Source organism: Capricornis sumatraensis, chromosome 5, assembly GCF_032405125.1.
Source record: "Capricornis sumatraensis isolate serow.1 chromosome 5, serow.2, whole genome shotgun sequence".
NCBI classification, from domain to species: domain Eukaryota; kingdom Metazoa; phylum Chordata; class Mammalia; order Artiodactyla; family Bovidae; genus Capricornis; species Capricornis sumatraensis.
Window position 1 is genome coordinate 15,267,781 of NC_091073.1, and position 249,407 is coordinate 15,517,187.

General features: G+C 39.0%; 2 protein-coding genes and 1 pseudogene across 2 annotated transcripts; 2 read left to right on the forward strand and 1 right to left on the reverse strand.

Moving 5' to 3' along the window:
* Window positions 1-4,638: 4,638 nt before the first annotated feature.
* Window positions 4,639-55,676, reverse strand: HEPACAM2 (HEPACAM family member 2). The gene is made up of 9 exons (XM_068973237.1): window positions 55,598-55,676; window positions 48,499-48,849; window positions 43,706-43,990; window positions 22,851-23,147; window positions 10,273-10,398; window positions 10,160-10,184; window positions 10,030-10,067; window positions 8,415-8,488; window positions 4,639-4,752 (listed from the first exon to the last, which is right to left on the reverse strand). Exons 1-9 carry the CDS (start codon window positions 55,674-55,676, stop codon window positions 4,639-4,641), a joined length of 1,389 nt encoding a protein of 462 aa, XP_068829338.1.
* Window positions 28,716-29,098, forward strand: LOC138079893 (ubiquitin-conjugating enzyme E2 variant 1 pseudogene; annotated as a pseudogene).
* Window positions 55,677-61,896: 6,220 nt separating the features above from the next.
* On the forward strand, window positions 61,897-198,261 carry VPS50 (VPS50 subunit of EARP/GARPII complex). The gene is made up of 28 exons (XM_068972721.1): window positions 61,897-61,998; window positions 71,836-71,904; window positions 84,756-84,878; window positions 86,212-86,283; window positions 88,480-88,533; window positions 89,316-89,386; window positions 90,358-90,475; window positions 90,560-90,595; window positions 92,373-92,455; window positions 106,152-106,194; window positions 107,666-107,764; window positions 109,435-109,575; window positions 124,148-124,280; window positions 127,982-128,073; window positions 136,095-136,189; window positions 136,525-136,623; window positions 153,047-153,137; window positions 154,950-155,126; window positions 158,579-158,697; window positions 161,642-161,748; window positions 174,997-175,118; window positions 178,041-178,121; window positions 184,078-184,226; window positions 185,467-185,563; window positions 186,992-187,150; window positions 191,903-192,024; window positions 193,780-193,969; window positions 197,659-198,261. Exons 1-28 carry the CDS (start codon window positions 61,966-61,968, stop codon window positions 197,776-197,778), a joined length of 2,895 nt encoding a protein of 964 aa, XP_068828822.1. The 5' UTR covers window positions 61,897-61,965; the 3' UTR covers window positions 197,779-198,261.
* Window positions 198,262-249,407: the final 51,146 nt, after the last annotated feature.

The following is a 249,407-nucleotide window of genomic DNA, read 5'->3' on the forward strand; positions in this document are numbered from 1 at the left end:
AGACTTTAATAAGTCAGTTCCCTTCAGTGTTTTACAAGTCTTTGAAAAAACTCCATTGGTGACTGACAACCTAAGAGAAGGCACACTCTTGCTTTTGTGACAATCATCTTTATTATTCCACGGTACAAACAGCAAGAAGGAAATTTGGGAATGAAAAGTTAAAAGTGCAGTAATTTAAAATTTAATAAAACAAAGGCTGCTGAAGATTTTACAAATAAAAGTTTCCACACTTGTACATTAGATAGGACAGTGTTGGTGCTGAGGAAAGGGAAAGTATAGATTAGAACTAATTGAGCTTTGTAGGAAACATGATACAAAAAAGGTAATTGGAAAGTCCCGTCCTTTTCTCTCTTCTGTCGGCACGATAAAGACTGCCACTGGGAACTCTTGCCCCATCACGCTCCTCTGCAGCACAGTGCATTGTGGGTATGCTGGAAAATCTGCAGTCAGACTCTTATAAATGCCTTTATTCTGTGTTAAAAGGACCAGTGAGTAAGAGGCATCTGGCTTGATTTCTTCACTGATTCCAGATGAATATACATTTCCACTGCTTTCCTCAAAACGTGCTTTCCTTATTTCACTTAAATGCACTGCGTTGCCTGTGAATGCTTACCTAGTGAAGAGATATGCAAAATGTTCTACAGATTTCCAGGTCTACAGGTTGAAGAACCTTAAATTCATTCATTCCCTTGTACAGCTGCAAATAATGAGAGTTTTGAACTAGTTCAAGAAAACTACATTTATAAGTCAATAAGTATAAAGAGTAAGCCATCACTCAATTCTGTAGATAATTTCTTTTTGAAACTAAAAGGTTGACTTACGTGAATGTCCTATGAGCAAGTTGGGTTTAACACAAACTGTGCCAAGAGTGTTTAATGAGGTAGACAGACAGCATTTAAATAAATGCAGCCATGAATTCAATAAACAAATGACCGAGTACTAGGATATGGACACAGGCCAACTCACCAATTTGTTAAACACCAGTTCAGTTAGGTAAGAGACGCATGTAGTAATGAAAACAACACTGCTAGAATAATAGTCCAAGAGCCAAAGAAAAAATATTTTGGCTATGTTTCTATCTCAGAACCAACTGTCAAATAGCGGTAAAGAAAGCAGTAAGTTACAGTTCTTTACCCCAAGCTGGGAATGCTGGAGATTCACTAACTACCTGTAATACTGCATTATTCATGAAATTGATCTTTGAATTTAATTGGACCTAGAGAATAAAATCATAGATAATAAGGAAAGAAAAATGATTTATTCATTTCCTTTCCTTAAACATAGGGAATGTTTATTCTATTGAGGAATACTTGTTCTACTAAGGATTACTGATCTTCAGTTAAAATAAGCAAAGAGGAGCCCACTAAACTATGAAACCTTTAAAAGACTATGTCTTATATTTAATCTCTATCCCTAGTACATAGTTAATGACCTGGAGATGTTTGTGGTTTGACTATTAAAAAAATAAAGTGCAAAACAGTTTCTGATGAAATAAAAAGAAAATATTCTACCGGCTTATTTTTAAAATTTAGAATAGGTAGCCACATCTGTATTCAAGGAAAACAACAGTTTAAAAAACTGTTGGCTCCCCTTTAGGATGAGCTGGAAGAGAGAAAGAGGAGAAAAAATGTAAAAGCGGTACTAGAGAGGAGGGAGACAGCCTTACAGAGAAGGAGAAGGAAAGAGAAGGCAGATTCAGAGAGGGAAGACATCTCAGGATGGAGGTAAAGTCAAGACAAAGACACACAAAGGGAACTTCCTCAGAAGATGGGGAGGAATGAGGTGAGAAGAGAAAGGCCGAGGAGATGAGGAGTGGGTGAAGAGGAAAAGTTAAAACTTACATAACCTCCTTCTCCTTCTGCCTCTGTAACTCAGCTTGCCCCTTGCAAAGTCTAGATCAGTAGGTCACGTAGTCTCAGAAAGCGGGGCCTTGAAATACTAGGAACTGGAGTTTATCTCACTCACCCTTGTCCTGCTCTTTGCAACAGCCCAGCTCCTGCAAACCTGTTTCATCATGCCTATCCAGGCAGGCACCCCCCCTCCCCATCTTGGCTGCTGCTCCTGTGCACAAAACCCCTTAGTTTAAACCAGCCTGTTAAGAGCTAGTGTTGCCCACTACAGTCTGTCTATACAAACTCTAATCCCTTTGTTCGGGGCTCAGAGCTTGGAGTGTTAAGCCCTCTGGGCCCACCGGTGTAATAAACCCGAGTTCTCCAACTCTCTGAGTGTGGTGCTTGGTTTCTCAAGTACTGGTTTCTGCAACGTGGGAAGCACTGGGGCTGGGAGTGTGTGTGTGTGTGGGAGTCTTGAGTGCACTGCCCCTGGAAGGAGCATGTCCTCAACAGCAGTTAAATAGTCCTTAATGAGCTTGAAAAAGAGCTAGAATATGAACACAGGCCAACTTACCAATTTGTTAAAAACCAGTTCAGTTAGGTAATATTTTCAACCTTCAAAGTTTATTTCTGAAATGAAATTTTATACTCTCAATAAATTCTAGCGATATTGTTCATGTCTGAAAGCAGTCTAATTTCAGAGGATGATTTTTTTTTTTAATTTGAGGAATCTTTTTTTTTTTTCAGCAAATCGTTTTATTTGGGGTTCTGAAATTACAGCTGCCATACTCCACAGTTGAAAATCAATATTTATTTCATTATTTGGAGACTTAAACGATAAATCTCAAGTCTTCCTTTGGTTTGTTTGCAGGCTAACTGGAAAAATATAGAATAAAGGACATATAGAAAAACAAATGAATTTAAATAGGGCAAAATTTTTGCTTGGAAACCATCTTAAAATTAGGAAGCAGGAAAATCTTAAAATTAGGAAGCAGACCATACTCTCAAAATTCTATTTATTTTTAACAAGGAAAAATACCCCTTCATTTTCTATTCCAGACAGTAAAGAGGGTTAGGTATCATTTTAGAGCGGTTTTGTTTAACTGTCCTGGAATAACATTCCACTATCGTGTCCTATTAGATTAATAACATAATGCTACAAAGCAATTTTCTTTTCTTTTCAAACCCGAAGCTCCCAGCTCTGTCAGAGTCTGCTCCTAGTTACCTAACTCCCTTTTCTCCAGGCTCATTGAGACAAGAAGGAATGCACTGCTGGGGTCCTCTGAGGTGCACCTGTCACTTCTTCAGCCCTTAAATGAATGCACAGGTCCCCCAGGGCTGGGTCTTCCCCCTGGAAGACCGTTTCCCATGCATTCATCCACTGCTGCTGCTGCTAAGTCGCTTCAGTCGTGTTGGACTCTGTGCGACCCCATGGACAGCAGCCCACCAGGCTTCCCCGTCCCTTCGATTCTCCAGGTAAGAACACTGGAGTGGGTTGCCATTTCCTTCTCCAATGCATGAAAGGGAAGAGTGAAAGTGAAGTCGCTCAGTCGTGTCCGACTCTTAGCGACTCCATGGACTGCAGCCCACCAGGCTCCTCCGCCCATGGGATTTTCCAGGCAAGAGTACTGGAGTGGGGTCATCCACTGCTAGCTGTTATTTTTGGTATTTACCCAGAGGTGTGCACGAATTACTTTGCCAGAACTGTTTTCTTTTGCCAAAGGGGAAGTTCCTGTGTGTGGTTATTGATGTTCTTTTCAAAGTCAATAAACGACAAATAAAGAAATGATGGACGATGATTCATGGCAGTTATGCCTGCAGGCAGTTACAGCCCTCAAAAAAAGAAAGTTCATTTCATTATTCCAAAAGGCTCTTGGCACAGTTTTTCCACCTATGGTAAGGGAAAGTGACTGCCTGGTGCCAGCCCCCAGGTTAACTGGATGAGCAGTTTCTGGGCTTTACTTGGAGTGAGCCCAGTCCTTACCATGGTGGTTCTATTCACTTGAGTAGACTCCTTTGAATATGTGAGAGGTGGGCATTTGATGGGGACAGTGTTGGGCACATTTTGCAGGGTTTTTTTTCCTGGTCCTATTTGTAGTGATCCACCTGCCAGTGCAGGAGATGCAAGAGACACTGGTTCGATCCCTGGGTCAGGAAGATCCCCTGGAGGATGAAATGGTACCCGACTCCAGTATTCTTGCTTGGAAAATTCCATGGACAGAGGAGCCTGGTGGGCTACAGTGCACGGAGTTGCAGAGTCGGACACGGGTGAGTGACTGAACATGAACACACCCATTTGCAGTGATAGATCACTGACTCTAAAGCCACTGCATGTGTGCTTAGTTGCTGAAGTCGTGTCAGACTCTTTGCGGCCCCATGGACTGTACGTAGCCTGCTATTCTCTGTCCATGGGATTATCCAGGCAAGAATACTGGAGGGGGTTGCCATTTCCTTTTCCAAAAACCCTACAGCCACTGGAAAGTCAGCAAGATAACCAAGATGGCTTGAGAACTGGCCTAACGACCCCTTTCTTCTCCAGAAGTGGATTCATTTGGGGAAATGTTAATTCTAGAGCTCTGCGTCTGGTCCACTGGCCCAAGTACTTGGCCCCAGAAGATACTTGTATGTTTGCCTGTTTTATTTCTTAGAGATATTTTCAGGTGGGAAAGTGTGTCCACATGTACAGGAGCTATACTTTTCTGTTTTTAATGTATTTTTTCTTCTGAACCTTTCAATAAACTCTGGGGACAGCGGGGGCTGAATGCTGAGCCCTCTCAATGTAGCATCATCAAAAGCAAGTTCATACCTACTCTGGATGATCTTGCTGTTGGGCAGGGATGTGCTGAATAACTTCATAAATTGTACTGTGCAAATCTTGCCGTGGTACACCATCAGAAGCTGGAACAGATCTCGTGGTCATCTAGAAAAATAGGGCACATTAAAAAACATTGGCAGACTAGCAAATAGAATTTCCACTATGCTACAGAAGTGAAAACAACTGGAAGAGGTGATGACGAGAGAATTAGAACTGTTTACCTTCCCTTCATGGCCTTCCCTGGTGGCTCAGTGCTAAAGAATCCACCTGGCCATGCAGAAGGTATGAGTTTGATCCCTGGGTGGGGAAGATCCCCTGGAGGAGGGCATGGCAACCCACTCCAGTATTCTTCCCTGGGAAAACCCCTAAACAGAGAAGCCTGATGGGCTACAGTCCATGGGGTGGCAACAGAGTCAGATATGGCTTAGTGACTAAACAATAACAACTTCCCTTCAATGTCCATTTCTTCCTTGCTACAATTCCTTGCACTTACCCTATAGTGGTCTGTGCAGTGGCACAGCTATGAGATCAGAAGAAGAATAGCTGGGCAAACTATCACTTTTTTCCCTCCATTTAAGCAAAAAGCTGGCAGTACTGTAAAGGAAGTGTAATAGAGAGAGAAAAAAACAGCAGAAGAGAAGATATCAGGGTAGCTTAGAATCAAAGAGCATATATTACTATCCTTTATATTACATCTCAATCTTAGCTTTTTGATACTAATTGCCAATCATGTGTGCAAAGGTGGTTTAGGAAAAACAATAATGAATAGCCGGAAGCCCTTATCACGTGACAAGTTAGAAAGACAGTACCAAGAAATACAGAACATACAAAGGAAAATGGTTTGGTTTGAATGCAGTAATGGGCTTTAAAAGTGAAGACATAGAATGGAATACTGGATGCTTTTATTTAACAAAATAAAACATACTATAAAGCTTGTTAATTTAAAAAAAATAAAGTCTTGGATGAATGTAGTAAGTATAGTAGCATATGCTTGGTTAAGATCAATACGGATTTTATTATTGCAAGTGGCATTTTTGTTTCATTATCTCCTATTTCTTATATTTGATGCTGTTATTCTTATAAATACTGCTTTCTAAGTCCTTAGCTAAAGTCTGGCTCCCCTCCTCATCCCAACTCATCCTATGTTCATTGCACTTGTGGCCACTTCAGTCCTTTGTATTTATATAGTCCTACCTGTAGAGGACTCTTTGCACTGTATAGATCATCTGAAGAGTTCTTTATTTTATCCCCATTTGACTTGCCAGATCACTTTGGAACATCTTAGCTTCACGTTTTTCTGGAAACTTCCTATTTCCATTCTACTTGTTAAAGCTTTCACAACAGTCCTAGGCTATGTGATCCGATTTATCCCATCAATTTTGTGTCAAGGGAACTTTGGTTCAGAGTCTGGAGTGAAGATCAACTCTTAATTTTCTTTGGTATAGGGGTTTTCAGGGACTATGATAAAAGCAACCTATAGGCTTCTCTGCTGTCTGGTGGTTAAGACTTTGCCTACCAATACCCTGAGTGCAGGTCCTATTCCTGGTCAGGGGCTAAGATCCCACATGCCTCCTGGCCAAAAATTCAAAATGTAAAACAGAAGCAATATTGTAACAAATTCAATAAACACTTTAAAAATGGTCCACATCAAAAAAAGTCTTTAAAAAATTTAAAAAAGCAATCTATATAGAAAATGTCTAACTTGCTTACCTAACCTAATACTAGAGCTGTTAGAAAGTAACAAATTTGTTCATTCCATGCCATTGCTTTCTGTACAATTCCCAAAAAGAAGTGCTGAATGGACAATGAAAGGTATAGCAAGTAGACAGAGAAGTATTCCTCCATTCATGTATCATGAGAAACTAAAAGACGGATTCTGATTTTTGAAAACTCATAAAGTTAGTAATTCATTCCCCTTCTTAACTTCAATTTTGAGATCTTGCTAATGTTATTATTATTCCTTTGTCAAAGCCATTGCACTCAGCTGCTAATCTTCACACAATTCTGGCTGCTTCTAACATGGATCCTTTTCCTCCTCTTTCTCGGGTTGTTCGTGTTGGTTTCTCACTTCGTCCCAAAGCACCTGGAACTGCCAATGAAAGACCTCAGCTGATACCTCAGGAGTTTTCATCTTTGAAGATGGGTACGGTTCCAAATCGAGTTATTCCACCTACAACAGATTCCCCGGGGGTTCAGATGGTAAAAAATCTGCTTGCAATCCAGGAGACCTGGGTTTGATCCCTGGGTTGGGAAGATCCCCTGGAGAAGGGAATGGCTACCCACTCCAGTATTCCTGCCTAGAGAATCCCATGGACAGAGGAGCCTGACAGGCTACAGTCCATGGGGTCACAAAGAGTTGGACATGACTAGGTGGCTAACACTTTCACTTTTCTGGTATGTAATCAAGCATTCATTTCTCGGCCTTAGTTTCTTTAGCGCTGTAGCATTTTGAGCAAACAGAGTTCCTCTGAATACAATCTTAAAACTGAGTACTGATTAATTGCAAGAATAAATTTAAAGTTTCTTACATAGAACTCACCCCTTTCCAACGCATCCCTAGGAATAAAATATGACTTCAAAATTCATTTCCAGGTCTTATCAGGCTTCAGTTTTCCTGCTTCCCCATTTAAATGCCATGACTGAGAGGGGTACTTGCTGAGGAGCTATCATGAAGAGGAGCTGTCTCTGAAATAACTGATCCACCAAATTATTCATTTTTGTCTTTTTGATTGTAGAAGTGAACGGTGAGCATATCCTGCCTGAGACTGAACAGGACATGCCAAGATTTTGCAATGCTGTTTTGCCCTTTACCAGTGATGACGTGGACACTGGTGTTATGACTCACCCACAAGAAGATGAAATTCCATCATTCCCCCTCCATTACTCACGGGCATTTGAGAAATAAAGCCTGTGGCCAGGTAACTTGCTGGATGAACCTCAGAACCTTAGAATTCTCTGAACAAGTGCGACAACCAATCCCAAATGGCAAATAGTTTTTAAAAAATGGAAATAAAAATGCCCAAAAGGCAAGTAGTTCATTTCAGGGGCCCCTTTCTTAGGTGAACTATCACAGGGAAATAAGGAAACAGGAAAGATCGGTTGTATATAAATCTATAAAAATGTTAACGAGCTGATTAGCTCAGAGAAGCATTCTATTTGCCTCTTAAACAAAATTGATTGCTTCAAAGACCTTGTCTGTGCAGACTGAAAAAAAAAAAAGCTTCAACTGTATAAAACTTCTCTTACACCTTCAGAAAAAAATAAATACATGTACCTGCATATTTTGGGTTTATACACTACCTTTCTTCTGAAGAACACAAAGTACCTGTATAATCAATTGTCTCTGCAATGTCTGCAGGAGATATGAGGGGGAATTAAACGGGAAACTAAATGACAGAGAGTCAGTGAAGAGAGTCCACAGTTATCAAAGTGATGCAGAATGACTTAAACCAGGGTCTCTCCGTCCCTCTTTTACTCAATTCTTTTGACCTTCAATGAAGTTAATTCTCTCTCCACTGAGCTTACCAGGTAAAGAATGCTCATGAATTCGTGTAATTTCCTTATTTGTGTTAGTGTTTTTGATAGAGGCTTAGAAAGACACTTTAGCTCCCCACATCCGGCACTGTCATTCATTACAGAGTGAGTCAATACGGCTAAGCGTAGCGCAGCCATTGGATTGCAGTGCCCCCAGGTTCAAAGGAAAGCTGCTTACACCTCTGCTGAAGCAGAATGCTACTTCTAGGATAAGCAGCCACTAGAAAACCAACCCTGGCAACACCAGAAGCATCTGGAAAAGCAACAAATTCGTATATTCCAAAGTCATCCAGCGCATCTTCGTGGCCTGAAATGGAAAACAAATACTCCTTACAAACCAAATGCCTTGAACTGCAACTTTTTTTTTTAAAGAAATCTTTATAAAGCAGTCTTTATGGTTTGCTTCAAGTGGTGTGTATAAAACCAATTTAACATTTCCCATTGGCTCAATGGACATGAAGCTGAGCAAACTCTGGGAGATAGTGAAGGACAGGGAAGCCTGGCTTGCTGCATGCAGTCCATGAGGTGGCAAAGAGTTGCACATGACTGGGTGACTGAACAGCGACAACAATCCTCTACAGTCACGCTGCCACTAAGTAGTACTGGAAATCACTCCTTTTGAAGCTCAGAATTGAAACTGAATTGGGACAATTATTCTTAAAGTCTGGTGTAGGAACAATGGTGTATTATATATATTCAAATAAACACATGTGGGCAGCCTTGCCCTTTGTAACTTTCAGTTACCAGAGACTTATGGCCACCAAGGCCTCAACCTGTCAACTGCAGCAGCTCTTAATCCACCCATAATATTGCTGTATCCTGGTAGATCTAACAGGGTCCACCAGGACTAATAATAAAAAAATAAGCGACTAAGAGCTTCCTTGTGGCTCAGCTGGTAAAGAATCCACCTGCAATGTGAGAGGCCTGGGTTCGATTCCTGGGTTGGGAAGATCCCCTGGAGAAGGGAAAGGCTACCCACTCCAGTATTCTGGCCTGGAGAACTCCATGGACTGTATAGACCATAGGGTCGCAAAGAGTTGAACATGACTGAGCAACTTTCACTTCACTTCATGGTTGCCTATGCATACCAAATAGAATATGCAAGTCCAATATCACCTAAGCTCTCATCGGTAAAATGGAGGGTGGCTCTTCCAGATAGTCTCTGGGAGCTTTCAGAACTCCGACACTTTATTATTCGTGAGAAGGACTAGACAAGGGGAAGAAGACTCATGTTTACTAAGAATCCAGGCATTGTATTAGGCACCTATTACACTGGATTTAATTCTCAGAGCAACCCTGAGGGGATGCTATGAGCTCAATAGAGGCACATATGGGACAGAAATCCAGCTCCTTTGACTCTAAGGCCTGAGCAAAAGCCCCACTGTTAACATAACAACTCAGGTGGGAGTCAGAAGTGATGGCAGTGAGGGGCACCCCTAGGGTCGGAGAAGCAGCAACCCGGGGCCCCCCCTTTCCTCCTCTCCCCGGACAGGAGCTGCCAGCACTGTTTGCTTTACAAACTGACACAGCGAGAGAACACTTGGGCAGTTCCCGAACTGTAAGAGGATCAGTGGAATATGGGTCAGTGATGGTGGGCGAACGATAGTCTCTCTGAGCCTTAGTTCTCTTGCCTGTAAAACGCTGTTGAAAGTGTCTTTTGGGGCTTATCTTACAGATCTATGTGACCTACAGAAAACTAATACAAGGGATAGCACTTCGTGAAGTGAGGGCAGTCACCCTGGGAGGGGATGAATTCTGTTACCTCAATAGTACATTGTAGAGAATGATTAATATTAACAATATATATTAATAATGATAATACACAGCCCCTCTCAGCCTGGCCATTACCTGAAAATGTTCGTGCTTTCCTGTACTCTGTTTCTGGCCTGAAAAGACAAATTGGTGTTTCTGTCAGTCTTAATCATTGAGGAGAAAGCATTCAAGAGAAAAATTATTTTCATAGAAGCATATGCATTACCTGCCTTCTAGCTTTTGTTTTATAACTAAAAACCAAGAAAGAAAAAAACACAGTAAGATACTTTTTAGTATACATATAAACCATTCATATATATTTTTTAAATTTTAACCTACCTTTGTAGGGTTGAAATTTTTTCCATAAGAGAAGAAGACACATGGATATAATCAAAAAGAGTGATATTCCAGTTATACTTGCTAAAGGGGACAATGATTTCCCTTTCTGTGCAAGCTTCTCTATTCCTAAATAAAAAGACAAGTATATTTTCATATTTTTATTAAAGATCAATAATAAATTATTATATAGCTTGACTTTATGCTTTATTCTAAATGGCACAGTATTGCAAATGTATATATATTATACTATACACACACACACACACACACACACACACATATATACACATATACAGAGTCCGAGCAAGACCTAACAGAAGGAATACACTTATTTGAGAATACACACTAAACTTTCTAAGGATATTTATGACTGGAAATGTGGTGAGCTGTTCAGGATAATACCATTATGTTATACTGGATGTAGCAAATAGCTCATGTCATATTTTTCAATAGTGTTTGCTAGGATTTAACTTGGATCTGTTTGATCTCATTGTATGAACATCCCCAGATGCTAGGCTACTCTCTCTCTTCCCACCTCACTTTTTTAACACTGTTCATGTATGTGGATTTTCTAGAGTGGTGGTGTGTGATGAAATGTGCAAGAGGAGAGGTGTTAAGTTTAAATCATTACTAATTTTTGAACAATAAAGAGATTTTAATCTCTAAAATAAAATGTGGGTGATTGTCAACAGAATATTTTAAGTCCCACTTTCGACTACAATTCACTTTGGTTTGCAAGTCATTCCTTTTGTTAATATTCCTATATAAAATATAGTGTTAATAGCTAACACCTGTTGAGTGCTTACAATACATCAGTCTCCATTCTAAGAGTTCATGGTACGTATTAACCCCTGGATGTCACAACAATGTTATTAGGGAGGGCTCAGACTGAACTGAACTGAACTGAACAGAACAGAGGGTAAAGAATTTGCCTGCAATGCAGGAGACCTGGGTTCCATCCCCGGTTGGGAAGATCCCCTGGGGGAGGGCATGGCAACCCATTCCAGTATTCTTGCCTGGAGAATCCCCATGGACAGAGGAGCCTGGCGGGCTACAGACCATGGGGTCTCAAAGAATTGGACACGACTGAGCAACTAAGCCCAGCACAGCACATTATTAGTATTATGCCCTCTTAGAGATGGGGAATCTGAGGCTTCCCTGGGGTCACTCAGGAAGTAAGTGGCAGAGTCCAGATGAGACCCCAGACTCTTGACACTCTGTGCTTGCTCATTTTGATGCTGTTTTGACAAAATTTACTAAGTATGGCAAAGTTGACACTATTTTCAGACTACAACAGGCTTAGTCAGAGAGTTAATCTATGAAGTGGAAATTTTTGTGACCTTCAACAAAAGCAAGCAACAGAAGTCTTCTATATAACATGTGAATCAGTTATTGATCAGGACATGAATGGTGGTAGCTGCCCACCTCAGTCCAGTTGAACGTGGGGGTGACAATCATGGGATGTCACTTCCCTTCTGCCATGGTGGAGAACAGCTTGGAGCATCTGGGTGCGGTGAAGAACACAGTGGAGACTCAACTCTGCAATAAATATCCAGCCTGCATCCTGTTGACTTTTACCACAAAGACTTGGCTGAGGCCTCCAGCAGCCAAGATAAGGATGAAAATTTAATCTTTCCCTTCTTTCACTGTGGACCTATATATAGTCTGTCAGCTTTTCTACCTACAACACTTGCACTTTTTAATCTTCCCTGAATCTTGTTATAATGTAGTGTATATCATATATGTTAAACTCCAGTTAAAAAGTCAGGGGAATCATGATACCTCCTTGCCTTTCTCTTGAATTGCTCTTGTTGGAGAAGACTCTTGAGAGTCCCTTTTTTTCTTTATATGTTTTTTTAAATCTGTTTATTTATTTAGGCCGTGTTGGGTCTTTGCTGCTGTGTGAGGGCTTTCTCTAGTTGCAGTGAGAGGAGGCTGCGCTCTAGTTGCGGTGTGCGGGCTTCTCCTCGCAGTGGCTTCTCTTGTTGTGGAGCACGGGCTCGAGGGTGCAGGGCTACTGTAGTTGTGGCACATGGGCTCAGGAGTGCACAGGCTGCAGTTGTTGTGGTCCGTGGGCTTAGCTGCACTGCGGCATGTGGATTATTCCCACACCAGGGATCAAACCTGTGTCCCCTTCATCGGCAGGTGGATTCCTAACCATGGGACCACCAGAGAAGTCCTCAAAATGTTCTTTTTATGGCATTACAATAGCTATGTAATATTTATTGCTTTTAAACAGGTTGTAAATTAAACTTTTTTCAGCTTTGGGTAGAAGAAATAAAAGCAAGGTAGTATAAAATGAGCCAGAATTGCAACTTATTGGTTCTGATCTACAACAGACAGACAAACATCACAAAACTTATTAGAAATTTTTCTTCCTTTTCTCTCGGTTAATAATTTGTAGAAAAAGTTACACTCTCCCACTGTTAGAATGCTGGCCTTTTAGTTGGTAACCATTGTAGCCTTTGGGTGATCACTGTGTGAGGTCTAGGCCTTTCTTCAGATACCGTGCTCCTACTTCACAGATTTATTTTCTCTAAAGAGCTGGGCAGTGCTGAATGAGCTACTTACCTCTAAGGGCCTGGATTTTCACAGCAGTAAAATGAAGAGGCTGGAGTGACTGGCCTTTAAGTTCTCTTGTTGCTTGGATATTATATGATTTGAGGCAGCCAAGAGAGTTTTACATGAAGTTTATGCAAATAGGACACTATATGCAATGGTATGGAGAAGACTCTTGAGAGTTTCTTAGACTGCAAGGAGATCAAATCAGTCCATCCTAAAGGAAATCAATCCTGAATATTCACTGGAAGGACTGATGCTGAAGCTGAAGCTCCAATAGTTTGGCCACCTGATGCGAAGAACTGATTCATTAAAAGACCTGATGCTGGGAAAGATTGAAGACAGGAGGAGAAGGGGGTGCCAGAGGATGAGATGGTTGAACAGCATCACGGACTCAATGGATGCAAGTTTGAGCAAACTCTGGGAGATGGTGAAGGACAGGGAAGCCTGGAGTGCTGCAGTCCATGGGGTTGCAAAGAACTGGACATGACTGAGCAATCGAACAACAAGAACAACAACAATGCAGTGGTATGCTAGTAACTGAGGATCAAAAAAGTTGTATGTGCATATCTACACACAAAAGTTATAAATTTTACTGATGTGATAGATGTGTAGAATTAATAATAAAGTATGCAATACTCTTCATTGCTAATTCCAGATATCTAACTGATTCTCATGGCTTGTTTTTGTTGATTTTTGCTGAACTCATGTATTTTCAACCATATTTTGAAATAATTATTAGATTTCAAATAAATGCTTGATTATTATCCAATTCAGCAAAGAAATAGTTTACATCAGTGATAAACAAGTGTAACTTCACCATGAATGTTGGTTGACATTTATTAAGGTGAAACTGAAACAATGGTGACATTTGTTGGAACTTCATTTAACGGTAATTTGAATAACTGCTTTGCTAAACTGGATAATAGTTTTTGAATACTGGAAGAACTCAAATATTTTTTGGCCGTATAGAATGTAATGGCTATGGAAACAATACATTTTCAAATTTTCTCTGTATTATCATCTTCATCACTTAAGTGTAAGAATTAACAATTTTCCCATCACTCTCATACATGGCAACAATCTTATTAATTGAATAATATCCCCTGAATTCTGTAGTTGTTGTGTGCAATATTCATATTATTTCATTTAGGTTAAATTGTTTTTCTTTATTATTGTTAGGTTTTTGACTGTTTGTTCTATCAGTCACTAAGGAATATGCTAAAATCTCCCACTCTGTGGATTTTTCTATTTCTCTTGTCAATTTTTGCTGTTTATTAGATGTACTTGGATGCTATTCTAGTAGATGCATACAAATTCATAATTTTTATATCTTCCTGCTGAACAGACCACTTCATTTTTATGAAATGTCCATTTTTAACCTAAAGTAATATTTCTTGTCTTAAGAAATATATCTAATTCTTATCTAATTTCTTCGGTATTAGTGTGACCACACCAGCTTCTTTGGACCATTTGCATGGCTTTTTTTGTTCACTCATTTACTTTCAGAATCCTTTATATAATGTATATCTCTTATAAGTGTTAAATAGTATTTTAATGCCTAGCTTTACAATACTTGTCTTTTAGTTGGAATATATGGTCCATTAATATATAATGTAATTATTAATATATTTTGGTTTCTAACTATAATCTGATTTTTTCCACATACCCTACATTTTTGCTGTCTCCTTTTTTGTCTTAATTTGGTTTTATTAGGAGTTTATTTTATTCCTCTTTTTCTCTCTGTTTGTTTGTTATACACTTTTTGCCTCTTAGATTTTAGAGATGAAAATAATCTAATCAGAATTAATACTTTTAGGCAAAATATTCTGTGATACAAATCACAGCAATATTTTCCTAGATTAGTCTGGCATGGCAAAAGAAATAAAAGCAAAAAAAAAAAAACACAGTTGAGACCCAATAAAAGTTGTAAGTTTTTGCACACGCAGCAAAGGAAACCATAAACGAAACAAAGAAGCAACTTAAGAACTGGGGAAAAATATTTGCAGATGATACAACCAACAGAGACTTAATTCCAAAATATATAGACAACTCATACAGCTCATTATCAAAAACCCAAAAAGCTCAACCAAAATATGGAACAAAGACATAGATATTTCTTCAAAGAAGACATACAAATGGCCAACAGTCACATGAAAAGATGCTCAACATCACTAATTATTAGAGAAATGCAAATCAAAACAATGCAGTAATAACAAGTTTCATATTAAAGATGTTCAAGCTAAAATTCCAGTATAGGACTCAAATTTAATTTAGTAGTGCTGACTACAATTCTCTGCTCTTTCTGCCACTTTTGCCTGACCATTATATGAGAAATAGAAATCCTTTAAATCATTACACCCAAATCTACTTGGTTCTACCAAATGGAACTACAACAAATAAATCAGACCCTGCATGATGCCACATCGATTGTTTGATGAAGCTCTTACTTCTCCCTTGAGAAGTCTCTTCTTCAGATCCAGTATCTCCAGATGATATTCTTTATATGACTGATTTCACATTCTCTACCATTTCAGAGGTACAATTTTAGAAGCTCAACAAAGCTATTCAATTTTACTTCTGAAGTGTAAATTCAGAAGGACCCATACTCTGGTGTGGCTATCAATAAGATAGAGGCAAACAGAATGGTCTGAGACACCAGCAGTGATACAAAAGCAGAGAAACAGCAGAAAAAATTGATTAAAAATGTTAAGTAATAAAGTGGCATGATTTAAGATACAGCATATTACTTGGGCACCACTTTTAGCAAGTGAATTCTCTTATTTGTTCATTTTAGGTCCAATTACTGAAATAAAAATTAGCCAATTTTCAGATATACACAATCAAATTTAGGTGCATTATATACGTATAAAACCAAATGTACATTTGTTTCCCATTTATTTGGTATAGGTATGTCATATCAGTAATAATGAAAATAATAAAGAAATTAAAAGTGTCATTTATAGGTACAGATGAAGAAATAGTTTCAGAGAAATGAAAACACACGCCATAGACGGTAAGTCCTAGAATGGAGACTGGAGAAATACATTTTTTCCCTGATTGCCAAAAATGTAATGGTTTTAACAATTGGCAGGTAGGCTCAATATATTCACTTTTTCCTCTAACCTTTTCTAACACCAGGTTTGAGGTACTCCAACTCTCTCACTTCTTGATAGCCAGACTGCCTTCACTAAAATTCAATATCCCCTAGTCCCTAGAAATAAATTCAATGCTAATTTATTCAGGTCAACTGTCTACAATACACTTTACAATGAAAAATATTTTAATGTAGTCTCAGCTGTTTTTCCCCTTAAGCTTGAAAATATGCTAATAATTATTATTTCAGAGTGTTTCTCGTAATGCTGAAGTTACACTCTGGCATACACTGGCTCTGCCAGGTGCTCCTATGATTCTGATGCCTTGTAGTAGGTTCAGAAAACAAGGACTGGATGTTTAAACGAGATAAGACACATCTCCTCCCCTCTCCTTCATTTTTAAATTTTTGTCCCTTTTACTTTGTGTTTCCTGGAATGACTAAATTTGTACATTCTGTCCTAGAGGGGATCCAACTCATTCTCTTTGGCATTACTTCCTTATTTCTTCAGGCTCCTTCCTTATTGCCCTCTAGCCTCTCTCCCCTGTGGCCTCTGTTAGCCCTCCATCAGAAAGTATCCTGAGGTGACTAGCACCTGTCAGCTCAAAACCTTGGCCATGGCTAAGGGCAAGTATCCTCTCCCTGGAGACTGAAGAAGAGAGGCAATCCTTTTCTCAGAACTAATGATCTTCCCTGTTTAGTCCCCCTTCTCTTCTAGAGCGTCCTGATTCTCTCAACACTGCTTCTCAAATGTGGAGTCTAGAAAAATGGTACTGACGGACCTATTTGCAGGGCAGGAATAGAGATACAGACATAGAGCATGGCCTTGTGGGCATGGTGGGGGAAGGAGAGGGTGGGACGAACTGAGAGAGTAGCACTGTGATCAATCTGTCTATCTACACACTACCATGTGTAAAATGCACAGCTAGCGGGAAGCTGCTGCATAAAACAGGGAGCCCAGCCCAGCGCTCTGTGCTGACCTAAAGGGCTGGGATGGGGGTAGGGTGGTTGGGAGGCTCAAGAGGGAGGAGTATATGTATATATATATATGAGTATGTATATATGCTTGTGAGTGATTTGTGTTGTTGTATGGCAGAAACCATACAATCCTTAAGGAAATCCAGTCCATCCTAAAGGAAATCCATCCTGAATATTCATTGGAAGGACTGATGCTGAAGCTGAAGCTCCAATACTTTGGCCATCTGATGCGAAGAACTGACTCATTGGAAAAGACCCTGATGCTGGGAAAGGTTGATGGCAGGAAGAGAAGGGGATGACGGAAGATGAGATGGTTGGATGGCATCACCAACTCGATGGACATGAGTGTGAGCAAGCTCCGGGAGTTGATGATGGACAGGGAAGCCTGGTGTGCTGCAGTCTATGGGATCACAAAGAGTCAGACACAACTGAGTGACTGAACTGAACTGATGGCAGAAACTATACCACACTGTAAAGCAATTATCCTCCAATTAAAAACAAAACAAAACACTGCTTCTCTCTACCAGGATACACAAAACTTACCAGGTTCAGTATTTGAAATTTACAAAATAAAATGTCAGATTTGTCCAGGGTGAAATCAAGTGGCACAGTTGCTGTGGCATCAGCTCCCAGGCAAGTGTGCTGTAGAGAGATGGATTTCTAGAACCCAGATTGAAACTGAGACGACAGGGGAATTCTGATCTTACTGCCACAGAGAACGTACAGGAATCCCAAATGTGGTTCTGGACACTTGCAGCAGCTCCCCTCTTCTTTCTTTCAGAGAATTTTGTACTCTTTAGCACATAGCATGCTATTCTCCCCCTTATTTAAACACGATTGACTCATTTACCAAAGCCCTAGTGCAAATGCTATTTGCCCCCTCCTTAGGCAAACAAATAAAATGAAATAACATATTAAGTGCAAATATAGGCAAGAGGTGTGGTATCCATGGTATCGCAGCCCTGCTGTTTGAGAGACTGCACCTAAAACAAGACAGCCATATGCCACCAGTCAGCGTATCTATTTCTAGATCAGAATGGAGTCCTGAGATCGCTCCCATCCATTCTGTAAGCTGATTATGGCCAGTGATTCATGTTCCGATGGCAATGAAGATGGCCTACTGGGGGTATGCTATTTCCACACCCTACCACAGCCCCACCTGACAGACACAGTTGTTCTGTGATAGATGCTCATGGGATGTCACCTAAGCCTTCGGGGTCTGGATGTAAGGGTTTTAACTCATCTCAGTTGTTATCCTCCATGATCTAAAGTGAAATACATCTCCTGGAAATCTTAACCAGAGAAATTTCTAGGTAGTTAACAGAAATCAGTAAATTCATTTTCCTGCCTAGGAGTAGGGTCATTTTCCCATTCTCTTTTTTATGAAAAGTTGTGCAATTAGAAATAGATACTAAAAAATTAGAAATTTTGCTGGATCACATACAAAAATATTTATACTATGGCTAAATCTCAAATTGTGTCCATATGGCTCTTGAGAACTCTAATAACTTGTACATTGGAATGTTGTCATGAAATATGAACATTTGAATTCTGATTATAAATATTTTTATTTTATGTATATTGCATGTCACAATAGTCATTTAGACCCAGTTAAATTTTAAAGTAGGGATACTTGCATTCGAGAAAGTCTTTAATTACAGTAATAAAATCATTGTTCTTCCAAAATATGAATGCTAAGTTATTACTTTAATTGCTATTCTTTTCTTGAGAGTTACATACTAGGTATTACTTTTAGTTACAAATATTTCATTATTTCTCACTAATATGAAAGTATACATGTCTGGATAAGCCAGAGTATCTATTTGTTTATAGCATAAAGTTAGTTAAGGTGATAAGAAAACACACACTATCTTGTACAAATATGTGACATATCATATATATGTGACATATTTTTTAGACATTGATACTCTCAGTCAGTGTCAAGAGAGACAGTTTACTCAGTGGTTAAAAAAGGGGGTTTTGAATTCAGATATTACTTTATCACTGACTAGCTGTGTGACTTTGCCTATTTCCCCTGTCTTCTTTTTAGGATATCTCTACTAAGATACAAAGAGGTCCACTGATAACTTAGATGTGAATCATAGTCCAAAGAGGGGGGAGGCACCATCTGGTTTAGTCTTAAACAGGCAGGAAAACATAGAGCTAATAGCCACATTCTCTAGTCTTCCTCTCCTGAACTGAAAGTCCCTATCAAATAATCAAAACCTTTGATTATTTCTGGTGCTTGTTGTTTTCTTTCCAAATTTATGACTACATAGTCATCTTTGACTCCTTCTTCCTTTGCCTCTCATGTCTTACTGCTGAGATTTTTTTTGATTGGCCACATTCTTTACCTCATTACAAACAAAGATGTTCTGTTTCTTACAACTAGACTCTGGTTATGTCAAACGTAACTTGGTTTTAAAAATATCTCAAAGGCAGACATCTCACCACCCTAAATTATTTTGCATTTTCCACAGATATTAATATAGGTAGCTCATCAGAGCGGGTGGTCAGTAAGTGTCCAACTGACAGTTACAAATGATGTCCAATTTTTTCATTGTAGGTTGTTGTTGTTTATTTCCTAAGTCATGGCTGACTCTTTTGTGGCCCCATGGACTGTAGCCTGCCAGGCTCCTTTGTCCATGGGATTTCCCAGGCAAGAATACTAGAGTGGGTGGCCATTTCCTTTTCCAGGGGATCTTCCTGACCTGGAGATGAAAACTGCAACTCCTGTTTAGCAGGTGGATTTGGACTCTTTACCACTGACCCACCTGGTTGGCTTGTACCTTTAATTTGCATTGTAGAGATTCATTGATTTAGAAAAGTTTCTAAAAATCAGATACTTAAAACACGTTAATACTACTGATTTTCTTTGCCATTTGCTACTGTTTAAGTTCTGTGGACATTTGGGGATTGGAAAACAGCTCTACAAACCACAAAGAGGTCATGAATGTTGACAACACTGAATCACTCCGAAAAATAAGCACCTGCTCTTCTTAGTTACAATAATAACAAATGTCTGGTCTTTGTACAGGTCAAGCAGGTTTTTTAGATTTTGCAAAAGGTAATTATTTGATATTAAGACTGTAGCTGTCATTGGACTTTGGTAAAAAGATCTGAATCAAATATTGGGGGATTCTGATATTATGATGATAGCTTGGCTGAATATTAATGGAAAAAGTTTAGATAGTAAGAAAGGTTTCAGTGCAGTACACACCTACATATCATAGACATGTTTTCACTTGCAATGAGTATGAGGAACAAGTCTAAGACAACATCCAGATTGCCACAAAATTACATAATTAATTATGCTGTTTTTAAAAATTATGTTTCAGTTAACCACTGAGGTAAAAAGCTGGTTAAATATATTAAAAACTTGGTAAAATAGAAAGTAAAGTATGCTAGCTGTTTACTTACATGCCTGCCACCCACCCATATCAGGCTATGAGCATCTTGTTAGCAGGAATTATTTTTTTTCAGATGGCATTTACCCTAGTATTTGGCCCTTAACAGGTGTCAAATAATGAAAGATTGATTGCCTGATTTATATAACCCTAAACACCCTGGTGGCTCAGACGGTAAAGAATCTGTCTGCAGTGCAAGAGATCTGGGTTTGATCCCTGGGTCAAGGAGATCCCCTGGAGAAGGGAATGGCAACCCACTCCAGTATTCTTGCCTGGAGAATGCCATGGATAGAGGAGACTGGCGGACTACAGTTCATGGGGTTGCAAAGAGTCAGACGTGACAGAGAGACTAACATAAACACATATATGTTATTGAGACCTATAAGGAAAATATGTTATTAACTACTGCCCAAGTGAAGCATAATTCAGGTAAAAATTCTAGCACTGCATTGTCCAATACAGTAGTCACTAGATATATGTTAGCCACTAGAAATACTTAAATTAAAATTAATAGGGACAAAACAAAAGCTTCAGTTCCTCAGTGGCATGACCATATTTTAAGTGCTCAAAAGCCAAATGAGCTATGGAAACTTGAATAGGATTTGCATACTACTGTTGTGTAAAAATTGTATAAATGTTAATTATGTTGAATTGACTCATGGTGCTTTTCAGGTCTACTATATCCTTCTACTTTTCTGTCTATTCATTCCATTAATTTTTGAGAGTTTGATATTTAAACTCCAACTAAAACTCTTAATTTATCCACTTTAAAATAACTGCAATATATAGAGAAACTATATGTAACTTTGTTCTGTGTTTTCTAAGTCTCTTATAAATTGCTTTCATAATTTAAAAAAGAAAGAGGAAAAAAAGAAGAAAATCGAAATGAGGCTAGGAAGTACTATATTAGATAGAGCAGATATCAAACATTTCCTTCAAAGCAAAAGTTCCACTGAATAGCACTCTTCTAGATAGTGTGGCATTTTCTTCATAAGAGTAAAAACAAAACCTTACCATGTTTGTATGTAAGTTTCAGTGTACGCAGATGATTTTTGCAAATATGAATACCCTCAATTTTAAGGAGTCTTGGGAAGATCCCACCTACCATATATTTATCAATCTGTATATTTATAATAGTCTTATAATGCTTGATGGCTCATTATGAGTTTTAAAATAAATTTAATAGGCTATGGAGAAAAAAGTCACCATAAACAAGTCTTGCTTGTGCTTGCTGAATATTCAGATCCCATTTATGAGCTGCCAGGTCCTGATCCAAAAGGTCTGAGGTATCTTAATGAAAATATATTATTAGATAACCCCATGTGATTCTGATGCACATGGCCTACAGGTCAAGTACTGAAAATTCTAAGGATTATATTCTTGTTTTACTTATTAAAAAAATATGCATTGACTTTCTATGTAATGGGTCCTATCCTAGGCACCAGGACTATAAAGACAAAGAAACAGAAGGCACAAATGGAGATATTTAGGAGGAAGAGGAGGAGAAGGGGAAGGAAAAGGAGAAGAAAAAAAGAAAGAAGGAGGAAAGAGGAGAGAGGAGAATGGACTTGAGAGATAGGAAGAAAGGAAAATGGACAAACTTGATTGGATGTTGGGCCGGGCAATAAGCAAGAGAAAAGAGTCTGGGATGGCATTTAGCTTTCTGGCTAAGGGTGGTAGCTACTAGCACCATTCATTTAAACAGGGAAACAGAAAGAAGCGCAATTTGAGGGTAAAGAAGATGTGTCACTTTTGGTATGTTGGACCTGTATGCTGCTCCTGGCACGTCAAAGTGGAGACACTTAGAAGGTAATTGTGCATACAGGTTTAGAGCCTTACACATTTGGGATGTACCAGTGTCACAGGAAACTATGGGAGTCAATAACGTCATACTGTAGAGAGAAGAGAAGGCTCAGAAAGCTGCGAATTTGGTGGACATAAGTATTTTAGGCAATGATTCTTAACTCTTGGGATTTATGACCTTTCTAAAAATTAGATGACTTCTAGAAAACGCCAAATTTCACAAGTTTACAAAATTCTGTAGTTTCCAAGGTGTTGAGACCCCTGTTGCTAAATCCCACAGATTTCAGGTTTCATATGGTGAGAGAAGAAGGGAAGCCCATGAAGGACGGTGAGAAGGAAGCCAGATGGTAGGGAAATCGTATTTCTAATTCACGGAGGTGTGTTCGTCTGACTTAATGCAACAGTATATATAAACTTTTATAAATGAGTAATCTCCTTCTCTTTTATTCCTGTTTGTAAAATCAGGAAAACAAGAATGCACATTTAGAAGGATTGTACTGAATTCTCTTTTTCTTTATAGCCCCTCAGAGCTAGCAACTGATTTCTCTCTCCACTATTCTTTGGGTTTTTTTTCTTTGACTGTTAGAAACCATGGCTTAGTTAACTCAAAAAAGAGTTTCCTAGAATATATGATACACACAATGATATTTTCTTCCACGCAAGTATAAAATAGGAGCAGAGCAAGGCTAACATGCATTTGGGTTTCATCGCATCCCTGCCTTTTACGTTCCACTTACCTACAGAAGTGATGATGATGGTGAAGTGAGTTTCATCTCGCCTTCCAGTTATGTTGTTGTAAGCACAGCACATATAGTCAGTTGTCTTCTGGGCTATTTTCTCGGATGCAACTTCCAAGCGAGGCCCATGCTTAATGACATATGTGGCATTGTTTGTCCTCTGGATCCAGGAGTAGGTGTTGGGAGGATAAGAGTCAGCAGAACAATCAAACAAGACGGCTTCTCCAATATCCACAGTGAACACTTCCCCTACTTTTAGTCCTCTATCAGAATTAACTCGAAGTCCATAAGGTCCATCTACATTAATTGAAAAGAGAAATATAGGGGTGACATAAATAGGCACAATATAGTTATTGAGTTTGGGAGAGTTTAGCACCATTTTATTTTCATGAAAGTCTTCGTGTAAACTTGGGCAATTAGGTCCTCATTTAGACTCCCAGTAAACAATAAGGACATAAAGTGTTTTATTCTGATATCCATGGAAAAGGAAGTCATTTGAGATGTGATTGAACTTGTCAGAAACAGTGAAAGCCTTGAAACTTAGGATATAATTTTACAGACACTGTTATCATAATTGTGGTGCTAAGCTTTTGAGTCATGTATAGATAAATCTATTAGCTTGTTAGACAAGTTCCATTTTTCTGAAACTGCAGCTGTACTTAAAAGTAATTTTAAAATAGATTATGGCTATTACTTTCTCTTTGACAACTTTTCTTTGAGTATTATCTGTTTTTCTTCTAAGTGTTGGGACAGTTGATACAAATATTTAAAAGTTACTTTGTTTTACATGGAGCACAAATTCATGCAAAAAAGTACAGGAGTATTCCGTATTTTCATGACATTTTAAGAGTTTAAAAAAATTTAAAAATTCCTCCCTACAAGCTAAGCTTAGATTCCATTTGGAAAAAAATACATCTTCATTCTCACCAATAAACTACTTAATCATGGCTATCCCATGGTGATTTTTCCTTACACAGCAATATTCCTGGAGCAGGTTGCTATTTCTATGGCACCAAATTGTCTGCAGATTAAGACACATTTTCCATTGATTTCTTCAGAGAACAAATAAGAGAGATTAAAAAAAAATATTCCCCAGCTAGACAGGTTTTTCTCATTCAGTTATATCCTGACTTATATTCTAGAAACTTTAAGGTTTAGGTATTAAGGTGCTCATAATTTAGCTGATCATAACCAGTATTTGTTGGCTATTCGCCATCTAAAGGCACTTTAAGTACTTATGCAGACAACCACATTTAATCTTTAAAGCAACCATATGAGGTAATTGTTATTCCCATTATAAGGTGAAGGAAGAGATATTTAAAATTTAATTTTCCCATGGTCACAAAGCTATTAAATAGCAGACCTAGGATTCTAAAATATATGTATTTAATTATCCATATTACCTCTCCAAAAAAAACCCCTGCCAAATTGTGTAACTTTCTTTTTCAAAACAGTGTCTGTGTTCCTAACTGTATTATTTGTTGTACAATAAATTATTGTCTAATTACATATTAATTCTGTACTCAGTTAATCAAGTAGTCAATCAAAAAATACTTGTTTTAGAGATACTAAGTGCTCCATAATATATTTAATACGTGAGTGATAAAAAAATGTATAAGACACAGTTCCTACTCTCAAGGAATTTATAAACTGGATAAGGTTATTGATGGTTTGCTTAGAAATAACCTAATCTCAAACGTCCTAATTTTTGAAAAAGCAACACCTGCTCATCTCTCATTGTGTGGGATAACACAATGTGGTGATTAGAGAGTAGGATGTCTAGGTTAAATTCTGACTTTTTCAATGATTAGCAAAATGTTCTTCAAAAGCCACTTATGCTTTCGGGGTCTCACTTTCCTCACCTTTGCTATAAAAAGATTGACTAGGTGACTGGCTGCCAATCTTGCTCTCTTTGAAATGCCATGATTCATGCCAGGCTTGTTACTTTGGATACTGGCAAGTCAACCTCAAAATCTGCCGATTCCCAGAGTGGTTCTCCATTATGCTAGCATTTTCTGACCAACCTACCACTGGGGAGACAAATTTCCTAAGATACAACAGACGCTGAAGGTATATAGCAATAAATTATATTTAGCCAGAGGACATACACTTTACACATATCCGCTTCCTAAAGACACAGAGGCATCTGAAGGAAAACTATAGATTTATATTAATATATATACATGAGATGATCGTGCTTTTAGAAAGCAAACACAGAAGTACCTTCAAATTCAAAGTAATCAGGAACTGGAGATGGAGGATTCAAGTGCAGAGAAATGAATGTCCCGTTCCTGGGACTGTACTAGAACTCACTGTTTTCTCATTTCATGCTGTGATACAGTCTCAGGGGAAAATCTCTGTTTTAGAATTGTGTGTTGCAAAACCATTGAATAGTTAGTTGTGTAATGGGGATGTTATTTTCATTCATTCAATCAAAATCAGTACTGAGATGCTCCTGCATGCATGATACTGTTCTAGGCACTGTGAGGAGAACTGACGTGTTAGGTGCTGTATACACGGTTCCTGCTGCTATTATCTCAGCTCCAGTGCAGCAGCAGGGTCCCCTCAAGTTGACAGCACTGACAGAATATTAGGGAACCAAAGGTCACTGTCTGGTGGACACTGTTTATGGTTCACATCATAGGAAACCAATGGGAGGAATCAACAGAGGTTTGGAGTAGCAGAAGACCCCAGTCTGTCACTAAGACAGACGCCTGAGAGCATTTCTGAGAGCAGAGCAAGGCAGGCTTGAAAAAGAGAAGTGTGGTCACTCACTGCAAGTTTGTCTTTCTACTTGTTTTCAGAGTTTATAGGATATGAGTATAAAAACAAGTCGTTTGAGAACACACATGATGATGATAAATACTGCTTTCAAAGTTTGCTGACGTTACTCAAAACTTCTTTGGGAACTTTCCATTTGGAATCACTTTAGGACTGCTTCCCTGGTGGTTCACGTAGCAAAGAGTTCACCTGCAATGCAGGAGACCTGAGTTTGATCCTGGGATCGGGAAGATCCCCTGGAGAAGGGAATGGCAACCCACTCCAGTATTCTTGCCTGGAGAATTCCATGGACAGAGGAGCCTGGCGGGCTACAGTTCATGGGGTTGCAAAGAGTCAGACATGACTGAATGACTAATACTTTCACTTTCTCACAACATAATGGCGTATTCTTAAAAGCAGTAATTCTTCCATTTTGGAGAATGGGTTTGATTTGCAGAGGAAGCTCACAGTAATTTAAAGTGAAGGCTGGTGAATAAGGTTGATTATCTAATTTAATAATCACTCTAGTTTCAAGTAAAACATGTTTCTAAAGAAAGGAATCTGATTGTCCTTATTCATCTTCCCTATACTCATTTTTATTTTGATTTTTCTACTTCCTCATTTATTGGATTTCATGATTAGCATAATCTTTTCTGTCTGTCTTAATTATCTGCTATATCTGGCTCCTCAGAGTTAGTATCAACCATCTCAAACTTCCTCAGTCCCCACACAAGCACCTCTTTCAGTTCTCGGAACCTAACACTTTGATGAATTTAAGTTCCTTGCTTCTGATATGATTCATTAAAATTCAGCATATTTTATCTGATTTTATAAGAAATACATTCCACTGCAGAAAATCCTAAAATTCCAGAGAGGCATGAAGATGAAAACTCATTTGTTTTCATCTCAGAGAATGAACATCCATATTTCAGGGTATGATCTTTAAGTCTTTTTCCTTTCATTTTTTAAAAATTATGTATGTATTCTTTTTGGCCCAGTGGGTCTTTGCTGCTGCACATGGGCTTTCTTCAGTTGCGATGAGTGGGAGCTATTCTCTAGTTGCAGTGCCCAGGCTTCTCATTTCAGTGGCTTCTCTTGTTGCAGAGCTCAGGCTCAAGGGAGTGGGCTTCAGTAGTTGTGGCAAACGGGCTTAGTTGCTGCATGGCATGTGGTATCTTCCTGGACCAGGGATCAAACCTGTGTCCCCTGCATCAGCAGACAGATTCTTAAGCAGGAAAGTCCTAAGTCTTCTTTCTTTACCCACTGTCTCTCTCTCTCTCATGCACACACATAGACTGATCTATCTATCTATCACATTCTACATACTGCTTACAATCTACTTTCTTCTGATTATACGATGATGCTGTTTCCTTCTTCATTACCACGGCAAGCTGACCATTGTTTACTCTGAAATGCAGCCTAACATATTATTCATAGCAGGAGCAATCCAGCTGAGGATATTTGAGTTATTCAACCAGTGTGGCCTCTGACATTGAAGATTAAAACAGATGGATAATTCTATTTTGACTGTGGTTCAGTTTCTTGCCCTTGGCAGAGAACTCTCACTAGAAATGAAACCTTTGCCTCAGGAATGGGTGTTTACTAAGTGACTTGTAAAATCATATATCATCTGTTCTGTTTAACAATTTATGGCTGGGTGGGAACAGAACCTAAATTTCCATCATGATGCTGCTTGCCATCCTGTTTGGGAGCAGATGGTAAGTATTTACTATGAATGACCCTTTTTTCTTTCATATTTATCACTTAGAGCACTTTCCCATGAGCAGTGCCATATGTTGTACACAAAATGCAGTGGTTACTGGGTTATAATTTACAACACAGATGGACATACACATTTCATGAACTGCAAGTAGATACCCGCCTGTATTACTGGCTTGACACTGTATTCTACCAAGGCCAACACTGGGTTGTGACATCATAACCTCAACGATACACTGTCACTCTTGACTTTCATTTTTCTGCCAAAATGAAAAGCAGTTACTGTTTTTGTGAAGGAAATTGTCATAGAAACAGCACCTCAAGAAAACAGAAGAGGTGATTCATGCTGAAATTCTAAATTATGATGTGGGCCTCTTTGGGGGAATATTGAAATATCACATTTACTACATTATTGAGGAACTTTGCTAAAGGTCAGAAAAAACAAACAAAAGCAAATGGAAGGCAGCGTGAGGGCCCTGTTGAGAGGAAGGGCCCAGCCGTGCAGTGCTGCAAAATGGCTGGAGCAGGCAATGGGTGAGGCCAGAGCCACTCCAGAGGAGTCAGGGGCTGGTGGTTCTTTAGACGACATTGAGGGCTCCCCTAGAGGACGAGGAGGCATCCCCAAATCGAGGGAAGTCCTTTCTTGGATGCTGGGTGTCTGAGCGGGGGGAGGAGACTTGGGGATGTCCTTTTGGTCCTGACTTCAGAGAAGCCCCCGAGGAAGAATGAGAGAAAGAAACAGGATCCTGAGGGGTGACTGAGAGGATGCCCCACTGGCTAAGGGGTCCGTTGTGTGATTTCTGCATAGATCTTAGAGGGTGGAACTGTGAAAAACCCACCAGAATTCTCAGGATGCTCATGTTATGACAGGTTACTTCCTTCTGCCTTGGCCAGGATTGCAGGCTCTCAAAGGGTAGCCTTTGGCAGCCAGGTCTTTCCTCTTATCCAGCATCCCACAGGCTACCCTGACAGTTAACCAAAAATGGAGTGCCAGAAGAGTAAGCCCGTTACATTTTAAATCCGCATATGTTGGAGCAGCCTCATACACACAGTCCTCTTATGAACATTTCACAATGGGTGGTGGAGGTTATGGTCTTCCATTGCATTCAAGAGTGTTCCCCAGAAAGAGCTGGAGCTGGCAGATTAGAACCTGGAGTCTCTTAGCTGGTCTCATTCCCGTGTGTCTCACTGTGTGAGCATCTTGTGCTGGTTGTAGGTTCCGTCACCTAGCCCTGGTTTAGTTGTCACTTCACAGATAATGAACCACGTGCCTCTTCCTTCTGGTTGTGCTCATCAATATAGATAGTTTTGTAAGCAGCAAGCTTGAGGTACGACAACTTACAGCAATTTTTTGCATGAGTAAAAGTCCCTCGCAATTTCTGACTGTTGGAAGAACTCGAAGAAGGCCAGAAAGGAGATGGCACAGTTAGCTGGGGTCTATAAGATGATGAAGACATGACTCAAGATGGACAAGGATGATAATTGGGCCTCCAAGAACAATTTATGAAAAATGAATATACAAACTTAAAGTAGAATGTGTACCTAAATACCCAGAAGCACCCCCCTTTGTAAGATTTGTAACAAAAATTAATAAGAATGGAGTTAATAGTTCTAATGGAGCGGCTGACCCAAGAACCATATCAGTGTTAGCAAAATGGCAGAATTCATATAGCATCAAAGTTGTCCTGCAAGAACTTCAGCATCTAATGATGTCTAAAGAGAATATGAAATTCCCTCAGCTGCCTGAAGGACAGTGTTACAGCAATTAATCAAAAAGAAAACCACAGGCCCTCCCCTGCCCTCCATTCGATTTAACCAGTCTTCATTTTCCACAGTAGTAAATTTTCTAGATATGTCTTGTAGACTTCAAAGAACTGGAAAGAAAGCTCCCATTCAAAGGCAGTTTATCTTAAGATACTATTCAGTTCAGTCACTCAGTCATGTCTAACTCTTTGTGATCCCATTGACTGCAGCATGCCAGGCCTCCCCGTCCATCACCGACTCCCAGAGTTTACTGAAACTCATGTCCATTGAATCGGTGATGCCATCCAACCATCTCATCCTCTGTCGTTCCCTTCTCCTCCCACCTTCAATCTTTCCCAGCATCAGGGTCTTTTCCAACAAGTGAGTTCTTTGAATCAGATGGCCAAAGTATTGGAGTTTCAGCTTCAGCATCAGTCCTTCCAAAGAATATTCAGGACTGATCACCTTTAGAATGGACTGCTTGGATCTCCTTGCTGTCCAAGGGATGCTCAAGAGTCTTCTCCAACACCACAGTTCAAAAGCATCAATTCTTTGGTGCTCAGCTTTCTTTATGGTCCAACTCTCACATCCATACATGACAACTGGAAAAACTGTAGCTTTGATTAGACAGATCTTTGCTGGCAAAGCAATGTCTCTGCTTTTTAATGTGCTGTCTAGGTTGGACATAACTTTTCTTCCAAGGAGCAAGAACCTTTTAATTTTATGGCTGAAATCACCATCTGCAGTGATTTTGGAGCCCCCCAAAACAAAGTCTGTCACTGCTTCCATTGTTTCCCCTTCTATTTGCCATGAAGTGATGGGACCAGATGCCATGATCTTCATTTTCTGAATGTTGAGTTTTAAGCCAACTTTTTCACTCTCTTCTTTCACTGTCGGCAAGAGGCTCTTTAGTTCTTCTTCACTTTCTGCCATAAGGGTGATGTCATCTGCATATCTGTTATTGATATTTCTCCTAGCAATCTTGATTCCAGCTTGTGCTTCATCCAGTCCAGCATTTTGCATGATGTACTCTGCATATAAGTTAAATAAGCAGGGTGACAATATACAGCCTTGACATACTCCTTTCCTGATTTGGAACCAGTCTGTGGTTCCATGTCCAGTTCTAAATGTTGCTTCTTGACCTGCATACAGATTTCTCAGGGGCAGGTCAGGTGGTCTGGTATTCCCATCTCTTGAAGAATCCTCCACAGTCTGCTGTGACACACACAGTCAAAAGCTTTGGCATAGTCAATAAAGCAGAAGTAGATGTTTTTCTGGAACTCTCTCACTTTTTTGATGATCCAGTGGAGGTTGGCAATTTGATCTCTGGTTCCTCTGCCTTTTCTAAATCCAGCTTGAACATCTGGAAGTTCACGGTTCACATACTGTTGAAGCCTAGCCTGAAGGATTTTAAGCATAATCTGGCTAGCCTGTGAAATAAGTAGGCTACAACCTACCAGATGTATGGTAGTTTGAACAATCTCTGGCCTCTGTTGAGTTCTTAATCTGTGTCAAGTATTGCCTTAGGGATACAAAGGTGAATAACACAGAGCTCCCACTTTTTCCTGAGATGCTTATGAGTGGAAGAGGCTCATGGAAAGTGAATGCTGTGGAGAGATAGGAGTGGGGTGCTGAAGGTGCACAGGAAACCTCTTAGGGATGCTGAGGGGGTGAGACAAGATGAGGGGCAGGTGAGCCTTTCTGAAGAAGATGAGATTGTGATGGGTGTAAATAGGCGAAGGAAGGAAAGTAAGAACGGTTTCCATTAAATGATAAAGATTATAAGCATGTTGATGCTGTATCAGTAAGATAAATGACAGATCTTCAGCTTACATATTTTATTTAATTCTTAAAGACCCAAACCAAAATATGGCTAACGTAGTGATTTTATGGAAAAAATAATGAACATGTGTTGTGTTTCTGTATGTTATATGATAGGTTGTTGTTTTTCAGTCACTAAGTCTGACTGCAGCATGCCAGTCTCCTCTGTCCTTCACTGTCTCCCAGCTGCTGCTGCTGCTGCTGCTGCTGCTAAGTCGCTTCAGTCAGGTCTGACTCTGTGTGACCCCATAGATGGCAGCCTACCAGGCTCCTCCATCCCTGGGATTCTCCAGGCAAGAAAACTGGCATTTCCTTCTCCAATGCATGAAAGTGAAAAGTGAAAGTGAAGTCGCTCAGTCACGTTCGACTCTTCACGACCCCATGGACTGCAGCCTACCAGGCTCCTCCGTCCATGGGATTTTCCAGGCAATAGTACTGGAGTGGGTTGCCATTGCCTTCTCCACTATCTCCCAGAGTTTGCTCAAATTCATATCCACTGAATCAGTGATGCTATCCAACCATCTCATCCTCTGCTGCTCCCTTCTCCTTTTGCCTTCAATCTTTCCAAGCAACAAGGTCTTTTCCGATGAGTTGGATCTTCGAGTCAGGTGGCCACAGTACTGGAGCTTCACCTCCAGCATCAATCCTTTCAAGGAATATTCAGGGTTAATTTCCTTTAGGATTTACTGGTTGAGACTGAGTCCAAGAGACTCTCCAGAGTCTTCTCCAGGACCACAATTTGAAAGCATCAACTCTTCAGTGCCCAGCCTTCTTTATGGTCCAACTCTTGCATCCATACATGACTACTGGAAAAACCATAGCTTTGACTATATGGGCCTTTGTTGGCAAAGTGATGACTCTGCCTTTTAGTATGTTGTCTAGGTTTGTCATAGTTTTCCTTCCAAGAAGCAAGCATCTTTGGATTTCATGGCTGCAATCACCGTCCGAAGTAATGTTGGAGATCAAGAAAAAAAAATTTGTCACTGCTTCTACTTTTTCCCCTACTATTTGCCATGATGTGATGGGACCAGATGTCGCTATCTTAGTTTTTTTAATGTTGATTTTCAGGCCAGTTTTTTCACTTTCTGCTTTCACCCTAATCAAGAGGCTGTTTAGTACCTCTTCATTTTATGCCATTAGAGTGGTATAATCTGCATATCTGAGGGTGTTGATATTTCTCCCAGCAATCTTGATTCCAGCTTGAGATTCATCCAGCCTGGCATTTTGCATGATGTATAATGCATAGAAGTTAAATGAGCAAGGTGATAAAATACAGCCTTGACATATTCCTTTCCCAATTTTGAACCAGTCTGTTGTTACATGTCCAGTTCTAATTGTTGTTTCTTGACCCACATACAGGTTTCACAGGAGACAGGTAAGGTGGTCTGGTACTCCCATCTCTTTAAGAATTTTCCACAGTTTGTTGTGATTCACACACTCAAAGGCTTTATGTAGTCAATGAAGCAAAAGTAGATGCTTTTCAGAAATTCTCTTGCTTTCTCTGATTCAGCGAACATTGGCAATTTGGTCTCTGCTTCCTCTGCCTTTTCTAAACCCAGCTCATACCTCTGGAAGTTCTCAGTTCATGTACTGCTGAAGCCTAGCCTGAAGGATTTTGAGCATAAACTGGCTAGCCTGTGAAATAAACGCAGTTGTATGGTAGTTTGAACAATCTTTGCCACTTCACTTCTTTGGAATTGGAATGAAAACTGACCTTTTCTAGTCTGCTGGCTACTGCTGAATTTTTCAAATTTGCTGACATATTGCATGCAGAACTTTAATATCATCTTTTAGAATTTTAAACAACTCAGCTGTAATTCCATTACCTCAGCTAACTTTGTTTGTAGTATTGCTGCCTAAGGTCCACTTGACTTCACACTGCAGGATGTCTGGATCTAGGTGAGGGACCACATCATCGTGGTTATCCAGGTCATTAAGACCTTTTTCCTACAGTTCTTCTGTGTATTCTTGCCACCTCTTCTTAATCTCTTCTGCTTCTGTTAGGTTCTTAACATTCCTGTCCTTTATTGTGCCCATCTTTGCATGATATGTTCCCTTGGTACCTCTAGTTTTCTTGAAGAGATCTCTAGTCTTTCCTATTTTACTGTTTCTTTGCATTGTTCATTTAAGAAGGCCTTCTTATCTCTCCTTGCTATTCTCTGGAACTCTGCATTCAGTTGGATATATCTTTCCCTTTCTTCCTGGCCTTTTGCTTTTCTTCTTTCCTCAGCTATTTGTAAAGCCTCAGACAATGACTTTGCCTTCTTGCATTTCTTTTCTTTGGGATGGTTTTGGTCACTGCCTCCTGTATAATGTTATGAAACTCCATCCATAGTTCTTCAGCCACTCTGTCTATCAGATCTAACCCCTTGAATCTATCAGTCACCTCCAGTGTATAACAATAAGGGACTTGATTTAGGTCATACTTGAATGACCTAGTGGTTTTCCCTACTTTATTCAATCTAAGCCTCAATTTTGCAATAAAGAGCTCACATCTGAGCCACAGTCAGCTCCTGGTCTTCTTTTTGCTGACTGTATAGAGCTTCTCCATCTTCGGCTGCAAAGAATATAATCAATCTGATTTCAATATTGACCATCTAGTGATGTCCATGCATAGAGTCATGTCTTGTGTTATTGGAAGAGGGTGTTTGCTATGACTAGAGTGTTCTCTTGGCAAAATTCTTCTTAGCCTTTGTTCTGCTTCATTCTGTACTCCAAAGTCAAACTTGTCTGTTACTTGAAGTATCTCTTGACTTCCTACTTTTGCACTGCTATCCCCTATGATGAAAAGGACGTCTTTTTTTGGTACTAGTTCTAGATGTTGTAGGTCTTCATAGAACCATTAAACTCCAGCTTTCTTAGCATCAGTGGTTGGGGCATTGGATTACTTGGATTACATTGGATGACTTGGATTACTGTGATGTTGAATGGTTTGCCTTGGAAACAAACCAAGGTCATTGTGTCATTTTTGAGATTGCACCCAAGTACTGTATTTCAGACTCTTTTGCTGACTATGAAGGCTACTCCATTTCTTCTAAAGGGATTCTTGCCCACAGTAGTAGATATAATGGTCATCTGAATTAAATTCACTCATTCCTGTCCATTTTAGTTCACTGATTCCTAAGAGGTCTGTGTTCAATCCTGCCATCTCCAGCTTGACCACATCCAGTTTACCTTGATTCATGCACCTACCATTCCAGGTTCCTATGCAATATTGTTCTTTATAGCATTGGAGTTTACTTTCACCACCAGACACATCCACAACTGAGTGTTGTTTCTGCTTTGGCCCAGCTGCTTCATATTTTCTGGAGTTATTAGTAATTGCCTTCCACTCTTTCCCTAATAGCATACTGAACAACTTCCAAACTGGGGAGCTCATCCCCAGGGTCATATCTTTTTGCCTTTTCATATTGTTCATAGGGTTCTTCCAACAAGAATAGGTGAATGGTTTCCCATTTCCTCCTCCATTGGACCACAGTTTGTCAAAACTCTTCACTATGATCCATCCATCTTGGGTGGCCCTGCATGGCATGGCTCCTAGGTTCAGTGAGTTATACATGCCCTTTTGCCATGACAAGGCTGTGAATTATGAAGGGGTATATGATAGGTAGTAAATGGCTTAGCACAAAGAAGACCATGGTGTTTGATTTTTTTAATCAAATCAAACCATGAGTGAATGAGTGGATAAATGAATGAATGAGTGAATAAGTGAAGGTCAAGAAGATGAGATGTTGACCCAGTGAAAGTTTTTGCATTCGAATGCAAGAATAATCAAGAAGATGTTAACACTATTCACAATTACTACATAATGAGTAAAAAAAATCTTTTAAAAATCATCTAGGTAATTCATCCTCACAATGTATAAGTGGAACTCATATGGCAAAATTTTCTAAACGTTCTTCTTTCAACTACCTGCCATTAGTCTTTACTCAAGACAGGCATTTCTCTGTGAGGTTTGCATCAGTTCAGTTCAGTCGCTTGGTCGTGTCCGACTCTTTGCAACCCCATGAATCGCAGCACACCAGGCCTCTCTGTCCATCACCAGCTCCCAGAGTTCACTCATATTCATGTCCATCGAGTCAGTGATGCCATCCAGCCATCTCATCCTCGGTCATCCCCTTCTCCTCCTGCCCCCAATCCCTCTCAGCATCAAAGTCTTTTCCAATGAGTCAACTCTTCACATGAGGTGGCTAAAGTATTGGAGTTTCAGCTTTAGCATCATTCCTTCCAAAGAAATCCCAGGGCTGATCTCCTTCAGAATGGACTGGTTGGATCTCCTTGCAGTCCAAGGGACTCTCAAGAGTCTTCTCCAATACCACAGTTCAAAAGCATCAATTCTTTAGTGCTCAGCCTTCTTCACAGTCCAGCTCTCACATCCATACATGACTACTGGAAAAACCATAGCCTTGACTAGAGGTTTGCATAGATTATGTCTAAAAAGAATGCAAGGAAGAAAGTTTGGTCTATAAATAAAAGATATGTTCTATAAAATCCAAAATTATTCAAATGGGGATATTCTAATTCTTTCAAATAACACAGGAAAGGAAAGGAAATTTAGGAGTTTAAAGCCTTTATCGGTGATTATGGTTTTCCCTCTGTTTAAATACTTAACACACTGTGTAACACCATTTTCTGTGATAATTATAAGATTAGGGCATGAACATGCACATGTTGAAAGAAAGATCTTATTCAATATTTTTACTTTGTCAGATTAAAGTAAACTATATAGCAAAACAAAAGTGTATTTCAAGATGATGCAAAAGACATTTTCATGTATCTGTAATTGCTTATGAAATTTTCCCCAGGAATTTTTCATTTAAATTTATGGCTAAAGTTCAGAGACAGGTAAATAGATGGCAAGATACAAAGGATTCATGTAAAGGAAATATTTTCATGTAGAAAAATGAAATGTGTTAAATAATGGTAATTTCTGTGGAAGAAAGTTCTTTCCAAAGTATTCTTTCAGTATTCTCTTAGAAGGTATCTTCTAAATTACACAGGTTTTCCATAATTTCTTGATGTCATGTTGCCAATTATATCAGCGTAGTTTGGGCTCCAGATGAAAAGAAAAAAAGAGGAAAAGAAAACTAGCTAATATTATTGGGTTTTTCCTATGTGCCACTCATTGCCTTCTTTACACATAAAATCTCACATAAGATCATACATGATGACCAAGTGGGCTTTATCCCAGGGATGCAAGGATTCTTCAATATCCACAAATCAATCAATGTAATTCACCACATTAACAAATTGAAAAATAAAAGCCATATGATTATCTCAATAGATGCAGAGAAGGCCTTTGACAAAATTCAACATCCATTTATGATAAAAACTCTCCAGAAAGCAGGAATAGAAGGAACATACCTCAACATAATAAAAGCTATATATGACAAACCCACAGCAAACATTCTCCTCAATGGTGAAAAATTGAAAGCATTTCCCCTAAAGTCAGGAACAAGACAAGAGTGCCCACTTTCACTGCTACTATTCAACATAGTTCTGGAAGTTTTGGCCACAGCAATCAGAGCAGAAAAAGAAATAAAAGGAATCCAAATTGCAAAACAAGAAGTAAAATTCTCACTGTTTGCAGATGACGAGATCCTCTACATAGAAAACCCTAAAGACTCCACCAGAAAATTACTAGAGCTAATCAGTGAATATAGAAAAGTTGCAGGATATAAAATCAGCACACAGAAATCCCTTGCATTCCTATACACTAATAATGAGAAAGTAGAAAAAAGAAATTAAGGAAACAATTTTATTCACCATTGCAATGAAAAGAATAAAATACTTAGGAATATATCTACCTAAAGAAACTAAAGACCTATATACAGAAAAGTACAAAACACTGATGAAAGAAATCAAAGAGGACACTAATAGATGGAGAAATATACCATGTTCATGGATCAGAAGAATCAATATAGTGAAAATGAGTATACTACACAAAGCAATCTACAAATTCAATGCAATCCCTATCAAGCTACCAGCGATATTTTTCACAGAACTAGAACAAATAATTTCAAGATTTGTATGGAAATACAAATAACCTCGAATAGCCAAAGCAATCTTGAGAAAGAAGAATGGAACTGGAGGAATCAACTTGCCTGACTTCAGGCTCTACTACAAAGCCACAGTCATCAAGACAGCATGGTACTGACACAAAGACAGAAATACAGTTCAATGGAATAAAATAGAAAGCCCAGAGATAAATCCACACACATATGGACACTTTATCTTTGACAAAGGAGGCAAGAATATACCATGGATCAAAGACAATCTCTTTAACAAGTGGTGCTGGGAAAACTGGTCAACCACTTGTAAAAGAATGAAACTAGAACACTTTCTAACACCACACACAAAAATAAACTCAAAGGGATTAAAGATCTAAATGTAAGACCAGAAACTATAAAACTCCTAGAGGAGAACACAGGAAAAACACTCTCTGACATAAATCACAGCAGGATCCTCTATGATCCACCTCCCAGAATACTAGAAATAAAAGCAAAAATAAACAAATGGGATCTAATTAAAATTAAAAGCTTCTGCACAACAAAGGAAACTATAAGCAAGGTGAAAAGACAGCCTTCAGAATGGGAGAAAATAATAGCAAATGAAGAAACTGACAAACAACTAATCTCAAAAATACACAAGCAACTTACACAGCTCAAGTTCAGAAAAATAAATGACCCAATCAAAAAGTGGGCCAAAGAACTAAATAGACATTTCTCCAAAGAAGACACATGGATGTCTAACAAACACATGAAAAGATGCTCAACATCACTTATTATTAGAGAAATGCGAATCAAAACCACAATGAGGTACCACTTCACACCAGTCAGAATGTCTGCATTCCAAAAGTCTGCAAGCAATAAATGTTGGAGAGGGTGTAGAGAAAAGAGAACCCTCCTACACTGTTGGTGGGAATGCAAACTAGTACAGCCACTATGGAGAACAGTGTGGAGATTCCTTAAAAAATTGCAAATAGAACTGTCTTATGACCCAGCAATCCCACTGCTGAGCATACACACCGAGGAAACCAGAATTGAAAGAGACACGTGTATCCCAATGTTCATCGCAGCACTGTTTATAATAGCCAGGACATGGAAACAACCTAGATGTCCATCAGCAGATGAATGGATAAGAAAACTGTGGTACATATACACATTGGAGTATTACTCAGCCATTAAAAAGAATACAGTTGAATCAGTTCTAATGAGATGGATGAAACTGGAGTCGATTATACAGAGTGAAGTAAGCCAGAAAGAAAAACACCAATACAGTATACTGACACATATATATGGAATTTATAAAGATGGCAATGATGACCCTGTATGCGAGACAGCAAAAGAGACACAGATGTATAGAACAGACTTTTGGACTCTGAGGGAGAGGGAGAGGGTGGGATGATTTGGAAGAATGGCATTGAAACATGTATACTATCACATAAGAAATGAATTGCCAGTCTATGTCAGATGCAGGATACAGGATGCTTGGGGCTGGTGTACGGGGATGACCCAGAGAGATGTTATGGGAAGGGAGGTGGGGGGGGGGGTTCATGTTTGGGAACGCATGTACACCCGTGGTGGATTCATGTCAATGTATGGCAAAACCAATACAGTATTGTAAAGTCAAATAAAGTAAAAACAAGCAAACAAACAAACAAAACAAAACAAAATCTTACATAATCCTCCCCATTCCACTAGAGATAGGGTTTAGTCTTTCACTGGGACAGTGCAGATAAGGAGATGAGGAAACCAACACATAGAGTAATAATGGCAGAACCAAAGCTTTAACACAGGCAGTTTGAATTGACAGCTTAGACTCATAACACTGTGCTAAAGGCTATACTCTCCAAAGGACACAGCACTTATTGGAGTCTGTGTCCAAACAAAATATGATCAGGTTTTCGTCAGTGGATGAAGAATGCTCCAACACCATTTTCTGGTGTCTCTTATTACACTGAGTGATTGTTTCTTTGAATTAATTTTTAGTTGATGATATCTGGATGGTTTAATATCTTGTTTTTCATTTTGTACCTTTTCTAGGTGAATGTAAATTGTTTAGACCAAATAATAAGGAACATCCTAAATAATGTAAGGATGTCTCTCTATAGCTCTAAATTTGATATCGTCTGCTCCCATTTTCTTTCACAGTGTTCAGGTAACTTGAATGCTTAGGTCTGTGCTCCCTGGAGCTGAATGGAAGTTTACATTTATGTCAGAATAACCTTATTCAGTCAAGAATATGACTACATGTACTAACAGATAATGCCAAATCTAAATTTTTCACTCTAATTCAATGCTAGTCGTGCAGATAGTCACAGTTTATACTTTTAAGTCCATTTCTCTGTGCTTTAAGGCAGACAATAGTTTCACACTGTTATCTGAATATAAGGCTATGTAAAACTACTATAAAATATAGCTAAAAGTTTAGCTATAAAAACAATGTCATTGTTAAACACAATATAACTAGTGATTGTGATAAATCTTATATAATTTGTTTGACGAGTGGTGTTTTGGTATTTTTTTTGGTGAAAAACTATAACTTCCTTCTTCCTTTATGCTCTTTAATACATTGATAATTTCTCCTCTTTCTGCATGAAGGGACTGGTTCATCTTTGAGACACTGAATTCTGCTCTAGGTTGGACTAGCAGATAATCCTCTTTGGGTTCCCCTTCACTAATGCTGAATTATATAATATATGAAGTTTTTTCTATTTCTATGTGAACAATACTTTTTTGGAAAAAATGCTTTTAAGTTGCTCTTAGACGTGTTTAATTACTGAATGTAGCTCAAAATTGGTGACTTTTTTCTCTGTATGATAGGTTAATAAAATACATCCTACCTCCCTTCTTTCCTTTCCTATATATATTCTTTCTATAATTGTATGACATTTGTGATCTATTTTGAAAACATGCTCTCTAAACAAACATTTCTTGATTTACTCTATGTTTGTGTATTTATTTATAAAACATTCTGTAGTCTTCTAAAAAATTTGGAGCTTTGCTTAAAAAATAATTTTCCTCATTGTTTACCAAGTGATGCCTGGTGTTCAAAGCTCCCTGCAATCTGATTCTGCTTTTCAAAGCTCTGCTTATGCCACTTAGCTTTTATCAAAGACCTGCATTAATACCTGTTTTAGCTGACTGAGTGGAGAAGGCAATGACAACCCAGTACTCTTGCCTGGAAAATCCCATGGACGGAGGAGCCTGGTAGGCTGCAGTCTATGGGGACACGACTGGACACGACTGAGCAACTTCACTTTCCCTTTTCACTTTCATGCGTTGGAGAAGGAAATGGCAACCCACTCCTGTGTTCTTGCCTGGAGAATCCCAGGGACAGGGGAGCCTGGTGGGCTGCCGTCTACGGGGTCGCAGAGTCGGACACGACTGAAGCGACTTAGCAGTAGCAGCAGCAGCAGCAGCAGCAGCAGTAGCTGACTGCGAAAAGTCTGGAGAGGACTTTTGCTTTCTCGAGAAAGAGATGAAAAATGAAAAATAGCATTCCGAGTTTGTTTTTCAGAACTGTTTTAGAGGCAGTGGGCTCCCCAGCAGCAAAAGTAGTGCCACCAAGCTCCTTCCCAGGGAACTACACTCAGCATCTCAGCATCAAGCCTCCATAGCTTTGAACTTTGTGGGCATCTGTGTTTTATTTTGACTCACTTTTTGCAGGTCATAAGGTAATGCTTGTTTACTTTGCACCATTTTGATTCATACAAGGTTTCAAAGGAACGTTCTATTTTCTGACAAAGGGGAGTGGGGAAGCTGTATTTATTCCTTGCTGTATGTTATACTCCAGTCAGACTGGACCATTTGCCAAATACTCTGCCCTCTGCCTAGTGTCTGTGTCTACTATCCTGAGTGCCTGAAATGTTTTTCCAGACATTTCCCCTTGCCTCCTTCAAATCCATCATTAGAGGTCCATCTCAAATGTTACTTCCTACAACAAGCCTTTTCTCCAGCTAGAAGTACTGTTTTCCTTCTCTGAATTCCCAAAGACACATAATATTGTACTAATAATAGCAGCCAACAGTTATATTCTATTTACTATGGGCCTGTCACTGTGGGGCTTTCTTAGTGACTCAGATGGTCAAGAATCTGCCTGAAATTCAGGAGACCTGGGTTTGATCCCTGGGTAGGGGAGATCCCCTGGAGAAGGGAATGGCAACCCACTCCAGTATTTTTGCCTGGAGAATTCCATGGACAGAGCCACCTGGCTGGCTACAATCTAAAGGGTAGCAAAGAGTCAGACTGACTGAGCAACCCACACTGAGTCACTGTTCTAAGCGAGTTATGTACAGTAACAGATTTAATCTGAATAATAACAGTACCTATGAAGCAGGTACTATCATTATCACCATTATATAGATGAGGAAACTAAGGCACAAGAGAGCTAAGGCAGTAGAAGCAGGATTTGAACCCAGGCCTTTCGTTCCAGAGTTCTGTGCCTACGCTATGCTCCTTTGTAGGCACTCCTACAGTATCTATGACGTTCTCATACATTTCATTGTCACATTATCTCACTTCTGCTAAAATACTGGATAGCTTCCAGTTTTACGAATCAGGGTCCCACGTTCCTAGCCTGTGCAGTGTTCTCGTTCCCTCCGATCTCTGGGTGAATTTGGCCACTGGGGATTCCTGGCAGAAGATTAGAATGAGGGAGGAGAATGAGGCTGAGATATTGTTCTCCTTGTTCCTTTCCTCATTCTGGCTGTTTCTTTCCACCAGAAGCCTCTGCTTTATGGAATTTTACTTTCCAAGGTTTCCAGTAACCTCTCCTTGCTCCTGTCCTTCTGGATCTAGGTGCAGAAACAGGTATTATTGGTAACAGTCTGGGGTTTTCCTACATCCCATTCACATCTATGTACTTAGTCCCTTTGATTATCCTAATCTGTCATTTGTTCACTGTTGAAATCCAGATACAGCCAATAAACACATTAAAAGATTTTTAAAAAGAATCAATGGTTCCATTTTTCTTATCTTAATCTTGCTTAATGAAGCAGATCTTATTGTATACCTGTATCATACCACTGTATTACACTTCCCCGAAGTTGCTTTTCCGACCACGTTTCTGGAGCTCAGTTTTATTGTTAAGCTTGATCTAGCAGAAAAAAACCCTACATATGCTGGTGCTTTTCCTCAAAGAATCAATAACACACATTCTCAAGAAAGACTATCAATTTTCTATTGAAGAAAACCGAAGACAGATGTATTGATAACACAAAGAGCCTCCACTTACTGGATGCCTGCTTGGTGTTAGTCACTGGCTACTTTTCAGACAGGATTTCATTTATTGTAGGGAAGTAGTTTTAACCATCTCTATTTTATAGATGAGGCCCAGAAAGGTCAAGGGATTTCTTAAGGTCACAATGTAGTGACGGAACCCATTGCCTACTTAGGTCTATCTAACTCCTAATCACTTAAACAATAGTCTTTAAGGCCTTTCTGAGCATTATGGAGATATGTTTGATGAGGGAGCAGTTATATTTACGAGGCTTAATTCTACCTTTGTGGTTCAACCAGCTGAACCCTCCACCCTCACACCACAGGGTAAGAAGTTTTTCTTTGCCATGCCTTGTTTGTTTTATTACACTGCTATTGTGGCCGTGCACTAAGTAAGCTATGATGGTACTAATCAGATGGCTTCCCAACGTGATAAGCCATTGGTTCAACTTGGGGAGCTTTTGCACAAACCACTCCCTCTCTCCTGCACTCAGAGGACATATGGCAATGTCTAGAGACACTTTCAGTTGTCACAGCTGGAGGGAAGGGTGCTGCTGGTATGTAGCAGGTGGAGGGTAAGCAGCTGTTAGACATCCTATAATGCAAAGGACAGGTATCCACAACAAAGAGTTGTCCAGTCAAAATGTCATTAGGGTGGAGGCTAAGAAACTTCACGAGAGGCTGAAAGTAGGATGCAATGCTAGACATATTAGAGGTGGTGCTGCGGAGTAGGGGTGATGGGGGAAAGTAATACGATCAAGAGAGATCTTGCATGGGTTGATGATGATCATACGACATGAACTGAAAAGTTTGGTGAACTTAACTTTCTACACGAGAATAAAGTCACAACGATAACAATAGCAACTACAGCGACAGAAAAAAGAACCAAAGAAAAGTGAAACCTGAAATCATTACAGATTCGCTGGGAAGCTGAATAACTTGCTGCAGAATAATTATGTCTTCTCTGTGGTCCTCTCTGTACCCTGCCTCTAAAAATGGGGCTGAGAAAATGGGCAGAGAGACTAGCCATACCCTGGGCCATATTACCCACATATAACCTGGGAACATTCTTTCTCCCATTGGTCAGCTCCAGAGCACATCCCTGTCCCATTTTATGATGCACAACTCTCCCTCCTTGTGGGTGAATAAATCAGTGCGTTCCGCATGGTTCTGGGTTCTTGAAATTGAGGTTTCTAGTTTTCATTGGCAATAAGGTCACAGAATGCACCGAGTCAAGAGAATATATTCAAAAGACCAGTATCTCAACTGGCTCTTCAAGAAACTGGGTTGTGCAAATGACTATACTTCATGACAAGACAGTGCCTAGGAAGTAATGATTGCAGCTAGCACTGCATTACAATAATGGTGAAAACCAAATGACCCCTGGTATTGATGTTCTTTGTGACTACTCTGGTGAAAACTTTCCAGAAGGAAACTCAGTCAATCAGACATGTCTGACTTTTGTGACCCCAAAGACTGGGGCCCATCAGGCTCCTCGGTCCATAGAGTTTTCCAGGCAAGAATACTGGAGTGGGTTGCCATTTCCTTCTCCAGGGGTATATAAATATATATACATTTTAAAAAACTTACAGTATATGGTAGGCACAATGACATCGCTTTCCATCCTACTGACAGCGTTCTTCACCAGGCAACTATAATTCCCAATGTCTTCTTTGGTCACTGGAGCAATATGAAGGCTGCTGTTTTGAAGAGAGAAGGAGTTGGTGGAGCTGGTGTGGACAGGCCTCCCATTCTTCAGCCACTGGTAAACCCGCCGGCTGCCCCCTTCCACGAGGCATGTCAGGGTCATGTTTCCCACGTACTCCACAGCCCCAGAGGAAGGCTGAATCTGCACCACTGGTTTCGTGACAGGATCTGCAACATCAGAATGAAAGAAATGATCTTTGTCACCCCAGGATTATAATTAAAGTCTAGGAGATCTTTCACATGTTTTAAATCCTAGGAAAATGACTCCAAAATTTTGTACTTTTTAAATGTAGACAGTTCAGTAAGTAATTAAAGAAGAGGATTAAAGAGTCATCCAGTTCAGTTCAGTTCAGTCACTCAGTCGTGTCCGACTCTTTGCGACCCCATGAATTGCAGCACGCCAGGCCTCCCTGTCCATCACCATCTCCCGGAGTTTACTCAGACTCACGTCCATTGAGTCCGTGATGCCATCCAGCCATCTCATCCTCGGTCGTCCCCTTCTCCTCCTGTCCCCAATCTCCCCCAGCATCAGAGTCCCTTCCAATGAGTCAACTCTTCGCATGAGGTGTCCAAAGTACTGGAGCTTCAGCTTCAGCATCATTCCTTCCAAAGAAATCCCAGGGCTGATCTCCTTCAGAATGGACTGGTTGGATCTCTTTGCAGTCCAAGGGACTCTCAAGTCTTCTCCAACACCACAGTTCAAAAGCATCAATTCTTTGGCACTCAGCCTTCTTCACAGTCCAACTCTCACATCCATACATGACCACAGGAAAAAACCATAGCCTTGACTAGACGGACCTTAGTCGGCAAGGTAATGTCTCTGCTTTTGAATATACTATCTAGGTTGATCAAAACTTTTCTTCCAAGGAGTAAGCGTCTTTTAATTTCATGGCTGCAGTCACCATCTGCAGTGATTTTGGAGCCCAAAAAAATAGACTGACACTGTTTCTATTGTTTCCCCATCTATTTCCCATGAAGTGATGGGACCAGATGCCATGATCTTCGTTTTCTGAATGTTGAGCTTTAAGCCAACGTTTTCACTCTCTTTCACTTTGATCAAGAGGCTTTTTAGCTCCTCTTCGCTTTCTGCCATAAGGGTGGTGTCATCTGCATATCTGACGTTATTGATATTTCTCCCGTATTACAAATAGAAAATGATGATACAAAAATATCATTTATAGCAGAGATAACCAATTCTAGAACTTAATCTTCAAGAATTTTGTAACGAAAACCTTTAGTTTATAGATAATGCAGTTAGTGGTGAAGAACACCAGCTTCCTCATTTCCTGTTCATTGTGCTCCCCCCGACACCATAAAGGTTTACTCTCACGGGCAAAGTTTACATGGCTATTCCCCTCTCTGATTTGTCCTGCTATCCCAAGAGCAATTGGTTGGGATAGATATAGTGAACACAAATTCCTATCCACTATCTGCAAAATACAAAGCTTAGACATATTATACTTTGGGGATATCAATTGAAAGTTTTAAAGAATCATATTTTTACCATTTACTTTTCCTCTTATGTAAGTAAGCTAATTATATGTTTTAATTGCTGTGTATTTGTATTGCAGCATTATTTCAGTCACTGTACCATGTTAGTCTCTTTAACAAACCGAAGCCTGTTATTAACTTTCCTTCTATGCAAAATAACAGGTCACACAGAGACAGTAAGATGATAAATAAGTAACAGACAACTGGTTCAAGTGTTTAGCTTTGTTTAGTCCTATCAGACTTTTAATTGGGGTTGATGCATTTTCTCAGGTAAATTTGTTCTGACTCATGTTCACTTTCATTTTACACCGGCAAATGTGCATTAGAGCATATACAGATTCAGTCCTTCCAACCAGAGAAAATGAAAGATAAGGAAAAAGGAGTTTGAAAAGCAAACTGCAGGAAAGCTGGGTAGGCCTGAAGAGCCCTCCAGCCTTTCTCAAGATGGAGGAAATCAAGATGGCCACTAAATTTAACCCTTTATATTTCCTGGCAAGAGGAACTGGTTTGGAGTAGCTTACAGCATTATGATTTAAAAAGATTGTTTGGTATATTTATTATGTGGAAACAGCTTTTGTTTCAAAAATGCCTTTGCACGGAAATATTATATGTGATATGGGAAAAGTCAAATAGGTAACATCTAAAGTCTTGTACGGGGAGAACCAATCATTAGAAAAGACATTGGTACTGTGATCACACACTTGGATTTAACAGTGTCACTCAGACGTGGAAGTTTCCCAAGAAGATTTTTTTACACAGGTCCTGTGCATGTGTGCTAAGTCACTTCAGTCGTGCCCAAATATTTGTGATCCCATGGACTGTAGCCCGCCAGGCTCCTTTGTCCATGGGATTCTCCAGGCAAGAATACTGGAGTGGGTTGCTATTTCCTTCTCCAACACAGGTCCTAAACCTCTACTAAGACCTTTTGGTTGCAGGGGAAAGGGGCAAGATAGGAGTAGGTAAATAAGAGGTATAAACTAGCACCGTAAAATAAGTAAGCTACAAGGATATATTGCACAGCACAGGGAATATAGCCACTATTTTATAGTAACTATAAACAGTATAATCTATAAAAATTTTGAATTATTATATTGTATACCATGAAACTAATATAACATTGTAAATCAACCACTGGTGTGGCTCAGTGGTAAAGAACCTGCCTGCAATGCAGGAGATGTGGGTTCAGTCCCTGGGTTGGGATGATCCCTTGGAGAAGGAAATGGTAACCCACTCCAGTATTCTTGCCTGGAGAATTCTATGGACTGACGAGTCTGGCAGGCTACAGTCCATGAGGTTGCAAAAGAGTAGGACATGACTTAGTGACTACAAAAACAAATAAGAGGTACAAACAAATATGTATAAAACAAGTCAACTACAAGGATATATCATACAGCACAGCGAATATAGTCAATATTTTACAATAACTATAAGCAGAGTATAATCTATAAAAATTCTGAATTATTATATTGTATACCTGAAACTAATATAATATTGTAAATCAACTATACCTAAAAATTTTTTTCTGTAAAGAACTTCTGGCTCCGTTTTCCTCAACAACTCCTACTGTACTATACATTAACAAGGAATGGATGTTCTATTAAAAGCTTGGGGGGAAAAGATAGGATACTACCCAGGAGAATTTTATGAAACTGTAAAAAATGTCCTCCTTTTCTCTCCCAAAGTTCCTCTCTAGGCATCTGCTGCCACATCCTGTGTCTTTGTTCCCCTGCAATGTCTCCAGTTTCCACTCATTTACTGGGCACATATTTACTGAGTGCCTACGAACGGCCAGCATCAGGGTTTAGGCAGTGGGGACAAAACAACAAGCAATATAAAGCCTCCTCCCATGGATCTTGTATTCTAGACCAGGAAGAGCAACAATAAAAGAAACAAGAATATGTACTGTCCAGTGTTATGAAAAGAATAAAGCGAAACTCAAGGTAAACAGTAACTCTCTTTCTCACTCTCTCTCTCAGTTTGGGGGAATGAGGTTATACTTTACATAAGGTGGTCACGGAAGCCTTCACAGGTAAAGTGACACTCTGGCTGAGACCGCAAAGAAACAGGGGAGGGAATCAGGCCAGTATGCAAGAGAAGAGCAATCTGTGTATAGTGAGCAGCCAAGCGTAGAGACACTGAGGTATGAGAGGGTTTGGCTTGTTCCAGGAATAACAAGGAGGCCAGAGTGGTGAGGGAGAGAGAGGTGGGCAGGGTTCAGAGGGGGACTGGGTATGTAGGGGGATCACACGGGCCTGAGGGACGCTGTTGGCACTTTGGCTTTGATTGTGAGTGAGACAGGAAGCCACAGGAGGATTCTGAGCTGCAGGAGGCAGGGCTGGAAGCAGGGAGAGTGGGCACAGGCTGTTTGGAGAGTCCAGGCCAGAGCTGATGGTGGGCTTGAGTAGGGCAGCAGTGGGCGCAGCAAGGATTGACTGACTCACCTCTGTCCATATTCTGAAGGCAAAGCTGAGAGGGCTAATTTGTGGACTGGATGAGGATGTGAGAGAAAGACAGAATCAAGGGTGATGGCAGAGTGCAACTGATGGAATGAAGTCTGCATTTGCCAAAACAGGAATATTATTAAACAGACAGGTTTAGGGGGAAAAACCAAAAGTTGTGCTTTGAGCATAGTATAGTATCTTTAAGGTACACTGCTTACATAACTCACTAAGGAAAATAAATGTCTGAAAGTTAGCTGAACCCCACTCTCCCTTCGAGGACATTCCCAGCACCTTCTACTGTTCCTCAGGTGTGGTTATTGAGCAAGTCTCATCCTCTCTCAGTGTACCAAAATTAAAAAAAAAAACACACACAAATCTTTATGTGACAAAAAAATAGGGCTCTTCCCAGGGTACATTCTGCTAATGAAAAATAAAATTTTCTCCATCTCATCACATCAGCAACTTTATACTTGATAGTTTCCAGGCAAACAAATAATAACTCCTACTTACTGCTTGATTACCTTTAGCTGGGCACAGTGCATATCCTTTCTATGAATGTTCTTATTTCATCCCCAGAAAGCCTCATGAGGTGGATAGTGCCATTCATGCCATGAGACACTGAAGCTTTGAGGGTTAACGTGCCCAAAGTTGCAGACCAGACCTAAAGCCCTGGTAGCCCAGTCTCCTAAGCCACTGCTCACTGCCGTGCTACTCAGCTGCCCACGTCGCTCACAGTGGACTTACCATCTACCGTGACTTGAATCTTCTGACTAGCTGACAGAGTTCCGTTTCCCTGGATGTTGACCTTCACAATGTAGTTGCCTTCGTCGGTGAACTGCAGTGGGTTGATGAGCAGGGAGGCGTTGGGTGGCATCATGGTGAATTTGTGCTGGTATTCCAAGTCGGGAACCACAGACTTGTTCACAGAGCCCAGCAAGTACTTGGGCATCGTATGGGGTCTCTCAAAAAGCCATATGACCTGGATATCTGATGCTGGAGTGTGGAATCCATAGTGCACGGGGAGATAGAGAGCCTGGCCCCTGATGCCATGGACGGTGTGTGATGGCACTGCCACCTTCAGCCCTGAGCAAGTACCTGCTGTAAAGGAAAGGAAAGCTGTAAAGACGCTGAGCCACATTTCATAACCGAAAGGCACAAAACAGAGAGAACCTGATCGGGCGATAGTCCTTTACAAAGAAGAGAGGCTTCTAGGTACTGACTGTTCTGGTACTAGTTACCTGTAGAGGTAAATATTTGTCTCTGAAATGAGCATTTTAAAAACTCCACCCAAAGACTGTGTGGATCGCTTGATCTCTTTAAATGCATGATGAAAAGGAAAAGCAGAAGTTATTATCTCTGACTGTTAAAGAATAATGGGAAAAGGAGAACTGGGATAGATGATTAGTTCTGAAGTCCAATGAAACCTTTAGCAAAATTGAAATTGCGACTGTATTAATGTCTGAGTCATATCATATCCTAATCAAGCTATGTGATTGAGGGGTTACTTCCTCTTGAGAATCTTCCTTCACAGTCTTCTGACGTGACTTGGTAGTCCCCAGTTGGAAGTTTTTTCCTTTGGCCAAAGCCTTGCCAAATGCAAATATTCTAAGGACAGTGATAGCAAACCATTACCAGTTGTGATTGAATATTACTGCTTAGAAGGAGGAATCTGGTTTGTGTGCTTGAGCAACAGTAAGAGAAGGCAATGGCACCCCACTCCAATACTCTTGCCTGGAAAATCTCATGGACGGAGGAGCCTGGTAGGCTGCAGTCCATGGGGTCACTAGGAGTCGGACATGACTGAGCGACTTCACTTTCACTTTTCACTTTCATGCATTGGAGAGGGCAATGGCAACCCACTCCAGTGTTCTTGCCTGGAGAATCCCAGGGATGGGGGAGCCTGGTGGACTGCTGTCTATGGGGTCACACAGAGTTGGACACGACTGAAGCGACTTAGCAACAGCAGCAGCAGCAGCAAAAGACAGGAACAAATGGAGCAGAGTGGAGCCCGAGGAGCCTGGTGAGAGACAGGAGACCAGCAAGATGGCTGGGCCAGAACAGGAAGTACCTTAGGGTCACGGCAAACACTTAGGCAATTTTACTGTGAGTGAGACAGAAACACAACCAGAGTTTTGTGAGCAGGAGGGGTAGGGGTTATCTTCTTATTATTTTTAAGGTATACCCTAGCTGCTGTGAGAACAGACTGAAACAGGGGAAAGAGCAGGAGAAGGGAGCCCACTTAGAAGGTGCCTGCAATAGAGTAGGCAAGAGATGGTTGCGCTCTAGATAAGGGCAGTAGTATAAGATACTATGAGAAAAGACTGGGGGTGCTAACAGTATTTGATGGCACGTTGGGAGTGGGATAAACAGAGACGAGTCAAGAGTGATTCTAAGGTTGATGACTTGATCAACTGGAAGAATAGAGCTGTCATATATTAATGAGCAGCTAATCAATTAATCGTGGGGAGACATTTTTGGAAGACATTTTGTCCTATGGACAGAAGGGCCTGGCGGGCTACAGTCCATAGGGCTGCAGTCACAACTGAAGCGGCTTATCACGCATGGAGAGACATCTCACAATTTCAATTCCGTCTTATACAAAGTTTTTATCTTCTTTCATTGCTTCTCCCTTTTTATCTCTACTGGTAAGGGGATCTTTAAGATTTATCTGATTCCTATTATGAAAAGCCATCAATATAAGGAAGGGAATGGTAGAAAGATGTTTGTACAATGATTTTCTTTGGAGAAACTGAAAGATGCTGGTCTGATCCTGTGAGGAATAAAAATCCACCAACAGGAAATTTTCTTCTTTCCTTCCCAGGGTGAAGGTCAGAGCAAAGATTCCCATGGTTTTAGTTTTTGGGTAGCTGTTAGTGAAGAGTGAGACCCTGGCGCCAGCAGGGAAGTCAGAGCAAAGAACTGAAGAGGAAAAGGAACAAAGAGGAAGAGTGGAGGAGGTTACAGGGAGAAGATACACAGTCGAGACCGACACTATGGACCGAAAATTAGGTGACTGTCTGGGAAAAATAAATATGTGTCTTACAGTCTCCTCTGTGTATATTTGTGATTGACTTGTAATTTTTTTTTTTCCCTGACAATGGGTTGTATCTGCACATTTCATTTTAATGATTTGGCCCATTACAAAGGAGTTACAAAGGTATGAGCATTTACTTCTATTTTCTTTTCTGACAAGTACAAGACTGCTAAATTTGTAGTTGTTCTTAATTCGAATCATTAGAAAAGAAGGAACCGGTTGCTGAGAGCTATAAAGAGGAGATATAGTGGATTGCAGGAAAGGAAATCATAAGAGAGATAAATGAAGTTGAGAGAGTAAATCTAGGACTTAACACTAGTGATGTCTGAGATGTGTGAAGCAGCGATAGTGAGAAGGGAGTGAAGCTCTTGAAGCCATAGATTTAGAAAGACACTGGGCATCTGGGTGGGGGTCCTGCACAGGAAATTATTCCTCTTAGTACCTGTGATATCTACACCAAACAGCATGTATTTTCATGACTTTCATTGTAGTTGGCAATAGGAAGTGCCTGACAAGTTCCTGGCAAGCAATAAATAAAAACTAGTTTACCCATTATTACTAACTTAAGATATGCAAAATGTAATTTTCACTGTATTTATTGTGTTGCTGTTTCCTTATTATTATTATTTTTTTTACTTCAGTGAATACAAAAATATTCCTGTGGGTTTCACAGTTTATTCTTGATCTTGGACTTCCCTGTCCACACAGTCTTAAATTAATTTCTTGTAAATTGCCTAGAAACAACAGCTTTTAGGAACCTATTCTCTAAGCTTTCAGAGAGATTTCTGAATCTACTACTTTAATAAAGTTAAAAGTCCACTGAAATTTGAGGTGTTGAATACATACTTGGGATAGAATGATTAGTTAGATGACTTACCTTAGATAAGTCATTTTAATTCCCTGTGACTCAGTTTTCTTTTGTGTGAAGAGGGTTATATTAGATGAGGTCCAAGGCCTCTCTCTGCCCTTTATGTTCTCAGCATCCTAAGGTGCCTTTCTCATGGTAGCAGCTACCCTACATTTGAAGGGGAAGCGTCCATATTTAAGTAAGAGAGGGTCCAAAGAATTCAGAAGTATTAAATCTCAGATTTAAGTCTACTTAGTAAGTTGTCAATCCCTTTGTTTAGTCACTAAGTCATGTCAGACTCTTTGTGACTCCACGCACTGTTCCTGCCACACTCCTCTGTCCATGTGGTTCCCTAGGCAAGAATACTAGAGTGATTGGCTATTTCCTCCTCCAGGGGACGTTCCTGCCCCAGGGATTGAACCCGCAACTCTTGCATTGGCAGGTGGGTTCTTTAGCATTGAGTCACCAAGGATATCTTTTAATACAGTGGCAGTTCTGTGTTTTTTTGCCAAGAAATCAAGGGGGATGGTGGGAATCCACCTCATTGCCTTGTGAACACATTGGAAAAAGTGGCATGGCTGCTGATAAAAAGCTTGCCTCTGACAGTGAGCAGTTTGGTCACTGATTTATTGGTCTATTTAAAACATTTCACACCGCAACTTAGAAACTGCTGGTAGATTGAGCTGTAGCTAGAGATGGCCTGAGTGCAATCCCGGCCAATCTGTTCTTGGCATTTGGGGAAGTCATTGCAGAAGTCCTTGTTTACTTTTTACTTTTTTTTTTTGAAAAGAGGAAGAACCTTTTTTAATCTACTTTTTTGTGTGGCTTGGGTTGAAAAAAGATTAACTGAGATTGTAATGTTCTGAAAATGACTGGGAAACACTTTATTACCAAGGAGTGAGAGCATGACTGGAACAGAAACGTAGGTGGATCTTGACTCAGGAAGCTGAATCTTAAGCGGACTGGAAAGTCTATGACTAAAGTTACAGAAATAAATTTTATTTATTAAAATACTGAATATGACACAAACATTGCAGCCTAGTAGAAAATGTTAGATGGCACGTACAGTAATCATTAAGGGGAGTGAACTGGTTCTTTGGTCTATTTTGGAAATAACAGACATCATGTAATAGTATCTTAAATAACATATTACCATCAATAATATCTCTGAATATATTCAATGCTTATTGTACCAAATGATGTGAAATCATGCCATTTAACTTTTTTCATGATATGAAATCATGAGTGCTTTTTCAAGTATATGTATGACAGTGAGAGAGAATGTAGTTGTCACAATTGCTGTTTGCTTAGATTGCCTACACCATTTTCATCAGATAAATTATAGGTAGAAAGTTATGAGAATCCCATGGACGGGGGAGCCTGGTGGGCTGCAGTCCATGGGGTCACTGAGAGTCGGACACGACTGAGCGACTTCACTTTCACTTTTCACTTTCATGCATTGGAGAAGGAAATGGCAACCCACGCCAGTGTTCTTGCCTGGAGAGTCCCAGGGATGGGGGAGCCGGGTAGGCTGCCATCTATGGGGTCGCACAGAGTCGGACACGACTGAAGCGACTTAGCAGCAGCAGCAGCAGCAGCAGCAAGTTATGAGTATCAGTGAGGGATGAAATTTTCTTTATACATTTTTTACATCATCCACTAAAATCTTTTTAATTTGCAGGAGATACATGAGCCTACTGATATGATGTAATCCTTACTTGTAGTGAACGTTGCAGAATAAACAGATAATTGTATGCTTCTGCTCCAGTTTAGGAGCACATACTCTTTAGCCATTGCTGAACTTCCCCCTATAGATGTGATGAGCTTATGCTGTCCAAACAGTAGTTTACTGACTTAAAAAAATCAGCTTTATCTTCAGAAGTTTTCAAGGGTTCTTTTCTCATTGTATAAGGAAACATAAATGACTGAACTATAAATTTTAGAAAGTCAACCTCTGTAAGAACAAGTAAACTTTTTGAAAATAAATGATATGAAAATTGATGAAATTTTAATTTGATATTCCAAATATTTGTACTTAAATGAATGTTCAATTTTATTACTAGGTTAATACTTTTGAGTACAAGAAAAGAAAACTCTTAATTTTTTATATTTGAGGCACTATACTGCTTTGAAGAACATTGATAATATCATTAATAACCTGACATACAAAATTATAGCAAAACTCTCCCCTTCAGAGATTCCCTTAAACTATAAAACAAACGTATGATAAACGAACGTCCAGTGTTAGAGAACACGACCTCATATTGTGAAATTATCTATAGTCCGGCAACAAGACTCCCGAGACCAGTTTCACTGTATTGAATATAAACATCAGACTCCACAAAGTGACCTCTACTGTAGCTCAAAATAGTTGGCATTTACTTCCCCATTGCCAAGTCTGATATTAGCAAGCACAACACAGCTATTGTTGACTGTAAATAAACTCTTGTATCTTTAGAGAAAATAGAAATGATGATGATGTACTTTGAATAGACTTTACAAACTACATTTGAGGGTTCAAATGGCTATGATTTTTAAAAAAGAAAATACAAACTGATACTCAGTATTTCAAAATACAAAAAAATGTCCAAATTACCCAAGGTCTTTACAACTCACTACCAATGGAGAAGAGTAAATTTGTGAAAGTCTTAAGGGATAATAACTGATTTAGCTACTTATGGACATGCTATCTATTTCTCAAAATTATGTTTAATTTTAGTTTGGTAGAATCCTTCAAATGAATTGGCTCTCAGTGCTTCCTAAAGCCAGTTGCAAAAAATTACTTAGGAAATGACAGCAGTCCTGTTGTAAAAAATTAAGCATGGCACTGCCACAAAGGATACTTTTGAAGCCCAGAAAAATGCACAAAGATAAAAAGTCAGTTATGGTAATTGCTTAATTTTCCTAAAAATTTCTAAACATCTCTATAGGCTAGAATTTGACAACATAATGGAAAAACAATCACAATTACGGGAAACTCAAACATTTAAAAAATTAACAAACTGTACATTTCAAATATGTGGAATATGAACATTAGGTATAAATGTAAATAATCACACGTACTATGAAAACTAAGCCATAAAATACCAGTAAGGGCAAGCTCTAAATACCGAAGAAGGTTAAAAACTTAAGTGGTTATTTAGCTAATTTGTTCTTAAATTTTAAGGGATAAAAGGTTTTTTGAATTCGTATCTGTTGGATATAAACAAAATAAGAAACTGACCTGTTCTTTTAACTTGACTTTTAAAGCTGATATAGGAAGAATGGAAAAAGAATGTCTGGGGAAATTATGACATAGAAACAGTGGACTCCTCTAAATTCTAAGGATAAAGAGGAGAATGAGGGAGAAACAAAGTAGAGGGGAAAAATTAATTGAATTAACTATTGGGCAAAGAGAAAGACTAAAGCTATTTTGGAGAAATAATACTTTTAAACACATTTCTCCCTATTGAGCATATATTTTTTTTTATCAGTTTGGAATCTTTTTTCCCACATTTCATAAATTAGGTAAGAAACAGGTAGAGCTAACAGTTTGCCACAATATCTTTAAATAAAACAGCCACAAACTATGTTCATAAATTGTTCTAAGTTTCACAGTAAGTGGTAACAAATTCATGACCTGTAAGAATATTTGCCAAAGTAGAATGCATTAAAGAGTGTTGGACCTATATATGAACTCTATAAAAAGAAGAACCACATTAAGTTTTTAGAATGTTTTAATTTTCTTAATGAGTGCTATTGACAATAATTGTTGTCTTCAGAAAACAATAACCATTGATTGATTGAACTTCCTTTCTCCAAAATGATCCTGTTTCTTTGCTGGAACAAACTGTGTTACTGTTAAAAGGTTCTGTGCTGTCCTTCAATTATCTGAGTGAATCTACAGCCAAGAGCAAATATTTACCTTATGCTCACAATTTTTAAAAAAAAGTACTTAAAATGCACTTTATGCAGTGCCTTACCTAAGAGAAGGAGGTATATTTTGCACCGAAGGACCCCAACCCTGCTGCTGAAGGGTTCCATGAATGCATCCTGTTCCATGCACACAGTGCCCTGTTCCTGGTGGCAACTCGGTTCATGGACCGGCAGCTGCTGGTTTATTTGCCAGGGAAATTAGCAGTGAGGTAACAGACCCCAGCCTGCCTCTTGCTTCTGCGATTTGAATACAGAATGAATGTGTATACAAAGGACACAGGTACTGGGAACACCTGTTATAGGCTCTGCAAGAAGACAGGCTTGTGACTTTCAGAGCCACTTCTTAGCAATTATCAGTAATCCTCAGCATGTTTCATGAATTATTCTTAGTCGTTAATTATCACATGAAGGAAAACATCCTTTCGGGTGACTCTAATAAAAAATGATATGCTTTAATAATCAAAAGCATATTGTGAAATTTTCTGAAAAAACAGAAGCTAGTATCCTATCATGGAAAAACGATGCCGCTATTTTGAAATTAAATTTTTTCTATGAAAATCACAGTATTTCATATATCTGCTAAAATAGTTATAAATCACCGTGAAGGAACATGTAAAAGTTATACATATCTTTAAATATGCATTTTTCTTGTATATTTCCTGTTAGAAATGTCCACCATGGGTTTATTGAGTCTATGGATTCATGTTATTTTTAAAAGCAAACCACAGGTGTGTTTCCGAGTAACACTGAATCATGGACTGCACATAATTATAACAGATAATATCTGAGGCCACATTTTCACAGCTGAAGCAGAGTAAGTGAACCAACAGTTCAGAGACAATCTTGCCTCTACAGTGGTGTCTGGGCTATGGATTTTCTGCCTGGCCTTTCACTGCCAGGCAGTGCACTTCCGCTTAATTTACCTAGCTATAAATTAACCCCTATTTCATTTCATGTCATCTACTGCAAGAAGGTTCCAGTCCAAGCCTCTACTATATAAAACAAAAATCTGCATCGAATCATGCAAAATTCCTTGCATAAATAATTACTGAAGAAGTTTGATGATAAAATAGGCGAAGAAAGAATATTCCTCAATTGTAATTAAAGGTAAAAAAAAAAGTGATAGTTATTTTGGAATTTAAGGTTGGAAACATATTTTGAATTAAGGCTAACAGACCTGTTGTGTGTTCATGCTTTAGTCGCGCAGTCGTGTCTAACTCTGCAACACCGTGGTCTATAGCCTGCCAGGCTCCTCTGTTCATGGGATTCTCCAGGCCAGAATACTGGAGTGGGTTGCCGTTTTCTTTTACAGGGGATCTTCTTGACCCAGAATATCAAACTCTAGAGTCTCCCTGCATTGCAGTCAGATTTTTCACAATCTGAGCCACCAGGACCCAGTTCGGACCTGCTCTTACTAGCAAAGTGACAGTTGGAAAACCTGACCCCTATTCAGAGGTCACTTAATGATCTCTCCAAGCTTCAGAAAGAAAAAACAGGGGTAAGAACTTCCCCCCAGGTACTTGTTACACCACAACTTTCTCTGTGCTATTTCTAAATCTTGTTTGTGCCATCTAGAGATTGCAGCACTTATCTCACTAACCTCAACTGATTTTGTTGCATGTTTATTTTCCCTCTGAGTCCTAGAACACAAAGACTGGTCTAATTCATTTATGGATCTAGCATAGTGATTAACTAGTATTTTTCTTAAGTTGTTCCCCCAGAAACAAACCCCAAAGTTCCTTAGTCCGTGTCTTCTGATTCCCACTTGATGCTTGAGAAATGCCTACAAATATTAACATTGGATTTTACAAAACACAATTTGGAAAGTAATATTGAAATTCTACAGATAGCAGATAGACTCCCCCTCACATCTTTTAAATCAATATCCATCTCGAATTGTGTTTTATTAAATAGTGTTTTTCAAACCCAGCGCTGGTTCATGACGAACTTTTTTGGGTCCTAACCAAAGTGAGAGAAATAGAGATGAAGCAGTGAGTTTTTCCTAATGTTAAATTTACTCAATTTAAAGGACTGGTTTTTAGTCTGCAATTTTTGGGTTTCTTTTGTTATATTAAAATATCATTTATTTTATGATACAGTGATGAGATGTTACATAAATAAATAAAATGTCAAAATGAATTAGATGGTCTTTTCATGTCAAGACACATATTAAAGGGCTTCCCAGGTGGCACAAACGGTAAAGAACCTGCCTGCCAGTGCAGGAGACTTAAGAGACATGGGTTCTGTCCCTGGGGTAGGAAGGCCCCACGGAGGAGGGCATGGCAACCCACTCCAGTATTCCTGCCTGAAGAATTCCAAGGACAGAGGAGCCTGGCGGGTTATAGTCCAGAGGGTCACGCAGAAATGACTTAGCATGCAAGCACATATTCAAAAATGACAGTGAGAGGCTCATTTTGGTAAAGTGCTGAGACAAAAATCATGCCAATGCGCCCTCTAGTGGCAGGTAGTACGAATAAAAACTTAACCTGCTAGAGTAACTTCAGAACTCAGGATGTTTACACAGGAAGCCACACAAGATAACGTTAAAATATAACTTCAATTGTTTTCAGTTTTTAAGTGCTATTACAGATGGTTTAAAGTGTTTTATCATTATAAGAAACTTCCTATCATCTACATCTCACATCTCACCTGTAACCCACAGAGGAGCTCTGTTCAGGAGCCTATGGATTTCAAACATCCACACTCATTATTTACTAGTAGCATAGGAATGCTTTGGAATGGTAGGAAGAATTGGGAAGGAGAGGTGGTGACAAGCCAATGCCAAGGCCAACAGAGAACAGTGGCTTACCAGATGGCTTAATGGTAAAGAATCTGCCTGCCAATGCAAAAGAAGCAAGAGACAGAGGTTTGATCCCGGGGTCAGGGAAAATCGCCTGCAGGGAATTGCATCCCACTCTAGTATTCTTGCCTGGAGAATCTCATGGGCAGAGGAGCTTGGCGGGCTATAGTCCATGGGATTGTAAGAGTGGGACATGACTGAGCATGCACGCATGCAAGAACTGAGGAAAGCAAGCCTTGTCTTCTGTTCTAATTCGAAAGATCTCAGGAAAGATCAGAGTTTACAGGGAAGAGGTGGCTGCTAGAGAAGGCTGTCACAGTCACCCATGCCTGTGCTAACTCCTAGAGAGTCAGGTCTATAGTACTGCCTCCCAGAAACCCTGATCAGTTCATAAGGCTACTAAATGATTATCAGCAACGTCTTCCTCCCAGGGCCCCTCTCCAGGTCACTGCTTTACCTTCAGCAAGTGTCCTGTTTTTCTACTACTGCTTGCTCAGGAAATGTCTTTACATTTTGCTGGGGAGGCCACATCTTTCTGCTGCTTTGATATTTATAGGATGACTAGAAATTCATCCTGGCCCTAATCAAACCAGGATCTCCGCTTTTAATTTAAGCTTCAGAGGCTCCTTCTATTTGGGCCATCAGAAATATGCCCTTATGGTGTGTGTGTGTGTGTGTGTCGCTCAGTCATGTCTCTTTGTGAACCTGTGGACTGTAGCCCGCCAGGCTACTCTGTCTATGGAGATTCTCCAGGCAAGAATACTGGAGTCGGTTGCCATTCCTTTCTCTAGGGATCTTCCCAACCCAGGGAACCCAGGTCTCCCACACTGCAGGCAGATTCTTTACTGTCTGAGCCACCAGGGAAGCCCTTATCCTACTTTACAGCTAATGCGACTGCCCTGAATCAGATCAACTTACTTCTTAGCCCGGATATTCCAATCTACAAAAACAGGGCTGGCATTCCTTCACAGAGGGACTACGATTCTAAAAACTTTTGTCAAGATTTGCTGGGAGGCCCTCCACACTTTCCACTAGTTTGTTCTGGCCTACCACTAATGACCCTCAGACAACTGTGTGAGTACTAAATAAGTCTAATGCATTTATTTATTTTTGCATATTAGTTGCAGCAAGCGAATTCTTAGTTGCAGCCTGTGGGATCTTGTTCCCTGGCCAGGGATTGAATCTGCGTCCCCTGCATTGGGAGTGTGGAGTCTTAGCCACCACACCACTAGGGAAGTCCTCTAGTAAGTTTTATATATGTAGTTTTGAAAAATGGAAATGAAATAACATGCTTCACCTTTTTAAAAAAGTGTGCTTTAGGGCTCTAGGTTTTTGTTTTTATTTTTAGCTTTAGGGAGTCAAAAAACCTATCATGTTTAGTTCAACTATTTTCTATAGTGTTAGGGTATGCTGAATTACGCATATATTTTATTTAGACAATAGCACTGATTTACTTTCCATGCGTCTACTATTATAGCTACAGCCTTTGAACTTTTAGAGGCCTGGGTTGTCCATTTCCTTTTAGTTAAAAAGAAACATACTAAAATGTAGAGTATTAAGAGTTAAATAGAGTTTTAATGCTTTCTTGACTTTTCAGGTCAAGCAGACACAGAAACCACTCTTTTCCCCAATTTGGCTGATAGGAAAAAAAACGAATGAAATTAAAAAAAAAAGCTTCTCTTTTTTGTCACCTGCCACCTTGTGTATGAGGGAAAAAATTCTGGGTCTCGATCTGGGTTCATTCTAAACAGTGTATTTTAAATGCTACAGCTGGCTGCCTATAAAAATCACTGAAGGTCCCACAAAGATGGTAAAAACAACTACCCTCCTCAGGTGAATCTGAACAATCAAGTTTGAGGACTACTGGACTTAGATCTCCTCTAATACATACTGTTTAACTAAATTGTAAACTCCTTAAGGATCACGATGGTATTTTATCAATCTGAAGTGCTCAGAATAGGGTTGACTAGTGCCCAGAAGTCAACAAATGTTTAGTGAATTGGGTTTCATTTCATATGCTAATATGGCCAGCAGTTTCTCTTTCAGAGACTTCCAATAAATAAGAACTGTCTGGCAATTAAGATTATAGCAGGTAATCCGCTGTAATGAACTACACTAAAGTTGTCCAAAAGGCACTGGAATTTCTTCACGGGGTTAGAAGTAAGAGTCAGAAAAGCATATAGGTGAGCATATATTTCAAAAGGAACTGTCAGGCACAGTGATAAAACTATGCACAGGGTGGTTCTGCTGGAGTAGAGAACTGCGTAGAATTACGACTATAATCCTTCATAATTATGAAGTGCCTTACAATTTATAAGTTGCATTCACTTACTTGTGTGGATAAGTGAGATACCACGTGTAAAGCTATTAGCAAGGTTTCTGACAGTAAGTTTCTGACAGGTAACAAGCTCTCAATACATGTGTGCTATTATTGTTAGCTCTGGGTCACTTTTCCTTTTATTCTTATAACTGGAAACTTCTTTCTTAAATTGAGCCCCCCAAGACCCCACTATTGCTTTCCTCAATGTAACTAAACTGCTGTAAGTTGAAAAGAGGACATTAAAGTGACATGCCTTCTTATTACTGTTCAGTTCAGTTCAGTTCAGTCGCTCAGTTGTGTCCGACTCTTTGAGACCCCATGAATCGCAGCACTCCAGGCCTCCCTGTCCATCACCAACTCCCGGAGTTCACTCAAACTCACGTCCATCGAGTCCGTGATGCCATCCAGCCATCTCATCCTCGGTCGTCCCCTTCTCCTGCCCCCAGTCCCTCCCAGCATCAGAGTCTTCCAATGAGTCAACTCTTCGCATGAGGTGGCCAAAGTACTGGAGTTTCAGCTTCAGCATCACTGCCTCCAAAGAAATCCCAGGGCTGATCTTCTTCAGAATGGACTGGCCGGATCTCCTTGCGTTGCTATATTAATATTTTCTATCTTGATTTGCCTTAGATTAAACAGGTGGTAAAACTTTAAGTGGGGAGTTAAATCCTTTGGTTTTAGTTTTCTGCTGTGAATACCAACACTGAGGGAGAAGAGTCCTAACCTGGACAGCCAGCACTGGACAACCTGGACTACACTTTTCCTCAGGCCAAGCCCAGCGCCACCTGGGGAATGACAAGTTCTCTTGGAAAGTCCAGCCCCTTCACGTCAGCCTGTCGTCCTTTCACTTCGCCCCGGAGACCAGGTGGGGTTTCCTCCACTACATCCCTAGGGGGCCTCATGTCAGTCAGGTTTATACACTGTCTCCTCAGTATTTGTTTCTGGTCACCTAAGAATTAAGTTTTTGCCGCCTCCCGGAAGCAGAGCTACCCATACCTAGTACCTCTTTAAAGACCGGTGGGTCTCTCAGGGCAACAAGTTTTGTGCACTTATCCGAAGCGTTAGCTGTTTTGCTTGCCGGGAAATGTAGTACCTGGACCGTTCTCTTGCCTCCATTGCAGGGGCTAAGGCAGCCGGAGGACTACAATTCCCAGCATGCTAGGGGAAAGGAAGGGAAACCCCGATCGGCAGTTCCATGTGACCACTCACTATGGCTTCCCTGTGTCGGGGCCAGCAGTTTGGTGGTTGTGAGTGATTTGTTAGTTCTCTGCTGCAGGATACCGCCTCACGAATTCGACATGCAAAAAATCAAATCTCTTATGACCCGGCAGGTAAGTTGCAGAGGCTGAAGCAAAGGTCTCCTTCATCTCTGCTGGGAGAGGAGCCGAGATATTCTGTCCCTGGGCCGCAGGCAAGCAGATACCCAGGTTATAGGTGGTGGCAGGTGTCAGGGGCATTATAAATTCCGGGCACACCCTGGAAAACTCACCTGACACGCGGGGTTCGGAGCCTTGCTCAGGTGGGACCCGGTGACCCAAGAACATTCCTTTAGATAAGGCCAGTGAGGGAGCCGGAGGCTATCTTTGTCTCCCCCTCCCCCACTTTTGCCAGTTTTCCAGTGATCGCCCTAGCTATACTGCCGGGTTCCCTTTATCCTCAAGCTGCCTGATTGTCTGAGGGTGGCCTGGGTGAAAGTGAGGTCTGTGCAATAGAGATGACTAGAAAGAGTGGGGTGGGGGTGGGTGGGGAAAGCAGTAATTTGAAGGCAGAATTGATATTGATAGCTTTATGACTTTGGGCAAGTCCCTAAATCTAGTAGCATAAGTTTTCCTATGTGAAAGTGAGAATAATAATTATTTTTGTTCATTCTGTTCACAGTTCTGTTATGAAAGTCATCAGTAAGTTAGTGTGTGTGAAATGATACTTTAAAAAAGTAATTGTCATGGCAAAATAATGATCTTTTATTTTTTGCCAGAATGTTAAATCGTGAATAAAAACTTTGGCTGTTTTCTGTCATAAATTAGAGGGATATCCTAATAACGTGTCAGCTTCTTTCAAATCAGAAATGGCAGACATCTACTTTTATGTACTTAATTGATTATGGTTTGGTTTTAGAGACCTTTATTTGTTTCAGCTCTAATATTTTACTAGAATTGATCATTCTTTATTTTTATACTAGAGAGGGTAATTTAGATTAGAATTTTAAATCAGTGTCATCTTGAGAACTTTGGAGAATGTTGAGGCAAGGCATTTAGTGAAAGTTTCATTTGTGAATATTTTTGTTGTTTATGGAAAAAAGACTATAAATTCCAAATTAAATTCTTATTTGATAGTTTAGAATTTGAGAGACATCTGAGTAGATTACACATTGTTGGTCTCTGGTGAAGAATACACAAATTCTATGTGATTATTTTCCTCTGTCAAATTATGTTGTTATTGTCATGAAGATAAAGCTTTAAAGTTCTGTGAATTATAAAATATATAATTAAGTGGATAGTAAAATTTGGCAGTTCCTTACATTTGTTGAGTCCTGGTCTTATGCTTCATAACAGTTCTTTCTTGAGGATGGGTTTGAATCCTGGTCCATCCTGTAGCTGTGTGACCTTGAGCAACTTTACTTAAAAAAAAATTTTAGTTTTTAATTGAAGAATAATTGATTTCAGAATTTTGTTGGTGTCTGCCAAACATCAACATGAATCAGCCATAGGTATACATATGTCTCCTCTCTCCCATCTCCCGCCCCGTCCCACCCCTCTAGGTTGATACAGAGCCCCTGTTTGAGTTCCCTAAGTCATACAGCAAATTCCCATTGGCTGTCTATTTTACATACGGTGATGTAAGTGTCCCTGTTACTCTGCACACATCTCGCCCCGCCCCCGCCGTGTCCCCAGGCCTGTTCTCTGTCTGCGTCTCCATTGCTGCCCTGCGGATGATTCCACATATATGTGTTAGTATACGATATTTATCTTTCTCTTTTTGACTTACTTCCCTGTATAATAGGCTCCAGGTTCACCCACCTCATTAGAACTGACTCAAATGCGTTCCTTTTTATGGCTGAGTCATATCCCATTGTATATATGTACCACAGCTGCTTTATCCATTCATCTCTCAGTGGACATCTAGGTTGCTTCCATGTTCTACCTATTGTAAACAGTGCTGCAATGAACATTGGGATACATGTGTCTTTTTCAGTTTTGGTTTTCTCAGCGTAAATGCTTAGTAGTGGAATTGCTGGGTCATATGGTGGTTTTATTCCTAGTTTTTTAAGGAATCTCCATACTCTCTTCTGTAGTGGCTGTATCAATTTACATCCCCACCAGCAGTGTGAGAGGGTTCTCTTTTCTTCACACCCTCTCCAGCATTTATTATTTATAGACTTTTTGATGATGGCCATTCTGACTGGTGTGTGGTGATACCTCATTGTAGTTCTGATTTGCATTTCTCTAATAATGAGCGATGTTGAGCATCTTTTCATGTGTTTGTTAGTCATATGTATGTCTCCTTTGGAGAAATGTCTGTTTAGGTCTTTTCCCTACTTTTTGATTGGGTTTTTGTTTTTTCTGGTATTCCGTTGTATGAGCTGCTTGTATATTTTGGAAATTAATCCTTTATCAGTTGTTTCATTTGCTATTATTTTGTCCCATTCTGAGGGTTGCCTTTTCACCTTGTTTATAGTTTTTTTTGCTGTGCAAAAGCCTTTGAATTTAACTGGGTCCAGCTTGTTTATTTTTGTTTTTATTTTCATTACTTCAGGAGGAGGGTCATAGAGGATCTTGCTTTGATTTATGTCATTGAGTGTTCTGCCTCTGTTTTCCTCTAAGAGTTTTATAGTTTCAGGTCTTACATTTAGGTCTTTAATCCATTTTGTGTTTATCTTTGTGTGTGGTGTTAGGATGTGTTCTAATTTCATTCTTTTACACATAGCTGTCCAGTTTTCCCAGCTCTATTTAATGAAGAGGTTATCCTTGCCCCATTGTTACCTTTTTTTGAACATCTGTTTTCACATCTTTCTAACAGGAATGATAGCATGTATCACATGGGGCTTTCCTAGCAGTGTTTATATGATATGATCAAAGTAAAGAGATCAAGGAGTTAACAGTTCCTGGGGCTAACAAAGAAGTGCATAACCTCAGAGATTATCTCAGTGACTGCATTGATGGTGGAAAAGTGGGAAAACTGGAAGCTGGCTGTTGCAGAAATTCAAGCAATCGTTGATTTCAGGCTGACTTTGGTAGCCATTTGACTTTTAAAACAATATACACTTCTGTACATTATACCACTAATGCCCCTAAACTGCCTCTGGCATGCTGAATTTGGACTTTGGTGCAGCAGCTAAGTTTGATGCCGTCTCCTGTTGCTTGCTGGTGGTTCAGCGTAGTCAACATTGCCATCATTGTACTTTGGTTGGTTTGTTTTCTAACCCTACTTTGTAAGAGTGAGTGAGAGAGAAAAAATACAAAAGTCCAGATAACCAGTGATAATAAGTTAATGTCTCCTGAATGTAGTGAAATTGCTCTGAAAATGGTAACTCTTCAGCCTCAGTCATCTGTTTATCGGATTGAGCAGGTAAAATCTGTGCTTAGTTGGGATAGAAAAAACAAAAGCGAAAGAACACATACAACAAGTTGGAACTGCACTGTATAGAAGGTGAGGTAAAATTAGTTTCACACAGATTTTTAAGGTCATCCTAATTATATTTGTTTGTGGCTTGACTTCCACATATTTGTGTGTGCAGCTGCTCAGTCATGTCCGACTCTTTGCAACTCCATGGACTCTAGCCCGCCAGGCTCCTCTGTCCATGGGATTCTTCAGGCAAGAGTACTGGAGTGGGTTGCCATGCCTTTCAGTAGGGAATCTTCCTGACCCAGGGATTGAACTTGGATCTCCAGCATTGCAGGCAGATTCTTTACTGTCTGAACCACCAGAGAAGCCTCATATTTAATCATGATTCATACACTTTTTATGAATCTACGAGGTATGAAAGTAGGGTGCTGCCTAGCATTGGGAATTTTATTTGTACTGTTTATTGTTAGGTTAAATATAGCAGTATTACAAATAAATACAAATGAAGATGTTTCTTTTGGGAGGGTCTAAAGAATATGCTGATAATATATTGCTGTTAATGTGAAGAGGTAGGAAATTAAGGTCTCTGACACTTTTTGGCATTTCAGCTCTCCAGGGATCTTGGTTTGGAGGAGAGCGTAGAGCAGCCTTTGTTAGCTCTCTCTGTTGACATGAGTTCCTTTGTTCTGCTTTCTCCATGATGCTGGCCTCTGTTCTTTCAGTTTGTTCAACACGTGCTTACCGAACTCTCTGTACCAGGCACCATTCTAAGTCTGGGGAATGCAGCAGTAACAGAACAGACGTGTGTGAAGGCAGTCATGGTGATACACGTTTCAGAGGAATAGAGGATAGAGAGTTCTGGGAGTTGTTGGCGATTTGTAACTTTCAGATGGGGCTTTCCAGGTGGCTCAGTGGTTAAGAATCCTCCTGCCAATGCAGGAGGTGAGGGACGTAGGTTTGATCCCTGAGTCTGGAAGATCCCCTGTGGGAGGAAATGGCACCTTACTCCAATATTCTTGCCTGGGAAATTCCATGGACAGAGGAGCCTGGTGGGCTACAGTCCACGGGGTCGCAAAGAGTCGGGCACGACTGAGCAGCTGAGCGCACACAGCACGTACTGTTTAGATATGGTGGCCAGAGAAGGCCTCTCTGAGAAGGTGACATTTGAGGTAAAACCTGAAGGGGTGAGGGAGTGAGCTCTGAGGATGTCTGGGAAGGAGCCTTCTGGGTGGAAGGAAAAGGAGATGCAGAGGCCTTGAGGCAGGAGCGTCTCTGAAGGGCAGCAAGCGCCCAGTGTGGGAGGAGTGAGGTGAGTGACGAGGGAAATGGTAGGAGATGAGGTCAGAGGGCAAGGGCAGGAAGCCAGATCACGTAGAGTCTCATCTCCATCTCATCTTCTCCACTTCTCTTCTCACTCATGGTGAGGCCAGGGCGACCAGTAAGGATGCTAATACAGGAATCCAAGTGAGACAGGATGTGGGCCTTCCTCAGGATGCTAGCAGTGGAGGTGCTGAGAAAAGGTCAGATCGTGGGTGTATTGTGAAGGTGGAGGTGACGAATTTCTTAATAGATCAGATTTGGGCTGTGAGAGAAAGAGAAACTTCAAGGTTGACTCCAAATGGTTTGGCCCCAGCAACTGGAAGAATTGAATTGACCTGGGTAAGACCGAGGGAGGAACAGATTGAAGGAAGGAAGCAAGTTTTTAGACTTGTTCATTTGAAAGCCTCTTGGCTGTTTGGAGGAAGAAAGTAGGCAGTTGGCTCTTTCAGCTTGAATTTTTGAGGCGAAATCCAGGGTACAGGTAAACATTCAGCAGTCATGAGCATAAGGAGGGTATGGTATGTATGCTGGCTAAGATCACCAATGGCGTAAGTGTAGAAATAAAACAAGAGTCCACAGTTAGAGCTTTTGAGGACTCCGTGTTCTGAGCTCGGGGATTTAGGAAGGCAGATTGAGAAGGAGCAGTGATGTGAGCAGCATCCCCCCAGAAGCGTTCTCCTGCATCCCAGGGAGCATCCTAAAGAGCGCCTCTCCTGTAGCAGATGCTCAGTACATATCTGTTGGATAGAGAGCCCATCCCAAGCAGTTAGGTCCAAGTAAAGAACCGAAAAGAAGGGGGAGTGATCAGCTGTGTTAAATGCTGCTCACGGGCCGTGGAGGGTGAGAATGGGAGTGTGCCTCTGCACTGAGCAGCAGTAAGGTCATCGGTGACTCCACAGCAGCACTGCGGCAGGGTGGTGAGGAGGAGTGCCCGATGCGGGTGGGCTTGAGAGACACCGAGGGCTGAGTGTAAACACTCTGAATTTTGCCGAAACTTTTTCTTGAAAAGAGAAGGAATCACGAACCGCGTTACATGCTCCTTTTGATCATTGGGACCTACGTTGCTGGTCTCATCGATGGAAGTTGAAGATTCACGTAGACGAAACAGAAGTAAATCTGAAGCGTAATCTGATTCGGCAAAGAAAGTTGCAGAGGCAGGTATTATGTATGATGGATTTTGTAAAGGGAAATTATGAAAACAAAAACCAGGTTTTGGGGAGGGAGGTGGGGGGGGGTGTTCATGTTTGGGATCGCATGTACACCCGTGGTGGATTCATGTCAATGTATGGCAAAACCAATACAGTATTGTAAAGTAAAATAAAGTAAAAATAAAAAAAAAAAAAGAAAAAGAAAATCCAACAATGGCTAATGATTAGAGTGACAGTTTCAATTTAATAAAGGCAGAGCACTATAGTTATAGAACCTGAAGCTCCAATACTTTGGCCACCTGATGTGAAGAGCCGACTCATTGGAAAAGACCCTGATGCTGGGAAAGGCAAAAAGGAGAAGAGGGCGGCAGGGGATATGATGGTTAAGATAGCATCACCAACTCAGTGGACATGATCCTGAGTAAACTCCGGGAGATAGTGGAGGACAGAGGAGTCTGGCATGCAGAGGAGTCCACGGGGTCACAAAAAGTCGGATGTGACTTAGCAACTGAACAACAGCAGCAGCGTACTTATAACCGTGACTTCCTGCTTTAAAGAGGTGAAGATAAAATAAAAATGATGACTTCATATTTGTTAATAGAAATTTATAAAATTGCTAATCAGATCTATAATCCTAAAATACGGATGAGTGTCAGATATTGTGCTTTAAGGAATTTATCCAACTCTTGGTTTCTGTCTTGATGAGATGAAAGCATTTCTCTGTGATGTTCAGAATAATCATCAACATTTAAAGGGTGTTTATCATGTACCAGACACTGTTTACGACCTCTCATATATGTTATCTCCTTTATCCCTTATAAGAGCCTCTGAGTTATTGTTACTATCATTAGACTATGATGATAGGCATGTCGTTCAAGCTGGCAGAAGCCATTCTTTGAATCCCTTGCTTGCTAACATGGGTATAGGGTTTCCAGTTTTTATTACTTTTATTTTGTACATTTCGTGGAAAGTTGCCATGTATTAATATAAGTAGCAAATTATTGTGTGATAACTAACTTGGAGGCAAAGTGTTTTTCTAGATACTGGTATATACCACTTGTTTGCTTGTTTTAGACATTGGATTCTTTCCTTGTAACTCTGGGGAAAGAGAAAATGACACCTGATATATCCTTCCAAGAATTTCTGTTAGGTTGGTTAAACAAATGGTTTGTTTAAAAGGCATGAACATTGTATTCTAAAAAGATATTTTAGGGTTGGTGTGGTTTTTAATCAAATTATAAAGTTTTACTCTGATGTATGTGTATGTGAATGCATAGAAATGTGTGTATATAAAATATATTTTGTTGCTGTTCAGTTGCTAAGTCGGGTCTGACTCTTAGAAATCCTATGCACTGTAGCATGCGGGGGTCCTCTTCCCACCACTCCCTCCCTGAGTTTGCTCGAATTCATATCCATTGAGTCAGTGATGCTCTGTAACCATCTCATCCTCCGTCACCCCCTTTTCCTTCTGCATCAGGGTTTTTTCATCTTTTCCAGCATCAGGGTTTTTTCCAGTGAGTCAGATGTTCGCATCACGTGGCCAAAGTATTGGAGCTTCACCTTCAGCATCAGTCCTTCCAATGGATATTCAGGGTTGACTTCCTTTAGGATGGACTGGTTTGATCTGCTTGCAGTCCAAGGGGTAATTCTGTAATCCAGCCTTGCCCTCTCCACCACTTTTGGTGCTATGCCCTTATGATGACTGTTGGTGAGAAACTGGGACAAGGAAGAAAACACACACACATCAGTAGTTTCACACTTTAATTTTCTCACTCATTGTAAGACTTCAAGCCACAATGCGTGCATGCATGCTCAGTCGTGGCTGACTCTTTGTGACCCTGTGGACTGTAGCCCACAGATTCCTCTGTCCATGAAATTTTCCAAGCAAGAATACTGGAGTGGACTGTCATTTCCTACTCCAAGGGAATCTTCCCAACCCAGGGATCGAACCCATGTCTCTTGCGTCTCCTGTATTGGCAGGCAGATTCTTTACTACTGCGCCATCTGGAAAGCCCTTAAGCTTCCATATGCTTTTCTTATTCCTGCAGATTTCCCTAGGAACTTCATTTTAAAGTCAGTTTCATGTTCTCATGGGAACGGGGTTTTAATTAGCTGGAGGTTGGAGCCTAACCAAGGCTCCAAATAAGTTACTAGTCTCTTTGGTATTTACTCTGTTCCTGGAATTGTGCTAGCCCTAGGCTAGAGAGGCAAACAGAACTTGGTCTTTCCCTTCTCTTGGGTCCAGAGAGAGAGAGGTATGTTTACTATTTACAGCTTTGCTACTTTGGCAGAGGTGTTGGGAAATGTTTAGCAGGGTTTCCAAAACATTAGAAATGATAGCAGTCATCTGGGTTGCTTGTTAAAATGCAATTCTTCGTCCTGATCCAGAAATGCCTATTTATTAGATCTGTGGTGAGACTTAGGAAAAAACTTCCTAGGTGATGGAGCTGGTCCGTAGGCAATGCTGAGAAATAGTGTTTCTTTGAAACACAGGATTTAGGAAAATTTCATAGAGGAGCTCTGAAAGTGGGGTGTTGGTTTGGTGGGGTGGAATGAGAGAGCCAGAAGGGTGTGGGGAAAGGAAGACAGGGAGAGTGAGAGAGGACAAGAGAGGGAGAGAGAGTATGGATGGAGAGAGAGAGAGAAGAGGGAGAGAAGGCTGGTGGAGGGGGGCATTTTCTGGGGAAAATGGAAGATTGGGGATGAAGCAGAGCACCTTGTCATAAAAAAATTATAGCTATGATTGGTGGTATTTTATATTAGGGAAGATAAAATATACACCTCTATAATTTAAAGATGAGTAAGTTCCACTCCAAGTGTCAAATAAATGTGCCATATATTTTGGTTACTATGGATACCAGAAGGCCAGTATAGGATAGCTAAAGGACAAAAACTCAACAGCATAAATCTCTCCTTAAGTTCATGTACCGGCTGATTTTGCTTCCAGACTATTATCACAGGGATTTTAGGGGTCTGCTTTGAATAGCCTATGTTAAAAAGAGGCTTTTAAAGAAAATTTAAATTGCGCACTTCTTTCTGTCTTGATAACTTTCCCTGGTGCCCAGATGAGACTTCCAGAATCCCTGAATTCTTGAATCAGAATCCCTGAATACAGAAAGTTGTTGTATAGTCACGCAGTCGTGTGCAGCTCTTTGCTACGTCATCCATGAATCATAGCCCACCAGGCTCCTCTGTCCATGGGATGCTCCAGGTAAGAATCCTGGAGTGGGTTGCCATTTCCTTCTCCAGGGGATCTTCCTGGCCCAGGGATCGAGCCGGGGTCTCCAGCTTGGCAGGCAGATTGTTGACCACTGAGCCCTGAGGAAACCTGAAATAGACAAAACACCAAAGAGCTAAAGCAGCGAGATGTGAGATTTAACTCTCAGTTACGTGGTATGAATTGGGTACATTGATGAGAACGATAAGGTAAATCCTAGGGATTACTTACGTATTAATTAAGCCTTTATCTTTTAAAAATTTATCATTATTTAAAAATCTTCGGTTAGCTCAGTCATAATGCTTGGACCTTTTTGCCAAGGTCCAGTTTGGCAAATGAATTTGGTCCTGATTCATAGATGAGTGCTTTTATGGAATGCTTTTTGTCACCCACGTTTCTTCTCTTTTGGTTGTTTTTGAATAATGGTTGACTTGAACTTCAGCCATTAGGTATTAAGTTGCCAATATAGTGACTTTATCTTGAATTTCCAAAAGTCCATCTTTCCTTGATTTAATAATAGTACTGTATGTATTGTGACAGCTGTTTTTAGAAACATATTCTATGTATTGTACAACAGGAACATGTCTTTTTAAAATGGTGACTTTTATTTCGGTAAGTATAGTCTAACTTAGTGTTGAGAAATATGAATGGAAAGTCTTTTGCTATCAGCTGATGGTCTCAGTGAAAGAAGAGGAAGGCTTTGCAGCTTATTTTTGACTCCTCCTGAAGTCCTCTGAATACAATAAAATGTTAAAAAGCAATTGTTCAAGGAGATAAACAAATCACACATATCTGCACATCAAAATCAATAAACTTGGTGGTAATATAACAAGACAAACAAGCAAGTAAGTATTTTCTCTCACGTTACAGTTCTGCAGCACAGTTGAAATTCTTCTCTTTTTTTATCTTTTTTTTTGAAGGGTCTGAAAAGTCCTCCAGAGAGCCTCAGTGATCTTGGTGCCATTGAGAGTCTCCGGGTCCCTGGAAAGGTATTGATCTACATGAGTGAGCATGACTTTTTGCTTCCTGAAGAAAATATTATTGCCTTCAGATACTAATTGATTCACAGAAGCTTTTCCCTCCCACAGGCATATGGTTGTTGTGATGAGCTGGGTAAAGTTTTATAATGCAGTAGGTTTGGGGCTTGTTTTTGCTCTCATCCTCATTGGGATGCAGTATGATTCATTATTGTGAAGCAGAAAATGCGAAATTGATAAATTTAGAGTTGATTACTGCATCAAATTCTTTGCCCCAAAGCAGTGATATATATATGTATGTATATATATATATATATATATATATATATTTAAATGAAACATATTGATTCGTCTGCTGTAATTCAGATAAATAAAATGAAATTATTTACTTTTTATGCTGTAACACTGAGCTCCAAATCATAGTAAATTATGTTTTCGTGATGAAGCAGAGATATTTGAATAAGTAGCTAAAGCATAGCTTATACTAAATTGTAGATATCTTGGATTTTAATCCCCTGATATTCATGTGAACTTGGCCATCTACAAATTTAGTAGGTGTTATTTGAAAGCTAGCTGGCTCCCCCCTAGGAGAAATATTAGCCATTGTTAAATGAGTCAGTCCCTGCTGTGCCTCACTCTGGGGCCCTGCTGCTTGGAGCTGCCTCCGTCTGTAGTAGCTCCGTCACAGATCAAAGCCAGTTTTGAATGTCTGCTCTTGTGATTTTCAATTTGGGGATCATATCTGAAACTTCTGTTTGTTTTCTGTGCCTGGCAGCTTAGTACAAGGGCTTGTTTCTCTTGATTGGCCGTCACAGGGCCCCTTATCACACCTCCGTGTCAGCTGCTTAGGAGGAGGATTTCCCACCTCTTTGAGGCACCTTACCCCCTAAAGTGAATTTTGTATTTGCTGCTTGGCTGTTTTATATTAGGTCAGATCCAAATATGATGAAATTCTAACCAACCCTTTTGCATGAAATGGCTCAGACAGAAGCCTTATAGAGGCATTTTGAATCATTATACATAGTGTTATAAAAGACTATTGGATGTGATAAAATTGGGAATTGAGAGATAACCATTAATCCTAACTGATAGATCATTTTCTATTTCTTTGACTTAAAAAAAAAGTGTATTAGGCATTATGAACATACCTTGAAATAGATGGCATTAGATATTTCAGAACCACAGTGATACTGATGAGTGAGCCCCTTTAAAAAATAAAATACAGTAATGCGTAGAGCTTTCTGTGTTGCTCATGATGTCTTTCCAGTAGTGGTAGGTAGTGAATTTATAATAATCTTATTATACAGTCTTCTTACTTACTCCCACCTCTCTCCTGATCAGTGATCAGCAGTGTATATTTTTTTATTAAAATTTTATTTTAAGAATTTTTGAAAGTTTTACATTGGAGTATAGTTGATTAATGCACAGGGAACTCTACTCAATATTCTGTAATAACCTAAATGGAAAAAGAATTTGAAACAGAACAGATACATATATATGTTTGGCAGTGTGTACTTTTGAGATGGTGGGCTCTGGGAGAACAGTCTGAAATCACAGGTCAACAGGTGTAAATGGTTCTAGTGATGATTAAGCCTGGCGCAACAGACTGATAGACACATACTAAGAAGACAGTTTAGGTAGACTGTAGTATCTCTGCTTTAATCTAGCCTTTAGCCTAGAGAAACTTTTAAACATTAATTCATTGAATGGCTCTCCCTTACTCAAGTATGGGTAGAACATTAAAAAGAGGAAAGCACCTTTTATCTTCAGGACTGCACCCATTTCTTTTGCCTGTTCTTGTCATTGTGTCTTTCTAAGTTATAACAGGGAACTGAGATTTCACTGGGGTTTTCAAGAAAGAAAGTAAGTTTAGCTTGGGTATGTTATGTATAAAGGGAAAGCAGGAGGGGTTATTAAGATGGAGCATATGAAATGGCTGTGTTTTAGGTTAGAAATGGTTTAATATTGGCTGATTTCATATGGTTCAATGCAGAAAAAGGAGGGTAGTTAAGGAGAACCGAAGAAGGGTGCCAGGTGAGCTTGATAATCTAGAAAGTACTATTGATTTTTTTTTTCTTTTGAGTACTGTATAAATTCTTAGTGGAAGAACCCTTAGAAATCATTTGGTACAGTTTCTGTATTTTATAGACAAGATGACACTGTATCCAATCTTTAGAGGAGATGCAAGATAGTAATAATCGATCTACTGGAAATTTGGGATTTGGGTGGAGAAAATAATATGGAAGATAAAAAAGAAAAAAGGATTCTTTTCAGAACTTGCCATAGGAAAGGAAAACTTTGAGGTAGATTAAAAAAATCATAGCTTAAGTACTTCAGAGCCAAGGGTCAGTGGCGCCCAAATTTTGCGCATTAGAATCGCTAGTGCCCAGGCCATTGTTGTTTAGTTGCTCAGTAGAGGCTTCCCTGGTGGCTCAGAGGTTAAAGCTTCTGCCTGCAATGCAGGAGACCTGGGTTCGATCCCTGGGTTGGGAAGATCCCCTGGAGATGGAAATGGCAACCCACTCCAGTATTCTTGCCTGGAGAACCCCACGGACAGAGGAGCCTGGTGGGCTACAGTCCATGGGGTCGCAAAGAGTCGGACACGACTGCGCGACTTCACTTTTCACTTTGTCATGTCTGACTTTTTGTGACTCCATGGACTGTAGCCTGCCAGTCTCCTCTGTCCATGGGATTCTCCAGGCAAGAATACTGGAAGGGGATGCGATTTCCTTCTCCAGGGGATCTTCCCAACCCAGGAATCGAATCTCTCCTGCGTTGCTGGCAGAGTCTTTACCACTGAGGTACCCCATTCTAATGACTGCGTGGGCGATGGAGCTAGGCGTCCTTAGTGTTTAAAGATCCCCAGCCGATTGCGGTGAGGAGCCATGTTTGGGAACCAGTGGCCGAGCTGCGCGTGCAATGCGGAGAAAGAAAGGGGGACCACAGAAACTGTTGCAGATAAAGATTTGGTAGTTTTCCTGACAATTTTTGTGGGAAAAAAGTAGAATAGAGAGTTAGTGTTGATCTAAAATTTTATTTTTGGGAAATGGATACTGTTTTTTTCAAATTAATGGGATTTTTTTGGTGCAGAGGTAAGGCTGTAAGAAATTAACCTATACTGTATTTATTGACTGAATATTCATTTAAGGAAATGTATACTGTTTGAATCATGTGAAAGATTTTTAGATAATTTAATTGGTTATAAGAATTCTGAAGAATTAAGACCAAAATTTATTATAGTATGTACTAATTGTAATAGCCATGTGTTTAGTAGTTACAGAACTTACTAGGACCATTTGAAAGTATTTGCTGAATCATGGTTTAAAAATACCTGAACTTTATAAATCTACATCTAGGCTTTACGTAAACTTCCCATAGTGTCTCCATAATAGTTACAGGTCATAAACCTGAAAAAGAGAACTAATACTAATATTATTTATGAATTTTTACTGAAATACTGCCGCAGCAATAAGGATTTTTTGGGGGTGGGGTTAGTTTCATTTTTTTTCAGGCCTTGATCTTACTGACTCATTAATACAAATAGGATTCTGCTGCATTTACTCTTGTACGGTTGGTTTAGCTATGCCTTTGATTTTTCTCATTAAAGAAAAATACAGGGTGTGGAGCCAAAAGAAATCTGTTTCTGTCAAAACCTGAAAATATATTTGTCTAAATATAAGAAAATATTTTTGTTTGTATGCCTACTTTATTCCACAAATATTTATTGAGTACCTACCTACTCTGTGGCATTTCTACTTTATAACATTCTGGGATTTGGGGTAGAGTGTATGCTAGCTTTTAGAATACCTCTGTGAAGTAAGAGAAATGGATTGACTGACTTCTTAGTATCCATGAAAAGACTCCTAAAATGACCCTAATTACAGAGCTTTATTTTCAGAACTTTACCAAGACATGAGGAAAGTGCTGGAATAAGAGCCGGGAGAGGTGGTTCAAGTATTGACTTAAACGTTTAGCTTATTATTAAAGGGAAGTCATTTTAATAGCTTTATACCTCAGCTTCCTCATCTGTGAAAATGTGATTCAACTAGAGCCCTTTTAGCACTGTTTTTTAGTATCTCTATTGTAATATTTTTAGGAGAGATATGACATAAAAATACAATCAAAAGAATAAACTGAGCAGTTTTTTTTAAAAGATGAGTATATTGCTGTCTGATATAGACAGAATTAGTATTAACACTTTTGATTAGGAGACTTTTTTAGCTTTAGTGATTGGGATAAAAACTTTCAATTTAGGATTATGTTTCATTTAAGACAGGTGTTGCCAGGGTCCAGCCCAGTGGATCCAGGGAGTTTGAAGTGGGGATGGAGTCGGCGATTAGGAAAGAATTATTTAATTAGAGATATAAAGAGAGATTAGGAAAGAATAGTGTAGAGGAGAAAATAGAGGAGAAAAAGAGCCTATATTCCTTGGTTTACATAGAAAGCCAATAAAGCCCCAAGACAAGGGGCTTGCACCGTCTGTGTAGGCCGCAGGTGCCCTCTTGAATAGCGGAGGGTGCCCCACGTTGGGCTCCCTCTCGGTTGGGTCTTAGAAGCCCAGGCAAATAAGTAGACACGGCGAGCCTCTATGCTCCAGATGGGAATTTAGCCTGGAAAGGGAGAATAAGAAAAGAACGACATTTGGGAGCCAAGCATCAGTGCAACACCCACTTTATTTTCAAAGGCAGCTTATATACCCCAAGTTGTACATAAAGAAATAATGGAATATGCAGAGTTATGCAGGGGCAGCAGTCCTGACCCTTATTGAGACCAGGCTTTCCTTTTGCATACCTTCCCGTATACAAAAGGTTTCAGGTAATTTACATTATCTTCTGGCCAAGAGGCCTGTTAACATTTTTATGGCTGTCTTCCTAGATAAATGTCTATCAACCAGAAAACTCATTTTCCCTTGAAGTGTTTTTTCTTTAATCTGCATCACCCTCAAAGTACTAAATAAAGTTACATTCCTGTAGAACAAAGGTGCAGTGGGTTATAACAAAGAAAGTACTTAACTCAACGATCTAATGTTGCTAATGCCGGGGCTACTACCTGTTTTTCCCTACATACCAACTATATCAACAAATAAAAGATATGAAAACTTGGCAGCAAGTATTGGCTCAACAATGAATCCCTTAATCAGTCCTAGTCTAATGATTTTGGCTCCTCGGAAGCCCCTACATTCCTAGGATGTTTTAAGCTTCCTGTGCCTCTCACGGGGAGGCTGTAAACAATCACATGCGTAGCTGTTAAGAGTCCGGATAAACCTGTCAGGCAGGCTAGAAAGCTATCAGAGGGGTTTTTGGATTGAAACACTCTTACTGTGCCCAGGAGACTTACTATCTAAAAGCTCTAAATTAACTTTTTCCAGAAAAAGGTGGTAGGGGGACAGCCCCCTGTTAATGTCGGAAGAGTAGGTGGAAAGCATAACACAGTAAAGCAGGCAGACTCTGGTTTTGGGGGTAGATGCTTGAGAAAATCCAGGGGAACCCCTGAGGCCTGATCCCATCTTTGCGTTTGTCAGGCCCCCTTCCTCATGACCTTTGCCACGGGCGGGATTCCCCAGGCTGGCTCCCGGCAAGGTGTCTTCTGCAGGTGGTTCCAAGAGGGACTATGACTGTGGATCTGCAAAATTATCTAGGATTTTTGTTAGGCACTCATGGATAACAATGTTTATCTGTGTTCTTTTTAACCATTAATGAAATTCTGCTTCTCTTGGCTTTAGATGCTTTGGGATTCTTAACCACTCTTTCTAGCAGATCATAAAAGATCTGGCAATGATTTATTGTGCTTTTGGCAATGATTCATTGACCCAGGCAGTTACTAAGTTATGAAGATGCAAAGAGGTACAAGACTCTGTTCCTACCTCAACCTGAGTAAAAGAGGCAAGCAAAAATAGACAACGTGGAAGGATATAGTAGAGGTCTATAGTAAGGTATGCATAGTGGTAGCATAGCTAGGAGACGATGGGGGTAGGTAGACATGGGTGCTGGGTCTTCTAGAGTTAGTGATGAATTTGTGTTTGAAGGATAACTAGTGTACAGATAAGAGTTTTGAGTGGCAGTCCTGTGCCAGGATACTGATTAAAAAGATAATATGAGGTTTAGTAAATGAAGAAAAGTTAAAATTTGAGAGACATTTAAGAAACAGGATTAAGGACTGAGGATTGTATTGGCTGTCGAAGGCGAAGGAATTGGAAAGACTGAGGTCATTAGACACTGGGATTGAAGGTGCTATGATATCTTTTCTCAGAATAGATAGAAATCTCAATTTAAAAGAAATTCTTTTAAAGAGAGGGTCTGATCAGGTGTTTGAAAACTAAAACCAGAAGCCCTAACTTAAGGCTTAGACACTGGACTTTTCTCTGTGTGCTTCAGTTTATGTGTCTGGTCGTCAGCTTTAGCTCGGCAGGCATGTGGCAAATAGCTGAGGTTGAGAAATTTTTAAAGATAGCTTTTAAAAATAGATGTATATTTGATGCCTCCCTCCAAAGCAGTTACCTTTAATGTTTTCTTTATCATAGGAATAAATTTGGGATAAAATAATAGCATAGCTATTGAATAAGAGAAGCAAGTAAAAATATTTGGCAGAGTATCAAATATGAAAGTTTTGCTTGATCATTTTGTGATTTTTATTACATGTTAATAACTCAGTGCATTTCTATGAATAAAATCAGTTTTTCTTCAATATATCCTTCTTTAAAGACAAATATGTATATATTTGGGTTATTTTGAGGAAAGAATTAAAATAATGCCACTTTAATAGTAACCTTTTTATAAAAATCTGTAAATCACGTTGCTAAAACCTTTCAAATTGTAGCGCTAATAATATTCCACTAGATGGCACTGACAGCCTGAAGAAAAACAGTTGGCTTGAAAAGCTGTTTGATTGAAAACACACAGAAGATGATAAACTGGCTGTTTTGATAGATTATTGTTGTTATAATAATAATTTTAAGAAAATATGCCATTTCCCCAACGTAATCAGACATCTGTCAATTCATTATAAACTTACATTGGTAGATGTATAGTTTTAGGATCTTTGTGATCTTGAATCCTATTTCATTTGTAAACAAATTTTCAGTGATTTATGATTTTTATAATACTGATTGCATATTGAAAACTCTGTGTTTCTATTCTTCTTTTAAGCTCTGTTTAGTTTTTGATAATCATGTTTTGTCCTCAGTTAGAACTCTAATGTGGTGTTAACTTTAGTAAGATGATTTCTGTTTTTAGTATTTACTGTAACAGAATAGCTTTTTGTTGTTGTTGTTGACTCCTGAAAAGTGCAAGCAGACAAATAAACCTTTTGTCCTGGCAGACCTAAATTCATGCTGTGTAAGAGCAGACTTTCTTTGCTCCCTCCCTTGTGCCCATACAATGCATTCTGTATTTATTCGGGTATATAATGTGAACTATGGTCTGATAAACTATGTACAGAAATGGAAGTAGGTTTGCATTTCTTTTTTTATTCTACTTTACGTTTTTCTGCAGGATTTTGAAAGCTGACCTGTGAAATGAAGATTTTTGCATTCACCTTTTTATTTGAATAAAAACCTACTACCCAAGATGATAAGTTTGCAGGCTGTTCTGTGGGTTTAAAAATTAAATTACTTTTCAAAGAGAATATTGAACCGAATAATGTTAAGGAGAACTGTTAAGCTGTCATAACTAACTTTTTACACTTGTGAAAGTGAATAGGATTGAAAGCTTGAGCCTGGGTTGATATTTTTAATTAGTGTGGTATTTTGGATAATTTGAAAGTAGTGATTCAATATAAAATTTGTAGTTTTTTTTTTCCCTCCTGGACTTGAATACATCCCCTTAAGAGGTGAACTCTTAAGTGGGAAATAGTTTTGTAAAATTATAGCCTGGTTTCTTTGGAAACCATAGATGTATTGGAAATGTTTTATAACACCTTTACACTTGAGGGCTCCAATTGTTTTATAGACTTGAATCCCCAGTTCTCATATAACCTTTTGTTGTAATGTTGAGAGGAAACATGGCTTGGCTAAGATCAAAGATGTTGACTTAAATTTCTATTCTGATTTTCTTTCTTTTTCAAAAAGTTACATTTGCAATATGCATTTTTATATGTATTAATATGTTCATGTAGCTTTATCCCAGAGATGATCAGAATAGAAGAATAGGCTAGGTAGTATATATTATATACAACCTTATGGTGTACTATGACTGCTGGAAAAGACTGCCTCTAAAACACTGAGTGACTTCTTCGTTATCTACCACTTTCCCAAAATATTCCTGCTTGGTGTATTATGTTAAGAAAATGTTGAATGTTTATGCTTGTTTTTGGGTATAGCATCTGGCACCGTGGTAATGTGTTAAGATATTTTTAGTAAAGGAAGAATATGGTCCTAGTTGATAAAACAGCGTGTTGAATTTTAACAGCAGCACAGCTGTTCCATTTTCTTGGCTTTTGGTGTCCACATAGTCTCTCCCCCATGACATTTTTCTGCCCTGCGGGAAGTCATCTGCTCTTACTTAACCTGTTGTATGCTTTTCCACTCCACTGCTTTTACTTCTGCTTCGCTTTATTTTTTTACCCTTATTCCCCCAATCTCTAATATTTGAAATTTTACCTTTTCTCATGTTCTGTAAATGCCACCACTTCCTTGAGATGGTAGCTCGCAATCCTTTAATGCCCTTCATTTTGTTTGTATTTCCTTTTTGTTCTGCCTCGCATCATCATTTATTCATCTATTACTTCAGCAGCTATTTGAGCAAAGAGCTGTATTTTACTCATCTTTGTTTCCTTATGACCTAGCACAGAGGATTTTTACATAGTGGGACTTTAATTTAAAAAGTTCTAAAATTGGAATATGTGACTTGACTGGGAAATAAGAGATATTGGAGCTTTGCTAGTAGGCAGGTTATTTCCTAAGGATAATGTGGGAGAGAGGTTTGATTTGTTCTTTTGACATTTGTATTTTTGTTTCTATGTCCTTTACAATTAAGCTCATCGATTGTAGCTTTTCTCCGGCTTTAATTCTGGGGTGACCTTCGTATACTTATTTGAGGTGTAGATGATTACCCGCCCTTAGTAGGCAAGTTGTGACATGTTTGATGGATGGTTTGTAGTTGCTGATTTTTGGATTTTCAAAGTTTGCAGAGCATTCCTACCACTATTATTAACAATAATATGTGTTTATTAGTTACTGTGTGTCATAAACTTTACTGTAAAAATTCTTTAAAAAACTGTACCCTTAATAGCAGTCCACAAGACTAAGATATTTTATTACCAACCATAGTTAAGGCATCTAATCTTCTTGTAACTTTTAAGAACATTACATATTTTAATTTTGGCTTAAGGAGTTTCGTTTGTTATTCTACTCCCCTGATTATACCTTTAAACTTGTACGGAATCTTTTGTTTATTTTGTTTATGTAAAGTTTTGCCGCATACATAGATATTGGCTAGCAAAACTGGTTCTGTTTTAGGTGAAGAATTAATACTTTTGTACATTTCCAATCCTAGGAAACCAGTTTGCATAATGGTAAAATTATGGAGTGATTGTTTTAAGAATACACTGTCTAGCTGTTTCTTTTATTTTTCTACTTTATATGCATAAAATATTCCTACAATCATTTTACATTTATTGTTACTTCTATTTAGAAGAAAGAAGCCTTTCCTTAGGAGTTTGTGGATAATTTTGACTATCAAAACAAGAAGATACAGTCTCTTCTTTTCCCTTTGTTCTTATATTCCTTTTTTTTTTAAAAAAATATACAATTCACTGTGTAAATTAGTTTTAGTTTGATCCATGATTTTTATCCACAGTGTGCCTTGGCACTTGGGAGCAAATGATGGAGAATAAAGAAAAGCCTCCGTCCTCAAGAAGTGTGTAATCTGATGGGGCCACTGGCACTGATAGCAATGAGACGTTTCGAGAGTGACTGGGTAGTGGCTGAGTCTTACAGACAGTGCAGCGGGATTAAAGGGAACGCGGTGATCGTGATTCCAGGCAGCACGGAGCGTGTTCTGACTGAGTCCAGACATGCGTGTTCAAACAGGAGCCCCTGAAAGGAGAGGGTGTTTTACAGGGACATGGCGCCAGGCATTTGTTTTGGCTGAATTCTGCTATGTGTGCTGTGTTTCTTTTTCTGCCTTTCCTGATTTTTCTCTCTCCCTCCCTTCCAGGTTACTTAGTCCAGTGTTTAAGTGTTACATGTCACTTCTTTGAAATTATTTTGAGTCTGTCTGCTCTCAGTGATATAATTGCTTAGTGTTCTACGAAGGAATGGCATTTGACCTTTTATATACATACATAGACTGTGCTTTTTTTTTTTTTTCTTACAGATACATCACCTTTGTGAAATGAGCATTTGTGAGATACTTATAAATCATGTTTTCCCTCTGACATTCTTAATAACTTTGGATATTTGTTTCACTGTCATTTGGAGTGTGTGTGTATGTCCTTTACAGATGGAAAGAAAATTAGGCATGAGGAGACTAAGTTGATATTAATTAAGGTTAATAGCCGAGTTGCAGCTAAAACCTGTGTCTTTCCCTTTAGATTAGTCAATAGGTGGTACATATAGGGAGAAGCTCAGCATGGAGTTAATGCCATATACACATTTTGAGATGACACTGCTGATTCACTGCAGTCTATTTGAATTTCCAACTTGTTTCACATCTGAGCGTTTTCATTCTTAGAAACTTTTGTAATCTTCAGTTTTTTTTTGCTGTGTGAATAGTCCCAAGTACATTTATTTGCCAGTGGTGCTGTGGAATTCCTAGGGAGGCATACCCTCGCTCGGGCTTTATTCCTTCCCTCAGCTTGCGGTATCTGAAGCTGGTTATTTCAAATGCCTGTGCACCTTTAGGGAGGGAGAGTGCCAGGAGTTTCTGATCTCTTTTTCTATTTCATGTCTCACTGTCAATTCAGATTTCCACTGTATTCAGGGAGGTGGCCTGTGGATATGTTAACTAGTTGGAACCCTTCCGCAAATAGTGTGGGTTTAACACAAGTCTGCTGAAACTCTTCTGTGCTGTTGTCCAAGGTGCTGCACAACTGAGTGTGCTGTAGATAACCCCCTACCAGGATACAGCTCCCGCTGTTACCATGCTGGACTTCTTACTGCACTGATTGTATCTAATCACAGCAAAGTCAGTGATGGCGGTATCTTTAACCTTTTCATTTTTTTGATTAGTGTATTTTTATAAGTTGAGTTTTGGTACTGAAGAAGCATTTTCTTTTTCATGCACTTTTAATTCTGCAGGTTTAGTTTTTATGATTTTACCTTCTCTTTTCAATTTATCAGAATTTTAAATGTGAACAGTTAACTATTATCTTAAGTTTCAGGTTTATTGCTCTAATATCTTCTTTTAGCTCGTGTCTACTGAGAGGAAATAATTTTATAGTAATTGTATAAATTTAAGATATAAATTAAAATCTTAAAGATATATAAGCTAGGCTCTTCCTTTTTTTCTTTTCTACAAATGAAAACTATGCCCTGCAATAAAATAATCTAGAGTGTCTCTACTTGGAAACTTTGGTCCTCAAATTAACCATATAATTTTTGTATGTTTAATTAGTAGTGATTCATTAAAAGTTTTTGTCAAATATTATTTTGATTGTAAAATGATTTTAAATATCGATTTCTTTTTGTGTACTTAAATCTTTTAGATCAATTTGAATAAAGCCAAATGATTAAATTATATGTCTGTAACAATGTTTTGATTAATTAATGTGGCAGAGAGTGGGTATCTTTATTATTGAAATTTCCTAGTTAACTGAAGTTTTATCCAATTATGCAGTGAACTTGCATAGGATAAGGACTTGTCTGTTAAGCTCTTTATGGTTGCATATCCATAGAAGGCCCATAATGTATCTTTAGAAAGCAAGCAGTTTGTCAGAGCTTTAGGTTCATAATCGGTTCATTAATTATAGTATCAGTACACTTTGAAGGAAGCCTCATGGGAGTACAGAAGTAACCTTGTGAACCTTTTTTCTTTTTTCACCTATTTATTTGTTTTTGACTGTATTGGGTCTTAGTTGTGACACTCAGGATCTTGCGTTGCGACCTGCAGGCTCTCTAGTTACAGCTTCTGGGCTCAGTTGCCCCACCCTGGGTATATGGGATCTTAGTTCTCCAACCAGGGGTTGAACCTGAGTCCTCTGCCTTGAAAGGCAGATTGTTAACCTCTGGACCACTAGGGAAGTCCCTTGTGAACCTTTTGTGGAACAAGTTTTTCTTAGCCAAGCAGTGAGATTTTCAGCAGAAAATCTGTTCAGGGTTCCAATACTGATTGTGAAAGCCATTGAAATGTTACCTGGTTATCTGTTGTGAGAGGGCTTCCCTGGAGGCTCAGATAGTAAAGAATCTGCCTGCAGTGCCAGAGACCTGAGTTCAGTCCCTGGGTCGGGAAGATCCCCTGGAAAGGGGAATGGCTACCCACTCCAGTATTCTTGCCTGGAGAATTCCGTGGACAGAGGAGCCAGGTGGGGCTTCATGGGGTCACAAAGAGTCGGACACGGCTGAGCGAGTAACACACTTGAGATGAAGAAACTGTGTGTATATATGATAGATACTAGGTAGTCACCTTTTTTTCTTTTTGTTTAGCATCTGAATTTTCTCAACTACTAGTTGATATACCAGGAATTGAAAATAAAATCCAAATCTTCAAGCTGGCTAGTGTTTTCCTCCAATAGATGGGTGGTTCTTAGTGTTTGACTTTTTCCTAACTTTACACAAACTTTCTTCTTGTTTCCTGTCAGTTTGTCTCCTTGGTCAGTGTTTCCCAGGAGATTTGTCAGGCTCAAGACAGATGATTATTTATTTCTGTGTAGATAGAATTATAGCAACTACAAGTGCTATAATTTTTTTGTTTTGTTTTCCCTTGAAGGAGGAATTCCGAGAACTTCGAGAACAACCTAGTGACCCTCAAGCTGAACAAGAACTAATTAATAGCATTGAACAAGTGTATTTTTCTACAGATTCATTTGATATTGTTAAATATGAACTGGAGGTAAAAAAAATTCATTAAAACCTATCTAAAGCCAATTTTGTTCAGTGATTTAAATTTTTGAGTGAAATATGAATGGTTTTTCGGATCATTGTATTTATTTTTGATACTAGGACCGATCTGTGGTAACCACATTGTGATTAAATGAACTTTCAACATTGTCACAAAAAAGATGAGATTATTTTTTTAAATGTAAGGTTAAGTGCAGCTGTAGGATATTGGCCCAAGAAACATTTTTGTATTTTTCGTTTTTAACTCTCAGCACACAATTATGTTAGTGTACTGCCTCTGTCTTATTTTACGTTGGCTAAATATGTTTAGGAAAGCTCTGAGACTTTTAATCATGAAAGTATATTTACATCATTATTCAGTTGTGATAAATACCCCTGTGCCATAATGTTTATAACTTTGGCATTTTAAATTTATAAGAATTAAAAAAAAGAATAGTAAAATTTGGGTTTTAGGTGAAACCAAATGCTGTATGCATGCATGCTTCATATGTAGTACCTAGAGTTAGCACCCAGCTTATTTGGAAGTTTCATCACCAGTTGCCTGAGGTCTAACCTGGTATTTCCCCATCTTCACCACGGCATGCATTTTTGTTAGTTCCCACACTGTCCTCTGGGCTTCCCTGGTGGCTCAGATGGTCAAGAATCTGCCTGGAATGTGGGAGACCTGGGTTCGATCATTGGGTCAGAAAGATCCCCTGGAGAAGGGAATGGCAACCCACTCCAGTATTCTGGCCTGGAGAATCCCATGGATGGAGGAGCCTGGCGGGCTGCAGTCCATGGAGCTGCAAAGAGTCAGACACAGCTGAGCGACTACACTTTCACTTTCACACTATTCTCCGGAGTATGTATAATCTGTGTCTTCAAATAACCATCACTATCACACTACACATGTAGGGGTTAATTTCCATTCATAGTATTTCAGAGGGGAAGTAGGTTTTGAGGTCTCTCGTGGATGAATAGGGAGATACTAGTGGCTGGTAGAGTGGGGAATTAGGATTAGGAACTTTCTCACATTCTCCTGTTATAGGCATTGGAAGCAGAGTTTCCCAGCTTAGGGGCCAGGAGTCCCCACAGAGGTGGAATTCCCAGGAGGTTGGAGATGGTGGCAGTGGAGATAGCAGAGGGAGGGTGGAGCTTGAACCCCAAAGGGTTAGTGCCACAGATACAGGCTGGTGTCTGGGGTCTAGTGTGGAGGTTAGGAGGATGGGAGGAGTGGGGTGTGACACTGTTTTGTATGTGCAGATTGTAATTCCTGACTTAGGTGTGCAGGGAAGTGAAACTATTGATTTTTTTTCACTCTTTATTTATGGATTTTTTCCTTTTAGAAGCTCCCTCCTGTTCTCAATTTGCAAGAATTAGAGGAGTACAGAGACAAATTGAAACAACAGCAAGCTGCAGTAAGTAAAAAACACATTTCTGACAAAACTGTAAAGGAAACACAACAGAGAGGTGTAATGTTTACAGGTTTTATGGTTTCACTAATACACTAACGTTTTAAACAAATCTTATTATTTGACATGACTTTGACGCAAATGATACATTTATATATATTCAAATGTACTATTCAGTTCCCTTCATATTACTTTGATAGATTTGCTTCTAGAACTTGGTGTTCTTTCTCTGGAATCCTGAACATGATGAAAGAATTTTGAATTTATTTTTTTCAAATTACTAAGTACCCGCTTAGATTGCTCCTTGTCACATGGTGTGTGACTTTCCTATCCATAGTTTTTTTTTTTTTAACCCACAGTTTTATGATAGATAGAATGTTATTATATCAGAGTAGAGGTTCCCACTTCTAGTCGAAAGGTCCAAAGAGAATACAGAGTTAAGATTCAGAAAGTCTGAACTGCTTTCACTATTAATCGTGTGACATTGGGCAAGTCACTTTGCCTTGCTAAATCTCTTGTGTCATTTGTGAATTAGTGGGCTAGGCCTGCATTTTACCTAATGATGTAAAATTCTGTGATTTTCTGTTTTCTTTGTGTTAGGCTGAATTCCTTTTATAAAACCCAGACTGTACTGTAGGAGATTAAATAATGGTAGTAAGTAGTCTTGTTAATTTTTTAATACTGAAAGCAGTAATATGTTCAGCCATTTTAATTTAAGATATGATCTTTAATAATACATGAGACAAATAAAGGAAGATATACTTCCGTATCTTTTGTGTTATATCCAGAGGCCTCAGTGGGTGCTGGGATCTCCTAGAGGCTGGTAGCAGTAGCGTGGGGAAGGGCCCTCAGCAGCAGAGGGTTGTGTAGTAAAAGCATGTTGCTGTTATGGAGACTTTGAGTTCAGTGGATGGTGGCACCTTTTGCCTTTTGGTCTCAGCGTGTTTTAATGTGTACTCCCCCCTCTTTGTAACTCATGTGGTAGTATTCTTTTGGGAATGAATCCCACCACAAGGGCCATGTAGCACAGGGGCCTTTGGAATTTGATCAACCTGGCCTTGAACCGTGACCTTGCAGCTTACTGCAGGTGAATTATTACTGTGTCTAAGATTACACCCCCTGGAAAATAAGGAAACGTGTCACCCATTTCAGTAGACTGTCCTAATTACTAATTGAGGTAATGCAAGAAAAGCACTCAGCACACTGCCTGGTGCCGTGGAAGCTGACAATAGCCACATGGTCTATTTAAAACAAGAAAAATGGAAAAACCTGTAACAGAAAAAGCAATGAACACACACAAATGCATGAACGAATGACTCAGAAAATGCTTTGGTAAGATTAAGTGGGTTTCTGTCTGTGTACATCTCTACAAGTTCCTGTCTAAACAGATGTGCACGAATTCAGAGCAGATTAAGGAAACCTGAAAGAATGAATGTAGCAGTTGAATGCGTGTGTAGTGAGTGGTTTGTCCTCAGCCGCATTGGGGCAGGGGATACGATTGTGTTTCTTGAGCAGATGGTCACTAACTGCCTTCTGTGCCCCTCCGCGTGGTCACGGTCATTGCTGGTCATGGGACCCCTGCAGTGCAGTGCTGCAGAGGCCCCTGCGATTGTGAAATAAGAAACTTGTGTTGCCGATCATTAGAGTTCGACATTGCATACACTCTCGTTATTCATGAAACTGACCAAGAAACCTTCGGTACCTTCATAGCACTCCAAAAAGCACATTTTTGGTTTTTCAGAAGTAGCGGACCAAATTGCTGTTTGTCTTCTTGTGCACTGCAAACAGTTTAAAGGGGACAAGGATATTTTCTGTTTCCCAGATAGTATTTCCATAAATTGAATAGTTTAACCTTTTTTTTTTATCTTAAGAAGTCTGTCCTTTGAAAGCAAATCTGGTACCCTTAAAGACGGATAGACTTTTGCACATATTAGTGAAGTCAAATAATGATACTCATGTTATTAACAGTAATAATGACTGTTTATTGAGTTTCTATTAAGGACCAAGTATTGTGCTACGTGCTGTAACTCTTTTACTAAACTCATGGCCAGAGACGTGTGTGGCCATAGCATGCCAGAATCTGCTGTAGGAGTGATTGAGAAGCCCTGTTGAATGTTCTTGCTAAAACTTTAAATGTCAAATGTAATAGGAAGCATGAGGCTTTGTCTTTTATTTCCTTTGTTTGATTGCATGTTCTTCCAGGTCTCTAAAAAAGTAGCAGATTTAATCCTTGAAAAACAGCCTGCTTATGTCAAGGTAGGATAATATTTGTTATTTTTAAAGTAAAATATTAAAAATGTTTGAGTGACTTATGCTTGGAATTTGAAATATTCTTTTGTCTGTAGTTTATAGCAACATATTAACTGTATTTGGGTTGTATTTGTATATGGTTTTTTTCTCCCATGTGGGGAATTCACCAAACTATGAGAAGTGAAAGAGTTTTTATATCTAACTCTGGTCTGTTTGGTTTTCCTAACTGGAGAACAGCCAAGGAAAATTGCTTCTGTGTGTTTTGTAACTCAGATCATCAACAGTGATGGGTCATTCTGCCTTTAAAATATGATAAAATTGGAACTGTCTCTTTGAATCTGCCTTTTCATCAAAAAAGCAGAGACTTCAGAATGCACTGAGATATCTGTGTTCAAACGAAGCCATTCACTATAAAAGCATCTTAGCAAACAAGTCACGTTTGCCGTATTTGTTATTATCTTTTGAAGTTCTCTTGGATAGAAACATTTAAACGAATATATCATTAGTATTTATTTATGCCCATCTAAAAGAGGGTGGGTCTAGATTTCCTTACAAGCAATCCTGCCTAAATATTTTGTGACATGCCATGATGAAAATCAATTCAAAGTAGTTATCTAAAATGATTTTTATGAAAAATATACCAGCATTGTACAAGTTCAGGTATCTTTGTTGTTACTTTGCTTATCAAGCAGGCTTCTTTTGAAACCCACTAAAGTTTTTGTTAGAGAACCAATAAGAAAGAAAAATAAAATGCCTTGCACAGTAACCTATACCTCGTCTTTCCATAGGAACTTGAAAGAGTTACTTCATTACAAACAGGTCTTCAGTTAGCTGCTGTTATCTGCACCAATGGGAGGAGGTATTGTGTTTGATGATGCTTTGTTCTTTAAGCTAAATAAGATTTAAGAGAAACTGTCTTGGAAAATTGAGTTTTAAAATTATGATTGTGGTTTCTAGAATGCCATTCATTAACTGAACCTACATAATGATCTATAAACTGCCCTAAGAAGGTGTGTGGGAAATGTTTTAAAATCTAGTTAGGGATTAAAAATATTAGGTTTTTTTTTTTTTTAAATGTGGGCCATTTTAAAAGTTTTTATCAAATTTGTTACAATGTTGCTTCTGTTGTTTATGTTCTGGTTTTTTGGCCCTGAGGTATATGGGATTTTAGTTCCTTGACCAGGGATCAAACCTACACCCCCTGCTTTGGAAGGTGAAGTTTTTAACCACTGGACTGCCAGGAAAGTCCCCAAATATTAGTGTTTTTGTATTGCTTAAATCAGTGCTTCTAAAACTGTCTTTGGTGAAGGACCAGCCTTTTTTTTTTCTCTTTAATTTTCAACATGTTACAGATTGTTGTTTTTATAAAATGCAATAAAAACAAATTGCTAGAATAAATTAAAAAAAAAGACAAACACATATAAAATACAGTTTCATTTTTTCTATTATCAGATTCATTAAGCATAAAATTACCATGTCAACTTTTGCTCTGTGTGTTTAAAATTTTTTTGGTTAGAGTCATCAAGCATAAAATTGTTTCGTCAACTTTTGCTCTACATGTTTCTAAATGCTTGCTCTCAATTTCTGTACTTTTCCTGTGATGAACTAGTAACAGTTTGAAGTTTGGTAGCAGTCCACCTACCACTCTGGTAATGCTGGTTTATTTTGAGCTATTGAACAGATCGGTCAATCTGTTCAATCGGTCAGAGGACTCACAATCCCCATTTTTAAGAGCAGTCCAGGATACTGTCTCATTAACTGCCTAATTGTTCTGTGTGTATAGTGTTCTTATTCTAGAAAAACTGAACTATTTATTGCTCACTTTTACAGACACTTGAATATTGCAAAGGAAGGTTTTACTCAAGCTAGTTTAGGCCTCCTTGCAAATCAGAGGAAACGTCAGTTGCTGATTGGACTTCTGAAATCTCTGAGAACGATAAAAACATTGGTATATACCAGTTCCTTTTTAAAAATTAAAACTTAATTTTACGGTTGAAACAGGTTTTACCTTTGCATTTCTGTTATTTTTCAGCAAAGAACAGATGTCCGCCTAAGTGAAATGCTGGAGGTAAGTTTACAAGGCTTGGAAGTTTGGTGCTCCTCATAATATTAGAGAATTATTGTGAAAAAAACTCAGATGTGCATTTTTCTCACATTGGTGTATGGTGTAAAGAGCATTTTTAGACAGTAAAGGTCTTACTGTTTCTACTCTTGTGCATCTTTTTCTATTGACATGATAGACTTTGGGGGGGAATGTTCAGTGTGTAAGCAATGTAGGAATGTTAATTTCAGTATGTTTCCATTATATCTGGGCCCAAATAGCAATGAAATTACCTTTTGCATGTAACATAAAGTAGTAATTTGAGGAAGAAGGCATGTATTAGTTATTTTGGTGTCTCATATATATACATATATATTTTTAATTACTAATTTTAAAGACTTTTGGTTGTGCTGGGTCTTTGTTGCTGCACGAGGGCTTTCCCTAGTTACGGCAGACGGCAGCTACTCTTCGTTGTGGTGACTTCTCTTGTTGCCGGGCACGGTCTCTAGATGCGTGGCCTTTGGTAGTTGTGGCATGCAAGCGCACAGGCTTTGCTGCCCTGCCCGTCCCAGACCAGGGACTGAACCTGTGTCCCCTGCATTGGCAGGCAGATTCCTATCCACTGGACCGCTAGGGAAGCCCTCATATGTATACTGATTTTCTGAGTGAGCCGTCTGTTTTCTCTTCAGTGGCTTTCTTAGCATTTTTATATACTTCTGTTACAAGGTTCACCAAGGCCTAATGTGTTACGTGTGTTTCCCCATAATTCTCAAGCACGTTTAGGTAGGTACTTTGTCATGATCGCAGCATCCCCTATGGTTTGAATTGCCTTTGTTGAATTTAGATATGAACTTAAGGAACATTTTTTTTGTAATGGTTTTCTGTTTAATCACTGTATTACTTTTAAACTATTACCACTAAACTATGGTTTAAGAAATCCATATGAAAAATTAATTTGGCAGTAAATTACTCTGTTCAGGTGTTAAAAATATCCTGAGGCCATTAATGAATATTTCACTTTATTTTCCAAATGTATTTAAGAATATTTATGGATTCATTGATGGTAAAACTGTTGAATGTTGATTGCGAGTAGAATAAAATAGGAACATTTTTTATATAAACACGACTGAAAGAAGATATGTTAACAGTTAAAGAACTCCTTCTCTCTGAAGCAGCTTATACTTCTGTGTAGGCTTTACTCACATGTCATGGTCTCAGAGGGCTATTACTGTGTATTTATGGGCATAACGTATTTTTTTCCATGCTACATTTTAGGTCTGGAGCTAGTTGCTTTGCCATATTTTACTATTTATCTGTTGTTGGTATTATAATCTTTGAGAAGAATTAAAGCTTTCTGGTAGTGTAACTTTTAGATAGAGTGTGAACCGAGGTTTATCCTTTTCAGAGGCTTTTAAAAATGATTGTTGTTTTTGCCTGCACTGGGTCTTCATTGTTGTGCGTGGGCCTTCTCTAGTTGTGACAGGTGGGGCTACTTTCTAGTTGGGGTGCACAGGCTTCTCACGGCCTTGGCTTCTCTCGTTGCGGAGCACAGGTTCTAGGCGCTGGCTTTAGTACTGTGGGCTCAGTAGTTGTGGCTCAGGGCCCCTAGAGAACAGGTTCAGTAGCTGTGGTGCATGGGCTTAGTTGCCCAGCGTATGTGGATCTTCCCGGACCAAGGATATAACCCGGGTCCCCTGCATTGCAAGGCAGAGTCTTAACCACTGGGCCACCAGGGAAGCCCCTTTTCAGAGTCTTTTAAGAAAAATGTTTCCATCCTAATGACTTCTGTTGTTGCTCTCTCCAGGAGGAAGACTATCCAGGAGCTATTCAGCTGTGCCTGGAATGTCAGAAAGCTGCCAGCACTTTTAAACATTACAGTTGCATAAGGTAAGCTAACATCAAATTTTTAAAGCTGACTCTGCCATCAGTTTTAATATAGGAGTTGTGTAATATACAGTGTTAATAAACATTGAAAATTACTAAGTGCTGTATCCTAGTTTAGCTTTCTTGTTTATAAATGGGCCGTACAGTAAAATAGGACTTCCTTGATGGTGCAGATGGTAAAGCATCTGCCTACATTGTGGGAGACCTGGGTTCAATCCCTGGGTCGGGAAGATCTCCTGGAGAAGGAAATGGTAACCCACTCTGGTACTCTTGCCTGGAAAATCCCATGGACAGAGGAGCCTGGTAGGCTACAGTTCATGGGGTCAAAAAGAGTCAGACACGACTGAGCGACTTCCCTTTCACTTTTCACTTGCACAGTAAAATAACAATTCTTAAGGTTTGAAAGATCAGATAGATACTTTTGAATCCTGTTTCCTGTGACATCATTGTAACTATTCTTTTCATATTTTTTCCAGTCTTACTGATTTCATTTTTATGCAGTAGTAGAGAATAAATTCATCTGTTCCTGTCTTCATTGCACCTCTTGGGAATTCTTCCTCCTTAACTTTGCCCAGCTTATAAATATTGAGAGTGTTGTCACAGTTTGTTTTTCAGATCCAGATGGTTCAACTGTTGGCTCATCATGATAAGAATTCTTTTGGAAAATTTAAAAGCGATGTGATTGCTTATGTAATTGTTGTCTTTGGAATGTTTAAGTGATTATGTAATTAACGTTTTATATCTCCTCTTTGTTAATGTATTACATCTTCTGTTTGTTTGTGAAATGTGCTGTCTGAAAATAGCTGCTGTATCTTCTGCTCTGAGTGCTCACTTTTTAAATGGATTTTGATCTGTTTAAAATGAAGCTTTTGCATTAGCTGTGACAGTACCTCACAGGGGTAGGGGTGGGCTCTAATCCTCATGTGTAATTTCTGTCATTCCTCTGAAACCATCGAAAATAAACATACAGTCTAAGGAAAATAGCGAGGTTTCTAGGCAAGCCCAGTTTCAAATTAGCTTCATACTAACCTAATGTTTGACTAACAGAATGTAGCCTGTTAGTCTCTCATGTATGGAGATTCCAGCTGTCAGTGAGCAGGATGCCCTGATGTTCTAGGTGTTGATTCCTTGTAACTGAAAAGATGAAAGGATTGTGATAGAGAGAGTACAGCTTTGGATTTATTTTATTTTTTTTAATATACTCACACGTAGATCTCTACTGGGTATGGAGTAACTGGATATTTCCCCCTAGAGATGATATTTCTCATGGTTTTTGTTTCTCTAGGATTATGCATTTTGAAGCAACATACTTTTTCTTTGATTAGGAAACACATAGTTGAGTAGCACCAGTGATATTTGGATTGTATCCATTTTGACAGTGATTAACTGTTACTATTAAAAACTTGATTATGTCATTTATATTTATTAGGTTGGATGAATAAAGTATTAGCTCTAGTATGTGAATATACTTGAACCATTTCTAGCAGGGCCTTCTGGCTCCCGAAGAAGCATAACAACCATTTGCTTCATTTCGTGATGATATGTCTGTTAGAATTTCATATTCTAAGTTTCTTTCTGGTTGGCTTAAAATAATTCAGGCAGCTATAAATCTATTGAATGCTTATTATATGCCAGGTGCTTTGTTTTGGAATTGGTTGTATAGTGATGAATCCATAATCAGTATAATCCTTGGTCTTCAAGATGGACTTGGATTGAGGTAGGCACAAGTAAGATGGGGCTTTAGAGAAAAGGAAGTTGAGCATATGGTGGAAGCATTGGGATCTAATTCTCCTTAGGAGTCAAGAAGGAGGTGCAGGAGGGTTTAGCTAAATGAGAGGATGCGGGGTTGTGGATATGAGATTATGGGTATTGTGATGAAGTTCTTGGTTGCAGAGATGTCAGGCAAAATGAGGACTGAAATTATCTATTGTATTTATAGCAACAAAGAAATCAGAGTTGACCTTGTTGGGGACAGAAAGTGAAGTCGCTCAGTTGTGTCCGACTCTGTGACCCCATGGACTGTAGCTTACCAGGATCCTCCGTCCGTGGGATATTCCAGGCAATAGAACTGGAGTGGGTTGGCATTTCCTTCTCCAGGGGATCTTCCCAACCCAGGGGTCGAACCCGGGTCTCCCGCATTGTAGGCAGACGCTGTACCGTCTGAGTCAGTACAGGATGAGGAAATGTTATAAAGAGGAAAGATGTGGAATTGAGAGGGAGAAACCTGAGTGTTTGAAAATCAGTGGGAAAGAGTGAGAGATTGAAAAGAAGAGAGACCATCTTAATAAGGCTTTGTAGGGATTACAGAAGAGATTGACTTTGAAAAGGTCCACTGTTCTTTTATAATAGGAAAGAATGAATGTGGACATCTGGTGGCAAGAAACTGAGATGACATGTTGATACTTTATTTTTTCCATCAATTGCAGTGTTTACTTTAGCTTTGTTAAAGGAAGTATCTTACTTGATGAGAGTTAGCTATAAAAAATGTTTTTGAAAGAAACCCTTATTTGGGTTTTTTTTCAGGCATGAGGTAGCCTCTAAGCACTTTTTCACTTTTAGGTATATAGTGATGTGTGGAGGAGGTGTGACTACACTTATCTCACCTGGTGAAAAGTTTTGAAATTGAAACATCTGTAATGATGATATAAGTTGATCATCGTTTTATTTTAGATGTACAGAATGCAAGGGTCATGCTGTGTTTACATGTCTGAGTCATGCAGGCAGTAATAGGAAAAGGTTGGCATATTCTGGAATTAGATAAAAACAGATGCACAGACACACTGAAATGTCCTAAGGAATTCATTGTAGTGGGCTTTTTACCTTAGGTTTCCTGGAAATTTGTTAGAATTGTGTTTTTAACTTGGCAATTTAGTGACAATGAATTGCTTGGTGGTGATGACAGGCCCTCCAGCAACGATTCTTCTCTTCCACACACAGCGGTGTTCCCTTGTCCTGCCTAACCCAGTCCCCTTCTTGAATCTTCACCTCTTAGGTCACCCATTTGCTCCTAATTGGGAGAACCTAAGCTTCTTCATTTCTTGTAGATCATACGATTTAGGGTATAGCTATAGACTTAATTGATATCTGGGAGAGATTGAGTCCCCAAAAATGAAAGGAATTTTATTCTATTAATAATTTCCTTTTAAGTTTGTGTTTATTAATTAGATGGGCCTTTCTTATTCTATGCATTTTCTTCAGTTCAGTTCAGTTCAGTTCACTCAGTCGTGTCCGACTCTTTGCGACCCCATGAATCGCAGCACGCCAGGCCTCCCTGTCCATCACCTACTCCCGGAGTTTACTCAGACTCACATCCATCGAGTCAGTGATGCCATCCAGCCATCTCATCCTCGGTCGTCCCCTTCTCCTCCTGCCCCCAATCCCTCCCAGCATCAGAGTCTTTTCCAATGAATCAACTCTTCGCATGAGGTGGCCAAAGTATTGGAGTTTCAGCTTTAGCATCATTCCTTCTAAAGAAATCTCAGGGCTGATCTCCTTCAGAATGGACTGATTGGATCTCCTTGCAGTCCAAGGGACTCTCAAGAGTCTTCTCCAACACCACAGTTCAAAAGCATCAATTCTTTGGCGCTCAGCCTTCTTCACAGTCCAACTCTCACATCCATACATGACCACTGGAAAAACCATAGCCTTGACTAGACAGACCTTAGTCAGCAAAGTAATGTCTCTGCATTTTCTTCATTTTTCTCTTTTTCCTCTGGCCTTATGAATACAGTCAATATTGAACCTGTTCTTGAGCTCTCTCATTGGTTCAGACGTAATTCACCAGCACTTTAAATGTTCTTTCCATTTACCTGGAGCTGTGAATTTAGCCAAAGGCAAAATTTAATCTTTTGCTTAGATCTGAGTGATTCAAAAGTGAAAAATCATTTGACATTCTGGTAATCATAGAATAGTAATTAATTTCCAACTGAATTCACACTCATTTTCTTTAACATTTAAATTTATTTTGTATTCCTATTAATGATTAGAGAGTCAAGAAATACTTTTCTTAGCAGGGTCCTTTCAGAGAACCATTCCACAATTCCAAGTGTTTTGGAATTATCAGGTAATATTTGGTGTTTTTGTTTTTATGTTGCAGGCAAATTCATCTGTACAGTGGGTCTATTCATACACTTAATTTTTCCTTAGTAGATTATATGTTCCTCTCTTCTTTCCTAATCACATCGCTCCTTTATTGGAAATAAAATATTTGATAGAAGGCAGAGACTCTGTGGCCTTAGGAGTAGATTACATGGAACAAGTGAGGGTGAATTCTTATGATTCTGAAAGTAGAAAAAGCATTTACAACTTTGCTTCTGCATAAAAAGGCACTGACTGTATACCTAATAAATTCAGGTTACATGACTGTGTAGTTTAATACATGAAGTACCAAGTAATTTGGTATCTTGCTTAATGTGCTGTGTTTCAGCATGACAGAGTTATATGGTTAGGATTGATCAGGAATAGGAATCAGTGTGTTTATCGTGAAGTATGTGTGAATAAAGCATTTGATTTCTTTATCACTTGAAATTTATCTAGATTAGTTTCATGAAAAGTTACTAAAAGTCAAAACTTCTTTATTGCTTTTTAAAATTCCCTTTGAAAGAAACTGCCTGAATGAATCTTGGAGCATGCTAGATTATGCACCAAAAAGTTCATGCACCACCTGAACTAGTTTTGAGTACTGCATTTTAACGTAGACAGCTGTATTTAATTTCTGATAATCTTAAAATGTCCTTTTTTTCCCCCTCAGATGATGATCTTGGCAGTTGAAAGAAAATTGTAGGTTGTAGACCCTTAAATCATTGAATAATGAGTATAGCCTTTAGGTACAAGGACAGCAGTACTTTGTCTCCCCAGGTGTCTCAGTGGTAAAGAATCCACCTGCCAAGCAGGAGACTTGGGTTTAATTCTGTGGATCAGGAGGATCCACTGGAGAAGGAAATGTTGGCAACCCACCCCAGTATCGTGCCTGAGAAATCCCATGGGGAGAGGAGCCTGGCGGGCTATAGTCCATGGGGTCGCGTAGAGGCAGACATGACATAGCGACCTAACAACAAACAACAGCAGTATTAGGCACTGTTCTTCTCCTGAGGCCCTTGATTCCATCTTAGCAAGCAGTGTCTGCTCGCTCTTTCTTTACCCTCGGGCGAGGGGAACCCAGGAGCCTCACCTGGAGTGATGAACAGTGAGTGTTTCTGCAGGATCACCCGACCTGTTCAGCTAGACTCACATGTAGGTCTGGAGTCCCTGCTGCTTGGGCTGAGTTATTGGCACCATGCTATTCTGACACCACCTCTTTTCTTATCTTTTATCTTGTTCTCCTCTGCCTTCCTCCTCCAGGCAGTGCCATTTAAAATTAATGTAAAGTGAAATCTACATAAAACATGACACTTGAACAAAATGGTCTTAAAAGGTGAAAGTTTTTCTTTCTGCCCACCCATCCTTCCCTTTCCTACTCCCTAGAGTAAACCATTTTTACAGCTTAATTTTCATCCTACCAGATTTCATTGTAATTTAAAAGATTACATTATAATAATCTTTTCCTGATTTATCGATGTAGATAGTTCTCGATAACTCTGTTTACTCCCCTTAATAAAAAGCAATAAGAGATAGGCATGTGGTGTACTTCCTTTTACTTCTTTTCACTTCTCCATCTTCCAGGTTTTGTTAGTGAAACTGTTATTTCTACTTGGTCAAGTTTATAACATTTATAAATCTCTGTTTTTTTCTAATAGGTTACTTCTAAAAAATTAATAGAAGTCATTTTACTATATTATGGATATTTAAATATTATTATCTGCAGAACTGAGTGGTTGGATGTATGAAAAAGGAAAAATAATCCTTTGTCTCTAAATGAAAATCCAAATCCATAGTGTTTTTCTGTTTCTGTTGAACATTTTTCACTTTTGTAGGTCCTACTCAGCTTCTGTCATCTTTGTAATATTCCATTTTTGTGCATTTCTTTGTTGTGTGTTGTTAGTTACCTCTTGGAAAATTTTTTTAATACAGGATACTTAGGGGGTAAATTTTCATATTTTGAAATGACCTTAATTTAGCCCATTCATGCAGGAGGAAAAGGGGGCATCAGAGGATGAGATGGTTGGATGGCATCACCGACTCAATGGACATGAGCTTGAGCAAACTCCAGGAGCTGGTGATGGACAAGGAAGGCTGATGCGCTGCAGTCCAAGCAAAGAGGCAGACACAACTTAGCAACTGAATGACAAATGATTGAAAGAAAAATTATTTTTTTTCCTTAAAAAATGGAAGGCATTGCTTAGCTGTCTATTCCAGCCTCCTGTTTTGAAGGGCAGAGTCAGATACTACTCTCTTTCTCATTTTACCAAAGAAATGATGTCTTTCTTTTAGAAATTTTAAGGACTTTTCTTTTTTTTTCACTTGATCTAAAATTTCACCGGTCTAGAAAAGTCCTGTCTTAGATTCTTTACTCTTAGATGATGAGACAAGAATGAAGTATTTATTTATTGCTTAACTACCTGAGATGCTATGTTTGCTTGTTATACCAAGAGGTTGTGAAATGTACTTGTTCTGTAGGAGTTGGTGAAGCAGGCAGTTAACAGGCAGGACTGTGGGGTGATATGCCAGTTAAGAGCACAGAATACAGAAACAGAAGCCATCAGAGATGCTCCGGCTGTGAGTGGCTCACTGCCCATACCCCCGTGGGAATGGGGGATCCTGACATTTATAGGAGTGGGAGTAGGAGCTTGGCACCATTATCCAAGGCAGCACTGACAATACAGTAATTCTAAATTAGATTTTAATAAGGCCTCCTCACTAAAGCTTTAGTCTTCAGTGTTTAAAACCTGTACACCTGTGATGGATTCATGTCAATGTATGGCAAAACCAATACAGTATTGTAAAGTAAAATAAAGTAAAAATAAAAATGTTTTAAAAAAATTGAGTAAATAAGTAAAAGCTTTGGGAGTTAAAAAAAAAACAAACCTGAATCATGATAATAGTGATAATGATGATATAATTTTTGAAAAATTTTGGACTTTAATATATATCAAGCACTGTACTTATTTTTTATCTTTTAAAGATATTTAAACATCTTTTATTTAAAAATAATGTTCCTTATTTTTTCCTATTTAGCGTTAACAAAATATTCCTTAGGTGGTAGTGTTTTCTCTTTTGTAGATGAGGACATTGATGCTCTGTAAAACGAGTGGCAAAGGCAAGATTTAAATTCATATCTTTTGGGATACACATCTTGTTGTTCTTACCGCAACTATGGCAGGCCATCTACCAATGTAATAGCTGTTATGTGCAGTGGAAGCTCATGGCCAGTAGGCCAATTTATATTATTTTGCTCCAATCTCTGAAGTATATTCTGACTAGAGTTAACTGTGTTTTTCCTAAACCTATTTCTGCCTGTTGTGTTTGTTACTGTCTTTATATTGCTTGAGTAAATAAACTAATGAGATGAAACAACTTTTTGAAAGTGAGTTGGATGCATTGGAAAAATACAACTTATTGTTAAAAATAAATTTCCTTTTGAATCTTTTGTAGGCGAGACAACTCATAAAAAACTAGGGGATATAAGATCACTGTGATTTGGCATTCAGGTTCTTTTGCATTTGTTTTTAGGTTCCTGCTTCAATTTTGAGAATCTGAAACTTGAAATTGCTGTCAGTTTATTTGTGATCTGGTTCATATGAGACTCAGAGGTTAAAACTGCTGTCAAATGAAAAAACCTTGGCTCTAAGTCAGAAGTGTGTGCGTGAAGTATACTATATACAGTTTTGGTTGAAATATTATGAGCCCATGTCACTTCTCTTGTGTCTGACTCTTTGTGACCCCATGGACTGTAGCCCACCAGGTTCCTCTGTCTTTGGGATTCTCCAGGCAAGAGTACTGCAGTGGGTAGCCATTCCCTTCTCCAGGGGGTCTTCCTGACCCAGGGATCGAACCTGGGTCCTCCCACACTACAGGCAGATTCTTTACTATCTGAGGCACCAGCGAAGCCCTAAAATACTCAGTGCACATAAATATTACTGTCTTAACTTTGATCAGTTGGCCAACTAAAAGGTCTTCTGCCAAACTGTAGCACAGGGCTGTCAGAGGGCCTTTGTGTTTAAAGGACCAGATAATAAATATTTTAAAATTTGCAGACCATAAGGTCTTGTTTGCAGTTATTCAGCTCTGCCCTTGAAGACCAAAAGTGGCATTAGACAATATGTAAACAAATGCATGTGCCTGTGTTTCAGTAAAACTTTTTTCAGAAACATAGCTTCTTGGCTAGATTTGACTCCTGAGCCTGGCTTCTGTTCTGGAATTATAATTCATAGAGTTTGGAAATGTTTTGAACACTTTTAGTGTCCTTAATAATGAACTCTGAACTTTCTATGTGGTGAATGGTTGTATTGTGAGTTAGGTCTGGGATTTGTGAACAGTGTGGACAGAGATCTCAGTTGATTCAAAGTGATCTTGGAGTTCTTTTACAGTTTTTTTTTTTTGTGTGGTTTGAAGGATCCTGTGATACTTGATGGAACCTCAAGTTGTTTGTTTAGCTTCAGTGTGTTTGAAAATCATGTTTTCTCTCAGGTCTGTTGATAAAACTCGGCAGCAGTGAGTAGATTGAAATCCTTGGAATTATATAATACCTCTGATCTAAACAGACTGGAGTTTCTGCGGGCCGTGGGCACACAATATAAATTTGGAAGGATAAATTTTACTTAGGTGTGTTCCAGAGGTTTTAGCATTCTGCTGAATCATATACAAAGATGTGCTAATTGGTTAGCTGGTGTTCAGCATATAATAAAATCTAGAAACTTTAGAGCTTGAAGCAGCCCTTTAGATCCAGCCCACTTCTGTATAGGAAACTGGTGCCCAGAGTTATTAAGAGACTTGTCTTAAATCACCTGGCTTAATAAGAAACCAGGGAAAGTCATTAAGAGGCTGATTACCTCCATACCATCTTGTCTTTCCATACAATCAAATTGCTGTTTTCTAGGACACATTTTGTGAGTTTGTGTCCCAGAGCAGCTACTTAAAAGGAAAGTTAATTATTTATGAATGTTATTTTTAATATTTTCTGTAGTGATTATAAAAATGCCCTCCAAGTTGTTTGAGTCATTCCACTCACTTGCAAATAGCTTTTAATAGCTTTTAGTCTTTCATCTTAGAACTAGTAATTTTTTTGACCATAATATAGCTTTTATTTATCCAAATGTTCATGACTAGGTCCTTTTTACATACTCTGATTAACTGACCCAAATAACTGAAATTCATGTTTCTAAATGATGGCTGAGGATTTCTTTAAAGACCACATTTAATATGTCCACTCCTTAATCTTATTTTTATGTGTATATTTTTAATTAGTAGCCAACTGTTCTCAAACTACAGTTGTAGATTTTGAAAGCATTTTTAAAATTTTATTTTTAATTGGAGGATAATTGCTTTACGATGTTGTGTTGGTTTCTGCCATACAGCAACAAGAATCAGCCATACCTATACATACATCCCTTCCCTCTTGAAAGCATTTTTAATAAAACCAAAATGGTTGATTTATAGATTTTATATTAAAAATTTCTGCCTACCATATACATTACCATGCTTGCATTAACTCTATAGGCTACGAAACCATTTTAACCATAAATAGAAGGAATAAAAGCACCTAGATTTATTATAATATTGTGAATAAACTCTGAAGCCCATTTTTTTCAGTTGAGATGCTGAAGAAGTTGTTACTGTCACCTCTGAATTAGTTTAGATATATTCCTTTTTTCTCCGAACTCAATATTCCCTGAAAGAATATGTTTACGAATTCTGATACTTATTATTCTGAGTGTTCTTGCCTTCTCCATGTCTGTGTCTTCAGCCTTAGTGAACTTCTGAGCGCTGTGGGATAGAGGAGTAGAAACAACGTCTCTGCTTCTCTCTCTCGCTCTTATTTATTTATTTTTCCTTTATTAAGACCCCTGTAGACCCAGAGTCCTGTCTGACTCTTATTCTTCTAAAATGTTCTCCTTTCTTTTTTTTAAATTGAAGTAGAATATGGGGGCTCAAGGAATGATGGTTGAAGTTTGCTGTTTTTTGTTTGAATTGCAAATTTGACTCAGCAGATGTTTATTTCCTGCTCTGAGTCAGGGAGTGAATTTAGTCCTGGGGAATCCCTGGGGAATAAGCCGCAGTCTGCTCTGATAAATAGTCACAGATACTTCTTTACTCTAATTCAGGGTGCTGTAAACACAGCATTGTGTAACTTAAGGAAACAGTTAGGAGAGAGAGACTTCCCAGAAAAAAAGACATTTGGGAATGAGAAAAGGGGAATGTACTTTCTAGCTGTTGTGAACATTATATGCAAGAGCAGAGAGTGGAAAAGCCTGGAGTTTGGGGAACTGCACCTCGTCCATCTGACTAAAATATAGTTGACCCTTGAACAACCTAGGGGTTAGTGGTGCTCACCCTTGGTCCATTCGAAAATCCACATACAGCTTACCTACTTGGACCTCTGAATAGGTGATTCCGCATCTACAGATTCAACCGAGGATCAGGAAGTACCGTGGGATTTACTATTGAAAAACATCCGCTTATAAGTCGACCAGTGCAATTCAAATCCCTGTTGTTCAAGGATCAGCTGTAGAGGCACTGGAAAAAGCATCAACTGCAGAGGCTCTGAAAAGTGAATGGGAATTTAATTTTCTGTCAATTATGAAGAGTCTTGCGTGCCATGCTAATTTAGGGCTTTATTCTTGGTGTCATGGGGAGTCACCAAAGGTGTTGAAGCAGTGGATTAATACGGTTTTTATTTCTGCTTCACTTAGGAACTGCAAACTCAGCCGTCGTTAGGGACCAGGCAGGGTAACATACATATGAAGCTGCCAGACGATGGCAGGAAATGGTCAGGTGCACAGGACTGTTGTCTTCTTTGTTGAGGTGCCCAGTTGTGTCCGGTTTTGTAACCCCGTGGATGGTAGCCCTCCAGGCTCCTCTGTCCTTGGCGCCCTCCAGGCAAGAATACTGGAGTGGGTAGCCATTCGCTTCTCCAGGTTCCTACACTGTTGATTGTCAAATGATGCAGGCTTGTTCATTTCAGTTTTTACTTGAGAGTATAATCTTCCATTCTCAACCTTAATTAAAAGCATGCTTATGGTACATAGAATTTGTTGAAAATGGTCTAATTCCCCCACGGGTTTGAGTGTTTATCTTTGAGACCTTCAAAACTGGGTACTTGTATTATTATTAGTTTCACTTTCCTGACAGATTGCTTTGCATTTGTGTATGTCTATATCTTTCTCTCTATCAAACCACTTTGTTGTTATCTTCTCAGTTTGCATTAAAAGGCTCGCTAAGGGAAACCATGAATCATATTGTATATTCTATAAGGCAGTTGCTGAGGGTGTTGTGCCTTAGGAGATAAAATATTGCTGTTCTCTTTATCAAGACTGGCAAAATTGTCTCTCTGAATTTAATGTCAGCAAAAGTGAGTTTTGTCTCTTTGTTTTTGCTCTTTCTCTTAAATTGCTGGTTTGTTTTTATATTCTGGACACCGAGTTGTGTACTGTGGCCTTCCCTATTTGTTTTGGCTGCTAGGACTTTGAGAATCACATAGATAATCAGATGACGGTTGTAAGGAAAAAAAACCAAAAAACCCTTGTATAATTTTGCTGTGAAACTGCATCTTTCTCTTGTTCTTACTATTGTATTTTACTTTTACCTTAATCCCTTTTGTCAAAAGGTTTTCTCTAAAATTGTATTTACTTTTTTAGATAACAGCAGATATTTTTTAGTAATGAGGTGTTATAATTCAAAGAGTATCAGTTGTTTTTAAACTGACCTCTTGAGAATTAGGGCTTCCCTGATGGCTGAGACAGTAGAGTCAGCCTGCAATGCGGGAGATCCCGTTCAATCCCTGGGGTCAGAAGATCCCTTGGAGAAGGAAGTTGCAACCCACTTCAGTTTTCTTGCCTTTAAAATCCCATGGACAGAGGAGCCTGGCAGGCTACAGCCCATAGGATTGCAAAGAGTTGAGCACGACTGAGCAGCTAACACTTAACGCTGGAGGATTGAAGGGGAAAAAAATTAGAGTCAATCACATACCCTAAATGTATAACTCAGTACATTTTTACAAAGGGAGCATAGTTGTGTAATTACTTCCCAGAAATAAAAACAGAACTAGAAACCCTAGAAACTTCCTTCATGCCTCATTCCAGTCATTACATTACCAGGGTAACCACTGTTCTGATTTCTGTCACTAATGTTGTTTTTGCCTGTTTTGAACTTTATGTAAATGGAATCATGCAGTATGTATTTTTTAAACTGACATCTTTTGTATTATGTTTTTGAGATTCAGGTGACACATTTTCATTGCTATAGTATTTTATCATATAAATAAATATATCCCTTTAATTTTTCATAGGCAGTTGAGCTGCTTCAAGTTTTTGCCTGTTACAAATAATGTTGTGAGGATTGTGTATGCACTTCTGATAGATACACCTGGAGTAAGTGTATGTTAAGTTTCAGGAGGTATTAATGGTTCCAGAGAGGAGGTATCAATTTTCCCTTCTCCAGCACTGAGTTGAGTGTTTTATTCTACGTTCTTGCCAACATTTGTTGACATTGTTTTTAATTTTTTAAAAATATTTTTAGCCATTCTAGTCATTTGGTATAGTCTTTTTGTAGTTTTAATATACATTTCCTGAATGCCTGAAAGAGTGCATATTTATATGTTCATTGGCCAATTGAATATCTTCTTTGTCAAATACTTAAGGCTTTTACCCTTTGTTTTTATTCTGTTCTGTTGACCTGTTAATGTGTTCTTATAATAAGTGCCACACTGCCTTACCGCTGTAACTTCATAGTAAGTCAGCCTGTTTTTAGTGTATCTTACGGCATTGTTCTTTGGGGTTTGCTTGACTTGTCTTGGACCTTTGAGTTTCCACATAAATTTCAGAAGCAGCTTGCAATTCCTCCATTAAAAAGCCCACTGGCTTAATATTAATAAGATATCAGTTATTTTAGGATATCATTTTTGTGAGAATTGGTATCAGTTGTATTAAAGATTTTAGTCTATTTATATGGTATATACCTCTGTGTAGCGGTCTTCTTTATTTTGGCTCTGTTTTGTATTGTTTATTCTTTATTTGGTTTATTCCCAGGTATTTGGTTTTTTGAAAAGTATCTTTAAAAATTTGATTGTCTAATTCCTTATTTCTGATATATAGAGATTAGTTTTATCTTTGTTTTACTTTTCATCTATATTACACATATTATCTTTAAAACTTGCTGCTGCTAAGTCGCTTCAGTCGTGTCCGACTCTGTGTGACCCCATAGACAGCAGCCCACCAGGCTCCCCCGTCCCTGGGATTCTCCAGGCAAGAACACTGGAGTGGGTTGCCATTTCCTTCTCCAATGCAGGAAAGTGAAAAGTGAAAGTGAAGTCGCTCAGTCGTGTCCCACTCCCAGCGACCCCATGGACTGCAGCCCACCAGGCTCCTCCATCCATGGGACACTTAAATTCTTAGTTTTATCTATAAATTCTTAAGGATTTTCTGTGATGACTCTTATTTCCTCCCTTCTAATTTTTTCCATTTGTTTATTTTTCTTGCCTTACTGTACTGTCTGTAGAATCAGCACAGCTTAACTGCTCATACTGTTGACTTGTCAGTTTGAGTGTTTATTCATCTAGTTTGTCTCTTTTAAAGACTGACACACCTAATTCTGTTTTATTTAATAGTGAACTGAATTCAAAGTTGCAAGATACTTTAGAACAAATTGAGGTAAGAAGGGTTGTATCTAAATGACTTTCTTTTCAGAGGAAATATTTCATTTTGAATAGCATAGATGTATCTTACGTTTTGACTTTCATATTCTTACCATTGTTTCTAGATCACTACTCTTCGTGTTTTTCATTTGGAATGTCTGTTAATGTTAACAGACTTGGTCAAGTTAATGTTAATTTACTCATTCTCTCAAAGATACTTTTGGAATTGTAGGGTCTGCAAAGAGTATTTGGAAATATTGCCATATCTACAAACATTCCTAAACTCTTAGTTATAGGTGTGTTCTCACATAAACTATAGGCAGAATATTTACCATATATTAATTATTTTTAATTATCAATTATTTCTCCTTTTTAGCTTACTGATTTTAAGAATGATTATTGATTGATGATAACCCTCCTGAATTCCTAAACCTCATAATAACGTCTCATACAATTCCTCAAATGTGTAGAAACTGGAAATGAAAAGCTATGTCATTGTGAGCATAAAGTCTTCCTCAGCAATCTTTGTAAAGCAGAGGGTTCATTTAAATACATTTAATAAGAATTATTTAGTTTCTTTTGAGATTGTATTTTATTGTTTTCCAGATGAGAGCTCTTAGAAAGGTTGAGGCTAGACTTTCAAATGACCTTTGTGAAAGTAGTTTTTGATCATAAATGCAATTATTTCCATAGTAAGAATGATAATTTATTTGGTAAGCATAAATAGAATTATTTTGAAAATCCCTTAAGTAAATAATCACCTGATTTTTTCTTTTATTTATTTCTTTTTTCTTTTTTTGATCACCTGAATATTTTAATGAAGACTTTCTTTTGAAAACTCAGTTTTCTTCATTCTTATAATTTAAATGAAATCATTGAGATAGAAACCCATAAATAAAGTGGATATTCTTAGATATAAAAAGGCAATATCTTGAGGTATATACTTTTAAGTCAATGTAGTTTTGTTGAGAATTACTTTTCAGTGATTAAGAAGGGTGGTTTTATTTTTCAGTAGTCCTACAAACTCATTTCATATAATTACACGATTTTAGCTGATGCTTGATGAAACATAAAGCTAAGTAAAAATAAAAACTAGAATTTCTTTAGAGACTATTATAATTATTTTGTGTCCCTTGAACCAGTTGGCAAAATTTTTTTTTAAAAATTCAAATATTGATAACATCTCAATAAACTTGAGTATAGTTGGTAATAAGAATTATAATTTATTCCCTGGTGGTTAGGACTTGGTGCTTTCATTGCCACGTCCTGGGTTTGATCCCTGCTTGGGGAACTAAGAGCCTACAAGCAGTGTGGTGCAGCCAAAAAAAAATTACAACTTATATTTTTAATTAAATTTTTTTGACTATTAAATCCAGTGTGATAGTAATATTACTATATTAAAAGTGAGGAATTAATCTTAATATTTTCTTATTACCTTGAAAACGTGATTCCTTAACCACCTCTCACCTTCTCTTTTGTTTACATAGGAACAGTTGGATGTTGCTCTGTCCAAAATATGCAAGAATTTTGACATTAACCACTACACCAAAGTTCAACAAGCTTATCGACTTCTTGGAAAAACACAGGTAAGTCTTGAAAGAATTTTTTTTTTTCTTAATCAGTAATCTGTTGCTTTTCCTGATTGCTTAAGTTTGAATATTATTAATGTAGTGTGCTTAAAAAGTTTCATTGAAGAAAGTAAATTTTTATGATGTGTTAGCAATGGTAGCAGGATCACATAAACTCAGAGTGTGGGTGGTGTGATTAACACATTACTGAGGTTTGTTTGGAGAAGGCAATGGCACCGCACTCCAGTACTCTTGCCTGGAAAATCCCATGGATGGAGGAGCCTGGAAGGCTGCAGTCCATGGGGTCGCTGAGGGTCAGACACGACCGAGCGACTTTACTTTCACTTTTCACTTTCATGCATTGGAGAAGGAAATGGCAACCCACTCCAGTGTTCTTGCCTGGAGAATCCCAGGGACGGGGGAGCCTGGTGGGCTGCCGTCTATGGGGTCGCACAGAGTCGGACACGACTAAAGTGACTTAGCTGCAGAGGTCTGTTTTAAACTATGAAGTGTGTCTCAGGTTGAATATTTTCATCATTTCTGGTAGGTTTTTAAAAAAGGATAGTATAATTCAGTGGGTGAGGATATGTAGTCTCTTGTACCTCAGTTCTTGGTCCTGAATAAGAACTTTTAAGGTTGGAACCTCATGGTTCCTAGATGGGCCAGTGTGATTCTCTCACAGTGGTCTGTAAACTTTTGTGTATTATATACATTTGTTGTAAAACAGGTCCGTTTCTTTTATCAGAGTTTTCAAAGGATTTTGTTATCCCCAGAATGTCCTTACTATTCCCATGATGCATGTCTTCACCTGTTCTTACTACTCAGGGGCTTCCTTGAAAAGCCTGAAGTGGAGGCCATAGTTTGAAAGTTAATTACGTCTTCTACATATAGGAGTATACATTTTTCTTGAGAACATCAAAACATTGATGTAAATTTTTTTTTCCCTTAGATATAAGTCTCTTTTATTAGAAGGAAATTTAAGACTTTACCAGGCTATTTACATTGTGTAATGTGAATAAAGAAATATGGTTATTTATTGTACTTTATTAATTTTGATATCTTAAGATATACCTAGGGAAAAGACAAGAAGGAAAACATTTGGTAATTTTGAGGTATATGTATTTTCAAAGGTCTTGAAGCAACTATAACTTCTGATTTCCCCCATTAGATGAATTCTTTCTCTCAGTAAATATTTTTTGTTGCCAACTATGTGCATTGCTCCAGGCATCTGGATATAAGCCCTCATGTATCTTACCTTCTAGTTCAGACGACAGAAATTAAAGAAAGAAAATCGGTGTAAGGGTACAGAGTGATGCAAAGTACTGGTTTGTATGGGATAGTCAGGAAAGGCTTCTCTGAGAAGGTGACCACTGAGAATCCTGAAAATGAAAGTATGGCAGAGGGAATTCAAAGGTGTGATTAGACATGACATGTTTGGCAAACTGGGTACCAGTCTTAAATATGGAGCAACAGAGCAGTGTTTATGATTCAGGTTTATATGTAGTGGTATGATGCTGTGGTTGTTTGAAGGGTTAGCTGCAAATAATCGACATTTATAATTCTGTGAATAATAGTTATTTGTGTTGCAGGTAAAATTGGTAAAGATTGTTTCCTATGTCTTTCAAATCTGTTTTTTTATCTTAGTAATTTATTTTAGTAATAGGCGATTATATGCTTTATTTCCATAGACCGCAATGGATCAACTTCATATGCACTTCACCCAAGCCATTCATAACACCGTGTTTCAAGTTGTTCTTGGCTATGTGGAACTGTGTGCAGGAAACACAGATACAAAATTCCAAAAGCTGCAATATAAGGATCTCTGTACGGTATGTTATAGCTTAATTACTGTTCATATGAATCTCTTTTAGTTTTTAAATTCATATTCCATTTTTCCCAGAGCCTACTATCAGAAGATGTCACTAAAATAAAAACAAATATGTTTGCCAAAAGTTTTTTTTTTTGTTCCTTTCCTCATAGAGAAACTGGAAGATTCAGTCACATAAATAGTAAAGGTGGATGAGATGGTACCTATTTGTGAAGTCCAGTTGCTTCTAAATCGACTTTCTACCCATTTAAAGCTCTTTTTACCATTCTGCCTCAGACTGTGAATTGTATTCTACAGTGGCACGTAGGGTACTTTTAAGCAGTCATCTTTGCTGATTTTCCTTACGTATGTTCAGTCAGTCTTTTCATGTATATAAATGCTGTTTCTGTCAGCATCTGTAACCAATTTTTTCTTTTTCACTCTTAAAGAAGCATAAATCTGTAGGTAATATAATCCACAGGTGGGAAGTGAACCGAGTTGGGTTCCGTTTTCAAATTGTTCCTTCCGATGGATTGATGTATGTATGGGAGGAAAAGAGAATGGTGAACATCCAGGAGAATGGTGGTGGTACTTGCTTTTACAAGGAAACCTGGTTTGCAGTGGAAAATTATGATTTCTATTTGATACATATTAACATTCAAGCAGACTTATTGAGGCAGTTGAATGTAAAAAGATCAGAACTGAAGTTATAGGCTGGGGACCATCAGCGTTTAACTGTATTTTAAGCCATGGTGCTGGATAAGAAGATTGGGGAAAAGGGTGGAGAGAAAGAAGATCGGAGGGCCTTGGGCCTGTGACTTTCAGAGACTGGTTGGGGGAGGAGGGCCCAGAAGAAAAGCCGGAGAAGGAGCAGCTGCGTGGGGAGGAGGAAATCTAGGAAATTGTGTTGTCACAATAGCTTACAGAAGGAAGTATTTATGGAACAATCAGCTGTAAACCTATGTCAGATGCTTCTAAAGAGTCTGAATAAGTGGTCATAGAACTGATTCCTTGATTTGACAATATGGAAGTCATTGTTGACCTTGGTCTCTTTAAGTCTAGCCCAAGAATATCTTATGTCTCTGACTGGAGAATTTCTTGAGTTTTTTCCCTAATGTCCCCTAGAAAATAACAGTTCTTAGGAAGTAGCTATCTATTCTGTACTGTAATTATGTCTGGGAATTAATGTGAAGTTAATGTTCATAATGAGTTTGTCAAAAGTACAGGTTATATGTCCATTGGGAACTGGGGAAGTACACTTACTTAAGCTCCAACAAATATTCCAGAAGGTTGTGATTATAATGATAGCTTAAGGATTAAGTTAATAAGGACAGTGGATGTTTGTTAATATAGGTTAAAATGTCTTTTTAAAATCACTTCATAAATCACAGGCACTATTTCACAAATTTTATGATCAATTGTGCAATATAGTTGCATAATTCTATTTTAAATACCCAGTTTTAAGAACAGCCATTGTTTGATAACTTTCAATGATTTTGAAATATATCATTTATTTTCTTAGGTTGATAATATACTTTTTAAAATTAAATATCCAAAAAGTCAACTTTACTTTTTGGTTATTAGTGTTGCTATTACTAGTAGATGGCTTAAATGGTAAAGCAACTTGTTGCAAGTTAGTAATTTTCCTGTTAAAGCAGAAAATAACTTTTAATAATTTAAAATAAATATTTTTAAATAAATTAGGCTTTTGTTCTTCAGTCTTTTTTACTTTGGTTAAATCTGGTATGTCTGTATGCCTGTAGTATATTTTGTTACTATTAAATTTTTATATGCTGTTAAAAGTCAAGGACATATTTGTTTTTATGCTTCTTGAGGATGTCCTCTATGCCTTTATATGACACAAAGATGAAATTATATTTAGCTTATACATTTTTATGAACAAAAAATTTGTTCTTAAGATGTTTACCATAGTTTTTAAAAAATAATTTCTTTTGCTTTTTCCTAAAAGGCTATAAAATAACCTTTTGAGGTATCTGTGTATATTTAAATTATCAGATAACAAAGAGCTTATCTTTCTTGAGTAAGTGCTTATTAAAATTACTCCAGAAACATTTGGTACTTCTTTATAAATTATCCATATTTGTGTGATAGTAGGTGAGATAATCTATAATTAAATTAGGGAAACAACTAAATTAAGGAAACATCTGATTTATTGGTACGTTAGTGCTTAGTCATAGAAAACAGCCCCCCTGCACCCACGCAAATACAGAGAACAGCTGGCATGAACATTATTATTCATCTAACATAGTTGTACATTTCTGGTTCATATTCAAACTGTTCTAAAAACATTAGCTGAAGTAGTTTCTGGTGTAAAGTGGTGAGAATAGTATTGAATGTTAACGATGCATTCATGGAGGCATTTCTTGTGAGGAATGGATTTAACAAAATTAGGTGTGATAGGGTCTTTAATGTTGAAAGAACAGACATAGAAGAACTGAATAATGAGATGAAGAATATGATACATTGTCAGGTGGCCCACTTTCTTTGGCACTATTCTTGATAAAAAATTAAGGAAGTTTAGAAATTACCTAAGGCCTCTTGCAAGTATGTAAGTCAGTGTTGCTGTAGGGAGACAGGAATGTGAACATCTCTTATAAGCCTAAGTTTTAATTTTTTCTATAATATTGAGTGATATTTGACCTTTTTAAACCAGGTAAGTTAGGAAGAAATTATCTCATATCAGAGTTATTTATTTAGTTTGATGGAAAGATGTGTACTTTTAGTTATATAAATAAAAGTGGTTTATTCAGGAAAGGAAAAATAGAAGGAACTCTTAGAAGTTCAATAAGCTGATGAAACTTAAATATGTTTTCCTGGTGAGAACACATATCAATGATCTCGAATGGCGTAACACAGGCAGGGGAGGGGATTTGTGAAGGAGCCTTATATTAGAATGTATGGTTCTTAATTTTTCAGCATATGGCACTTGGGCATCATTTTTGCCCTGATAAAATGAGCTAATCATAATTATTGAGGATATACCAGTTCAGGAGCATATGTGGCAATGAGTGCCTGGCTAAGAAAGAAGCAACAGAGCTGTCAGGGCATATATGCAGGGTGTTGACTGGCAGATTTTGGAAGTGAGAAGGAAGATCCCAGGCATTTGGGCAGCGGTTGGTTTTCTCTGTAGAGCAGCAGTATTTTCAAGGAAGGCTTTACCTAGTAGATAAACATTTAAATATAAGAGTAAAAAAATAAAAAATGGTACACTGATCGAGTTGAGAGAGGGATAGAGTTCCTGTAAACAGGGAACCATTTTGTTTCCTTTAAATAGAAAGAGATTAGAGATGCAAAAAGAATCATTTGCTTGTGTTCGTTCACAGTATTATTTTAAACCACTCACAGATGTCTTTCTGTTACTAAAATGGGCTAGAATGAAATTGATCTCTCTCTCTCTTTTTTTTTTTCTTTTTGGATATTCCTTTACAAAGAAACCTGGGGCAAAATTCATGTTCTGTTGTTATTTTCTTTGGTAAAGAGAATGTCAGCGTTCTTCAGGGAAGCAGCATACTGTCCCGTTATGAAGTGTCTGCCCTGTGTCCTGTTACCATTGCTCTGTTTAAAAGTTGAGTTGACTTAGAACTGTTTGAAGTCGTTTTGCAATTGAATGTACTTTCTTTACTAAGCTGTGTTGTCTAAATGACTAAAAGTACAGTTTTTCTTCGTATAGTTTATCTCTCAGTCTTGTTTTGCTATTTATCTTGAATGTCTCGACTTATGAGTTTTAAATCAGTAGTTTTGGCTCTTCTAAAAAATACATACATTATCTTGCAGCACAAATGATGGAGTACCACTTACAAGGAAAAGTTTGAAATGAGAATTACATCACATTCATTTCTGGCAAGGGCCGATGTAAAGGGGATAGTAGTCATTTTATTTAATTAAAAAGCCTTTTAGTGATTGCATTTATTAATGCATTGATGTACTGTGCATATTTACACCAGTTTGTGGAGAGATTTAAAAACATCAAGTGGAAGAAGCTCTTTATTTCATGACTTTGTAGGGAAACCCTGTGTAGATTTTTTTGAAAGTTTATGAAGTATGCATCAGTTTTTTGGCTTTTTTTTTTAAGTGTTTTTAAAACATTTTTTTTGGGGGGAGGCAGGCTCATGAGTTTCCATGGGAAGCTTATTTCAAGATATTAATTAGGATGTTATTGATTAATTTTATAATAACAGAGCTGGCTAAGCTGGCTGCATTTTCTCAGCCATTTTTCAGTTGTTCATTTACAAATGATTTTATTGAGTTTTGAGTTCTGTTTTTGAAATGAACTTGGCAATGTAATAATACTTTGGGGGAAAATGTAGTATTTCTTTTAGAAAAAGCTTTCTGAAATAATTTCAGTATTTATTTTCACTATCTGGCACATTAGAGGTGTTTAGTAAATGTTTATTTAGCATATTGGATCGAACTCTTTGTCTCTATCTTGTGTAGTGTTGACTTAATCAGTCTTCAGATTTGATTGAGGGGAAAGAAAACCAACACTGAGTGCCCTCTCAGTGCCATGTAGTTTTTTAAACACTTTTTACTTTATATTGGGGTGTAGCCAGTTAACAGTGTTGTGACAGTTTCAGGTGAAGAGCGAGGGGACTCAGCCACACATATACATGTATCCAAGCTGCCACGTAGCACGGAGCAGAGTTCCCTGTGCTATATAATAGGGATACTGGTGGACTTTTACAAGTTCCTTCGGGTGCGTACTTTATAGAAAGACCAACGAAAGGCTTGTCCAATGTTCCATTCTTCTAGGTTTTAAAATTTTCATTCTCATAAGTAATACTTCTTGGTACTGAATTGTAATGATGATAAGCTGCTAGGAATTATCATCATATTGACTGTAGGCAAGTATAGAAAAGTGAAAAAAGAAAGTAAAAATTAGTATTTTTGCATGCAAAGCTGGTTCTTTTAATGTATATTATATAAGCAAACAGCTTTTTAAAGTAGGATTGTGCTGTACATGCAGATTTATAACATTTTTTCCCACTTGCTATGTTATAAACAATTTTCTATTTCAGAAAGTATACTACTCATGTACCTTTTAGGGCTTGACAGTACTTCAGTGTAAGAGATCCTGTGGATTAATTAACCAGTTTCTTATTCTTCAATATTTATATCATTTCCAGCTTTTATCATGATGAACAGCATTGTAGTAAATATTTTTAAAGCTAAATCTTTGCATAGATCATTATTTCTTTAGGATAGAAGACGAATAAAATTGCATTGTCAAAGGCTTTGCATTTTTAAAACTTTGGTTTATATTTCCAAAATTACCTTGCAAAAAGCATGTTTCAACTTAGGCTTCTCATCAGTAGTGTCTGCTCTTACCCTTTTCCCTGTGCATATGAATGCTGATTATTTTATATTTAATAGCTTAATTGTCAAATACCAGAAGATAGCATATCAATAACATTTTATGTTGTTTTTCACTCAGGCATATTTAGGATGTGAAGGAAATTAAAGGGGGCATTTCATTGATTGTTGAGGTTAATTTGGTTGATTTGGTTGGATAAATGAGTGAACCTTTCCTTTCTTACTAGAGAAACCTTTCCGATCAGAGGAATAATACTATTTACTCGAGTGCTTTATCAGATTAGCTTTAAAATACTCCAAGAATTCAGCTGTCAGATTTATTCATATCAAGTGTATGTAGCACCCAGTCAATTTTTTTATATGAGTTATATACTGGTTTCTAAATATTTAAGGTAAAATAAAAAATAAATTTTGGTAATTTTAAATATTTTAAACTTAACGACCAAAAGAGAAGCAAGGCAAGTTTATCCATCTCTTCTTTTTTCCCTGCCATTTCCTCTTGGACAGTCAGGAACTGTGAAAGACTGAAATTTTATCCCACGTGCGTACTAACAAGGTAGTCTGTTCACTGTTTCACGGGTGCTAATAGAAGATAAAAGATTCCGCTGTCTTAGCACTCTGACTTAGTATAAACCGGTTCCCTTGTCATTGGTGGTGGTTTAGTCACTCAGTCATGTCTGACGCATTGCAACCCCATGAACCATAGCTCACCAGGCCCCTCTGTCCATGGGATTTCCCAGGCAAGAATACTGGAGTGGGTTGCCATTTTCTTCTCCAGAGGATCTTCCCAACCCAGGGACTGAACCCATGTCTCCTGCATTGGCAATCACATTTCTTTACTGCTGAGCCACCAGGGAAACCCTCCCTTGTCATTACCCAGCTCTTGTTCATCAAGTCATCAGTTCAGCTCAGCAAGGGGCAGTAAGCTTATGAGTAGTTTGTTACCTAGGTTGGTTGTATTCATTATGATCAAAAGTAGATAAGAAAAGTTCCAACAACATATACATGTATCAGATGGGATCAACACAATTCTTTAAGGGTTGAAGGAGACCAAAAAGCAGGCTATGACTTCTGAGTGGGTTTGGATTTCAGCAAGTGAAACGTATGCGGCTGGGTCCAGAGATACAGAGGCAATATTCTGTGCAGTGACCTGAAAGGAGAGGGTGGGCAGAGGAAAGGAGCAGTGGGATGTCTGGCTTGGTTTAACAGGATTACACCAAATACAGTGATTTGATTTGTATGATACCCTGGGACTAATGAGTGCCTGTAGACAGCATGATGTTATTTGGGTAGCCACCTTTCTCCCCCTTGCCTGGGAATGAAGGTGTTTTCTGGTCACTTGAAATGGACGCAGGTGTACTGAGGCCTCTCTTAGCTGCCCAAGACTACAGACACTTAAAATTATCAGTGCAGTTTAGAATGCTGGGTGATTTTTGCTGGGTGGGTGGGGGGGAAGGATGGGGGTAAATATTAAAGAGCCAACCTATTTTTTCTAATGTTTATTTTTATTTATTTGGGTGCATGAGATCTTAGTTGTGGTGTGTGGGCTCAGTTGCCTCATGGCATGCGGTATCTTAGTTCCCTGACCAGGGATTGAACCGATGTCCCCTGCATTGCAAAGCAGATTCTTAATTTCTGGACCACCAGGAAAGTCCCCAAGCCAGCCTGTTTTCAAGGTCTGGTACACAGCTGCCAGCCGAAACAGTCATTTGCTGGTAAAAGCCATTCTTGAAACCTGCCAAGTTCTTATTTTTAAATACTGCCCATTTAAGGTGATGATCTTAGCATGGGAGTTCATAGCACTTCATCATTTGAAATTTTGAAAGGTCAATTGTATATTCTGATTCTTCAAGTTTTGCTTGTTTTGCAGTATTAAGCTTTGCATTTGATGAAGGCCACTTAGCAGCAATTAGCCATCCCTGGAGCTTCCCAGGGGGTGCAGGTGGTAAAGAACCCTCCTGTTAGTGCAGGAGACATAAGGACATGGTTTCCATCCCTGGTTCCAGAAGATCCCCTGGAGTAGGAAATGGCACCCCACTCCGGTATTCTTGCCTGGGAAATCCCATGGACAGAGGAACCTGGCAGGCTACAGTCCATGGGGTTGCAAAGAGTCAGACACAACTGAGCACATAACATCACATCAGGCAAACCTGAGGATTATAGAAAAGGAATTCCTTCTGTGTGTTTTACTACTTAGAGGGTGCTGGTTACTTAGGGCCAAGTTGGTATCGTTTATACCATACGTGTTACATATGTCTTCATGTGTACATACATATTTAGTATTAATGATAAAATGCCTAGAAGATGAGAATGACTGATTTTTCACCATGATATGTTTGTGTGTTGAAATCATGAATGAATCTAGTTTAGTGTAAGGAAAGTCTTGCTACAGCATATGCATGTTTTACCTATGGAGAATCATAGTCTTTAAAGTTTCAGAGAAACTCTAGGTTATTTGCTTTATCCTCTGGGGTTTGGATACATGAAGTGATATGCTGGAGTTATGCATGGCTGAGTAAGTCACAAATTTGGGCCCTAGGCCCAAACATGTGCCATCCAGTCCACTATACAGAGCACCGCTCTGGTGTCCAGTGATTCGAAAGGACTTAGAGTATTCATGTTTTGTACAGGTTGGTCCTAACAGAAGTAATCAATGGTTGGGAAAATATTTTAAATTGCTTGGCCCAGCCACTTATTTAGTTCAGCCTTCCCAGAAATGTTTTTAGTTCCCTGGAGCTTAATGCTGTTTTGATCTCCAACATGTTTCCAGAAACCTCTCAGCTAAATAGTCAGTCTTCTCCAGCAGTTTCTGGTGATGGGAGTTCCCTGTGCTAACAGGATTCATGTAGAGATGTTGATAAGCCTCTGCTGCCCTTTGAAATCATCTGTGAGTGTGTTTGTGTGTTCGGATGAGGGTAGGGATGGCAGTGCTAGGAGTTTTAAATCTCTGTGCGGATGGCAAAACATCTGCTCCCTTTCTGTTTGGTGGGATGTGATTAGAGTGCCAAGTCAGAGTGAAACAAGAAGATGATAATACTTCAGGGATGCTCCTAAGAATTTTTGTTGTGATGTTTTAACATAAAAGATCATCTTGCTGAAATTTCTGTTGGCAACTTGTAATAGAGATTTCTGATGGGTAAAAAGTAAATTAATAAAAATCAAAAGACTAAATTTACTGGCCTCTTTTTTTTTTTCATATTTACCACTTGGCACTGAAGCAAGTTTTGAAGGTGAATTTTTTTTCACTGTGTGGTTCAGGTATGAAAGGCTGCATATATTCATTTCTGGCTTTTCTCTGTTCTATGAAAATGATGTCTAGATGCTTACTAAATTATTGCTTATAGGTAAGGCTGAGACGTTGCTGCTTTTAACAAGCTAATTTCATCATTTTAACTTTGACCAGGTGGATTGGTTGGGATGGTTAAGAGTAGAGCTAGAAGGTACAAAGTTTTACTCTTAACTGATAGTGATAAGATCAGAAATCCGAGATCTGTGGATTCTGTGAAAGTGTTCATCAAGACTTGATTAAATAATTAATTTTCACAAAGATAAACTCAAAATGGATTAAAGACCTAAACGTAAGACCAGAAACTACAAAACTCTTAGAGAAAACATAGTCAGAACACTCAACGACATAAATCAAAGCAAGATCCTCTATGACCCACCTCCTAGAGTAATGGAAATAAAAACAAAAGAAAAAAAGTGGGGCCTGATTAAACTTAAAAGCTCTTGCAGTTGTAAGCTTTTGCTTACAGCAAAAGAAGCTGTAAGCAAGGTGAAATGACAACCCTCAAAATGGGAGAAAATAATAGCAAATGAAACAACTGATAAAGGATTAATTTCCAAAATATACAAGCAACTCGTACAACTCGATACCAAGAAAACAAACAACCCAATCAAAAGTGGGAAAAAGACCTAAACAGACCTTGCTCCAAAGAAGACATACAGATGTCTAACAAACACATGAAAAATTATTAGAGAAATGCAAGTCAAAACTACAATGAGATATCACCTCACACCAGTCAGAATGGCCCTCATCAAAAAGTCTACAAACAATAAATGCTAGAGAGGGTGTGGAGACAAGGGAACTCTCTTGCACTGTTGGTGGGGGTGTAAGTTGATACAGCCACTATGGGAGATGGTATGGAGACTCCTTAAAAAACTAGTAATAAAACCACCATATGACCCAGCAATCCCACTCCTGAGCATATATCCTGAGGAAACCAAAATTGAAAGAGACACATGTATCCCATTGTTCATTGCAGCACTACTTACAATAGCTAGAACATGGAAGCAACCTAGATGTCCATTGACAAATGAATGGATAAAGAAGCTGTGGTAGATATACACAATGGAATATGACTCAGCCATAAAAAGGAATGCCTTTGAGTCAGTTCTAATGAAGTGGATGAACCTAGAACCTATTATACAAGTGAAGCAAGTCAGAAAGAGAAAGATAAATACCATATTCTAATACAAATATGCGGAATCTAGAAAAATGGTACTGAAGAATTTATTTATAGGACAACAGTGGAGAAACAGACATAGAGAATAGACTTATGGGCATGGGGAGAGGGGAGGAGAGGGTGAGATGTATGCAGAGAGTAACATGGAAACTTACATTACCATATGCAAAATAGACAGCCAGTGGGAATTTGGCTGAAAAAAAAAGAATGAATTTTGACATTTGAGTAGTGAAGCTTGGTAATAATGCTGTGTTGAGCATTCTTGCATTATAACATCTGGATTTGTGAGTCTTCTCCAAATCCTGCCCATAGGATATTTGTTTCTTGTGATCACTGGTTACTAGACATGTATGTTATCTGTATGGAGTTTATGAATTGCAAACAAAATTTAGGTTACTTAAAATGTTCCTCCTTTTCTGCATGATTTTTGAGATGGTTCTAAAATACTATACCTTTTTCTCTTCTTACCTGTCAACCTTCCCTGAATAGATTAGTACTCATAGCTTTAGAATGGCAGTGGAAAGTCACTTTGGAACACAGAAAAATGTTTGATAAGTAAATTTCTATTTCCCATACTTACAAGACTTTAAGACATGCTGTTTAGTTCTTTGGGGTGTCTCACTGTGCAAATGTTTTCTAGATTGATTAAGTCAAGGCTTTTGTTGCTACTATTGATGTGCGATAGGAGTTTTGGACTGAAACTGTTATATGGTGCTACTCTCTCCTGGTACACCTGATTTTATACTGAACGAATCACCCATTAGTTGGAAGTTGAACTGAGTTGCAGTGTTGGGTATTTAGTAGTCAGTGAGTGGATTAAACCATTGATGAAGTAGCAGATCTAAGAATCTGTAACATTGATCTGTGGAATGTGAATGTGAGATATCCAGAGTGGTTTACTGTCTGAGGGCCTGTGACCGGTAAGTTGCGAAACTGGTGCTGGTTGGGACCCAGGGCTTCCCATTCCTTCTCTAGTCCTCTTTCTGTTACACTCTGCTGGTGTGAAGAAGTGATGTCTGAGCGGAAGTAGTAATTCAGAAGCCCAGATTCTCTTCTTGGCCTGCCCTTTATTTACTGATTGCTTGTACAATTATTTGCATATTTGTTGGTTTTTTTGATTCTCTCCTTATAGTCATGGTTCACACATGTCTGAAATAAGATTCTCTATTTGAAATTTGGTAGTGATTTTGTAAATCAGTTGGAGAGCATCAGTTGTGAATGATTTTAGTAGTAAGGTGTTAAAAGCATCAAAAGCATTTGTTGCTATGAGAGTTGACCCTGGTTGGTTGCACAGTATAGTGGAAAGTGGTTTCTGGAGTCCAATTTTAAAATGAAATGACTTCTCGCCAGCATGGGCTTCCAAGTACAGAGATGAACACATTTCAGCTTAAGTCTATTAAAAACAATATATATCTGTTGCACCTTGTCTTTTTTCCTTAAACTGTTTACTGTCTATTTAGTATGATGAATCTATACATTTGTTTCTATTTTAGAATATAAATTTAGGTAAGAAGCATCTTGCTCAGTACATCACAGTCTTATCTTTGTACATACGACATTTTTGAAGGTAAGTTTGGGCAACTTTCAGGTGTGGGCTTTGGCTAGATCTGTGAATTCTTTACACTTGAATAAGTTAGATGAGAAAAAGCTTCTATAGTTTCACTAAATAATTTCAACTTTTTCTGAAAAACGTGTATAATCTCATCCAAACCCATTAAGTTTTAGCAGATCGTCAAGAGGTAACATAGTGAAGAACCTCCTTTTTCTTGAACAAATAGGCAACTAATGTATCTAGATAGTGATCTAGTGGAGAACAGAAGGTAGTGGCTCCAAGTTGCAATTTTCTGATTTGTTAAACTGTGACAATTATAATAAACGGTAATTGGTGGACTATAGCACAATTATTTGTATAGTCATACTTTAGCTTTGGGAAAAATAAGACTAACACTGCTTTCCTTTTATCTATCAGAAAGATATATTGGGATATAATTAGATTAAATTTATTTGCATAGTATAAACACGAACTTATGCAAAGTTGAGTTTATGAAAGTTTGTAGAAGAGTACCTTTATTCCAGTGATTGAATGAGAAGCTGCAGTTCAGACCCTTTTTGTGATTTTTGCCTTTTCTTTGTCCTCTGCTTTTAGCTCTTTCCTGAACTCATACATCAGTATTAATTTTAGTTACATGTTTGTGGTATGAGAGATATGTCAATTATAGTGATGTTGTAAAAATAAACCAAGGAAAAATGCAAGACTGGTTCATTGTAAAAGTAGTAATTATAAGAGTAAACAGGGAAAGTCAACATAACAAATTACCACAAATTATAGCATAAGTATGCAAAAATATTTGTGTTGATCTCTGCAAGCCATGTGTGAATCTGGATAGCCATCCTAATTTCATTCCCTCCTGTGTTCCTTCTGTCTCATCCCCCATGCCGTCTCTTACAGGTAGCTAATTTCAGTGCTTCCTTCTTTATATTCACTATGTTTATTCTTGTGATGATAGGCAGATGTATGCATTAATTTTTTCTATTTATTATGACATCAGTTCAGTTCAGTTGCTCATTCATGTCTGACTCTCTGCGACCCCATGAATCACAGCACGCCAGGCCTCCCTGTCCATCACCAACTCCCGGAGTTCACTCAGACTCACGTCCATTGAGTCAGTGATGCCATCCAGCCCTCTCATCCTCTGTTGCCCCCTTCTCCTCCTGCCCCCAATCCCTCCCAGCATCAAAGTCTTTTCCAATGAGTCAACTCTTCGCATGAGGTGGCCACAGTATTGGAGTTTCACCTTTAGCATCATTCCTTCCAAAGAACACCCAGGGCTGATCTCCTTCAGAATGGACTAGTTGGATCTCCTTGCAGTCCAAGGGACTCTCAAGAGCCTTCTCCAACACCACAGTTCAAAAGCATCAATTCTTCAGCGCTCAGCCTTCTTCACAGTCCAACTCTCACATCCATACATGACTACTGGAAAAACCATAGCCTTGACTAGATGGACCTTAGTCAGCAAAGTAATGTCTCTGCTTTTGAATAGGCTATCTAGGTTGGTCATAACTTTTCTTCCAAGGAGTAAGCGTCTTTTAATTTCATGGCTGCAGTCATCATCTGCAGTGAGTTTGGAGCCCAAAAAAATAAAGTCTGACACTGTTTCCACTGTTTCCCCATCTATTTCCCATGAAGTGATGGGACCAGATGCCATGATCTTTGTTTTCTGAATGTTGAGCTTTAAGCCAACTTTTCACTCTCCTCTTTCACTTTCATCAAGAAGCTTTTTAGATCTTCTTCACTTTCTGCCATAAGGGTGGTGTCATCTGCATATCCGAGGTTATTGATGTTTCTCCCGGCAATCTTGATTCCAGCTTGTGCTTCTTCCAGCCCAGCGTTTCTCATGATGTCCTCTGCATAGAAGTTAAATAAGCAGGGTGACAATATACAGCCTTGACGTACACCATTTCCTATTTGGAACTAGTCTGTTGTTCCATACATATATATAATAAAAATGTTTCCCTACCTCACATGTATATATATCATATGAAAGGGAAAACTTATTAAACTTTTTGTAAAGTATATGCTTATTATTTTTCATAGTTGCATAGTACTCTTTTGTGTGTGTAAAGATAGTTTATTCAACGGATCTCCTGTGTTTGGACATTTAGATAGATTCCAGTATTTCGCAGTTACAGATTATCCTTCAGCAAACAACCTTGTGCATGTGTATTTTCACATTGTTTGAAGTACACCTTCCATATAAATTCCTAGAAGTGGAATTGCTGGGTCAAGGGGAAATACAAATGATGGAGCAAATGCTCCATTGTGACAGACAGAAAACCTGCTAAATAGAATGGGGATCACCCACAGAGATGTTATGGGGAGGGAGGTGGGAGGGGGTTTCATGTTTGGGAACACATGTAAGAATTAAAGATTTTAAAATTTAATAAAAAAAAACAAAAAAAAAAATAAATAAATAGAATCGAGGCATTGCCCTACCTATGAGATAAAAAGAGCAGAATGACAAACTGATAGTTTTTTACTAAGGATAGGAGGAGAAAAATCCACGCATTTTCATTAGGGAGAAGATTTGAGACCACATACATTTTCACAGCCATAGACAACATATTTTAGAATAGTATCATCAAATATAAAATAGCTATATCCCTGTAATTTAAAGAATTTACAGATTGTCAAAGGTGCGAACTTAATTTACGTAAATATCTTGTAAAATATGACTACCTTTTGGCAAGTTGTAACTTGGATCTAAGAATGAGAATAAAGCTGCGTTTGTATGCTAAGAACATGGCTTTGAAAACATATATTTGGGGAAGTTTGCACTCTTATTTGTAGCACTTACGAATTCAGCAGTGTATGGATTCATAGTATGAGAATTGAGACTACTCATGAATACTAAAATGCCATGTTGAAATAGGAATTGCTAATTGTAATTGTTACTGTTGATTACTAAAAGTGTGCTTACTGACTCATAGAAGTTAGTATTTTTATTAATGGCTTGATAAATGTTTTACTAACTGGGGAATTTAGGGGGGGGAAATCATTATGGAGAGAAATTAACGTTTGTTCCACATTGAAACATGGAACATGTTGAACAAATTGCTGTTTGTTCCATGTTGAAACTTTTCTTGCCATTGGGCTTTCTTTTTAGACGTATCAGTAGAAGAAATTTTCTTATCTGATTCTTTATTGCATTTGGTTGACACCATAGCATTTTATTTCAGTTCACTTTGTGTTAAAGTAAACACGACAGTTTGAAAGTTGGCTCTTGTCATTTCCTTCAGCATGTTACACCAGACAGCTACATTCCATGCCTTGCTGACCTGTGCAAAGCACTGTGGGGAGTGATGCTCAGCTATTACAGGACTATGGAATGGCATGAGAAGCACGACAGTGAGGATGCTGCTTCTGCTTCTGGTAGGAAGTCATCTTGATCTTATTATAAACCCTGAATTATGAATTTGCCATATTTCTGGAGTAAGGAAAAAGAAAAGAGATAGTTGTACTTTTAGAATTTCACGGACCGTGATGACCTGAATGGGTTAAATGGGTTGAATGTTCAGCAGAGAAAGCAATTCAGCTACTATGAAAACTCCATTACCTTTGGGGATTTACCAGGCTGAAGAACTTCCTATCTGATAGGTATTACCAATCTCCAGGAAAATGTGGTGATGGTCTTAGCACTAAATTATTAAGAGAGCACTATAAAAAAAAAAGAAAGAAAGAAAACTAAGTAAGACATTGGTGTGTCCAAATTTACTATAAAATTAATGCTGTTTTTTAAATATTAGCATTAATTCAATATTAAGTCTTTTTTTGCTTATTTTCAAATTGTACTAATAAAGCTAGGTTCTCAGAATTAATAATTCTACTGATGCTTTTCTCCTTGAAAATAGTGGGACATTAAATTTTTAAAAAGATGTTTTAAATGCTATCTTTGAAAGTGAAATACACTTTAAATGTCTATGGTATACTCATAAAGAGAAAATCTTTAAGAAATTATATTAACTAGGCATTACTTCATAATATAATTATATCTCTTAAGTGATTATCCTTGAACAATAGCTATAGCTAAGAGTAAGTATTCAGAGTACTTTTAAAAGAATGTATCTGTATTTAGTATGGGCAAAATAAATTATACAGTACATATTTTTCTGTATTACATGCAGTTTAGTATAGCTAGTTAATCAAGTTATTTTAGTAACCTCTAATTTCTGAAGCGTTTGGTTTTTGTGATTGTGAAGGAATGCTCAAATCTTACTATTTGATAAAATGTAGGATTTTGGTAGTATAGAAGACGTATGTTTAATGTTAATCTTGACTTGTAAGAAGCTCATAAATATAGATAGCAAAAAATAAGAAAGATAAATTCTATGGAAGGATGTCCCTTCTTTTAGAAGTATTGTTGGGGAGGAAGAGGTTTAAAGAAAGAGAAAGGAGAAGTTAGGAAAAAGAGGAGAGCATTGAGTCAGGATCCTAGACCAGACGTTTCACCCACTCTACTGCGTCCGCGAGTATGGGCACACCTGGCTGTCAGTTTTGATTGCCATTTACCAAAGGGGAGAATGTGAAGAAGTCACTTTTATCCTCTCCAGGCTCCAGTCTGCTCCTTAAAATGGTAGGTTAAGAATAAACAAAACAAAAAGTTTCATCAGGTAGTAACACATTTACCTGTAGGATCTCTATAAAATTTAGAGACAATGTAAAAAGTGCTAACACTAGTTGTTGTTACTATCATCCAAAGAAATGAATCAAGAGAGGCAATTATATTAATAATGAAATATCTATAGGCCTTTTTTTTTTTTTGAATTTCATTTTATTTAGGGAGTTTGTGAGCTTAGGGGATTTTTTTTCCCCTACAAAATTTATGCTGTTTTGGCAACCTTAATTTTTTTCTAGATGTGATAACTGTTTAGACATCTCAGCACCTTTTTTCCCTTTTCTAGTGCATTATTTAAGAAGAAATCGAAGCAAAAGTTTGGAACAAAATTAACACATACTTTAGATATAAGATAAGCGTGTAGAAGATAATGTATTCTCATCATGGTGAAACTTGCTTTCTGCTCCAGGCAGATAGTTTCATGTATTGTGTATGGATGTATATATTTATGTATACACATTTTCATGATGCTTTCAAATTGTGGTGATGGAGAAGACTCCTGAGAATCCCTTGGACTTCAAGATCAAACCAGTCAATCCTAAAAGAAATCAACCCTGAATTTTCACCGGAAGGGCTGTTGTTGAAGCTCCAATATTTTGGCCCCTGATGCAAAGAGCTAACTCATTGGAAAAGACCCTGATGATGGGAAAAACTGAAGGCAAAAGGAGAAAGGGGTGGCAGAGGATGACGTGGTTTGGAGTGTCACCCACTCTAGAGACATGAATTTGAGCAAACTCCAGGAGATAGTAGAGGACCGAAAAGCCTGTCATGCTACAGTCCATGAGATCTCAGAGTCAGACACAATTGAGCGACTCAACAACAAATAGATTCAAACTTAAAACTCTCTTTGATCCTTCTATATTTAGTCCTCTTTGCTAAAATTCTTTCACTCTAATCTGTATAATTTAAGAATGTTGTAGACCCTAGTTAATCTGATCATCAGTTGACAATATCGAGGACTGAGAGTCTTCCTTTCGTATTCACATTAAGGCTTAAATTGTAGGAATCAGTCAGGATCCTGGACCAGGATCCTAAAAATTATTCTTCGCAAACTTGATAAGCCTGAAAGGGTCTCTAGAGTTCACTTGTTGTCGTTCTCTCCTTCATTGCAGGCAGATTCTTTACTGCTGAGCCACGGGGAAGCCCTCTAGTAATACTACTGGTATCTTAACACTTTACCATTTTAAATAAAACTCTAAAGCTATAGTGTAGGCACATTGCTCTGAGCTGCTGGGTTCATAATAGCCAGACCATACAGATGGTACGAGGATTCCTTTGTAGCTCAGTCGTTAAAGAATCTGCCTGCAATGCAGGAGACCAGGGTTCAATTCCTGAGTCAGGAAGATCCCCTGGAGAAGGAAGTGGCAACCCACTCTAGTGTTCTTGCCTGGGAAATTCCATGAACAGAGGACCTGGCAGGTGACAGTCCATAGGGTCGCAAGAGTTGGACACAACTTTGCAACTAAACCACTAAATCACCACCACAGATATGGCTTAAACTGTAGGAGTAGTTACCAGCACACTAGGCATGTATCTGGGCTTCCCAGGCAGCTCAGTGATAAAGAACCCGCTGCCAACGAAGGAGACGTGGATTCGGTCCCTGGGTCAGGAAGATCCTCTGGAGAAGGAAATGGCAACCCACTTCAGTATTCTTGCCTGAAGAATTCCATGGACAGAGGAGCCTGGTTGTCTTCAGTCCAGGGGGTTGCAAAGAGTCAGACATGACTGAGCAACTAACAACAACAAAGGCATGTATCCAGGGCCTGGATATGAAAGGGCTTTTGCTGATTACCAGTGGACACACACCCTGCTAGCCTGAGATGAGAACAACTGATATTCTCAGTTGCTCTGCACAGTTTATTTGCACAGAGGCATAATTTTTTAAATATAATGGGTTTATGTATTTTTCAGTTGCTTTTAGGGAGAGAATTATTTTTGAGGCCGGTCGTTGATCTTAACCTCTTGAAGTGGACATTGTTAGATTACTTACCTGGAACGGATAAAAGTATTCTGGATCATGAAAAATACAAATTGTATGCATCATTGCCTCACTGAATGAGCAGTTTTGCACTCCATACTCTTGTTAACCTGTGTATTAATTGATAATACGGTTAATCAGTCCTGTAATGCACTGGCAGCAGGCAGTATATGGGTCATTAAGAACCTGGTTTCTGGGATTACACTGCCCAATGTGTGATTGGAATCCCAGACCCAATCACACATGACCTGAGTAGTCTTAGGTGTAAAGTATTATACTTAACATTTCAGAGTCTTGAGTTTGTCTGATCAAATGCATTTAATCCCAGTTCTTATTTTTGACATTGTTTTGATTATGTAAATATTGAGAATATTTTCTGTATTTTACATATGCTTACAGTATATTAGAGTTCACTTTTAATTTTTTTGGAGAACAAAATGTGAAGCAAGTTCAAAAATGTATACCATCTTTTATTTTCAGAAGGGAGTAATATGATGGGTGCTGAAGAGACAAATTTTGATCGTGGCTACATAAAAAAGAAATTAGAACATGGACTTACACGAATATGGCAGGTTTGGTTTTTTTAAACTATTTTTTTTTCTATGAAAACAGTAGAAACCTTCATGTTAAAATTGTTTTACAGATTCAGTGTTTAGGCTTTCTGGATTTGTTTTTCCTTGTAGATCTAGTCATATGTTATTTTCTTTGGAATAAGTCTATTGAGTTGTATAATTTATTAATAGTTGTGAATTATATTTGACTGTAACTGGCAGTAGAAAAGGTGTTTTAATTGGAAATTTGCCATTGAAAATATTCCTTGATTACATTTTGCTTTTAGTATTGTAGCAGATCTGTGCTTTTCTAAAGAAGTTGTTTTCTTATTGAGATACTGTTTATTTTATGTGTGTGTGTGTTTTCCTTTTCTGTTAATTTTAGGAAAAGGATAACTATGTGATAGATGACATACTTGGGTTGGAGTCTAGAATAGAGTGAAGAATTTTTTTCCAAGTCAATGATTTTTGTGCCTTCAGTGAACTGTATGTGTTTATTGACTAAATGTGTATTCCTAGGCTTTTCTTTTGCATTTTAGTAGCTCAGTGGTTGTTATCAGATAATTTAATTTATTAAAATTTTTCATTTCCTAGATAAAATGTAATTTCTTTGATAACTCTTTTGTTCTTTTTGGACTTCCTCAAAATTTAGAAGACTATAGAAACTTTGATTATACTATGTTCTTTTAAAATGTATTTTTGAATTTTCTAATGAAGATGATATTTAGTTTGAAAATCTTTTACAGGATTTCTTTTGAAAAAAATTGTCTAGCTAAATATATCCTGCAAACATACATTTCCTTAAGAATCACTTAGCAGTTATAATTTAGTGTTCTTCTAACTTTTTATTACTTGCTATTGGATATGCTGTTTGAACTTATACTTTAATATTTAAATGTGTAATAGTTGAAAGAGCTTCATCTTTTATAATTTCTGTTATGACAATATTAAGGTAATTTTTAACTTTCCACTTATTACAGGTTTAGGCTGACTTGTTTTTCTGAATATTATATACAGAAAGGAAAATTTTATATCTAGGGTCATATATGAATTGTTTCTGCTTGGGTCTTCTAATAGACTCTTATTAATTATACTTTGCTAAAGTTGCAGAATCTATGATAAAATTTTTGGTAATTCAGCATACTTTGAAATACTGACCTGGTATTTTATATAGCTAGTTACTGTTCAGTCTGGCAACCTGATGTCATTCCGGCTATAGGCGTATCTGTTAAATGTAAGATTTAGTGAAGCTATTCTCATTTAAACATTTGGCTAATTTAATGAAAGTCATCATGCTTTTGAATATAGATAATTGTAGATTTCAGGTTTTAGAATATCTTCATCTCTACCACTCCAAGTCCCTTTTGCCCCTCCAATCCCAGTTCTCAACCAGTTCTACACAGGACTTTGTGTATGTTAGGAACTCATTCAGTTCAGTTCAGTCGCTCAGTCATGTCCGACTCTTTGCAACCCCATGAATCACAGCACGCCAGGCCTCCCTGTCCATCACCAACTCCCAGAGTTCACTCAGACTCACATCCATTGAGTCGGTGATGCCATCCAGCCATCTCATCCTCTGTCGTCCCCTTCTCCTCCTGCCCCCAATCCCTCCCAGCATCAGAGTCTTTTCCAATGAGTCAACTCTTCGCATGAGGTGGCCAAAGTACTGGAGTTTCAACTTTAGCATCATTCCTTCCAAAGAACACCCAGGGCTAATCTCCTTCAGAATGAACTAGTTGGATCTCTTTGCAGTCCAAGGGACTCTCAAGAGTCTTCTCCAACACCACAGTTCAAAAGCATCAATTCTTCGGCGCTCAGCCTTCTTCACAGTCCAACTCTCACATCCATACATGACCACAGGAAAAACCATAGCCTTGACTAGACGGACCTTAGTCAGCAAAGTAATGTCTGTGCTTTTGAATATGCTATCTAGGTTGGTCATAACTTTTCTTCCAAGGAGTAAGTGTCTTTTAATTTCATGGCTGCAGTCACCATCTGCAGTGATTTTGGAGCCCCAACAAATAAAGTCTGACACTGTTTCCACTGTTTCCCCATCTATTTCCCATGAAGTGATGGGACCAGATGCCATGATCTTCGTTTTCTGAATGTTGAGCTTTAGGGCAACTTTTTCACTCTCCACTTTCACTTTCATTGAGAGGCTTTTTAGTTCCTCTTCACTCATTAGTGTTTGTTAAATTGGAATTACAAAGCTCAATGCAATTGAAAAAGGCAAAAGCTCTGAAAAATAAATATTTTTTGATAACACATCTAGGAGACAAAACCTGACAGGAATTGAATTCATTTGATAGCATAACCTGACCACTGTTATCATTTGGCTTTTTATAGTATTTATTGTTCCCATTAAAGTGAACGTGCATATGTTACAGGGATATTCACGTGTTTTATTTTGGGATGCTGCCCTTGACCCCACTGGGGGTTATCTATAATATATGCTGTACATGCTATAATATATTTCTGATACCTGAAGTGCTACATTTCAGAGCAGAAATGAGCATGTGACAATTTACAGACATTTGTTATAAGCTTATTGTGGAGATAACGGTAAGCGATGACTGAGAATCATAAGATAGTTAACATTTCTGACATAGATTCAGAATCATAATCACCTTGATTTTTGATGTGAAAAATTTTTAGAATTTTATGGCAAATTTTTCCTGCATTTTGACTCAGAACCTTTCAGGGAAAAAGGTTGTATCAATCATAATATGTGTATCACACTGTTTGTGGGTTTACAAACATGGTAATTGTAAGCATGGTCCTTGACCTCATGGAGCTTACATATTTAACCATATGAAATTCTTGGTCTTCCAAAATTTTCTTTTTAGTCTTTAACTATGTGAGAAATGGCAGTTTTAAAATGCTTATTGATTTCTTTTACTATAGGAAATTAGAGTTGGCATATTTTACTTTTTGTGGATTGGAAATTATCTTTACAATCTAATATACTTCCTACTTTTAAATTCTTCCCGGGACATTTGAAAAATAACCATGTATTTCTTCCTTGTGTTGACAATTAGGTTTTGTCTGTGTATTAAAGCAGCTAATTATATATGTTTCTCATCTATATCCTTATTTGGTTTTGGTTTTCTTGGTCTGTGCTGCTCTGGGGGAGCAGTTTTAATCTTCTGACATGATTGTAATTTTGTCAGGTTTTTCTTTTATTTCTAACAGCTTTTGCTTTTTATATTTGGATACTATGTTGATTGATGCTGCAATGCTAATAACCACTTACCTTCTTTGTACATAATTCTCTTTATTAATTTTAAAGAAATATCTCTTTTCCTTTTAGGCATTTTGCAGTGAATTCTAGTTTGCTCTATTATTACCATTACTGTATTTATTTTGTTCATATTTTCCTAATAAATACTTGAAAGTTCCCTTATTTTAAATGTTTTTGTATCATGTTTTCATTTTGTCTCCTATTAATGTAGAAAACAATTTTTTTCTAAGAGTGGCTTTATCTTAAAATAGAGCAATTGAATATGATGTTTATATTTTCATTAGTGTTTTACTTTATACTTCTTTAATTATTTGAGAACTTGAACACTTAGAAACCTATTAGTTATTTGTGTATTATTGCTCATAGGTTTTAAAATATTTATCTGATAAAGGATAATCCTTTGTATATCATTTGTGTATTTTCATTTACATTTTTGATGTGCAGATGGTTTTTTATGAGGTCAAACTGTTGACGTTTGTCCTTTATGACATGTTGCATTTAATAAAGTATGCTTTCTTATGTAAAGCTCAGGTCAGTATTCATTTGGTAATTATAAATACTTAACAAAAGTTTGAATTAATTGTTATATCCCTAATACCTGGAATACTGCTTAGAAAACTTAATAGGTAGTTAGAAAATATTTTTGCTTTTTTATTGAATTTTTAATCTTTTGAAAACCTACAAAAACATTTACTTAATCTGTTTTATATTTCTTTTGATACCTGATGTAAAGAGAGGATGTCTTCTCCCACACACAACTTCCCCCTCACCCCACCAATTTATTTAGGTTTCCCTTCTCTACTTCTTGGATAATCTTTGTTCTTCCCTCTTTTTTTGGGATACCTCCTTGAAGCAAGAGTCAGTGAAAAGAGGAGACTCTGAAGGCAGATAGACCTGGGTTAAATCTTTGCTTTCTCTTTCACTGGCATGTGTATTTAGGCAATTAGCTGACCTCTTTCAAAGAATCCCCCTGCAGTGAGGGAGACCTGGATTCTGTCCCTGGATTGGGAAGATTTCCTGGAGAAGGGAAAGGATACCCACTCCAGTATTCTGGTCTGGAGAATTCCATGCACTGTATGGTCCATGGGGTTACAAAGAGTTGGACATGACTGAGATGTGTGTTGTTGGAGAAGACTCAAGAGTCCTTTGGACTGCAAGGAGATCCAACCAGTCCATCCTAAAGGAGATCAGACCTGGGTGTTCATTGGAAGGACTGATGTTGAAGCTGAAACTCCAATACTTTGGCCACCTGATGCGAAGAGTTGACTCGTTTGAAAAGACCCTGATGCTGGGAAAGACTGAAGGCAGGAGGAGAAGGGGGCAACAGAGGATGAGATGGTTGGATGGCATCACCGACTCGATGGACATGGGTTTGGGTGGACTCCGGGAGTTGGTGATAGACAGGGAGGCCTGGTTCATGGGGTCGCAAAGAGTTGGACACGACTGAGTAACTGAACTGAACTGAGTGACTTTCGCTTTGACCTCTTTCAATTTCTCTTTGCCTGGGGGGATAACGAAGGCTTGCTTAACAACCCTGTTTTAGAATTAAAGATAATATGTAAAGTTCTGAGTATAATGCTGGAGAAAAGTAAATACTCAGAAAACAGTAGTTTTTATTTGCTGTTTATTAAGCACTTACATGTATATTAGCACTGTTTTATTTTTCCTATTCCATTGATTTTTCTGTATATTGCTAGCATTTTTTGGATAGTTTTTAATATCTTAATGTAGGTGGTACAAGTCCTCTAACATCACTCATAACTTTTACTCCCTCTTTTCAAAGCACTATTTTTTTAAAAGAGGTTATTGTCTGTTTCTTATTTCTGGTGAATATTAGAATAATTGTTCAGAAGAAAATTTTTTTGTCTGTGAGATTTTGGTTAGAATCTCACTGTATCTCTACATTAACTTGGAAAAATGGACATATTTATAACATTTCATCACCTATTCAGTCCCTTAACTCTCAATTTATGGACATTCTTTTGTATCCCCTTAGAGTTGCTATTAATAGTTCTTTCTTATAGATCTGATAGCCATTATTAAAGTTATTCCTAAGTGTACTGTATTTTTAATAATTTGTTTTGAATGAAATCTCTCCATTTTCAGGTGCCACAACAGGTATATATGGAAATATTAATTTTTATATATTGTACATAAAGACTTCACATAATTATCTTATTCTGATTATTTTTGAATCAATTATTTTGGGGTTTCTAGCCTACCAAGTAGTGATTGGTGATTTTTACCTGTACACCTAGTTCAGTTCAGTTGCTCAGTCGTGTCCAACTCTGCTATCCCATGGACTGTAGCACTCCCGCTTCCCTGTCCATCACCAACTCCTGGAGCTTACTCAAACTCACGTCCATTGCGTCGGTGATGTCATCCAACCATCTCATCCTCTGATGTCTCCTTCTCCTGCTTTCAGTCTTTCCTAGCATCAGATTCTTTTCAGAATCAGCTTTTCTCATCAGGTGGCCAAAGTATTGGAGTTTCAGCTTCAGCATCAGTCCTTCCAATGAACACCCAGGACTGATCTCCTTTAGGGTGGACTGGTTGGATCTCCTTACAGTCCAAGGGACTCTCAAGAGTCTTCTCCAACACCACAGTTCAAAATCATCAATTCTTTGGCGCTCAGCTTTCTTTATAGTCCAACTCTCACATCGATACATGACTATTGGGAAAACCATAGCCTTGACTAGATGTACCGTTGTTGGCAAAGTAATGTCTCTGCTTTTTATTTTTTATTTTTTAATTTTTATTTTTACTTTATTTTACTTTACAATACTGTATTGGTTTTGCCATACATTGACATGAATCCACCACAGGTGTACATGCGTTCCCAAACATGAACCCCCCTCCCACCTCCCTCCCCATAACATCTCTCTGGGTCATCCCCGTGCACCTGTCCCAAGCATGCTGTATCCTGCATTGGACATAGACTGGCAATTCGATTCTTACATGATAGTATACATGTTTCACTGCCATTCTCCCAAATCATCCCACCCTCTCCCTCTCCCTCAGAGTCCAAAAGTCCGCTATACACATCTGTGTCTTTTTTGCTGTCTTGCATGCAGGGTCATCATTGCCATCTTTATAAATTCCATATATATGTGTCAGTATACTGTATTGGTGTTTTTCTTTCTGGCTTACTTTACTCTGTATAATCGGCTCCAGTTTCATCCATCTCATCAGAACTGATTCAAATGTATTCTTTTTAACAGCTGAGTAATACTCCATTGTGTACGTGTACCACAGCTTTCTTATCCATTCATCTGCTGATGGACATCTAGGTTGTTTCCATGTCCTGGCTATTATAAACAGTGCTGCGATGAACATTGGGGTACATGTGTCTCTTTCAATTCTGGTTTCCTCGGTGTGTATGCCCAGCAGTGGGATTGCTGGGTCATAAGACAGTTCTATTTGCAGTTTTTTAAGGAATCTCCACACTGTTCTCCATAGTAGCTGTACTAGTTTGCATTCCCACCAACAGTGTAGGAGGGTTCTCTTTTCTCCGCACCCTCTCCAGCATTTATTGCTTGCAGATTTTTGGATCGCCCCCATTCTGACTGGTGTGAAGTGGTACCTCATTGTGGTTTGGATTTGCATTTCTCTAATAATGAGTGATGTTGAGCATCTTTTCATGTGTTTGTTAGCCATCCATACGTCTTCTTTGGAGAAATGTCTATTTAGTTCTTTGGCCCATTTTTTGATTTGGTCGTTTATTTTTCTGGAATTGAGCTGCATAAGTTGCTTGTATATTTTTGAGATTAGTTGTTTGTCAGTTGCTTCATTTGCTATTATTTTCTCCCATTCAGAAGGCCGTCTTTTCACCTTGCTTATATTTTCCTTTGTTGTGCAGAAGCTTTTAATTTTAATTAGATCCCATTTGTTTATTTTTGCTTTTATTTCCAGAATTCTGGGAGGTGGATCATAGAGGATCCTGCTGTGATTTATGTCAGATCTGCTTTTTAATACACTGTCTAGGTTAGTCATAGCTTTTCTTCCAAGGAGCAAGCATCTTTTAATTTCATGGCCGCAGTCACCATCTGCAGGGATTTTGGATCCCCAAAAATAAAGTCTATCACTGTTTCCATTGCTTCCCCATCTATTTGCCATGAAGTGATGGGACCACATGCCATGATCTTAGTTTTCTGAATGTTGAGTTCTAAGCCAACTTTTTCACTCTTCTCTTTCATCAAGAGGCTCTTAGTTCTTTGCATTCTGCCATAAGGGTGGTGTCATCTGCAAATCTGATGTTATTGATATTTCTCCCAGCAATGTTGATTCCAGCTTCATCTAGCCTGGCATTTCACACGATGTACTCTGCATATAAGTTAAATAAACAGGGTGACAATATACAGCCTTGACGTATTCCTTTCCTGATTTGGAACCAGTCTGTTGTTCCATGTCCAGTTCTAACTGTTGCTTCTTGACCTGCATACAGATTTAAGGTGATTACTTAAATCTATATGCAAATTTAAGTGATTACTGTGTACAGTATAAGGTGATTATACTAGATATACACAAATAGTGGTGATTTTTACCTATGTATCTAGTATAAGAATATAATTCTTATCTTGCATGTGTATGTGATGACTGTGGCCTATACTATTTTTATATCTGATTATGGAACTGTTTCTGATATCACCCCTTGTTGGGTATTGGCCTAAATAGATTTTTTTTTTATCAAGTTAATCTATTCCTGTCTCATTTTAATGTGTAGCTATAAAAAAACATGGTTCTGAGAACTTACTTTCTATATTTTGGATTTACTTGAAACATTTTTTGTTTTGTTTTGTAGGATGTTCAGCTAAAAGTTAAAACCTACTTGCTCGGAACTGATTTGTCTATATTCAAATATGATGATTTCATCTTTGTTTTGGATATAATCAGCAGGTAGTATTTGAGATCTTGTCTTATTCTTTATCTTGTTTCATTGAACCATGATCATTAATGAAATCTTGAATCAGTGAGTTACAAGCTATAACTCATGGAAGTGAAGATAATTGAGCATTCACAGTCTAATTTCTGCTGGCTTATGTGTGCATGTGTTTAAATATTTCTGCCCTTTGGATATTTGTAAACTGTAATAAATTTGTAATCTTTAGAATTTCTTCAAGCATCCAAATTTTTATGAGTTGTTATCTTTGAATGAAGATGACCTGGACTTCTTTTATTTCCCTATAATAAAAATGTTGCTGAAACTGTTATAAATCTTTCTGTCCACCTAGGTTGATGCAAGTTGGAGAAGAATTCTGTGGTAGCAAGTCTGAAGTTTTGCAAGAATCTATTAGAAAACAAAGTGTCAATTATTTTAAGAACTACCATAGGTAAGAACTCTAATAAAACATGAATAGACTTATTTAGGTAGTAAGAATAGCTTTTTCTCATGTTTGTTCATCTTATAGCATTGATTGGTTTAAAAGAATTACTTCTGAATTTGAAAGACTGTCTTCTTTGTAGCTCTTTTTAGGATGATTAGGTTATTATTTCTTTTTTACCAAAAATAGCATAAATTATTCTCATTACTTTCTGTAAATTTCAATATGTACTTTGTCTTGAGGGGTTTAAAATGTTGAACTGACTTCTTTGTGGGTATAAGACGATTCTCACGTTGAGGATCCCTAGAAATATTTGACCACTATTCTCTACCTGCATCTGTGGTGTGAGTTTAGTAAGGAAGTTAAATCAATAGAGGCAGCACTCAGTCAGGCGGACGTGCTTGAAACTATGTACCTTTTAGGAGTAAAAAGGATTTTAGAGAAGGGGGCGTGATATTCAGAATCTAGCTACAAGGCCAAGACTATGTACTGTGTTGCTTTTACAAACAGTCACTACCAATTTTTAAAAGGGTGCTGTGGAATAGTTTCGGGAATGGAGAAAGGTGGGAAAGAATGTTTACGTAGCAGTGTGACGGTACAGGTAAAGTAGCATTAAACTGAGAGAGCAGGCAGTCATTAGACCTTTCTTCCTGTAAACTGGACCCTGTACTATATCTCTTGCATATATTTTACCATTTGCATTGAGGTGTATCTTACTTGTTAGTCTGCTTTTTAAAATGTCTCGATTTTGTTGTTATTTGGTACCGGGGAGAGTTGGGATTTGAAATTCTTTTTCTCCTTGTTCGGAGTCAACCCCTGGTCACGGTGATGTGTGCCGAGTCAGAAGAGAGATTACTAATTTATTATTCAATATATTTAAGTACACAATTTCTGTCTTAATAGTAAACTATTAAAATTAAATAGGGGCTTTCCTGATAGCTCAAGTTGGTCAAGAATCCGCCGACAAGGCAGGAGGCCCTGGTTCAATTCCTGGATCTGGAAGATCCACTGGAGAATGGAAAGGCTACCCACTCTAGTATTCTGGCCTAGAGAATTCCATGGACTGTGTAGTCCCTGGGGTCACAAAGAGTTGGACGGGACTGAGTGACTTTCACTCACTCACTCATTATATGTTTATTTTTAAAGTATATTTAAATTGATTCTTTCCCAAAGTGGGCTTCCGTGGTGGCTCTGATTCTCAAAAAGAATTTGCCTGCAGTGCAGGAGACCTGGATTTGACCCCTGAGTTGGGAAGATCCCCTTGAGAAGGAAATAGCTACCCACTCCAGTGTTCTTGCCTGGAGAATTCCATGGACAGAAGAGCCTGCTGGGCTACAGTCCATGGGGTCACAGAGAGTCAGACATGACTGAAGTGACTTAGCATGCATGCATGGGAGGACAGTGGTAAGGGAACAACATAAAACCCTAACACTACCTTTGTTTACAACTTCCTTTTCTGTTAAAACTTAAGCCCTACTAAAGTAGAAATCCCAGCCTGTACACATTGCTTTCCAAAATGAGGGTGGCCTTGTAATCACAGATGGGAAATGGAAAAGAATCAAGAACTGTGAAGAAACGAGAAGCCTCACTTACGCATTAGAAGGGAGGCATGCTGCTTGTCCATTTCCCAAAGATTGCTTTATATCCTTCAATACCACTGGAGGGTCTTTTGTTCATTGTGATTGCAGGATGTATGCAATGCAGAAATGTGGGTTCATTTAATGGTTTCCATTCTGCATTCCACTTTATTATCAAAAGATATCTGTCATCTGTTGCCACCAGGTATAATAGGCATTTCTAGATGCTAATGGAGATTCCTCACAAAAGTTCACCTTGATGAATTTAGAAAACATAGATATTAATTATTGTTTTCAAAGCACTCAACATTTTAATTGACTTTCCTCAGAAACACTTGTGAAGGTTGTTTCACAGTGAGGAGGCCATATTGTATTGTTAGAAGGAGAGGAGGACTGGGAAATAGTAAATTGGGTTCTTATCCCATTTTTGCCTCTTGCCACTTTTCTGACATTGACCAAATGACTTAACCCTCTGGGATATGGTTCTATCTATCAACTGTAAAATGAGGTGGTTGGACTAAATGGTCTCCCTAAGTATTACCTGCAAATCTTTCCCTTTTTTTATGCTGCTCTGTATATTATAAAAATAGGTTAAAACATAAAGATTTAATTTTTTTTTTGTAGTATTCTTCCCTTTTCCCAGTGTTTAAACCAGTCTTGTTTATATACTGCCTGTAATCATTCTCTCTCCAACAGCTGCCATTTGGGAAATTATAATGAAAATCACTTGGCAAAGTGGGTGCCAACCATCACTGTGCTCTAAAGCAAGATAAACTTGACAGGCAGTTTAGAAATGATGCCAGTGTACAAATATTGAGTTGATGAAAGTCATTACATTAGCCAGTGATGAATCTAAATCTACTAAATTTTGATTTAATACCTCCTTCACCAAATGATACTACATAAATACCAAAAAATACTGTGAGGCATGGTGAACTAGGATCATCTGTTTTTATTTTATTAAAGTGTTTTAACATGCTTACAGTTTGTTTCATGGTCTTCTGCCAAATAGAGCTCTTCAGAATGAAGAAATTCCTGAACCGAATTATCCTGACTTTGAGTCCATTTAGGCTGTTGGTTTGAAGATGTAGACATAACGACAGGGTGAACATAGAAGCATTTTACTCTTTGGCAGAACATCTGTTTATAGAATGTCCTGGTATTTTTTTGTGGAAGTATTAAAGTTTGCCTGCCATTATCTTTTTCTTGGGCAAAGCTGGATGAGCATGTGAGGAAGCACAGTCTCTGTCACCTGTCGATGTAACTTCACATCTTTCAAGGTGTTTTATTCCCCCAGGTTTCTTAATATTCAGGCTCTAAGTTTGTATACACCGAAAGCTGTCAGTCTCCTGCCAGATGTTGCAGAATTCCCCGAAGCACAAATGATCTACAACAGTGGTGACGTAGAGACTATGCAGTCGTGTACTGTTGTCAAGACATGTAACAAGTACATTTTGTTTTTAAATTGCTTTAATAATCAAAGTTTATAAATGTCTTCAGTGACCTTAAAGGTGCATCGACTGATGTCAGAAGAGAAGGATCACCTGTCCTTGTAGGGAGAAAAGTCTTTGCTTGCCTGAATAAGAAAGGCTTGGTTTATTCTTTAAAGTGTCTTTAAAACGTGTGCTTCTAGAGTTAGTTTTATTATCCATATACTTACCTTTGTTTTCTGTCTCGGTCAAGTGATTGAATCATGTCTTCTGGTTTGAATATTGGACCTGATATCTTCTAGAACCGGCCTGCCTGCTCCTGTCACACTGCTCCTGCCTCCCCTGCCCATGTATCTTCTGCCAAATAAACTGTTTTGGTTAAGGCTTCAGCGAGAGTAGAAAATAAGTTATCAGTAATTTTAGTTGTTGTGTAAGATATCTGAGAGATTTTTCTTTTAAGGAAAAGGTTAACCAGTATAATAACTTCAACTTACATTGAAGTGATTTGTTATATATACATTGAAGTGTAAGTGTTCATGGATATGTTTTCCTAGTATTGCCTTGTAACAAACTATCCTGAAACTGATAGGCTTAAAACGGCCACCATCTTGTCGTTATTTCTTGTATTCTGTGAGTCAGGAATAATTTAAGCAGGGATCAAGATCCTTCTGCTCCTCATAGCCTTGACTGGGGTGACTCAGGAGTGCTCCGCTTTGTGTGGCGGCTTCAGGATGGCTTCACTTGCACCTTGCTGGAGGTGGCTAGAGGGCTCTACAGCTGGATTGGTTTCAGCGTGCCCACATGTGGCCTCCCTGGTGTGGTGCTCTCGGCGTGGTTGGACTTCTTCTGTGGCAGCTGGCTTCCCGTAGAACTAGCATTCCAAGAGAACCATGCGGAGGGTGCTTGGCCTTTTCAGACACACGCTCGGGACGCATGCAGTCCTACCTCATTCCGTTGAATGCAGACTTCACATAACGCTGGTTCAGATTGAAGGGAGGAGGGAAATCAGACTTTTTCTGTTGACAGGGGAGTGGTTAGGTCATGTTGTAGAAAAGCTGTGTGTGGAATAGAAGATACTGTTGCAGCCCTGTTTGCTGTATTCCTTGGGAAAACAGAGAGAAATGTTTTCAGAAACCAGTTTTTGGGGGGATTTGGTGAAAATGTTACCAATCTATTCGTTTATTTTTAGTACATGACATGTTCTTCTAAATATTCAATTATGTAAAATGACTATTTTCCATATCTAAACTATACAAGAGGGCTTAAATTTTGAACTTAAAATGAGAGCAAAAGGAACAGTGTCTTCATAATATATACCTCTTATATCAGACTAGTTTCTCTTCCATATATATGTACATACACATTGTATATACACACATGTATATATGTACATACGCATGAACATAAATTCTTTATATATGTACATACACATAAGTATACCATAATAGTGAGTGAACAACTATCAAATTCCACTTTTCCTCCTGCTGGTAAAAAGTTTTGGCCTGTGTGGTGTTATCAGTGGCCTTGGGTTCTGACCTTTACTGTGTTCCTCACTAGCTTTACCGCCCCTGTGATTTTAACCAATCTTTAATTTTCTGAGCATCAGGTTCCTTCTCTTCAAAGTGTATAAGGCTTATGTTGGCTACTCTACCTTCTTTAAACTCTGTGCTTTTATCATTTGCTTCTGGAGCCTAACTTCTATTGCTTTAAGTCTTTTATTAGGTTAAGTAAAAGATCTGTGTTTCACACACTTGTAATTCATTGATATTTTCCCTTTAACTTGTAGGTCAACATATTTGAGACAGTTTGTAAATTGGTTATTATCTTCTTCACTATGTTTGCACTTTAAAATCTCTTTAATTTTATTTTAGTTGCACCTATTCGTTAGTTTGCCAAAAAAATTCTTTGTATCCTGCTTATGTCTGGTTTCTTGAAGACACAGGTGACACCCACAGTGCTTAATGATCGAGATTGCTTTTCACTTAACTTTATGATTATAGTCAATTCTGTTATTCAGCATCCAGTTGCATTTTGTACTTTGCATACTTAACTGCTTTTTCATCATAACTTCTATCTTTCGTGTGTTAGTACCATAAATTAGAAGAAAGGAAATAAAGTGCAGATTTTTCAGTTTGTATAAAATGTTCTTGGGGAAAGCAATGCAGAGGAAGTTTTCCTTGGCTTTATTGAATCAATTTGGATAATATTATCCAACTTATGGTTTCCAGTAAAAAGTGAAATTTTTCCTTTTTGCTATTGTTGCTGACCATGTTGCAGTGAAAAGAACATGACTTGGAAGTCAGGGCCCCTGTCTCTGCTGTCTGCTAGTTGTGAGCTTGTGGCCCTTCACAAGTGGATTCATGCTTGCTTTGAGCCACCTGTGGCTTTATCTTTAAAATGGGCCTGCCTTTTATTGCAGACAGTTTGGGAGGATAGTGATAGATTATCAGTTTTTTCCTTTGAAAGAATTTTATTAAAACTTAACTCACATAAATGTATGCATATCTTATTGTACAGCTCTATGAATTTTTAATATATGTACACTGCATAAGGGGCTTCCCAGGTGGCACTAGTGGTAAAGAAAGTGCCTTACAGTGCAGGAAACCCAAGAGTTGTGGATTCAATCCCTGGGTTGGGAAGATCTCCCGGAGGAAGGCCTGGCAACCCACTCCAGTATTCTTGCCTGGAAAATCCCCGTGGACAGAGGAGCCTGGTCGGCTACAGTCAATGGGGTCGCAAAGAGTCAAACATGACTGACGTGACTTAGCACGCAGGCACACACACTACATAAACTGCCCAGGTTAATATATGTAACTTTTCCAGTATCCCCGAAGAACCTCTTGTACTTTTCTCAGTCAGTAGCCTCTTCAGAGTTAACTGCTGTTCTTAACTTCCGTCACCAGAAGAATGTTCTGGCTGAACATTATGTAAATATTGTTATGTAAAAAATTGTAAATTATGTAAAAATTTATAAATAATATTTATAAAAATATTTTATAAATATTATTCTGAATTGTGTTGCTTTTGTTGTTTCTCATACACATAGACATGTGAGTTGATTTAGTGTATTGACCTAGGATTCCTATGATCTGGGGGTTAAATTAGCATTTTGTCAATTTAATTGGAAATTCTTTTGAATTGCCCATGTATACAGTATGTCATGTGTGAATAGTGATGGTTTTATATATTACTTTCTAACATTTGTGTTGGTTAGGACTTCTGGTACAATTTAGAATAGAAGTGCCAACAAGGGACATTCTTTCACTCAGTACTTTACCAGTAAGTATGATATTTGTGGTAGGTTTTTGTAGACACTCTATATCAGATGGAAGAAATTCCTAAGAGATAGTAAACTTTAAGTCAGAAGGTATTACTAAAAGTAAAGGGGATACTTCATAATTGATGAATAGATTTTCGTTAGGAAGGTATAACAGTCCTAAATTTGTAAGCTCTTACTTAAGATAAAATCAAAATATATAAAGCAAAAATATTCAGATTAGAAGAAGAAATAGACAATTTATATCATAGTTGAGAATTTTTGTGTGCCACTTTTAGTAATGGGTAATATAAACAGACAAAAAACTCAGGATATATATTTCACCAGATATTAATAAAATTTACCTAATTTATGTGTATATATATATATATGTTTATACATATATGTATGTATACATTATAATACTTAATAGCTGAAGAATTCATATTTTTTTTCCAGAGCAGAAGGACAGTTAATCAATCAATTGCTGGGACTCATAGCAAGTCTTTAAAAAAGAAAAAGTCAAAAGATTGAAATCAGAGCATATTCTGACCACAGTGGAATTAAACTAGAAATAAATAAGAGAGAGCTAGAAAATCTGCCAGTTTTTGGATATTAAGCAACCTATTTTCCATGTTAAAGAAGGAACCATATTGGGAATTAGAAAATATTTTAAAATGAATGTGAATAAACATATAAAATTGTGAGGTATAACTAAAGCAGAGGGGGGGATTTTTAGTTTTAAATGCATTTTTTGGTAAAGAAGAAAGTTTGAAAATTCAGTGCCCTAAACTTACATTTCAAAAAGTTTAGAAAATGACAGCAAATTAAACCTAAAGAAATAGTGGGAAGATAAATAATAAGAGTGGGAGTCAGTATAAGCGAAGGAGGAAAGTGAAAAAGTTGGCTTAAAGCTCAACATTCAGAAAACTAAGATCATGGCATCTGGTCCCATCACTTTATGGCAAATAGATGGGGAAACAGTAGAAACAGTGGCTGACTTTATTTTGGGGGGCGCCAAAATCACTGCAGGTGGTGACTGTAGCCATGAAATTAAAAGACACTTACTCCTGGGAAGGAAAGTTATGACCAACCTAGTTCAGTTCAGTCACTCAGTCGTGTCCGACTCTGCAACCCCATGAATCGCAGCACACCAGGCCTCCCTGTCCATCACCAACTCCTAGAGTTCACTCAGACTCATGTCCATAGAGTCCGTGATGCCATCCAGCCATCTCATCCTGGGTTGTCCCCTTCTCCTCCTGCCCCCAATCCCTCCCAGCATCAGAGTCTTTTCCAATGAGTCAACACTTTGCATGAGGTGGCCAAAGTACTGGAGTTTCAGCTTTAGCATCATTCCTTCCAAAGAAATCCCAGGGTTGATCTCCTTTAGAATGGACTGGTTGGATCTCCTTGCAGTCCAAGGGACTCTCCACGAGTCTTCTCCAACACCACAGTTCAAAAGCATCAATTCTTCTGCGCTCAGCTTTCTTCACAGTCCAACTCTCACATCCATACATGACCACTGGAAAAACCATAGCCTTGACTAGACGGACCTTTGTTGACAAAGTACTGTCTCTGCTTTTGAATATGCTATCTAGGTTGGTCATAACTTTTCTTCCAATGAGTAAGCGTCTTTTAATTTCATGGCTGCAATCACCATCTGCAATGATTTTGGAGCCCCCCAAAATAAAGTCTGACACTGTTTCCACTGTTTCCCCATCTATTTCCCATGAAGTGATGGGACCGGATGCGATGATCTTTGTTTTCTGAATGTTGAGCTTTAAGCCAACTTTTTCACTCTCCTCTTTCACTTTCATCAAGAGGCTTTTTAGTTCCTCTTCACTTTCTGCCATAAGGGTGGTGTCATCTGCATATCTGAGGTTATTGATATTTCTCCCGGCAATCTTGACTCCAGCTTGTGCTTCTTCCAGCCCAGCGTTTCTCATGATGTACTCTGCATACAAGATAAATAAGCAAGGTAACAATATACAGCCTTGACGTACTCCTTTTCCTACTGGAGATCAGTGGAGAAATAACTCCAGAAAGAATGAAGGGATGGAGCCAAAGCAAAAACAATATCCAGTTGTGGATGTGACTGGTGATAGAAGCAAGGTCTGATGCTGTAAAGAGCAATATTGCATAGGAACCTGGAATGTCAGGTCCATGAATCAAGGCAAATTGAAAGTGGTCAAACAAAAGATGGCAAGAGTGAATGTCAACATTCTAGGAATCAGCGAGCTAAAATGGACTGGAATGGGTGAATTTAACTCAGATGACCATTATATCTACTACTGCGGGCAGGAATCCCTCAGAAGAATTGGAGTAGCCATCATGGTCAATAGAAGAGTCCGAAATGCAGTACTTGGATGCAATCTCAAAATGGCAGAATGATCTCTGTTCGTTTCCAAGGCAAACCATTCAGTATCACAGTAATCCAAGTCTGTGCCCCTACCAGTAACGCTGAAGAAGCTGAACAACCTAGACAGCATATTAAAAAGCAGACATTACTTTGCCAACAAAGGTACATCTAGTCAAGGCTATGGTTTTTCCAGTAGTCATGTATGGATGTGAGAGTTGGATTATAAAGAAAGCTGAGGGCCAAAGAATTGATGCTTTTGAACTGTGGTGTTGGAGAAGACTCTTGAGAGTTCCTTGGACTTCAGGGAGATCCAACCAGTCCATCTTAAAGGAAATCAGTCCTGGGTGTTCATTGGAAGGACTGATGTTGAAGCTGGAACTCCAATAACTTTGGTCACCTGATGCGAAGAGCTGACTCATTTGAAAAGACCCTGATGCTGAGAAAGACCGAAGGCAGGAGGAGAAGGGGACGACAGAGGATGAGATGGTTGAATGGCATTACCGACTCAATGGGAACGAGTTTGAGCAAGCTTCGGGAGCTGGTGATGGACAGGGAGGCCTGGTATGCTGGGGTCCATGGGGTCGCAAATAGACACGACTGAGCAACTGAACTGAGAAGTCAATGAAAGAGAAAGTTAATGTATATAATAGAAGGAAATCTACAATACTACTTAGCAAAACTGTGCAAGAAAAAGAAAGAAATTATATCATCAGTTAAAGGGATATCTATAGATCTTAAGGGGCTTCCCTAGTGTCTCAGTGGTAAAGAAAGAGCCTGCAATGCAGAAATCACTGGAGACACACATTTGATCCTTGGATTGGGAAGATCCCCTGGAGAAGGGAATGGCAACCCACTCCAGTATTCTTGCCTGGAGAATTCCATGGACAGAGGAGCCTGGTGGGGCCACAGTGGATGGGGTCGGAAAGAGTAGGACACGACTGAAGTGACTGAACACGCTCGCACATAGATCTTAAGACATTAGAAATAAAATGATAAAGACTTTATGCTAATCAACTTGACAATTTAGATAGAAATGAATGAATTCCTTGTAAAATCAAACGTAATAAGCTGATAAAATATAGAAAATCTGAGTAGTCCTGTATCTTTAGAGAAATTGAATCTTCGCTTCAAAGCATTTCCACAAAAAAAACTCCAAGCCTGTTGCTGTCGTTGGTCAGTTCTTCTAAACCTTTAAGGGGGAAGCAATATCAACACAAACTCCTTCAGAGAATAGAAAAGAACTTCCCTGGTAGTCCAGGTGTTAAGGACCTGCCTTCTAATGCAGAGAATAGAAAAGGAGGGAATGCTTTATAACTTATTTTATGAGGCCATCATAGCACTAATGCCAAAGCATTACAAACAAGAAGAATTACAGGTTAGTACCTCTAAAGAACTTAAGAGCAAAAGTCCTAAACAAAAGCTTGGCAGGTCACATCCAATATATCTGAAAAAAGACAATACTTCAAGAACAGGCAGAGTTGAGTACAGGAATACAAGGTTAACTAGACTTTTTTAAAATTAATAAATTTAATTCACTCATTCACAGCTATAGGGAAAATACCATATTGATCACTTTAATAGATGAAGAAAATTTCGATAAAATTTCCATTGTAGTTCATAATTTTAAGAAATCATGTCTGTAATTTTTACTTTCAATCTAGTTTTGTTTCCAGTCTAATTTTAACTTCAACCTTATAGTTCAAGTATGCTTCTTATAAATAGCATATAGGGTTTTTTTAATTTAAAAATTCAGTTGGACAATTTTTGTGTTTCGATTGGACCTTTATTTCATTTTCATGTAATGTATTATTGGCATAGTTGGGTTTAACCCCATCATATTGCTGTTTGATTTCTAAAAGTGTAGATAACTGTTTTTTCATTCATTTTTTCCTCTCTCTGCTTTCTTTTGGATTGATCTGTGTCTTTTCAATTTTCAAATCACTTTTTTGTCAGCCTTAAAATGTGTATTCTGGTAGTGGCTACCATCAACATTCCAATATGCATTCCTGTTCTGTTACAGTTGACCTTAGGTTAATATGCTTCCAAAATAATGCAGGAACCAACTTTATAACTCATTTGCCTTCTCTTATCCTTTTAGTGTTATTGTCATATATTTTACTGTCTATATTATTTTCTCTACTTTTTATATGTAGGCATAACTAAGCTTCAGTCTGTGAGTTGGTATCTTTCATCACTGTAATAGTTTTATATTATTGTGTAATAGAATACCATGAATTTTAGCAGCTTAAAACAACGCCCTTTTGTTTTCTCACAGTTCTGTGAAAGTCTGGAAGTCTTGTCTAGGTTCCCAGCTTAGGTTCTCACAGGGCCTAAATCCAGGTGTTAGCTGATCTTTCATCTGAAGACTTTGAGGAAGAATCTGCATCTGAGCACATTCAAGACACTGGCCCAGTTCAGTTCCCTGTGGTTTTAGGACTGAGGTTTCTGTTTTCATGCTACCCGTCAGCTAAAAAGCCTTCAGCTTCCTATGTCTCTGGTCCTTGCACTTGACCCCTTTGGTTTCAAAAGCCAGCAATTCTGACTTCCCCATCTTTTATCAGGAGAAGAAAAAAGGTCTACTTTAAAAGGGCTTGTTCAGTTAGGTTTGTTTCACCTGGATAATTTCTGTTTTGATTAACTCAAGGCAGTTCAAGTAATCTTACTTATATCAGTAGAATCCCTTTTTTCCATATTTGGTGATATAATCACAGGGTGGTCTTCATCATATTTAGTCCTGGGCGATAGTGCAGACAATCTTTAGGGATTTTAGAGTGCCTTTTAGAGTCCTGCCTATCTCAATAATTGTTCTGTAGTAATAGCTTTATCGAGATATAAGTCACATACCAAAAATGCCAAAAATTCACTCCCATAAGTATATATTAATAATTCAGCAACAGCATCACCACTACTTAATTTCAGAATATTTTTATCGCTTCAAAAAGTAACCCTTTACCAGTTAATTGGCACTTTTCTCCTCCTGTAGCATCTGACAATCACTTACTTATTTTTTGTCTTTGTGTATTTGCCCATTGTGTGTTGCCTGTATATAAACATTTCATATAAATGAAATCATGCATTATGTGGCCTTTTGTGTTTGGCTTTAACTTAGAATATTTCTAACAGTTCATCCATGTTGGAGCATGTAACAGAACTTCATTGGTAAATAATAGACCATAATTTGATTATCCTTTCCTCAGTTCCCTGGTGACTCAGAGGTTAAAGCATCTGCCTGCAATGCAGGAGACCTGGGTTTGATCCCTGGGTCGGGAAGATCCCCTGGAGAAGGAAATGACAACCCACTCCAGTATTCTTGCCTGGAAAATCCCATGGACGAAGGAGCCTGGTGGGCTACAATCCATGGGGTCGTAAAGAGTCGGACACGACTGAGCGACTTCACTTTTCTTTCTTTCTTTCTTTACTCAGTTAATGGCCATTTGGGTTGTTTTTACTTTTTCAGTTCAGTTGCTCAGTTGTGTCTGACTCTGCGACCCCATGGACTGCAGCATGCCAGGCCTCTCCCTGTTCATCACCAATTCCCGGAGTTTACCCAGACTCATGTCCATTGAGTTTGTGATGCCATCCAACCATCTCATCCTCTGTCATCCCCTTCTTCTGCCTTTAGTCTTTCCCAGCATCAGGGTCTTTTCAGAGTCAGCTCTTTGCTTCAGATGGCGAAAGTATTGGAGTTTCAGCTTCAACATCAGTCTTTCCAGTGAACACTGAGGACTAATCTCCTTTAGCATGGACTGGTTGGATCTCCTTGCAGTCCAACGGACTCTCAAGAGTCTTCTCCAACACCACAGTTCAAAAGCATCAATTCTTCGGCGCTCAGCCTTCTTCACAATCCAAGTCTCACATCCATACGTGACCACTGGAAAAACCATAGCCTTGACTACATGTACCTTTGTTGGCAAGGTAATGTCTCTGCTTTTTAATATACTGTCTAGGTTGTTCATAACTTTTCTTCCAAGGAGCAAGCATCTTTTAATTTCATGGCTGCAGACACCATCTGCAGTGATTTTGGAGCCCTAAAAAATAAAGTCTGACACTGTTTCTACTGTTTCTCCATCTGTGTGCCATGAAGTGATGGGACCGGATGCCATGATCTTAGTTTTCTGAATGTTGAGCTTTAAACCAACTTTTTCACTCTCTTCTTTCACTTTCATCAAGGGGCTTTTTAGTTCCTCTTCACTTTCTGCCATAAGGGTGGTGTCATCTGCATATCTGAAGTTATTGATATTTCTCCCAGCAATCTTGATTCCAGCTGTGCTTCTTCCAGCCCAGTGTTTCTCATGATGTACTTTGCATATAAGTTAAATATGAAGGATTGTCGGGGAATGTTTAACAGGAGGATTCCTACGTGCTGTTTCTCACAAGTCCTTTGTTTCTTTTCAAGCGGAGCAGAATGCTGCTCCCAGGAACCAGGGTCATTGTGATACAGGCTTGAGTCTCCTTTAGTAAACATTCTCTTTACGACAAAACTGCTTAGTCTCGATCCCCTTTCTTGAGATATGGATGGTCTTCTGACCTTGTGGCAATTATTAATCCCTTGTTCCCTTGGTAACAGTTGTTATACGCTTGGCTTTCTGATCTTTTATCATAGTCGTAAGAAACTTCTTGTACCACAGCTTATGTATACTCACAGAAAATTCATTAAAGCACCTTTGCTCCATCAGAGCTTGGGTCCCCGTGTCTTTCTTTCTTTCTTTCCCTCTCTCCTTGGAGCGCAGAGACCTGTCTTGCTCACTCTTCTGCCCGGGCTTTTAAGACTCTCTTGAGAAGGCGCGCTGTGCCTTCACTCCGCCTCGAGAGGGTGCCCGGTGCCTTCGTGAGAGATGCAGGTCCTGTGTCAAGGACTTTATTGGTTTTCTGCGTAAACCAGGGAGTATCAGCTTCTTTCTCTGTTTCAGTTTCTTATCGTCGCCTCCAGACCGCCAGGTCCTGGTCCATTAAAGGACCCCAGCAAAGGATGACATATACAGCCTTGACGTACTCCTTTTCCTATTTGGAACCAGTCTGTTGTTCCATGTCCAGTTCTAATTGTTGCTTTCTGACCTGCATATAGGTTTCTCAGGAGGCAGGTAAGGTGGTGTGGTATTCCCATCTCTTTCAGAATGTTCCACAGTTTATTGTGATGGACACAGTCAAAGGCTTTGGCATAGTCAATAAAGCAGAAATAGATGTTTTTTCTGGAACTCTCTTGCTAATGATGCTGCTGTAAACATTTGTGTGTTAGTTTTTGCATAGACATGTATTGTTAGTTCTTTGGGTATGTATCTAGGAATGTGTAGTAAGATGACAAGTGTTTTGCCTATTTCCCTCTGTCCCCCTCCCCCCCAAAAAAATTAGGTCCTAATATTTGGCAGCTGTAAATGTTAATTTATTTGGAAAAAGTATTTTGTAGATATGACTAAATTAATGATTTTGTAATGAGATTATCTGGTGGGCCCTAATGCCATCACAGTTAAAGAGAGATAGAAGGGAACTTGATATAGATACAGAGACACATATAGGAGGAAGTTATGTGAAGACAGGTAGAGGATGGAGTGCTGTGGCCGCTAGCCAAGGAATGGTAGCAATTACCATAAATTGGAAGAGGCAAGGAACAGATTCTCCCCTAGAGCTTCTTTAGAGAGTGTATTCCTGCTGTCATCTGGATTTCAACCTTGTGATTTCAGACTTCTGGCCTCCAGAACTGTGAGATTATAAAGTGTCTTAAGTCATCTGTGTGCACGTGCTAAGTCACTTTAGTCATGTCAGACTCTTTGCGACACTATGAACTGTATCCCACCAGGCCCCTCTGTCTTGGGATTGAACCCAAGTCTCTTGCATTGGCAGATGGGTTCTTTACCACTAGCACCACCTTAAGCCTTAAGTCACCCAGTTTTTGTTAATTTATTATAGTAGCCACAGAAAATCAATACAGAGTGAAGTTTCTGGGTCATATGGTAACTTTATATTTAACATTTTGAGGAACTACCAAACTTTTCCAAAGTGGTTGTACCATTTTGCCCTTCCACCGGCACTATATAAGGGTTCTAACTTCTCCAAACCCTTGATAGCTCTTGTTGTCTCTTTGATTTAGCCATCCTGGTGGTTGTGAAGCAGTACCTCCTTATGGTTTGGGTTTATATTTGCCTGATGAATGACACTTTTTACATGTTTACTGGTCATTCATATATCTTCTTTACAAAAAATGTCTGTTCAAAGCTTTTGCCCATTTTAAATTTATCTTTTCTTTGTAGAATTGTAAGAGTTGTAAACTTCATCCTTTTAGTTCTTACATTTGATCTGTGATTCATTTTAGTTAATTTTTGTAAATGGTGATAGGTATGGGCACAACCACTTTTGCCAAATTCTCAGCCGTGACCTACCACTTCAGACGTTTCTTTTGCGCTTCCCTCTATCCTCTTCATCCAGTTGTATGCATACTAGATGTTTTGACAGCCTCACCTATCTCTTATGATCTTTTCTGTTTCTTCCCATTTTTTTCCCCCATTTGTGCTTCAGGTTTGCTATTTCCTATCGAACCATCTTCAAGTTCATTAATTCTGTCATCTGATGTTTTACTTACCCAGTTTTAGTTTGAAGTATTTTATTTTTTCAGTTATAGATTGATTCTTTTTTTATGATTGTAGTTCTTAAAATAATTTTCTTTCTATCCATTTTGTGCATCTTTTTTTCTGTATTTTGTTTAACTTGTTTATAGTAGGTACTTTAAAGCTCTTATCTATTAAAAACACTAATATTTTGAGCAGTTTCTGCTTTTCACAGATTTTACCATTAATTCCATCTCTAATTTAGAACCTGTGGGTTTTTGTTTTAAAAATCTAGATTTTGTTTTTAGCATGATTTTAGTAACAGCAGTGAGGCTTGTTGTAGGAAGAGGACAGACGTGGCCCTTTTATTCCTGCGTTAACAAGAAGGAAGTATTTGTTTCTCTGGAATTGCTTGTATAATATACTGATTAACGAAGAGGCGGGGCTTCCCAGGCGGTGCTTGTGGTAAAGGATTTGCCTGCCAGTGCAGGAGACACAAGAGATGGGAGTTCAATTCCTGGGTCAGGAAAATCCCCTGGAGAAGGAAATGGCAAACCACTCCAGTATTCCTGCCTGGAAAATTCCATGGACAGAAGACCCTAGAGGGCTACAGTCCATGAGTCACAAAGAGTTGGACACTACTGAACGTACATACGCTCACATGCACACACTCAAAAAACTGTAAGAGCAGTAGCATTAAAGAAAGAAGAGATCAGTATAATATGTGACTACTTGTTAATTTAAATGCCATATTTGCTAATTTATCTCATAAATGTTGTGTAGAGATAGATAGGCACTGAGCTAAAATATATTTAGAGAGTGATAATCACCTTGATATTGTGGTTTAGTAAGAATGATTAAGATCTATGCTTTTTAACATAAAACATTTTTCAGTATTTATGGTTTCATAAACCCTGTAAATTATTTCTTGTTTTTTCTTTTGGCAATGATATGTCATTTGCTAAAGTATGTCTTATGTATATGAGTTGGTGAGTCACTTAGTTTAGTCCCTTAATAAAAATGTCATTTTCCCTGCATTTATTATTTTTGCAATATAAGAAATATTCTTGAGTTTGGTAAATACTTGAGATTTTTTTCTCTTATAGATAAGTACGTAAAAGCAAATGTTTGTGTTTACTACATTGGTCTGAATGGATTTTCAAAATTGATTATGATCACAATGATAACTGTAATAGTTTTTGTTATATTAATCCTTGCGTGCAATGTGCTTTTCTTCTTACTTTTGGGATTATTCATTATTTGTTTTTAAGAACAAGGCTTGATGAACTGAGAATGTTTCTAGAGAATGAGACCTGGGAACTTTGTCCTGTGAAGTCAAATTTCAGCATCTTGCAGCTTCATGTAAGTTTAAGAACAGATAAATCAGTTTTTTATTTAGTAATCTTTAAAAGCAAACCAGATACATGAAAGCATTTATAAAATAATTAAGTTAAGGAAGAGTGCCTTTCCTTTCTTCCTTAAAAGTGATTAATAATAAGCCTTTTTTTTTACAAAGGTGATGTCACAGTCTATCACTTTTTACTAATTTCAGTTTATACAGTTTAGAAAAACTCTTTTGCCTGCACAGAGTCACAATTAAAGTAATTTGTTTTCTTTAGATTTCAGAAGAGGGTCCCTGGTTTATTTAATCTTGCAGAAAAATAATCAGTTATATTTTGATGGTCTTTAGTGAAAATGCTTATATTTGAAGAATATTTGTCATTTCTTAAAGGGTCCAGTAGGTTCTTGATTTCTGCTGTGACTCATAAATTTGTCTGTAATGAGAAAATGCCTCTGGGATAAAAAAGGCATTTACTAAAAAATACCACTAGTTTTTTATTAGTTAATTGATTCCCTGAATCCTGTAATGTAATCTGTGAAAATATCTTTAATTGATTTGTTTTTTCTCTTGATTGAAACATAGTGTAGATAAATATTTCTTGTGTGTTAGACAATGTCCTACAAATATCCAGTGTCAGACTATAGTATATAAATTTAGATTCCTTTTTCAAAGGTCTACTGCAGTTAGTTTTTGCTTCTGAAAGAAATATCTTTCTAGAAGGAATTTTCTTATTCTGGATAAATGTAAAGAATACGTGATTAAAAGGATTTTTTTAATGGAATAGTGTTTACGCTCATATTGTGTAATAGCTTACTTCTTATCCAGGTTTATCATATTGGTTTCCTAAAGTGGTGATATTAAATGCAGTGAAACAGATAGCAAAATTAATATTAATTTAAACATTATTTTAGAGTTATTAAATTAAGATGATTCCTTATATTACTTCAAATTCCAGCCTTGACTTTAGAACCTCTACGTAAATAATTTTATTTGAATTTGTATTTAGCCATCAATTGTGTGTGTGGTACAGGCACACATAAATTCTCAGTCGGTAAAGAACCTGCCAGCAGTGCAGGAAACCTGGGTTCGATTCCTGGGTTGGAAAGATCCCCTGGAGAAGGAAATGGCAACCCACTCCAGTATTCTTGCCTGGAGAATCCCATTGGCAGAGGAGCCTGGTGGGGTACAGTCCATGGGGTCGCAAGAGCCAGACAGGACTGAATGACTAAACCACCATCACCACCACCATAACAGAGAAAGATGTATGTTGCATGCTTGGTTTTCATTGTATTCACATAGAGTATCTTAAATGGTGTAAGCTATTTGACCTGACAACAATTAGCTTTTATAAATGACTCTGTTGATTAAAACTACCCTTCCGGGACTTTTGCTATTGTGTAAAATTTTTAGAATTATCATTTGAATTGAAGTTATTAAAAATTCTGTGCCATTCCTTAAAGTAAGCCGAAAATAGCTTGATGCAGATAGCTCCGTTTTAAGTGATGTCAGTTACTGAATTGTCTTTAGGAAAACGTTCGAACCTGTGTGTGCAAGTTTGTGCTTTCAGAAAACTTAGGAGATTTAAAAATGAATAGCATAAAGAATCAGGATGGTTTTCTTCACTGACTCTACATTTGCACTGATGGAATATGTTTATGTTGTTGTTCAGTCACTAAGTTGTACCCAATACTTTGCAACCCCATGACCTGCAGCAGGCCAGGCTTCCCTGTCCTTCACTATCTCTTGGAGTTTGGTGAAATTCATGTTTATGTACTTGAATTTTATTGTTGTTGCAAAAAGGAATCTGGCTCATTTCTTGTCTTAATGTCTAGGAATTTAAATTCATGGAACAGTCTCGTTCTCCATCAGTTTCACCCAGTAAGCAGTCATCTGCAACTTCCTCAAAAACAGTAACCTTGTTTGAGCAGTACTGCAGTGGTGGGAATCCATTTGAAATTCAGGCCGACCACAAAGATGAAGAAACAGAAGATGTCCTGGCTTCTAATGGGGTATGTGGTGTTTTCAAAACATACCCTGGAATGTAAGTGGGGTTTTCTTATCGAGAGTGTTGTACCCAGTGAGCAAGGTAATTGGCTAGATTTGTTCACACATTTACTACCCTCCTTTCCTACCTGTGGGGCTTCCCACGTTGATGCAGTGATAAAGAATCCACCTGCCGGTGCAGGAATCACAGGAGACACAGGTTCAATCCTGGGTTGGGAAGATTCCCTAGAGGAGGAAATGGCGACCCACTCCAGTATTCTTGCCTGGGAAATCCATGGACAGAGGAGCCTAGACGGCTGCAATCCATGGGATCGCAGAGAGTCAGACAAGACTAAGCACACACGCATGCGTTCATATATTTACCACCCACTTTCCTACTTTATACTTAGGCACCCGTGTTACTGTTTGCACTGGAAATGAATGGCTTTCCAGTACATTTTGTTGACATTGACCTTTCGAATGATGAGCTTTGTCTTTATGTTTACTTTGTGTTGTTGTAGATTGCTTTGTATTCTTATCAGATTATTGATGGAATAGGAGAATAGTTTCTTCACTGCACAGCTAACATGATTTGTTGGATAGATGGATGTATGTGAGAATAGGTCATCTGCACTTTTCTCTCAACTCTACTCTTGGGCAGCTAAGTGAGTCATATCCCCTTTACTGAGAAAGGGTAGTGTCTTGTTTGGTTACTGGCTAGGAATATTTTGAGCATTTAGGAGTATGATGTTTTTGTTTTGTAAATTTATTTATTTTTAATTGGTACAAAGTTGCTTTATAATGTTGTGTTGGTTTCTGCCATACATCAATGCGAATCAGTCATGACTATGTGTGTGTATGTGTGTGTATATATATATATATATATATATCACCCCCCTTCCTGAATCTCCACTTGACCCTTCTAGGTCATCACAGTGATCCACTGGGCTCTTTGTGTTATATAGCAGTAGTGTTTTAACAACACACTGAGCAGTTCAGAAAACACAAACCAGAAGTAGTGTGAGTTGATGGCAAGATTTGCAGGCAGCTGAACGATTATGACTTTTATTGATTAACTGTGTGGCTCTTGGCAAGTTATTGTGACTTTGTGACCCTCAGTTTTCACATGTTTACAGTGTGGGAATGCTTGCTTCACCATTACCTACAGGTATTTTCACAGTTTTTAATTTGGATGTGTCCTTCTGTTCTTCAGAATTTCCAGAGGGACTGGGTACAAATTTTATTTTGGATCTGATGAAGATGCAGTGAAAACTGTGCACATTTGACAAAAAGCTGTTGAATTTGTCTCCATGTTTTTGGGTTTTGTTATTAAGTGAAACTGTCCTTTGAAAAATCTTGTCATGAAAATACACCAATATCATGTTTCATTGTGAAGTAGAAATTATTTCATAGTAAACCTTATTTAAAATGATAATTTTGTGATTCTTTGTGACATTTTGTCTTGGTTAATGTAGACTAAACCAAAAGGAATTAAGCCGGTCGAATATTTTTGAAATAATGTATCCCTCTGTACTAGTGATTTGTTCATTTTAATCTCCCATTGCCTTTGATTTTTTCTTTGTGGCAGTTGTATTCTATATAAGGTAACCACGAACACTAAATCTGCAAGTAGAAAACTTACTCTTAGGCAACATATGGGATTAAGTATCTGCAAGCCTCTGGTCACAACATTTTCACCAACTGGTCAGTATACAGCCTTTGTTTTACATGTGTTTTAATATACAGTGTCGACTTATTAACACTGAGCTCACAACTGACAGCACTGTAACCCATGCCTGAGTGAAGCTTATCTAACACACTTATTCTTGCCATACGGCACCTTACTGTCTTCTTGCACTTGGAAACACTGGGTGACACCAGTCCTGTGCTTGGGGGACATTCTGAAGGGTGAAATCACCGGCAAAATGCACAGAAACCTTAAGAATGTGGCACTACATCACCTTGTTTACAGCCGAAATAAGAAGGGAGAGGGCTGGTTGCCTTGTTTGCTCTCAGTTGGGAGTATGCAGGTGAGGTGACTCAAAAGGGTTTGCCACTCCACACACAGCACGCATCCATGCACGACCGTGGAAGTGTTGTGAAGTCTTGATGTTGGGGTTACAAATTTTATCAGGTAGGGAAACTTGCAAACACAGAATCCTTGAAAATGATCTGTGGTGCTGGGCAGCTGACCCTAGTCTATAGAGAACACCTTTCTGAGTGTCAGCAGAATCACATTGTGTACAAGTAGGGGAGAAGGTCTCTAATGTTCGTTTGTATCCATTAATGTGTGAGCTGATGACCTTCCCAGGTACAGCATAGGTCCTTGAGGATCAGAGTCCACATCTTAGAAACAACCTGTCAGAATGCGTTGTTGCTGTTGTTCAGTCGCTAAGTCGTGTCTGACTCTTTGGGGAGCCTATGGCTGTAGCCTGCCAGGCTCCTCTGTCCATGGGATTCTCCAGACAAGAATACTGGGGTGGGTTGCCATTTCCTTCTCCAGGGGATCTTCCTGACCCAGGGGTCAAACCTCATCTCCCGCTTGGCAGGCAGACTTTTTACCACTGAGCCATCTGGGAAGCCTGTCATAATGCTTTAGACTCAAAAGTAGTTGTTGAATCAGAGGACTAATTTCTTCCCATGTTGTCGTCATACTGGTCTCCTCAACTGGCAGATGGGGGTAAAACTCCTTCATAGAATTGTTTTGAAGAGTCAGTGGGGCAGTTCATGAAAGCGCTTAGCCCAGTACTTGGTTAAAACGCAATAAATGTTCACCATTGTTCCGTCATACTAATTTATGAGGCTCATCGGCAGTGATGTGGCGATACTGCCGTGCTTCTTTTGTTGCGCGTGGACTCCACTTCCTCTCCCACGCTGGCTCTGGGCCACGATGCCAAAAAGATGATGAAAAGGCACTCTGCCTCTCAAGAGCAAATCTGCCATTTTTGTCCTTGCTCTCAGTAGTCCCTGGATGCTTAGCCTAAGTTTCTAAGCTGCCCTTGGAATTAAATGATGAATTAGATAGAATATCAGCATGTGTGTTGTATGTGTTTATTAAGCTGAATTAATACTTCTAGACTGTTAGGATTTTATCCTTCAGCTTCTTATAATAAATTAGCAAAATGGAAATAAGTATGGTGAAACTACTTGAAGGAAGAGGTTTTTTTAATCAGACATACACTCTTTTCCTCTTCTAGGGTGTGGGTTGTTTTTTTATTTTGTTTATTCATAGGGAAACTTTTTTTTCTTGGGGGCATTTATAAGCTTTTGAAAGTATAATGTTTGTATTTTTCTTTTTTCCTTTGAGCTGGTTAAGGTAGCATGGTGATAAAGAAAAGGGAAGGTTAACAAGGTTTTGATGGCAAAATCAAAGCTTCTTATAAGATTGGGTATTATTTTATTGTGTTGAAAGACTCCAAGAAAGGTTGGTTCTACATTCACACTGTTGAATATACTGTTTTGTTGTTTTTTTTTTCAGTATGAATCTGATGAACAAGAAAAAAGTGCCTACCAGGAATATGACAGTGACAGTGATGTTCCTGAGGAACTAAAACGAGATTTTGTTGATGAGCAGACAGGCGATGCTCCTGTGAAAAGGTAATTATTCTTAGGTTGTACGGTATTTCACATTTTATGTTGCATGCTTAACATATAGGATTTACTTGCAAGGTTAAGAAAAAACAAACCTTAAAAATTAAATTTTCTTTTGGTTATAATATCACATGACAAGTTAATATATTTTTAAAATGATTCCTGAAAGGCTGAAAATGTAGTAGTTTTTATATATATATAATGGGCACAACCTAAGAGCTCTTCATTTAGAGATCAGTAGCTTTTGCAGATAAACAGACTTGCAATTTATAGAATCAGTACCGCCTTGGAAGGCAGTCTGTGCCTCACACAGATCAGTTTGTTTCACATTGATTTCCTTTTCCTCAAGGAGGAAAATAGTCATTTGTTTTGTATGTGGAGTTCCTGCCTCAGTCTAGTAAATAGAGAAAAATCTTCCCAGTGTCATTGATATTTGCTATTTGAGCCTTTTGTTAATGTTCCTTTTTTTTGTACTTTTGTTTTTGTTTTATGATTAACTGTCTTCTTCAAAAACTATGATAACTGTATAAGAATTTTTGTCACCTTCTTTAAATTGGGCCTGATTCTGATTTGTGAGTAATGTCATGACTATCAGACACTGAATGACCACAAATATATTTTTAATGACAGATTTACATACCCTCTTTCCTACTCTTTACCCTCCAATTACCTAGTTAATGCTTGGTTGATTTGACACCTTGATTGATATAATCTCTCACCTCAAAAATGAGCAACTCATATAATTGGGAAAATTTATTTCCATTGGTTTGCACAAATGTGTGATATATACATCTGTGATCTATTTTGAACTGAGTAGAACTATTTTGTTGGACTTCTTCATCAGATGTTTTGGGTATGTTTTTGCTGAAAAGAAAACTCTAATTAAGTTGAACAAATAGCTGCCATTTACATGTGTATGTACTCCCATTCTTGGTGAGTTTTACAGCCCCTTAAACTTTTACACTTAAGAAATATGCACAATGTGAACTACTAATTGCAGCCAGCCAACCAGTTGACAGTTACTGTCAATTTCAACTTCTCAGTGTCTCTTGAATTTATCAAAATTTCTTGTATTTCACTGTCGCCATCCTAGTTCAAGGAAAAGTGTCTGTGCAAGATCATTGAATCAATCCCCTTCCCTTGGCTTTCCATCTCTAGTCTTAACCCTTTCTAATCCATTCTTGGATACAAATTTGGATTTTTCTTTCATATACAAATTTGACTGTGTCTTTTTCCTGGCTAAAATGCTTAATGGCTCACCACCGCGATTATGGTAAGGTTCATGGTCTCTGTGATCATGAGGTTCCGTTGTTTTCGGTGGTCTGGCCTTTACTTTTCCTTCCACCCATGCATTCTCCCGGCTGCCACTGTCAGCTCCTTATGCCTCTCTCAGTATATTGCTTTCTCACCTCTGGCCTTGTTACATGTTGTCCCCTTTTCTTCTGTACTTACCGTATATCTTCTACTTCTCCTTTGAATTTACTACTGTCACCCCAACCCTGGACTTTACCATTATACTCTATACCTATTTCAGATTCTAAGTAAAGTGTCTTTCATATTGGTAGGTCTGAAGTCAGGATGCTTGGTACACTTGATGTGTACTTTCCCTAGAACACTTTTTTGTTTTTTAAATGACATATCTTCCTTTTTTGTTTTTTATTTATTTAATGACATGTAGTTGACTTATAATTTTGTGTTAGTTGTCAGTGTACAGCAAAGTAATTCATTTATGCATATATATGTGTATATATATATTCTTTTCAAAAATTCTTTTCCATTATCGTTTATCATGAGGTATTGAATGCCTTGTATATACAATACAATACTATACAATAGTTCCTTGTGCTATACAATAAATCCTTATTTTTTTAATCTTTTTTGTATGCGGTGGTGTGCATCTGTTAATCCCATACACCCAGTTAAAACTCCCACCATTTCCCCTTTGATAACCGTAAGGTTTCTTTCCAATGTCTGTGAGTCTGTTTTTGTTTCATAAGTGAGTTCATTTGTATTGTTTTTTAGATTCCACATATAAATGATATCCTATAGTATTTGTCTTTCTTTGTGTGACTTACTTAGCTTAGTGTAATAATCTGTAGGTTCATCCATGTTGCTCCAAATAATATTATTTCTTTTTTTATGGCTGAATAGTATTCCATTGTATGGGTGTGTTTGTCTGTGTATGTGTATGTGCATATGTGCATGTGTGGGTTACATACACACACACACACACACACACACACGCACTTTATCTATTCATCTGTAGATGGATACTTAGGTTGCTTCCACATCTTGGCTATTGTAAGTAGTGCCACTGTGAGAATTGGGCTTCATGTATCTTTTCAAGTTAGAGCTTTCATCTTTTCTAGATATATGCCTAGGAGTAGGATTGTTTCATGTGCCTGTTGGCCATCTGTATGTCTTCCTTGGAGAAATGTCCATTTAGGTCTTCTGCTTATGTTTTGATTGGGGTGTTGTTTTTTTGTTATTGATTCCTATGTGCTGTTAGTATATTTTGAAAGGTTAGCCCTTGTCAGTCCCATCATATGCAAATATTTTCTCCCAATTCATGGGTTGTCTTTTAATTTTGTTTATGGTTTCCTTTACTGTGCAAGATTTTAAGTTTGATTAGGTCCCATCTGTTTATTTTTGCTTTTATTTCTATCGGCTTGGGAGACAAAACATTGCTCTGATTCAGTGACGCAGCTTCTTTTAGTGGTTGATAATGTGTGAGAACTGAAGAACTACGTTATAGTCCTTTATTTCTTGGCTTACTGATTTCGCTTCCCCTCTGTAAGGACAGGAGGATAATCTCTGTATCCCCAGCTGATACATGGTAAGATTTTCAATAGCTAATTAGTGAAGGAAGGCTATATCCTAAGCTGAATAACTTATTGACTTACTACTTGGCAACCCTAATTTGAAATCTGTTTTGTTTTCTCATATCAAGTGTTTCTCGAGAGACCCTAAAAAGCAGGAAGAAATCAGACTACAGTCTAAATAAAGTGAATGCACCCATCTTAACAAATACAACATTGAATGTAATAAGGCTTGTTGGTAAGTAGCTATTCCTTTTTTTAAAAAAATTATTATAGCCATTATATTAGTCTACATTTATAGCCATTATATTAGTCTACATTTGTTACCAAATGGATTTTCATTGTGCAGTCCAGTGCCCACCAGAATGAAGAATTTAAGATTGTCCTATGTCAGTGCTTTCTCATCTTAATTGTTCCAAATAGTATAATACTAATGTCAGTTTTTCTTTTTCGGTTAACTACTAATATTTGTGTCTTCCACTTTTTGTAAAATTATAATTTTTGTAAATTAATTTTGTAAATTAATTTTTTTTGTAATTTTTTTGTAAATTTTTTTGTAATTTTTTTGTAATTTTTTTGTAATTTTTTTGTAATTTTTTTTGTAATTTTTTTTGTAATTTTTTGTAATTTTTGTAATTTTTTGTAATTTTTGTAATTTTTGTAATTTTTTGTAATTTTTGTAAATTTTTGTAATTTTTTTGTAATTTTTTTGTAAATTTTTTTGTAATTTTTTTGTAAATTAATTTTTGTAAATTAATTTTGTAAATTAATAGAAATTTAGTGGAAAAATTCTCTGTGTGAGTTAGAGGTCCATATGAGATGGTAGTAGCAGTTTTGTATTTATACAGTATTTTGTATTTTATTGTTTCACTGATATTCACAGTCTTGTCAGATAGGCAGAGTGAATAGTGATTGTTCTGGCATTTTTCAGACCCAAGAGTTCTACAAGCTAAATGTTCACACTTTGGGAAGTGTTATTCATATTATAGATAAGACCTTTATTGATGATTTTGTAGGAGGCAAAGAACCTAGAAATGCCATATGAAATATTTAAGTTTGAAGATGATATGGATTTTTAATATCAGTACTCCAGCATTTTACATGCTCTCTCAACCTTTGTATCTCATAAATAAGTCTGTACGTTTGACAAATAAGTTATAGAGATGTCTTCTCGTGTTAATTAAGTTATCTATACCAGTCAGGAATCTTACTGATTTTCTATAAAAATCTCTGTATTCTATTTATGGAGATGATAATTTCCTGTTGCCTAGTTTAATTACTCTTAGCTCTAATAAAAAAAAGTTTGTGTTCCCAAAGATAATTTCTAAATTTCATTAATGAATGGGATAAAGAAGGAAAAGTGTTTTTTTTTTTTTAGAAGTCTCACTTTCTTAAGGAAAAATAGTGTGGAAAAGTAATAATGAATTGAGCAGAAAAGAAAAAGTTTATATTTTTATGATACAGGAAAATGGCAGATTCTAAAAGGCTATGATATGGCTGATTGTTGCCAGGGAATTAGCTTTTCTTCCTTATCCAAGAGAGCTAACTGAACCTGCAGTCGTGAGTTACTCTCCAGAATCTATAGTCAGAGTTAGAAGAGTTCCGAGGAGATGATCTTGTATAGTTTCCCATAAAATGAGGATTTCTTTCTTTACTGCATGTAATGTATGTGGGCCATCTAGCAGTCTGTTTCACGTCTTGCAGTTGCTGAAACCATTATTAGTTTGCAAGACTCCTCATTCTGCTCTTAGACTGATATAATTGGTAGAAATCTCTCCCTCATAGTAAACCAAAATAACTGTCTAATTCTACCTCTTGGTCTTAGATATGCTCTTAAGAGCAAAAAGAGTAAGTCTGTACTTTTTTCTCCTTTTTTCCCATATGGTCACTTTTCCAGTATGTGGTGGTAGCTATACCACTTCCTTTCCTTTTGCTTCCCCTCCCCGAGTCCATTCTTCAGGGTCAGTGTGCTTCAGTTCAGTTCAGTTCAGTCGGTCAGTCGTGTCTGACTCTTTGCAACCCCATGAATCACAACACACCAGGCCTCCCTGTCCATCACCTACTCCCAGAGTTCACTCAGACTCACGTCCATCGAGTCAGTGATGCCATCCAGCCGTCTCATCCTCTGTCATCCCCTTCTCCTCCTGCCCCCAATCCCTCCCAGCATCAGAGTCTTCTCCAATGAGTCAGCTCTTTGCATGAGGTGGCCAAATTACTGGAGTTTCAGCTTTAGCATCATTCCTTGCAAAGAAATCCCAGGGCTGATCTCCTTCAGAATGGACTGGTTGGATCTCCTTGCAGTCCAAGGGACTCTCAAGAGTCTTTTCCAACACCACAGTTCAAAAGCATCAGTGTGCTTAAGTTCCCTTATATGGTCCTCATTGTTGGATATTCCAAAGTCCTTGTCATCCTTATCAGTCCTCCGTACTCACTGTAGATTACAGTGTTTGGACACACTGCTTGGGATGTAGTTGAATGAAGTCAGTTTGTGCTCGGTTATGTGGAAGTAACAAAACACCCTAACACATCAGTGGCCTTATCATGATTTATCACAATGCATATTGACTCCTGAGCTTCTTAGTTCTGCCCCAATGTGTGTCTTCATTCTGCGATGCAGGCTGAAAAAGTAGCACCGATCTGGGATGTGGGGAGAACAAGAGCTGAACCATATTATGGCTCTTAAAGCTGCCACTCTGATGTGCTACCCTGACTTCCTGTAACATGTCACTGGTCATAGCAAGTCAGGCTTGACCCGTGGTAGAGAAGTGAACTTCACAGGAAGGAACTGCCAGTCCAGGGCAGTGGACAAGGATATATAACCCTCTTCCAGGGAGTGGAGGTGGAAAAGAACAGATAATTGGGGAAAATAATACAGTCAACCACATTAAATGGTAACTTAACCACATTTAAGGTAAGGTAACTCCTTACCTAGTTCAAAAAGGACTAGAGGTCATCATTGTTGCCTTCTACCCTAAAAGACATATATTCACTCAAAGCAAATAGGAAGCCACAACAAAACAGGAGAAAATCACATTTTATTCCAACTGTGTGCTTGGTAAGTCGCTTCAGTCATGTCCGATTCTGCAACGCTATGGACCCCACCAGGCTCCTCTGTCCGTGGGATTCTCCAGGCAAGAATACCGGAGTGGGTTGCCAGGCCTTCCTCCAGGGGATCTTCCTGACCCAGGGATTGAACTCGAGTCTCTTACATCTGCATTGGCAGGCGGGTTCTTTACCACTAGCACCACCTGGAATGCAGGCAAATCAGAAGGAACAATGCATTGTTTTTCTCATTATCTAAGAAAGGGATATGTTAATGATAGAAATGTACTCCTGGAACTAAATTCAGAAGACAGTAACAAATTCTTCCGTAAGAATCACTGACCAACACAGTGGACATTGTTTTCTAACAGTGGCTTTATAGAAACAGAAAAAGTTCATTCTGTGGCTCTTCAGTATAGCAGGTGTGTAAAACCTGAGCGGTCCTGAATAGAACCTTACTCAGGGAATCTGAGCATCGTAATTTCAGTCTTCTTCCCACTGGATCTTTTACGAGAGTTGTCATTAGGGCACAGTGCATAGAATGATCATCTGACTCTCATGTCTTTTCATTTAGGGCTGGGATTAGGTGCTGCCACTATTCCTCAGTGCTGCCTCCCGTGGGTACAAATATGGAAGAATGCTAGGTAGGGTTGGTTAATGCCAGTTGTTACCATTATAAGGCCTAGTTGGCTGGATGTAGAGAAGGCAACAATTTTCTTGACGTCATTTTGGGTAAGGGCACACATTGCTGTGAATAGCATGGTGATAGCCCCTAGGCATAGTATAATGGACTGGGCATATTTGTTGTTCTCTGTTAGTGGGTAAAAGCGGTTTAGTAGGAAAATGCCTGCTACTGCTATTGTGCTTGAGTGGAGTAGTGCTGAGATAGGGGTGGGGCCTTCTATTGTGGAGGGTAGTCACGGATGTAGACCAAATGGGGCGGACTTTCCGGTTGTAGCTAGTACTAGGCCTGTTAGAGGCAGGCTGGAGTTGTCTGGGTTTAATATGAAAATTTGTTGAAGGTCTCAGGTGTTAAGGTTAGTTAGGAATCATGCTATTGCTAGGATAAATCCGATGTCACCAGTGCGGTTATTCAGGATTGCTTGTAGGGCTGCTGTGTTTGCATCTACTCGTCCGTATCGTCATCCGATGAGCAAAAATGACATAATTCCAACGCCTTCTCGCCAATAAATAATTGAAATAGGTTGTTTGTGGTAACAAGGATAAGTATTATGATGAAGAATAAGAGTAGATATTTAAAGAAGTGATTAATGTTGGGGTCTGAGTGTATGTATCATATTGAGAACCCTATAATAGATCATGTAATGAATGGAGAAGGCAATGGCACCCCACTCCAGTACTCTTGCCTGGAAAATCCCATGGACGGAGGAGCCTGGTAGGCTGCAGTCCATGGGGTCGTGAAGAGTCAGACATGGCTGAGCGACTTCACTTTCACTTTTCACTTTCATGCATTGGAGAAGGAAATGGCAACCCACTCCAGTGTTCTTGCCTGGAGAATCCCAAGGATGGGGGAGCCTAGTGGGCTGCCGTCTGTGGGGTCGCACAGAGTCAGACACGACTGAAGCGACTTAGCAGCAACGAATAATACTACTGGGACAAATATTATTGAGAAGTAATCTATTTTGAAGCTAAGTGATAATCTAAGGGTTTGAATAATTAGCCAGTGTCAGTTTGAAATGATTATCTCTTGGCCTGTGTGGATAAATATTATTGTAGGAATTATACTAGTAATGAAGGCGCATAAGATGGTTGTTTGTACGTAAAGTGGATAATTGGAGGTTTTGTAGGTGTTAGAGCTTGTTATTATAATGAGTATGGTTAGTAAGAATAGGGTGGTCAATGTAAAGGAAGAGAATAGGTTTATTACTTTTATTTGGAGTTGCACCAATGTTTTGGTTCCTAAGACCAACAGATAACTACTATCATTTAAAAGTTTGAAAAAGCCATGTTGTTAGACATGGGGGCGTAGAATTAGCAGTTACTTTTTCGGTAAATAAGAAGGTAGTAAACTTCTATTATTAGATTCACAATCTAATGTTTTTTTTTTTAAACTATATTTACAGTACAAGGGTCCTAGAATAATTTTTGGGTTTAGGGATAGTAGTAACAAGGGTAAGATGTGTAATGACATGAGAGCATTAAAGGAAGGTATAATTTTGTTAATATGGTAGTTGTATTTGCCTCGTTGTGTTGTGATTAGCACATACAGGGAGGATAAGGCAGTAATTACTATATTTGCCCCTGTTAGAATAATTGCGATGTTGGATCATGAAAAAGTTGATATTACTACAAATAGCTCTCCAATCAGGTTGATTGTTGGGGGTAGAGCCAGATTAGTTAAGCTTGCTAAGAGTCATCAGGTGGCATTAGTGGGAGGAATGTCTGTAGGCCTCAGGCTAGGATTATTGTTCAGCTATGAATTCGTTTGGAGTTAGAGTTTGCTAGGCAGAAAAGTATGGAGGATGCAAGACCATGGGCAATTATTAGGGCTGTAGCTCCTATGTAGCTTCAAGGTGTTTGGACAAGAATGGCTAAAATAACAAGTGCTGTGTGGCTGACAGATGAGTATGCAATGAGTGACTTTAGGTCCGTTTGGTGAAGACAGATCGAGCTAGTTATGATTATACCCCATAGGGATAGTATGATAAATGGATACGCTATAAAGTCAGTTACTGGATTTAGGAGTAATGAAATTCGTAGTATGCCGTATCCCCCTAGTTTTAGTAGGACTGCTGCAAGAACTATAGAGCCTGCAGTGGGGGCTTCTGCATGGGCTTTGGGTAGTCAGAGGTGGAGGCTATATAGTGGTATTTTTACTATGAAAGCTATTATGCATTGTAGTCACATAAAGACATTTGACCAGGAATTAGATATTGGTTGTGCTCAGTATTGAAGTATTAAGAAGTCCAGATACAAATATGAGGAATAGTGGCAGCACTGAGCACTTGCACGCCCACCACTTTCTCTCTGCCTGGGACATCTATATCTTCATTTATTCATGGACTAGAATTTTAAGGGAACCACTCACTGAGGGGGTCTCCAGCTAGTAAATAACAGTACTCCATCCCCTGCTATTATTGCATAGAAATACTTGAAGGTAATACTGGCAAAGGTAACGTCTCTTCTTACAAAGCCAGTACAGTTGTGTAAATAAGCTAGATTAATTTTTGGTGCCTGGGAAGATGAAGAAACTCATTCTCAGTGGTTAGGAAGCACATTTGAGAACATTAAAGGGGTATACAAAGTGTCCTTTTTCAGTGGTGATTATTTGGCAGATCTTTAGGAGAGATTAGACAAAAGAGTTAACGGAGCTCCCCAGTGCTAGGTGGTACCTAAATCTATTAGAAGGCTTGGAGTCTTTCACAAGTACAGGGGACTAACCAGAGTGCTTGCTTGTGAAAAGAGAAAATCCTATCAGGCTGAGAATTTCTTGCAGACAGAGGCAGAGAAATTTTAAGATATATGTCTCATCATTGAAGTAGCCTTGTTAACCACAGTTTTCTCTACTGGAGGCAACTCTCATGTGAGCAGCTATGGTTAAGTCTGAGGGGCAGAGGATAGGGTGCCAAAACCTATGTTCATAAAACCTGAAGACTTTCAAACAAAATTAATTACTTTAGCAGCTGGAAAGAATACACACCAACCCAGGCACAGGATTTAACATTACCGGGATACCTACATAAGGGACGTTTAGTCAGACTGTGGCTGAGTGGCAGTGTAAATGACGGAGGAAGCACAGAAATCGGAGGGAAGAAATCTCTTTCGTGGGTACATTCTTATAGGTGGGGCAGTGATATTTTCATTTTATCACAGAGTATTTTAAATTGAAAAAGTAATGCGTGAAAATGGTTAAAAGCTAACATACCCCAAGGTATAAACAAAGGCCTGGCCTCCAAATCACCTTTCTCATTTGCAGCCCAGTTGCCCTTTATGTGCTATTTATACCCATAGAGAAGCTCTCAACTCAGTGCACTGCTCTAAGGATAACAAACATCCTTCCAGCTCAGATCCTGTTCATGCTTTTGCCCCATCAGACTGTTAGCTCCTATACAAGAAGAAGAAAGTTTGCCATCTTGGCAGCGTATAGAACACCCAGCCAAGTGCTTTTCGCTTCTGTAGCTATTCAATAAATTTTACACTGAGAACTCTTTAATTTTTAACACACAGACGCACACTTCCAGCATTTCTTTTTCTTTTTACCCCGCATTCCCTCCTCTGCACAGGGGCTGTGTCGCCCTGACTAAATCCCCCCAGGCCCCCTCCCCTGTGGTCCTCACACTCCTCTCCGGTTCCCTACGATGAGCTCGTAAGGCAGCCCCAGTCTTGCTCCTCTGGTGTAGTCCTTGTCCACGCTGCTGCTTGGTTTCTTCTCCAGCCCCTCAGTGTGCCTCTTTCCCTTGAGTATACAGGACTCAGCATCTAGATTTAGGGTGAGAGGGTTTTTGTTTTTTGCTTTTTAAAAAAATTTAAGTATAGTTGATTTACAGTGTTTCAGATGTACAGGAAATGATTCCATTTTATATACGTGTATATAACACATGTGCACATATGTACATATATATGTATATATTTCTTTTTCAGATTGTTTTCCGTTATAGACTGTCACAAGATACTGAATATAGTTCCCAGTGCTGTACAGTAGGTCCTTGTTGTTTATTTTATATATAATAGTGTGTTTCCCTTAAACCCAAATTCCCAATTTATTCTCCCTCTTACCCTTTGGTAACAATAAGTTTGTTTTCTATGTCTGTGAGTCTGTTTCTGTTTTGTAAATTAGTTCATTTGTATCATTTTTTAGATTCCACATATAAGTGATATCATGTGATTTTTGTCTTTTTCTGTCCGACTTGACTTAACTTAGAATGATCATCTCTAGACCCACCCATGTTGCTGCAAAGGGCAAGAGAGTTTAAACAGTGCTTCCCCTATGAAGCTTTTCCTCATCTCTAGGTTAGATTCTCTGCATGTAATATCCTATATATATATGTATGTCTCCCATTTTGCCTTCATCACGAGTCTATTTATTTAGGAGAGGTAGCTAAGACATTTTGCTCTCTTAATTATACGCTATGTAAACATTTAACAAGCATTTTCTCATGAGTTTTTCAGAGTACCTTTTTAGTATACAGTTAATTGAAGCCTGTTGATAAATAACTTGCTGTATATGTCACACAGGGTGGCCGATCCTAGAGCCAGTAAGCTCTTGACTTCCATGCTTCATAGCCCTAGTGGAGGATGTCAGGAGTGTCAGTTCCTGGACAGAGGTCAGCACGGTGATAGTAGAGATTAGAGGCAGGAATAGGAGCTTCATGAAGTTTGTAATTTGGGAGACATCTTTCTTGGTTATCTGGGCTACGTATTAGGTAACTTTCCTCTGTGTTCCTAAAGCATGCTGCCTCTGTGCCTCTGTCGGGAACTCTGGAGAGGAAGAGAGGGTGCCGTGTATCTGAACTACAGACCACGTTTTCTCAGCTCGGCTGGCTAACTTTGGAACCATGCTTCTGTATGTTTATCAAGGTAGCTCCTCTCACAGTAACACGTGCATGTGTATGTGCATGCTCAGTCGTGTCCGACTCTGCGACTCCATGGACTGTACCCTGCCAAGCTGCTCTGTCCATGGGATTCTCCAGGCAAGAATACTGGAGTGGGTTGCCATGCCCTCCTCCAGGGGATCTTCCCAACCCAGGGATCAAGCCCGCATCTCCTGCACTGCAGGCAGGTTCTTTACCACTGAGCCACCGGGGAAGGCCTCGCAGTAACACATTAATTAGTAAAGAAGAACCTGTGGCAAAAAGCAAGTGTCTCCCATGCACCTCCTGCTCCATCTCAATAGTATGGAGGCAATTGCTTGGTTTGTTTCTGGTTGTCTTTCTACTAATTGTAATTTCTCAGAAAAGGGTGTTAAGAAGTAAATGTTTCGAATCCTTGTCAGTCTACATATGTCTTTATTCTGCTCTTCATGGAATGACAGTTTAGTTGTGTATAGAATTGTCGACTGAGAATTACTTTTCCTTAGAAAGTGGAAATGTCTGATGGTCTATTATTCATTTTTTGCAGGTGAATTTCTTCTGTCTGAAAGTTTTTATGTTTTTTTTCCCCTTGGTGTTTCAGAATCCTCCATGATGTCTCTGTGAGGTCTTTTTCATTAAGTGTGTTGGGCAGTTTGTTGCTCTTTCAGTCTAATGGTTCGTGTGTTTCCCAGCTATGACTGTTTCTTTGATTTCTGCCTCCCCATTTTCTTTAATCCCTTTTTCTCTGATTTCCCCTTACTCAAGTGTTCAGTCTCTTAAATTGGCCCTTTACATCTCTCATATTTCTCTAATATCAGTATTTTTCTGTATTTTTGTCTTTTTGCTATACCTTCTGGTAGACTTCCTTTTCCCATTTCTTTAATTTTTTTTAAAAATCACATTTTTAATAACTTTAAATACTAAAGAACCCTTCTATACTCTTTTTCTTCCTGCCATGTTTGCCTATGATAGGGCTTTACATAATTACTGTATTTCCTCTTCTTTAGCTTCAGTTGTTTTATTTTCTCTAGCATCAGCTTTTCTCTTTACAGTCATTCTGAATTTTCCTCATGGGCCTGGTGACTTTCCATTATTTATCCCTAAAATAGAAGGCCTGGATAGCCATTGTGGGTGTCCTCTGCTGAGTAATTAGAACTGTGTTGGAGCCGGCTGTTTCTCTTTAGTAGGTATTCTAACTGGGAACTTTGTATAGAGTAGGGCAGGTCTGGGTGGATGGCAACCCACTCCAGTATTCTTGCCTGGAGAATCCCATGCACGGAGGAGCCTGGTGGGCTACAGTCCACAGGGTCACAAAGAGTCAGACACGACTGAGCAACTTCACCCACTCTCTCACTTTACATTATGGGGACAGATCTCCCAGAATGAGAAAGGTTTTAATCTGTGGTGCCAATAGCCACACTAGAAACCTTAGCTTTTCTAATTTATTTTTTTAAGTTTGTTCAGTTAAGTGTATTTGCCGGTGTTGAGGGGGGTGTTGTTTATTCTTTACTTCTTTTAGAAAGAACTCCTAGGGGGCTTTATTTTACTTTTGTCTGGGAAATTCTGGCAGCCTATACATTAGTCTCCCCTTATGTGTTGAGATATGTTCAAAGATCCCCAGTAGATGCCTAAAACCATAGGTCATGGCAAACCCTATATAGATGATGTTTTTTCTTCTGTACACATACCTGTGGCAAAAAGTTTAATTTATAAATTAGGCAAGGCGCAGGAAAAGATTAACAAGCCATACTAATAATAAAATAGAAAAATTATAAAATATACTATAATAAATGTTATATAAATGTAGTCTGTCTCACACTCTACAGATTCTTACTGTACAGATTCAGTGCCTTTACCATCTTAGCTAAACACTTACTGCTTTGGCTGAAACTTTTGCAGTCCAAGGTGTGACAATGAAAACTAGCACAAATTTCTTTTTGCTTCATCATGGTTTCACAGAAGATCCAATCTTACCACAGATCTTAGCATCCTCAGCATATGATTTTTTTTTTCTTTCATTATTAAGTTGTGAACGTCCACCTTTTCACTCAAAGGAAGTACCTACCGTACAGCTTCTCTTTGGCAGATTCGAATGGCCAGCATCACTTCTCTTGCATTTTGGGGCCATTATAAAGTAAAATCAGGATTCCTTAAACATAGGCACAGAGATACCACAACAGTTGATCTGATAACTGAGATGGGACTAGCAGGCAGGATATGCTGGTCAAAGGGATGGTGCCAGGCAGTGTGTGATTTCAGCATGCTGCTCAGAGTAACACTCGACTTAAAACTTATGACTTGTTTACTTCCAGAATTTTCTGTTTACTGTTCTAGGAGTGAGGTTGGCTGTGGGTAACTGAAACCACAGATAGGGATGGGGGGCCTACAGTACTGTAACTGCTGATGAGGAACAGTAGCTAGGGCGTGGGGACAGGTACTTTGTTCCATATGAAGACCTTCAGTTCACCCATCCTTTCTCAGCCCCATGTCTTGCTCCTGCTCTCTTGCAGTACCTGTTGCTTTTAAGCAGTCACGTCTTACAGACAGCTTCCACAGCCTTTGCGGTTCTCTTTGTATCTATCCATCATCCTGCTCCCATCTGCTCTCTGTCATCTAGTACAGACAGGGATTGGGAAACTGTAGCCTGCAGGCCAAATCAGCCTGACTGCCTGTTTTTGTAAATAAAGTTTGATTGGAATACGCCCATGCTCGTTTGTTCACATGTCATCCGTGGCTGCTTCTGTGCTATGATGGGAGAGTTGAACAGTGGAAACTAAGACTAGCAGAGCTGAGTATCTGCCACAGAGACTGAACAACATACGAAGCCTAAGCTATCTAGTCTTTGGTCCTCTACAGGAAAGGTTTGCCAACCCCTGGTCTAGGAATGTTTTGAGATTTATCATTGTCTGGGGAGCATACCTATCTGCCTGTACTCTCTCAGCCTCTTCTCTTCAGAGGTATTTTAATTGATTGTAAAATTCTCTTTTAGTTCAGTAGTACTGAGGGAGTGCATAAATTCCCTCAGGCCTCCAAAGGCCTACTCGACCCTCTAGTACTGGAAAGACAGATTTCTTACTCTTCTCTATGTTAGTATACTGGCAGCCTGCTTATCAGTGACTGCCTTCCGTGTCTGGCCCTGTGAAGTCATGGAAGAGGCTCTGTGAGAGAACAGGGACTCTGGGTAGTTCCTTGTGTCTTAACACAAGACCGTGAACACAGAAAGCTTTTCAAAAGTGTTTGTTCAATGTATTGAATGATTATGTTTCCTTTTTTTCAGACCAGTTGGGATCATCTGTTTTTTTTTTCTTCTGAATGCACATTTAAAATAGCATTTACCTATTAATTCATTTTTATATCCTTTCTTAAAAGACGACTTATATGAAGAATGGTTAATCTTATTAGGAACAGAGAGGAGCTTTGTATTCTGGATGTGTGTCAATCCAGATGTTGTTTACTATTCACCTTCTAGAAATGTTCTTTTACAGACTAAAGTAATATAATCTACTTTTTCATTCTTTTCTCTTTATAGTATCACATTATTTAATGGGTAAATAGTTGCAGTTTAAATAGTGATGTGTTTGCAGTCGATGAAATGTCTTCATAGTGATCCAGAATGTTCTGAGTGTATTTTCAAATATTTTTCAATTGAGATTAAAAAAAAATCTTGATTATGTGAAATGATTACAAAAAATAATTCTGAAACAAACGACTTGTAAACAGGAGTAAGAATGGAATCTAAATTGATGGGTTTTTTTTTACTCTATGTGTGTGTGCTTGTCTTTCTGACCGTCCATTATTTAAACTCATTTTTCGTATAAATTAAGACAGATGTACTGAGTTCTTAGATAATAAAGAAATGATGTAGATATTTCCATTAGAGTAAATTTGTCAATTTTTTTTCTGCTGCAGTTAATGTGTTTTCTCTTTAATTCTGGTGTCCTCAATCGTACCAATTTAAAATGCATAGCAGTTCCATAAAGTGGAGATGGCTCCTGAATGCTCATTTGGAAATAAAGCAAATAGCCTGTTTTAAGAACTTCTGCAGAAAAGCATTTTTTATAGATCTGCTTCTTTCCCTATTATTTCCTTTAAAAAACACAATTCAGTATTCATTATTGGGTGGTGTTTGATTCAGCCCATCTCCCATGCACCTTTCAAACACATGAACAAGTTTATAAATGCATAAATTTTGGGTTTTAAATGTTTTTATGTAACTGTATCATACGTGTAGAGGAAAAAGAAAGGAACACTGGCATCTCCCAAAGAAAGGAATGAGGAGGATGTGTTCTTGGCATTTTGAGACTGTTGAGCTCTGATGTGGTGATAAAGAAATGTTCTTGGCCTCCGACGGCAGATTTCACAGGGCCGGGATCTGGGGCAACGGGGAGTATCTTCCACAGTTTCTTCTTGTTTGTTTTTTACTTTTGCTACATGTGTATAATATGCTTATGAAAAGAACCCCACTTTTTCTCAGAATATGTTGTCTTTTGTCTTATGACACCTAAACATTTTTGAAGAAATTGTTTTAAATGGAATCTCCAAGAGATGAGGAGCTAATGTTGGGTATGTATACAGGGTCATTGTAGAAGAGCTCAGGAGTTCCATAAATATAAGGCAAACAGTAAAATATAATGACATGAGAAGTTTTTTAGGTATTTTTTTTCCCTTTTTTAATCAGTGCCATCCTGTAGTACTTTCCAAGATGGTATAACTGTTCTATTTCTGTTCTGTCCAGTACAGTAGTCACTAACTACAAATAAATGAGCTACAAGTAAATGTTGAGTACTTGAGGCGTGGCCGATATGACTAAGGAATGTAATATTTCATTAAAAATATTTTGGTAAAGTATTTTTATGGTTTCTTAATTAGAGACGAACAGATTTTAATTTTGTGTTTTTATTTTTTCTTTTCAGGTAAATATATGCAGATGATGAACATTCTTAAGCCAATTGCATTTGATGTTATCCATTTTATGTCTCAGCTCTTTGATTATTACTTGTATGCAGTATATACCTTTTTTGGTCGGAATGATTCAGTAAGTCAGTCTTTGGGGGAAGAGTCTGTTTCTTTTAAAATTTGTTTTTGTAACTGTAAAGTTCATTCTCTCTGTATAAAATACACAAATAACATTATTTTGACAATTATCCATCCAAAATGCAACAGAATTATTGATACCAGCTTTTTGTGTGCCCAGTTGCCTTGTTTAAAATATATTAGTTTTAAGCTTTGATATAATAGACATGTTGTATATTATTCACATTTTTGGCAGAAAAAGTGCAGCATCTCTTTCTAACTTTGATGCGTTTTGGCAGTGAAAATGTACAGGTTGCTTTGTTTAAATCTAACTTGGTATATATTTATTATAATAAATGAAACATTTTAAATATTGGCCAACAACCATAGCAGGCACTGTACCTTCAGAAGATAATGGCAAATATTTTAAAAAATAATATGAAAATCTTTGAACTGAACCATCTGCCTGCCATAGAATTAATATTTCCTGTACCTCCTTTATATGCTTACAAAGATCTTGTTGAGTTTTATCTTTTTCTGCTCCTAAGGAGAACAGCACAGTATTAAGCAGGTAACTGATCTGATATTTGGGAATTCCTACGTTTTTGACAGATTTTTTTTTCTATAAAAGCATAGCATTGGATTTTATGAACATATCCTAATACTAATTTTTCACATACAATATTTTGTACCTTTTCAAAAACTTGTGAGTTTTAATGGATGACTATATTCATCATACAAAATACTCACATTCTCACGGTGATCACAAGTATATCAAAGACAGGATCTTTTACTATAGGATCTAAATTTGCTGTGTTCTTAACTCTGAAAAATTAGAATGCTAACATAATCAGAGACTTAAGTTGCTGCAGAATTCATGTCACTATAAAATAGGTACTAATTCATTACACAGTGCTCAATAAATATTAAAGAAGAAAGCCATTCTGGAGTTTTAGCTAATTGTTAGCATCTTTTAGTCTTCTAAATGAGCTTTACTCTATCTTCTTAGACTGTGCCTCTAGAGCAGTGCTTTCCAAGAGAAGTTTTGCAATAATGGAAATGTTCTATATTTGTAGTGCCCAATATGCCACAAGCCACAGTGTCTTCTCAGCACTTAAACGTGACTGGTATGGTTAGGGACTGGGTTTTTCATTGTACTTGATTTCAGCTGGTTTATATTTAAATTAGGCACATGTGACTTGTGACCATCATATTGGTTAAAACAGTTCTGTTCAGGCTTGAACATTTGTCAGGATAGACCATATGTCTGGGCCATGAAACATGTTCCAATGAGTTTAAAAACCATAGAAATCATATAGGATGTATTTTCTGATGTCAATATAATTAAATTAGAAAGAAATAACAATAAAATGGGAAACCTGAAATATTTCAAAATTAGCACACACCTAAATAAAGATTGGCTTAAATAAGAAACCACTAGAGAAATTAGAAACTATTTCAAAGTGAATGATAATGAAAACACAGCATACCAAAATTCGTGGAGTGGAGTTAAATCAGCGCTTAAAGGGAAGTATCTGATATTCAGCTTTACCTCTTCTTTTCCAGTCTGTTTGCCTTCTATTTTTTAGTCTGTAGGCCTCATATAGCATATATATCTGTATGCTGGAGAAAAATTACAAAAACTTAACCTCCAGCACAACGTAAAATAAAAGTGGTGTGAGTTGACGTCCTGTTCCCTCCTCCCTCATCTCTCCAGGATAGAAAGTTTTGAGCCTTTCACCATGATGCCAGGTATTTTATAGAGTCCTGTGATCATGTTGACAAAATTCTCTTCTGTTACTGATTTCTGAATTGTTATTATGAAAGGATAAATTCATGTTATCATGAAAGGATAAAGTTTCTGGATCTATTTAAGCAATCATAACTTTCTTTCCTAAAGAAATATATTAATATGATGAATTATGTTGGTTATTTTCAAAGTAGTATTTTAGGCTATTAAACCAGTCTTGTATTCCCAAGACAAACACCACTTGGTCATGAAGGAATTTGGTAATATTTTCTTGTTTGTCACTAAGTCGTGTCCAGCTCTTTGCAATTCCATGGACTGTCGCATGCCAGGCTTCCCTGTCCTTTACTGTCTTCTGGAATTTGCTCAAACTCATGTCCGTTGAGTTGCTGATGCCATCCATCCATCTCATCCTCTGTCGTCCCCTTCTCTTTCCTCAATATTTTCTTAAGAATTAAAAAAAAAAAAATTGGGTTCATAAAGTTTATGAGTCTGTAGTTAGGTTTTCTGTGATATCTTTGGCTTAGAAATCAGTGTAATATTAGTCTCCTAAAACAGTTGGAAAACATTCTTCTTTATATTTTTTAAGAGTCTATGTAGGGTTAGTACTTTTTGAAGGTTTTTATTAAATTTAACAATAACTGGTAAATATTCTGTTTCTTCTAAGGTCAGTTTTTATGAGTTTGTCAAGGAATTTGTCCATTTTGTCTGGTTTGGTAAATTTATTGGCATAAAATTATTCATAAAATTCTCTTATTATCCTTCTAATGTTGAAGAATCTGTAGTGTTAGCTGTACTCTCATTCTTGATATTGAAAATATGTATCATCTCTGTTTTGTCTTTTCTGTGTCAGTGTGACCTTTCCCATCCTTGGGTTCTTTAAGCATATGAAAATGTTTAGGCTTTGCAGTTGAAAGTAGTGATCCGTGGGAAAGAAATTCTGGTGAATTCTCTCCTGATAAATTCATTAGATTGATTGATGTTAGTGGGACACACGTGTCAATAGCTCTCTTGTTCCCTTGAGGGTGAAGATTTGACTTCTTCCCTTGATTATTTTGGTAATTTGGTGTTTGGAAACCCTCTGAATGCTAAGAATTTGAGTAAAAACTCATCACATACTTTTCACTCCTTTAAAGTTAAAACATTTGCAGGGTTCTCTCCAAAGTGATGAAACGTGCTTTTCGTTGTCTTTTTCAGTTGGAATCAACAGGACTAGGTCTTAGTAGTAGTAGACTAAGAACAACTCTAAACAGGATACAAGAAAGCCTCATTGATCTGGTAAGTAATCGATTGGAACCCATTCTTTTGAGTTAAGTAGAAATTGGTCATCGAATCAACTACATGTGAATGTGTTTCTATACATATGTTAATTTCCTGTGTTCCTAGTACACTGATTGCCCGTAGGAAGTGAGATGGACGTTTCTTAGAGCCAGATGGAGAGAGAAAGCTAGTATCACAAAAAAATATGATACTGGTTCTGTGTGCAGTGCAAGTTCAAAGAGAAGAAAGGTTTATCTTCAGAATTAATGTCTTGAGAATGACTACAGGAGGATGCTCGGCTTTGAAGAGCAGGCATGGGATTAGTGAGGAAAAGGAGGAGGAATGGTATTCAAATTAAGGTTCCAAGGCTGAGCAAGGGCTTGGAGGTGGAAGCAAGCCCAGCCCAAACTGACAGGTTTTTGTGATGGGGCATCTGTTTATGCCAGAGAGTTGTGTTGCAAAGATTGTTTAAGGACCACTTTGTAAATGTCTTTAACATTTGAGATGTTTGAATTTAATTGGCTATATAGTAGGAAGTCTTGATTCTTAACTGTCATGTGATGAAATGCATGTTTTAAAATGCTGTGTTTGCAAAACTGGGACTGATCCTCTATATTTAAGCCAACACAAGTATTTAACATAAGAAAAAAATTTTTTCTTAATGCTTGGTCACTGTAGCCAGAGACGTGTGTTCTTCAGTGCTTTTCTCTGCATCCATGAATTTTCCTTTATTCCTTCACTTACCCAAATAAGCGATCACTTTTGCATAAGCTCTATATTATGAGCATACTTCTTATTGAAGTTTTTGTAATCATTCATTCTTTTAAGCATTACTTATTTGGAATAATTATTATGTATCATGCATTACTGTAATAGAGGAAAAGTCATCAGTACACAGAGGTAATTCTCATCTTCTTGAAACTTACATCTTACTGGGGCAGCGAGACATGTATACATATGTAAGAGTAGCAGGTCCTGATAAGTGCCAAGAAGAAAATGAAGCAAGGTGATGGGACAGTGCTCTTCAGACAGAGATATGAGTAAAGTGAGAGAGCCATGTGTGGTTATTTCATGTGAGCACTGTTTATGCAGAGGAAATAACCTGTATCTGTCTCATCCAGTCCCCTTTAAATTTGGAGATCATTTTACCCAGCACTTATTTTTAAAATAAACATTCATATTCATAGCACTTACTTTTGTATACAGCATCTCTTCAATATATGTATATAGAGTAAATGAATAAACTTGAATCCTTGAGTTTGGTGTCACCTGGATTAACCTGGCTTGTTTTCTTGGTCTTGTTGTCCACTTAATCCTGATATTCATTTGCAGAGTCAAAGCTTGTTTCACACAGTCATCAGGTTTTTTTTTGGTTTTGTGTAAAATCCATCATTGACTTTCAGCCCCATTGGCATTTATCTGTTTCAATTTTGCTTCTCCTTGTTTGACACTGAATATAATCTTGACCTGAAGATCTTGTTTTCCAGATCTTAGCCTACAGCTGAATTATTTCTTGTCTCTGGCTGAATGCCTGATGATAGATGGGCTAAAATATACCACTAGAGTCATTCACGCTGGTGGTTCTCTGGTAGCTCTGCTAGTTACCAGCTTATGATTGTCAAGCCAAAATTCCAGATCTGACCCTTGAGTTGTGGATTTAATGCTGTTATACAGTGTGTAATGAGATAGCATGATCCAGTAAACAGTGACCAAACTAGCTGTTCTTTAAGACAAGTGGTCACCCATAACAATGTATCTGTAGCATCTGTCAGACCAGTTCTTGATGCATTGGAGATGTTTTTCCCCAGTGGTTTGTGGTTTAGTCGCTAAGTCATGTCCAACTCTTCCGATTCCATGGACTGTAGCCCACCAGGCTCCTCTGTCCATGGGATTCTCCATGCAACAATACCAGAGTGGGTTGCCATTTCCTTCTCCAGGGGATCTTCCTGACCCCGGAATTGAACCCGGCTCTCCTGCATTGCCAGCAGATGATTTACCAGCTGAGTTATGAGGGAAGCCCCTAAATTGGTGTAATAGTCAATTTTATAAATGCATTTTTTTAAACCAGAGACAAACCCCTCCCTAATAAATAGAGTTTTCCTTCGGTACCTTGTCTTGTAAAGATGTTTATTTGTTTGTTTTTGGCTGCATTCTGGGTCTTTATTGGTGTGCGCGGGCTCCTCTACTTGTGGCCCAGCGGGGCTGCTCTTCGCTGTGGTGTGCAGGCTTCTCGTTGCGATGGCTTCTCTCATCGCAGACCACAGGCTCAGGCTCACGGGCTTCTGTAGTTGTGGCACGTGGGCTCAGTAGTTGTGGAATGTGGAATCTTCCCAGACCAGGGATCAAACCTGTGTCCCCTGCATTGGCAGGCGGATTCTCAACTACTGGGGAAGTCCCTAAAGATGTCTTTTTTTAAGACCTTGTTCTTCCCATCTCTTAAATCAAAGACTGCACTTTGCACCAGAAGCCTGTGCAGGCTGTTGTTCCCCTTCGTTTGTAAGGAGCACTGACCTTTGACATTTGACAGAGTCTCTCTGGAGTCCTGACTCCTCTGATGGATAAGACTCTACAGCAGTACATCAGAAGTTTTTCTGAAAATTCCCATTAGTTTCCAATGGTTTCCATGTTAAATTATTGCTCGTACTGATAAGTGTTATTTTATTATTTTAAAAAATATATTTGTCATTTACTAGACCTTGATCTCAGGTTTCCATAAGCTGGTATATAAATCATCTTCATTAATTTGCATCTACACTGGCAGAGAACATTAATTGGTTTCTTGCTACTCAATATATTTCTTGTCTATTAAAACAAATTATAGCCTAATCAGTCTGAAACCACTGGATGGAAGTAGTATTTTTTCCTCATATTTCTCCTATGTGTTCCTTAAAACTTTAATAAGTACTTTTTGGGTAATTTTCCCCACATATATTTTTTAAGTTTTGCTTGTCTTCAAGCTGTAAAAGTCAGAATCAAATCATCATGTTCTTTAAAATGCCACCTGAAACTGTTTATCATGTAAATTCACTGTAAACTAAGAAAATTTGTTTGACACATCAAATAAAAGTCTAAAAAAAGATGGTCTAATAGTGAACAAGTAGGAGAGAGGGCTGGCGTAGGTGGTGGTAATATCAGAAATGTGAATTTTTAGTTGTCTACCTGGTGATGCTAAATTGTTTGCTTTGAGACCTTTGACCAACTTTGAATCTTTGATGAGAAAAAATGTATTCTAAATTGATCCAGAAAAGTCCATAAATATGAATTTTCTTTGTGTTAGTACATTAGTGGCAGAAAAAGCTATAAATGTAACTTTCACTGTGAGAATAAAGATGACGGTTTCATTTCTTAAAGTCTTCAAAGGGCTGTATATCCTTTCCTTACTCTCCTGGTATGAGCTGAAACATGGGTCCTGTTTAGAAGCTTTTCCATTTAAGTGCACAGTAAGCACATGCCATTTATTTACGTCATGTTGACATTTTGGTGACTTTCTTGCTCTTCTTGAGCATATTTCCCCAGATGGGTCTGTTTTGAAGGTAGACCCATCAAGATTTGTTGATGGATTACAAGAGGAGTTTGACACTGGGAGGAGTCAAGGATGGCAGCTGACCTCTGGAGCCTGTGCCATTAGTGGGTGGATCAGGCTAAAGGAGCCGCATGTTTAGGTGGACATCAGGAGTTCAGTTTCAGATATGTTAAATCCGCTGAAGATGAGAGACCGGTCAGGGCTTACATTTTGAGCTATTGACATGTGGATGGCATTTAACTCTGTGAGACCGGATGAAATTGTGTAGGGAGTAGAATGTAACTAAGAGAAGAGTCAGGAATAAAGACTGGAGCATGCTGGGTTCAAAGGTCAGGAGGAATACTCAGAGATGGAGGTTCAGAGTTGACTCTTGGACTTGGTCCTAAGGAGGCCAGTGGGTACTTAGCTAACTCTTTCTTCGTGGAGTGAAGCAGACAAATGCCTGATGGCAATGAATGGGCTTGAAAGAGAATAACAGAGTAAGAGAAGGTTCTCCATCAGTGAAACTGAGGAGGGTCAGCTCATCCCAAGAGGCATGCCACAAACTTAAAGTACAGAGAGGGCGAAATTGGTCCCTGCCTTGGGAACTCACAGCGCTGTAAGGGAGAACAGCCACTGACAGCCTGTGCTGTACGCCACATACGGGCATGCATGTAGATAGCGGTAACACAAGTACATTTCTCGGGAGAGTGAGAAATTTACAGGAAGGAGGTGAACATGAGTTCACACTTAAAAAGTGAAGTAAGAGCTTGGAAGACAAGGAGAAAAGAGCTCTGACAGGAGCGTCAGTAGGACAGGCGTAACAGCAGTCCAGTGTGACCAGGTCTTAGGGGTGCAGAGATCATCTGGAAATGAGGCTGGCAAGGTGATAAAGCAGTGATGTCGTGGCAACAAGTTTAGGCTTTTTCTCCGTAAGGAAGGGATTGTCAGTTGAGATTTTTAAATTACAGACTGGTGTGATCACGTGTCCATTTTAGAAAAATCACCTAGGTATTATTGAAAAATAACCCAGTGTGGAAAGTGGAGTAGAAACAGGAGAAGCTAGAGGGACTATTAGGGGACTTTTAGAATGGGTCTGGTCAGGAATGTTGTGAGGCCCTGGTTCTGATGAAGTAATGACATGAGGAAGAATCAGACAAGAGAGTTGTCTAGGCATGATGGAGGTGAGAAGGAAGAGGGGTCAAGAGTGATTCTAAGGCTTTTTACTTGAACAGGCTGGTAGGTGGTGATTAAATAGCCACCAGGATTAAATTATTACATATAATAGCCCAGGCAACCAATTGGTATGAAACGGTATGAAATTTTGTGCTTTTTTTTTTTTCAGTAGTGGGGTGATTTTTGTTCCTTTTTAGTAGAAGGAAATAAATAATGGAGCCATGACATTGATTAACTTGCATGGTTCCGTTATCCTGATCGTCCTGAGAGAAAACACAGTTGTTCACAAAATAACTTTTAAATGCTAATTGAGTAATTAGAGATTGAAGAGAGACAGTACCTTTAGTAGAAGACAGGCTATTAAAAAACAGAATAAAACCATTTTCTAACTTGAAAGGTTTTATAATGTATTATTTCCATTTTGCTAAATTTACAAACCTATTATGCCCCCAGAGTTCTATGCATTTGATGTCTCTTTTTTTTCCACAAGGCAAATGTTTAGAGATTTGTGATTATAAAATTGATTTAAAAAGTAATCTAGATTTACGTTTTGTACCCTTCTAGCTTTGTTTATGTTCAAGTTTTGTGCTATAATTTTCTTCGAGGATCTTTTAAGGTTCAGCCCACTCATCTCTTTGGACATTCCTTCCTTTTGTTTTCATCTGCCGTCTCCCTGCAGATCAGTCATCTCTGCATAGACATATACAATACAGTTGATTCCATTTCAGTTTAGAACTACATTTTAGTCCTACCTTCTTGGGAATACGCTAAGATTATCTTGGTTAAAACTTCGATGTGAAAGGGTTGATTGACCACTCCACAGTTTTTTGCATTTTAACAGTTTGATCCTGGTGGGGCAGTCTCTTTTTCAACATTTATAAGTTCTTGGAAGACTTCTCACTATTGTCTCTATGAAATATTTGTCCCTTTGTAAGGATTAGTTTGAGTCAACTCCAGGAGTTGGTGATGGACAGGGAAGCCTGGCATGCTGTGATTCATGGGGTCGCAAGGAGTCAGACATGACTGAGCAACTGAACCGAACTGAACTGAAGGATTTCTTGTTTGACCACATTTAGAAAAATAGTGTATAGAGTTGGGTCATTTTCCTTTAGTATAAAAAGGAAAGTTCTATTAGTTAGGAACTATAAAAGGAGGGGAAAAGAACTGAAATCAAGTGTAATTAATATATGCCTGAGAGCATTTTAATTGTAGGTCCGGTATTGTAATATCATGCAGTCTGTTGCTGTTAAAGTTGCTGTTCCAGGCTGTGTGTGTGCACGTGTGTTATCTTTTCAGGAGGTTTCGGCTGATTCCACTGCCACACTCACAGCAGCAGAAGAGAGGAAGGAGAAGGTGCCGAGTCCTCACCTGAGTCACCTAGTGGTGTTGACCTCTGGGGACACACTGTATGGGTTGGCAGAAAGAGTGGTTGCCACAGAATCCTTGTAAGTTATTAAAAACAGTTGCTTTGCCATTAAATAGTCAAGAAAGATGATAAACGTAAGCATCGTAGTCAATATTACTTAAATTACTCAGTGTTTCTGAGAAATATGTCCTAAGATAGAGTCCCAGTCGATTTTTAAACTGGCATGGTTGATTTTTCAGTGTATAAATGGAAGAAGGGAAATCTTTTAAGGTTTGTTCTTTGGCAGCATGATCCTTGCTTTAAGTGAGACTTCAGAGGAACATGTTAGAGTATGCTGCTGCTGCTGTTTAGTCGCTGAGTTGTGTCTGGACTCTTCGTGACCAGATGGACTGTAGCCCACCAGGCTCCTCTACCCAGGGGATTCTCCAGGCAAGAATACTGGAGTGGATTGCCATTTCCTTCTCCAGGGGACCTTCCTAACCCAGTGATTGAACCCGGGTCTCATGCTTTGGCAGGTGGATTCTTTACTGCTGAGCCACCAGGGAAGCCCATGTTATAGTATAGTTCTTTATATTTTCCCACTGAATTATGACTCTAGAGAAACTGTAGTTACACTGTCAGTTATATGGAGTCGATCTTTGACCTTTGTAAATCACCAAGTTCTTTAGTATAAGCGTGTAACTTCTTCCATAACATGTGGGCATGACTGAGCAACTGACGTCAGGCAGAATACTGTGAGTTTCTGTGTATGTAACCAAAGGTAGGGAAAAGTAGAATGACTGCCAGCAGTCTTCAGGCTGAGTGACTCCCATTCATGCACACCAGCCTCCTGCCCTGAGGTTCATGTGTGGGCCTCAGCCAAGTTCCAGTTTATTTCATGTTACAAATGTTTGGGTTATTTCTGAAAAGCACCAGGCATTAGATCTGTGAATTCATGGGTCTGTTGTGTGTAATTTACATGGGACCTTTGAAAGAAATCCTTTCAGAAAATGCCATTGTCTTCTTTTCTCTGTCTTCTGCATTGTCAGTGCCCGTGTCTTACAGGCAAAGCAGCATGACTGTATACCTTGTGGTAACCAGCTCAGCTCCCTTGAAGTCACGCTCCTTTCACATCAGCTCGCATTCAGAGATAACTCAGCATTAATTTTTGTGTGAATTGTAAATGAGTGTGTCAAGTGGCCGTGCATGGTCGTTCTTTAAAATGGAAAAGAACTTTGTTAAACTTTTGGTCAGAGATCTTAAAGATTAGTTACACAGAAATATTGACAGGCTCTAAATCCTGTGTTTCGTTTACATGGTGGGTTATTCATTCCCTTTAGGGTATTCTTGGCTGAGCAGTTTGAGTTCCTTCAGCCTCATCTGGATGCTGTGATGCCTGCAGTCAAAAAACCATTTCTTCAGCAGTTTTATTCTCAGGTCAGACACGTCTGGTATATCCTTTCGACTGTGAGCAAGATAAGACTGTCACATGTTGTTTATTTATTTATTTTTTTTTTTGCTAAAAATCAGTGTCTCAACTTCAGGAGAGCTGGATTAGAGTATTTGTTTATTCATTCATGAATTCCTGTATTAACTAGATACTTATTGAACTCCTCATATAACTTTTAGTCTCATGAGAGAGCCAGTTAAAACTGTATTACACACTAACATATGGAAAGTAGATAGCCTGTGGGAATTTGCTATATGACTCAGGGAACTCAAACCGGGGCTCTGTGACCCCCTAGATGGATGGCGTGGGAAGTGGGAGGGAGGTTCAATAGGGAGGGGACATATGTATACCTGTGGCTAATATTTGCAGATGTATGGCAGAAACCAACACAATATTGTAATTATCCTTCAATTAAAAATAGAGGAAAGAAACCCTTATTACAATAAACTATAGTTCTGGGAAAGAAACAGTGGCAGGGTATTTAACCTTGACTAGAGATGGGGTGGGTATAATTTGCAGAGAAATGCTGTCTTGAGGAAATGATGTTTAAACTGGACTGAAGAGGAAGAGTCAGGAGTATATATATAATTTTTAATCTGTGTTTTTGATATATTTCATTAGGTTTATATAATTTAATTTTTATTTTTAAAAATTTTACAATTTTTTTTTTATATTGGAGGATAATTGCTTTACAATGTTGCGTTGGTTTCTGCCATACAACAACACAAATCACCCATAAGGGGTATATTTTGACTGAGGCAGTGGCCTATATGAAGACCCACAGGTGAGAGAGAGGCATTGGTGGAGCTGAGGAAGATTCAGATTCTTAGACAAGGGAAAAGGGATAGTGATGAGAAAGATGGCTAGAGTGAGTAAGCTGAAGTTATGTGACATCCAGCGCTCCCAGCCGGGAGTTGGACTTTGTTCCAAGGGTACTGAGAAGCTGCTGGAAGATTTGAAAGAGGCAATGAGTAGCACAATGAGGTGTGTGTTTTGGAAAGAGAGCCGTGGGGGTGGTGTGAAGAATGGACTTTAGATGGCAAACGTAGAGACAGGACACCAGCCTGAAGACTTTGGACTACTTCAGGTAAGAGATGATCGGATCTTGAGTTGCAGTGTGGAAATGGGAATGGAAATGGAGAAAAGCAAAAGAATTTGATAAATATTTGCTCATCTCCATGAAAATCTGTAGTTTTACTGTTGTATTGCCAGTTGACTGAAGCATACTGAATGTCTCAAAATTATATTTCGAGTAAGATCTTTCGCCCACAAGTTAAAGTATTTTCATAATTTATATCTCCAAATGTATAGTGTTTTATTTTCAGATACGATGTGTACTAGAAATGGGGGCAAAATAGTTTTTATAAATTTGATACTTTGAGAAAAAGTTTGGTTTTCTGTGAAATTTGTTTCAGACGGTCTCAACGGCCAGTGAACTACGCAAACCAATTTACTGGATTGTAGCTGGTAAAGCCATTGATTATGAACAGATGCTGCTGCTAATGGCTAATGTGAAATGGGATGTAAAAGAAATTATGTCACAGCACAACATATATGTAGATACACTGTTGAAGGCAAGTATTCTGGGAAACACCTTTGTTAAAGATGTTTATAGTATGAAACTATCCCTGTAATTGCAGTCACTCTGAAGTTGTGAGATTATGGTTTTTACCGTATTTGAGCATTCTTGTGATCTTAAAGCTCCTGAATTGGATTTGGATTTCCTTCCAAATTTTGTGTTCTTTTGATCCAAGAATACTTTGCAGATTTTGTCTTTGCTCACAAATTTCCCATTTTGAGTTAGAGTTTGATTAATGTGTCTTGGCTGCCTTTCGTATTACATAATCTCAATAGCCATGGCTGTAGTGACAAGAAGACCTTTCTATAGTTGCGTTTATATTCATTGGCAAGAGATCATACTCCTGGCTATTCTAGTTGGTTTTTCCCAGAAATCACATTAACTTTTGCTGTGTGACATGCAAACACCATTGTGTTTAATGACTTAAATTTATAAGTTTCCTGAAAAGAAGTGTAGTTGTTTGGTTTTTTCATTTATGTATCAAGAGGTATTTATAAATCATCTGACATGTGTCGAACACTGACCTAGCTGCTAGCAATACAGTTAGTTGTGAACTAAGGAGCTTAATGTGCCATCAGGGTATTTATATGCTGGAGCAGGGACAACAGTAAAGAGATATATAATGTGTCAGGTGGTGAACAGTCTTGTGCAAAAACAACCAGCAGAAGAGGGATAGAGAGTGGCAGAGTGTGGGTTGGGGGAGGAATGCCACCTATTTCCTTGTGGTCAAAGAAGGACTCAAAGTGATAATGAGAGGCCTGAAGGAAGTGAGGCGATGAACCATGAGCACGTCTGAAGTGAGGCAAGAGCAACTGAGAAAATGAAAACAGCTTTCAGAAAAGTGTTGCTTTTCATATTTGTCAGCGAAAAGAAAGCTGGCCCTTCCTGACTCCCTATTTATCTCATTTACACAAACATTCTTACCTGCTTCATCCAGGGCAGTAAATAATAGCCTGGAATACTTGAGAACCAGTCAACAAACCCAGAGATCAAAGCAGAGATAGCAGCCGGATTCATCTGGGGTGCCAACTCCCAGCGCATCTAGGACCGTTCTGGAGGGCTGGGTTGAGGACTTTGAGACTGTCCTCAGAGTCAAGGAACTAAGGGTGCCAAGATCCAGTTAAAAGTGTCCAGGTGTTAGCACAAGATCTGCACATCTTGATAGTTGCCACCCTGGAAGGGCTTTGATTTCTCGAGCACCCAGGTGACTTCAGCTGGGAATTTTAATTTGGAATATAAAAGATACATGTAATTTATAATCACACTTTTTTGAACAGTTCTATTTTTGAAAAGTTGATTCTGTTTTTTATGACCTGCTAATTAGAGTACTAACAGAAGCAGAAGATATTAAGAAGAGGTGGCAGGAATACACAGAACTGCACAAAAAAGATCTTCACAACCAAGATAATCACGATGGTGTGATCACTCACCTAGAGCCAGACATCCTGGAATGTGAAGTCAAGTGGGCCTTAGAAAGCATCACTGTGAACAAAGCTACTGGAGGTGATGGAATTCCAGTTGAGCTATTTCAAATCCTGAAAGATGATGCTGTGAAAGTGCTGCATTCAATATGCCAGCAAATTTGGAAAACTCAGCAGTACCCGCAGGACTGGAAAAGGTCAGTTTTCATTCCAATCCCAAAGAAAGGCAATGCCAAAGAATGCTCAAACTACCTCACAATTGCACTCATCTCACACACTAGTAAAGTAATGGTCAAAATTCTCCAAGCCAGGCTTCAGCAATACATGAACCATGAACTTCCAGATGTTCAAGCTGGTTTTAGAAAAGGCAGAGGAACCAGAGATCAAATTGCCAACATCTGCTGGATCATGGAAAAAGCAAGAGAGTTCCAGAAAAACATCTATTTGTGCTTTATTGACTGTGCCAAAGCCTTTGACTGTGTGGCTCAAAATAAACTGGAAAATTCTGAAAGAGATGGGAATACGAGACCACCTGACCTGCCTCTTGAGAAACCTATATGCAGGTCAGGAAGCAACAGTTAGAACTGGACATGGAACAACAGACTGGTTCCAAATAGGAAAAGGAATACCTCAAGGCTGTATATTGTCACCCTGCTTATTTAACTCATATGCAGAGTACATCATGAGAAACGCTGGACTGGAAGAAACACAAGCTGGAATCAAAATTGCTGGGAAAAATATCAATAACCTCAGATATGCAGAAGACACCACCCTTTTGGCAGAGAGTGAAGAAGAACTAAAGAGCCTCTTGATGAACATGAAAGAGGAGAGTGAAAAAGTTGGCTTAAAGCTCAACATTCAGAAAACGAAGGTCATGGCATCCAGTCCCATCACTTCATGGCAAATAGATGGGGAAACAGTGGAAACAGTGTCAGACTTTATTTTTGTGGGCTCCAGAATCACTGCAGATGGTGATTGCAGCCATGAAATTAAGACACTCCTTGGAAGAAAAGTTATGACCAACCTAGACAGCATATTGAAAAGCAGAGATATTTCTTTGCCAACGAAGGTCTGTCTAGTCAAGGCTATGGTTTTTCCTGTGGTCATGTATGGATGTGAGAGTTGGACTGTGAAGAAGGCTGAGCACCGAAGAATTGATGCTTTGAACTGTGGTTTTGGAGAAGATTCTTGAGAGTCCCTTGGACTGCAAGGAGATCCAACCAGTCCATTCTGAAGGAGATCAGTCCTGAGATTTCTTTGGAAGGAATGATGCTAAAGCTGAAACTCCAGTACTTTGGCCACCTGATGCAAAGAGTTGACTCATTGGACAAGACTCTGATGCTGGGAGGGATTGAGGGCAGGAGGAGAAGGGAACAGCCGAGGCTGAGATGGCTGGATGGCATCACCGACTCGATGGATGTGAGTCTGAGTGAACTCTGGGAGTTGGTGATGGACAGGGAGGCCTGGCATGCTGCGATTCACGGGGTCGCAAAGAGTCGGACATGACTGAGTGACTGAACTGAACTCAATTAGAGAACTTGGGCTTCCTTAACATGGCTCAGCAGTAAAGAATCCCCCTGTCAATACAGGAGACTTGGGTTCCCTGGGTGGGATGATCCCGCAGAGGAGGAAAATGGCAACCCACCCCCGTATTCTTACCTGGAGAATCCTATAGACAGAGGAGCCTGGTGGGCTATAGTCCATTGGGTTGCAAAGAGTTCGACACAACTTCGCACTAAACAACGACAACAATTACAGTACTTACGGAGATGCAAGAAAAAAGAGACTTCTGCCCTCAATGAATATAGATATATATATACTAGAAAGAGGCTACTTGCTTCAACTAGTCTAAATTTCAAGAAATATTATAAGAAAGAGCCAGTGTTACTCAAATTATTAACCTGAATTCAAGTTTCAGCAGCTTAAGACTTTCTCTCATAAGGGAACTTTTATGATGAATTGTTCTTTTTGTTATTTTCCCAAGTCCAAACCTTTAGTTAAAAGCAGTCTGCATTTGTTGTCCCAAATGGATCATAAGTAAAATGAAATCATTTTATTATTCATTTAACAGTAAGCATTCTTGAAGATTGGATTTAGCAATGAGTAGAATGGCATTTTATACAATAAGCATATAAATTTATCTTTAAAATATTAATAAAAAGTATTGTGACTTTTAAAATCTAAAGCAGCTTTTACTGTAGTGAAGCATAAATCTGGTAGCAAATACTACTGGTCCTGCTAGATTCAGGAAATGAAAAAAGAGGAAGAGCAATTACTTATTTACTTTGATTTTCAAAAGTAAGCTTAATGGGTTGAAGACCCACTTCTTTCTCATAAATAATTAAAAGTTGCTAACTGTCAAAGAATAAATCATCAAAAAAATTGTGATCTAGGAAGTAGCAAAGGATAGCACAACCATCATGTAATGGTGGTGATGATCAGTTTAGATTTTTTTCCAATGTGTGTGTTATTTGAACACATTGTCAGTCTTGACTTGTTACGTATTGCATAGCTTCTTTATTGAGGAAACTAGACAGAAAATACGTTGTAAGGGCTGTTAAATTTATTTGAATTGGTATTGTCAAGAAAGAATCAACAGCATTTACTTTTGTTAATGAACATATTTAGATGATAATAGTCCCAGGAAATCAGAAATATAAATTTATTGAAGGGTGAGCCATCTGCTGTTTTCATGTTGTTGAAATTGTCTAAATTATATATGTTTTTATTTTTAGGAGAGTAGTATCATAAAAGGTACTGATGAGTAATAAAAATGTTCAGTTTTTCTGTAGGTTATGAGATAATATGGAGTTTTTTTGGTGCTGAAAATTTACAGCTATTATATGACTTGAATCTTTCAGTATGTAATCATTTATTGATACTTTAAAAGAATGTTTAGGAAAGAGAATAATTTATCAGACTGCTCTCTAAGGAGTACAGCTACAAATTACAAATAGTTTACTCTGAGTTGAAAGCTCATTAAAACATTTTTTAAAAATCTGGGTCTCTTGAAGATATTTTTAAAGATGTATTAGTTATTAAGCCTTTTTTAACCATACTGACAGTCATAGAAAACTTGAGATGTGGAAACATTCGAATATTGTTTAATCAGTTAATGGCACTTACTTCCTTTGAGAGGAAATGTAGTGTACTCTATATTACAACATGATTAGTCAATTTCATGTACTTCACAGTAAGTCCAAATTATCTTGGGCATTATCTCTTTTTGTTTTACTTGATTTCATTCTGAGTCTTTTAGTCCTTTTTTGCCTCTAAGATGGGAAAGCATTATAATTGTATTCACATATGGCTATGATTTTTCTTAGGAATTTGAGCAGTTTAACATGCGGTTAAATGAAGTTTCTAAGAGAGTTCGGATACCCTTGCCCGTGTCTAATATACTTTGGGAACATTGTATACGCCTGGCTAATAGAACTATTGTGGAAGGGTAAGTTTTCCATGAAAGCATATCTGATTCTTCAGTCATAATATATGAGTAACATTATGTGTTATCACCAACAGATGCAGAGAATAGATAAGAGATGGTGATAAATGGCAGACAGTCTCGTAATAATTCAGAGATGTTAAATCCTACTGTGTCCCTTTTTTTCTTTCTGATGACTTAGAATCAACTAGTCGGAGTGAGGAATGTAGCATCTAATGGTTATCTGAAAGTTAAACTATTATTACCAAATATAATTATGCTGATTATTATTATACATCCTGTTCATTGATTACTGTTTGTCATTTATTGGACCAAGCCCTTCACAGGATTCTGTCATCAAATCCTAACATAAACTCTCTCTGATAGTACAGTTCTCTGTTTTGTCAACAGAAAGATAGCCTTGCCTCAGAAAATCAAGGCTACAGAGTTTAAGTAACTTGTCCAGGTTCACTCAGTCTTTGAAATGCAGAGAAGGCTTAATATCTCCTAATTTTCTCATGGCAAAATCAGTCCTCAAAACCACTATATCACTGCTTATAATATCATTATTAAATCCTTGTAAACCATATAAATCTTTCATATGTTTGAGTTTACAGATCAAAAGTAATTTTTACACTTACTCAGAGGTCATGTTTATACTCTGTCCATAACATCAGGAACACAAATAAAAATTAGTAATACATTTAAAATATAGCTGGAAAAAGCAAGCTTCTATTTCAAAGACCATTCACAGTGATCTAGAATGGCACATCAGCTGAAATTTCACGCTGTCGTTCATCTGATTTCTCTTCAGTTCTCATTTGTTATAGAAAAGAATGTGTCAGAAAGAGGAAGGTGACAACGGCAAGCTGACAGCAGCCTTGGCATTTTGTATTGAAGTAAGCAGTGCTGTAAATCCCAAGATGTCTCTGCGTCAGCAGTCATGACGGATTTACTGTTAATAAATTTGTTTAATAGTAGAATAGTGACAAGCAAATATTATATGTTTCAATATAAACACTTTATTAGGAAAAAAAAAGCTTTATCACTTTAAATAATATGAGCTAGTCTTCCTGCAGATTTTCTTAGGGGAAGTACCTCATCTCCTCAGATTGAATTCTCCACATTTTGTGTGATTGAAGGAATGAGACTCTGACTTAATGAATAATAAAATTGTACTGTTAGGGTTAGCAAATATATTCTTATTACTGGCCCACCTTAGGACATGCAGTTTTTTAGTAGTGTGGGGTCTCAGAAATAAGTCTATAAAAGTGTTTTATTATGAGAAATATGTATATACTTTCTATGCTTCTGCTTCTTAGGTTTGCTGAATGTTTATGGGAGAGTTATTTCATTTGTTTTCTTTGCATTGAGTAGTTATATTGAACCGTTTTATGAAGCTAATTTTACTAGAGAATATTCATAGCTTAATTTTATAAATCTTTGCAGCCAGATTAACTAGAATGTCAGTTTAACTTTCTTACAGATGAGTATGTTAATTGATTTTGCAGAACTCTGGCCTGTAGAACAGCAAAGAACCTTAGAAGTTGCTTGATCTCTTTGCTTTGCAAATGAGAAAACTGAGGCCCAGATAAGTAAAATGATTGCTGAGTGACAGGGCCCAAACACAACACAGTCCTTCTGACTCAACACTTATGTCCTCTTTTTCTTATAGCATCTCAGCAAATGTGGGTTTGAGAAAAGTTTAATTTAAGTGCCTAAAGGTTTCTTTTCCTAACCATCCCATCACTGGTGCTTTTTTATTATTGTGTATCTCAGATACGCCAATGTCAAGAAGTGTAGCAATGAGGGTCGTGCCTTGATGCAATTGGATTTTCAACAGTTTTTAATGAAACTTGAAAAGCTAACTGATATCAGACCCATTCCAGATAAAGAATTTGTGGAAACCTATATTAAAGCATACTACCTAACCGAGAATGACATGGAACGCTGGATCAAAGAGCACAGGGTGAGAGCTGAGAAGCAGTTAATTAAATTTTTACTCCTCCTCTTTTGTGTTGTGCTTGTGTGGTATGTTAGATAACTCAAAATCATGGATGAAACAAACTTTTTTTTTTTTTTTAGCATGATCTACTTAGGCCAGTTCTTTACCACATTCACATTGTGTCTGTGCAGCGCCCCTTGCCTCATCAGACCCTTTTGAGACTTTGTGAACTGTAACAGTAGTTATCTGGAAAAACAGAGTCTGAACTTTAGCTGTCTTTGTCCTGCAACAGTGTTGTAGGAAAAGAGCTGCAGTTGGTAAACTTCAGGACAAACACAGGAGCATTGAAATGGTTCTCAAGCTAAAGTCTATATATAACTTTTAGAAAGCTGGGGTGGATTGCCATTTCCTTCTCCAGAGGATCTTCTGACCGAGGGATTGAACCGTGTCTTTTGCATCTCCTGCGTTGGCAGGCAGGTTCTTTACCACTGCCGCCACCCGGGATGGCATCACCAGCTCGACAGACATGAGTTTCAGCAAGCTCCAGGACTGAGCAGCTGAACGGAACTGAATTGATATACAACTTAAACCTTCTTGTAGCCATCAACAGTGATGTTCTGAAAACACTGACATGTAGTAGTGATGACTGGATATTTGTTGTTTAGTTACTAAGTCATGTCCAACTCTGTGACTCCATGGACTGTAGCCCACCAGGCTCCTCTGTCCATGGGATTCTCCAGGCAAGAATACTGGAGTGGGGTGCCATTTCTTTCTCCAGGGGATCTTCCCAACACAGGGATCAAACCCACATCTCTTGCATTGGCAAGCAGATTCTTTACCATTGAGCCACCACTGAAGCCTAATGATTGAATATACAAATATTTATTATTTAAATAGCTCAATTTAACTTCATCCTACATTAGATTTTACCTTAAGTATAGATAAAATTGTTTTTCTTTTGTGTGAGTATATAGATATGTAGAGAAAAATACTACATATACTAATACTACATATACTAATAAGTGTTATTTAAGATTCTGAATTTTTGACACAGTTCAAGTCAACATTTATCACCAGGGAATGCTCAATACAAGGAGCTTTTTGATATGATTGTTATATCATTCGTCTAGTTAGGCAGTATGTGAAGATGGATTTAATGAAAATATGGGAAGTGTTAAAATCTTCACTGAATCTTATTCCATCAATAACTCTAGTACTCACAAGCTATAAACATCATAGGTAAAAGTTACATAAGTTTTTTTTTATCTGACTGGATAAGGAAGTAAGGAATTATTTATATTTATCAGGCACATCCTTTCTAATTTCAACACTTTAGAAGAAGGAAATGAGGTTTAGTCTGGACCATTAACCTGAATTTTGTGTTGATGTTCCCACCATAGGGCAGTCTCAGATCTTTGACAGTAAAATAGAAACATACATCTTTTCAGTGGTTTTGATCGGTACGCCAGATCTGAGAAATGTCAGCACTTTTTATCTCATTGACCTCTGTCATTTGAGGAACAAGACAGCTAGATCAGATGCAGATGAACTGCTGAATGTGGCTAGAATCCATTTCATAGCTTAAGCTGTTAACACTTTGGAGTTGGTATTGAGGAAGGGATTTGGGACAAGTAGCTGAGGAGAAAAAGCCCAACTCATAGAGATCCATTATTTGATGTAGGAAAGATGCCCATTTTAGGGTTTCTTCTGTTGACACAGTGGACTAAAGCTTCTGTTGTTGTTGTTCAGTCTCTGCGTGGCGTTCAACTCTTTGTGACCCCATGAACTGCAGCACGGTAGATAGTCCTTCACCATCTCCCAGAGTTTGCTCAAAGTCATGTCCATTGAGTCGGTGATGCCATCCAGCCATCTCATCCTCTGTTGTCCCCTTCTCCTACTACCTTAAATCTTTCCCAGCATTAGGGTCTTTTCCAGTGAGCCAGTTCTTCACATCAGGTGGCCAAGGTGTTGGAGCTTCAACTTCAGCATCAGTCCTTCCAGTGGGTATTCAGGACTGATTTCCTTTAGGATTGACTGGTTTGATCTCCTTGCAGTCCAAGGGACTCTCAAGAATCCTCTCCAGCACCACAGTTTGAAAGCATCAATTTTTTATTGCTGAGCCTTCATTGTGGTCCAGCTCTAACATCCGTACGTGACCACTGGCAAAACCACAGCTTTGACCATACAGACTTTTGTCAGCCAAGTGATGTCTCTGCTTTTTAGTATGCTGTCATAGCTTAGTGTTTCAGAAGAGCTTTACTCACTGATATCTGTAGTACAGTGAAATTTTCCTTGCAGCAAGATTGTCCTGTTTTCTAGAGCTCTTTCCACAATGCCTGTATGGTGCCTGGATAGTACTTCCTAAATGTTGAGTGATCACTTGAGAGAATTCAACAGGTGTTGACAGGTGCTCTCAGAGATCAGACACACAAACAGCAGTTTGCTGAATTATTAAAGTGAATTCTTTCCTGCATTTTGAAGTTGCACTGTCTTTAATGTTGTCTCCAGTGAAGACATATTCTTTTCTCATTTAGATGATAGAACACAGCTCTTTCCCTTGCCAAACTCTTAGTCTTAATTCTCCAGAACTAAATCAAGATGCAGAACTTTCTGATGAGTCCTGTTCATCATGCTCATGATGAACATGTCATCATGCTCATGACAACTTATCTGAAAGCCAGGAACTTTGTACAATTTGTACAGCAAAAAAATACCTAGATAGTTGAGCATCAGACAACATGGATTTGAACTGTACAGGTCCACTTATATGCAGTTTTCTTCAATAGTGGATACCTACGTTATCCTCAGTTGGTTAAATTCTTTAATATGGAGGAACATCGGATGAGGAGGGCCAACTATAAACTCTGTGCAAGTTTTCTACTGTGTGGAAAGCACCCCTAATCCCTGAATTGTTCACAGGTTAACTGTGGCTTCAATTTTACTTTCTAGCTACCGTTAAGATACAAGGGTTTAAGAACCAATAATTTTCTGATCTTTGTTATTACCTTATTCATTTGTTATGCCTCAGAAGAATTGTTCTGTGTTTGGAGATTTTTTTTTTTCTTTTATCTAAAATGTGCAAAATGTGCAGTGCTAGAAGCTACTTACTTAGTAGCATTTTATTTGTATATAAATTTTTGAAATGTCAGTGTATTTTGATAACTTGATGACAAAGACCATCACAGAAAGAAGCATAGTGCGTGACCTTAAAAATAATGAGCATTGGCATGTTATGTGCCATATGAAGGGCTTCCCTAGCTCAGCAGTAAAGAATCTGCCTGACAATGCAGGAGATGCAGGTTCGTTCCCTGGTTCGGGAAGATCCACTGGAGAAGGAAATGGCAACCCACTCCAGTGTTCTTGCCTGGAGAATTCCATGGACAGAGGAGCCTGGTGGGCTACAGTCCATGGGATCGCAAAGAATCAGACACAACTAGTGACTGAGCTTCAATGCATGCACGTGCCATATTAAAAAGATTCTGATGGTTCCTCTTTCAAATTCATGCTGTGGATACTCTTACTCCCTTATTACAACTCTGTAACCAGCTTGTTTTCCATGTCTCAGTTATAATTTCCACTGCTTTTCACTGATTGGTAGTGCTCAGTAATTACCCCACTGAGTCCTGATTATCCATCTGTGTCTGTTCTTTTTCTGCATTGATCACACACATGTGTTACAGTGTACTAAATTTGAATCTTCTTTTTTTGAGCAGGAGTATTCAACGAAGCAGCTGACCAACCTGGTAAATGTTTGCCTGGGATCCCATATCAATAAGAAGGCAAGGCAAAAACTTCTCTCAGCTATAGATGATATAGACAGACCCAAAAGATAATGAACACAGTCCTTTTTCCTCAGTGGCATTGATGGTCTCTTGGCGCACATGACATGAAAGCCAGTTTTTCATGCACTGCTGACAGCTGTCCTAAGAAAACTTTGTGCATGCTCTTTCCAGCTGGAAAGTGGAAAACACTGAAGTTTATGTGGTGTTCGCAAATGATTTTTATATGCCGTGATCTCAGCTCTTCAGTTTTTGGTCTCATTTGTTGTATTCCTTCCTTGAAATGATATTGCCTCATCATAACTATTGTTACATGACTACAGTTATCCATTTTACTGAAGAATGTACTCTAAGCTTATGGTCAGAACAGTGACAGTACACTCACGGGTGGTTTCGGAGAATGAATTTATGTTGGCACTTTTCTACCCTCTAAATTTAGTTCTGAATAAGTGTAATATGAGGGGGTTAATGTGTAATGTCTCCTAATTATGAATACTGCATGACCATTGAAAAGTACATGTAAGCTAAATAGTTGAAGAATCAGTATGCTCTCTGTGTTTTTAAATGTCAACATTTGTGTTAGAGTTAATGACACAGTGATCATAAATGATGAAATTTAATAAATACTCTAACATGACCAAATGAGACTGCATTTTGGTATTTTTTCATAGCAGACAGATTGCATGGAACTATAATGGAATTCCTTTTTTTTTTCCCTAAACCGTGTTCTAATTTTAATGGTCTTGTATCCTGAAATCAGTGTGAGAAGTAATTTCATTGGGTAAACCTCTTCAGTGCCTGAGTGGCAGGCAGAATGGTGATTGTGGGACTTCCTACTTCCCCTCCCTCCCTTTTTTTCTTTTTAAATAATGGATTTTTTTTTTTTTCCTATAAGCTTTGTTCTGTTTGAATTTAACTTTTGTCTTGGAACAGCAAAACCTGGCTTAGGTGATTCAGGGAAAGACTTGCCAGTTAGGCAGGCATAGGTGTAGGATCATATGTTCAACATTCTTAAGCCTCTGCTTTGTATCACAGATAAAATGTCAGTTAGCCAGTGATAAACTCTGGAACTCAGTTAGTTTTTAGTAACTGTGTACTGTTACTCTGAAATCTTCTTTGAAGCTAATGATCTTCTACCATCCTGCTGCTGCTGCTGCTAAGTCGCTTCAGTCGTGTCCTAAATGACATAAAAATCAATTGCCTGTGCACTCCTGCCAGCTGTCTGCTAAGAAATTTTTTGTCAGAAACTGGGGAGTAGAAGGAGCTTGTTGGTGCTGGTCCAGGATTACTTGACATGGCCTGTAACATTGCTAGCTCCCAGAATCCTGAAGCATCTCATGAGAAAAGGGCCTTGTGTCCTGAGTCTTTGAGAGCTGAGTTGCTGAAGTAAAGGGCACAGTGTGGCATGTGGTCAACACAGGTAACAAAAGGGCTGATTGCCACTCTGCGTTCACTGGTCTCTGCAGATACCTCTAACTGGCAGAAAATGACACGAAACACTGAGAATATGTCGGTGTGAGGGGAGTTAGTGTGAATCTGTGTCCTGCATTTTTCGTTTTCCATCTCTCACTTCCCTGTTCATTTGCTGTCAATTTAATATTGACAGTAAATCTTCCCTCTTGTGAAAAGGTATGAACGTGGCGCCATTCATACATTGCACAACGATCTCCTTGTGGAACTACCTGTGTACTTGTAAGGTGGGTCCTGCAGGTAACCGTTACTTACATGCAGCCACTTGTAGAAAGCAAACATGAGATAAGCTTAGTCCTTGCGTTTAAATGCCATATTCAGCTGGGCACGTAAAGAGCTAATCAGTCTTATTTCTCAATTGATTAGACCCTGCTTACTTCTTAGTTTTCACACAGTTTATAGCTGGTTTTCTTGCATTTCTACTTTGGTTCACTCTAGACTGTATGATCAGCAGTTATCTGCCTGGTAGGGTGTTTTCCTGGGTGATAACAGCAGATACAGGAGAATTATTTATCTTGTTGGAGACAGCTATATCAGTTGGAGAGTCCTTTTAGCTCACTTGTACTTCACTTTCCCCATCTGCAGAATAAAAGTGCTACATCTTTGTGATACTTTTTAAGAAAAGCATTTTGTTTTTTCATTAAGATAGCTTAATAAGTGTAAATGACTTTAATAACAAGATATTTGAATCTTTCAGTTCAGTTCAGTCGCTCAGTCGTATCCAACTCTTTGCTACCCCATGAACCGCAGCACGCCAGGCCTCCCTGTCCATCACCAATTCCCGGAGTTCACTCAGACTCAGGTCCATCGAGTCAGTGATGCCATCCAGCCATCTCATCTTCTGTCATCCTCTCCTCCTGCCCCCAATCCCTCCCAGCATCAGAGTCTTCTCCAATGAGTCAACTCTTCGCATGAGGTGGCCAAAGTACTGGAGTTTCAGCTTTAGCATCATTCCTTCCAAAGAACACCCAGGACTGATCTCCTTCAGAATGGACTGGTTGGATCTCCTTGCAGTCCAAGGGACTCTCAAGAGTCTTCTCCAACACCACAGTTTCAAAGCATCAATTCTTTGGCACTCAGCCTTCTTCACAGTCCAACTCTCACATCCATACATGACCACAGGAAAAACCATAACCTTGACTTACTTTAAATTATAAGAGAGTTACCAGACATTTCTCAAATATATTATTGTAATGATACTGAATTATAACCATATAACATTTTATGAAATTATTTTTTTTCTTGATATTTTAAAAACTTTCTATTTTGCATAGGGCTATAGCTGGTTAACGATGTTGAGACCGTTTCAGGTGAACAGCAAAGGGACTCAACCATACACATACATATATCTATTCTCCCCCAAACTCCCCTCCCATCCAGTCTTATGAAACTGATTTTAAGATAAATAGAATTGAAAAGCTTGAGAATGTAAATGGAATTGTATATGTTATAGAAACTTTACTTTTATAAAACATTTAGTGTTTAAGTATTCCTTAACTGGTATTTTGTATGAATATATGCTGTAGAATATTTTAAATTGATATGAGAGCCTGGTAAATTATCTCCTAAGAAGGAATGATTTCTACAAATACATTTTCTCCCATTAAAAAATACCAGGGAGATACATAGCAATTCAAGTGAACTAGTTTGCTTCAGTTTATAAAACCTATAGAGATCTTATAAGATCTCTTTGACTAATAATAAGCTCATTTGCTCAACTTACAAAATGAAATAGAATTTTCTTGAAGTCAGGACTATATGGTATTTTATCATATCCTTAAGCAGAATTTCCTTTGAAATTTTCTGTTCAGCTGAGTGCTAAAGTGAAACTTTAAGTTTAGATTAAATAGCTTTTTTTCTTTACCCACTCACTGAAATAAAAAGTCTTGTAATTCAGTTCACTTTGAAAACATAGTTATCTTTTCAAAAGAAAAAGTATGCCTGAAGGTGAAATATAAGTTGTGCTCAGAGCAAAAAGAAGTGGTCTAGGGGAAAAATATTTCTATTTTATATTTACTCTTAGGGATAATTTTAATGCAGACTTAGTGGTTAACAAAGTGATATTTAATGCTGGACACTGATTAATGACAAGAAAATTATTAATACTCTGGTGTATTCTTTGAAAATGTTAAGACTGGTGCAACTTTTGACAGATTTTTAAATTATTATTATGGAAAATATTTGCTTGATAAGAGGCCATCAAAAAATTTAATCTGTGCCACTCTCCCAAGGACAAAGCTGTGTCAGACTATGCATGAGAATTGTAACTCATCCAAAATGATGGAGAAAAGTTCACTAGTTCTGACACTTTTCTTGATCAGTGTATCCTTTTGTGAATGTTGCTAAGTGTTAACACCTGCATCATTTTTTTCAGTGTTGCCTTACAGCTGGGCTCAGGACGACTTCCACATCACATACACTGGGTTAAGGAAGAGGCTTTCTTGGGGACACTTAGAAGCCTGGGACAACAAAGAAAAAGAGAAGGCTTTGTCCCTTACTCCCTTGCCATCGTCACCAGAGAGGTGAGACAGCATTAGGGGAGGGCTGGTTAATGGCAAGTAGAGCAACCTACCAGGCTTCCCTGGTGGCTCTGACGGTAAAGAATCTGCCTGCAGAGGAGGAATCAAAGATGGCGGAGGAATAGGACGGGAAGACCACTTTCTCCCTCACAAATTCCTCAAAAGAACATTTCAACGCTGAGCAAACTCCACAAAACAACTTCTGTAGGCTGGCAGAGGACATCAGGCAACCAGAAAAGCAGACCATTGTCTTCAAAAACAGGTAGGAAAAAATATAAAAGACGAAAGGGGAGATGAAGGAGGTGGGGAGGGAGCTCCGTCCTGGGAAGGGAAGCCCGTCCCGGGAAGGGACTTTTAAGAAGAGAGGTTTCCAAACACCAGGAAACACTCTCCTTGCCGAGTCTGTGGAGAGCCTTGGAAACACAGAGGGCAACATAACAGGAAGGGAAAAATAAATAAATAAAACCAACGGATTACAACCCCAACAGTAACTCCCCCAGCGGAAAAGCAGCACAGACGCCTGCATCCGCCACAAGCAAGTGGGGGCAGGGCAGGGAAGCGCGGGAGGTGCGGGCTGCAGTGCTTTGTAAGAATCGGGCAGGAACGCCCCACGAGCAACCAGAAAGATCTAACTTGGGCTAGCAAACCAGACTGTGGGATAGCTACTGCACGAAAAGCTCGAACATAAGACACCGCCAGGACCGAGCACAGAACAAAGGACAGAACGGAAAAAGCAGGCTGCAGACCATCCCCCGCCGGGGACAGGCAGCCAGAGCCGTAAGGACTGGAAAGGGGCAATTGCAGACCCGGAGAGACTTTACTTACCTAACTGCAAGCAGGCTTCTTTGCTAGGACTTCTGGGGGTGCTGGACAGTCACCATCTGCCTCACAAGGGGCGCCAGCGGTCCACCCAGAAAACAGAGCAGCAGAGGCAGAAAAGGCGACAAGTCGCAGCGATCGCGCTCGCCAAACTCCTGAGCTACTCGGTCCTGGGAAGGGCACAAAGCACAGTCGCAACCGAATCTGTGCCTCTGAGGGCTACCTGAGCGCCGAACCTGAGCAGCTTAGACCGGGGAAGTGCACGCAGCCTAGGGCCGGCCTCAGGCGGTTCCCGGCTGCGCATCATAGAGCCGGAGCGTTTATGCGCTGCGAGAAGGGACAGGTCAAGCGGGGCTGAGACACTGTGTGCACACAACAGTGCTATTTGTTTGCAGCATCCCCTCTCCCCACAGCGCGACTGAACTAGTGAGCCTAAAAAACCAGCAAACAGAAGTTAAACAGAGGGAACCGCCTTGGAAGTGACCCCACACTGCCCACAACATCAGAGAAGGGCCAGAAATATTTTTACTATTTTTAAAATCATTCCTTTTTTTTCTAACTTTTTTTTGTTGTTGTCTTATATTTCTCCTCTAATTTTTATTTCTATAACCTACTATTACTATTAAAAAAAAAAAAGACTTTTTTTAAGGCAAACACCATATAAAGTCTTTGGGTGGTTGTTGGTGTTTTTTTTTTTTTTTTTTTAATAATTCTTGTTTGTTTTTTTTTTGGTTTGATTGTTTGTTTGTTTGTTTTTACTCTCTCTTTTTTTTTTCTTTTTTCTTTCTGCTTCTTTTCTTTAATATTTTATTTTTGAAAATCCAACCTAATCTTTGCTCTTTGGTTTTTGTTGTCAATTTTGTACATTTAAAAACCCAAACTTCACTACCCAGTTTTACCTGAGAGCGAGATTTCTGGCTTGACCACTCTCTCCTCCTTTGGACTCTCCTTTTTCTCCACCAGGTGGCCTCTGTCTCTTTTCTCCCCCATCTCTTCTCTATCCAACTCTGTGAATCTCTGTGTGTTCCAGACAGTGGAGAACACCTAAGGAACTGGTTACTGGCAGGATTCGTCTCTCTCCTTCTCATTCCTCTCTCTCATCCTCCTGGCCACCTCTGTCTACTTCCTCCCTCTTCTCTTCCCTGTATAACTCCGTAAATACCTCTGAGCGGTCCAGATTATAGAGCACACATAAGGAAGTGACCACTGGCTAGCTTGCTCTCTCCTCTTTTGATCTCACCGCATCTCATTCCAGTCACCTCTAACTACCCCCTCCCTCTTCTCTTCTCCTTGTAACTCAGTGAACCTCTCTGAGTGTCCCTCAATGTGGAGAAACTTTTCATCTTTAACCTAGATGTTTTATCATCGGTGCTGTATAGATGGAGAAGTCTAGAGACTACTGTAAAAATAAAACTGAAAACCAGAGCAGGAGGCTTAAGTCCAAAGCCTGAAAACATTAGAGAACTCTTGAATTCAGGGAACGTTAAGCAATAGGAGCTCATCAAATGCCTCCATACCTACACTGAAACCAAACTCCACCCAAGGGCCAACAAGTTCCAGAACAAGACATACCACGCAAATTCTCCAGCAACACAGGAACACTCCCCTGAGCTTCAAAATACAGGCAGCTCAAAGTTACTCCAAAACATTTGATGTCTCATAACCCATTACTGGTCACTCCACTGCACTCTAGAGAGAAGAAACCCAGCTCCACCCACCAGAACTCCAACACAAGCCTTCCTAACCAGGAAACCTTGACAAGCTACTGATAGAACCCCACCCACAGTGAGGAAGCTCCATAATAAAGGGAACTCCACAAATTACCAGAATATAAAAAGGCTACTCCAAACGCAGCAATATAACCAAGATGAAGAGACAGAGGAATACTCAGCAGGTAAAGGAACAGGAGGGTTGCCCACCAAACCAAACAAAAGAGGAAGAGGTAGGGAATCTACCTGAGAAAGAATTTCGAATATTGATAGTGAAAATGATCCAAAATCTTGAAATCAAGATGGAATCACAGATTAATAGCCTAGAGACAAGGATTGAGAAGATGCAAGAAAGGTTTAACAAGGACCTATAAGAAATTAAAAAAGAGTCAATATATAATGAATAATGCAATAAATGAGATCAGAAACACTCTGGAGGCAACAAATAGTAGAATAACGGAGGCAGAAGATAGGATTAGTGAAATAGAAGATAGAATGGTAGAAATAAATGAATCAGAGAGGAAACAAGAAAAATGAATTAAAAGAAATGAGGACATTCTCAGAGACCTCCAGGACAATATGAAATGCTCCAACATTCAAATTATAGGAGTCCCAGAAGAAGAAGACAAAAAGAAAGACCATGAGAAAATCCTTGAGGAGATAATAGTTGAAAACTTCCCTAAAATGGGGAAGGAAATAATCACCCAAGTCCAAGAAACACGGAGAGTTCCAAATAGGATAAACCCAAGGCGAAACACCCCAAGACACATATTAATCAAATTAACAAAGATCAAACACAAAGAACAAATATTAAAAGCAGCAAGGGAAAAACAACAAATAACACACAAGGGGATTCCCATAAGGATAACAGCTGATCTTTCAATAGAAACTCTTCAGGCCAGGAGGGAATGGCAAGACATACTTAAAGTGATGAAAGAAAATAACCTACAGCCCAGATTACTGTACCCAGCAAGGATCTCATTCAAATACGAAGGAGAAATCAAAAGCTTTACAGACAAGCAAAAGCTGAGAGAATTCAGCACCACCAAACCAGCTCTCCAACAAATGCTAAAGGATATTCTCTAGACAGGAAACACGAAAAGGGTGTATAAACCCGAACCCAAAGCAATAAAGTAAATGGTAACGGGATCATACTTATCAATAATTACCTTAAACGTAAATGGGTTGAATGCCCCAACCAAAAGACAAAGACTGGCCGAATGGATACAAAAACAAGACCCCTCTATATGCTGCTTACAAGAGACCCACCTCAAAACAAGGGACGCATACAGACTGAAAGTGAAGGGCTGGAAAAAGATATTCCATGCAAACAGAGACCAAAAGAAAGCAGGAGTGGCAATACTCATATCCGATAAAATAGACTTTAAAACAAAGGCTGTGAAAAGAGACAAAGAAGGCCACTACATAATGATCAAAGGATCAATCCAAGAAGAAGATATAACAATTATAAATATATATGCACCCAATATAGGAGCACCGCAATATGTAAGACAAATGCTAACAAGTATGAAAGGGGAAATCAACAATAACACAATAATAGTGGGAGACTTTAATACCCCACTCACACCTATGGACAGATCAACTAAACAGAAAATTAACAAAGAAACGCAAACTTTAAATGATACATTAGATCAGTTAGACCTAATTGATATCTATAGGACATTTCACCCCAAAACAATGAATTTCACCTTTTTTTCAAGTGCTCATGGAACCTTCTCCAGGATAGATCACATCCTGGGCCATAAATCTAAACTTGATAAATTCAAAAAAATCGAAATCATTCCAAGCATCTTTTCTGACCATAATGCATTAAGATTAGATCTCAATTACAGGAGAAAAACTATTAAAAATTCCAACATATGGAGGTTGAACAACACACTTCTGAATAACCAACAAATCACAGAAGAAATCAAAAAAGAAATCAAGATATGCATAGAAACTAATGAAAATGAAAACACAACAACCCAAAACCTGTGGGACACTAAAAGCAGTGCTAAGAAGAAAGTTCATAGCAATACAGGCATACCTCAAGAAACAAGACAAAAGTCAAATAAATAACCTAACTCTGCAACTAAAGCAACTAGAAAAGGAAGAATTGGAGAACCCCAGAGTTAGTAGAAGGAAAGAAATCTTAAAAACTAGGGCAGAAATAAATGCAAAAGAAACGAAAGAGACCATAGCAAAAATCAACAAGGCCAAAAGCTGGTTCTTTGAAAGGATAAATAAAATTGACAAACCATTAGCCAGACTCATCAAGAAGCAAAGAGAGAAAAATCAAATCAATAAAATTGGAAATGAAAATGGAGAGATCACAACAGACAACACAGAAATACAAAGGACCATAAGAGACTACTATCAGCAGTTATATGCCAATAAAATGGACAATGTGGAAGAAATGAACAAATTCTTAGAAAAGTACAATTTTCCAAAACTGAACCAGGAAGAAATAGAAAATCTTAACAGACCCATCACAAGCACGGAAATTGAAACTGTAATCAGAAATCTTCCAGCAAACAAAAGCCCAGGTCCAGATGGCTTCACAGCTGAATTCTACCAAAAATTTCAAGAAGAGCTAACACCTATCCTACTCAAACTCTTCCAGAAAATTGCAGAGGAAGGTAAACTTCTAAACTCATTCTATGAGGCCACCATCACCCTAATACCAAAACCTGACAAAGATGCCACAAAAAAAGAAAACTACAGGCCAATATCACTGATGAACATAGATGCAAAAATCTTCAACAAAATTCTAGCAATCAGAATCCAACAACACATTAAAAAGATCATACACCATGACCAAGTGGGCTTTATCCCAGGGATGCAAGGATTCTTCAATATCCGCAAATCAATCAATGTAATTCACCACATTAACAAATTGAAAAATAAAAGCCATATGATTATCTCAATAGATGCAGAGAAGGCCTTTGACAAAATTCAACATCCATTTATGATAAAAACTCTCCAGAAAGCAGGAATAGAAGGAACATACCTCAACATAATAAAAGCTATATATGACAAACCCACAGCAAACATTATCCTCAATGGCGAAAAATTGAAAGCATTTCCCCTAAAGTCAGGAACAAGACAAGGGTGCCCACTTTCACCGCTACTATTCAACATAGTTCTGGAAGTTTTGGCCACAGCAATCAGAGCAGAAAAAGAAATAAAAGGAATCCAAATTGGAAAAGAAGAAGTAAAACTTTCACTGTACACAGATGACATGATCCTCTACGTAGAAAACCCTAAAGACTCCACCAGAAAACTACTAGAGCTAATCAATGAATATAGTAAAGTTGCAGGATATAAAATCAACACACAGAAATCCCTTGCATTCCTGTACACTAATAATGAGAAAGAAAAAGAAATTAAGGAAACAATTCCATTCACCATTGCAACAAAAAGAATAAAATACTTAGGAATATATCTACCTAAAGAAACTAAAGACCTATATATAGAAAACTATAAAACACTGATGAAAGAAATCAAAGAGGACACTAATAGATGGAGAAATATACCATGTTCATGGATCAGAAGAATCAATATAGTGAAAATGAGTATACTACACAAAGCAATTGACAAATTCAATGCAATTCCTATCAAGCTACCAGCCATATTTTTCACAGAACTAGAACAAATAATTTCAAGATTTGTATGGAAATACAAAAAACCTCGAATAGCCAAAGCAATCTTGAGAAAGAAGAATGGAATTGGAGGAATCAACCTGCCTGACTTCAGACTCTACTACAAAGCCACAGTCATCAAGACAGTATGGTACTGGCACAAAGACAGACATATAGATCAATGGAACAAAATAGAAAGCCCAGAGATAAATTCACACACATATGGACACCTTATCTTTGACAAAGGAGGCAAGAATATACAATGGAGTAAAGACAATCTTTTTAACAAGTGGTGCTTGGAAAACTGGTCAACCACTTGTAAAAGAATGAAACTAGATCACTTTCTAACACCATACACAAAAATAAACTCAAAATGGATTAAAGATCTTAATGTAAGACCAGAAACTATAAAACTCCTAGAGGAGAACGTAGGCAAAACACTCTCCGACATAAATCACAGCAGGATCCTCTATGATCCACCTCCCAGAATTCTGGAAATAAAAGCAAAAATAAACAAATGGGATCTAATTAAAATTAAAAGCTTCTGCACAACAAAGGAAAATATAAGCAAGGTGAAAAGACAGCCCTCCGAATGGGAGAAAATAATAGCAAATGAAGCAACTGACAAACAACTAATCTCAAAAATATACCAGCAACTTATACAGCTCAATTCCAGAAAAATAAACGACCCAATCAAAAAATGGGCCAAAGAACTAAATAGACATTTCTCCAAAGAAGACGTACGGATGGCTAACAAACACATGAAAAGATGCTCAACATCACTCATTATTAGAGAAATGCAAATCAAAACCACAATGAGGTACCACTTCACACCAGTCAGAATGGCTGCGATCCAAAAATCTGCAAGCAATAAATGCTGGAGAGGGTGTGGAGAAAAGGGAACTCTCCTACACTGTTGGTGGGAATGCAAACTAGTACAGCCACTATGGAGAACAGTGTGGAGATTCCTTAAAAAATTGCAAATAGAACTGTCTTATGACCCAGCAATCCCACTGCTTGGCATACACACCAAGGAAACCAGAATTGAAAGAGACACATGTACCCCAATGTTCATCGCAGCACTGTTTATAATAGCCAGGACATGGAAACAACCTAGATGTCCATCAGCAGATGAATGGATAAGAAAGCTGTGGTACACATACACAATGGAGTATTACTCAGCCTTTAAAAAGAATACATTTGAATCAGTTCTGATGATATGGATGAAACTGGAGCCGATTATACAGAGTGAAGTAAGCCAGAAAGAAAAACACCAATACAGTATACTAACACATATATATGGAATTTAGAAAGATGGCAGTGATGACCCTGTATGCAGGACAGCAAAGGAGACACAGATGTGTATAGCGGACTTTTGGACTCTGAGGGAGAGGGAGAGGGTGGGATGATTTGGGAGAATGGCATTGTAACAGATATACTATCATGTAAGAATCGAATCGCCAGTCTATGTCCGACGCAGGATACAGCATGCTTGGGGCTGGTGCATGGTGATGACCCAGAGAGATGTTATGGGGAGGGAGGTGGGAGGTGGCTCAAGTTTGGGAATGCATGTACACCCATGGTGGATTCATGTCAATGTAAGGGAAAACCAATACAGTATTGTAAAGTAAAATAAAGTAAAAATAAAAATTTAAAGAATCTGCCTGCAGTGCAGGGAGACCCTGGTTCAGTCCCTGGGTTGGGAACATCCCCTGGAGAAGGGAGTGGCTACCCACTCCAGTATTCTTTCCTGGAGAACTCCATGGACAGAGGAGTCTGGCAGGCTATCGTCCATGGGGTCACAAAGAGACATGACCGAGTGACTGAGTTTCAGAGCAACTCACCACCTAGTGACCTGGGGCCTGTGGATGTTGTTGTTCCTTTGTCTGGGAGGAGAAAGCCGTTTTCCTTGGGAAGATGAATTCCAGTACAATCCCTCCTCTAGTCAGCTCATCACACAGGCAACCTGAGTGAGCTCCAGGGTCAGCCCAGTGTCTGCCTGGTACTGGCAAGGCTCTGGTGGATTGGACTGATAACAGCTGCCCTCAGGGAGCGTAAGTCTTAGCAGGATAAATAGATGCAAGCCAAACACATTTCATTCTGGGGAGTACTCCAAAGGAAACTTCGGGAGTAGGCATCAGGAAAGACTCCACCGAGGAAGAGATGTGCGCCTGGAGACTGAGGGTGAGGAGGAGGTTGGTGAGGAGACGGGGAAGAGTGTGCTTTAAGATGAGAAAGGCCAGGGTGGTTGGCACACAGAAGGGAGGGAGAAAGCAGGAAACTGAGGAAATGTGGCAGACCCGGGTGTCTTAAGCATCCAAGCAGGAGACGCAAATGAATAAGGAGCAGATGTTATAATGAGTGAGATGTGGGCAGCGCAGGCGAGGCTATATCTACAATCTGTGCATTTAAATGAATGAATCGCCTTCACTGGCCCTATCAGCCAAAGGGAGAAGGGGGTCTTTGTACAGAAGAGAACAACTCAGAGCATCCGTGTGTTTCCTTGTGCATCTTGATAGCAGAGAATCTTACTTTGCTCAAAATGACACAATGGATGGCGTGGTCAAATAGATGAGATGCAAATACTTGGAGTCCTCCAACTAGAGTTCCTCCCTAACCTGTCCTGAACGGCTGGACAGTTTTGTTTGGGCAGGACTGTCACGAATTCACTTTACACTCCAGAGCTCCTCATCCCGTATCAGACATAATTGATGTTTGTTTATTGACTTCTTGGTACTGAGAAAAGCATTAATTACTCAGTGATTGTTGAAGACAGGTGCCCACTGGCATTGGAAGCTGAAATCATAACAGTTTAAAAAGAAGCTAATACTGAACTTCTATTCCTTAATTTTTTTTCTTCATACCTGCAGGCTGCCTGAGACGAAAATTAACTTGTTTTAATAGACTGCCCTAGACCAGTGGTTCTCAAAATGTGCTTCCCAGTCAGCAGCCTCAATATCACCTGAGAACCTGCTTGTGTAGCAGCTTCTCAGGCTGCACCAGGACTTTTGGAATCAGAAACTCAGAGTGGGACATCATAGTGTTTTAACAAAACTCTGTTTTTTAGTCGCTCAGTTGTGTCTGACTCTGTGACCCCATGAACTGTAGCCTGCCAGGCTCCTCTATCCATGGGATTCTCCAGGCAAGAATAATGGAGTGGGTTGCCATTCCCTTTTCCAGGGGATCTTTCTAATCCAGGGATCTTCCAAACTCAGGGACTGAACCTGAGTCTCCTGCACTGGCAGGTGTCCTCGTTACCACTGAGCCATCAGGGAAGTGAACCACTGCCTACACACACACACATACCACCCACACACACATATACAAAGTGACACAGACACACATACACACAAAGTGACCCAGACACACACACACACACACACACGAAGTGACCCAGACAGACACACACAAAGTGACCCAAACACACGCACACACACATACACACAACGAAGTGACCCAAACACACACACACACACACACACACACACACACACACGAAGTGACCCAGAAAAGTTGTTCACTTGGAACTTTTTCCTCACAGAAAGGACAGTAGAATAGCTATTCCAAAACAGACGGTTGAGGGGGGCCTTTTTTTTTTCCCCACTTTTAGACAGTTTTTTTCTTTTTTCCCTCCACTTTAGGATGAGAATTGATACTTTCCGGTGAAATAAGTATTAGCTCATTGCCTTCCCCATATGAGCCGCTATAACTAGTGTTTGAACAGGCCACCAAGCGTGTGTTTGTCTTTCACTCTGATTTGAGTGGAATCAGAAAGATTCTCCCGAGAGAGTTTTAAGTGCCCAAGTCACAAGCAGTGAGACAGTGGAGCTGCAGGAATAAAATATAATGTATTATGTTTCACAGAGATTTTGTCTTTGATTCTCTCAGCAATTAACTGAATCAGATGGAGAGGGGGGGCCAATTGATTTGGTAAAAGGAGCTTGGCATGAACTGGGTGTGTGTTGGTAACCGGGCTTCTGATGGGTTCATATTATTTCATTCTTGCCCAGTCTCTAGTTACCCTTCTGTGTCAATAATTTTAAATTTGTTTTTCTAAGATGGGATAATCATAGTACCTACTTCATTGAGCTGTTGTAAGAATAAAAGAAAATGTGAAAAGAAGTTCTTTACAGTGCCCAGCATTTAGGAAGAGTTCAGTAGATGGTTCAATAGATGAACTTTGCTTGCTGGAGATGGAGATTGTGGCCCAGAAGGGTGGAGCCTTCGCTCTTCCCCTCGCAGCTCCTAGCAGTGGTGTGGTCTTCAGCTTTGGTGCTGGTGGACCTCATCACGTTTCATCGGAGCGCTGGTCTACCCGAATCACATCCCCGGGCCAACCCCTTGGCTGTCCTTGTGCTTCCTTCCTGGAGGGCTGGCTGGCGCCCTGCAGAACACATTTTGGTTCTCAGTGGAGCGCCTTCTGTTTTTAGTGCCTCCAGATTTAATAGCAGAGCCTGCTGAAGGTGAGTGATGTGTCTTGACTTGGGGAGGCGGGAATCAGTGCTTATGCCATTATCACAGGCACATGCTCAGGAGTCTTTTCCTTCATGGATTCTGTTGGTAAACCACCCAAGGGCCCCTCTCCTGACTCATAAGAAATTCAGGTATGATTCACTTGGCAGTGCCAGTGTTTCCCCGGCCATATCAGCTTCTAAGGAAATTCCAAGTGTTAGGCTCAGTTCCATCTCAGGTGTGTGGAAGGCTTTCTCTTTTGCCTCTGGTCCATAACATCACCTAGTCCTCCCAGTCTCTATTCAGGGGTTTAAATCTAGGGCTGTGGAGTGGCAGGTGGCCCACAGGTAACAGAAATGTCCACACTCCGGGCTGCTCAGCACTGTGTCCCTTCTCTGATCTCTTGTCCATTGGGCAGAATTGCCTTCCTTTTTCTCTATTTTACTTTCTCCATTTCTTTCTTTTTTTTATCCCAGACACCCCACTGAGAAGCCCAGTACCTTTCTCTAGCCTCACCATGTTTGGGGAAAAAGTAGTTCTGCCAGTGAGCATGTTGTTGTTCACACTGTGTCAGCTTTGGTAATTCCGCCTCTTTGAGGGATGAAGGGGGAAAAGTGGCACTCAGACGTTAGTGAGAAGCAAAGAAAAGGGAAATAGCCCAGAAAACCAACAGAGGCATTAACAGGGATATTTGTTTTTCTTGTTAAGTCACTCAATTGTGTCCAACTCTTTTGATCCCAAGGACTGTAACCCTCCAGGCTCCTCTGTCCCTGGGATTTCCTAGGCAAGAATACTGGAGTGGGTTGCCATTTTCTCCTTCAGGGGATCTTCCCAACCCAGGGATCAAACCTGAGTCTCCTGCATTGCAGGCAAATTCTTTACTGCTGAGCAATCAGGGAAGCTAATCCTGTCATTTATTAACATCTTAAGAGTGTCAGGAGAGAATTCTCAACCCATTTAGTAGATTATTTGTAATCTGTAAATAAATAATTTTCAAAATTTAGAAATACGAGGACTTGGTATTTTCCTCTCCAGGTTTATATGTCCACCCACGTCTCTTGGAGCTCCCAGTTTCATTGACAAAATAAACAAATGTCCTACCTGGTATCTGTTTCTTCAGATAATGGAATAGTTATTTTAAAATTTATTTGGGCTGAGGTTCATTGGTTACTTCTTCTGAATCATTAATCTTTGAGACAGGCTTGTTGCAAGCAAAGAATTACACTGAGATTTCAGTGTGTGTCAATAATAAAATTCTAAACAGGATCACGATTAGCATACACCAGGGGGCTGAGAGTTGGCAGTACCTGATATACTCAGGAAGTACTTTGTCTTCATCTTTCAAATCTCACTTGTTGGAAGCAGGTTTAAACACTTTCCTAGGCATCTTATAGAGAAAAGCCAAGGTAATCTTCATAAGTGAAATCCCATTGACCACTATGAACGTAATAAAGGAGTTTTTAACATGCTGGCAATTTGCTGTATTGTTTGACTGGAATTTAAGCATGGTACAAGGAACTTGGCTTTTACGGTTTAAGGCATCTTCTTCTTTTTTTTTTAATTTAGGCTAAAACAGATTTTTGTTCTTGTTATGGGTCAAGCTCCTCTTTTTTTTTTCTTTGACTCTTGCTCTTTCACGTCTTAGATTTCGTCTTCAGGAGAATATGAAGAGGAACTTTGGAAAGAGTTCACAATTTAATAAAAATGATGGTGGCATAGAAGGCTTTGTGCAGAGGTTGGGATGAGCAGGTATTAACCCGTTGATGCTATGAATTATTGTTCCCTAAGCTTCAGGGGCACTGTGTAAATACATAATTGTAGCATTTGAAATAGAATTTTAGCAGTGACAGTATTACACTAACATTGTCCATCTGGTGATGTAGAGTTGGGGAGTAAAAAATATTTTAGTGACAACAAATACAAATTGAGCATGAAAAAAAAAAAAAAGATGGGCAATTATCTCTTTAGCATAGTTTGGGGAGTCTACCATGAGTCTACTGTGAGTCTATGTGGAGGAGAGGAAGTGACTAGTAGGCAGGAATGTCAGGAATCTTCTGTGAACTCAAAGTCCAGGGGCCTCCTGCTTACGTAGGGTCCATGACTTTGTTTTGTTTCATTTACCTGAGGCTGTGCTGAGCTTTTGTTGCGGCCAGGCTTTTCTCTGCGGTGCGCGGGGGGCTGCTCTTCGCTGCAGCACAGGCTTCTCACTGCGGTGGCATCTCTTGCTGTGGAGCACGGCTCTGGGGTGCACGGGTTTCACTAGTTGTGGCATGTGGGCTCAGTAGTTACGGTTTCCAGGCTCTGGACCACAGGCTTAGTAGTTGTGGTGCACGAGCTTAGCTGCTCCACAGCATGTGAGATCTTCCCCCCAGGGATAGAACCCCTGTCTCAGGCTTCAGCAGGTGGTTTCTTTACCACTGAGCCACCAGGGAAGCCCTGGACCCAATGACTTTCTATGGAAGGCAGCACGTGGGTCTGGCAGCAGGGATACATATCAATACAATAGCCCCAGGGAACAAACAGATCAGGTGCTGAGAAGCTTCCAGTGAAAGTGAAAAGTGAAAGTGAAGTCACTAAGTCGTGTCCGATTCTTTGCGATCCCGTGGACTATAGTCCACCAGGCTCCTCTGTCCATGGGATACTGGAGTGGGTTGCCATTTCCTTCTCCAGAGGATCTTCCCGACCCAGGGATCAAACCCAGGTCTCCCACATTTCAGGCAGATCCTTTAACCTCTGAACCACCACTGCCATCTAACAGTTTTAAAGCTGGTAGGAAGCTTCACTCTCCTCTGGGAAATGCTGGGAAAGATTGAAGGTGGGAAGAGAAGGGGACAACAGAGGATGAGATGGTTGGATGGCATCACCAACTCAATGGATGCTGAGTTGGTGGACAGGGAGGCCTGGTGTGCTGCAGTCCATGGGGTCACAAAGAGTCAGACACAACTGAGCGACTGATCTGAACTGAGGAAGCTTCAAGTTCACCTGGCACAACTTTCTACCAGGAAAGATATGTGTTCCATAACCTCTGAGTATCCACAAGGCAGGATATCCTATACTTAGCAGCCTAATCCTAGATGCTTTCTGAGAATTTCCAGCAGCAGGAAACAGGCTTCCTCTCAAGTTCTCATCATCAGTGATCTCCCTGAATCTGAAACAGTACTCCTTGGGGCCTATATTCATTGTCCTATGTTCTGCCTTCTGATCAGGGAGAACAGAGGAACGCTTCTATTTCCTTTCTATTAATGGAAGGAATGGCAACCCACTTCAGTACTCTTGCCTGGGAAATGCCATGGACAGAGGAGCCTGGTAGGCTACAGTCCACAGGGTCGCAAGGAGTCGGACACGACTGAGCAGCTAAACCACCACCACCAATGCTACCTGCAGCTGCATTAACTAATGGGAACCTGATCATATGCAGGATATTAACTCATTTGGAGCTGTAGTCAACTAAAGTTCTTAAGTTTACTCAGTGCTGTTAAAATCTACCCTCTTCAGCATTGGTACAGTGAGTTTTTTCCAATATCGATACAAGATTTTATGCAATTTTCATCTGTGTGTTATCTTATTATGTTTGGCCTTATTGTAGCCTGTCTAGAATTTTTTGGTTCCAGATTCTGTCATTCAGAATAGGAAGCATGCCATAATTTGCTGCCCAAGTGATAAGGTGGTATTTCTTGTAGTTCCTCGGTCAAGTGAATAAAAATACGAGGACAGAACCAAGGACAGAGGTCTCAGACCTAGCACAAGCCAACTCCAGTCATGAGAACTCTTTGAACAGGTATGTTAGAACTATGAGTGTACTACCTTTGATCGTTTTCTCCATGTTTTTCCAGTTTGACCACAAAGGTAATAGGAAATTTTGTGAAATTCTTTGCTGGGAATAAAATAAACCATCAAAATGAAAAGTGGAAATATTTTAGTTATTCTTGTCCTCGCTTGATTCTATGCTGGCTTTTGATGACCTTTTACAAGGGCTCACAAACTAATTTTTAATACCTTTCTTGTGAAATCTGCCAAGTATTCCACGGTCAGCTCACTAGACGGTCTTGTGGAAAGCTTAATCCCTCTCAGTGTTAGAATGTTATTCGCTGAATTCCAGGCTTCAGACACCCTGTGTCCGTTTGTGTAACGGTGCAGAAATTTCTGCTAGATCTCACTTCTAGTTTCTCTGAAGCCACAGGAGGAAGACTTGAACTCAAGTAAAGTTTCTAGGTGTTCGTTTCTTTATGGGAGTACTATGTATCCCTTTCCAACTGTAATGAACATTCTTCCTTTTTAATTTTAAGCCTAACTAATACTACTTCATATACCTCAAGCAGCGATGTGTTTTCCTCCTCCTTTGGGCTTGGAACACATGTGTAAACATGGTGAGAAGCTCCTTGCATCTCAGGTCACACAGTGCTCTAACCTCCTGAAAGGCCACTTGTCCCTCGTTTGTATTTGCCTCTGGTCATGCGTCCGCCTCTGTCTTCTTCCTTTGTACTTTTTACAGTGAAATGAACATGCTTCTCCTTGAGTAAGTACCCCGTCAGCTTCAGAGGACTCTGTCTTCTTTGGAATGATTGCTTGGAACTCTTTAGTCAGAATCTCTTTCTCTCTCTCTCTTTTTAATGTTATTCGAAAGTTAAATTTCCTTTCAGTCTGGACACAGGATGTGATATCTTTTCCTGACTATTTTCTGAACTCTGCTTTCTCTCGGGGAAAACTATATGGCAGTTAAGCGACTCACCTCAAGGGTCCAACATGCTCATGCTCGGTGAACGTGGACAAGTTACTTAATCTCCTTCTGCCTCGGTTTCCTCATCTATAAAATTGGAATAAGAGAATAATATGTCATAGTGGAAGATTGAAGATGAAAATATGTAAAATTATTAGCAAGCTGCCCAATGCAATACAATATGTATTCATTATTTTTATGGTGTAGGGACCAGTTTTTGACCAGGCCACTGTGAGTCCTAGGGAGTTGTTCCATTCGTCCAAGAGTCGCATCTTCCTGACCTTATTAATGAGCTCTCCCTTATTTGAAGAATGAGGTCTCCGAATCTGCCTCCAGGGCGGTGTGCTGTGCCCTGTGGAACTGCAGGGGGCGACATTCACATAGGCCAGACGGAACCGTGCCGCCTACACTTGTGAGGTGCACACACACTGGCCCTGTGCCTCCCGCTACCTCCTGAATGCTGAAACCATCAGTAAGGCAAAGCCAGAATTCCTTAGATGACTCTGCCTTGAGCAGAATCAGCCTTACAGAAGATGTCCTCAAGGAATTCCCTGGTGGTCCAGTGATTAAGACTCTGATCTTCCAATGAAGAGGGCATGAGTTCTATCCCTGGTTAGGGAACTAAGATCCCACATGCTACGCAGCGTGGCCAAGAAACAGAAATTAATTAATTAATTAAAGATATCTTCAGATTGCTTTTCGCTTCTCTTCTTTTCACAGCTATTTGTAAGGCCTCCTCAGACAGCCGTTTTGCTTTTTTGCATTTCTTTTTCTTGGGGTTGGTCTTGATTCCTGTCTCCTGTACAATGTCATGAACCTCCATCCATAGTTCATCAGGCACTCTGTCTATCAGATCTAGTCCCTTAAATCTATTTCTTACTTCCACTGTATAGTCATAAAGGATTTGATTTAGGCCATGTGAAAAGAAGAGAAGTAAAAAGCAAAGGAGAAAAGGAAAGACATACCCATTTGAATGCAGAGTTCCAAAGAATAGCAAGGAGAGATAAGAAAGCCTTCCTCAGTGATCAATGCAAGAAAATAGAGGAAAACAATAGAATGGATAAGACTGGATATCTCTTCAAGAAAATTAGAGATACTAAGGGAACATTTCATGCAAAGATGGGCACAATAAAGGACAGAAATGGTATGGACCTAACAGAAGCTGAAGATATTAAGAAGAGATGGCAAGAATACACAGAAGAACTGTACAAAAAAGATCTTCACGACCCAGATAATCATGATGGTGTGATCACTTATACTCACCTAGAGCCAGACATCCTGGAATGTGAAGTCAAGTGGGCCTTAGGAAGCATCAGTACGAACAAAGCTAGTAGAGGTGATGGAATTCCAATTGAGCTATTTCAAATCCTAAAAGATGATGCTGTGAAAGTGCTGCACTCAATATGCCAGCCAATTTGGAAAACTCAGCAGTACCCACAGGACTGGAAAAGGTCAGTTTTCATTCCAATTCCAAAGAAAGGCAATGCCAAAGAATGCTCAAACTACCGCACAATTGCACTCATCTCACACGCTAGTAAAGTAATGCTCAAAATTCTCCAAGTCAGGCTTCAGCAATATGTGAACTGTGAACTTCCAGATGTTCAAGCTGGTTTTAGAAAAGGCAGAGGAACCAGAGATCAAGTTGCCAACATCCACTTGATCATTGAAAAAGCAAGAGAGTTCCAGAAAAACATCCATTTCTGCTTTATTGACTATGCCAAAGCCTTTGACTGTGTGGATCACAATAAACTGGAAAATTCTGAAAGAGATGGGAATACCAGACCACCTGACCTGCCTCCTGAGAAGTTTATATGCAGGTCAGGAAGCAGCAATTAGAACTGGACATGGAACAACAGACTGGTTCCAAATAGGAAAGGAGTTCGTCAAGGCTGTATATTGTCACCCTGCTTATTTAACTTCTATGCAGAGTACATCATGAGAAACGCTGGGCTGGAAGAAGCACAAGCTGGAATCAAGATTGCTGGGAGAAATATCGATAACGTCAGATATGCAGATGACACCACCCTTATGGCAGAAAATGAAGAAGAACTAAACAGCCTCTTGATGAAAGTGAAAGAGGAGAGTGAAAAAGTTGGCTTAAAGCTCAACATTCAGAAAACGAAGATCATGGCATCTGTTCCCATCACTTCATGGCAAATAGATGGGGAAACAGTGTCAGACTTTATTTTTGTGGGCTCCAAAATCACAGCAGATGGTGATTGCCGTCATGAAATTAAAAGACGCTTACTCCTTGGAAGGAAAGTTATGACCAACCTAGACAGCATATTAAAAAGCAGAGGCATTACTTTGTCAACAATGGTCCGTCTAGTCAAGGCTATAGTTTTTCCTGTGGTCATGTATGGATGTTAGATTTGGCCTATAAAGAAAGCTGAACACTGAAGAAATGATGCTTTTGAACTGGGGTGTTGGGGAAGACTCTTGAGAGTTCTTGGACTGCAAGGAGATCCAACCAGTCTATTCTGAAGGAGATCAGCCCTGGGTGTTCATTGGAAGGAATGATGTTGAAGCTGAAACTCCAATCCTTTGGCCCCCTCATGCTAAGAGCTGACTCATTTGAAAAAACCCTGATGCTGGGAAAGATTGAGGGCAGGAGGAGAAGGGGACAACAGAGGATGAGATGGTTGTATGGCATCACCGACTCAATGGACATGGGTTGGGTAGACTTTAGCAGTTGGTGATGGACAGGGAGGCCTGGTGTGCTGCTGTCCACGGGGTTGCAAAGAGTCAGACGGGACTGAGTGACTGTAATGAACTGAGATGTCTTCAGATTTGAGGTCCAGTGGCTCAGATGGTAAAGAATCCACTTGCCATGCAGGAGACCTGGGTTCAATCCCTGGGTTGGGAAGATCCCCTGGAGAAGGGAAAGGCTACCCACTCCAGTATTCTGGCTTGGAGAATTCCATGGACAGAGGAGCCTGGCAGGCTACAGTCCATGGGGTTGCAAAAGAGTCGGACACGACTGATTTTCAGTTCACTTATATAGCATAGTTTCACTGAACGAAAGGGAAGCCAAGTTGGAAAGAGGCCCTGAAGGAGGGAGGGAGTTGGTGAATCACAGACTGGGATGTGGTGAACAATGTGTGTAATGTAAGTAGCACCTAGAGTTGGCTTTAGGTACTTCAGTTTCCTAGTTCCCAAGTGTACTTAGCTACCACTTGGTCACCCCAACCTCTCACCCTCAGACTGTGAAACCAAAGACTAATTAGATACTGTGTGTTCCACAGTCCTGCAGATGGATAACTGTGAGTTTAGCTGCCTTTGCTTCTGTTTCTTAGAATCCTCTAGAGACAATATATCTTTGTAGGACGGAAGTAAGTCATCATGATATCTCTAAGATAGGTTATATTTTTCTGAGTCACATAACAAGCACTTTTAACATTAAGCCTGTGTAGGCTTTCTGTTTGTTTTGGGCAGTCTCTGCATTTTCTATTGGCACAGGAATGTAGAAGGTACCACTGAGGGCAAGGGGTTCTTGATCTCCTCGGTGCACCAGTTCAGAGAAATGAGAGGACGCACCATGTTTGCTTTACAAATGTCACTGGACCATTGCTTTAGGATTTGTTTTGAAAGCAACTCTTAACCAGCTAACAAGCTAGTAGTATTTTTATTAACTCTTAACTGAGTGTTGGTTTTTCTGTTTCCCATTTACCCTGGCCCTGTGTCTGTAAATTGGAAAATGGACTTAGTTATTGTATGAGTTGTGAACTTTAGCCTAGCATAGACTAAATAGAAAGCACATGTCTCAATACATTGACCACTTATAATATTGTAGGAGTTTGACAAATTAAGAACCCAGTTTTACAAAGACTCTTGGCCCTAAAGTGCTTGTGTTGACATGTTATGAGAGTCTGTCTGTAGGTAGTTTTACCTCTGGCCAGTGAGCGGAATATCATCCTGTTGATACGTGGATAACACTACTTGGTATTTGAAATATTGAATCAATCTTGCATCCCTGGCATAAGCCGTGCTTGTTCATGGTATATAATTCTTTTTATATTTCATTGAATTCTATTTGTTAACATATTTTAAGGATTTTTATGTCTATATTCATAAGGAATACTGGTCTGTAATTTTCTTTTTTGAACTATCTTTGTAAAGTTTTGATATCAGGGTAATAATAACTTTATAGGATGAATTGGGAAGTATTTCCTCCTCTTCTATTTTCTGGAAAAGATTGTTTTGGTGTTAATTCTTCAGGGAAATAATCTGGGTCCAGGGATTTCTTTTTTGTTGGGAGATTTTAAATTATGAGCATAATTTCTTAACAGATAAAGGGCTATTTAGATGATGTTTCATAGAGAGAATTGTAGTTGTATTTTTTGTGTCTATGCTTCATATCATGTAATCTGTCAAATTCATTTGTATAGAATTCTTTGTAATATTTTCTTTCTTATTTCTTTGTAGCATTTTAATATTATCCCATTGGTGTTTGTACGATCTGTGATGATATCTACAAATTCATTTCTGTTATTGATAATGTGTATCTTTTATCTTTTTTGCTTTTAAGTTTTGCTAGAGGTTTGTCCACTTTATTGATCTTTGCAAAGAACCAGTTCTTCATTTTATTGACTTTCTCTATTTTTCTGTCTTCAATTTCAGCAATTTCTGCTCTTATTTTTTTGTTTCTTCTTTCTGTTTGCTTTCAGTTCCTTTTGTCTTTTTTGGCGTGGACTTAGTTGGCTTCTGAAACTTTTCCTCTTTTCTAATGTTTTAGGTTTTACTCTCAACACTGATTCAGCTCCTTTCCACAAGTTTTGATATGATGTATTTTCATTCAGTCCACTTTATCTTTTGATTTTCCTTTAGGCTTCCTCTTTGATCTGTATATTACTTAGAAGTGTGTTGCTTAGTTTCCAAGTGTTTAGAGTTTTCTGTATCAAAATTTGACATACATATTCTAGTGGTAAAACAGAATGAACCATGGACTTATTTCTAACTTTACTTGATATACAATGACTCCTGAAGGGTCTTCTAACTTGTGCTGCAATGGGAATGATTGTAGTATGTGGGATCCAGAGAAAGATTTTCTGGATTGACAATTATAAATATCTAAAATATCTTATTTATTTTGTTCTAAAATGTGCCCCATTGCACTTCCAAAAGTAATTTGAAGAAGTCTATACATAAATAACATATGTATATGTTCAGTTCAGTTCAGTCGCTCAGTTGTGTCCGACTCTGCAAACCCATGTACCACAGCATGCCAGGCCTCCCTGTCTATCACCAACTCCCGGAGTTCACTCAAACTCATGTCCATCGAGTAGGTGATGCCATCCAGACATCTCATCCTCAGTCGTCCCCTTCTCCTGCCCTCAATCCCTCTCAGCATCAGAATCTTTTCCAATGAGTCAACTGTTTGCCTGAGGTAGCCAAAGTATTGGAGTTTCAGCTTTAGCATCAGTCCTTCCAATGAACACCCAGGACTGATCTCCTTTAGAATGGGCTGGTTGGATCCCCTTCAGTCCAAGGGACTCTCAAGAGTCTTCTCCAACACCACAGTTCAAAAGCATCAATTCTCAAAACCTCAGCTTTCTTCACAGTCCAACTCTCACATCCATACATGACCACTGGAAAAAACATAGCCTTGACTAGACAGGTTTGTTGCAAAGTAATGTCTATGCTTTTGAATATGCTATCTAGGTTGGTCATAACTTTCCTTCCAAGGAGTAAGCATCTTTTAATTTCATGGCTGCAATCACCATCTGCAGTGATTTTGGAGCCCACAAAAATAAAGTCTGACATTGTTTCCACTGTTTCTCCATCTATTTCCCATGAAGTGATGGGACCAGATGCTATGATCTTAGTTTTCTGAATGTTGAGCTTTAAGCCAACTTTTTCACTCTCCTCTTTCACTTGCATCAAGAGGCTCTTTAGTTCTTCTTCACTTTCTGCCATAAGGGTGGTGTCATCTGCATATCTGAGGTTATTGATATTTCTCCCAGCAATCTTGATTCCAGCTTGTGTTTCTTCCAGCCCAGCGTTTCTCATGATGTACTCTGCATATAAGTTAAATAAGCAGGGTGACAATATACAGCCTGATGTACTCCTTTTCCTATTTGGAACCAGTCTGTGGTTCCATGTCCAGTTCTAACTGTTGCTTCCTGATCTGCATATTGGTTTCTCAAGAGGCAGGTCAGGTGGTCTGGTATTCCCATCTTTTTACATATATATATATATATATATATATATATATATATAAACATATGTATATACATATACATACAAAGATGTTGTTCACTTGCTAAGGTATGTCTGATTCTTTTGCTAGGCTCCATGGGATTCTCCAGGCAAGAAGAGTGGAGTGGGTTGCCATTTCCTTCTCCAGAGGATCTTCCCATACCAGAGACTGAACCCACATCTCCTCCACTGGCAGGCGGATTCTTTACCACTGAGCCACAGGGAAGCCCATATAAGCCCACATAAAGCACTACATACATATAAAAAAATTAGGTTGATATCATATGAGGAGGAAAAAGAACTCTACAGTTTCACTTATCAGAGAATTACTGAAACAATATAGAATTTGTGTCACCTTTCTGGCAGTCAAAGAAAAGAGGAATAGGAGAGGGCCTGCCAATGAACAAAGTCAATACAGAGGAAAGTAAAACTCAGGATAAAAAGAGACTGAATCCACATGATACCTTGAACTTCTGGATCTTAGTGTGTGCCTAGATGCAGTTCAGCCTTGGCTTTTTCACCTGCATGAACCATGAGCCATTCTTCTTTCCTCATTTTTCTGGTTTGAATTGCCTTTCTATTGCCTGTGACTAACACCCTTGTTTGGTAACGATGAATGACACTGGCCTCATGTTGAGTATTAAGTATTGGGAGGGAAGCCTCAAAGTATCTTTTCTATCTACATAAATTTAGGAACTTTCCTATGCCAATTTGGTCTCAAGTCAAGTAGTCTTGCTTGGGAAATCCCATGGACAGAGGAACCTGGCGGGCTATAGTCCATGGGGTGGCAAAAGAGTCAGATACAACTTAGTGACTAAATAACAAGATGAGTCACCCAAACGTGGAAAACCAGATTTAAATAGATTGTTGTCTATCAACATTGGAGTATTATTGATATTTTCCATCAACCATTATTTTATCAGATCAGTACTTACCCCCAAAATACTTTTAAACTTCATTAGAAAGTGTGCCAACAGTAACCGACTTAAAATCAGATGGCACTATTTACACTGATCATGAGAAGGAAAACTAACTGCCATGTATGTCTTTTGTGTCAAAGATGTAAGAGATATGTTACTTTCTACTGAAATCTTTCCTAGGAGGATGATTGGTATTAATGTACTTTGATTATATTGATCTACCATTTGTAATGAACTTAGAATATTCTGAAATCTTTTAGGTAAAAAATAAGGCAGTGCTTCAGTTCAGTGGAATGAGTCTATTTTGCTCTTAGGCAGGGACTGACCTGTACTTTATTTGTTTTAAAAAAAGGAAATCATTCCCTGCCAGGTATATTTAGAAGAACATTTGTCTTATACAGTCTCTCCTTCATGGATAATTTATTTTTCCTCGTTTATGGTTGATAAATACGATGCTTAGGATCCAAAAGCCACAATTTACAAATGTTTTCAGTTCAGTTGCTCAGTCGTGTCCGATTCTTTGCGACCCCATGGTCTGCAGTACGCTAGTCTTCCCTGTCCATCACCAACTCCCGGAGCTTACTCAAATTAGTGTTCATTGAATCAGTGATGCCATCCAACCATCTCATACTCTGTTGTTCCCTTCTCCTCCTGCCTTCAATCTTTCCCAGCATCAGGGGCTTTTCCAATGAGTCAGTTCTTCACATCAGGTGGCCAGAGTATTGGAGTTTCAACATCAGTCTTTCCAATGAATATTCAGGACTGATTTCCTTTAGGGTAGACTGGTTGGATCTCCTTGCTCTCCAAGGGACTCTCAAGAGTCTTCTCCAACACCACAGTTCAAAAGCATCAATTTTTTGGCACTCAGCTTTCTTTATAGTTCAACTCTCACATCCATACATGACTACTGGAAAAACCATAGCTTTGACTAGGCAGACCTTTGCTGACAGATGTTTTAAGGCCCAGCAATTACAGTTTTTCCTTGTCATATCACAGCTTCTTGTTTTTGATAGCTCTTTTTGTGGTTATAAGATCTTTCTTAATGACTACATGTTTTCTTACTTTTGGTAAAACATTTGATCTTGGGTGGACTGGCTTAATCCTGGCTCCTCTGCTGCCTGGATAGATAAGGAGGTATTTCTTCATTTCTTTATTTTGGGTTGTGTTTTTTTGATAGAATCAGTGGTTTTTTGTTTTTTTCTTTTCATAGGTACTACAACATGTAGAATGCTTCCTTATTCTTGAAGAATCACTAAGAACACATCCCTTTCGAAGTAATGATATTCTTTGAAAGACCTATTTTTATTGATTAGTTCACATTGCCTAAAAGTTCTAAAGTTATATGAACTTCCATAATTCAAATTGTCATGAATAGAATAATAACTCTTAGATCTGATAGACTGGAGAACATCTTCCCATTTATAAAGAAATTAAAGACTATGTAAACTGCAAAGCACTTTGTTAATTTTGATGATGTGTCAAAACAATAGGTTAATTATAATGCCTTTTAATCCTATTTTTAAAAAGCAGTCTATAGGAATTTGTTGTGTACATAGATTTAGTTTGGCACTCTGAACAAACTGATTTTGAATAGGTTCCCTGGTGGCTCAGACAGTAGAGAGTCTGCCTGCAATGCAGGAGACCCTGGTTTGATCCCTGGGTTGGGAAGATCCCCGGGATAAGGGAATGGCTACCCACTCCAGCATTCTTGTCTGAGAAATTCCGCGGATAGAGGAGCTTGCTAGGCTACAGTCTATGGGGTTGCAAAGAGTCAGGACAGAGTGACTAACACTTTCATTTTTTACTTTTCATTCCTAAAAGATGTTATGCTTTTTAAAAGTAGTTTTTCATTTTCACTTATGCAAAATTTTGGTTAAGACTGAAAAATACTTTTTTAAAATTGAAAATTGCAAGCTTAAGACTATTAAAATGGCACACTTAATGATAATCTCTAAAAACAGAAGCTAATCCATTGAGAGAAATGTTTTCTCAAATAATTTTTGAGCTAGAAGGATAAACCAGGTAACAGAAATGCAACTGAAGTTATCTACAGACATAAAATTATATTCAAATCTTAAATAGGAGATGGATTTTAAAAAACTATTAAAAAGCATAGTTCAAGAAATTTTATTATAACCTGAGGAGGCAGAATGTTCCTTCTGTCCTTCTTTGGTAAGTAATGTATTCAGTCCTGAACATCTCATTACCTGAGAAATGTAGGCAAAGTGGAAAGAGTTCCAGAGATAAGTAGCAGACATGACCAAAGGCCTTGAAAATCTAATCCACAGGGGAAGATACAGTGAAACAAGCCTGCTTGGAAGGACTAGACAAGCTGAGCCAACACTGAGGGGGATAATCACGGTCATGGGAAGAAGCAGCACCGGGGAGGAAACAGAATGTAGTACACACAGCCAGCTTCATTAACTGTCTCCCAGTCGGGACTCACTGGGATTGTGCAAAGGACAAGACAGCAATTAAAATGAGATAAACTCACAAGCACATATTAAGGATTGTTAAAAATGAACTAAGACATATTAAAAACTTCAAGAGTTTTTTTGAGCAAAAGTCAGTTCTAATTGACAGCACTTCCCTAACCGGAAGTGGGTAGGAGTACTCCTCGAAAAGGAGCCCATGACAGTGGCGAGACTTAAATGAAAAAAGTGGGGACCGAAGGACTAAGTTACTTGATTGGCTCTACCTTAATTGGCACCTGGAATAGGAAATGGTAACCCACTGCAGTATTCTTGCCTGGAGAATTCCATGGACAGAGAAGCCTGGTGGACTGCAGTCCATGGGGTTGCAAAGAGCAAAGCGCAAAGAACAAAGAGCACTGCGGCCATAGCATAATTATAGTTGGTTGGTTGTGACTGGCTGTCCTCAGTGTTTAATTCTGTAACTTAGATGAATTTAAAGGCTCAGATTTTGGTTTGTTTACCACAGCATTAGAGCCACCATGAGAAAATCTCATGTACTCCGTTTTCCTGGAAGCATGCATTTAAAAAATAAAATAACAACAACAACCAGAAAAAGCCAGATTCTCCATGATGTTTTCGTTATAGGCAAGAGTACCTGCTGCTTGATTTTCTATAAAGGTGATCTAGGTGTCAATATCCTGTCTTAGCCAGTTTGGAGTCAACTCTGTACATTTGGTTTGTGGTTTCTAACATGATTCTGACTGCAGATTTCTTCCTGACTGTTCAGTGGCTCTTTTAGAGTGCTTTCTCAGTTGGAGCCCACCCTTTGTCTCTTGCCTCTTGTCACTGGGTTGGTTTCTTTCCAATTTCGGGAGATTTAAAATACCAGCAAGATTTTCCTCTTCCTCCTTGGGAAGTGGAAGACAAGTTAACATGAGGTTAACTCGAGTTAACTCGAGTTAAACTGTGAGTGAGGCCCCTTTTCTTTCTTCGGTTGAGGGCTATTCGATTCCTCTCCTACAGACAGCCACAACTTTTGCAGGAAACCAGTGTCTGGTGACCCCCCCTGTGTTGATACTCCCATTGGGCCCAGCCCTTCACCGAATTTTTATAGGATCTCGGCTCTTCTTGTTCTTTCCTGTCAAATTTCTCTGTTTAGAATCTCACTTATCTTTCTTTTTTAATTGAAGTATGATTGATTTATAGTGTTAGTTTCTGGTGTACAACAAAGTGATTCAGAAATATATATGAGTAAAATATACGTATATATTCTTGCACATTATGGCTTATTACAGGATACTGAGCAGAGTTGCCTGTACTATACAGTAGGACCTTGTTATTTATGTTGTATATAGTAGTTTGTATCTGCTAATCTCAAGCTCTTAATTTATCGTTACCCCCGCCTTTCTTCTTTAGTAACCATAAATTGGTTTTCTATGTCTTTGAGTCTATTTCTGTTCTATGAATAAGTACATTTGTGTCATGTTTTAGATTCCACATCTAAGTGACACCATATGTATTTGTCTTTTGCTGTTTCTGAATTACTTCACTTAGTATAATAATCTCTAGGTATAGCCATGTTGTTGCAAATGGCTGAGTAATATTCCATTGTATGTATGTATGTATGTGTGTGTGTGTGTATATATATACGTATACCACATCTTCTTAATCCATTCATCTGTGGATGGACATTAGATTGCTTTCATGTCTTATTGTTCAGTCACTAAGTTGTGTCTGACTCTTTGTGACCCCCATGGACTGTAGCCTGCCATGCTCCTCTATCTGTGGGATTTCCCAGGCAAGAATACTGAAGTGGGTTGCCATTTCCTTCTCCAGGGCATCTTCCCAACCCAGAGACTGAACTCTTGTCTCCTGCATCTCCTGCATTGGCAGGCAGATTCTTTACAGCTTAGCCACCAGGGAATCCCTGCCATGTCTTGTCTACTGTAAATAATGCTGCTGTGAACACTGGGGTGCATGTATCTTTTTGAATTAGAGTTTCCTCTGGATATATGCCCAGGAGTGGGATTGTTGGATCATACGGGAACTCTATTTTTAGTTTTTTGAGAAGTCTCCATACTATTTTCAATGGTGGCTGTACCAGTTTACATTTCCACCAGCAGAGTAGGAGTAGAATCCCACTTCTTCATCTAGCCCAGTGCTCAGAATTGATGAACTATATGTGTAAGTGTATGAGTGATTGCTTATAATAGTAACCCAGTCCAGTATTCTTGCCTGGAAAACCCCATAGACAGAGGAACCTGACGGGGGGTTAGCAAAGCACCAGACAAGACTGAGCACACACACATTTCTAGTTAAGGAGCTGGCATTGGACAGTAGTCTTTCTCAGGCAGAGTCGACATAAAATGATGTACAAAGTGGGAATTTCAAGCACTATGTCATACTGGCAGGGATTGCGGGGTTTTGTTGTTGTTGTTTGTTTGGTTGGTTGCACTGGGTCTTAGTTGTGGCAATGGGATGGCACTGAAGTCACCTGTTCTCAGGCTTGCGTTTCTTACTGCACCACTGCATTACGCCCACATTCTCCCAGAGCCACATTCCCTTCTGAGCACCCAACCGGAAGACTGAAGTCAGTGGACTGCTGAGCCATCAAGACAGAAATAAAGAAGACACAGGAGTCATTCAAGGAGATCCAACCAGTCCATTCTGAAGGAGATCAGCCCTGGGATTTCTTTGGAGGGAATGATGCTAAAGCTGAAACTCCAGTACTTTGGCCATCTCATGCCAAGAGTTGACTCATTGGAAAAGACTCTGATGCTGGGAGGGATTGGGGGCAGGAGGAGAAGGGGACGACAGAGGATGAGATGGCTGGATGGCAACACCAACTCGATGGATGTGAGTCTGAGTGAACTCCGGGAGTTGGTGATGGATAGGGAGGCCTGGCGTGCTGCGATTCATGGGGTCACAAACAGTCAGACATGATTGAACGACTGAACTGAACTGAGGGTTATGTCCCAAGAAGAGAAAAACCTGAGACTTTCAAGAACATGGGAGTTTGTTAGAATGCTTTCTGTGCTATGTTCTGGCAGAGGTTTGCCCCCGTCCTCTGTGAAGAACAATTTCCTATACTCTTTCCAGCCTGCATGTCAGTTCTGTGAAGAAAGAGTTGGTTTTCAGTGAGGGGCTGTCAAATTCGGCTGACTTTTGTACCTTTGCCAAAATGTTTAACTATGTCCTCTGGACAGCTGAAATCCAAATAGAACCTATACAATAACCTTATTTGCTTTCGTGAATTATTAGAACTGCTGAAATTTTACCTGTCAAGCTCTCCTTTGAAAGTAGTGGGAAATCTGAGGATAACCTTTTGCCAAGAGATAAGGAAGACATGATCTTAAAGGTAAATTTTAAAAGGTGATCACATTGCACAAGCCCAAGGAGTTTCCATTATAACAGTCCAGCTGCTGCTCACATACCACATTGATGCAACAGTGGCCTGCTTTTAGATCTTGCCCTCAAAATGTGTACAGCTAAACCCAATAGAACAGCCTGGCACCAATGAGAGCAAATGGGCAGTTAATTCAAGCACAAAATGCTGTAGGAAACCAAAAGTTTCTTTAGAGATCTTTCTTCCTACATTTGTGATTTCTTTTTTATTTTAATATTTTAAAATTTGATTTATTTATGAATATTTGGCTGTCCTGGGTCTTCATTCTCTAGTTGCGGCAAGTAGAGGCTATTCTGTAATTGTGGTGCCCGAGTTTCTCATTGTGGTGGCTTCTCTTGTTGTGGAGCAGTGGCTTTAAGCGTGCAAACTTCTGTAGTTGTGGTTCTTGGGCTCTTGAGCACAGGCTCACTGGTTGTGAGACACAGGCTTAGTTGGTCTGCAGTGTGTGGGATCTTCCCCAACTACGGATTGAGGGCCCTTTACCCTGAGCCACCAAGGAAGCCTCTGCTGATTTCCTTGAATGAGTACAGAAATAGAGACTGTTTGTGCAAATTAACTTTATGTAAGTTCCTGTTCAAATGTGGTTTCTTTTGATGTAGGAAACATTTTTATTTTTTAATTTCAGAAACATTCAGGCCTGAAATGTGACAGTAAAGAAATCACCATAATGGCTTGCACAGAAAATCTTAAGATGTTTGATTTTACTCTTTGCAAAGGAGGATAATTTTTGCCTAGAGTCTTAGTTTGGTGGCATTAGAAAATCACAAAGATAAGACTGAATTAAGGACACATTAACTAGACACCTCAAGAACAATGGCCCCATATTGAAAAAGGTTTTGCAAATCAAACATTTGCCAACTTTGATTCAGATGCATTTAATGTGAAGTCAAATGTGGAAAATGTGTGTAATCATTAAGTATCCACTGTCTATCAGTTTATGATTATATGAAGGCAATTGGCACTAGTTGCCCAGACTCAATATTGGGTAGCTGTCTAGTGTGTGATTCCCAAGCACCAATTCCTTGCACAGTTGTCCCCAAGGAGTGACCCTCCTTTCTGCAGAGCATGCTCATCACTGATGAAGACCTGGGTTTGATCCCTGGGTTGGGAAGATCCCCTGGAGGAGGGCATGGCAACCCACTCTAGTATTCTTGCCTGGAAAATCCTATGGACAGAGGAGCCTGGCGGGGTACAGTCCCTGGGGTCACAAAGAGTCTGACACAACTGAGTGTCTAAGCACAGCACAGCACATCATCACCTTCAACTGCTTAACTGATAAAACTCTAAGATATAAAACAGTCCTGCATCCCCTTCAGTCCTTACTGTACCTGGGGACCACACTGCGGTCTTTGTGGATTTGGTGTCTTTCCCTAGTTTGAGCTTTGCTTTGGACCTGGACCCAAGCATTGTTACTTGTGCTCTAAACTTTATTAAGTCTTTTGTGAAAACAGATTCTCTGCTTCAAAACGACTTCCTCTTAAATACTAAGAAATTGGTTGATCCTGGACCAGAGGCTGTCACATTTCCCATGCAGCCCTCCTCTGGTTTCCAGGACATAGATCATCTCCTATAACCGGACCCCGATGTATTGACAGGAATAGTGCTTCATTGTCCACACCCTGAAACGACTGCATTTCCTGCAGGGCCGTCCAGGACCTACTCCTGATGCATAGAGAAAAACCAATTCTGTAGTAAAGACTGGAGCCCCATTCTGCAGACTTCACTCATCTGAAATTGTTTCCAGGCAGACCTACCATTTTAATATTATCTCCTTCTCTCCTCACCCTAAACAACCCTTCATGTAGCTTCAGAAAGTGAAGAGATAAGGTAATCCTGAAGATTCTGTGTGACTGAGAAATTGCTGCCACACACATAGTCAACACGGGATCTGGGAGAGTTTACTTCTACTTCATTCAGGTATTTTCTCTGACTTAAAAAATGATCAAAGTGGAGAAAGACACTAGGACTCTTAATTCTCTATAAATTGGTCCAGAGAAGTATGAGACACAGTAGATAATAAAAACCCAGTTATCCTCCTTTCCTATAATCCTTGGAATTTAGGAGATTTCAAAACATAACTTCATTCAGCAGAAGTATATAGCAACTAATAACAGACTCTGGGCTGAATGCAATTTCGTTTCCTTACTGATTACTAGATCCATTAGGAAATGCTCCAAATATATTGCATTCTTATCCCAACCTGATTGTGTCTGTCGGGTGTACATACTTTAGTGACAGTGTTGTGTCACAGATAAAAGTTGACTATATGGACCAAAAAAACTTAGTATTTAGATCATTATCTTAAAGGGATTTCCTATTGATTAAAAGAAAAATCTTTAAGGAGCTCTCTGCTGCTGCTGCTGCTGCTGCTGCTGCGTCACTTCAGTCGTGTCTGACTCTGTGTGACCCCATAGACAGCAGCCCACCAGGCTCCCCCGTCCCTGGGATTCTCCAGGCAACACTGGAGTGGGTTGCCACTTCCTTCTCCAATGCATTAAAGTGAAAAATGAAAGTGAAGTCGTTCAGTCATGTCTGACCCTCAGCGACCCAGGCTCTTGCGTCCATGGGATTTTCCAGGCAAGAGCACTGGAGTGAGTTGCCGTTGCCTTTTCCGAAGGAGCTCTCTAAGGAGTGTTAAATTAGTTGTTAATAAGCAATATAGTTTGTCTTATTGTAGTTTCTTTGTTCTCTTTCTCTAAGATAAAAATGGGATGAAAGTGTGGGGAGTCAAAAGACAGTGGTTTGGGGAAGGAGTGATACTTTGTTTGGGGGAAATCTACTGATTAGCGGGGAACTCATTCACCTAGGAAGTGTAACCTCCTGAGAGTAAAATTCTCCTTACAGAGGTTGCAGGAAATCTCAAGCTTTGTAACATTCTTGCAAATGTGCTGATATGATCACTTCAATTGTCTCATCTCTTATGAACAATTTTTAGAGATATAATTGACCCTTGACATGTTAGATTTTAAAATGTACTATTCAGACCACTCACAAGCAACCCAAAGGATCAAAAACATGTGATTTGCTGAGGTGCAAATTTGAGTGATTTTTCAAAAAAAACAACATTTAGTGAGAAAAGTGGCATTGTTTCACGTTTGCCTGCCTCTTTAGTAATTGGCTTCATGAAAGCAACTGGATTCTTAAATCTGCCTCTGCCATCGCTCTGTTGAAATATATTGCTTTTGGTTGAAGTATGTAAAGAAAATCTAGCTTTACAGACATGTACTGGAAAATAAAAGAGCGTTTTAGTAACGCTTTGGGATATTTGTGGGCTTCCCTGGTGGCTCAGATGGTAAAGAATCTGCTTGCAATCCAGGAGATGCGGGTTCGATCCCTGGGTCAGGAGATCTGCTGGAGAAGGAAATGGCAACCCACTCCAGTATTTTTCCCTGGAGAATTCCATGAACAGAGAAGCCTGGCAGGCCATAGTCCATGGGGTCACAAAGAATCGGACACAACTGAGTGACTAACACTCATTATCCACCTCACCTCAGGTTTGCCTTTGTTTTTTGTTGACAGAAACCCTTGTTTTCTAAGAAAATGAAAATGTTATTGATATTTTAAAGTGTGACTTTAAAAATAATAGATACAACATTTTGTTTTTCCTCTCTGTTTCCCCTAAATTATTTCATTTTTTGAAGAAAGTAAGAGATTTGGTTTGTTAATGCAGACTCAGAATCAAGCATGTAGGACCCTCCATTTCTCTAACAGATATGAGCTGCGGTTGTTATTGTTTACTTGCTAAGTCATATCTGACTCCTTTGTGATCCCGTGGTCTGTAACCCACCAGGCTCCTCTGTCCATGGGATTTCCCAGGCAAGAAGACTGGAATGGGTTGCCATTTCCTCCTCTAGGGGATCTTCCCCACCCAAGGATCAAACCCATATCCTCTGCTTGGCAAGCAGATTCTTTATCACTGAGCCACTTAGGAAGTCAACATGAGGGGCTGTATCATCCCCCTAGTAGGCATGCAAATATTTGCCAAGCTTAGAAAGATTTGCCATTAATAACTAAGAGACTGAAATTACCAACTGCAAAATGTTTTTCTATGAGAGTGTATTATGATGTGAAATTTCTTCTTTAAAATTCTGTCAACTAGTCATTATAAAAGTAGAAAATTTTTGTGGAATCAAAAATTGCTTTTGGTTGTACTATTGTTCAGGAAGGACAGTTTAGAAACATCTGGGTTCTGTTTTCTTGGCTCATGGTCCTATTTGTTGTGTTGCTTTTTTCTCTTGTAGGTGGTAAAACAATTCAAGGAACAGGATAAAATATCAGTGTGACACTCCTTTTAGGTTCTTTTTAGTAGAGAAGGCAACCTCTTCCAGATATTTAAAGGAGTGGGTTACCAGCAACTTTTTAAATATTTGGGATTCAGTACAGCTCAATTTGGGTTTGGTTGCTCACTTACATCTGTAGTTTTTGATGTTGCATCCATTTTAGGGCTAATGTAATGTGTTACCTGACTTACGAGCACTCAAAAACCCACAAACATTATAAATTAATAGATAAGACAGAATATCAAGCCTGAAAAGTGCTTCTATTAATAAGGACAAGAATGTTGCTTTCAGCAAGTGGAGCCTGGCAGGGGTTTGCTTCCTCTAGAATCTGTTCAGTAAGCCTTAGAATTTAGACCCTTCCTGTGTTCTCTTGCATCATGTTCCTTTTGGGAACATTTCTTGAACTGTGATCTACAGGAGGTGAGAGGTGGGCTGGTCTTTTCAAATGAGAACTTTTCTTTCCATTTAGTTGATTTAAAAATTTTTTGACTGGAAATAAGAATGCTTTCTCCTGGACAGTATTTGCCGCCCACTGATTGTGTGATAATTGAGCAAGTTGGCTGGCTGAGCCTTACTTCTGTGATCCGTAGAATGGGAACCATATCTTCCTTGATATTGTGCTTAAGAGGATTCAAAGAAATAATGTATATAAAGCATTTAGCCTAGCTCATGACCAAAGTAAAACCTCGTTTTTTGTTACTGAAGAAACTCTACTGATTTTCCAGATGAAGCCGTGCTCTTCCTTCCCTCCATAAAGCATTCTGGTGGATATCCATGGCCTGCTGGATGCTCAAGTCTGGAAGCTACTCAAAAAGGTGTGGTCGAGGACTTCCCCAGTGGTGCAGTGGGTGGGAGTCCACCTGACAATGCAGGGACATGGGTTCGATCCCTGGTCCAGGAATCTCCCACATGCTGTAGAGCAACAAAGCCCCATGTGTGACAGCTACTGAGCCTGTGCTCTAGACCCTGGGAGCCACAAGTACTGAACTACACACCCTATAGCCTGTGCTCCACAGCAAGAGAAGCCACTGGAATGAGAGGCCCGTGCACAGCAATGAAGAATAGCCCCTGCTCTCTGCAACTAGAGAAAACTGGCACGCAGCAACAAAGACTCAGAGCAACAACAATAACAAAACAAATTCCTAGGGCAAACATTAAAAAACAAACCAAAAAAAGTGTGTTCAGGGACCAACAGCATGGGCATCTCCTGGTATCACCTTGTTAGAAGTACAGATTTTTAGTCTTAACCCCAGATCTGCTGAATAGGAGTTTGTATTTGAATGAGTCCCAGGTGATTCGTAAACACCTTAAAGTTTAAGCAGGACTATGAGAAGTATACCTGCTTAATGTTTGCTTCCAATCATTGGATACCAATTGCTCTTTATTTTCTAACTACGTAATTTAGCTAAGTATCACATAAAGATAAGGAGTGTGAAAAGAGAGTGGGGGTTTTAAGGAAAACTATGTTAAATGCTTTAGAACAATAGTAATGATGAGAGAATTATTAAAATTGCTGTTGAAGTGAGTGTGGCTGAGGCAATGATCAAGTTTAGGGAAATGGTAAAGATCTATAAGATTGTGAGCTCTGGGTTCTTCTCTTGCATGCTTTAGCTTCCAGACTTCACTATAAAGAAATTTGATACCACTTTATCAGTGGCTGGGGCCACCCTGCAGAGGGGCTTCCCTGGTGGCACCATGGCAAAGAATCTGCCCACAATGGAGGAGATACAGGTTCAATCCCTGGGTCAGGAAGATCCCCTGGAGAAGGAAATGGCAACCCGCTCCAGTATTCTTGCTTGGGAAATCTCATGGACAGAGGAGCCTGGTAGGCTACAGTCCATGGGGTCACAAAGAGTCGGATATGACTTAGTGACTAAACACACACCCTGCAAGGAGCCCAAAAGGTGAGAGGGACCTGGAGTTAACAGCTGCCAGCTATACACATCTGGGCAACCAGTTCCTTCTTAAAGGGAAAATCAAGGGACACAATGTCTGCCATTATCCCAATCTGTTTCTTTAAAATCTGCAAACCTACTGATACTTGTGTGGTATAAATAAATTAGCCTACGAGACCAATTTCTTATTTACTGTATTGAATGAAGACACCTACAAATGTGAAGACTTTGGACATCCTGGGTACAAAAATAACTTATATGCTTTAATGATGGCGTTTGGACGTTGGCAAATATTCCTTCGTGCTCTCTGTGTACCATCCTCTCTATATACAGTCAACCGTCGTCCCCAGAGCTGACTCTTGACTGATTTTCAAATTATTGTGAATTTGCTAACTAATCAAAATTCTGAACACAAATTGGCTCAGTCAGGATGCCTGATGAATATCTAAACCACCAAGGAAAGAGCCCGAGCAGCTTTAGGAGTGTGTCTTCCATCATCTCTGCTATGGTTTCAGACCATAAATAGCTGATTGGAGAAAGCTGTTTATCTGCAGTATATATCACGATCTCCAGCTTTCTTATGCAAAGGCAAACAGATGTGGTCAAAATTGTGATACTCGAAGTAAGAAGTCCTGTGTTTAAGAATGGCCTCTGTCACTGAGTTCCTGATTTAATGTCACTGGGGATAAGTGATCACATTGTCCACCTTGCAGAAACTTGGGAGAGATTAAGGAAGTGAATTTGTTGATTTCCTACAAGGAATCAGTAATGTGGTTACATTTGCTTATTTTAATTCTCAAAATTCCATGAAGATAGATATCTACATTTAATAGATGAGGAGTGTGACACAGAGTTACTAAGTGGCAGAGATAGAATCTGAACCAAGTACTAGAAGCTGTGTTCTTTTCTTTATACCAACCTGCCTCCAAATAAGAAGTCTGTGGAATTCATGTACATATATGTTAGTATTTAGTATTATAAGTAGAATGTCAAATGGCACTCTTTACATCTCTGTTTTGAGCCAACAACAATATGATAGGTGTCCAATAACCCTACAGAACATCCTAAAGCATGAGGTTAGCTCACACTGGAGGGCCCAAAAGATTATAAATTAATGTTTCAACATGATAGTTTTCTGTCGTGTACTTTGAGAGTTTAAAGAACAGAGATTCCTTAAAAAACTGGAAATAGACCTGCCATACGACCCAGCAATCCCACTGCTGGGCATACACACTGAGGAAACCAGAATTGAAAGAGACACATATACCCCAGTGTTCATTGCAGGACTGTTTATAAATAGCCAGGACATGGAAGCAACCTAGATGTCTATCAGCAGATGAATGGATAAGAAAGCTGTGGTACATATACACAATGGAGTATTACTCAGCTACTAAAAAGAATACATTTGAATTAGTTCTAATGAGGTGGATGAAACTGGAGCCTATTATACAGAGTGAAGCAAGCCAGAAAGAAAAACACCAATACAGTATACTAATGCATATATATGGAATTTAGAAAGATGGTAATGATAACCCTGTATGCGAGACAGCAAAAGAGACACTGCTGGGGTCCAGCCCCGGTGGATCCAGGGTAATTCGAAGCGGGGATGGCGTGGCGAGGAAAAACTTATTTATTTAGAAATAGAGAGATTAGGAAAGAATAGTGTAGTAGGAAAATTTAGTGGAGAAAAGAGGCTGAATAACTTGGTTTACATGGAGAACTAATAAAATCTCAGGACAAGAGATTTGCACCATCTACGTTGGGCCACCAGTGCCCGTTTGAATAGTGGAGGGTGCCCCACCTTAGGTTCCCTCTCTCACATATCTTAGAAGCCAGGGCAAGTAAGTAGACTTGGTGAGCCTCCCCGCTCCAGATGGGAATTCAGCTTGAAAAGGAGAGGGAGGGAGAGGGACAAAGAGAGAGATTAGACATGGGGGAGCCAGATTCCTAAGAAACCAGATCGAGAAGCTGGTCTGAGACACTGGTCCGTCCTTTATTGTTCAGAAGGCTTTTTATACTTTTGATTATACATAGAGATCAATGGATAATACAAAATTATGCAGCATCAGCAGCCCTGACTCTTATCGAGACCAGGCTTTCTCTCTGCATACCTAGTTGTATGCATAAGTCTTAGGTGATTTACATCATCTTCTGGCCAGAAGGCCAATTAACATTTTATGGCCCTTTTCCGATAAGGGTAATAGTGTTGTTCTTCCCAAAGTCTGGTGCCACTCTCAGAAAGCACTAAATAAAGTTACATTCTTACATCGCAAGGATACAACAATTTATAACAAGAAAGTGGAGTACAGTGATTTATAACAAAGAGAAGATTAGTTAACTCAAAAGTCTAGTATTGCTAACATCAAAAACTACTATATTCCTATTTCTGCTTCCCATTTACATTGATTAATATCCTCCCAGGTGCTTAAAAGATAAAGGATATGGAGGCCTGGCAGCAAACATTAACTCAACAAACTCTTCACCAAACTAATTCTTAGCTCCAAAAGGCTCTATATCTTTAAGATGTTTTAAGCTTCGTGCCTCTCATGGTTGGGGGCTGTAAACAATCCACAAATTGTAAAGTCGGGCAGAGGCAGACTGGTCAGATAAGTTAGAAAGCCATCAGAGGGGTTTAAGCTGAGACATTCTTTCTATATGCAGGAGACTGTTGGAGCTCTGAGTTAACTCTTTCCCGAGAAAAGGTGGTAATGTCAGAAGAGTATCGTATAGCAGACAGTAAACAGACAGATTTTGGTTTCGGGGTAGATGCTCAGACAGAGGACCCCTTGAGACCTGACTCGCCTTGCCCATCAGGCCTCTCTGCATGACCTTGTCATGGGTGGGATCTCCCATGCTGGCTCCCGGCAAGACACAGATGTATAGAACTGTCTTTTGGACTCTGTGGGAGAGGGAGAGGGCAGGATGATTTGGGAGAATGGCATTGAAACATGTATATATCATATAAGAAATGAATCACCAGTCCAGGTTCAATGCATGGTGCAGGATGTTTGGGGCTGGTGCACTGGGATGACCCTGAGGGATGGTATGGGGAGGGATGTGGGAGGAGGGTTCAGCATGGGGAACATGTGTACACCTGTGGCGGATTCATGTTGATATATGGCAAAAGCAATACAATATTGTAAAGTAATTAGCCTTCAATTAAAATAAATAAGTTTACATTTTTAAAAATGCTGTGATAGAGAGGCTTTGGGAGAAAGGATTTATTTGGAGACAAATATTTATCTGGAATATTTATAAATAAATAAATAATATAAATATTTATAAATACATATTTATTTGGAAATAGATAACCTTAAATATTCAAGACCCCCAACTTCCCTCTCCCCTCACCAATGGCAGGAGGAAGATGATTGTTTTCTCCCCACCAAAACCCAATTAGAAATGCTAAAAGGAGAACCACTCCGAGAAGAAAACTTGGTTTGCTTAAAGAAGCTTAAGAACTATTTATTTACTTATTTTCTTTTCGGCTGTTCTGGGTCTTCACTGCTGCTTGGGCTTCTCTCTAGTTGCGATGCGCGGCCTTCTCATGTGGTGGCTCCTCTTGTTTTGGACCGCAGGCTCTAGCATTCAGGCCTCAGTAGCTGCAGTGCGTGGGTTCAGTAGTTGCGCCATACTGGCTTAGTTGCGGGTAGAATCTTCGTGGACCAGGGATTGAACCCATGTCCCACTGTGCCAGCCAGGAAGGTCCACGAGTGAGGTTTTTTTGAAGCGGCTTACCCCAGAGTGGACTGCCATGGGGGCAGGGGCTCTGGATGCAGTAGACCTGGGTATGGCACCAGCCCTCTTGGAGACCACCATTAACCCCACCATAGAGCTGCCAGGACTTACACAGGACTGGGAAACAGACTCTTGGAGGGCACAAACAGAATCTTGTGTACACCAGGACCTAGGAGAAAGGAGCAGGGACCCAGACTTGCCCATGAGGGTCCAGGAGTCTCTGGTGGAGGCATAGGTTGGTGGTGGCCTGCTGCAGGAGTGGGGGCACTGGTGTAAAAGTGCCTGCCTGGGACCTTTTGAAAGAGGTCACCATTGTCTTCATTACTTCCACCATAGTTTGGCCTCAGGTCAAACAACATGGAGGGAACATAGCCCTGCCCTTTAACAGAAAATTGGATTAAAGATTTACTGAGCACCCCACCCCATCAGAACAAAACTCAGTTTTCCCCCTCAGTCAGACTCTCCCATCAGGAAGCTTCCATAAGCTGTTTATCCTTCTCCATCAGAGAGCAAACAGACTGAAAGCCACAATCACAGAAACTAACCAATTTGATCACATGGACCACAGCCTTGTCTAACTCAATGAAACTATGAGCCATGCCATGTAGGGCCACCCAAGATGACAGGTCATGGTGGAGAGTTCTGACAAAACGTGGTCCACTGGCGAAGACAATGGCAAACCACTTCAGTGTTCTTGCCTTGAGAACCCCACGAACAGTATGAAAAGGCAAAAAGATAGGACCCAGAAAGATGAACTCCCTAGGTCTGTAGGTGCCCAACATGCTACTGGAGATCAATGGAGAACTAACTCCAGAAAGAATGAAGAGATGGAGCCAAAGCAAAAACAACACCCTGTTGTGGATGTGACTGGTGATGAGAGTAAAGTCCAATGTATAAAGAGCAGTACTGCATAGGAACCTGGAATGTTAGATTCATGAATCAAGGCAGATTGGAAGTGGTCAAACAGGTGATGGCAAGAGTGAAGATCGACATTTTAGGAATCAGCAAACTAAAATGGACTGGAATGAGTGAATTTAACTCAGAAGACCATTATGTCTACTACTGTGGGCAAGAAAGATCTTCACAGGCCAGATAATCACAATGGTGGTCACTCACCTAGAGCCAGACATCCTGGAATGTGAAGTCAAGTGGGCCTTAGAAAGCATCACTATAAACAAAGCTATTGGAAGTGGTGGAATTCCAGTTGAGCTATTTCAAATCCCAAAAGATGATTCTGTGAAATTGCTGCACTTAACATGCCAGCAAATTTGGAAAACTCAGCAGGTTTGCCCATAGGACTGGAAAAGGTCCATTTTCATTCCAATCCCAAGGAAAGGCAATGCCAAAGAATGCTCAAACTACTGCACAATTGCACTCATCTCACATGCTAGTAAAGTAATGCTCAAAATTCTCCAAGCCCGGCTTCAATAGTATGTGAACCATGAACTTCCAGATGTTCAAGCTGGTTTCAGAAAAGGCGCAGGAACCAGAGATCAAGTTGCCAACATCCACTGGATCATCGAAAAAGAAAGAGAGTTCCAGAAAAACATCTATTTCTGCTTTATTGACCATGCCAAAGACTTTGACTGTTTGGGTCACAATAAACTATGGAAAATTCTGAAGGAGATGGGAATACCAGACCACCTGACCTGCTTCTTGAGAAACCTGTATGCAGGTCAGGAAGCAACAGTTAGAACTGGACATGGAACAACAGACTGGTTCCAAATAGGAAAAGGAGTACGCCAAGGCTGTATATTGTCACCCTGCTTATTTAACTTATATGCAGAGTACATCATGAGAAAGGCTGGACTGGAAGAAGCACAGGCTGGAATCAAGATTGCTGGGAGAAATATCAACAACCTCAGATATGCAGATGACACCACCCTTATGGCAGAAAGTGAAGAGGAGCTAAAAAGCCTCTTGATGCAAGTGAAAGAGGAGAGTGAAAAAGTTGGCTTAAAGCTCAACATTCAGAAAATGAAGATCATGGCATCTGGTCCCATCACTTCATGGGAAATAGATGGGGAAACAGTGGAAACAGTGACAGACTATTTTTGGGGGGCTCCAAAATCACTGCAGATGGTAACTGCAGCCATGAAATTAAAAGACAGTTTTTCCTTGGAAGAAAAGCTATGACAAACATAGATAGCATATTAAAAAGCAGAGACACTACTTTGCCAACAAAGGTCCTTCTAGTGAAAGCTATGGTTTTTCCAGTAGTCACGTGTGGATATGAGAGTTGGACTATGAGCGCCGAAGAATTGGTGCTTTTGAACTGTGGTGTTGGAGAAGACTCTTGAGGGTCCCTTGGACTGCAAGGAGATCCAACCAGTCCATCCTAAAGGAGATCAGTCCTGGGTGTTCATTGGAAGGACTGATGTTGAAGCTGAACCTCCAATACTTTGGCCACCTGATGCGAAGAACTGACTCATTTGAAAAGACCCTGATGCTGGGAAAGATTGAGGGCAGGAGGAGAAGGGGATGACAGAGGATGAGGTGGTTGGATGGCATCACCGACTCGATGGACATGAGTTTGAGTGAACTCTGGGAGTTGATGATGGACAGGGAGGCCTGGCATGCTGTAGTCCTAGGAGTCACAAAATGTCAGAGACGACTGAGTGACTGAACTGAACTGAACTGAACCCCAGTGTAGAGAAGTTACAAAAGGACCACTGTCTGATAGGAGATCTTGGTTCTATCCCTGACTAGTTATCTTGGTGTACATTCAATTCAACGAATGTTCATTGAATGTTTGATATTTGTGAGATGCCAGGCACTGTGCTAGGTATTGGACATTGGGTCATCATAAACATTCTTTCCAGGTGTCTAATTTCACACTAGGAAATCTCGATCAGCTGGCCTTTACCTCACCCAAAGCTGTTGAATATGAGTGAGGAACAGTACCAAGTCCACTTGTATTTAGACCACCATTATTATATAGAGGTCTATATTATATGGTCCACTATTACTTAGACAATAATAAAGCCTGTATGTGAGTTGCTCCCAGTATGAGACGATCTGTTTTTGACTAGTGACCACGGCCATTTAATTATAATTAATCTTATATTAAGATATTTCACACATTTTATGACCCATACTCATGTTTATTTACCTATATTGCTTTCTTAGGGCTTCCTAATGGCTCAGCAGTAAAGAATCTGCCTGACGTGCAAGAGACACAGGAGAACTGGGTGTGATCCCTGGGTCAGGAAGATCTTCTGGAGGAGGAAATGGCAACCCACTCCAGTATTCTTGCCTGGAGAATCCCATGAACAGAGGAGCCTGGCGCACTACAGTCCATGGGGTCACAAAGAGAGGGACATAACTGAAGAGACTGACCATATCGCTTTCTTAGCTATCCACGTCTCTATTTTCTTCCCTAAAAGAGAAAGGTTTAGCCTGCTGGCTTATGTTGATCTTGACCCAACCTTGTCAGTATTAGTAAGATTTTTAGTTTGTGGAATTTACTTGGCAATCTATGAGGTTTTCCTGTTTGAGGTCTTTTTCTTTAATCCTGGTGGGTTTAAACAATATTTCTTCAAGTATTTGTCCTTCTCTATTTTCATTTTCTCATCTCCTTCTAGAGTTGGTTTTGTCCAAGTATTAGGTAGAGACCCTTTCATTGCCACTTTGCAGAATTATGAGCCTAAAGATTCACCTCACTGGCCTTGATTTCCCCTTTGGGCCATTCTAAATAATGCCCCACCTTTTTTAGGTTTTTTTTTTTTTTAATGGGGACCATTTTTAAAGTCTTTATTGAAGTTGTTAAATATTGCTTCTGTTTTATGTTTTGGTTTTTTGGCCTTAAGTCATGTGGGAACTTAGCTCCCCAACCAGGGATGGAACCTGCATCCCCTGCCTCGGAAGCTGAAGTCTTACTCATTGGACCACCAGCAAAATCCCAAAGCCCATTCTTTGAGAATGACCAACTAGGCTTTACAAGTCACATGGCAACATGTCAGAGGAAATTTTCTAACAGAGTAACGGAGGCTGTGTCCTGTTGAGATTTATGATGAATAAGCTATTGAAGATTCCAACCGAACCACTTGGGGGAAAAAATACTGGCTTCCATGGCTGTGGATGGGGAGAAGGAACTGACAGCTGTCCTCCTCTGGGTAAAGAACATCCACCATGAAGGACAGGTTTTAGTTAACATTTTGCAGTAGAAAATTACCCCTGATTTTCAGACATCATCTTTTTTTAAATTGAAAGTGTCACCTCTATCTCTTTAAGTGGAACCATACTCCCACCGCTGCAAACCGTTTCACTAGGCCCCAGCTTAGTGATGCTAAGCTGCAGTGTGAAGCCTCGCATCTCTGCTCCCAGGCAGGTGATCCCTGTTTGGCCAATCCCCTCAGCTCTGACTTATTTTCTTGAGCTGGAAGCAGTAACCCAGTACGAACTGAACACGTTTAACCCGGGCTCTGACGCTCCCTTTGACCCTCCTTATTCCCGAGCCCCTTTGAAATAAGCTTCTACAACTTGGAGTCAATCCTCCTGTCTCAGCAGCTCACCCAGGCCTCACTGTACCCACTATTTCAGGTACAAATGCTCCTTGGGGACCCCCTTTGGTGCTCTGGGCCAAGATCTAAACCCATCTGGTCAGTCTTGTTTGCATCTCCACCAGGAAAGGGGAAACTACCAACTGTGGCAACATTCTTAGTAGGAAGCCAGAAGTCCCAAACAAGAGCTTGTGCCAGTCTTTCCAAGGTGGAAATGTAAAAAGCAGGGGCTTTGGGGAGGTTTTTTTTTTATGTCAGGCCTTGACTTAGGTTTAATAAATATAGAAATCTGAGATTTGCCTCCAAATAATCCCAGTAGTTTCTGCATTTCAATAAATACAGCTTTGCAGCGTTTCCCCATCAGTTTCTCTTGGGAAGCACCAGATATGATGCTTGGCTGTAATGTTCAAGGGTTTCAGATTTTTTATTTACTTATTTATGGCTGCTTAGGGTCTTAGTTGTGGCACATAGGCTTAGTTGCTCTGTGACATTTGGGATCTTAGTTCCCTGACCAGGGATTGAACCTGTGTCTCTTGCACTGGAAGGCAAATTCTTAACCACTGGATCACCAGGGAAGTCTCAAAGGGACTTTCAGTTTTTATTTCCTCAGTCCCTGTTTTGTGGTGGGGAAGGAAGAGAGGAGTTTGCCTGCTCTTGTGAGTGAGTTTGCAAAACCTAACCCCATTTACATGGGGGTGCTCAAGGCATTGGGTACTCTTGATTCAGACCCTAGCTCAGCCACTTACTTTGTGATGGTGGTGGGCACATTATTCCCACTTGACTTCCATTTAGTTTTCTCATCACTAAAACAGGGATTAAAAATGTTTGGTTGTTATAAAGGGGAGGTAAGCTAATGTCCTGGAGAAGGCAATGGCACCCCACTCCAGTACTCTTGCCTGGAAAATCCCATGGACGGAGGAGCCTAGAAGGCTGCAGTCCATGGGGTCGCTGAGGGTCGGACACGACTGAGCGACTTCACTTTCACGCATTGGAGACGGAAATGGCAACCCACTCCAGTGTTCTTGCCTGGAGAATCCCAGGGACGGGAGAGTCTGGTGGGCTGCCATCTATGGGGTCACACAGAGTCGGCCATGACTGAAGCGACTTAGCAGCAGCAAGCTAACATCCATAGATTTATATTGACTACAGTGTTTCAGTGATTGGTGTTCTTTCCTTCCTTCTCAGATTATCTCTATTTGATGGATGTTCTTCCTAAGTTCTCTGTGACTGAACTCCATATTAAGCCTCACAGTGTGCATTTTGGGATGACAGCATACAGAAACTATAAGGTTGCATGCCTTGGAGAAGTGCTAACTGCCCTGAGAGCTCACCAGCTACCCTACTGGGCAGAGATCTTGAGGGCTCACAGCTGGGTGTGTGTTTTGGCATGAGACTAGTGTGCTAGCTCTGATGAATGAGTCTGGCATGATTGGATGAAAACAGATATCCTGATCTATTCTGAATTTTTTTTTTCTTATTGAAGATCCCTCAGTTGGTTCTTATGGAATGTCTACTTAGCACTTCACCAGTGACACTCTGAGGTTTTGTTTGGAGGCGATTTCTCCAAATTAAAATGTGATATTAAGTCTCTGAAGTAAAGGAGGCTGTGGTGACATGCAGTGGTTGGTCATGATGGCTGGTTAGCTGGCAAAGAGCAACACAGTTTGAATGTCAGTGGAAGGATTTCTGAGAGACTTAGGTAGAAGGCATTGGATGTCTGGAAATGGAGACTGGACACTGATCAGTGACCTAAGAGTCTGGCTGATCAATGCTTAAATTAATGGAAAAATCTCTGAAATCTTTCAGAGGTGTTGCTAATTCAAATGGAGGAAGATATATTAGGAAGTCTTCCTGACCTAAGTTAGTTTATAGTTTCAATGACTGTTTTCTCTCCTTCAATGCTTTTCACAGATCTTAAACATATTAATTTTATGTCCAGAAGAACAAAAATTAAAAATATTGTTAGTTTTAAATTTTCAAATGTCGCTTCTCTGTGTCTTCCTGTGTCTGCATGTGCATATATTATCATCCTTTCTTTTCATGTTTCCAGCTAATTCCCCAAACTCCCTCCCCACCCATACAAGTTATCTAGGATTGATTCAGTAAAATCAGTTTTCCTAAGCTTAAGTTAGGAGGGAGGCATCTTGTTTCCTCTCTCTAAATGACAAATGATTGTTTCTTTCTGAGCTTATCTAAGTATGCTTTCCTAAATATGTCTTCTGATCCATCCTCTTCATGAATAATCTTAAACTCTGGAAGTGTTCATTACAATGATAAGGTGTTGAACCGTAACCTAGCCAATGAAAGAGCTACTATTTTAGACTTTATTGTCAAGAAAATGAGTCCTTGCTAAGCCTTTAGGAAGAGATCTTGTTCTAAGAATATTTCTTATAACTTAGCTGTCCCACTCAGGGCTAATGTGGAGAAAAGGTCACACTCAGCTACCACCTCCAACCCTGTATCGCTTTGGTTTTCCACCCCATGTGTGTGTTCTTTCGCCCCAAAGATATCAGTGGTTATGGTTTAAAGGTGTGGGCTTCCCAGGCAGCGCTAAAGGATCTGACTGCCAATACCCAGAGACGCAAGGGTCGGGAAGATCGAGGAAATGGCAACCCACTACAGTATTATTGCTTGGAGGAGCCCATGGACAGAGGGCTACAGTCCATGGAGCTGCAGAGTCAGACACTGCTGAGCACGCACACGTGCATGGTTTAAGGGTATGGGTTCACTTGGCAGGTTTGACACAAAGAAATTGTTTCATAATGGCTACTATTTGCAAATATTTGTTGTATAGCTGGATGAAAGGTGTATGAAACATCTGTTCAATCAATGATAATGAATGAAGGAATGAATGAGAAGGGTTGGAGCTCTGTGATGAGTGTTTCTATCATTTCTTTCCAACATCTTTCCTTCCTTCAGAAGCCATGGTATCAACATACATCCAAAGGTCGATTTTGGGCCAAAGCTGGAAGGCAGCTGACCATTTGAATTCAAGTTACCCTATTGGAGAGTCAGATTTTATGGTATGATGGGAAATTATTTTTGTTCAGCATCACAAGGGTAATGATATTTATTTGTATTCCCCAGTAGAACACAAAGGGAAAAATGTAGTCTTGATGTATCCTTTATGAAAAATTTCCCCGGATCTCCAGAGGCCAGCAAGTCTGGGTGCTATTACATTGCATGAAGAACCTACAAATTGCTTGTTTGCCTGTATTAGTTCATCATGGTTCTCATTTAATCCTCATTTTTTCCATTTCATGATTTCCAGATCTGAAAATCTTTCTAATAGTGGTTGTTATGCATTCTAATGATATTTAATCTGTTGCCTTTTATCCAGCCTTAATCTCCAAAACTATCTTAAAAATCAATGATTGTAACAATTCTAATGAGCTGATGGGATGTTGGACAGTTCAAGTCTGGTCCCACAATAATGAAAAAAAAAAACAAAACAGAACAGCAATGATAAAAGAATGTGATACTTTCTTGTTCTCGATTTCTTAGCTGTGCTTCCCAAACTTACACAAAATAGGCTGATAGTCCTCGGTGGTTTTGCATTGACAAGGGTATGAGAACTGTGCTTTGGAGGTTATAGTCGAAGTGAAGCTTGAAGATGGCTATTGACAAAGACAATAACCTTGGTGTTTTTGCATATGGTTTTCTAATTTATATTTTTGGATTATCTTGCCATCTCCTGCAATACAAACAAGATGAGATGTTTGCATCCGAGATAATATGGAATGAGCTTAGGAGATGAGATGAATGAATGAAGAGATGGATATATTTCTTTAGAAAATCTGCACACAGACAACTCCATGGACAGAGGAGCCTGGCAAGCCAGAGTTCATAGGGTCACAAAGAAAGACACAACTGAAACACACATGCAACTTTTGCTTATCATTACTCTTTATTAATTCATACATGGATACAGGGCAAGCATTTCATGTCATTTTTAGCACTGTGCACAATTCTATAGTAAGCTGTTTGATCTTATTCAGCCACTACTATATTAGCACAATAGCATTTAGAATATTTCAGCAAAATGTTATCACATTTGTACTAGAGCTGCCAGAAATACTGTTTTCCATGTTTGTAAACAAAAATAGGAACACTTATTACATAAACACTGTGATTGGAAAAATACCCTCTTTTCAAATCCTCCCTTACATTCAAGTAAAGGAGACATAAGCTACTTTAGTATCCAAAATACATTTTCTCTGAAAGAATATATTTTTCTTTTGTCTTTCCAAAACTATATCATCTCTTAAAACTATATCATCTCTTAAAACTATATCATCTCTTAAAACTATATCATCTCTTAAAACTATATCATCTCTTAAAACTATATCATCTCTGAAAGGCAGTGGCATAAGAGCACATACTTGAGACTTGAGATGTGGAGGGCTTTGATTTATCTCTTCATTTAGAATACAAATTACATAAGGGTAACTGAGTACTGTTGCAAATTCACAAATTAATCTCAGGTGCCAGTAATGATACTGGTTTACTCAGGGATTTTTGAAGATTTTATATGAAAGTAAAGACAAGTATGGGAATATAACATTGGATTTTAATGAGAAACTCTTATGTTAAATGAGTTGGTGTACAGTTAAACTTGTAGTGGTTAATTGTTTTTTTCCCCCTCCTGTTTCACTAATAGCATCAAACAAGAGGTCAACTACAAACTGATTTCTAATTAGCCCCACTGAATCTTTCTGGAAAAGGCCGAGATCTTGTTAAGCTTAGAAGCTGGGTGGAAAGCAGTTAATGGAGTTATATGGAGTCTTTTAATTACCAATCTTAAACAAATTTATCTTTTACTGCTAGATAGCACCCAAGGGCAAGAGGTTTAGAAACCTCGAGTGATTTGCTTTATAAATCCTGGAGTTTAGGAAAGTGGAAAACTCTCTTTAGAGAGAGTATTCTCTTCCACTAGGAATTCGATTTTTTGGCAGTTTTATGAAAAATTTAGTGATGGATTCTTTGTGACCTCCCAATTTATA

Bases quoted from the DNA above. Each gene is read 5' to 3' on its own strand.
- HEPACAM2 (XM_068973237.1), bottom strand. From the start codon at position 55,676: ATGGAACAGGATGCATTCATGGAACCCTTCAGCAGCAGGGTTGGGGTC. The intron at 10,185-10,272 runs GTAGGTTAAAAT...CTTGGTTTTTAG, and splicing joins AAAATTTCAACCCTACAAAG to TTATAAAACAAAAGCTAGAA. The intron at 4,753-8,414 runs GTTGGTTTTCTA...CTATTTTTCTAG, and splicing joins ATGCTTCTGGTGTTGCCAGG to ATGACCACGAGATCTGTTCC.
- VPS50 (XM_068972721.1), top strand. From the start codon at position 61,966: ATGCAAAAAATCAAATCTCTTATGACCCGGCAG. The intron at 89,387-90,357 runs GTATTGTGTTTG...TCACTTTTACAG, and splicing joins ATCTGCACCAATGGGAGGAG to ACACTTGAATATTGCAAAGG. The intron at 90,596-92,372 runs GTAAGTTTACAA...TGCTCTCTCCAG, and splicing joins GCCTAAGTGAAATGCTGGAG to GAGGAAGACTATCCAGGAGC.